The sequence below is a fragment of the Rhamphochromis longiceps genome, linkage group LG18 (genome assembly GCF_057381845.1).
Source record: "Rhamphochromis longiceps isolate RC_006_pf linkage group LG18, R_longiceps_female_GT1.1, whole genome shotgun sequence".
Lineage (NCBI taxonomy): Eukaryota > Metazoa > Chordata > Actinopteri > Cichliformes > Cichlidae > Rhamphochromis > Rhamphochromis longiceps.
In genome coordinates, this window is record NC_140574.1 from 30163533 (window position 1) to 30451890 (window position 288358).

The window sequence follows — 288358 nt, forward strand, 5'->3', positions numbered from 1 at the left end:
GTCTTTGCTTTGATTTATAACAGACCCTGTTATGTGGTGCCACTTCTAAGCTTCCCCGGGCTGCCCAGTGACTCTCACAGCAGGGGTTACAATACCTGACCAGCCCCTTTCCTGGACTCCCTTCTATTTATAGATGGCCTATAGCTAAATTTCCCAGCAGATGTTTGTTTTAAAAATGCTGTAAAATTCTCTTAGAAAAATGGGAACGAGGTAGTTGGTATGTGATGACCCATTCATCTCAACCTGCTGAAGTGTGCCATGAGCTAATACATGATCAAACCTTCCAACTGAGCCCAATGGACACCATGCCTGAGGAGCGCAGCACCTTTTGGGCTTGTTAAGGTAGTTGCTTGAGATTTAATGTCTATAGAAGAATTGTAAATTGTTTATATCCTACAAGCATTTTGAATTTGCTGAAATATTTTTTAGATTTCACGACCTTTTCAAGTAATTGCAAGAAACGTGAAGATATTTGTACTTGAGAAATGTCTTGTAGTAATAAACAATGACTGTGTGTGTGTGTGTGTGTGTGTGTGTGTGTGTGTGTGTGTGTGTGTGTGTGTGTGTGTGTGTGTGTGTGTGTGCGCGCGCACATGCACAGACATGTTTTGGTGTACCAACATTCACGTGTGATTGTGCGTGAACCCTTTCTGCTGTGCCATCCATCCCTTACCTGTCACTTTACTGGTCTCTGGCAGTGGGAGAGGCCTCATACTGTGGAATGCCTGTTGCCATTTAAGCTCCATTACTACCTGTTGCTGGCCTATTCTCCCTGCCCTCTATTGCCTGGGGTTCATATTGGATAAGAGCCGTAAAGCCCTGTGTTTCATGGGGCTGGGTTGGGTGTAATTGAAGGGAGGTAGGCCCCTCATTCCCTGCACCACAGGGGGCTACAATCCCAGGCTTGCCCTAGCCTTTGGGCTGCCCCACCAGGCGCTAAAGAGGGTCTAAAGAGAGCGTCGCAGGGGATGATATCAAACACCCTCAGTGTCCTGGGATAACAGCAATAACACCGCAGGAGAGGGAACACTCACACTGGCAAAACACACTAAGTAAGTCTGTCAGGACTTGTTTATTGTGCTGAATAAAGCATTGCTCTCTCTCTCTCTCTCTCTCTGTGTGTGTGTTCGAGTGATGGGTTTTTTTTGGGGGGGGGGGGACTTATTATAAAGCTTTGTTGATTTGTGACTTTGTAAAGAATATCCAAGAGTAGCCAGTGACCAGGAATATACCAAGGGTGTGTGTGTGTGTGTGTGTGTGTGTGTGTGTGTGTGTGTGTGTGTGTGTGTGTGTGTGTGTGTGTGTGTGTGTGTGTGTGTATAAACTTATTTGCTTTCTTGCTAGGCTACAGTCTACTGTAGAACAATTTAAAAACTGTTGATGAGCCAAAGCATCCTCACCTCCAAACTGTCCTCACTCTCAGGGTCAAAACTGAACCTGGTCCTCAACAAGATTACAAATGAAGGATACACACACACACACACACACACACACACACACACACACACACACACACACACACACACACACACACACACACACTTCACATGCACGGCCTAATGGGCCACAGAAAAATAACTTAAGCCCAGACTTGTCCTTCTACATTTGACCAGATGCAACCTTCCTTATTCACACACCTAATAATAACAAAGAGGCCACACTTCAGGATGTGTCAGACAACCTGTCACTGGCAAGGATGACGATGCAAAATCAACAACAAATACTTGCAGTAATCTTTCGTGCAGGGATCACAGTGTTTGAAGAAGTGTCCATGTAACAGTGAGTGAGAAACAATCTACAGTAAGCAGTGTCAATATGAGAGGGCAGGGTCCTCCCTGTGTGTACTTAGCAGAGGTGTGGACTCGAGTCACATGACTTGGACTCGAGTCAGACTCGAGTCATTAATTTTATGACTTTAGACTTGACTTGAAAAAATGTTCTAAGACTTGTGACTTGACTTGGACTTTTACACCAATGACCTGGGACTTGAATTGGACTTGAACCGGTTTACTTGAAAAGACTTGATATTTTACCCCAAATATAAAATTTAACATGCATATTATATAGAGATTGAAAATGTGACGTCATTCACGGGTAGAACCGCAAAGGATTCTGGGAACTCGTGGCAAGAGGTACTAGCGCACGCAGGCTTTCAATTAAAATCAGTCACACAGCGATAAAAAGAAACACAAAAATGTCAAGAAGCTGTTGTATTATTAACTGCAATAGCCGGTCGCATGACAGCCACGGGAAGCCGACGGGTAAAGAGATCGGTTGTTATCGGATTACGTCGTTGAAGAGAAATTGTTCGAGCCATGTTTCCGAAGTAACAAAGAGGCGACTGGATTGCAGCCATTCAAAGATCAAATATAACGTCCTAGAACACTCCAGCTCACAGGTTAGTCTGCTCCAAGCATTTACACGAAGGTCAGTCTGCTGTTGTAGTTAATACGTCATTTTCATAACATAATTAGTGATATAGGTTACAAGCAAGTCTGGCGCTGAACAGAAATTGTCGCGCTATGCTCCTTTGTTTATTGTGCATAAATAGTGAATTGTCCTGACACAATATTGCGTTTCGCTTCTGTTATTATGGTACACTGACAAAAACATATACTTTTATTCACAGGATAAAACAGGTTTTTTGTATCACTAATTGCCCAGTACGATTACAGCATACTACAATATTATTGTCACTGCTACATTTCTGTGATGGGTACCAGAAATTATTTCCACTGCTAATTAATTACCGTTGAGCTCAAAGGTCCTATTAATAAACGGTTAACGAATGTGTATTTATGACGACGATTTGTGAGACTGGTAAACTTATGATACGTACGATGGTCTTTACTTTCTACACGGTGCATTTCAAGGTCCTGCACCCATCCGTCGGTAAACTGTACCTGGGCTTGTTGCAGTGACCGGAAGTTACTAAACTTCATGAGTGTATGCACTCACTCCAAGAACCGTATGATTATAAATATGCATATAAATATGCTACGATGAGATAGCTGACTTCATCTAACTAGCAAATGTTGTCCAGGCTACGTTGGTGATTCAGTTTTTTTTTAATATGTATGATATTTTTGTCATGCGATTTTAAAGCCGGTCCTACAACCGCATCCAAGAATAACATGCAGCTTATCTCAGAACTGTCGGTGAAAATTATTCTTGGAGCTAGGTTTAATTGAGCTGCATTTTAAAGAGGTGCAATTTCACTATTTTGTCATGTGTTGAGAAAAACACAGATTTTAAAATTACATGGTCTAATATTTACATTTAGCATAACTGCAACATTATTTTTTCGTTTTTTTTTTTTAAAGACTCGAAAGGACTTGAAATTCAAAGTTTCAGACTTGTGACTTGACTCGGACTTTTACACCAGTGACTTGAGACTCGACTCTGACTTGCCTGACATTACTTGAGACTTGACTTGAGACTTGAGGATAAAGACTTGAGACTTACTTGAGACTTGCAAAACAATGACTTGGTCCCACCTCTGGTACTTAGTGCAGCTTATCTATGTGTAAGTGTGTGAGAGGGAATGTGTGTGCATGCAGGTATGCATCAGTGTGTTTGTATCCATTTAAGATGGAAGGGTATGTGAAGATTTACACTTTTTGTGCCCATGCATGTGAGTTGGTTTGTATGTCTGCGCTATCCATCTGGGTTTGGGGGTCTGTAGAACCAACAGCATATATAATAGCGAGCTCTGTCTCCTAAATCAGCGGTCCCCAACCTTTTTTGCGCTGGACTGGTTTAATGTCAGACAATATTTTCACGGCCCGACCTTTAAGGTGTCGCAAATAAATACAACAAAATAAAATGATACGACCAAGACAAAAACTGTGGTATTTTGTAAATATAATAATAAACACAAATTCACTGTGTAATTGTGTAACTTGATTAGCAGCGTCCTACAACATTGAGAGTAACGTCCTCCTCTCTGCCCCTTAACGCTCTCTGGTCGCTATGGTAATGCGTAAATATTTCTTTCAAAATAAGACACACAACTACAACACGGGAAAAGACCCAGGGAAACCGAGTTAACAGTATAAACCCGGAAAACCATAAATTGCTCAACTCTCACAACCCGGTACCAAATGACTCATGGACCGGTACCCAGGGGTTGGGGACCGCTGTCCTAAATGTCACATTCCTATGCTGTTCTCAATTATGTTTCTAGGGAAACACTTTTGTACCAGATTGTTTTACTAACATAATGGACAAGTCTTCACAGATCTGTTGCCTGTTTATGTTCATGTTTCCTGCTGTCACCTGTTTTCAACCCATCGATCATATATTGTGCAGGATGGGAGTCGTCAGCCTTGCTGGAAATGGAGACTGCAGTTGGTGAAAAAATCTATTTAAATCCAACTAATGATCTTTTCCTATCGAAAAGTGTTTGTTTAACCTAAACCTATCCATACATGGAGTGAGGAACAACACAAAATCAAACATAATAAAACACAAAGGAAAAATCAACTAATTAATGAATAAAAATCCCTCGGAAGAATTCAATCCAAGATTGACCACTCATGAATCTATATACTAATATACTCTATACTAAAAGACTTAGTAAATATGGTTCCCTCAAAATGTAGCATTGTAGCTGTATCAGACTGTAAGAGACAATTTAAGAGACAATGTTGATCCATGTCACGTGTGTGTGTGTGTGTGTGTGTGTGTGTGTGTGTGTGTGTGTGTGTGTGTGTGTGTGTGTGTGTGTGTGTGTGTGTGTGTGTGAGGGGAGTGTCCATGCAAATCTGTGAATAAGAGGCATGTAAGTGGAAGTGTGTGTGTGACCCTTTAAATGAACACGTGTCTGTGTGTGTGTCTGCTAAGGTGTGGATTGATGTTAATCCCACTGGAAGGTGCAGCATGACAGTACAAAGCTCAGCTCAGGTGTCTAGCAGGTCATGTTGAGTTAGAGCTAACAGCCTGATTACGATCAGTTATCTGTACTGTCATGAACATCTAGTGTGGCTTGAGTGAGAAACACAGGTAGGACGAAATCTAAAAGACCTGGATCCAGGCTCTCATTACAGCTGCAGGGCTTCTGCACTGTAGCTGACTTTGACCTTTGACTTCACAGCAGATGAGAATTCACCTACAGGGATTAGTCAAGGGTCACTTTATTGTCCTCTGCTGCTAGGTGGCTATTGTGGCACTATTAACGTGTATTATATTAAATGTGAGAAAGAAACATCATGAAACTACTCAAATGTGTGTTGCACATCACTGTTACCCATAAGAATAGTGCATTATCCGTCAGTGCTGCAGTTGAATGGGGTCAGGTTGGCAGCTACATGCAATTTGTTTGAAAGAGTCAATCAAGTGTAATAAAAAGCAAAAATGGCAACTCTATTGTGGTCTTTTGCAGGTCTGTTGCTGTCTACGTACACAGAAATGTACATTTATTTTCTTTCATTTACATTTTTTACATGACTTGAGCACTCTGCATCCTTGCCTTTATGTAGGAATATAACCAGAATGCTTTCAGTTGTGAACCACTTGAGTTGGGTAACCAGTTTCAAACATGGGTTTTGATCCTCAGGGCTGTCAAAATCCGATATATTTTTCCTAGTTGCAGGGAAGTTGCTGTTGCTATTTGTACTCTATTGTGATTGAGCCTTAACTAAATGAAACTTAAAAATAAGAGTATCACTGATTTGTTCATCTAATTAGCAGAGCACAACACAATTAAAGAAGAGTTCAAATGCATGCCTCATTTCAAGAAGAAACACCAGATATCTTATCAAAAGGCTACTGCAAAAGTAGAATCGCCCAGATGCAATGCAAAAACCTTAAATCTTAAACTTTACTAAAGTAGTATCCTAAACCACACACAGTGTGAAGTGTATGCATAGTGAAAATGGCACAAACCTGAAACCCTGCAAAATGCAGATAGCTAAAAAATAAATAAATAAGGTTAAATAGTTAGCCAGACTTAGCCATTTCTGGTGTCAGGTCTGGTGAAACTATAGGGATAAAATAAAGATATTCTTTCCGTAGTTACCAGAAAAGCAAACATTTTTTTCATTGTTGTTCCTATCCTGACACACCAGGTAGAGGCAAGTATATCAAATACATGAGGGCATTATTACTGGAAAATCAAGAGAGCCCTGAGGGTCACCCTTTAGGTGTCAGCTTCAGTGGTATCAAATCAGGTAAGAGCTTGTAACTCTTGCTCATAAACTGTACAGTTTGTGTGTCATAGCATGAGGTGTTCAAACTGTTGTGAAATATGATGAAAAGCTACAGGCTTCTCAACAATCTGTTTTTGTGATTATTCCCAAGAAGTGATTGATGATTCTTTGATGTAATTAACCTGCTTTTCTGGCTGAGCTGCATTGCGTTCTTGGCCCACTCACCATTTTGACACACATATGATGTTAGTGCACATTTGGCACGAACTGTGTGATTAATGCTTATCTGAATGTCTGAGGTGAGAGTTGAAAGAATGTGTTTTCAGGTGTAATTTCTGCCTTGCAGTCTTAGCTTTTCTGCTAAAAGTACTTATATAATTCTCAGAGAATTACATGTATTAATTTAAACAAAATAATTAGTTAAAATTATACTATATTGTAATATCTGTCACCTGTTCCTGTATGCCACATGTCACCTGAAAGGCAGTCCCCTCCTGACAGTTAGACTCATTGAGCTACGTTTTTAGTTCTAAGTATGTAATTTCTCTTAATGACAGCACAGACACCAAAGAACAGCTCTGAAGCAGGTACCAGGTGAGTAAACACCCTTTACTCTAGGCTATAATTATTCTGCTATTTCAGTTTAAATACCTCGTTCTGTCAAATGGTTTCAGTCAATTAAAATTCCTACTCCTCTAAGCACTGATTCCCACATGAACTGTTTTAGAACACAAAATAATGTCAGAGCAGATTTGTGTGACTGTTTATCACTACTTGCACTCTTAATTAGAATCAACAAAACTGATCAGATTTAGTCAAAGAGAACTATGGTAATTTTATTTAGCGTGGGAACACTGAAGAAGAAATCAAGTGGCATGTTTTTTTTAGATGGGTTCCACCTCTAGTCATCCACATATAAGCGGACAGGCTTGAGTCTAACCCACACCCATCTCCTGCTGTGCCAATTGGAATTCCTACCTCTGGCGTTTCTGCTGGCATTCACACACCAGCACATATGCACTCACGCACACGCCCCCACATACACGAGTGCATACCTTGTTCACCCCAACAACTTGATTGCGTCCTGTAATGATGGTAATGACAGCGAGAGGTGTTTAGTTCAAGCGAGTCAGCGTTGCTCTGTCTTATCCAACACCTCTCTGGTATTTAGCCGGAGGGGAACTAGAGTGTCAAACTGAAACGTTGAGGAATAATTTATAAGCTCCAAGAGAAAACAAGATTAGCAGTGATGCAACAATATAATGGATCTTGAGGTGACTGTTGTGGTTCCACAATATAATTAAAACTGAATTAAACTGAAATTAAACTTCAAATCGAGTTTGAGGTAGTAACTTGGCTTCCAAATTCCTCAGATCTCAATCAAATCAAACATCTGTGGGATGTGCTGGATGAAAAAGTCTGATTCACAGAGGCCACGCCTGGTTGCAACAACGTAACTAAAGCAAGCGCTTGGCTCAAATGTAGCTAGATCTGCAGTTTCTTAAGGACTGCATCTGACCTCAACTGACACCAGCTGACAAATCAGGGTGAGTTTTTTATCCTCAACTCAATCACATTTCTGCCTTCTATGAACCAAATGTCAGTTGTTTCATGACATTTGGGCCACATCTAGTACATGCAACACACGTAATTTAACTGCAGATGCAAAAAAGTTGGTCATATTAGGGCTAAATGTGTGTGCTATCTGGAGACACTTCAACTGCTGATGACCTGGTTGAGTGATTATAGGACTCTCCATATGAGCCCTGCAAAAACTCCTTTTCTGGTATTTATATTACTTCATCACAAATTTGTATATCAACAAAATCAGCTTCACCCCTTCTTTTAAACTGGATGGACATCGAAGAGTCTCAAAATTCCATCCCATCAAGCATGGCGGCCAAACTGAGGTCAGTTTAAATAAATGGGAAGTGAAATCTTATCTGACCACAACAAGACTGTAGAGGGTGACTGGAAATATGCAAAAAGAGTAACTGAGGAAAACCATAAAGTTTCTTCTGTACCACTAAGCCATATTTCTTGAGTTCAGCCTGCATTAGCTTGGAGCTTTTTTTAGATGAGTTCTGTGGAACTTGGTGAGAAGATACAGTACAGAAACCATAAACAACTGATTAGCGCTAGGATAGTTTCACAATTCATGAATTCACCAGTACTGTCAACAATGTAGTGCATTTTTGGGTGTGGGTTTATGGAGTCATCATTCACATTCAGATTTTATATTTTTCAGCATAAATCCCTTTAGCGTTCTGCTCAACCAATTGGTAGAGCACATTTTCAGTCCCTATATCTAACTGAGGCCTTCACTGAAATTGACCTACCTTGTTGAGTCTTTTCTACCAATTGGTTTACATCTGTAATGCCAAAAAAAAAAATCCACCAGAAGGCACTGTGAATGGAAACTGTTGGCTCTTCTCATACCTCTCCCAACCAGGAAGTCAGAAACAAAAAAACATCCAACAGTGTTTTTGTTGAAACTAAGGTAGGAAGATATCATTTTTGATATATGATAGTGTTAGAGGACTTACTAAACAGATGTATGTCACTTGACAGCAAGTGAAATTAAATGTTTAATAATTTTTTTTAAAACTGGTCAACCAAACGGTTAATTTGTCCCTTTATGGTGCTAATGCTAACATAACCTAAATGTTATTAAAATTGATTATTTGCCATAAAATCAGACCAGTAGACTCATTTTGTTTATCCATTGCTATTGATAAATCACATTAAGTGTTAGCACAGCAAGAATATGCTGAAAAAGTTTCCTCAGTAAGTCATTTTTGTAACTTTCTGAGTTAATATTAGTAAATATTATAAAAATCAAGAATAACATGTGAAAATTACAGTAGCTGGTAAATTAATATTACTAAATTGTCAAAATTATAATTTCATGTTTAACAAGTACTATATGGACACTAAACAATTATATGGCTAAAACTCATGGTCCTGTGGCATGATACTCATGATACCATCCATCTTCAACCACAGTGTGTTTGAGGTCATGGTTTCATATGAAGCCACAAGGGCTGGCATTCTCCACCAGTATATTGCCAACAAACCAGATGAGTGGGGCTTTAAATTGTTCTGCCAAGCAAGTTCATCTGGCATCATCCACGACTTGCTGCTGTATCAATGGGGATCTACATTATTCAATGCTCCCCTCAGTAAAAAAAGGAACAGAAGCTACCTCTAAGGGGCCAAAGTTGTAAAAAACAGTATGCAACCCCATAAAAGAACCTCTTCACAAGTTTCAGCTTGGTCCAGAACCTGCACACCTCCTTGGGTGTCAGGTGCATTGGTACTGTATGACCAAACTGCACCGGTGGTGCTCCCTTGATGGCAGACAAAGACCTGATGAAGAAGGGCCATGGAACCTATTATTACAGGTCTGATGAAGGGCTGATTGCAATAAAATGGTTTGACAAGAAATGTGTCAACTTTCTAAACAATGCCTGTGGGTTCATGCCTCTTTCATCTGTCAAACGGTGGAGCCAGTGACGGTGAGTCCAATGCAAAGATCACCATTCCATGCCCATCACTCATCCCTGTATATAATTAGCATATGGGAGGAATTAAACTTTCTGATATGCTATTACACCTGTATAAGACAAGTTATAGGTTACAAGTTAAGTAGATGGCATATTCTACTGTTCGGATACATCCTTGACTTGAATACCTGGTCTACAAGAGGGACTGTGCCCTACTGGACCAGAAACCGATGGCTCTCAAAAGGTTTCCACCTGGCTGTGTCTGAACCAAGTTAACAAGCCAGCATCTAGAGATGGACAACCATGATTCAGCTCTCCAAGACCACAGAATCAATGCTACACCCTAAAACCCCAACGACCAAAACCACAAGCAGATGTGCATGATTTGCACTGTTTTTATTTTATTTTTTTAAAAACAAAAATGATTTTGCAGAGTAGCATTCAATCAGAAGTGGCCTGATTTTGAGTATTTTGTGCTGTAGCACATTTTTCACATTTGCAGATTAGAAAACTATGTATTTTGTTGTTTGATATAATACTTTCCTTTGATGGAATGAAAACAGCAATGTTCACTGCCATGCTACTAGAAATAAACTGTATCCAATGCCCTGGATAGTTTTTGTTATTAATTTAATTATAATTTGGCCCTTTATTTGATTTTTTTCAACTGTATTATCTAATGTACTTGTATTTGCATGACATTTCATACTTTTACCATTAAGTGACATCTCAACCGTTTGGTAGAGATCAATATTTTAAAAACTACAGGGTCTATTGAAAAAAAATATTGATTGTCGTTATTACTCACCCAAATCAATAAGAAATGCAAACACAAAAAGTTTCCATTGCTTTTTTCTTGGTGTGGACCTCAAAGGGATAACAAAGAACAGCCATCATGTAAATGCATAGATGTTGCAAGTAATAGCATCTACATTCTCATTTTATTTCAGTTTATAGATAAACTTTTTATCATTGTATATTTTGTTTATTACTTTGCAACTCAAGAGGCAGACATCCAATGAAAATGTAGTAACTTCAGGAGGGTATGATGTTTGAATGGTGTGAAACTAACTGGGGTTTTCATGAAGACAGTTGTAAAGTTAGCTCTGTTTATTGTTTGTTTGTGTATGTGTCTGTGTCATGGCTGTGTGCGGGGAGGCAGGGAAAAGGACCCAAAATGCAGACTCACAGAGGCAAGGGTGAAACTCAAAACAAACAGCTTTATTGCAGTTGCAAATTGAACCGGAGACAACTATACTGGAAAAACATAAACTACCAGGCAGGCAAACAGGTTAACGCTGATTACACTGACGAGACAGGGAGAACACAAACAGAACACACTGACAAAAGACACAGACCTTCAAAATAAAACAGGAAATACACAGACTGGACTCAGAGATGCGGTACAGACAGGACAGAGGGAACACATGGGCAGACACAAAAAAGGGGGAGCACAAGACCAAACCTCTTAAGAACCAAAGGGTGTAAACCCAAACACACAATCAGCACAAACTAGAACAAAGGGTCATAATAACAACAACAAAATAATAAAAAATAAACACAAAACGCTGGGTCAAATGACCCAGGACCGTGACAGTGTGCGTCACGTTCCAGAGAACTTGACTGAAAAACTGTAACGTACTAAGTAATCTTCTTTTTGATGCAGACTTAACAATAGCCTGATCTCAGTGTGAGTTTGACAATTCATTTTTAGATTCATTTCTTTGTCTCTGCAGGTGCAGTCAGACTGGATTTCCATCCTCTTTCATGGATTCAAAAACCATTTGTCCATTTGTTCACACCACGTTTATTAAGACTTCATAATTACAAACAATGTTCCCTCTAAACTGCGCGCGTGCGCAATTGGGCACTGCTGGCACGGTCTCTGCACACAGAAAATCTGCGTTGCGCACAGAAAAAAAAAATCGAACCTGAATTGAAATTAAATTTAAAACTTCAACAATTCTGTTTTGCAGTGTTAGTCAGTAAGTGACTGGCTGCTCCCGTATGGGATTAGAACCTTATCCCATAGTCCAGCCAATGATGCGATTCACATTCGTATATACGCAGCTAATCAACGTCGTTGACAGGCTATGACAGCGTCCTTATGTGCGTGGCTGATGTGGAGTGAAGCCACGTTAATGACAATGTGTACAACCATTGGAGATATGAGCAGGACAGACGGAACAATTGACAGAAAAAGTGTGGACGTTATACCAGTTTTTAAATTGTGTTGATAGGCCACGTAAAACCAGAGTTATGATAAAAATATATGCAAGGTTTGGTTTTCTTCCTGAATACTATCGTTGTTTATATTTACTGCAGGAAGAAACGGTAAAAACGGCGTTTTATAAGGAAAATGCTGGAAAGCACTCTCCACCTGTGAGCATAAACAAAACCAAAAAACCCTCACCTTTTCCTATTGGTCGAAAAATGTACCATGTTGACCAATCAAAAAATGATATGGCAACATGGCATTTAGTTGTTAAGAAAGGGGGGAAGTTTTAGGAGTGACGGCGGTGTTTTGAGATGTGAGAGATTTGCAACGTTTAGCGCAAATCTTGTGTAGTTAGTGTGTAGTGTAGTCAATAGTTTTGTTGTGTGTGTCAGAACAATGAGGCGACTGCTGAATGTTACAGGTGTTACAGGAGTGATACATCTCCTGTTGTCAGGCCTGCAGGTATCAGGCTGTTGTTCTCCTTTATCTCATAGTGGACAGAAATTATTTTTGGAGTGGCACAAATAATTTGTGTGGCATCAAATTTGATGCAGAACAGCTGATTGTTCTGTAAATAGTTTGAAATGTTTATTTAAAAAAATGCCTTGGCTGCATTTAAACAGCTGCAAAAACGTTGTTGTTTGCATAACTCAGTTACTTTTTTGAAGAAGTAACTATATAATTAATTGCCCAAGATTGGTCATTATATATTGTAGTTTGCAGACAGAGAGTTACAGGACTCTCTCCCAGACCACAGACTCATAATACAAGTCAGAGCTTTATAAAAAAAAAAAAAAAAGAAAGAAAAAAAAAAGTTGTGTTTTCAAAATTGGAGTTCAAGTTATTTTTTACTTCCAATAGTGTTAACATACTACACAGGTCATGAACAAGATTTTTTTTTTATTTTCATTGTAATTGGGCTAAAGCAGTTAATTAAAAGTAGTCTGACATAAATGCTGTAATTTGATTATTTTAATAAACCATCTAACTTGGATGGATTCAATGCTGGCGGGACCACAGTGCACACGTCTACTGTTGCTCACAGTGGTCCAAGGGACCGCTCAGGGAGTTTGTGTGTTCGCTCAGACACATGAAAAATTAGAGGGAACATTGATTACAAACACAAATATCGATTATGAAAGAAGTATATTTCCCAGAGCAAATACACTTCTAGGTGTGACTCCACACCATTTGTGAATTTGCCAGTGTTTACTTTCCTATAGCTTCCAGAACCATAGCTTATGTAACCAATGCACAGACCAGAGAAATAATATACCAGAGTGCAGACAGGAGCTGCAACAGGAACTAAATAATTTACTCTTCATCTCATCAGGTTAATGATATGATCTTCAAGGCATGAGCTCTCTTGCATTTCTCCAACTTGCACTTTTTCTCTGACTGATATAAATATTTCCCACACAATTTTGTCTCCACTGTTCACCTCAACCGTGGAAGTAGAATGTGGAGGGAAACCCCCCTGGAATCCCCATTTTCTGTGTGGCCTGTGAACCCCAGTTCAAATGGTCCTCAGACATTCTGCCCACATCCTCACAAGAACAATCAAAACAGAATCCTTTCACACACAGGTATATACATATATATATAGAGAGAGAGTACACAACATGGATTTAGTAGTTGAAAAAAACATCTAAATCAACCCCATCAGCCCTACATTCTCTATGTAAGTATTTAGTGCAGTGGTTCTTAACCTGGGTTCGATCGAACCCTAGGGGTTCGGTGAGTCGGTCTCAGGGTTTCGGCAGAGCCTCCGCCATGACATGCATGGCTCATTTTGTGCACCAGTAAAAAAAAATCACATTTTATTTTTCACTAAAGAGGGGTTCAGTGAATGCGCATATAAAGCTGGTGGGGTTCGGTACCACCAAAAAGGTTAAGAACAACTGATTTAGTGGAATGGTTCTTCCCTGGTCAAACAATGTGGTTGCAACTGAACATACAAAAAGTCCTCGAAATTTTAATTAAGTCAAACCTGCTGCGGCTTTTCTTGATACGCTGTATGAACACAGACTGAATGAGGCCATACATGGCCAGGCCAGACCACTAACTAGTCCCCACTGGTACCTCTTATTAATGTGGGGCTAACTGATGGAGACAAGCCAAAGTGGGGGAAGGAGACTGGATCCCCCTTTGGAACTACTGTGACTCTTTGAGTTTGTGCATGTTCTTCCCTCAGTGGAGGAAATGCTACCCCTCTGGAGACTACAGTACCATTAGCATGAAGACGGAAACTGGCCGGCTTTGTCTTCCCAACTTCCCATTGGAGCGGACATGGCAAATATAAAGTCAGAGATAGAGGATAGAATAAGCAGGCAAAGGAACTTTCTGACTGTGTGGTTAGTTGTTGGAGACGTTTAGGTAAACAAACCCCTGAACTGAGTATCTCAGCACCCAACAATTGTCTTTTTTTTTCTTTTTTAAAAAACTAAAGTAGATGAATGATAAAAATATACTTTGACCAATTCTACCATTCTGTGTGTTAACCAGTGACAAGTTTATTTTAGTAACGGGTTGTGTAAAATAATCTTTTTAGCTGGAGCTTTAAAGCAAAAATACAGTTAGGTCCATATGTATTTTAACACTGACACTGTTTACTGAAACATGTTCCAATTATAGTTATATAATGGACATAGACATAATGTGTAGACTCTCATTTTTGGTATTCACATTTAAACTGGATAAATGGTTATCTCAGTTAAGAAGATAAGAGGTGTGGTGCTTACATTTGGAAGATTTTGCTGTGAACAGACAACATGCAGCCAAAGAAGCTCTCCGTGCAGGAAGAAACTGCGAAAACAGAAAAAAAAAACCATCAGAGAAATTGCTACAATATTAGAATTTGCAAAATCTACAGTTTGGTACATTTTGAGAAAGAAAAAAAGGCGCTGGTGAGCTCAGCAACACAAAAAGACCTGGATGTCCACAGCAACAGTGGTGGATGATCGCAGAATCATATCCATGGTAAAGAGAAACCACTTCACCACATTAAACCAAGAGAACAACACTTTCCAGGTGGTAGGTATATCGATACCCAAATCTAACATATAAAGAGAAGACTGCATGAAAGTAAACACAGAGGACTCACTGCAAGCCACTCATAAGCTTGAAAAATAGTAGTTTGAACTTGGCTATACAAAAAACATCTAACAAAGCCAGCACAGTTCTGGAAAAACATTCTTTGGGCAGATGAAACCAAGAATGATGGCAAGAAATTGGAAATGGAAAGAAGTGATGATGTGACACAGGACAGAAGCAGCCAAATTAATTCTGAGGTGTTTGGAGACATACTGTCTGCTCAAATCCAGCTAAATGCAGTCAAATTGAACATACATTTCACTTGTTGAAGACTAAACTTCAGACAGAAAGCAAACAAGCAAACAGAACTGAAAGCCGCTGCAGTAAAGGCCTGGCAGAGCATTAAAAAAGGAGGAAACCCAGCATCTGTTGATGTCGGTGAGTTCAAGTCTTGCTGTCATTCCCAGCAAAGGGTTTTCAACCAAGTATTAGAATTAGTATTAGAATTGAATTATAGCTGGGAGTCTGCACTTCAACTTCATTTGAGTTGTTTCATTTAAAATTCATCGTGGTGATGTACAGAACCAAAATTAGAAAAAGTTGAAACAATCTCTGTTCAAATATTTATGGAACTGTAGTGATGAGAATTTGCAAATTAATGATAATCCATCTCATAAATTATGACACACTGGTCTCCCCTACATAAGCTGCCTTTATGGGGTAGAAGTATTACTCTTTCGGATCAATACCAAAATCTGCAGCATTGCACAGCACTAAAACACAAACTCACAGTCACACTGATCCTGTATTTCATTGCTCCGACTTGACAGTGTCAAGAAACAGAACCTTAATCACTAACTGCCAGTCAACCATATGAGGAGCAGCTGCAACCCCGTGTCTGACACAGAACCTGCTGCATCATGTTCAAAAGATTGGAGTTTAAACCAGCAGAGGAATAACAGAGTGGAGGTATTCCCACCTGATGAACCATTAACAATATAAAAGCTTCCAAGTGCTCCATTAGCGCCTTTAGTCCCAGTGTTAACTTTACAAAAGTGAGATGACTTGCCAAACCCTTTTATAATACACTATTTGCTGCACTATTATGATTCAACATTCAAACACACAATATTTAATTTCTAACAGGTGCTGGATGAAGCTTGAATGCTATCAGGTAAAAAAATTATAAAGGTAGATACGAGTTTGGGCTGCGAGCCAAGAGTGATTATAGACTTTCTGATAATGTTTACCAGTGCACCTGCAGAGTGTGGAAAGCAAAGCAAACAAAGGACACCAATTACTGTTGGCCTGAAGACACAATGGTACATGCGGATAAAAGCACACTGTCAGCATGTCTGAGTTTTTGGAGACGTATCACAACTGAGGCTCTTTAAATTCTGTGCGGGGGGAAATATTTTTTTCATAACTAGGATTTCTATATCAATATAGTACAGTAATACCAAACCATTTTGATAAGCTTGTGAAGAAGTTTTTTTTCTATAGTCATCACTGATATGTACCATGTGTTTATTTCAAATTGAAAAGTTTTCATGACAAGTTTAGAAGCAACCAAACACTGATCAAGTACTTGGAGCTCTTATTCCTCTAGAGCTGCATTTTAGTCCAACGATGTTGTGATCATTAAGACAGTCCTTTGCACTCTTAAATATTCTTTCATTATCAAGATTTTGGCCACCCCACATACTGTCTAAAGGTTAGTTTACAGTCATAAAGTTCTTTGTTGTGATTACCATGATGCCCTGTTTCAACTTCTCCTGAACAAAAGGTGTCCCCACTCAGAAAATAGCCTCTGTACCTGTGCTGGAATAGAAGTCAAGACAAAAAAAACTTTTCAATGTTTTCTCCAGCGTGCTTGATCTTTTCTAGGTGCAGCAGCATTTCCCTTTATAAAATACTGATAAATCCATGAAATGATAAACCTACCCTCTTGTACACTTGTGTCTTCAACCTGGACATGACAGCCATGCAGTCTGCACCTGCTTGACAAAAATCAAGACGTGTATTAAAATCCTAAATGATACCACAGCAGGGCAGCAGTTATTATGTCACTTTTGGCACACCTCCATTCTCAAGGGCTATAGTGGTGAACATGAACTAGGTGTCACCAGAGACCAAATAATGTAGTTGTCAACGTCAATGTAGCTGCCATGGTATCACCCACTGGTTTCTGAAATCTCACTCCTAGCAGCAACAGCAGAAAGGCTCATCTTGAGGCAGATGAGCCTTTCTGCTGTTGTCATGTTTGGTGCAACCCCCCCCAAAAAAAAAAAAAAAAAACCCCAGAGGTGACTTATTATGATTGACAACTCATCACCCAATGATTGTGAGATCATCCAGGTAATCCTCCATTCTGAAACATGGCATGTTTGAAATAGAAAAAATAGACTTAATTTTTTGCTTAATATGCTCCCAAATGGTTGACTGGGACACTAAACTCATCAAGAAAGTGTTCAAAGAGGTCAAGAGAGAAAGCCATTTTCCCATAGACTTGTATAGAACAGGAAGTCTTTTTGCAACCACAGCTATCGCCATCTGGTGGCCTTCAGATAGAATGCAAGTTTTTTTTGGCGCTTGGCTTCATTTTTCTGAGCCTGAAGGTAGAGTCCCGATCAAAAGTTTAAGACCATTTGAAAAATGGCAAAAAAAAATTTGCATGATTGGAAAGAAGATATGGAAGTGAGACATAACATTTTTTGAGCATGCAATTTATTAAAAACAGCGCTTGAACTGAAACAGGCAGCTTTACAGCTGATCAAAAGTTTAGGATCACATGCCTTTAAAAGGCTAGATCTGTGCAAAAATGTGCATTCACTGTCAATTTTCTGTCAGGTAGTCACGGTGTCATGACGTTCTAATGGGAAAGGCAAAAAACTTTCCCTTTTTGAACATGGTTGGGTGGCTGAACTGCATAAACAGGGTCTCTTGCAGCGCACCATCGCTGCTGAGGTGAGACGCAGTAAGACGGTTATTTGGAATTTGATGAGTGATTCTGAGGGTTATGGAACAAAAAAGTCAAGTGGAAGACCCTCAAAAATTTCACCAGCACTGAGCCAGAGGATCCAGTTGGCTGTCCATCGAGACACTGGACGATCCTCGACCCAAATTAAGGCTGTTACTGATGCTGGCTGCAGCTCCATAACCATCACACGGCACCAGAGACTGATGGGCAAAAATGACTTCAAAGGCTTCGTCTCTTTGAACGCCACAGAACTGACTGTTTGGACTTTGCAAGAGAGCACCAAACATGGGGGACTGAAAGATGGAAGAAAGTTCTATTCTCTAATGAAAAGAAATTTAACCTTGATGGTCCTGATGGTTTCCAATGTTACTGGCATGACAATCAGTTCCCACTTGAGATGTTTTCCATGCGCCACAGAGGAGGGGGCGCCATAATGGTCTGCGGTGTGTTTCCTTCAGTGGAAGAATGGAGCTTCAGGAGGTGCAGGGGCGTCAAACATGTCCAGATGTTGCAGACAGCATCCCTCATGACTGGGGGCCCTCGTCTGTGTGGTAACGACTGGGTTTTTCAACAGGACAACGCTACAGTACACAATGCCTGCAGGACAAGGGACTTCCAGGAGAAGACATCACTCTTTTGGACCATCCTGCATGTTTCCCTGATCTAAATCGAATTGAGAACCTTTGGGGATGAATGGCAAGGGAAGTTTACAAAAATGGACAACTGTTCCAGACTGTAGATGCCCTTCGTGCGGCCGTCTTCACCACTTGGAGAAATGTTCCCACTCACCTTATGGAAACGCTTGCATCAAGCATGCTGCAACATTTTTTGAAGTGATCAACAATAATGGTGGAGCTACTCATTAATGTTTGAAACTTTTATTTCTGTTTTGGGTGGTTTACAGGGTTTTTTGTTTTGGAGTTGTGGTCCTAAACTTTTATTCACCTAAAACAGCCTGCAGACAAAACATTTTTGTAGCAAAAATGTTGTTTTTGTAGCAAAAATGGTTTTTGTAGCAAACATTTTTGTAGCAAAAATGTTTTGTCTCTCTCCCATTTCTTCTTGTTGCATGTTCAAGCTCATCTTGGAACTTTGTTAAGATCCAACCATGCAAAATAGGATTGTTTTGCCATTTTTCAAGAGCAACAAACATACAGTCTCCATCAAATGGCCCATTCACTCATTTTTGAGCGACCTTTGCTAAAATCGGCACTCAGCTTTTTAAGAGGTTAATTAATTAATTAAGAGGTTATTAATCTATTTTCTGAAGCAAAAATTAGTCTTTAGTAGAGCTAATGGGTTTGCAGCTAAGACTCACAAAAAAGGTGAACTGAGGTGCCAATGCATCACCCTTTTCATTTAATTTTGATTTTATCATATTTTGTTGAAACATACTAAGCAAGCCATCTATATTAATGTGTAGGGAGATATTTCTATGGATGTTTTATTACTTAAGCAAATGAAAACAATCTCAAGACCTTCTTTTGCTTCTTTTCTTTCTTTCTTTCTTTCTTTTTTTTGGCTGCAACACCACCACTATTTACTTCATAATTAGGTACTGATGAAATACTGCACACACAATAATTATAGTTCCAAGTTCATTTAACAAGAATGCCAATGAAATGCTATCAGCACAGTGCTCAGTTTACTCTCTTATCAAGGATTTCACTAAGCTACATTACACACAAGCAAATTGGCATCAAAGTGGTGTGCATTACTGCATCATTAGACTAACTCGTGTTTGCCTGCACAATATGTGTATGTAGTGGTGCATGAGCTTTGGTGTGTGTGTGTGTGTGTGTGTGTGTGTGTGTGTGTGTGTGTGTGTGTGTGTGTGTGTGTGTGTGAACAGTGTGTGAACTTGCAGACACAAAGCTATGTGCAAGAACTTTCCGGCTTGAAGCACTGTGGCATCTGTCCAGTGTAGTCTGCTTTGCAGGATTAGAGGAAAAAAACATACAAATACATATAAACAAACATGAATCAAGGCACGTATTGTTAATTCCCTCGAGAACGTGACCACAAACTGGCACTGTAATGCAAAGAGGAAGTGTTGGGTCTCGCTGCCGAGGAACTTCAAAGCCCAAGATGGGATGCTCATTTGCTCAGAGAGATTTTCTATTAAGATGCTATTGCAGCAATGCACCACAGCAGCACGATCACACATCCAGGAAAACCCACATTTAGAATCTTGTCGTTGGTCATTGTTTGACCTCATTCTTTTTCACAATGTTCCTTGGTATCAGTGCTCACTCACGTATTTGCATATTTTGGTTTTTTGAAGTCTTTGGCTTGAGGAAGAGACAGTATATATATATGTGTGCATATATATGTGTGTGTATATATATATATATATATATATATATATATATATATATATATATATATATTAGGGGTGCAACGATATTCGTATCGATATTGAACCGTTCGATACAGTGCTTTCGGTTCGGTACGCGTATGTATCGAACAATACAACATTTGTAATTTATTTTATCAACTTTCCTTCTGACGATGCTGTCTGTGTGGAGCGCTCAGTGAATCTGCGTTCGACTACTCCGCCTAGGCTGCACTGTCGAGCGCAGATCCACTGAGCGCTCCACACAGACAGCATAGTCAGAAGGAAGAGCGCAGGGCACCTCCCCCACCCTCATTCAGATCTGGCGTTTGGAATTATTTTGGTTTTCATGTGACGTATGACCCTGAAGGTAAGCGAGTCATGGACTAAAGTAAAACAGTATGTTGGATGTGCCATGCAATGCTCAATTACATGGGTGGGAACTAGTGTGTTAGCGCAGTTAGCTCGTTAACGTGTTGGCCGTCTAGCCCCATGCACGGGGCGATCGGCGGTAGCTCGTTAACGGAGATTTGCCATGTTGTGGTGTTAAGGTCATTTCAACGAGATTAACCTGAAAGCACTAGTGGGAACACAACGAATATGACTGCACATTTACGCCGACATCATCCTAGTGCAAAGACAAAAACAACAAGCATGCTACTAACTTTAGCCGAGTCATTTAGACAGCTGTTAGCACATGATTCTCCTTATGCTGCTGAGAATATAGCCCAGAAGAAGCGGATAGTATAGCTTTTATTTTGGAAAGAGCCATTTCTCTGTAATAAACTCTCTTTTCCAAAGATGCATGATTCCTCAATCAGATACAGGGCTTGCAATATCGCTAGCCTGACGTCCTGGGGCTAGCGATTTTTTCAGTCGGGCTACCAAAATCTATCTCTTCCCTGCCCGTCGGGCTATTGTAAGAAGGAAAAATATATGTCAATGCTTTTGCATTCTTTCAGAAATGTAGCTGGGTAATTATGTCATTGGCATCGGTGAGCCACTGTCAATATGTGACATATTGAAATCGCGTTTGAATTTGCGCTTGTTTTTTTGCTTTCACTTTGCAATCATGCGAACTGTGTATAGAGAGCGACAGCACTGATCTGTGAGTGATGATAATTTGCGCACCAATTCCTCTGACATCGTCTTATTAATCGTTAGCTTACTATGCAAACATGACAAGTGAAATCTCCCGCAGCTTAAACATGTGAGAGGTTGATCGCGCAGAGAATCGCTGAGCTTATGTGAGTCCGTGTGTAAAAGCAGCAGGATTTATATTTGACTACGATGACCTGGATGACTGAGAACCTTCACAGACAGATATATATTTTAGTTCTGCTGAGCCAAATAAGACAGGTCAGGGTGAAGAAGTGACAGCCAAAGAAAAGCTTACCACAAAACGGAGAAGTTATGACAAATCAGACTATAAGGCAAAAAGAAAGTGCAGCTTTATGGTTTCATGGACAAAATTATTTCTGTGGCTGCAATATGACGAGCTAAATAACCAGGGCTGCACATAAGTGGTCCGCAGGTGCGCATTCGCTGTCAAAATAAAAAACACGCACAAGGGTTAGGGTTAAATTTAAAAACTGTACTTTTGAGTTAAAATATATATTTATAATTTTAATAAATGACAAATTAAAAAGGCATGAACATTTTTTTTGTATCGACAAAATATCGAACCGTGACACCAAAGTATCGAACCGAACCGAACCGTGAATTTTGTGTATCGTTGCACCCCTAATATATATATATATACATTACATGCCTGAGTATAAACACTGATAGCTTCAACAGCAAATTTGTTTGTCTTAAACTTTGATATACATCTCCAAGTCATGTGTTTTTTTGTCAAAGCTTTCAAGTTTCCAAGTGATTCATGTCCAGTCATAATCTCTCTGGCCACATTCTTAGCTTTCCTTTCTGGGTTTACAGTGTGTGTTATCAAAAAAGCAAACCGATTCAGGCAAAACCACTCGGTATGTTCCTTACTTAAAAACCACATTCTTTCTATAAACCATCATATAAACCTCATAAATTTCCCTTCCTGATGGTTTAGCCATCTGGGACAGAAGGTTTGTGTGTGTCTGCATGTGTGTAGGTGTGTTTGTGTGTGTGTTTGTATTCTTGCCTTGTTCTGCACAGTCATTATGTCCATACAGACAACTCAAAAACATAATTGACTGATAAGGAAGAGGAGACGTGATGAATTAACTTCATCTTATCCCACAGCACGCACGCACGCAAACACACACACACACACACACACACACACACACACACACACACACACACACACACACACACACACACACTTAGAAATGACAAGCTTCTCTTGGCGGACTCTGATAGGTTATCACAGGCCAGGCAGTACAAACAAAAGGCAGCCAAGTCTCTGGACTAAGAAGAAAACGTGATCAGATATGCACACAAATATGTTAATAGTGTACCTGCACAAGTGCATAATTAAATGTTTGTGTGAAGGAGGAAGGAAACAATGATAAAGAAGTACACAAATAAAGAGGAGAGAATGAAACACTATGCTACCGGCAATTTTTGCACTAGGGTCAACGGGGACGCTTGTAACATTTCTTTTTTTTTTTCTTTTTTACATATTTAGAATTGGATACATGATAGAGAATCGATGGAAATTCCCAAGTTATCATTTGAGAAAAACGACAAATATGTGTCCTAAGTAATAGTATAATGGCTATCTTCTTCCTAATAAAAACAAGACTATAATATTAATTTAATGGAAGAAGTCAGAGTAGATAAGTAATGGTAATTGTAGAACTGAAAAAGTACATTGTATTAACCCACTATATGTCAGATGCATTCTTCAAAAACACCTTAGTTTGATAGTGATATTCTGTTACAAAGTGATGCAGGTAATTGTTCTGTTCTCTTAATGTTGGATCTTACGGCGGCTTTTGATACTGTTGACCATTTTATTTTACTTAACAGGTTGAAATACTCGGTCGGTGTCTCTGGGACTGCATTGAAATGGTTCTCGTATCTCTCTGACCGATTTTCCTCTGTGGCAGTTTCTAAGTATAGATCATCTTCTGCGTCTCTGTCTTTTGGTGTGCCACAAGGCTCTGTGCTGGGGCCATTACTGTTTTTAGTTTATTTACTCCCTCTCCAGCACATTCTGAGCCCTTTTGAGGATATTTGTTACCATTGTTATGCGGACGATATCCAACTCTATATATCTTTTAAGCCGGAGGAGGTTTCTAAGCTGCGGCTTTTAAATGTGTGCTTGGAAACCATTAAAGGCTGGATGGCTGAAAACTTCCTCCAACTAAATGATAACAAAACCGAAGTCCTCTTATGTGCCCCAGATAGACATAGACCCAGTATAATAAATGCTCTTGGTCCTCTTTCAGCGTTTGTAAAACCATCTGTCAGGAACTTAGGGATTATCCTTGATCCTACTCTTACGTTAGATAGTCATGTTAAATCTCTTGTTCGGTCCTGCTTTTATCATTTAAGAAATATCTCTAAATTGAGCTCTATAATATCCTATACCGAACTCGAGATTGTTATTCATGCTTTTATTTCATCACGATTGGACTATTGCAATTCCCTGTTTACTTGTTTAAACAAAGGTTCCTTGGAGCGTCTGCAGATCGTTCAGAATGCTGCAGCAAGACTTTTGACGAAAGTTTCTAAATATTCACATATAACACCGCTGCTTAAGCAGTTACATTGGCTTCCTGTTGAATCTAGAGTCCATTTTAAGATTTTGGTTTTAACTTTTAAGGCTATTCAACAACAAGCACCACCATATATTATTGAACTTTTGCAGCCCTATGCCCCTAGTAGGTCTCTGAGGTCGAGTAGTCAGGGCCTACTTGTCATTCAGTATACGAGACTGAAAACTAGGGGTGATAGAGCTTTTGCTACTGTGGCCGCTCGACTTTGGAACTCCCTTCCTCAGGACCTACGATCCGTTGATTCATTGATTACTTTTGAAAAACAGCTAAAAACTTATCTTTTTAAAATTGCTTTTTGTTAACTTTGTTTGTTTTTTGTCTTTTAATCTGTTATATCTGTAAAGCACTTTGTGATGTCTATCTAGAAATGTGCTATATAAATAAAATTTTACTTTACTTACTTTACTTTTACTTACTTTACTTATTGCAGTAGTTTTGTGGGTGTTTTTGAGTTGTGGAAAACATAATTTCAGTTTTGTTCAAACGTCATGTATTGGAGGCAATGCATTCAAGTTAGAAATAAATTTTTCCCCCCAGAAAAATAAAGACTTGAAATGCTTTAGAGTACAGCACCGAGGCTGTTTAACTTGTGGGATGTTGATCTGGTCAGTTAAGTATCAGAGGGGGTTGTTAATCAGTTTCAGCTGCTTTGATGTTAATGAAATTAACAACAAGTGCACAATAAGACAACCCCCAAAACAAGAATTTTGTTTTACAGGTGGTAGATACTGACATTTTCCCCTCCTCATATTTTCTGGGGTTTTTTTTTGTTTTTTTGTTTGTTTTTTTACTGGTTTTGCATTTGGCTATTGTCAGTGAAGTGCGAAGCATATATATTATATAGAGTTTCAACAGCAAAGTTCATCATCAACATACATGACACTCAAGGTGCTTGCAGTAGTAACCCAGGGATAATTGTAACAGTTGCCTCTGAGTAACATGTTACAACTGCCTCCAGAGTGGCGCACACGTTACACTCTATTCTAGCTCACAGCACCCAAATTGTCATGGGTCGTTCCTGTTAATTTCTAACACTGATGAGTTGTCAATCATAACACGCAGAAATAAAAAAAAAGGTAAGTTTAAAATCACTTAAACTGTAGGCAGCAGGGGGGAAAAATACTTTAGATCCAGAAAGTTACGTTTTAAATCAAAATCTGTTTTGGTCCTTACAATTTCTGTAAAAGTAATGTAACTCTGCACTTCTTCCGCTGCAGAGAGAAAATCTCTGCAAGTATGTGCAGAGTAAGTATGATCACTCTTGTTTCAGCTTTAAGGAATTCAGTGTGTTACAGCCGCCCCCAGTCTCCCCTACTGGTTGGTCAGTATAACTGGTTCGTTTGTTAATTTGTTTCAACAAATCCTTCATTTTCTTAATATTACACTTAAGCCTAGAAAGTATCATTTCTTTTACTGTATATTCATAAAGATCACTTTTGTATGCAAAGCTAGTCATATTATTGTTTTAACAATTTGCATTGGGTGTACTATTCCAAAGATTTAAGTACTCTGATTGTTATCTGACATGTCCATCCTACAATACACTGACAGAAGCTAAATTCACTCAAACTGAAATACACTACCATCTGGTGGTGTGTGGCAGTAAGACACATCATTCCTGCACAGGGGGTATGGACTCTTTCGTTATTATTTGAATAAAAATCATATATTTTCCATCAAAAACAATTTTGCACATGCAGATTCAATCTTGATCGGAGCACATTTAACTCTCAGTAATCTGAATCCTGTTGTAAAGACAGCTGTGCTGGTCCTTTCTCAGGTGCACATTGTGCAATAGCTTTGAGAAGTAGTTTTATTTCCAAACATTACGTAACTTTGCCACTGCTGTAAATGTGGCTGATTGCCAGCGTATCAGCTCACTTTAGATAACTATCTGTATTGAGTTACTAAATCATAATAAAAAGGCTCACTCTTTGGCTCCAGCTGTGAAGCATTCTCCTGCTCTGAATGGCAGACAAGACTTGCTCATCATGGTGGGTGAGTTTGAATGCCGGAATGGCATTTCTGTAGTGCTTTTCAAGTCTTTCTGACTTGCTTTGCTTCTCACTCAAAGCAACCAGTAAGACTATAAAGAGGAATGATGCCATCAGATGAAAGTAAACATTAAAAGACTCAAACGATGTCTTTTCTGGTGACAGCACAATACTCTTTGAAAAACAAAATCTAGTTGACCTCTAGCACTCAAATGATTTTAAAGGCTTAAATTTTAGGTTTAAAATTTAACCCTTTAAATTAGGGGTTAGTATTAAAGGCAAACACTCATCAAGAAATGAGACCCATCCAAAATACAGTTGAGAAATTAAAAGTTTTTATGAGTTGAATAGCTCATCTGGACCTGACCCTAACCATTAAGAGAAAATCTAATGCACATCACCTTGGGGCATCCTCAGAGCCAGAACAAAACAATGGCACATCAGTCATAAAAAGACAGCTCCATTAAAACATGAGAGCACACATCCTGATACCTGACCTGCATTCATGCTGTTTTGATAAGATCGACCTCATAAATGAGTACGAATAGGCTGTAAAACCGAGCTGTTTAATTACTGTTTCTCTTTCACAACTTCACATCTTGAGGTTAAGCAAGAATGCGAATGTGAGCAAAACAGAAGTCAGTTTGGTTGCATGGCAAAGCTGTCAGCACTTTCATACGTACGTGGTTAAATGCTTTTGGTCTGGTTAAGATTATGTAAATGTCGGCATGTGTTCAGGAAGACTGATTTCCATTATTTAAATGATGAATAAACACACTAGGATTATTGCTGATGCACAGCGCTGCTAAAACACAATAAAAGGTGAGCTGGTGCGTACACTTAACCGAGTGGTTGGCTTTAGACAATTTTTGAAACATTAGGACCGTGGAGCAAACTATGCGTTTGCCTTGTGTGTTACACCTGCATACATGAAATAAAGGGCCTGTTTCACTTTGTGTCTCTTATCCAGTGTTCAGTCTTTAGAAGATATAAAGTCAGGACAGCATTTCAGATTTGGTACTATGCAGTATACAGTACTGTCAACCGTGCGCATGTACTCTGAGAACATCTGGGGTCTGCATGATGATGCTGATACATAGCTTCAGTTTAGACATGTCTCGTGTAATTAGGTTATGCAAGAGCAGCACGCTATGTACTGGATGCTTTTCAAATGATCATCTCTCCTGGCTGTCAGAATATTTTGTGTTGCTTTTCAGACTGCACTGACTAGTTTGATGTTCAATCTGATTTCCAGTCATATGTAATGATGATTTGTTTGTGCAATGATGCCCTTAATATATTTAAATGACTTTTTTTTTTTAAAGAGAGAGATAACTTTGAGGGTGTGGAATTTGGAAAATGTTCATTACTTGATATTCTGTTGATTCTGAGAGGATCACATGTGGGGGAGACACACACACACACACACACACACACACACACACACACACACACACACACACACACACACACACACACACACACAGACTCTGCTCCTGTGCTCTTCGCTACACTCCTCTGAGGCACTCCTCAGTTCTCAGTATCAGCAGGTTTGATCATAATATTTCACTCACAACTTGTACGCAGTCTTGTGCAAGAGGACCCCCCAACCACCACCACACACACAGACGCACACCCACGCACAAACGCACCATGATTTTGTTACAAGTGCGAAGCGGTGGAGCTGATCTCCAACATAGATACGCTTTATGGAGGCCCCTCTGTGTATATCTGTGTGCGATGCACATTGTGGCAGAACAAGCACAATCACAGGGGTCTGATCAGGCTGTCAGTCAGTGACGTATATCTAGAAAGAATTTATTTGATGCATTTGTTTGTTTTTGGTATTTAGTAGTGGAAAGGAATGCAACCTCAATTATTTCCTCATAACTATTAGCAGAGAATCAAATGTGTGTTCATTTTTTATTTGATGTTTGAATGTCAGGTACTTGTTTGTTTGACCTACTCTAGCAAAGTATTGCACGGCACTGATGTAGTGGCGACCGTCAGGTTGTTTAAACTAGTACACCAGCGTTGCCACTACCTAGAAAGCAGGAGGTTTTCCAGAAATCCAGGAACACTCAAACACATCATGGAAAACACGTTAAGTTTGAGCCAGAAGAATCGAGCTCATGTTTGGCTTCCTGGTACCTAGTTTCGTTTCTTTGTAATATGTAAAGTGCAAAGGTGTGCAGTGCTGTACATCACTGACTAGCTAAACAATGGCCATCTTGCTTACAGCAATCATTTAGATCACACGCAACATATGTTTGTTGCCAGAATAAACACGGCCCTTTGCTATCTACATTCGCTTTCCAGCTGTGCACACTTCCCTTCCAGTATCCCCTCATGCAGCACACATTCATATAGAGATGAAGGTCAGAAAACGTGTTGACTCGGAGCCGTTTTCTTGCTACCAACAGCAAATGTTTGCCATCTAAAATCTTAATGTCTGATGGTTTGTGAGATGCAATTTTGAAGATTGAGGACACATTCTGATGGATGCAGTCCCGTGTTCTTGTTCTGCAGTTCAAATTCAGCTTGAATCAATTCAGTTTTGTTTATGTAGTACCAAATCACAACACCAGTCACCTCAAGGCGCTCTACATTGTACAGTAAAGACCCTACAGTATCAGCAAGCACTTGGTGACAGTGGAAAGAAAAAGCTCCATTTAAACAGGAAGACGCCTCTTGAGTCTTTTATTTTGAACCTTTCTTTGCAAGACTGTGTGATCTAAAGAGCCTATAAAGCTTTAAACGAATCACCATCCCAGCCTTTTATAACCCTTTAAGGAACTTGCACTTCCTCCAACAAACATTTGAGTATTTGAATTTATTCCAAACTCCATCCTGTTATCATTAACTGAAGCTTCTACCACTGTACGCTATAAACTGTGGATCAGATTTTTCACTAGAACATTGACTGAAGCTACCAGCTTGCTGCAGTTTGCCACATCCCCGTGCCTCTTTTATATCCTCGGGTCACAAACATGCCAAGGCGGAAAGAATCTGTTAAATTGAAGCTGACATTTCCTTATTGAGATCATTTCCAGCATCCATGTCAGTGTAGTTTATTACCTGGCATTTCATTCTCTACTCACACACACTCGCACTGAACCATGTCACTTCTGCTCAGCTCCTTGACATGTCAGTTCCACAGATGCATGCTCTTGAAATTAGCCACAACAGCGAATCTTTAAAGGGTATATAAGGGATTGAAAACGAGCACCTTATTTAACCTGAACTTTTAAGAGAGAACAAACACACACACACACACACACACAAATCTGATGGTGAGGCCACTTAAAGAATTATCATCTTCGTTTTATCCAACTTAAACATTAAGACATCAAAACACCACAGCAACATGGATACCTTTTCTAAAACATTATCTATTATCCCGGATAACAAAAGCCATTGTTTTTTACAAAGCGCAAGTCTTCCCTACGTAGAGAGACTATCCCTGTGAAAGCTCTGGCTGGTGGTATCAAATACTCTGTTAACACTGCATGTCAAACCCTCGGTCATTGGATCCAATGGATAAATCACTAAATCACACCACAATAGCCGCGGACTCATCTCATTCACGTAGACCCACATGAAAAGAGAAGCAGAGAAAGAGGGAAGTCTGACTTCCAGGGCTCAGGCCAGACAGACAAAAGGCTCTGAAACAGCCCTGCCTCAGGACAAAATCATATGACACTGGCACACAGGAAATCACCCAAATTGTCCATTGTGTGGGACAACATCAAAATCCCTCCGTCTCTATGCAGGCACCAAACGGGCTGGGGAAGATGGAGAGGAGAAGGGAGTAAGAGGATGGAAGACTTTATTTTTGTTTGTTTTTTTAAACGATGTTGGGAGTGTAACAGATGCGGAAGTAAAAGCTACTGAAGCTGCGAACTGTAGGTATTTCGAGCTTGTCATACCAGTGTCTCTTTGTGTTTCAAGGACGACTAAAATTTGTCCTGAATTCAATTTAATTAAATTCAGTTTTGTTTATATAGCGTCAAATCACAATAACAGTCACTTCAAGGCACTTTATATTCCAGGGTAAAGACCTACACTATTAGAGATAAACTTGCAAAAAAAGATGACCCACTTTGAGCAAGCATTTGGCGACAATGGGAAGGAAAAACTCCCTTTTAACAGGAAGAAACCTCGAGCAGGAGCAGGATGACAAAAATCTAAAGTAAAGGGCAGGGACAGCTCAGTAGGTAAAGTGGTCGCCCCATGATCGGAAGGTCGGCGGTTCGAATCCACTTAACGGCTACCCTGAGGTACCCCTGAGCAAGGTACCGTCCCTACACACTGCTCCCCGGGCGCCTGCTTAGTGGGCTGCCCACTGCTTCACTGAGTGAATGGGTCAAATGCAGAGAAAAACAAGTAATTTCCCCATGGGGATCAATAAAGTATCCATTATTATTATTATTAAATAAGAGTTCTTCTTGGTGATCAGAGGTCTATTTGTAGTGTGGTTTTACTCCTTTTTTTACACCTTTACCTTTTTCACCCTGTACTCCCCGGGCATCACCTGTCTAAGTTTACCAAGGCAGGGAGAAACACTGCTTTTAACTGTGCAGTAACAACACTTAGTTCACTGGAACAGGCTTTGTGAGAATGACTTACATTCAATGTAATGAAGGAACACAAAAAAAACCCCACAAAAACACACCATTGTCATTACAGGGATGTCAAACTCATTTTACATCAAGGACCACATACTTGGCTTTGATCTTAAGTGGGCCGGACCAGCGACACTCCCCCATCTGTCAGTGCAAAGAAGTTTAACTACATATTTAATCCTTTCTACGTGGTAAAGAAATGCTGCTCTAATAAATAAAAAAATCTGTCATCATGACTCTCTAGACTTAAACGATAAGAAATGAATGTGTAAGATTACAGAGGAAGTTCTCTCCAGACTATCCTGTAATTATAAAAGAATAAGTTTGAGTTCATATTAAGAAATGGTTTGTATGTCTTTCACTGTGGATTCATTTTTTACAAAAATCATACATTTCTATAGTAGATATTAAAAAAAACTGGAACTCTGTCAATTATTTGTTTATCTAAGCGGCAGAGTATGAATGGCCACAGTGAGGTGCATGTCAGGTGTGAGCTGTAAAACATGTGAAAATACAGTTAAAGTCCAAAATTTATGAGCCCCTTTACATTATCCAAAGCCATCCAGTGAGCCAGATTGGACTCTTTGCTGGGCCAAATCTGGCCCCTGGGCTTTATGTTTGACACCCTTGCCATATAAGGAAGGGCTCACTCTTTTTTTCATGCATTTGCCAAAGAGATAAATATAAAACTTAAAAGACTGAAAGTTCAGGGTTCATTTTCTCTCCTCATCACCATGGTGATGATCTGGATACAGGAAGTTTTCTAGGTGGGGATTTTCCAAGATATACGGTTGTAATAACATAATTCTCTCCATCATGCGCTGGCCCAGAACCACACTTGCACACATTGTATCTTGTCAGTGTGCTCCTTGGAAAATAATTGTCTTGAATTTTGTTGGGATTAAATAATTTGCAGTGCCTCAATAATGCTATGCTTTTTTATTAATAAGTGTTATAAAGTTATTTAGTGTAGTAATAAGTGGACACGGCCCTGAAAAATAAAGGCATAGACCATGTGTCCTTGGGGAGTAGAAAGCTGCAGACTCTCGCTCACGCTCGCCTGGGAAAATGTAGACAAGAGGAGACCATCTCTAGTGGAAAGTTACTGAGACACTGTTGTTTAGACTACAATGAGGGAGCTTCTGTAATAAAACTGTTAGGGGCACACCACCATTTTGAGCTCCACGGCAATGTGTCTTGCAGGACGCGAGTGTTGATATTAACAATTTATAAACCATTAACAACCAAAAATCTCTTATATATCCTAAAAACAAATTAAAGTTTTTTCCATTCACCATGTTCCTTTTTTCCAGTCAGTCCCTTCTACTGTTCATCAAAACCCATGAACAGCATATATACAAGTCATGATATTAGACCAATAGAAACAAACACTGAACTGTGGCTTACACAGTCAATTGCAGGGAAGAGTTTGGAACAAGTTGATGAAGCAGTACAAAGTGTTCAGTCACTTCAGAAACCAGCCTACAACTACGTGTCTCCCCTTTAGTTCCGGGTGTGTTAGAACAGGTGCGTACAGTGACATAGTGATGTGTAGGTAGGCAGCCAGCCAGCCTGTCAGGTGCAGCCTCAGGCAACAATGGTTCTCATCTACTCAGCAACACAGCTCGTATAGGCAGACTGTTCTCATTCATTCCTCATGTCATCTCGCCCCCCTCCCCCTCTCGCCCCTTCAGTTGTATATAGTATTTGTATTTGTATTCTATTTTTATCTTATTGTATATTTATTTTATTTTATTCTACTGTATATAGTATTTTATTTTATTCTATTCTGTACAGTTGTGTACTGTATTTATTCTTATTGTATTCTAATTTTTGCCTCAACTTTTGCACTGTCCACTTCCTGCTGTGACAAAACAAATTTCCCACGTGTGGGACTAATAAAGGTTATCTTATCTTATCTTATCTTATCCTCTCTGGGAATGACACCTCCCCACCACACACACATGCACACACGTTAACACTTCCTTGTACTCTTTTCTGTTTGTTTTCTTTTGTGGTTTTCACTCCAAATAATATTTCCATTGTTTTTTTTCTGTCCCTGTTCTAGCTATAGCAGACTGCGCCAAGTGTTTGTTCTCACCGAGTACGTAATGTGACCAAAAGCGGGCCAAACCACAACCGCTGTATATTTGTCGATGCTGCTTTACAGAGATGGGCAGTAACGCGTTACTTGTAACGCGTTACTGTAATCTGATTACTTTTTTCAAGTAACGAGTAAAGTAAGGGATTACTATTGCAAAATCGGTAATTAGATTACCGTTACTTTCCCGTAGGAACGCTGCGTTACTGCGTTACTAAAACCGTGATTTTTTTTGCGAGAATGTCTCATGACAGTGACGTAAGCAAGTGCGACGTTGGTGACAGCAGCTGTGTGCAGATCAACAATGGATAATATATCGAGTGCGGGAGAGAGTATGAGCGTGCAGCGTTTAAAGTGTGGAAGTACTGACCTTACTTTGAGTTTGATTCCATAAAAAGTGACAAAAACATTAGCGTCCATCGTGCGTGGGAAGAAAACTTCTTTTTACAGCGAAAAAAACCCCTAAACTTCCGAGCAAGCACCGAGTAGCTACGACGTGATGGGAAACTCACAGAGACACTCGCGCGGATTCTTCAACTGACCGCAGCACACCTGCACCAGGGTAACCCTCCGCCTACCCTGCTCCTGCTTTACAGGTGAAAATAGAGCAAAAGGACCGCTGAGTCTTTGACTTTATTTATTTTCTGCTGTGTTTTACTTGCATCTGTTTGAAAGAGTGAGTGAAAACACAAAAAATATTTTATTTTATGTGCTGGAATGTGTAGAAAATAGGTTTAAATGTTAAACTAATTTATTCAAGTCAGAAAATGTTGCATATAATTAAATGTTTTGCTTGATGCATAAAGTTAAAAGATTAAAACTGATAAAACAAGTTAAAAAAAGAGACTTTTCCATTTGATTACATTTTGTATGATGGATTATGTAGAAAAAGTAGAATTGGGCTGAAAGATCTATCACTTTATCACCTCTTCAGGTTGTAAATCGTGTTTTTAAAAAGTAACTAAGTAACTAAGTAATTAATTACTTTTGAAAATAAGTAATCAGTAAACTAACGGGATTACTTTTTTGGGGGAGTAATCAGTAATTAGTTACTGATTACTTTTTTCAAGTAACTTGACCAACACTGCTGCTTTAGTGGTTGCTCATGTTTGGACAAGGTACATTTACAAAAGTGTCTTTGTGTCTTATTATGTCTGTAAAATGTTTTCATTTCAGCATTGCTTTGATGAAAAGTCTGCTTTACCAAAAGTTTCATTAATCACTACCTCTAGTATTCAAAAATAAACAAATGAATAAAAACACTGTAATAATGAGGACACAGACCTTTAGTAACAGAAAAGGGACACAACATTCAAAGGAAAAAAAATAGAAATGTGATCCATCAGTGTGTCTACGCTTTTCATTATTCACGTGTTACTAGTCAGTTACCTGCAGTTTGTTGTGCATCACAGCGAGCCATCGGCACCTCCACGAAATATTCCACTGTGCTTAATCAGTCATAAAATGCAAATTGTCATTACAATGAAGGATCACTGCAGGAGATTTTCAACTTGTGCATTAGCTTCAAATTGTAATCACTGAAAGGTTTGTGTTTCAGTGAGTTCACTGTGACTGTGCATGATACTTATGTTTATGCATAAGTAAAGTGTGTAATATACATTACAGTTTTAAGTGTTATGGTTGCAGTACTCCTCAGAGCAGGTACTATGTACTTAAAATCAATGCATCACCATGATGTGCATGAAGTCTCTATCTTTCCTTCCATTCAGTATATAGTATTTACACTCATTATTATTGTTATTATTATTACTGTCCAGCACAATTTTATAAAATTGCAGTCAGCTTGAGTGACTCACACTCGCACGCTGCTTTGCAGTTTGCTACTCGTCCAAAGAGGGTACTCCTGGTGGTGAGGAAATGCTATGTGAGGTGCACCATGAAGTTAGATTGCAGCTGGAAATGTTTGCTTGTTCCTTGATTGGTGGTAATATAAACTGGAAGTCAGAGAATTCCAAGCTGAACGAGAGACTCCTAAGCAGTTCTTTGAGAAGGAGCCAACAATGGCCAATTAATCCAAAAACTTTAATTTCCTAACACAAATCCTGATAAGTTTAAATCTCATTGCTTGTTAAATCCCATCCAAAGACATTTAAAGTGTTTCTTACAATCTTCTTGGAGGACTACCCTGCTTAAACAGTCTGCAGGGGTCCTTGTCAGCGGGTGTGCACACGCTTGTGTACACATACTATAACAGCAGGAATAACCCTGTGTCTATTAAACCTTCACTAACCAACCACTGTTCCACTGTTTGCTTGAGTATGAACGCAGAGTTTACTCATTTGCTTATAAATATCTTTGCAACAGCCGAACTGAACTCTTCCCCTTTGACAAACTGACATCTTAATAATGGATTTACGATGTAGCTTAGTTTCTGTCAGTTAGAAGGGTTGGGGTCTGATTACTGAAGGATAATCTACAGTGAACTCAGGAAGAGGATCCACAGCCGGCTAAAACAAACACTAATGCTTCATTCACAAACACTAACTGAACACTAACAGATATCCAGGATCACAGTTTATGACATCCTCATTCTTTCAAAAGAATGAACAGCAGCTCACAGATGTGACTGTTAAAGCAAATAGCTCCAGTTTTCAACAGATTAACTACTCAGTTGTAAAGCAAACAGCCCGAATGCAATGGAAACAAACAAAATCGACTAAATAATCGGGACACTGGAGCTGTTGCTTTGCCGGAGAGACTCACGCAAATGGGAGAAGAAAATATTCCAGATGGTAAATGTAACAAATGTATTTGCAATATTTCCTTCACAGTTTCTACATGATTGTTTTCTAAGATTTTTTGAGATTTTATTAATGCTCCTTTAATAATATGCTCTTGTTACATCTTCTCCATTCCTAATGTTTCACTGCCAAACAAATCCACAAATCTGTTTGCTGATTTTCTTTTAAACTGACATCAAATTACTGAAATATTGAAACGAGTATTTTTTAAATAATGCTCTCATTAATTAAAATGTAAAAGAGCACCGTGGGCAATATTATTTTGTTGAAGTTGGCATGTATTTGCACTTGTGAAGAATCAAACACAAGCTTTAATGGAAAAAAATACTATTGAAAATTCAGACCCCGAACTAGAAAATCAGGGAAACAAAAGAGATTACATCGATCGACGTAGAAGCCCAACGAATACTAAGAAGACATTTTTTTTGGTTCAGTCAACCTGAAATAAGTTTTTTTACAGTAGACTGGATCCAGCATGTTTCTAGTGAACCTGGCCATGACTTCCTGACGGTGAAGACGGTGTTGGAGTGTGATGCAGAGGTATTGTTTTTTTATAATTATTTAAATTTTTGTTTTTAACTCACTTTAGTTTTGTTTAGAGCATCTGTGCTCCTTTCGGTTACGCGTTTATTGTTAAATATGTGAGTTTGCATTCATTTCTGTGTTGAGCTTTAAGGTTTTCTTAATCATAATCATGTTGACATTTGTCAGGGGTAACATTTAAGAACTTCACCAAATTAATAATATACAATAACACAACCCAATTATAACTTGACACATAGTCATGACATCCCAGCCTCATAAACACATGTGGATACATCATAACACTGACTGATAAGATGACGATCACAGTCACAATCAGACAAGAGTTTCTGAAGAAGAAAACAGCGAGACCTGTGACCTGGCCGAGCACGTTGCCTGACTTGAATCCAACACCTTTTAAAGAGAAATGCAGAGCAACATAAGCCCCGCAGCAAACACAATAAAAGGACAGTTCAGTGGAATTCCACAGACTGGAAAACACTGACAACAATCTCTTCCAAAAAACAAAACAAAACAAAACAATCAACCTTTTTTTCTACTTGTGCCAACATTGTTCAAATTAGATACATTTGGTGATTGCCAAAGGCTGTAGACTCAGTTTCATTTTGATTGCATTCATTTCCTTCTCATGAAAGAAGAACTGCTCACATCTTTCAGTCTTAAAAGACACGTGTGGTACATCCTTCAACTGAGATACAACTAGAAGAAGTGTGTGTGTGTGTGTGTATTGTCTATCACCTTTTGTTGATCTTTATTTGAGAGCTTTAGTGATTACGTACAGCTCCATGCAAACAAAAACCTATCATTATCTTACAGGGATGCTTTAAGGGGATTAGTTGCACCAGAGAGCAAGCTTGTTGTTATCTAATGTGCTAAGCTGAAATCCGTTTGGTCAACTTTAAGATGGCAGCTGTTTGCATTGCAAAGCACGAGAGATAATAAAAAGAAGTCACAGCAAGCTGTAAAATGTGACCAATGCACCAATCAAATACTGAAAGTGTTCCCTTTCTTTATCAGTTAGAAGATTTGTACATTTTAAATGTGTTTTTGTCTTTTTATTATTTTGATAGTTTATAGTCACACAATGGGAACAGCCCAGCTGAAACTGTCGTCACACCTAATATGTCAACCGTTGTCTTCTTTTCACACTGTACGGTTGGGAGCTGGTTGTGGATCATTCAGTAAACACAGATCATGCTTCAGTTGTTTCATCTTACACAGGTGAAAGATGTGAGCTCTGTTTGCATATACCACATGCAACAGGCTGCGTAAATATTTTTTGAGTTGAAACTAAAATTTTACATTTTTACTTTTGTAACAAAAATATTTACAGCAACAGGATAGCATAGTGGCAACACTACTAGTCTTGAAACAAGGGCCCTCATGAGCACCCATGCTACCCAACTGGAATATGAGTGAGAGGCACTTAAGTGAAACCATACTAGCTCAGATGTTGTCTGGATTAACCAAGTCCACGTCCGGTGTTAAGACACACCCTGAAAGGCTAACCGAACGCTGTACAGTGCAGATCCCCAAGAATCCCCAGAAGAGACCAGTCCCATTCAACTACTGGCCAATAACCTGCCTCAGCACAACATGGAAGCTGCTGTTAGGCATCATAGTGGCTAAGAAGAACAGGCACATGCCTGAGGCCCAGAAAGGATTTGGCAGATACATCAGAGGGGCAAAACACCAGCACCTGGTAGACAGAGCAGTCATTCGACACTGCAAGACCAGACTTACCAACCCTTGCACTGCCTGGACTGACAACAAGAGAGCCTATGACTTGATGCCTTATGCATGGATTCAGGAAGGCCTAGAACCATAGAAAAACTGGCCAACACTTTGCTGACACAGTAACATCAGCACTCCATGGCAGAGCAGCTCCTGTAGGAGGAATGTATAGATGGCCCAGTTTAGTGTCTTTCACAAAATGAAGTTCATGTCTGCTGCTTGATGACTTTCCAGGAACCAAACAGGACCAATGCAGGCTAATGTCCAGAAATCAGTAGGTGAAGTGATGGTGGCTATGGCCATCTTTTATATACAGTCTGTGGTTGTTACATAAATTATCCATTTAATATGGTGTGTGTCCCTAACCTGACCTGAAATAGTATGATGCCAAATGTAACATGTGAAGTCAATATTTGGTTTTTACACATCACCAGGAAACCAAACCACACAAGTTGATTTGCTCTGATGAGTGTTTCTAGGGCTCTGAGTTCCAGCACAGATAAAAAGGGACGAGCCCTTAAGCAACACAAGCCACCCGTGTTCATTAGACTTGTGACGTTGTTTCCTTAACAATTCTCACCATCTTTCCCTCCTCCAGATGACCTCCACCTAAGCCCTCCTGGAACAGGTTCCTTTTTCTTTTTCTTACTTTCCAGCAATCACTAAAAGGGCTTTATTGGTGCCAAGCAAAAGGTTGCTAGTTCAGTCCCAGGCAGTGACACTAATCCTCTTTGGAGTTGTGTCAGGAAGGGCACCTGGGGTAAAACTCTGCTAACTCAAAAGCACATGCTACCCACTCTTGTACTGAAGGAGCCGCTGAAAGTAGCTACTGGAGTTTGTCCTGTCACTCAGATTGCTGCTGTAGTTGGTCCAAAAATGACTGCTGAAAAGGAAGTAAAGCCACAGGTTTGGGAGACAGTTTCAATCATTAAAAAAAAAAAACTTTTCAGAGAATGGATCTCACAGTCACATTTGTAACACGATAACGCATTCTGAGTAAATTTCTATGAAGAGCGAACACCAGCTGAATTTGATGAGCCCACAACGTTTCCTGTAGTGACACCATCTGTCACATGATAAAAGTAACATAAAAGGCAACGCAGGTAGAATATCAGAGGTTTTAGGAATCGGGGGGTTGGGGAGGAAATGAGTGTCACATCTCACACACACACACAAATACACACACACACACACACACACTTATACACACACGTTTCACTCACTCCTGTTCACCATTATCTCATGTTGTCATCTCCCCCTTTCAAGATATGGGGATCCTCTGGCAAGACCCCGAAACACCCCCCTCTTTGCCTGACACACACACACACACACACAAACACACACACACAGAGCACCAGTGTTCTCCCCTTGGGGGCTGACCAAGATGAAAGGTGGAGTGGTGAAGGGGGCTGGAGAAGCAGATGAAACAAATGAGATGACCTCGCACCTCAGCTTTTCTTTCAGCTCAATCCGTTCTTTTTCCTTAGTATCTGCTGGCATTGCTATCTATTTTTACATATATGTCACTAATCCACATATTTGCAAAGATTCAAAGATTGTTTTTATTGTTAATCCCACCGTTGAATTCCTGACTCAGAATCTGCAGATTATGTTTCATGTATGCACTTTCACTTTTCTGCATTTTTATTTATTTCGTTTTACCAGATAATCAGCGCTCCACAATCAAGCTTTGCTAGCACAGTGGCAAAAAAGAATAAAAAAAAATCCATCAATAAGGCATGACAGCTTTTGCTATCAAACGCTGCCGCCCTGTGGAAAAACGAAGAATCACAGCAAGGGAACAGTGAGAGTGGAGTATTACTTAGATGCCTGATACTTGAGAATCTCCAACCATGATAAAGCACTTATCATCATGATCTTGTTTAGACCTCTAAATGCCCGTGTGTATATTGAAGTGAAATGGTACACTTACTGCTCTCGGTACTATCCCATGCTTACTGCAGGCAACCTTCAGATTCACAAGTATTCATTTGATTTAAACTAACTAAACTAAAATAAGTAACATGTTCTCACATATTTTATCGAGGATAAAATTGGTCTAATTTCTTGAGCAGTTTTCTTTTGCATATTATATTTGGAACAGTAGTCATTTCTGCATGGCAATTTAAGGTCTTTGCTAATGTTAGGAAATGGTGGAGCTGATTTTAATGCAGATGAATGTAATCTCTGATACTCTCTAATTCCTTATAACTCTTTTCTTTTTTTCAGTATTTTTTGCTCTTTTTTCCCTTTATTTCTCAGTTTAGCAGTGCAGTGTAGAAAGGAAAGAAGAAGAACGAGCAGACACGCAGCATGCCAGGTTGGACTCAGGCTGTTGCATTTGCTTTTGCATGTAAAATTACAGTTTGCAAATTACAGCTTTCAAATTTATGTTATGTCTCACACTAGGTCACAAGGTCAGGACACGTTGATGTTACATTTGAACACACAACAGCTACATCTAGGGGCGATCGTAGGCTTAAACTTTTAAGGGGGGGGGGGGGGGGGGGGGGGCTCAGCTCCCAATCATAATGTCATGCATGCCTTGTGATTAATTTTATGGGAACATGCTGTTTGCAAATGCAATCATACCTGTTCATGTTTTGAAAACCTCAATTCAATTGGATGCACATTACAATGTTACCTTCAAAAGCAACCTAATTGGTTGGATGACCCATTGTATTTTCTAAGAATAATTCAGAGTAAATAATCAAAGATTTCAATTTCAACCAGCTTTAGTGTGGAACCTTTAGCTATCAAAACTGAGCCAAAGAAATAAGAAATTAATAAGAAATTAAATAAATATTTGGGGCAAAGCAGATAAAATGAGAAACATGCATAAATAGCTATTTAATTCCCTTAAACAATGGAGGCAGTTCACCAAATATACATAGACAGATTTTAGGAATGGGGAAGCTGAATGGGGACACTGACAGGTAATATCTTTTTGACTTGCTGTCACCTGGATCTGGAGCTGTAGTGCAAACAAACTGAAACTGAATTTCTGGGAATAGAAATTTGTAACAAACTAAAATAATAAAGTACAGCAGGCAACTCCTGATATACCAGCTGACTAGTGGATCAGAAGGTTAAAATTAATAATTTCTAGTGATTGAAGCTATGTTAGCTAAAGGTTAAAAGAACGAATAAAAATAAACACACACTCTATAAGTCACAGCAACGTGCCCACATTATCAGAACACTTTGAACTTTTGCTATATTTCAGTCAAAGTGTGTTTTAAATCTGCATAACTGATTAGTGTCATGAAATGCTACAGCAACCAAAGTCCTATTAATGCTGTTAATGACAAGCCACGCTGCTGTGAGTGTACTGTAACATCATGACATCAACAATACTGGACATAAAACCTGTTTTCATTCTATCCTGTACTGCTGTCAGCGGACAAGTTAGCCAATGTCAGAAAATAACACTAAAATGCTTTATTATTAGTACTATTAATACAGGTACTTTTAGGGGTGCTCAGATTAAATTTGAGGGGGCTTGAGCAATCCCACAAACAGGGTCTAAACCTGCCTATTTTTACACCTAAGTTTCATTTTTCATTACACAGACGGCAACACTTTGTAATACATCCTACGACTAACGTCATGTCATGTAATTATATTTTCATGCAGATACTTAAAGCTAGGCACACTCGAATAAGGGGGTGACAAGGACACAAAGAAATAATTATACTGTAATTAAATTTAAGTAGTCTTATATGTAATTTTAAGCACTGTCATTTCTTTCTCATTTAATGGAAAAACAATATTTCCCCAGTAAACACGCTGTAGATTTTCAGATATTATGAAGTCGCTTAACCTTCCGTAATTTCTGGGTATTTTCCCATAAAATCAGAAGGAAATTAAAGTACTTAAAATTAGTTACGCTCTACTTACTCTTACTTACAAATTTTCTTTCAGTGTAAAACCTGACTTGTTATCCCCTTTATTGTAGTGCACGTACCTTCAAGTATTTGTATGTAGACATAATTTAATTTTAATTTCAAGTAAAGCACATAAATAAGTATTAAATTCCATTGATTTACAGAGTGACTTACACCCTTAGTCACAGGCTATATTACAAAGTCTTTGGTTTGGTCCCAGCTCAGTTATACTGTACAGCAAAACAAGAAAAGGACATACAAACCATGGGAACAGAGCTAGTGGCTTTGGGTGGGGCTGGCTGATTTGGTAAATGGCTCTAATGACTGTAAACCAGCCTTGAGGGGGTTCTTCTGTCAACTCGTTCAATTTCCTGCCTCTTCCAGCAGGCGCCTTTTTGATAGATTTCCTGCGACCTCTGGCACCCTACCTGGACCTAAACACACACATGTGCGCGCGCGCGCGCACACACACACACACACACACACACACACACACACACACACACACACACACACACACACACACAGACTGTCTATGTCAAGTGGCCAGCAGCATTCTCTTCACTCACACAGAGTAAGTTAGTCATTCAATCAATATATAGTTTGCATTAAACACTGTATGTGTGTGTTCCTGTCTAGCTATCTTTGTTAGGACTGAAATCTGCATTCTACTATACTTCTGAGAACCAACAGTCACTTGTGAGGACACACTCACCGGTCCTCACAAGTTTGAAGGCCTTTTTGATGCTCAAAATGTGGCTTTACTGTCAGGGTTACAATTAGGTTATGGTTAGGTATAGGGTTAGGGTTAGGCATTCACTTTTAATGGTTAGGGTTAGGGTAAGGCGCTAGGGAAACCATTATGTCAATGAAGGTCCTCACTAAGATAGCTGAACGGGCTTGTGTGTGTGTGTGTGTGTGTGTGTGTGTGTGTGTGTGTGTGTGTGTGTGTGTGTGTGTGTGTGTGTGTGTGTGTGTGCGCGCGCGCGCGCTTGGATTTTCACTGTGCACATGTGCTGTATGGGTCCAGGGCAGAAGAGACAGCATGGAGTGTACTGTTAGAGGTCTCATTGATCAAGTCTGAGCATGTGTGTTTATAAAATGTCAATATTCTGTGCCTGCACAGGATACACGCTGTTACATCTCCAAGAGACATTTTTATAGATTTAATACAGGCAACAGTTTAACAAATGCACAGAAACACAAACACAGAAAGACATTTTTGTTTTTGTTTTGATGTATTACCAGATTTTACCAAGGTGGCTGCAATACAGTTTAGTTCATAAGATGCTGTAGAATAACAGAACGGTCCTCCTGCAACTGTTTAACCTCACTGAAATGTGGCCTTCTTTATAGGCCACTCCACGAGCCTTTATTTCTTCTTTCTAAGCCAGTCCTGGGTTGTTAGGATCTTCTTGAAAGGTCCACTTTTGGTTCAGCTTACATTTCTAATTTGTGCTTGTCACAGTTAACAACTCCATTGTGGATTCACCGCATTAGTAAATGAGTCAAAGGCTGTAGTTTGGATCTAGTATACTTACAGTAAGGGTCAGTAAATGCTCTTTTTCTTGTCATGTCCTATGAGTTCAAATGCAGCCCTGGACAAATACACAGTTATTTGGAAACTAAGCCACTTACTTTGCATTCTAATAATTATTTTCAAATTAAATTATTAGATTCCTTGGGGACACTTAAAGGCACTTTATTTCCTAAGGCCTTGAACAGCTCTAAAGACACTGTCATCTTAAACATACACTTAAGTAGCAAACAGAACAGCAGGCTCCACCCAACATGCTCCACCTGTTTCATCATTTCTGACTACTAATCTGGAAAACTTTATTTTCAATATTTACAGTTTGTTTGTTTTTTAATATGACTGATCTGTTTGAATTATTTAACTAATAGCACTTATTTCACCACAAAAATCCATTTTTGAACAATTTATCTGAGTCTAGTATATAGTAGTCTAACTCAATGGTCTCTGGGTTAGTTTGATGGCTAAATATCTTAATCTTAATCTTAGAAAGTCAAATTATAGCAAAAATGTGGTGCTCACCATCATTTTCAGACATATACTGTATATAAAAGATGGAGTTAGCCACAGTGACATCACTAACGCATTTTGCTGCAGCTATTGAGGGTTTTTAGAGGTAGAAATTACTAGAAGAGGGTGAAATGTTATGAACTAAAACCAGGAATCTCAGTCAGCATGCAGAAACTAAAGCACAGACTTCTTGTATGGACTTTACCACACAGGACGCCAGATTATCTGTTAGATAATCCCAATAAAATACCACAAATAAGTTCAAAACAAGTCTAGCACTGTGATTCTGGTTAGTGTAGCAGAAACCTAGAGCATACAGTTACACTCCTGATTTTAATTACATTAAGAGTCGCTGAAGTTGAGCATTTTAACATAATATTTTACAACGCTTATATCCTGCTGTGATTGCCGCTCATACATTACAACTCTATTAACATCTGACAGCATTTACAGAGGCGCTTACTGGGCAGGGCTCGGGGATGTGTCTAATAAGGCCTCACCTTGGTCAGGGTAAGAGAAAGCAAATACTGCTTTTGTTAAGGCTTGGACAGAGATCTGAGCACCAAAGGGCTTTAATAGAGACCATGCTGTTGTAATTTTAGCTAATTAATGTTACAGGCGACTGCTGAATAAGCTCTGATGTTTGGTAAGGTTGGTTTTTGTAACACTGTTTAATAAGGGTATGCAGGCACACACACAGAAACACATTTTCCCAAAGCACGCGGACCCCATCTGGCAATCTGCTTATAGCTGTGAGATTATGTGGAGTTTTATTGAGAGACTGCTTGTTAAAGACCTCTAGATGGCAATGCTGTCTTCCTGTTCTCTTTTACCTGAAAAAATAGCCTGTCCTCATCACTGCAACCTTACATTAGCAAACAGTGGTGCTTATCAGAGTTACACGATGTCACAGTGTGACACAGGGAAGTTATGTCTCGGGCTTTGCTTAGTGTTTTAAAATCAAACATTAGTCAAACATATGCTGGTAAGAAAACTGGTGAGTAAATAGTAATATAGAGACTTAATGCATGTGGTGTAAAAGACAGTGGCAACAGGATGTGTGCCAGAGAAAGACTATGACCTCAGTAAACATCTTCCTGATGGGTTTATGGTCTAAGACTCTCGTTTCAAGTCTTTATTGTGAATTACAGTCCCCGTTACAGTGAGTCTGGAAAGGTAAGCTTTAGGATGGGCCGTCTTTGTGATTGACAGTTCGCTACCATGTGAGCAGGAATGGCCACATCTGGATTCAAAATACCGACAAGGCAAATGGCCAAAATGCTAAGCTCAGTCTAACAAGATAAGTGCATCCACACAGTATTCACTTGTTTCACATTTTGTCATGTTACAGTCTTATTCCAAAATTGATTAAATTCCTGCTTCACCTCAAAATGTGAAAAACAATACCCCATAACGACTAAGTGAAAATGGATTGCTTCAAATTCTTGCAAATTTACTGAAAGTAAAAAACTGAAATATAGCATAGCATGGCTCTGGGCTTTTCCAACTCCTTCAAAGTCAAAGAATTCAGCTAGACTTGCACTGTAATATGAACGAGTTAAAAAAAATCTCTGCCTTTGCTGAACCATATTTTTCATCTGTATGCAACATGCCAGGTTCCTTTGTAATAATTGCATAAATAAGCAGCAAGGCAATATTTTTCCTTTCTGTTTTCTGGACTTTGGTTGGCTAAAAAACAATGCTAGTATTAACTATATATTAAAAAATGTAAAACTTCCTATGAACAGCTTGTCATTAATGTTTTTGGTGAAACTTGCAATTGAAATTACTTTTACGTTAAACACACAACCACATCTGCATTGACGTCTGAATCAGGAAGGCATCACAGCAATGAGGAAATGAAAAAAAGATGTGTTGTGGGTGTATGTAGCACTGTGGGAGGACATTATTTTCCTAATAATGGCCAACCAAGCAAAGCCAGGCCGCAACACATAAAAAATTAACTTACTCAACGGAATCATGCATTATACTGCCAATCAGATTTAATCTCTTTTTGTGTCAGAACATCCCAGCTCTACTGGATGTCAGAAATGGACAAGTTTGCTTAAAATTCTGTAAACTGAATTTGACATTGTTGGATGACTGCACTCAGTGACCACTTTGTTAAATACATCTGCACATGTACTTCTTAATGTAAATATCTTAGTGCCCAATCACAAGGTAGCAACTTAATACATTTAGGCACACAGATATCGCCAAAACACCTGCTAAAATTCAAACCAAGCATATGAATGGTGAAGAAAAACGATTTAAGTAACAACTAACGTATGCAGAAGAGCACCTCTGATTGCATAACACACCGAGCATTGAAGCAGATGGGCTGCACCAGCAGAAGACCGCATTGGGTGCCACTCCTGTCAGCTAAGAACGGGAAATAGAAGGCTAGAAAAACATTGGGTGATCTGATTAGTTTCAATTTCCTCTCCAGCATTCAGATAGTAGAGTCAGAATTTGGTGTGAACAGCATGAAAGTATTGATCCATCCTATTTTATTCAATTCAATTTTATGTACAAGATGATGCCAGAACACAGCAAAGTCAGCTCAATGTAAAGACCCTACAATAATAATAGAGATAACCAAATCAGCAAGCAAGGCAAAACTTCCTTTTACCAGGAAAAAAGCTGTGGCAGAACCGGGTTCAGGGTGGGGCAGCCATGCGTGCAAACGGTTGGGGATGAGGGGAGGGAGACAGGATAAAAAATAGTTGTGCCTGTAGTGGTTGTAGTGTCGTGGTGTCCGAATATTTTCTTGGCACATTTTGGGTTCATTGGTACCAACTGAGCATTGCTTGAATGCCACAGCCTACCTTAGCATTGTTGGTGACCATGTCCATCCCTTTATGACCACAGTAGATCCTTCTTCTGATGGTCGCTTGCAGAAAGACAACATGCTGTGTTATACAGTCGTTTAAAACCGGTTTCTAGAACAGGACAATGAGTTCTCTGTACTCAAATGGGCTCCACCATCACCAGATACCAAACCAATAGAACACCTTTGGAATGTGGAGGAACTGGAGATTGATATCAAAGATGTGCAACTGATAAATGTGCTGCAGCTGTGTGATGCTGTCATGTCGATATGGACCGAAATGTCTGAGGAAGTGTCCCAAAACAAGTTGGAAACTATGACCTCAGCAGATACATGAGGTTGGTCTGACATTTCAGGTTACTCTGCAGAGCTGCATCATTTGCTCAAAAAGACTATCAAAACAAAAACCTTGACTTATTTCCTAGGCACGTCCACAAGCTCCAGTGAAGAAAATGAAAAAACAAAACAAAGAAAGTCATGTTGGGGAAACTGACATTTACGAGTATTTAATTAAATTCAAAATGTAGCTTACAAATGGGAAGGACATGTACCATTTCCAAGAATCTACAACACACAAATTCACTCCGACTCTCTTGTGCAGTTTTTCCATCTTTGGGACGTCTTTTAAATCAGCAAGTTCAGTGCGAATGGAACAGCGTAGCATCACAGCACTCTTTATTTCTGTCCAGTATATCCTATAAGGACGTGTTTGAGACATTTAAACCAAAGTGGAAAAGCCAAAATCAAGTTTCTTCAGCAGAAGTGTCCTCAAATATCAGGCCTGACCAACTCGGGCTGTTTCACTTTCCTCTTTTTAAGCTGTGTGCCTTTTGCATTTTTTTTTTTATAGTGGACGATGATCCACTTAAAAGCTACGACTGACAATGAGACAAAGTCTTATTACAAAACACATTCACAATGCGTCTCTGGCATCTTTGTCCCATTTTTTATTGATTTTTCCAGCGAACAATGAACGAATGAACAATGAACACATTTCTTAAACACGTCTTACTTCACCACTCCCGGCTGCATGAAAAGGACCAGTCGTGGAATTTTGAGAAATTTTATTTTTTCTTGTTTTTTTTTTTTTGCATTATTTCTTACAACAATAAAGACGGCACAGAATACATAGCTTTACAAACACAAAGCACACCACCACCTTGGCTGCTGATGCTGCTGCCATTGAGGGAGGGGGGAGGTTGTGGGTTCCTGGAGGCTGCAGGTTCAGCATTGGCCATCCTTGTTTTCCAAAGACTTCTGCCCATTGGGAATTTGCCATTTCAAGGACCTTTTTTTTTTTTTTTTTTTTAAAGTTGTTTTCTTTTTTTCTTTTTTTGCAGCATAGCAGAATGAGAACAATGTGGGAGGAAAAAGCTTCTTTTGAGACATGTAGGGGTAAACCAAACAAACAAACAAAAAATAAGACTGTCTAGAATATGATCTCAGCATGTTATTCCAATTAGCATGAAGCAGAAGTAGAGGTTAAAAAAGAAAAAGCTCAGCTGGACAATATGTGAACTAAAGAGCAGTTCCACAGTTCTGCTTGTTTGCGGGAACTCTTGGACAACGGGAATCTCTCCATTTAATAAAACTAACACAACATTTGTCCGCACACCGAGATCAGATCTACCTTTCTCTGAGGTACTCTGCAGAAAAATTACACCACCTAAATCTTGACCATCTAGTTTGAGTAGTTTATTATTACTTACAATTTTTCTTTAAATTCCTGTACAGTCAAATAAAACGTCAACGGATTTTTCAAAGGATCTCTTCTTTTTTTAAAAATACAGAAGGCTTCTTTTATTCCAGCCATTTTTTCCCCCCAACCCCTTCCAACCAAAAAACTGGATTTTGATATTATATATTTCTGTGTGCATCTTCTGATGGTCATGTGTGTATATGTGTGTGTGTGTGTGTGTCTATGTAATTTACACCCAACATTGTAAACATAGAACTATATTACATGTGCTTGCACTGCATCTTGTAAGGGGGAGGAGAAAATTTGGTTTACTGCACTAGAACACCACAAAAGAGGGGAAGAGAGAAGGGCGGGGCTTGTGAAGAGAAGAAGAAGAAGAAGGAGAGGAGGACGAGTAGGGCGAGTGTCAAACTCCTTTTCAAGGTTGTGAGGCTCCTCAGTTTGGTTGAAAGCTCAGTTTTAGTGGACAGGCTCTTATATTTATATTTTTCTTAAGCAACAGCTGGATCAAGCTATCAGTTTGTCTCTTCAATAGTGAACAAAAATAAGAAAAGAAGCTTTCTCTAGAGTCATCAGGGTGAAGCCCGCCATCCAGCACCACTGAAGTTCTGCCGAAGAGCTAGCAGGGAGGAGGGGAGTTAGATCCTGTATTAAGAAGTTCCTCTGAGGTCCACCTCCAGCAGTGTGAAGCTACAAGGTCTTAGTGGGCGTTTCCACTGACTTAGTCCTTCAGTGTAAGATCCCTCTATTTTACAGACAGTTATAGAGGTTCTTGTGTCATTGAGGCAGCGGAAACAACTGCTGGCAATTGGGGACTGAAGGTCTCCGGGCCCTTTTTTTTCCTCCCCTTTATTTTTTGCGCAGGTTACTCAGGAGACTGCTGACCATAGTCAGATTCAGCCAAAGTGCGCTTGCTTAGTCATTTGTTCAAGCCGCCCTCCTGGAAGAACTGGCACAGTCTCAAACACAGCTGTCGTGGAGGCTTGGCAGCTGCTGACCCAGGCTGCGCAACAGAGAGAGACAGAGCGAGAAGAACTAAAGATGATCGACGGGGAAGGAGACAAATCCAAGATGGAAGAATGGACCGGAAGGAACAAAGGCAGGGGTTGTGCTCTTTACAAGTAGACACGCCTCAGGTCTCCGGGTGAGGTGATGGTGTTGCACTGTGGGCACAGCTTCTTGTTTCCCTGTGATGGACAGACAAGCAACAGTTAGCTTGGTAGCTCAGAAAAATGTACCAACAGACATAACAATGAAGTGCTCACTCTGCTGATTTGGGACTATGAGCATGAAGTCCAATACAAGTTACCCAGTGCTCTTACTGCCTCCTCCTCCTCCTGTGTGAATCTAAACCTGTTTGCTGCACATCTTGCCTCCCCTTCTGCCCTCTTCCTCTCCCTCTGCACTGCTTTGATAGTGTGCCATCTGCAGTAAAGCAGCAGGTGATAATATGCAACACAGGGCTGACAGCATAACAAGATTCTGAATGGGTGGTCTCACCACTGTCCTAAATCCCTGTTGCTTTCCCGCACCAACTCTGGCCAACAACTGCTGGCTGCAGGCGCATCCCTTTCTGACAGAGTCACTGTGCTGAGTTTACACTTAATGACGCAAGAAAAAAGAAAAGAAGCCAAAAACAGACCATAAACAAGTGAAGAATAGTGGCACAGCTGGAGTCAACTAGGAAAGGATTATATGATGTCATTGCTATGAGGAAAGTCTTAACATCAGAAGTGAAATGCACCCGTTGTGTTTCCCACAGATCTAGGTTCTATTTGTTGTAGATGATGGGGGGGGGGGGGTGGTTGGCTGGTGTTGTGATAATAAATAACTGAGCGACTCCAGCGTCTTGGACCGCAGCTTGTTCTGCTGCCGAGCTTCATAAGGTTGGCATGAGACTTTAGTATAGACTTGAGACTTTAGTATACGGCACACAAACGTAGGGTGTAACATCTGACATGGGTCCAACACAATCTGGAGATCTCGTTTGTATTTTGTGCACTTTTGAAACATTAATCGGTCAGCATAAATGTACCTCTGACCCCCGAGGATTTATAGGCTTCAATTCCTGTAAGCGCCTGAATAAACTCTTTAAAGCAGGTGTACCGATTAAGGGCCTAGACGGGAGTGATTTGGGAGTGACAGATGTCACATGCTAAGAGGATATGTTGCTCCACTAAAAAAAAGTCCAGAGTGAAGAAGAAGGGATGGGATGTGGGGTGTATGGGGGAAAAATGGAAAGAAGAGGAGTTTGGAATGGTTTAAAAAGTAATGAACATTTTCTTCAGAAATACCTCTCATAAATCACGTATCAAAGCATTGTTTAATATTATAAATTTAACTAAGTGTTATTTAAGCGATTTTATTGATACTCTGTTGAGGGAGCACTTCTGTTTGTTTGGAGGCCCGTCAAAGCTTTCTGCTGTTTACTGTGGGCAGTGAGCATGCATGGGTGTGTGCCTGTTACACTGGGCTCCAGCTGCCTCGCTCATTAAAGCGGTAAGTGGCTGGGCTGATGTTAACTAGATTCCTGGGCATTTACTTTGATCAGTTTGGCCCTCCCGGTTTTATAGCTGTCTCCAGGCTATGACTTTAATTCCCCATACATTAAACCAGCAGTGGCAGGATGCACGTCTGTGCACACACCTACACAGAAAACACAGGTACGCTGCAGATGGAAACAATGGAGTGCTTTCTTTTGAGCAATTAATAACAGAAGAATTAGAAAGCAGGCTAACTAATTTATTAATCAGGCCCAGACTGCCTTTCTGCTCGTACTCAAATGAAGGCCTTCTTAAATCACCTTAAACTGAAAGCATTTTTCAGACAATTATTAGCATGAATAAGGGTGGTAATGGTTGGGACTATTAGCTTATGTTGCTTTTATCTGCTATCATGTAGCTATTCTACTGGACCAAACCATTTCAGAAACACCACATTTAAAATGTATAGCTGCATACAAGGCTGAAATAGTCATCAGACATTCCCATGCATCATTCATCATAATCCCTGGAAAAATAAAGTCTACTCCATTCAGTCCTTGACATAGACCAGGGGTCGGCAACCTGCGGCTCTTTAGTCCTTCTACTGCGGCTCCGTGTGGTTTGGGAAAATAAATTAGAAGTATTTAGCTGAAGTGTATTTTATTTATGTTAGTTCTTTTTTAACTTGTAGTTCTAAATTGGAAGATTATTGTGATATTGAAATATAAAAATAAAATTATATTCTATTATTTTTTCATCGCTCAAAATAAGCGTCACACTCGCGGAAGCCGGTGTACCCGCCGAAACGCCGCGCATTTATCGAGACTTTCAACCCCAGGTAGGCCAATTATGGATCTTCGGATCCACATTATGTCAGCAGCTATTCTCCACCATGAACTATGTTAAAAACAAACACCGCTCACGCCTCACAGATGAAAGCTTACAGTCCTGCGTAAAGATGAAAGTGACTTCGTACAGCCCCGATTTGCAGACGCTGTGCGCAGAGGTTCAGGAGCAGAAGTCCCATTGTAAACATATCACGGCAGACCCGACGATGTTTCCATGAACATGCTTTTCAGCATCTCTTTTTTGAACACTTTACACACATGGTTGCTGTACGCATACAGCCGGCTGTAGCTTTGCAGCTCACAGCCCGACACATACCAACAACAGCATAGAGAGCACAGACGTTAAGGTGGCGAGGCGTGATTGCGGGTGCCGCTCAGGTGCATCGACCTCTCCTGCAGCGGTGCTGCAGACCACGCCCCGCCACACACATAAACCAGGCAAAATACATATTTAGGCAGAATTTTGCAAATATCTATTTTTCATCTTTTAGCAGCATAGTGCTTTTTTTCCAGTTATTTTTTAAAAGTCAGATCAAGGCTCCAAAAGCCCAAAGGCGATATGAGGGTGGCGACTCACAACAGTTGTTGTTTGCTACATGGATCATTTTAGTTCAGCTGGGTGTCTTTCCTTTTGTTATATTTCTTTAAGAGTTCAAAATGTGTTAATTACATAAATAAAATGTAATTTTCTCTGTAGCACTTCATGGATTTCATAAGCAACACACCTTAGTTGTTCACACAAAGCATAAAGGTAAAAAACAATATATACAGTGTTATCTTCATTTTAGATGTAAAAAAGTATTTGCGGCTCCCAGTGTTTTCTTTTGCGTCAAAACCGGGTCCAAATGGCTCTTTGGGTGTTAAAGGTTGCTGACCCCTGACATAGACGATGTCACATGGTTTAACACACTGAATCTAATGCAGACAGTGGTAGCTCGTCCACCAATCAGCAGCCTGCCTAAGCCCAAAAAGGATAAACTGAGCAAAGTGTGAAGAGTTTTAGAGATTTGAAACTGCATCTATAAACTGAAGGTGATTCTCTTCATTCAAAACACCAGCGAGATGCTTTAGACTCGTAAAGACTCAAGAAGACAGCTTCGATTAGAACCCTAGGACTGCTGATGCAAGGCTGTCTGCACACTAACCCAGATGTTACTCAGGAAGTTCTTCAAAATTGTATAAATAGTATACTGGCTAAGGTGTACTCAAGTTTAACATCTTCCCCAGGGTTAGGGTTAGTCAAAATATTCCAGCAATCAATGTTTTTACATCATTCAATGAAGTTAAAAATCAAACTTTTTAGGACACTGATGCAACTAATACTGTATACAATGATGTGGCACTAATGATCAGCTTATTTGTGATCGTTTTCCAGGTGGGACGGGCCTGTGGGTATGTTGATGAGTACAATTAGGCTTCATGGGGAAAGGGCGGCAGGGGAAACAAGGTGAGACGAGAACATTGACAACATCAGATATTTCATGGAGGGAAAAGAGGCGATAAGAGCAAAGACATCAGAGAAAGCTGTTACCCTTCTGTTTACCCTTCCAGCTGTAGGAACACTATTTTCTTTTGCGCTCCATTTACCACATTAGCAACAGCTAACTGCACACTACTGAATATATTAGACTAACTAATAACCAGCAAAACCACAGTGGAGGGGCGTGTGTGGTGTGTGTGTGTGTGTGTGTGTGGTGTGTGTGTGTGTGTATGTGTAGACCTAAGGCAGTACATAGAAGCCAGTGGAGGCTGAAGTTGACCACTTTATTCCAACATTTTAACAAGCCTTTTGGGGACCATTCCATCTAAGCCTTTCCCTGACTGAGGCTACAAGTGTTTGCACTGAGCGTGCTGAGAGAGAACGGGTCATTTGGGGAACATTCCATTTTAGTTCCTCCCTACGGGGCATGAATACAGAGAAAAATTCACTGACTATGAAATGAGGCCGCAATAACTGCATGTCATGAGGACTTGCCCCGTAGCACTGAGTGTGTGTGCGAGTGAGATGAAGTGTGTGAGTTTGAGCGTACCAGAGTCCTGAGCCAGCATTCTTCACAGTGGACGTGCCAGCACTGGATGGAGGTGAGCGGCATCGTGTAGGAGTCCTATTAAAAAAAAAAAAAAAAAAATTTAAACTACATCGGATTCACGGGACACTCACTTTAGCTAGCAACAAACAAGTAACGCTACACAATCCCTGACCGACAAACAGCATGAAATCACTAACCACGGAAAGACAGCCAGCAGCCACAGAACCACTGAGCAAGGCAGTGTATGGGAAATTGAACCGGCAATCTGCGGGTCACAAACGTACACGCACACGTGCACAAACACGACATCGGCCAGGCAACGGGCAGAGACAGAGGGAAACGGGCAGGGAGGGGGGAGATGAGGGAGGAAGCCGTGAACGAGCCCTGCTGGGCGTCCTTTTCTTTCCCTCTGGAAAAGAATGGAGATATGAGGGAGGAATGAGGTGAGGGTGGGAAGAGGAGCGGAGGAGGTAAGGAGGGAGGGAGTGCCTTACCCTCCGTAAGGGCTGTGGGAGGAGCCTCTTTATGCCGCTGCTGTAGCCACCAATCACAAGGCCCCTGTACAGGCAATACAGGCCGAGGGGGAGGGACTTAGGCTGCCTCTCTCCGACCTCATTGGCCCCTATGCTCTTGAGCTCCGCGCCTGACTGGATAGCAGGCTTCCTCTGCGGAAGGAGGAGGAGGAGGAGGGAGAGGTGGGGGTTGGAGAGGAGAGGTTGGGGGCGAAAGGTGGCAGCTAATCACAGAGCCAGGCTTGTACTGATCGCGCACACACATACACCAAAGAGCAACAGAAGACGCGTGTGGACAAACACAAACCCACACAAACATCACGGCGTGTGCTAATGACAGCCAGAAAGTAAAGTGAGGCTTTGAATACAACTTCTTCCACCTTTGATTGGATGACAACTAGGCTAAAATGCTAAGTCAACTGGAAAAGCTCAGATCTTCAGGAGTTTTATCTCATTGGTTAGATTTTACAAGTGCGAAGAAACATTTACACTCTGAAAGTGCAACTGAGGCGTGAATGTAAAATAAATGGCTTTTTTTATGCTGACCCTTCACTGACATTGCTAATGGAAGAATGGGCTAAGTTTTATGTATATACCACAAAATGACAACAACAGTCGCCTCAATGTGCTTTATATGTATATAAAGACCCGACAATAATAACGGAGAAACGCGAACAATCAGCCAAAACCCTATGAGCAAGCACATGGTGACAGTGGGAAGGAAAAACTCCCTTTTAACAGGAAGAAACCTAGAACAGAACCAGGCTCACATTACAGTCTTATTTATCAGTTTACTTGTAAAGGCTCTTTTGATAAATATGTCCTTGTAGTATTTTTTTAAACTTGGTCTCTTACAGTCACCCAGTTTAATTAAGCAAAGAGCAATACTACACTGGCTAATCTGAAAATTCAGGCATGTTTAAATGTCGTTGAAATTTCCTTATATGGAAACAGACATTAAGTACATCTAAGTAGTCTTCAAACAGTCTAAATATTTGCAATCAAGCCCATCAACAACCTTACTTTAAAACTGAAATATCTCAATATTTAAATATCTGAATATATTGAATTTCCAAAAGTAGTTTAGGACAATCTTCAAGCACATTTTAAGTTCCTTGCCCTAAAATGACCAATAGATGGGGGTAGAAACCCACAGATAGTGCTGAGCTGCATCACTGAGATACCCTCAGCATCAGTAAAGGCTAACAGAGAACTTGAGTCAACTTGATACAGAGGGCGAGCATTTCCACCAGACAATCAGAAGGTAAAAATGAGTAAGAAATATTTGCAGAAATATTGGTGTAGAGGTGACAGCGGTGGCGTTTAGACTGAGTCATACATCTGCTCAAAGTGTTTGTGCATCTACTTGATGCGGTGGAATCTCCAGCTGCTTCAAAATCTGCCAGTTAGTGAGAGTAATCTGATGACATTTAGATCAGACCCAGTGACAGGGAGGGAGCCCAGTGACAGGTTAAAGACAGACAGAGACAGATTAGATGGAAGAGGCCTGTGTGTGTGTGTGTGTGTGTGTGTGTGTGTGTGTGTAGACATATTTGTATTTCTCTGTATGGCTTAGTGTGTGTTTGTGTGTGTGCGTAAAACAGATGAGGGACAGTGACAGATGAGCAGAGAAGAGCTGTGTGCTCATGGGGCAGTGAGTGATCGATCGCTGTGCCTTGCCCTCCGTGTCACCTCAGGCACCCAGCGACCTTTAGGAAGCGCAGGCGCTGGTAATTACCCGCCTCACATGCATACACACCAACAGGCTCTCACACACACACACACACACACACACGCAGCAAGCACAGGATGCCGACGCTGCACTGTCCACACGCTTGAAGAATGACAGGGTGGGTACTTGACACAAAGTGGGGGTACACAAACACTGATGTGAGGTGTAGGCGCAACTGCATCTCAAGTGTCTGATGGACCTCTATATTGTCCCTCATGGCTTTAACTATTGATCTGTAAGGTCCAATCAGCCATCAATACAAGCTGTGACGTACAGGAGTGTCTTTTCACCTAAAAAGTCAAACTTCGACACATTTTTCACAGATTTAACCTGCTTTGTGCACAGCACAGTCAGGACGCTATCTCAGAATTTGAACATACACATATTTCTGTGCTCCTGAGATGAAGCTTGACATGATAAGAAAAATGATTCGCTCTGGAAATGTGATAGCAGACAATCGTGCCAAATTGCAAAGCCATGCAAAGGGCCACAACACAACAGCAACACAACACCAGCAGCACTCGGGACAGTGAAAATGCTCCCACGAAGAGCAGAAATGAGATGCGTGCAGGTAGGGCTGTTCAATATAACGATATATATCGGATGGCGATATAAAAACGTCTATCGTTTCATTTTACGCTATCGTTTGTTTCGTGGTGTTGCAAAATAAACTGTTTACAGCAATATTTTTTCATCTTTTTGATGGTCACTGTAGTGGCTATATTAATTTCTTAAAGTTCTCTCTTTCTCTTATATTTAATATAACCACACTACAGATGGACAAGCGCCTGTTTTTATGCGTTGACGGTAACACCATCACATGTCTGCTTGTTTATGTTCCACATAAACCTTTCACAATAAAGTTCAAGATCCTGTTGAGACTTTTCAAAATAAACGGAATCACGTGAAAGAGCAGATTATTTACGGGTGAGAAGTGAAAAAAGAGCCGCCAGGTGCTAAAAAATAAACCTTAGACTCAAACGTTAGAACAGGCTTTTCCCCGCAGCACGCCGTGTAATAAATACTCACAAAGAAAACGGCGGCCGTTACAACTTATGTCTAAAAATGTATCATTTCATGCATTGGTTAAAACACTCGACTCCAGCTACACGACGCCCAGCTGGAAACACTTCACGCAAGACGAGCTGCCCGAGATTCACAGAATTTACAGAAAATGTTACATTTTTGTGATTTATATCGTTATCGGGACGATAGAATTCTTATATCAGGATATGAGATTTTGGTCATATCGCACAGCCCTACATGCAGGTGCTTCACATATTTCTGCAGCACAAGTACACAACCTATAGTAAAACACACAAACATTATCGAACAGAAAAATCGGTCACTCAAACCGAGCAGCTAGATATAAAGATAAGCACTCTGGCCACAGTGAGTATATTTTTAATTTCTGTTTGCTTGAAAAAAATAGGTGAGGGTAGAGGGTTGAATCCCTCTTCAAGGTAGAAAGTGATCTACTTACATCTACTTACATCCACTGAATGCACTGACTGTCCCAAGTCAGTGCGTATCTGGCCTAATAAAGTGGAAGGTCAGTTTATAGCCCCCCCCAACCGCAGTTTCACATGTTTATGGTGCTACATGCAGTTCGACAAATGCTAATGCTGCCTTCTGACAAAGCCACAACACTTCCACTGAAGCTCGACGTACAGACAGCACTCATGTAAACGCTATGCTCACCATGCAGATGAGACATTTGTATCGGTCTCCTCGGAGTATCTGCTTCTCCAGCTCTCTGATTCGAGCCTTCAGGGCCTCCATGGTGGTTGCCGTGGACTCTTCCTCCGTTACCCTGGGAACAAGCAAGAGAGACGATAGAGGTTTTAAGTATAGGTCTACACCACAGATGACGCGCCCACTCTCACACTCTTGTAACAAGAATTGTACAGTTGTGTTTTCAGTCCCATTTAATAAAAACAAATAAACATTAGGAAACAGGAACATTGAGATTTAGAGTATTTTATGCTACAATGTCTCAAAGTTCCACAAAACAGTGGAAGCTGGATGAATCTGCTGGGTGCTGAACACAAGAAAAAGAAGAAGAAGAAGAAGAAAAAAGTAATCTTTTATCATCAACAACATTGTCCTTAGTCACAGTACAACATCACTGTACTGTGATCCTGCAGTATACAGTGGGGCAAAAAAGTATTTAGTCAGCCACCGATTGTGCAAGTTCCCCCACCTAAAATGATGACAGAGGTCAGTAATTTGCACCAGAGGTACACTTCAACTGTGAGAGACAGAATGTGAAAAAAAAATCCATGAATCCACATGGTAGGATTTGTAAAGAATTTATTCGTAAATCAGGGTGGAAAATAAGTATTTGGTCACCTCAAACAAGGAAAATCTCTGGCTCTCACAGACCTGTAACGTCTTCTGTAAGAAGCTTTTCTGTCCCCCACTCGTTACCTGTATGAATGGCACCTGTTTGAACTCATCATCTGTATAAAAGACACCTGTCCACAGCCTCAAACAGTCAGACTCCAAACTCCGCCATGGCCAAGACCAAAGAGCTTTCGAAGGACACCAGGAAAAGTATTGTAGACCTGCACCAGACTGGGAAGAGTGAATCTACAATAGGCAAGCAGCTTGGTGTGAAAAAATCAACTGTGGGAGCAATCATCAGAAAATGGAAGACATACAAGACCACTGATAATCTCCCTCGATCTGGGGCTCCACGCAAGATCTCATCCCGTGGGGTCAAAATGATCATGAGAACGGTGAGCAAAGATCCCAGAACCACACGGGGGGACCTGGTGAATGACCTGCAGAGAGCTGGGACCAAAGTAACAAAGGTCACCATCAGTAACACACTACAACGGCAGGGAATCAAATCCCGCAGTGCCAGACCTGTTCCGCTGCTGAAGCCAGTGCATGTCCAGGCCCGTCTGAAGTTTGCCAGAGAGCACATGGATGATACAGCAGAGGATTGGGAGAATGTCATGTGGTCAGATGAAACCAAAGTAGAACTCTTTGGTATAAACTCAACTCGTCGTGTTTGGAGGAAGAAGAATACTGAGTTGCATCCCAAGAACACCATACCTACTGTGAAGCATGGGGGTGGAAACATCATGCTATGGGGCTGTTTTTCTGCCAAGGGGACAGGACGACTGATCCGTGTTAAGGACAGAATGAGTGGGGCCATGTATCGTGAGATTTTGAGCCAAAACCTCCTTCCATCAGTGAGAACTTTGAAGATGAAACGAGGCTGGGTCTTCCAACACGACAATGATCCAAAACACACCGCCCGGGCAACAAAGGAGTGGCTCCGTAAGAAGCATTTGAAAGTCCTGGAGTGGCCTAGCCAGTCTCCAGACCTCAACCCCATAGAAAATCTGTGGCGGGAGTTGAAAGTCCGTGTTGCTCGGCGACAGCCCCAAAACATCACTGCTCTTGAGAAGATCTGCATGGAGGAATGGGCCAAAATACCAGCTACTGTGTGTGCAAACCTGGTAAAGACCTATAGTAAACGTTTGACCTCTGTTATTACCAACAAAGGTTATGTTACAAAGTATTGAGTTGTATTTTTGTTATTGACCAAATACTTATTTTCCACCCTGATTTACGAATAAATTCTTTACAAATCCTACCATGTGGATTCATGGATTTTTTTTTCACATTCTGTCTCTCACAGTTGAAGTGTACCTCTGGTGCAAATTACTGACCTCTGTCATCATTTTAAGTGGGGGAACTTGCACAATCGGTGGCTGACTAAATACTTTTTTGCCCCACTGTATTTGTGTTAAATCCTATGATATGAATTTAATGGACTACTATCTTTCTAGAGATGTATCATTCTCTACACATGTTCATTCTATACCATCTGATTAGGGCCCTGTGCACGCTCCTGTGTAGTACAACATGTTTCAAGTCAAAGTCTTTGTCGATACGCTTTGTCTTTCTTGTAGCTCAATAAACAACAAGACCTCTTTGAATCTTCCTGACTTCTCTTCTTCCTCAGGTCAAACAGAGTATTTACATCCTTCTATTTAACACGTCTGCACTCTCAAAGGACTCATCGCGTCGCAGACTTTCACTTAAAAGCAACACAATAAGATGTTTAAGTCTCACACTCAGCGTCCATCCTCTCTGTTATGTTTTTGTAGCTCTTCCCATGTTCACCCATGCCAGTCTATCGCCATGGCTCTGTATTTATCTCCACATCGCCACATGTCCTTGCTTCTTCATCCCCGTCTCCTCCAACTTTCTCTTTCCTTATATCCCCTGTCCTCCCTACCGGTGAGTGGCCTCTGATTAATGCGCAGCATGATAACAGAAAATGTGCGTTTAACACTGTCCGACAGCATATGAAGCAGCGATAACTAGATCAATAGGGAAGACGCACAGACCGCAACGATGATGATGATGACAGTGATTCGGTGGAGGGAGACGAGCCGCACAAGCCAGCTGGTGTTTATTATAGCTATCCACCCATTCTCTGGTAAAATGCAATAGTTGTGTGTGTGTGTGAGTGTGTGTGTGTGTGCGTGTGAGGTATAAGCAGTGTGCGTATTTATGGTGATGTGGTCATTTTGCAGCCTGATAGCTAGTTGATCTATGGTATTGATCTGGATGGGGAAGGACAAGCAGAAGGAAGGAAGAGATGAACACAGTAAGTGGCTGAGTGTGTGTGTGTGTGTGTGTGTGTGTGTGTGTGTGTGTGTGTGTGTGTGTGTGTGTGTGTGGGGCCTAGGACATGGCTCCATTTGCTGCATACTCAAACAGTAGTGGGGAAGTGTACAGGGGAAAGGAAACGGGGCTCAACTTACTTAATTTCCTCTCAACGTCTGAGATTTTGAAAATCTATTTTTTGGACCACACCGGTAGATCTACATGAATTCACATCATCAAGCAAGCTCATTAAAATAAATTGAACATTTAAACTAAATTGAAGATTAAATTAAAATTAAACATTTCAGGTTTGTGTGGTGATCAGCAGACTTGTTCAAATACCTCCATGATAATCTGATAAGCTTAGTGGAGGAAAAAAATTCTAGGGGTTCAACCTGAGACTGTACCCACGTCTGTGGTCTCTTTGGTGAGATTCTGGCATTATATCACAATAAGTTTATTTAAGCTGATGAACTAATGACAGAGTGATAAAAACAGTGGACCGAATAATGTTTTGGCTTCTTTCTCCCAAAAGGAATTCATATCTCTTAGATCATCAATGAAGAAAGTCTGCATTTGGCCCTGAAATTGTACAGTGAAGGATTGCTTTATTATTTAAAAAAATACTAATAAAAGATCATGAAAATCATTGGTTGGACTGATGTTACAACAGGCTTAAAAACAGCAGCGCTGCAGCTCGTAGGCACTCGTCTTGCTAAAGATTCAGCAGGATGACTGTTTGTCGTGTTGTGGTTGAAATGCTTCCGGACCAGCAAAGCATCCTTCCCTATTCCCTCTTTCAGATCTGTGGAAAAAAAGCTGACCTGCACTAACTCTTTCCTGTAACCTCATCATCCTCCCACCTTTGTAAAGGCCTGTCTTGACTTGCCACCCTGGTGCCCTATAAACTGCTTTACCCTCTCCTCTTATTAGCACCGAGCTTGTAAAAAGCCATTTAGCCTTGATTAGCCTCTAGCTTATAAAGCAGCCGTGGACTCTGGGCTGGACAGAAGTCATCCCTCTAACAAGGCCGTCTTTTTTCTTTTTATCAGCTCCAGTAAACAAAACTCTTCCAAAAGGGTTTCTTGTCTTGTTTGACGCGAAACGAAACAAGCCAGCAAAAAACAGTTTTACTTTTGCAAACAAGTGTGTAGAAGTCATTTTCTAACCGCTCACTTCTACTTATTTTTCTTTTGTGGTAAAACAAGTTCATCTTCTTTATGCAGCTGTGGACATCTAGAGAGGGAGTGTGTGTGTGTCTATGTGTGTGTTTGTTGGTGGGGAATGTAGGAGGTGCAGAGATTTAATGGAGGTAAAGAAGGGAACAGGATGACTTCACAGGGCCAAGAAAAGGAAAGACAACTCTCTGGGGCTAAATGTGGCATGCAGGGAGATGAACAGCCTCTTACAGAGCAACATGCACAAGTGAAAATCCTTGAGTTTAAGCTGGCTCTGGGGTTTTCAGTCTCTGAGCCAGAATAAGAAAATTTATCTCACTCTGGGAGCCAGGTTTCGAAAACACATCATGTGGACTCAGAGAAACACATTAACATCTTAGGCTGGGCTACAACCTGAAAGGTAAGACATTTCTGTAACAGTCCTAAGACCTCTACACGCAGAGCGCATGACAAAAACACCACTATGTAATGTATATACACGGCAATGTGTTCTCAAAAACAGGCACTGTGGAAAAAAATGAAGTATACAAAAAAGGAAGAAACGCAGATTCTGGGTTCATCCAATTCTCACGAGAAGGCGGCAGCAGGAGATGCAGCCCGATCATTTTCTTACATATTTTAGGATGTGAGTGGGGCAGTTGGAGCTCTTGTTGGTAGAGTTGGGTCCACGTCTGAGGATGTTACATATGATTTTATTAATTGTTAACAACACTGTGTGTGTGCGTTCTTATACAATGTGGTCCAGGCTTGGTAGGTTTCAGCTTGTGGCCTTGATCTTTGAGCCTAAAGTCATGAAACCAGAATAAATACTGAAACAGAACTGCCATCAATACAACATGCCTCTGCTCCAATGTGCTTACTGCCCCACGGGGCTTTTTGGACAGTGTGTGTGTGGGTGTGCATGCATGTCACTGAAAGAAGGTGAAATAGCGATGCATTTTCATCTCGACTCATCCCCGTGGTGAAAAAAGCAAGCAGGAAAGCCCGACAGAGACAGATTGATGGCTCTGCTTCCCCTCTATTTAGCGCTCTGTCCCCAACTTGTGTGGGGCTATTCCTCATTTTATTAGAGTGTGTGCGTGTGCGCAGCTGAAGATCTCTACCATCTATCTCAATCAGCCCTGTGTCTTAATCTACTGTCTACCTACATTTTAGCCTCACTCAGCTTCTCTCTCAACACAAGCACATAGAAATGATAAAATTAGACGGTAATTAATTTTTTGCAGCACATTGCAAACATTTTATCAACCAGGTGGAGACACAAACTTCTCACATCTACATGCTGTAAAAACAACAACAACAACAACAAAAAAAAAAAAAAAAAACAGCAGCAGCATCGTTCTCTTTTGCACCCTGTTAACCGAGGCCTTAACTACACTCACACACCATGATAAAACATTTAAGTCACTATTGATTTCCCCTGCCCAATATATATGTGCGTAGGCCTCAGATGGCGAAAGGCAAGGGGGGGGAAGGGGCATCTTGTAAGTGCCTCAGAAGAATTGAGACAGGGGACGGGAAGAAACGAACAACAGAAATGTGAAAGAGAAAAGCAGGAGGAAGCGAGAGACATGCAGCTTAGTGACAGAGCAATAAAGCGAAGAATGAGAGGAAAAAGACGAAGACAGGCTGGGCGGCGTGTATGTGTACGTGTAGGTGATGGGGAGGAGGGGGTTACAAATCTAGCTTCATCACTTCCAAATTGAGGACAGATTCAATTATTTGCAGAAACCACATGGAAATCTCTCCGCATTGTTCCAGCTGGAGCACCAAATTTGGCAGCAATCGCATTGGCGGCATTGGAGGGGCCATTTATCTTGGAGGGGAAAGAGCGTCTCAGGCGCTGTACGTGTGTATATGTGTATGTATGCGTGTGTGTATGTGTGAGCTCATTTATCTTGCAGGGGAATGAGCAGAGGAACGAGGACGCCCCGGGAGGCGACCAGATCATTACCCATCTGGGATCAGAGAGAGAGAGAGATTTCACTAACGCTGCCCTGTGCAAAGCACCGTACACACACACACACACACACACACACACACACACACACACACACACACACACACACACACACACACACACAATGTATCAATGTAACGAAAGGAGACAAATCTCATTTTCATTTGGGGACGGAGGAGCACAGAAGCTCCACAAATACGTGCATTTATAGTAAGCAGAGAGGAGTGATGCAGGGAATTGTTCCAGCCAGCCGGCTGACTGCTTGTTCCAGCGCAATCATTCAGCAGCTAGTTGGCCTCCTTTAAATGGATACTTAAATTAAGCCATGCTCTGCTCCTGGTGACCACTAAAACCTCAGCTAGAGTGTCGTGTCTTTGGAAACGCACACCAACACCAGCATTGTTAAAAAAAAAACCCAACAAAAAACAAATGCACATGCAGTTATAGAGTCTGCTGTACAGGAGTATTTGTGTCAGTCAAGCTGAAGAACGTGAGGAAGGAAACCTGTCCCTACATAACACTGGATGTGGAGAACCAATCAGTGCGGTCAGATTGCCACCTAACCTGTCAGCATCTTTTTCCCTCGGTCACATGCAAATTAAAACTGGAACGATCACGTTGCAGACGACAACTTATTGAATGCATCCCCTCGCTCAGCAAACACACGCAGTTCTTGCCTCACGGTGCTGTTTCTGATCAATACAGTTCAAGCTGCTCTGCTTATTCGCCAGTTATCCCTTCTACTGATATTTAATATGGACCACGGACATGCAGAGTGCCGATTGATTTATTTCAGTGAAACATTTATTGCATTCAGCCTTCCAATAGTTGATGGAAGCACGTTATGTAAAAGTGTAAGCACACATACAGTCAAACAATTCAATTATTACCTTGCAACTCCAGGAAATTGGCCTTAAACGCGCATATCAGGAATAGAGAAATGCATCACTAAGCCTTATAAAGAAGGCAGTCGAAAGATCATTCCACTTCACGTTTAACTGATCCATTTCAAAAATCCAACTAGTGTGTGTCCACGTGTGTTTTCTCTGTCACCTACTTTTCAATCTCGCTGTTTTTACAGGTGCGTGGGGCGCAGGAGGAAGAGGAGGAAGACGAGGGAGTGCTGGGGTCTGTCTTGCTGCTCTCGCTGTTGCTTGTTGAAGGCATCTCTGTAGACACAGAGACAGGTGACCCGTTCAGTGCTGGCTTTTTAGCCTTTCCAACATATCCTGAGGAGACAGTTATTTTGTCCCTACTTACCATCACTGGCCCATTTGGAGAATTCAGGTGTTATTCTATTAGAAGGCATCCCCCCGCTGTAAGACAGAGACACAGATGTCCATGTAAGTGGCAGCTCAAGGTTACTAACTCAGGTGATTTTCAGATTTTCTGGCAGAAAAATCTACTAGTTAAGCTTTTGTACTTGAGCACAGCTCCCCGTAGCGCCTCTCGCTCCCTGGCTTCTCCCTGGTCCTCTCCAGCACCGGAGCAGGGGATGATGTCGGCCTCGGTGTACTGAGCCTTGCCATACTCCAAGGTGTCGTCTCCATCCACATCAAGGTCGGCATCGCTGTCTGCGGCGCTCTCTTTGATGCTACACGTAGCAAAACCAGTTGCTGAGGAAAAAGAAAAAGTAAAGAGGGCCATTACTTCGCTTTAACAGCAAAACAAAAACGCTCCATGCGGGCAACAACATTTGCATTTATTTAACAACTCCACATCACACTTTGACATTAACAAAAGTCCAAAATCAAGTAAAAATATACTTGCAGCTCCGTGTCATACGCACCTCTGCACAAAATTCATCAAAATAAAAGCACCACTACAGACACATTTTTGGAAGTCAAAACTGTGAAGAGCTTTGTCTATTTAAGCAACTTTATAAGTGCAGTGCAGAATTACCATTGCTCAGACATTATTCTACACATCATCAACATACAGATCCAGAGAGAACCAGCTTAAGAGGGCACAGCACAGACCACACCAAGACCTGGAGTAACTTTCCGACACACTTCAGAACTTGACGATGCTAAATTTAGCTCGTCTAAAACTTCGGCTTCTCCAAACCAAATTAAAGACTTTTCAATAACCTGGACAGGTGAGAAAGAGAGCTAGATTTGGTCAGAGACAAGGAGGTGAAAGGGAGACGGCACACAGAGCTGGGCTGAACTGACACCAGACTGACACCTTACCCATCAATCTTGGAGAAAGAGAGAAGGAGAGGGAGTGTGTGTGAGTGGCACTTCTATAAACCGAGTGATGAACGCTCAGACAAACTCTTACCGCTGCCTGACTGCTCCCTTCAGCTCCACTTAGCCACACAGCTGGCTCTGTGTGTGTGTCCGTCACTTAGAGGTGTCTCTTCAGTGTTTGTTTGAGGCTGTCTGTCCTTCTGTCACTTACGCTCCTGTCTCTCCAACCCCTTGAAGGTGTGTGTGTGTGTGTGTGTGTGTGTGTGTGTGTGTGTGTGTGTGTGTGTGTGTGTGTGTGTGTGTGTGTGCAAGTCTGTCTACCCGTCACTTACACCATGTCTATCTACCACACAGAGATAGGTAGGTAATATTTATATATGTGTGTGTGTGTGTCACTTACACCTTGACTATTGGAGCCATGTGTGTTGTAACTCTGAAAGTGTCTGTGTGTGTCTCTACCAGTGACAGGCCTGACAGCCATCTTATTTACACCTATTCCAATTTCTACAAGCTCTCAGCTGGACTAGTGTTTTGTGTGTGTGTGTGTGTCTGTGTGTGTGTGTCTGTGGGGGGATGGAGGACCAGAAAGAGTTGACAGCCATCCTATTTAACCTACCTGTCCCGGTGTACGAGTCTCAAAACTAGACTTCCCATAACAGTTGCTCTTCCCCATCTCACTCCACTACAGAGTCTTAGTCAAAGTGCAAATCCGACACTCTGGCTTTCATAAAAGTTTTTCTGGGATTTAAACGTCAACTGCTTCTCCTCCCACCTAACAATGTAACTCACAGGAGGGGAAAAAAAGGTGCCACAGATACTAAGCCGTTTTACAATAGGCCCATGGTTTTCAGTGATCAAATAAAAAGAACCTTTTAATTTTTATTTGGTCTCAGCGTTAGAAGGGAACATATGGCGGCAGTGGCCGTGCAGTCTGCTTGGTCCTCGGGCATCAGCTTATTGCACTGCAGAAGAACAGCGTGCATGTCACATTCATACATTTTAATGTAATGACATGTACAGTGACTTACATTTGGATTTTCACACTTTTTCCTCTACATTTTCAAAGCATGAGACTTAACCTGAGTGTCTCTGTACTATCAGAAAATCAAGCCCAACCTTACTTCAGAAGGGCCACCTCCATCCTGGAAGATCAGGTGTAGATCAACGCCAGCCCACATCAGCTGATAGCACAGCTACTATCCTTTTGGCTATCTCATATAGACAACGTCGAACTAAAATCAGATCCAGCTGTTTAAGTCAAGCTCAAACAGACACTGAATGCAAATATGGGATCAGTGCATCCCCATTACCTCCTCATCTTATGTCTTTATTGTGAATGGCTGTCGCTCTTCACACTGTACAGTTTACAGCATCTCACTCCTTAAACTAAATCAAACATTGACCAAATCGATCCTAACAGGAGTGGTCATAGGTAATATTTAACCAGTCACCAGGGGTATTCAACAAAGTCTTTTGAAATCATGAGCAATGAACTGTGGCTTCACCTGTTTTTAAAAACTCTTCAAGTATCACTTTAATGCCCTTTAATAGCAGGATGCAGTAAACAGAAATTTTGACTTTTTATATATACATATATAAAAAAAATCCTTTAAAAGTTTCTCCTGTGGTGGACATGAATGCATGGATGCTGGGTTTTTTTTATTCAACCACCTGGACTTCAAAATATAATGCCACACATGGTCTGGGCTGTGTGAACACACACTGTCCCTGACTCTAGTGTATTCCCTGAGAGTGTACGTGTGGCCTGCTTGCTCTGTATGTGTGCGTTACCGTGCTTCTATCTGTCCCTGTAAGCAGTCTTGGCAGGCCAATCTAATCTGGCCAGGGAAAGGTCAGCCCCACTCTAACTGCCTTTCACTCACATTATTCATCAACGCCCCCTCCCCAGTTTCTTTTTTACCCTCTTTGCCTTTTTCTTTCTTTTTCTCCCTCACCTTTTCTTACAATCACTCCTTTTTTATCACCTTTATTTCTTCACTTTCCTCCCCTCTCTTCCATTCTCTTGCTTCTCTTTCACTTTGTCATCCCACCACTCATGTATCACTTGTTTTCTCTCCTGTACTAGCCCTGTTTGCTGAACTATGTCCCCTTTTTCCTACCACACACACAAACACACACTCCTACAGGGCCACCCTGTTTTGTCTCATTATCTAACCTCTCGTGAGCGTCGCTGACTCTTTAACATGTAAACTACGCATTTTATCCTCCAGGTTACATGCTGCCATGGCAGCAACAAAAGAGGCCCCGAATTTATTAACATATCAGTATAACAAGGCCACAAGTACAGGTCTGAACAGGCAGCGAGGATCAAAGGACTCATCAGGCCTACTGGAAGCGCTGCTCAGCCAAATCATCCACCTCAGCAACATCCCGTTACCATAGCAATTATCGAGACTCTAAGAAGCAGAAAGAAGGCATGTCAAAGGTCATCACACTATCTTTCTGCCATTTACAGGTCACAGAGAGAGAGAGAGTATGGGGGGGGGGGGGGGGGGGGGGGGGGACACAGACACAAAGACATGAGACGGTCATCTTTGAAGTCCATTTACAAAGCACAGGTTTCTCCTCTTCTCAATCCCTCTGGGCCATCTCATCCTGCAATAATCCCCATCTTTCCCTACTTGTGCTCTCAGAATGACCCAATATCGAACCTCAGGATCTGTCTGCCTGCCTCCCTGCCTGCCTTTCTAGTCATCCATCTGTGACGGATCAACTATTGTGTTCCAAACTTTGAATACATTTTACAACTTAGTGATGAGGTAAAAAAAAAAATAACCCCCCCCCCCCCCCCCCCCCCCCCGAAAGACAGGAATAAAGAAAAGTGGGACCCACAAATAATAACATGTGGGGGAAACACAGAACATTTACATGTTGTATCTGAAAGCAATTAAAAGAAACATCTACAGATATTCATGGCATGATTATCTGGGTTGACACCCAATGAAGTCAGAGTCAGTCAACTAATCCCAGCGAGCCAAAAGCTTAGACTTCGGCTGCTGTACACACCAGGTTTTAAAGACTTTTTTTCTTCTCTTGGATCTGTGTGATCTTGATAAAAGGGGAATCGAATCATGAAAAGCTACTCTCAATATTCCAAGAATAAATTAAGAAGCTGGATCGGAGCTGCTGCCCCAAGTGGGGCATCTCGGGGTTCACCAGTGAGGGGACTGGGACATTAGCAGACAGACTGGGGCTACAGTGATGCAGACACTGCATCAGTTCATCGTTGCTGAGCGTAAAAGCAAAGCTGACCGGTAGCAGTCAATGTACGTCCCTACTGTCACCTATGATCGCCAGCTTTGGTAGTGACTGAAAGAACAAGATCACCGATACAAGCTGCGGAAGCTTCAGAGCTTCCTCTGAAAGTTGCCTGGCCTTTCCCTTATACACAGGGTGAGGAGTTCAGTCGTGAGAGAAGGGCTCCCCCACACTGAAGCCAGCAGTGGTGGTCAGGCATCTGACTTGGATGCCTCCTGTGTGAAGTGTTCCAGGCATGTCCCACCAGTAAGAGGCCCCATGGCAGACCCAGAAACCCCTTGGTGTTACACCAGATAAGCCGGAGGAGGTAGCTGATGGATGGGATCTGTGCATTTCTGCTTAGGCTGCCGATCCAGTGACCAGGTCCAGATAAGCGTACATGACTAAATGTTACCTGAAGAGACAACATTTTCTCCCATCTTTCCTAAAATTTCCATATTGAAATCCTAAATGATGAGGAAGCCAGGCAAAAGAAGATCAAGATCTTCTCAAATTCAGCTTGGAAGTTTTGAAAAAAACAGAACATCTTCAAATACCTCCATCTTTGGAGAAAGAACTATTATATTATATTTTATATTATAAAACATTAAATAACAGGGAAAATGCATTTCTACTAAACCACACACCCTTACAAGTAAACCTTTTATTGTAAACTGCAAACTTAAAGTCGTACCTTACCCATAAAACAGACAGACAGTCTACTAGACAGATAAAGAAATCCCTGTCTGTGCTATATGGGTCCTTTCAACCTTGCTAAGCTGGTGCGAGACAGAGGGAAGTCTTCCCTCACACTGGGTTGAATCATAAACGGATCTTGTTCGATTTTTTTTCTCCCCCTTCCTCCCTCCCTTAAAAGCTCCTGTTCCCTCTGCCTTTCTTCCTTGTGCTCTGAAAGGGAGGAAAGGATGGTGGCACTTCACAGAGGAATAGGCCCTCTCTTCATCTCGCCAGCTGAGGAGGCCCCCCTGCAACATCTCTATAGCCGTTTAGTCAGCCACTGGCTCTCAAGAGCCCGCTGGACTCAGCAGTGTGTGTTAGAACCACTTTAGAGCTTTCAAGACTAAATCCACCTTCTAAGCTTTCTGCCGAGTGTGTGCGTGTGTTTCAAGTTTCTCTCCCCAGGCCACCTCGGTTATCTGTGTCACATCACAAGGTGCCCTATTAGAGTGTGGCAGAAGGGTCCTGTGTCTGCTCGCTTTAACGACGTGAAAGCGAGATGGACGGATGGAAGGAGCGTCAGGGAGATGGATGGACGGGTAGGGAAACCACCTCCCACCCTGTGAGCTGCACTTTGTCGCGGTTTAGTTGAGACTTCGACATTGATCTCTCTCCTCTCTTCTCTCAGCAAGGGGAGGGAGGCAGGTGAGGCTCAGCGTGTGTGTGTTTAACAATGTATCGAACAGGGAGAGGGGGAGGCCAACGGGCAGCAGGACAGATGAAAGAAGAAGCTGAGCCAAGAGAGTTTGAACGAGCCTCTTAGAAGCAACGACGAGTCTTTGGATCCACCTGGGAAAATCCTGATGAGTCGCGTTTCTCTTCTTCCTGTTTCACACATAAACACAACTGAGGCCACTATGTGGAACACAACCATCAATCAGTTTTTCCCTCCACTTACCAAGTTTAGGGCTGCAGAGGGGATGGAGCCTATCCCAGCAGTTATAGCCTGAGAGGCGGGATACACCCTACACCCTAACCCGTTGACGCCATCCAGCCCCACGCACGGGGCGATCGATCCACAGTAACTCGTTAACGGAAATTTGCCACGTTAATGCAGTTATGGCGTTAACGTCATTTTAACGAGATTAACACTGACAGCACTAATATTTAGTAAATAAAAGCAATCAATGAAGCGCCTTACACCTATGCTGTGACTGCCTGTGAAAGGCCTCACTCCATAACTTTGTCAACACTTGATCCTTGAAGTATTTTAAAAAATTGTGTGAAAAAGCAGAGAGAAAAAGACATAATTAAGATAAAAAAAACAATTTATGGAAGCAGGAGGACAGAAAAAAGTGATGGAGAGCTGTAGTGGGAGCACTGAAGGTGTGTGGTGTCACACTCATATTCCCCAGTGACCAGCGCTCCCATCTAGTTCTATAATTGCATTTCTGGGCGCACACACAGGAGCACACCACGTTGACCAGCGGGTCAATTGCCCAGCTAAATGTGTTTTCCTTCCCCCTCGCCAAGAGGGCCTTGTAGGGCCGAGCCAAGCTCAACCGGGCTGACCCCAGGCCAGCCAGCGCTGCCACTGGACCGCTGGCAGCATTACAGCTCCCGTGGCTGCATTCACCGCCGAGTCTCTCAGCCTGACAGTGCTTGCGCTGCACATGAGCACAGTGAATGATGGATGAGCAGGGAAACAAAGCTGGAGACAGAGAGGAGAGGACAAACAGTGCTGACTGCTGTGACTGGACGCGACCCTGAAATCGTGACGGGTCGTTCAGTGTTCCAGCAAGCGGCTGGCTAGACATCTACATCATGGTGCGGCACACACACACCGCCACCGCTGAACAAACTGCTTATCCAGAGGATGCGCAAACAGCCGGCCTTGAGTGAGTGTAAGTGTGAAATAAGAAGCAGTGCTGAATAATGCGAGTTGTGTGTGTGTCTGTGTATGTGTGTGTACCTCTGAAGCCTCCCTCCAGCAAAGCTGTAGCTCTGATCCTCTTCTGTCCCGCCCACTCGTACTCCTCAAAGCCCCGCCCATTTTCTCCATCCATGTCAGCAGAGTCATCGTCGCCTAACGCTCCCTCGCGCTGACGCACAAAAACAGACATGGACACGTTTTAATCACAGATAGTGCTGTGTACAGATCAGTGTGGAACAGCTCAGCACCACTTAGCGACTTCAACAGTACACTGCTTCCTCTCTTAAAGTTAAGGGTCGGTGGACAACAGGCCAGATCTCCCCAGCATGCTTTACCTGAGCTGTACCACACAGACCAGATGCTGCTTATCTAAATCATGTGGTCAAAGTTTTAGACCACATTTAGACGTTTAGCTTAGTCAGCAGATTTGTTTCGTTGTTCCTGTTGTTCAACAACTATGATAATGAATAATTAATTCTTTAACCACATCTTCTGGTGCACAGTTACAGACACAGCTGGTACAGTACCGGGATAAACAAAGCATGCTAGTGGAGAAAAAAAACAAAAAACAACGTAATAGTGTCTCTACTTAGTGTAATGGACAGCCATCAGTGAGGTGAGATACAGGAGGAGTAGTGAGTAGGTTTTTTCTCTAGTCTACTCTAGGAAAGAATGTTTAGAATCTACAGGAGAGAAGGAGTGATGTGATCTGTGGCAGGAAAAGATAACACTACTGAGAATTTAAAGAAAACCAGATTGTCCTTAATTTGATTTGTGTTCAAATAAGAGTAACATGTAAGTGCACAGGAGTCAACCACATCATACCAGATAAACTGCTTGTAACAACTGATGCTTGAATACTTATCAGAATTAAAAGGTCTAAACATCGTTTCCTGTAGATTTAGATCGTAGCTGTAGTGATAGTCGTGGTTTGCGTGTGCGCACCCAAACTTTTCTGAAGGATCTATTAATAATACTATGAAAAGAAATCCTCTGCAAATCTAAGTAGGATGACTTATAGTTAACACTCATGTAATACAACACAGTGCATTTCTCGTGCTGTGGTTGGGTCCAGCTGTCCAGACAGCCACGACTAATATCGAGGACTGCACAACTTTGACATAGCCAGTTGGCCCACGGTTAGGGAAGATAAGGCCAGGGCTGCTGGTTAACAGTGGCTGAACTTTCAAAATAAAGAAATTTTGCACTACTAAAATATTGAAGTATTTGCTTGGACAGGCTAAAAATAAGTTGCCATATTACACACATGTATACCTAGAAGTCCTATCAAAGTAAGGTCTGTTATACTTAAATCACTGGACTGTTTTTCTGAATGCTTTGGTTATTCAGGCAGTTAATCCAATATGATGTGACTGCAACACCACCATGTAAAGGAGGTTAAGAGGCAGTAGGGGTGGCAGGGGAAGAACAGTTGCTACCGGTTGGTTTCTGCACTACTGGACTGACGTGACATCTACAAGAATTAGAGAAGTGATTGGAAGGGAAGGGCTGACAGGCTGTCCGACCAGCAGTAGGCAGGGTTCAGGGCCCAGATTGTACTACCTGGATCAGGCATTGTTCCACATGTCTACTCATCTCCTCCTCGCTCCCAGCCAATGGGGCGCTGCACAGCGGACATACCTGGCCCCCTTCCTCAGGCTTCCTCCTCTTCATCTTCCCTATACGGGCTGGAAAAGCACAGAGAGAGAGAAAAGGAAGGTACATGGTTTAAATTAAGTAAGCTTCCGCGAATGTTTCTGAGGATAACATCACTGTTTTGGGGAGAGATCTCAGGAATTTTGTGTCAGATGATTCTTAACAAGCCTGACCAGTATGACAGTTCTTTACAAGCCAACAGGAGTTTCAAAGGAAGCTTGTGTGTCTGCCATGTGTTAATATGTGACACTCTAAATCTCCTTCCTACTCACTATAGCTATGAGACTTGCTTCCATCCTTTTGCTTCCTTCCTTTTCCTGCCCTTCCCTCCTGTCCCTTCTCCCCCCACCCCCCTACCACACACGCACATTTAATTAGAAATTTAACAGAGCAGAACAGCCGTCATTGCACCCCGAGTCTCTGTCGTTTTTTCTTAACTGCAAATGGCGCGCGGGGACATTAATTTTTAGCTGGCTGGGAAAAGAAAGGAAGCCAAGAGGGACTGTGGCGAGGCGTGGAGGGAGAGGAGCGGGACACGAGGCAATACGCCATAACTGCAGGGGGAGAAGATGAGGGAGGGTTAAAATGAGAGACGGCCTCCTCCTCCTTACTATTTCTCCCCTGACGCTAATTGAGAGGAGCATTGTTAAATCGAGAGGGGAAAAAACTGCTAATTAGGTCTGGCAGGGCTCCCTGCCTCCCCCAACTCCCACCTTTTGTACCCCACGTGATTCCTGGTTCCACGTGAGGGCGAAGGGCACATTCTAAACTAAGCCTTCACTGACACTTGTCATAGACTTGGACTAAAAATAAAAAAAAAAGGAGGTGTTTCATGATCTGCATTAAGTTTGGAAACCAAGACGGTAAGCATATTACCGGCCACTGTGTTAGGTACACCTGTTCATCTGCTTGTTAACGCAACTATATATATTGGCCAATCACGTGGCACCAACTCAATGCATTTAGGCATGTTGACCTGGTCGAACGATCCGCTAAGTTCAAACTGAGTATCAGGATGAGGAAGAAAGGTGATTTAAGTGATTCTGAACATGGCAGGGCTGCTGTGATCATTTCAGAAACTGAAATGACTGAACTAATCTGCTGGGCATTTCCAACCATACGGAAACCATTCTGTTAAGAAAACAGTCTGAAAACGAGTAAATATTTAGTGAGCGGAGCTTCTCTGGGTGAAAATTCTTTATTGATGCCAGAGATCAGAGGACAGTGGCCAGACTTTGACCCCCTTAGTACTAGAATGTTTCCAGTGCCTTTCTGAATCTATTCTGCAAAGAATTAAGGCATAGAGCAAAAGACTAACGCAAAAGAGGGCCAACCTGCTACAAGGAAGGTGTGCCTAATAAAGTGGCCAGCGACTGTATATCAACAGATACCCTCCATGTTGTTCAAATATGTTCCAAGTATATTATATATATATGTTTACCTAGAATGAAAACAACAGTTGTTGGTAAAAGCTAGCTTACTTTCTAAGTGCTAACAAACCAACCATCAAAGCCAGCTTATCTGGAGAGTTATTCAGCCACACAGTCCCACAGCAACCAGCACGAATATTCAGTGACCTTGATGATCCCAGACCAAATAATGTGCCTGAAATTTCCCACTAATATATTCATTAGTATACTAATGTGCTTAAATTTTAATGGCTAACCCAAAAAGATAATCAGTTTTATAAAACCAGAATCACTGCTCAGTGGAACAGTAGGACATTCTGAAACGTTCTTTCCATTTTAGTGATGATGTAATGCATTTTATTTTAAACAATGTAAATATAGTTAACTTGTGTTTTGCAAACAGATTAAGGACATATGTAACCAGTTACATGGCTCAGAAAGCACCGGTTGCAAGCTTTGAAAAAAAATCTTTGAAATGACTTTTTTTCGTCTTTGAGAATTCCATAAAATTCCCTCAGAGCAGCATTAAGTTGCATTTAACAGCCTTCTGGGAATGTAGCGGTAAACATAAAAAGCCCAAAGTGATGCTTTTAAGAGCTGAAAAGAGCTTCTCCCATAGGGACAAGATGCATTTGGCATATTAAAAGAAAGAAGGCATTCTGTAGTACATTTATCAAGACACCGAGTGGACGCGTTTAACACAAAGAGCCCACGGAAAATTCCTAATGCAAAAAGCATCCCAGTAAAATCCCCGGATGCCCCTTCTGGAACACCTCTAGTCTTCGCAGTCAAAGAAAAAAACTTGAGAGCCAATTAAAATACACAAAAATATCACAAGTTCCTTTAAATGAAAGAACACACCTGCCATAAGTGATTAAACAACAGGTAATTGATGATATCACACAGCACAGCAGAGAACAGCTCTTCTGATGTTACACTGCTACAGTAACACACGTCATCATTTATTTATGATCACTTACTTTCATTTTCATTTCATCACTCACTTCTGTATTAACTTTTTATTCGGCTGTGTGACTTTACAGCTATGAGATCAATTTTTACTTTATTTGACGCTCATCAATAACATCCACGTAAATCAGTATGATTGCTCAGGACCAATAAGAAGTCCCAGCACTGTAATTAAGTCTCAATAAGGGCATTCACGTCAAGTATATCAATCCAGGGTTATATCATATATATAGTTAGAGATATTAAATCACTAAAGAGTTGTGTACATACCATTCAATCTCGTTTGCCTGTTTGCCCGAACTCGTAAAAATGTCTGCAAGCAGAGAGGGGGAAAAAAAGACAGAGCAAACATTCATTAGATGATGAGGAAACATTATAATATGCTTACAAGCACTAATATAACTGCTTATAATGGGATTGCTTTGGATGCTGAGAGCACTGTAAACAATCCTACGTACTTCTCTCTTGTTTTCCACTTTCTCCATGCCTGCTAGCTTTCTGCTAGCTCCGTGTACAGCCGCTAAAACTCTGTCTGCGAGGTGCCACACGGAGCCTCCACACACCGAACATCAGTGCAAACTAAGCGCTCTGTCTACATATTCACACGGATGGAAAAGGATTGAAAGTGGCGCCCGTTTCGGCAAATATTGCTCATGTTCGACGCCATGTTGGCTTGTTTTGATCATGTGACCGCGCTGGAAACGGAAGTCAGGAAACGTCACCCGTCGTTTCGCATCTCGGCCGCTAGGGAGAAGCAACGAGGTTCATTACGCCTCACCCATTGAGAAAGTTGGTGATTTACATGCAGGCCAAGGACAGGCAGCTGCTTTTCTTTATATAAGCTGCTAGAAAAGAGTGAGACAAGTGTGAAGATAGTGTTTGAGAGTTTTTAAAGTCTGGAGTTAGTGAAACTTAGGGGCTTTAATGTTAGCAAATGTAATTAAATTGTCAAAAGTAACAACTTGGTCTCCTGACTGCCTCAGTCCACTATATTTGATATTTATTATATTATCAGAGTGCTAATACTGATGCATTGGCAGGTGATGTTAACAGTTTTATTACTTGAGTCACTGCAACTTTTATCATTATATAAATTTACATTTTGATATTTCTTTTTTATAATATACACATTTTTATAACATGCAAACTCAAATAACGGAACTGTATCTCCCTTTTGTATGTGAAGGCAACATCTAAAAGTATTTAAGGCACTTGAGTGAATAAACTCGGTTACTGCCATCAGTGGGAGAAATGATAAATCGTACATTTATCTGAGTGAACCTGAAACTTTTGAGGTCCTAGCTGGGTCATGTTGCCTCTAGTAAATTCCTTGCTCCATTAAAAATAATAGTCTTAGCAATAAAAGTACAGCATTGTGAAATTAAATAAGTGATGATTTCTCTATCAAGTCTACTTCAGTCTCCTGCAGAATGTCTGGCTCAGGTCTACTGGGGTTCAAACCCACATGGCCTGCATGTCTTTAACTGTATGCTGACTAAAGCACTCGCAGTTATGGATACCCTCTCTTTGACAGGACAACAGTGAACAAGCAGAGGTTCAGTCCTCACCGACAGCCCGTACTCTGTCAGCGGGAGTCATCAAGCAGCCAGGCCTTCACCTTCTTCTCGCTGCTTCTCTCCCCTCCCCGCCAACACTTGAGTTATAGGCCTACTTGCGGCGCATCGCCTCTGCTACCGTATCATTATGATACACTCAGCCAATGCTGCAGATAGGTCAGGTTTTTAGAAGAAGCGGAGAGGCAGAGTGAGTCCACCTGACAGGCAGAGAGGAGGTGGCAAAGTCTGCCATTATGCTTTATTTTCAGGGTGCTAAAAAGAGTCACCATTGACTTAATCATTTGTATAATATAAGGTGATTTCAGCAGTTTCACTTAATGAGAAAATCTCCTTTATTGCTATAAGGTCTTTATGAGCTGTGTCATCCTCAACGTATGGATGTTACGTCTGCATGGACTTAATAGTTCTTATTTTATGGTGTCGGGGGGGAAGCCCACTTAACCCTGAGATACATCATGGCTGGAGGAATTACTCGAACAAACTTTGATGAATTTAAGAGATAAAAGCAGTCATGGTGACATTTGAGATTTAAGCAGATTGGCCTGTTAGTCAACTTAACTGCTGAGGAGGCATAAAAACCCAAATCTGCCATAATGTTCAGCTGTACTGTGATATGTCATAGTTACAGAAATTCACTTGATTTGCTGGATTGTTAATAAAGACACACAAAAAAAATGCTGAGAAAGTGGTTTGTTTTTTTTTTGTCTACAATTAATTCTAACATCAGTGAAAGTATAGAATTAGAGTCTGGAGGTGGCGCAAACCCTGATGGGTATTCTTATTCAGGTCTAAGGTCCTTATTTATTTGTTTATGTATTTTTTAAGCAGTATATTGTCACAGTGGGTCAGCTGCACTGTTAACCAGTCATCACAGAGTCTACTGGGCCAGGGGTCCTATAGAAGTCGATGTCAGAAAGGCGCATTAGTCTGCTCATAATAACTCATTATATATAAATGAAAAATATTTTTGTGCAGTTTTGGGCACTCATACATGAACTATTAGAGCCTGACCAGTAAAGGATTTTTAAGACTGATAGCGATACCAATATCCCATATTCCCATAAAAGCTGATATTTTTTTCAGACACACAAAACATGAAACTGAATCGACTAACATGTTTCATATATTGTTGTTTATTTATTTATTTATGTATTTATCCGCACTCTCCTGGGCTCTGCTTGGATCAGCTGGTTGTCGTGTCAGCTGGTTCACTCTCTGGTGGACAAACTCTCTGGTGCAATCTCAACTACTTTTCTTCATTTATAAATGCTGATACCGATCAGTTGCTGATAAATCGGAAAATTATTAACATCATCAAATACATGAAAAAAAAATAGTCACACTTTAAGTCTCAAAGATCTGATCATTTAAGCTTTCATAAAGCCTCGTTTGCAAAATATTGTCTAAAAATGTTTATGATATTCTTTCTATTTACTTTTTAATTGCGCATAACGAAATCATCACAGATCATGCAACAATTGCCAGATGCACGATTTTTCGGCTAGTGCTTGAATGTAGCACACCTTTGTGGATCTGTATGGAGCAAATACATGAGCCATCTGCACACACTTTTAATCTGTATAATGAAATAAATGTCACAAATATTTTAGACATACACAGGAAATGTTTTTGAGAAAGATTTTTTCAAAGAAAAAAAAGTTTAATATTTAGCGAGCTTGTGTTTAAATTGCTTGGTATTTGTGTTTATACCGAAACACTCCTTTGTAACTGAAATGAAACATTTTTTTTCACATACGCCATGTACCTCTATTTTGATACTAATTCCCTCCATATATTAGCCTACAGCCTTGATGCTGTACAATGATATGGAGCTGATAAGCTGTAATGAACACATCTACATGTCACACATTCATATGTGTGACAGGATGCATTACACTTGAACAAAGCCAAAATATCCTAAATTAATAGCAATCAGGAAACTCTGATGACTCTCTCAAGCTGCCCTTGTTTGTGTGTGTGTGTATGTGTGTGTGTGCCCATGTGTGTGTGACCTGGTATCTGTCGGAGTGGTGGGCATCCTCTGACGACAGGGGCGAGACCACAGGAGACTCTCCCTCACGCTTGATGTGCACCGACAGCAGCATGGACTAGAAAGACACAGAGGAATAAAAAAGTCTTTTCTATGCAGATGATCTTTCTACGTTACTGCCTCTGGGACCATAAGCACCATGAGCACCGAACTTGTCCTTGGTTGACAGCTGCTGCATGGGAATAATCGATAAACACAAGAGTAACGCTGTTCCACGATAAATTCAGACCTCAGGATATAAAGTATATAATTTCACTGTTGTAGAGCTAACACTCAAGCATGCCGGGGGTGAAGTGAATTTATTTGAGTGGTTGTGAGCTCTGGGCAATTTATGCCAACACTCTGAAATTGGAGTTGACATGACAATCAGAATATAAAAAGTGGAAGAAGTTCATTAGCAGAAGCAGTTAAAATGAAATCACTGAACTAAGCTGAATATTCAGCTGAGGTTCAAGCACTCAGTGTGGCTGACAAATTGAGCTGAAAGTGTGAGTTCCAGTGACAGAAAGCAGTTCAAGTGTATAAACTGAAGTCAATTAAAAGTAGAAGCAATGAAATAATTTGTAGGAGAAAAGAAGGAGGTGAAGTTTCATAGGTGTGAGACCTGAAAAGACCTGAAGCATCAGCAGGTACGCAAAGACGCTTTTGTCTCTATGAAAGCAGATAAAGTGCAGACGTAGCACAGCCTGACTCAGTTTAACGTGCTCGGTTCAAAACTACTACTGCTGACTGTGAAACTGTGGAAGAAGTAAAACATTACATTCTGAAATTCATGTCACTATTGCAACACATCTGTTAGACAGGAAAAGGAAAAGAAGCCAGAGTGAATCCTTACCCTTGGAAAATTTCAAGAGTGTTATTGCCACAAATGCTGAGAGCGACATGTCATTGATGACGACTGTAACCCGCCTGACTTTGTCTATAAAATCCCTTCCACTGATTAGAGTTAATGTTTATGGGACGTTAAGAGGAGTTAGGGAAGAATGAGAGATTGGAAAGAGAGGATTGGGAGAAGGGGGGAAGGCGAGGGAAGGGTAAATATCCGAAAAGGAGGAGTTTAACTGTCTGACATTACGGGATGCTGCCTGTCCATAAATCTGTCCCACAACACTTTGCTCACATGCTCTCTCTTTCCCTGGAATAGACACACACATATAAAACAATATCCTCTTCTAACCCACTCTGCGGCAAAAAGAGTCCAGGGAATTCCACTGAGGAATGAGGAACAGGAAGGTAAAAGAAAGATGTGGAAAAGAGTGAATGGTAGAAGGGGGAAAAAAAGCAATATCACTTTTTTACAAGGCTTAGCTCTGACAGAGTCGTAGCTCTGTGTGTATGTGTGTACTTGTTTTTTCATGTGTTCCTGTGCCTTATTTTACAAGGCAGCTATGAAATATTTGTATTTACAGTCGTCTCCTATTAATCAAGTGGAAAGGGGCAGAGCAGAGGCTTAAGTGCTTGACAGCAGTAATCTAATAATAATATGTGAGAAATGACCAACCTCCAGTGCTGCCACAGTAAATTGGACATTATGCATGGTGCTTTTATGCTTGTGTGTGTGTGTGTGGTCTTTTCTCCTTTTATCCAGGTTTTAAAAGGTCAGGAATCATTTACCTGAGGCCTTCTGGGAATATGCTTAAGTTTTATCATTACAATATGACATTTAACGGTATTCTATACAGAAATTATGAATGAAGATCTCCCTGAAAATCTGGTCTTTTAAACCAACCAATTAAATCAACACGTGAAAAAAGGGTCTGTTCCTAACAAAAGTTGTGCTTAAGGCTACAGTTAGGTGAGTCACTGGAAATGTCAGAATGTCAGAAACATGCATTGTGTAAATGATAACATATTTATTTATTTGTTTGGGAAAAGGACTTAAATTTGCTCAAATGCACACTGGGTGGTGCAGCATCTCACAAATTTATGTCCGGTCCGACACATATCTCACATTTCCCCCTCACTTTAGCTTAGCAAGTGGGCACAGTACCACATGAGTAGATGTGTCGGGGTTAATCTCCGGTTTAACGCAGCTGGGTGATGCATACCAAGCTGGGAACGACAACAACAGGCCCGTGTGCTTCAGACTGGCCTTCTCCATTCTCCGTGGCCTGCAGCTGAATACTAAACAACATCAGTGTGATGCGCAGTCACGGCTGGAAGAGAAGGCCAGCACTCACCCCTCAACCCGGCATTGTCTGCCTCTCTCAAGTACAAGCCCACCCACAGTGCTGCGAGCACTGCTCTAAGCCCGGGTCAGCACCCAAAGGTGTAAGGGAATGAAAGCGAATAACCCGAATTGTATATTCTTTTGCAATCCAAGTGCACATCTTCCTGCAGTGGCCTATAAGACTTTGACCTGGTATTTAGTCAGCGGCTAAAACAAATGTGGAGATAATGAAGGAACTTGATGACTTTAGGGATCTTTAGGAAACACAAATCCAGAATATACCGCAGACCGACATAAATGATTTACCAGAGCACCAAACGCCTGATGAAGGATGAATTAATATATCCTACTTTTATAAACTGTTGACACCCTGTTAATAGGAGAGTTCACACTATAAAGGTCTGGAAACCGATATTTCAGCAGTACATTGGACACTGGCTTATACGGACAGGGTGAATACAGTAATCCACTATAATTTGTTTAATGCAACCCTGCGTAACCCCTGCCAAGCCACAACAATGAACACAGTGCCACAATCAGGCAGTTTGGATGATTTCTCCGATATGAGAAAAAATTTCTTTCCTTTTCTTCTCCTACATATGGTACAGACATGGCAGATGGCCGCCCCTCCATGAGCCTGGTTCTGCTGGAGGGTTCTTCCTGTTAAAATGGAGTTTTTCCTTCTCACTATCGCCAAGTGCTTACTCAGAGGGAGTCGTCTGATTGCTGGTACTTTCCCTGTATTATTGTAGCGTCTTTACCTTACAATATAAAGCACCTTGAGGGTACTGTTGTTGTGATATGGTGCCATTTAAGTAAAATTGAATTGAGCTGAACTGTATAGTCATTACAGCGCTCACATGTTGTGAGTAGAGTCGGAGTATTATATTGGGTCTTTTGACAATACGAGATGTCAGAAGTCTTTTAAAAGAGGCCTCAGCCAGATGAAGACACAGAAACAGTAAGAAAAGGCTTCCTGATGGGATCATAAATTCGTCTTCTTGCAGTTTGATCTCTTCTGTCTTTTTTTCTGCTTGCATTCTCTCTCTGACTCTCTAATTGGAACAATCACAGTACAGTGCCTCCTGGTCCTGCTGCCCGTTAGACAAGGGAGACTGGCGCTGGTTTGTATAAGATGTAAGACAGTCCAGCTGATTTCCCCTTAGTGCAGCAGAGAGGAACAGAAACTGAGTAACAACTCTGGTAGCTGGATGGTAAAGAAAGTACGCTGCACTACTGAAAAGTAGGTATAATACTTTGAAATCTAACCTTGTCTAATCCTGCATCTTCCTCTTGTTTTTAGCTTACATGAATATGTATATGTTTCTATCTAAATACAATTTATTATCTCCTACACACAGTACACAGTGTTGCTTTAAACACTGAGCGTGGGCTCACCTTGGGGGTTCCTGGAGTGGCCGCTCCATCCTTGGATGACGGGTTCTTACTGCTGCAGAGAAAGAAGAGAAAAAGGAAATCAGTGAGATCACATGACGTACTGTGATCCTGAGTGGATTCTGGTTACGTTCTGACTCCCTGCACACACTAACACACAACTAATATCTGTGAATTTCACCTGCGACTCACTTGCAAATCAGTTTATCAGACTCTTGATAATGTTTTCATTCACTTTCATCCATCACTCTTCTATTCTCATCGACCCTTTATGATGACTTATAAATGCAGCAGCGCACTCAGTTCACTTGGCTGCTTTCACTCATCATGTTCATACACAGAAGCAGGCAATAAGATGATTAACAGTGGTTTGACTTGTCAGCATATAAATATTATAAGGACAAAGGTGCCCAAAGCTGGGGTTAGTTGCATACCAAATAAATGCTTTTATTCTTCAAATACAGACACATTACTTTATTTTGATCCCCCCCCCCCCTCACATTTACGGACCCCTCTGCTCTCAATTGATTTTTCTCATTTTGTTTTTTATTGCCCACTTTTTCTTCTCTTCTTCCCCCGCCTTGTTGTCTACCTTCCCCATTATTCTCGCCCATCTGCTGCCTCTGCCATCCTCTGTCTCTCAGACTTTCACCCAAACACAGAGATAAATTTCTCCGAGCTTCACAAATCCTTGCGACAAGCCTGACGTTGACGAAGCGAGACAGGATTGTCATGTTTGCTTTGAGACCCTGTTAGCTCACCAGACCCTCTTGGACACACACACACGAACAGATTCAAACAGACGGTGGCAGACCACAAAGGGAAGGGAGCCTAAAACTGAATTGAGCACAACCTCTAATCTGACAGCATGCCCTGGTAGACAAGGAATTTCCTTTTTCAATGGATGGATGGGTGGGTAATAAGAATAAGAAGCCTTATTTATATGTCACTTATCTGAAGTGAAGAATTTACAAAGTGATGCACAAGGAGGAGTAAGAGCAAGACAAGGGCAATATAAGAGCGGTGAAATATAATGCAGAGCTGCACAGAGGAAGCTAGGAGTGGGGAGGGTGATGGACGTGTCAAAGTGCAGTGGAAGTATTTGTTCCTATAAAGGACGTGTGAAGCAGGGTGTAGTTCTTTTTATATATATCCTAAAAAATGATTCTGTGCACAGCAGCACTCGGTGTATCACTGTCAGCGTATCTAAAGAGGAACTCGGCTAACTTTACACATAAAGCCTGGTTTATGTGTAAACCACATAAACCAGGCTTTTTTCATTTTTTTTTCATTTTTCAATCAAATTAAAACAAGATTCCTTGAATTATATTGATCCGACACACATAAAAAAGTGTGTTTCAGCCTGCTTTCTGTGTTTCAGCTCTTTTGCTCTTTCCTGATGAGATTATGGCCTCAGTTGGGAGTTTCAGTTCACACTGAATACATCGTTATGTTGTGATGTTTTGTAAATGTAAGTCCTAAAACATATTCAATCAGGTGATCGACAAGCCTCTATTTTGGGCAGGGATAGCTCAGTAGGTAGAGTGGTGGCCCCATGATCGGAAGGTCGGGGGTTCGATTCCCCTGAACAGCTACCCTGAGGTACCCCTGAGCAAGGTACCGTCCCTACACACTGCTCCCCGGGCGCCCAATGGCTGCCCACTGCTTCACTGAGTGAATGGGTTAAATGCAGAGAGGGATTTTCCCCACGGGGACCAATAAAGTACACACACTTTTCTTCTAGTTGATAATTGTGCAGTTACTCCTGGTTTCTCAGCCAGATCACATTGAACACCAAAAATGGCACTCAGATTAAGGCTTTAGCAACAGAATGCTGCTAAACAATTGGTGATGCCTCAGAGGCCATTTACATCTTTTACATACAGTCTATGCTTCAACAGAGCTCTTTGTGGGAGGCTTCTGTGATTGGAAACATTTGCATCCTTGAGTTCCCTAACCTCACCAGCAGGGCTGGTATCTGCTCCTTTATGCAAGCAGGAACAGGATGAGCACTGTCAGACCCTTACAGGTTGTGATTCATGTATAAAAGCATGTGGAGGCCATGCAAACCAAGGAATATCACTTTGAGTTGCTGAAATTAAATTTCAGCAAACTCAGTTTTTCTCTTAGATTTTTGAGGTGTTGTTCTCTGTAGGTTGATCATTTCCAACTCCATCAAATAATGTGTCATCCTTTGGTTCCTGGCACATTATCCAGTCCATATCAGTATGGATATATCCATCCTGACTTTTTCCCATTGAGATCTGATGAGTCTTCCTAGTTGTTGTTTTTTTTAGCAGTGTATATAATTAAACTAAAATACAACAATGCAAGGATTTGAACTTGAAATGTACTCCAATTTACTTTGAAATATTTGTGCTATACAATGTCACAAGAAAAGAAATAGGGTTAGTGAGTAGTTAGTTATTAGTTGTTATTTTCTCTCATGTCTGATTATTTTTGTTCGGAGATGACTTAGTTGCATACCTAGAAAGTACGCCTGTGGTTCGGTGTGCAGGATGGGTGTTTGCTTATGTATATATTCTATGTCTCTGTTGATGGTGAATCTGTATGTAGAAATCTGCCATTACCTGTGGATGTGCATATGCACCTGCATGTTGTTTTGCAACTGTGTGTGTAACCACAGAACAGCAGGCCACACCTCCGCCAACAAAGAGAATAAACATGGGTGACACAGTCAAGCTGCCGTGTAATGCAGGGGAATCTGCCAACACCCCACCACCAGCACACTCACAAACACACACCTTTCTTACCCCCTTTTCTATCTTTGTCTCTGTCATCTCTCTCTCCTTCTCCCTCTATCGCTCTTTTATTCATTACCTGGAACCTCTGCAGAGGCATCAACAATAACAGCCAACTCTACCTGCTTGTTGACAGTGTCAAACAGCGACAAGAGAAGGAGGGAGACAGAGAGAGGGGAAGAGAGCGAGAGAGGACAGCAGTTGCATGCCTGCCACGATGGGAGAAAATTGCCACGGTGACAGAGGGGGTGATAGAGAGATGAAAGAGGAGTTGGGGTAGCTGGGGGGGATGAAATGTGAGGTGAGAGAAATGTGGTGAGAGAGAACGAGCGGGCAACATAAAGAGAGACATCGTGCGAGGGAAAGATGAAAGGAGACAGAAAACTAGAGAAAGGAAGAGAGGGAGTGATGGGAGAGTTGGTGTGCTGCCGCTTCTTCTCAGCGCTTTGCACACATCTGCGTGCCCAGTTCTATGAATTTTTGATAGCGAGGGTTATAGGGCTGGAAATTCCAGCTGGCTGCCATGTCAAAGCGAGGAGAAGAGTGAGGAAATGAGCAGCAAAGCAAAGTGAAACAAACACACCAAGCAAGTAGGGAAAAGGAGGCAAGGATGAATGACAGATGCGATTTAAAATGTGTTGCTAATGAGGCACGTGTAGGAGAGGTAAGGGCATGTCGGTGCCTCACACAAATAGTTTTTATAGCTTTTTGTAGAGGTAGGTAGATTGATCCAAATATATATAAATATTATCAGTGCTGACCGATACTAGCACAATAGTATCGATACAAACGCTGGTATTGGTATCAGATTGATACCAGCATGATAGGATTGATATTGTGTTTATAGCCTGTAAGTTTAATATTTAGTCCAAACAATGGCGATAAATCAGTTTTCAGGGTTTTTGGGGAAATGAAACTATATACTCAACCATGTATTTTAAAAAACAACAAATGCTGACACAAAGTCCTTTAGAGACAGGCACATTTACATTGCAGTTCTTTAAAAAAACAGAAAAAAACAACAGTTTCAAAATGCATGAAAAGCTGAAAGGCGTTTTTTGTTTTGTTAACAAATTATTGTGGAAATTAAAACTCGGAGTGATTTAGTGGTCATTAAAATGTGTTCAGAAATTACAAATTAATGAGTCTTGTCACACTGTTCTTCCCTGCATAAGCTGACTTATGGTTAAATATATTGGTATTGGTAACGTAGGCCCGATGATTACTTGGCATCAGATGGATATTAAAATTTGCAGGTCAAAAGTAACATTTTGTCATTTACCATCCACAATAAAATAAAACTGGAATAGAATAGAATAGAATAAACCTTTATTGTCCCACGGATGAGAAATTTCAGTGTTACAGAGCTCTTACAGCAAGGAAAAAATTAAATATAAAAGGAAGACAGAAGGTGGTCCTATAAACATAAGCAGCCGAATTGTGCATAGGTAACAATGTACAGAATATGTATAGAAAATTTTAAAAATTGTAGGAAGATATGTATAAAATGTACAGGGTTATGTATCAAATCTAGAAATAGCTGTGGAAATTTGATCCATTATATTAAAACATTCTAATTATTACATTTTTAGTTCATCATCATTTTTAACAGGGTCTAAAAAGTTGATTTCTGTATAGACGGTTTGTCTTTGTGAATTTTATGTTATGCAAAGGTACACATAATAACCATTACATACACTAATATTTAAGTTACTATTGTTATTTATTTTGCAATCATTTCTTGTGCTGAAGCTCTTTTCACAAATATTAAGGGGACACTTCAAGAACTCTGGAGGCTGTTACACCTTCCTGAGTCAATATTTTAGAGATAAAGCTAGAAAATTTGCTGTTGTCGATGCTGTTCATACAGCAACTCAAAAGTGTCTTATTTAAGTCCCTTGCACCCTGGTAAACACAGTCCATTTACACTTGAAGGTCATCTTATTGCTCTGCATGTAAGTAAGTAACTCTGCCAAAGGAGTAATGCGAATTGCTTGGCACATTTGTTTGCAGAATTTTACTCGTCAGCGCTGGGTGTGACTTTAATGTTTGGCTTTCTGGTTGCTTTTGCTTCCGCCTGCTTGCCAAAGCACTTTATAAACTCTGCTTTATAAAAAATACTATTAAAATAAAGCTTATTATTATTATTATTATTATTATTATTATTATTATTATAATATTCAGCTTTGGAAGTGCTCCAGATCTGAATCTGGATTTTTTTTTAATGAAAGATTGTAAGAAACAAGGCAAAATTTGGAATTAACTATTTACTTATACATAGTTTGAGATATGAAAATCACTGTCAAGTTTTCAACACAATATATGAAACTATTCAGATCCAGATATCCTTCCAGAGATTTAATAATTTGTGTATGCAATAGTGGCGATTTCCAGCTGTGTCACAGATATGCAATCTCAGACTGCTGTAATTGTTTAAAGTATCCCTTGATCTCACTATGCAACTACTGTGGAGTATTTCACATTACTCAGACTATAAGTATCAACAACAGGATTGTATATTTATCCTATTTTTTAGTGCTAACAGTGCCTGTTGAATTTGGTTTGAACAGTAATTTGATGGAATTCAATTAACTAAATCTGCCCACTCACCTCCATCCTGGTTAAATCTGCATTGGTCGTACACAGTGCTACTGAATTGTAGTGACGGCCTCACACCTCCACTCCCAACCAGAGGGGGCAAAGAGAGAGAACCAACTAAAGATGAATAAGTCGTTTCTTGGTGGATGGAGATGGAAGGAAGAATGGAGGGATGGCACTAAACTCAAGGTACTGATTGCTTTTTGCCTTTTTGTGTCATCTGGTGGAGAGGTGGGGGCTTGAGTGGAGGCAAATTGATTATAGAGGAGGAGGGAGAAGAAGAGGAGCAGAGGTGAGGAGGGGGGCGATGGGGTATGTAGATTACTTTGCCTGCCCCAAGCCACCTGACATGTACAGGGCATGATAGATTTCCATTTGCCAAACTGTGTGTGTGTGTGTGTGTGTGTGTGTGTGTGTGTGTGTGTGTGTGTGTGTGTGTGTGTGTGTGTGTGTGCGTGTGTGATTTCGATGACTAAACATGAAAAGCCATGTCCTATGAACAAGTGACAGAGCTCGCAGTCAGAAGAGAGGACACGGACTGACAGTTGCAATCAAACACTTGTACATTTACATGAAGCAAGAGCAACTAGGACAGAAGGGCAAAACAAGTAGAAACACACGCTTCTTAAACACTCACACAGACACACACAGACACCTTCGTTTCCATACCCACAGTTCTTTCATTCAGCAAGCGCTGCTCGTCATTAAAGGCACATTTACCACAAATTGGACCAAATTCCCACTGTCACTTCCAATAATGGCAGCTCCCATGCAGAGAGCCAGAGAGAAGGAGACACGGTGGGTGGGTGTGCCATTTAGAATTGGCGGGTTAGTTTTGTGATATAATGCACACAACCCTTTCGGTTTTATCTCCTGTTCACATTTCTTTAGATCACTCACAGATACAGAGGAAGTCCTTTTTACAAAATATCTTCAACATCTCCGTTCTTGCTTCTTCTTGTTCCCTTTTTCTGTGGTGTACGTATGGATCTAATGGCAAGTAGGCAAATCAGCCAGCTGTGACATTAGCCACCATCCCTTCTCAGGCCGGGATGATGCTATTTCCTTAAATAACTGTGTATGTGTGTGAGAGAGAGACAGAGAGTGGACATCGGAACTAGGCTTCCCAGGGCTAGCATCCCACACTGCCAGAAGGAAGGACAAACTACTAACCTTTATTAATTATTAAAACACACAGACACCTTGCCATATTATTAGATGATGCATGGCTCCCACGTTTCCCCAGAGCTCCCAGCCACATCTCCTGGCTTTCTGGATGACAACTGAACCAATTCTATCCACGGATTAAAGCCTTGAGATGTGGCTGATAGCTCAGAAAATAAAACAAGATTTGTCCAATAATGCTTGGCTGACGCTCAGTTCGATCATTTCCTCCATTCTTTTCCATACATATATGTTCTTCATAATTATACATTTACATTTTCTTTGTTTTCAATTATTTGTTTGATTCGGGGGGGTTTTGGCAGGCAATCCATCTCTGTCTATCGGTTTCTCCTGCACTGTCCTATTTTCCATACATCTGCCCCTCCCTGAGCCTGGTTCTGTTGGAGGTTTCTTCCCGTTAAAAGGCAGTTTTTACTTCCAGCTGTTAGCTTACTCAACGGGGGTTGTTTGATTGTTGGGGTTTTCTCTGTAGTATTGTTGGGTTACAATAGAAAGCTCATAGCTATATAAAAAATATATAAATTGACTTATTCAGGAAGTTAGGCCATTGCTTTGGTCTTAAATGACTGGAACTGACTTAAAATCAAAAGATCATGAAGAAATAACTAATGAAATATAGATGAGATGTGAGAAAAAAGAACAGTAAAGGCCTATTAAGCAAAGGGGAAAAACAAGATTTAGGAAGAGATTGAAAAAAATCAAATAAATAAATGATTGCAAATAAATGGAAGAGAAGAAACAAGTGGTATAGTGTTTGGACAGGGAGAGACAAGAGGAGGGGTGCGCACAGTGTAAACGGTGGGTAAATGAAGTGTGATTTCCACTTGGGGTGACGCTATCTGTTGCCCTTTTCCTTCAGGTTAATGGGTACTATCATAAAACTGGGCCGCTTAGGTGGACACCGGGTCACAACCACAGACGTAGGTGCACACACAAAACCCGACGCGTGGTCAAGGTGAAATATGGGTCCTAATGGTTGTGTTCCATCGTTACAAGGGCTCGGAGTTGATTTGTCCATCGTAAAACAGCTCGTGCAACTGCCGTGTGGGGAAAAAAAGGGGGCAGAAGTGAACTTGAGGTCACGGGTTTGAATCCTAATCCCTGTAGGAAACACTTAGCTTTGCATTGACAGCGTGCTCCTGCCTTTTATGCAGATTTATGATACCAAAATCTTTGCTCAGAATAAAAAAATAGGTCAGCGAGCTGGACATAAAATCTTAGTTGAAATACAGGCGGTAATAATCCTTCAAAATTACTCTGTACCAACCAATACATCCTGGTAATATGATTCATGTTATTTAATTTAATGAAATTATGAGACATCCCAATTTGTTATTTCATACCCAGGACAATGTTTCCAATTCAAGATTACAGGATTCATTATACCTTCATTCAACCGTGTCCGTTATTGTAAGACACCGGGCTAAACTTAGCTTTAAACATATAGATGTTAATAGTTTGTGTAACATGTTCGTGCACAGTTTCATTGAGACTGACCCAAACAGAGTATATAAAGACATATATATATATACATACCTACAGATCATTAAAGTAACGCTTATAATAAATATTTGACTCTGTTAAGGAGAGAGCTCAGTCCTACCTGAGGCAGATGGTGGCTAGCCTCTCTATCTCTGTCTCCATGTGTTCCTGTAGCTCTCCAGGCCTGAGCAACACCTGGCAGATGGGACAGACTGGAGCCTGGCTGTCATACAGGGACATCTTCTTTTTACCTGGAGACACCAATGAAGAGAAACACACAGTGACAAGAATATCAGCATAAGAGATATAAGCACCCAACCATTTCTTTTTTCATGCACAAACCTTACATGTTGAGTGTGTTTAATTATATGGTATCAGAATGCACCTCAAATATTATTTTTTTTTACTGTTGTTTTATTACTGCAGAATCCCATCGAGTACAAATGAAGCTAGTGTGGAAGTACCTTAAAAATGTAGTTTTACAATGGCCAGCAGGGGGCAACTTCTATGAGTGCAAAAATGGGTCCTATCGCAAACCCTACTACTCACTCCATCTACAACTTCAGTTGGCATTTTCCTAAAGAGATCATTGTTTCAGTCACTCACGTCAAGCCTTATTTACGTCACAATGGTCAATTCATAAAAATATGTTTCCATACAGTAAAAACATGCAGGGTATGCTTTAGGACACGGCCACATTGTGATTGACAAGATGCTAGAGCATGTGGTGACCTTGCATAAATTCCCTACATAAATCACTTTGCATAGTATTGACAGACTTTGTCATGTGGCAGTGAAGCAGAAGTTTTAGGCTAAAAGCAAGAAAATGGGTTTAAGGAGCCAGCATCTTCAGCAAGCATCACAGTATACATTTCTGGATTACACGCTTACAAAAGCGGACTAGAGTGCTCTACAGTATCCATTGTGTAATGTTGCTCTGGGGTCAAAGCGGGAGGTGGTGTTAGAAGGGGAGTTAAAGAAGTGTCTGCCATGGATGAGATAATGCTGTATAGAGTCTGCCAACACTACCTCACTTCATTGTCCTTGATCAGCAGGGCTTAGGGTGGGGCCACACCTGTTTCTCTGTGTGTGTGTTATTGTGTCGAGCACTGCGTACGTGTTGGAACGTATGCATTTTTGTGTTTGTGCTTTGTCTGTCTAACCTGGCTAAAAATACCATCTATTGAAATCATATCAGTGCTTAGAGTTGGAGGACACTTCCTGATTTCCTGGATAGCCAATCAAATAGTTCTTTTTTTAGCCCGCAAACAATAGGCCCCGCCTCAGCCAGGACATCCCGTTTAGACCGCTTGTCACCACGGCAACAAGGGGACCAGGTACGGGGGGACTCCCTGTCTGCCTTGTCTTTAGTGAACCGTTTTCTTTTTCTTTTCTTTTTAATGCACAAACATTACATACACACACTCCTATACATACACATGCAGCCCTTGGGGGGCATTTATCCTTGCTCACAGTTTCCTGCAAAAGGACTCATGATACAACTAGTAACGGAAAGCACGCACAAACGCCCCCCCCTCCACAACCCACCTCTGCCGCTGCCCTTCTTTTCTCAGAGCGTGTGCATGCATACTAGCCTCCCATTCTCCTGCACTGCTGCTTAACACAGCCCACAGCACTGGACACGTTAAGTGACTTTGAAAAATAGGTAATCGATTACCTTCTTTCTCTCTTTTTCTATCTCTTTTTTACATGTTTCCTTCTCTTTTTTGCATTCTGATTCTCCCTACAATCCTTTCTTTGCTTTTTCTTTCTTCCTTTCTTTTTCATCTTCTTTATTTTCATTTCTTCCTTTCTCTCTCCCTTACTACCCCTCTCCTTTCTGATTTTTCCCTTTCTCTCCTTGTTTCTTCATCTCCTTTTTAGCCCCCCTCTCAGCCCCTGCACACCTCTTCTCTCCCCTTTATTGCTTTGACAAGATAATTTGAGTCATGCTGAAGCCGTCCGCCATCCGCCACAGCAAACAAAGAACAGATCCAATCCCCCTCTGCAGCCGATGGGGCCGCTTTCTATTCTGCAGACAAACGCACTCCTGGAGGTCGCGGACACGCACACAAACATATGCTTGATTATTGTTGAGTCCAAAAAAAAAGTGCAAACGCTTGTTTTGCATGGTGAAAGTTTACTTTGTGCATTTCAATAAGAGGTGATTTTCTTTTGAAGTTTGAAAGATTCTCTGTGAATGAGGTTATTTTTGTACTGGCAGACTGATGATAAAGACATGTAGCTGCACATTTACGACAACAGAAAAGCAACAATGAATAAGAGGAAAACATACTAAAGTGGAGGAATGATTGGGTTGTGTGAAGTGGTTTGAATTCAAGCTTCTTTTTTTTTACAGAAAATATAAACCAGCACATTAACACCAAACATATTCCTAAGACATGCAAATTTGACTTTCTCTGATGTGATGGAATAAATACAGCTAACAGCTTTTAGATCCAACAGAGATGGGAACTGCTGTCACCAAAAACATAAAAGCAGCACTAAACGTAGACCAAAATATAAAATCAGCCCCAATATGTGAAAATAAATAGATAATTTCATAAATCCTGCAACACAAAGCATTCAATCAAACACTGAAGGGAAACTTTGCATTTTTTTAAAAGTCAGATTTTTTTTAAAGCTAAAAAATATTAAATATATCAGCAACAAGTGTGTCTCCATATGAAAATTATCACATAAAACTTGCAAAATTAGCAAATGAAACATCTTTCAGTCAAAAACGGGCCCCCAATTAATCCAAATGTAATGCCATGCAATGTTTATTTGCCCTAAAAGTCTTGTCAAAACTTTCACTCTTCATCTCTTTCTTTTGTTTTTTTAAACTTGTTTGCTGTTGTGGTGTTTCCTCCTTTCCTGTCATTTTTACTTCCCATGTACTTTCTCTTTTCCCTTCCTCTTATTTTTCCCCTCTCCCTGTCAAGTGTTCCCCGAGGGAAGTGAGCGATGGGGAGAGCCGAACGGACAGAAAAATCCCTCGAAGGAGGAAGAGGAGGAGAAGCCGGGTTGGGAAGGATGGGGGGGTGGGGTGGTGCTGATGTGATGCGATGTCGCACACCCTGCTTGTCAGCCCCTTAAAGATGATTAATGTTGGGGCGACACGCAAACACATGTGTGTATCCACATGTCCCGCTTTAGACTTCACACACTCAAAACACACACACTCCCCCTGCGGCGCGACGAGGGAGCGTTTAATCTTGGGTAGCACGGGGAAGGTACCGGAGCTGCAGAAGATGGAGGGGGGGTTGGAGCGAGAAGACGGCTGGACAATAACAAGGAAATAGGACTGACAGGACTTTTTAGTGTTGAGACTCCTCAGTGAAGCACTGGTCGGCTGCCCAAACGAGGGGATGGATGGATGGATGGAGCAGGAGAGCCAAGAGAAGGTGTGCGTCTCCTTGACAGCCATGATGGAATATAGGCCTGAACCCTCCCACCCTACAAAATGTGCCAAGATGGATCGTCTTATCTCTCTTTCTCTGACTTCCTTTTCCTTCTTTCTCCTTCTCCCAGTCCCTCCATCTGTCTTTACTTACTCTTTCTCCTTTCCAGATCACTATCTCTCTCTTTTCCTCTTCTTCCTTATTTCCTCCTGTCACCACTTTCCCTTCTTTCATCTCTGTCACTTGAGCCAGTTAACAGATCTCAGTGGCTTCACGAAACAATAAGTCACCGAGCTGGCAGGAAGCATATCCTCTGACTTTTCTGATCGCCAGTCTGATTTATTTACTGACTGCTGTACTGCTGACACGACACTTACGCTGGTCTAACACGACAAATTGAGTAGCTAATTCCTAGTTCAGCTTTGTGAATCTGTCAGTGGAATGACTGAAAATTGCAAAGATAACCATAAGGCTGTTTTACTTTTTAGTTTTTCAAAAAACAGAAACGATGTTAAATTTAATCAATGATCACCCCAAAATACGTCCTTGATTAGGCTTTTCAAATAATGAGAGGAGCCGCACATACAAACACAACTAGACAGGCAATTACAGACAGCAGATGTTGAGGAGGAGAGAGCCAGATCATGTGGAAGAGTGGAGAGCAAAGAGGAGGGATCTTCTTTTCTTTGTCATCCCTTCCTTTCCTTTTGTTTCACTTTCATCCTAATAGCCTTACTTTCTGCTTTCCTAACTCTACATGCTCATTTTCCCCATTTGCAACACTGCTTTTTCTTCCTTTCTTCCTTTTCTTCCTCATATCCCTTTTCATATTTATTGTGCACTAATAAATATGAGTGATCCTTATTTTCAAAAATCTCAGACTTCAGAGGCTGCGCAGCCAAAAGCTGCTGAAAATTGGTAAATCATTAGTCATCACGAAATGATGAAAACGTTACTTCAACTGTCGTTCTTCTTCTTCTTCTTTGTAAAATAAAAACTTTTTCTCCTCTCTCTTCAGTCTCTTGGTGCTACCCCGTCTCCCTCTTCCTTGCTTTGGTCCAGATGAAGTGGGAATCAATAGATGCTAGATAGCACAGGCTCCCAGTCTCAGACTACAATGAGCTGAGGTAAAAGGCCACCTCCAGAGAGGACAGGGATTGTCAGCTCAATACTCTCTCTCAATGGGACCAGAGATAAAACACCATTTGGGGTGTCCTCATGGCTCAATGGGCTAAGAGGCAAAGCATGTACTCACAAAACTGTGGCTCCAAATCCCATTTAATGACCTGGATTGCGTGTCATCTGTCTGCCTTTATCTCGCCCAACATGGCGGCCTCTAAGGAAGCAGGAGATTGGTGTACACTGAACCCTTCCCTTTTTCTATGCGCTTCTTATAGCTTGCCTTGATGGCACATGGCAGTAAGAAATGCACTTTTCTAAAAACTTACAGATTTTTGGGTTAAACGTGTCCTCTTTATGAAGGAGTTTAGAAAGAAACCAAAATGTTTGACTTTCCATGAACTTGATCACTCTTTTCTATTTTTTATATCTTCTGCAAGGAATTGTATTGACTTGTAAAGGGTGCACACAATCAGCTAATGAGCACCGAGCATGTAAACTGGATTTAAGCGCAACAGTAAGAGTCAGAAAACAGGAAGGCCGGATTTATGGCTTGGCATATACAGAGTATGTTTGTATGCTACGTTCGCACAAACACACCGCAACAGGCACACTTGCACATTCCCCAAATGGAATTACAAAGTGTCTACATGTAGAGGCTGTTTTTCTGTCCTTGAACAACTGTCTTCACCTTATGTGTATACACACACACATGCGCGCGCACACACTTCCATTCCCCCTCCTTGTTGTTCCCCTAAATGAGTTTTCTGACATGCATCAAGTGTTTATGCCTACAACCCTCTTGTCTCTCGTCTTCCCTTCCTCCTCTTCCACCTCCCTTCTTCTCCCCTCCCCTCTCCCGCTCGCCCGGCCGGTTAGCTATAACACCCGCCAACATCGGTAAACAAGGAAATCTCTCAGCCGCGGCCCGGCGTGTAACCGCATTACCGCGCCCGATAACCTCTTCAAATAATGTGCGATAAGGGGAATTTGATTTGATTCACGAAAGGGAAAGAGGGCCACTTCTGCTTCCCCCCGACTCCTCCTCCCTTCCCTTCCAATCTCTTTCTTTTCCTTTCCTTTATTTCTGTCGTTCTTTCCCTTCACCCCACCATCTTCTCCTCTTCTTCCTTTCACTTAGCCTCCGGGTCCAGGCCTCCTCCTCCACCTCCTCCTCCTGTTGCATTCTCCCTTTCTCCAGAATGACACTGCTTCGCATCCGCAATCAAATAAATCCCACCGAGGTGTCAGCCTTCATTTCGACTCTCCCCTGTCTCTCCCCGAGACCGATGCAAGGTGAGGTGAGAGGGGCTCCGTAAAGCCATCATCTCCATAATGGCGAATATGAGCCCTAAAGCCCAAAACCAGGGGGCTGCATTAACACAAATGGGACTAGCAAGGTGTGTGTGTGCATGGGTCTCCCGGTGAAGTGATATGGTTTTTCTCTTAAGTGAGCTGTGATTTAACCAGGCTAGACACTAGGCTGATCACTGCCTCCGTATGGGCGCGCGTGCAAAATAGATGAGGCTGTGTGGCTCATTCAGGGGACATTTGATGAAATGGAACGGGGGTCAACTTCAGTTTGCCACCCGGGCTGCTTTGCGTTGCTCTCTGCGAGCGTGTGCGTTCCCTGTGTCTGTCTGAGCATATGTGCGTATGTGTGTGTGTGTTTGTGTGCCGTCTCACTCCCTGACAGTGATGCATGGCACTTTTAAATAGCACTCCTCCACGCCCTGCTCAAAACTCATCACCGGGGTCTTTCACTATCCCTCCCTCGCTCCCTGGGGTTGTCACTTTTAGAAAAGCAAATGAAATGTCAGTGCCGTACAGAGGAGAGGAGGGATGAAGAGATGGCCGACTGAGGGGTAGCAAGTGGAAAGGTGTGTGTGTGTGTGTGTGTGTGTGTGTGTGTGTGTGTGTGTGTGTGTGTGTGTGTGTGTGTGTGTGTGTGTGTGTGTGTGTGTGTGTGTGTGTGTGCAGGAGTATGGATGTATGCTGTCTGTTCAAGACAATTGGAATTTTTCTGTGGGTAAATAAGAGGCAGAATGAATAGAAGATGCATTCGTCTTACATCGATAGGAACTGCACTACTGCTACTATATGCACAATACTTTTTGTGTCACTGGGGAAAGGTTTTGGGTCAGAAGAATATTTTCACGGCCCCTTACTTTTAAACACACTCTTAGAATTCAAAAGGAATTAAAATCAAACTTGGTGGATTTAGAAAAGAGAAAGGGAAAGCCCAAGAGATCAGCACATCATAAATCACCGGCTGCCTAGTTTGAACATACGTGATAAATTGTGATCTAATGATCCCAGTGTGTGTGTGTGTCTGTGTGTGTGTGTGTGTGTCAGCATGTATAATGCTGCTTTTACTCCTGGGACCTGGCAACAGGCATATGTGTTCGTCTTGAAGACAGTGGAGTGATGCTTGTAAGGTTATCTCCAACTACTGACAGCTGTTTATTCAATCAATCACCTTGTCAGTGCGCGTGCATGCCCCTGTCCAAGAGTGGCGAGCGAGAAAGAAGTAAATTAATGGAGCATTAACCAAGCGCTGACCCACAGAGCCACAGGCACAAGCAGCAGCCACGGACCAATCCCAATAACACAGCCACATGTATTGTGCCAGTGGTTTGCAGGAAGCCGAAGGTAGCAAAAGCAGACTAAGTGGAATATTCACTGTTCTTATTTAGCATCCTTTTAGAACATGGGATATGAAAGCTATGCCTGCAGTTAGGAGTGTATGACGTGTGTTTATAATTAAGTCACACAGAGGGAAGACACTTCTGCTTTTACTGACCTATGCCCTGTCTGTGCTGACTGACTCTATTCCATTTCTCCTTCCTCAGCTGTGTGGAGGTGGAGGGATACCGAATGGAGAGAGGTGTGGGCGTGAGGCCTGTCGGCACTCATTTCCATCCCAAAGGGCCTAATCATGACAGGAACATGCCGTGTCAGTGGGCAAACAGGGACATCAGCAAGTTTGAAATAGATACTCTGAGTCAGCCCTAATCACACAAACACAGCCTGTTTTCTTGCCCGCCTGCACGCTCGTGTGTGTGTGTGTGTGTGTGTGTGTGTGTGTGTGTGTGTGTGTGTGTGTGTGTGTGTGCTATACTAAATAATATAGTGAATAGTATTACTGCAAACACAAATTCAGCTCACACTTTGACATTATATATTTTATTTATCGTCTGATAGCTACTGTTGCCCATTAACAGGAACTTTCAGTGCGTTTTAATCGATGCTGATATTTTCTGCTGACTGTTCTCCATATAGCTGACATACTTGCTTGACTTTGTGTTCAATAGCCCTATTAATCCACACTTAGAGCTGGTCTTCAGCAGCACATATCAACACAAAAAATAGTCTCCTGCATATTACTTCCCTATTATTTATTCTTTCTTTATGTCTCTCATTTACTCTCCTTTTTTTCCCCCTTCCCCTTGCTTTGATTCGCCTCTCTTGTTGCCTCTCATTATCGCTCTCCCTGCTGCTTTCATATGGTCTAGCGGCTGAATTAATTACCAAAGCCAATTAACGCTAGATTGGCTGATGTTTTAACTAATTAGCTTTAATGAGGGTGCCGTGGCTGCCTGCACCGTGTTAATTGAATCCTAACAGCGGAGGAGGCAGCCTGTGGAGGCAGAATGAGAGCGATGGATGGATAGAAGGATGGATGGATAAAGACACACGCACAGAGTTGTTATTGATAATATTTAGAGCGGATCATAGTACCTCCCACACTGTTGTTGCTGCTGGTTTATCATTAACATTTCTGGCCTTTTGTACCGATATCCACCCTTAGAGGAAAAAAGGAAATAGAATCCTATCAGAAGGTGATGTGAATATGTTATGCCAGCATGTGCGTTCCCCTCATTTGCTGGTTAAAGGTTTATCTTAGATAACTAGATTTAAGTAATGCAACTCATATCCTCGCTGTGTATCTCCTGGTTATTCCTCTCTGTGTTTGTTATTGCAAAACGTGTCTGGCAAAGAGGAGCAGCAGATTAGACTCTTAGATCACTGTCATGGCGTCCTCTTAGTGCGGATTACCTGCTGAACTCCATTCTCACCTGTCTTATGATAGGAGGATCAGAAGAGACGGGAAAAGGATAAAACTAAATTTCACATTATGTCATTTGAAGGAGATTTGAATATTTTCACGCAGCATCGTGGATTCTGCAAGCTGTATTTAAGATTCTTGCATTTTATTTTTGATTGAATTTTTTAAACTGTCCTTCATATACCTAGTAAGTTTCCTTACTAAACCATGTTTTCGGTCCAAAGTAGAAGAATGTAGCCTAGCTGCTAAGCCCAGGCTTAACCTAGCCATAAATCACTCTGGCTTTGTTATTACCAGCTTTACATAGCTGTTCAGGTTCCTACTGTTTAGTTTGTCATCACAAATGTAGACTCTGATATTACAATTTAATGTGCTTTCTGTCCTAAAGAAACAGTAGTCATTGAAAATTTGCTGTTAATTTATCCTTCGCTAGCGAAAGTTAGCAAAGGCTAAAGCTAGCAATCATAATAGTATTTAGCTAGCTAAAATTTAAATAGCTAAATATTAATGAAGTCATTTTGACAAATTAATCTAAAAAGGCACAAAATTATACATACATTTTAGTTTTCTATTTTTTATGCAGTTGCCATTTTATGTAAGGCCACATTTCTTTCTTTCTTTTTTTTTTTTTTTTGCTTTTTACAGTAGGCTGTGACTGATCAACAAAATCTAGGGTATTATTGATGTTTGTAGACAAAAAGGAGAAAAAAATAAAGACATAACACTTTCTTACATATATTATTTAATTAAATCCAACCAATATGAAATTGACCAGAAATAACTGTAAATTTTAAAAAGCAAACCTTAAATTAACATTACTGAGCGACATAAGCCGCATTACATAAAGATTGAACATTATGCCCATCCTCTTCCTTTCTCTGCTTTCTCCCATCTTGCTGATCTAAAGACATGAACCCCGGCAGATTGTCTGAGGTGGCCATAAAAATCTGCATGGCCGTGTAAAAGGCTTAATGATTTTAAAGTTACAAGAGAAAAGAGCCTGCAGTTTGTCTCATCCATCAAGTCTAGCACCAGCGCCTTCGCCAAATGGCCCTGCCACCTAACCTGGAGCTTAGCAATGCGGGGCCAAATACGCCCTCCCTCTCTCGCTGTCTCACTGAAACATTTTGTCTTCGTCCTACTTAGACTACATTATTTCTTTCCTTACTCTTTGTATCTCTTTCACCTTCTCTGTGTCACCTTGTATTTTTCTTTTTCAGTTTTCCATAGTATTAGTATCAGTTGGCTGCAGTTCTTTTCTTTTCTATGCAGCCAGAAAGACTACAAATGTAAGATTTTTCTGCTTTAAATTAGGTTGGCACACGGTAAATGACTCATATTTTAGGGTATAAATAAGCCACACTGGCTCTTGACATAGCAGGTAGACACCAAATACACAAGCCAGACCTTAAACATCTAAATTTGGTGCAATAAAAGATGCCTTAACTTCTTACATGACCTTGAATTAGCTGATACTGGCTACAGTTTCTAAAGACAGCACTCATCCATCTAACCCATTCAACCCAGCAGTCCCTAACCTCCAATAAGATTCCACTTACTGATAGAAGCCTTTTGACTGGCTCTTGAAAACTCTAATCAGTATTAGGGACCCTCTGTTTCTCTAATGCAGAAATCAGGCTTTATAGAATACTTTGATATAAGTTTACTGTGTTCTGCTCTCCTTGCCTGAATGACTACATGTCTTAGGATGTTCTATCAGGGCAGAGGTTCCCTCCTGAGGTGGATGACACATATCAAGTACACGTTAACTCTTAGATACATACACTCATATCCAACATATCCCTCTAGAGATGTGGTCTTGTAGAAAGAAATGGGTAATTTCATGTTCCCATCATTGGCTCATCTGTCAAATGGTGGCAGATTCATTTATGCACATACACACATGTGAAGCATGACAGAGAAGCCTGACCATTGCAGTGCTTTGACTAGTTTCCTGTTTCCCCTATTCCTTTTTCTGGTGTACTTTCCTATGTGCTTTCCATGTTCAGCTTTTGTGTTCGCTCTAGAATAGCGAGAACAAGCCTGCTTCACCAGGAAGATATTTCACACTCCCACAACAGTCATCTAAACAACTCCTCAAATTCATATGTCACTGTAATGCATGCAAAATGAAAAAGTGGGATCCAAAAATAAATGTGATTATTTTACTTTGGCGACATTTTTGCTAATGAAGGCTAAATTAAAACATTTATTACTGGCTGTGTTAAATGCACATGTGCATCTCCTCTGGCTCATCCACGACTTGGATTTATAGAGTGCAATAAGTAACATTAGAACATTTGAATTTATGGTTTCTATTAGCACCAGTCATTCAGACACAATAACAGCTATAAGCACACGCTGATATATAGCCTGGGTGACAACAAAAGCCAAATGTAAATCAGATAAATCGGTGAAATTGAACAGTCATTCAAAGAGCCCCATCTACAACTCTGAATGCTCATGAGTCCCTTTGTACGGCGGATGCAGGTGTGTGCGCTTGTGTGCATGTGCGTGTTTGCTTGTCAGCGATTGAGAAGGACCTATTTCCTCTTGCAGAATCCCCGGCTCTAAATGATGGATTGATATCTCTTTCACTGTAGATTATATACGCATGTGTGTGTATGGGTGTGTGTATATGTGTGTCACCGGCCCTCTCAGCCTCTTGCTGCCTCCCCTCTTAGGCCCTTATCAGCTCTTGTCACAAACAGAGGATAGGGGATAATCCTTCATACAAGGGGAGCAGTCTGGCCTTCCATCTATCTAGCTGTCTGTCTAGCTGTCTGCTATATTACCCATCTCACTGGAGTAGAAATCAAACAGACACAAAGCAAACTTCCTGCATCTCGCTAATCTCTGTTGGCACAACTCAGATGGCGAGTTTGATGGGAATAAAAGTCACTGCTTTTTTCCTCGCAAGTTTGGTCAGATTGTAAAAAGTTTGCTTCAAATCCCGTGTAATTATTTGCAGATAAACTTTCAAGTAAGGAGTTGGGAACTTTGTGTTTTCTTTAGGTGTCAGTTGTCCTGGTGGGATTTAAAAAAAAAATAGCCACAGGCTCCTTTGGAAAAATGACTGCAAGCCAGATAATGAAAACTTTCCTAAGTTCTCGGTCACGCCTACGCCTTAGGGTGCTGCAGTGTGGTTGGGTTGCCTGCCATGTCCTCATGACATGTGGTTGCTGTGGGTCACTCCCGAGTTCCAAGAATCAGAGCGGTCCCTGGCACCAAACTGGGTCCAGACTTCAAGAGTTTGCTTATGTAAATCACGACTTTCACGGCATTTCATAATGCAGGAGAGCATCATTTAAAACACCACTCGCAAAATCTAATTTATGTGAGCACTTTTGTTCTAAAATGAGATTTTAGAGCCCAATAAAACTAGGTTAAAATAAAAGAACATTACAACAAATCGTCGACCACAGTGACTTGTACCACTTGAGGAAAAACCCACTCCAGATGGAAAAATCAAGTTGTGCTAGTCCTAACTACAAGAATATCCAATACCCACATGGCATTCACCGCGAGGCCTCAGTCTGTCTGTCTGTATACAAACTATATATCTGGGTGGTAACGTGATATGAGAAAACCACAGATGCCTATCTGCTGGAGTGGGTCATTGCACAGGTCACACATGAGGCTACTGTGTGTATGTGTGTAACAAGTGATTTCATCACTCAGCTGCAATTGGACATCATTGTGATCTTTATCAGTCTGCTATCTCTGTGCTCTATACGACTCTGCCTATCAATTATTCCTCCATCCATGTCCTGTCCTTTCCCTCTCTCTGAAGGGTGATATCACATTGTCCAATAGAGGGCGATGTTCCACTACATTTTGCTCTTGCAGCATCCTTGGTAGTGTTTCCCTGAATAAATAACATTCTACATCTCTACTTTAATTCTTTTAAATCCTCATTTATCGTCCTCCTCATAAATGTGTTTGAGCAACTGGGAGACCAAATGAAACTGTGCTGGTAGCAAAGCAGCATCGGTAGAGTTTTCATAAATGTAAAAACTCTGAACACAACGTCTTTATAACTGATGTCAAAGTGCGTACTTTTCAAAGATGCTCTCACTCACTTTTTTCACAGCACTGAAAATCACTTATCTTTAAATTTGGTGACATTTAGATTTCCACATGATCTGAGTCCTCACATGCTTCTGTCTGAGATTAAGATTAAAACTATGAGTTCCTTAACTCATAAAAAGTTGTGGACACATAGTTTTCACTTGGGAATACAGTTTAAAATTGTCAGAATTTTTGCTGGGTTTGAACTGGACAACAATTGATCTCTAATTTTGTTTACTTTCTGGTATTGTTGGCTTCTACAAGGAGACAGCTTGGAGACTGTCACACACCCAAACGCCCAATCACAGACACACACAGACACACACAAAGAGGTGAGGGGAGGGAGTCTGCAGCTGAAATCAATAGAAAATTAAAGCGACTGAAATGGTTTCTGCTCACACATTAACCTTCCTTCTCTTTTCTCCTTTCCTCACCATTCTTTTCCATCTTTTCCATCATCATCCCCCTCTCACTTTCTCTCTCTCTCTGTCTCATGCCCTCCCCTAATAGCCAGTGCCACTGACGGCAACAGTGCTTCAAACAGCCTGAGTGTAGGTTCTAGTGACAGAGAGTAAAGAGACGTGTTTTTTCGAGTTTGATCTTTACAAACGGGTAGAGGGTGAGATGGCTGGATGGGAGGAAGAAGGAGGGGGGCAGTAATAGCACAGAGACGACAGGGGCTTTGGATACTCCCTCTCTACACACACTCACACACACATACATACTCCGTCTGGGGACTCAAATCTCAGAGCAATTTTCAGGCCGGATGATTGGCAGCTTGATGCGTATTCTTCCTCTACAAGACCGACTGATAACTCCAGCTATCCCATTCCACCATGCCATCTCTCCCTCTCTCTCTCCTCTCTTTCTCCCACTCTCACCACCTTTTTTTGTCACTGTGACTCTCTCAACACCCCCTTGCCCTGACCCCCTCCTTCTCCTGCCCTCCACCCCCAGTCTCGCTCTCCTTCTCTCTCTCTCTGGGCCTGTTGTGGGACTATTGCAATGACAGAGGCGATAAGGGACATTTATCACATGTGCGGCGGGGTGAGTGAGAAAAAGCCCTCAACAGGTCTAGGGGGAGGACAGACACACACACATACACACTCAGCATATAGACATGCAGAAATGCTTCCACATTGCATGCATGTGAATGTGCAAGCACCTGTGCACTTAAACAGACAAATAAACAGTGAGTGGTTGTGCATGCCTACACACAACTGCATACAGTCTCTTTTCCACACACACACGCACGTAGATTGTAACGGTGAATCATCCTCCTTTTCCCCATTTTGTATTTTGCAGTTGACTGAGGCCAATTCCCCATAATTCAATACAGTTGAAAAATGAAACCCCGGTAAATTGCTACAGCGATTTTACAGATCCCCGCTTATCCTCATAATTCATTATTTCCAAACTGTAACAACATTACATTTCATTTGTAATGCTCCGCCTGCCTCAGCCATTTGCCAATTGTTATATCTTATTGTTTTCCCTCTCTAAGGGGGAGAAAAGTGAGTTATTGGGGGAGAAATGGAGGCAGGCTGGGTAGCAGGGCTTGCTCCTTCGCTGCCTATCTACCTGTTAGTCTGTCTCCATAGCTGTCTAGTTATTGTCCCGACTGGCTCTGCATCTGCCCTGTCTTCCTCTCCATCTGTCTGTCCTACTGTCTCACCAACTAACAGGCAACAGTGAACAAATGAGAACAGAGTGGCTGTCCTTATTGTGGTCGAGTAAGAATAAGCCTATTGTTTGCATCCTGATAGACACACATGCACTTACACAGGCTGACTGGCTTATTGTTTTTTAGCACTGTGGTACAGTCAGATCCACATCTGGACTGGTGCAGGGCCGAGACTGGTGCAAGGAAGGATGGAGTAAGGATGAGGAGGAGATAAGGAGGCAGGAGAGTAAGCATGGAAGAGGAAAGGATGACATGTGCAGGGTGCATCATGGTGGACTTGAAAGAGGAATGACCAAGAGGAGGACTAGAAGTCATGGAGAGAATCTGAGAGTGGAATGAATAACTGAAATAAAGAGGAGAAGATGTGATGAAGAACACTGGTGGAAGAAGGACTGAGATCGTATATAACAGAAACAGGTAAAATATATAAACTAATAATGTTCACAGAGACAGAAACAGAGACACTAGCAGAAAAATTAACCAATAGGGACATTACTGATTATACTGATTCAAGAAATCACTTAAACAGAAAAACAGAACTAACTGTCACACATGGTGGTGGTAGTGTGATGCTCTGGGCTGCTTCAAGACATGGACTGCCATAATTGATTGAACAATGAATTCTATCTTCCTGTCAATTTGCATAACCTTCAACCTGAAGTTGAAGGTTATGCATCAGCACAATGATTTAAAACAAACAAAAAAATACATAAATAAAGATTTTGGAGTGGCCTAGTCATAGGCTGGATTTAAATCAGATTGAGATGTTTTCGCATGACTATAAACAGGCCATTTATGCTCAAAGCCCTCCAGTGTGGCTAAATTAAACCAATTATGCAAAGAAGAGTGGGCCAAAATTCCTCCACAGTGACGTAAAAGACTCGTTGCCAATTATTGCTTTATTGCAGTTTTGCTACCAAGGGTGGCACAACCAGTCATAAAGTTTAGGGTTCAATAACTTCTTTGAACACAGCCAGGTAGTTTTAGATAGTCCCCCCCCCCTAATAAATACAGTCAAACAGCATTTTGTATTTCCTCTGGTTATCTTTGTCTAATATTAAAATATGTTAGATCATTTAAAAACCTCTAAGAGAGAAGTAAAAAATGTTGAAGCATCTATGATCCACGCTGGAATAAACTTGAGGACATAATGCTACTAGACATGTTGGTAATTATGATAAGATTAGATGAGATTAGCTGTTTTTACAACCTCACAGAAAATCTTCACCTCCTCAAAAAAGTAAAATTTGCAATTTAACAGCACGACCCATAAGCTTTTGTCAATACTGCAGCCGAATATGCTTTCACACCAGGCGCTGCGACATGTCTCGAGAAGGGTGTTTGCAATATTTACAGCTTCAAAAAGACATTCTTCAAATAGGGTGGGGGGGGAAATCACTTAGATCAAATACTGGAATCACCATTAATCTGAGAGCTAAAAAACACACTTTGATATCTCTTTCTGTCTCTCTAACACACACAGAGGCTGAGACACCAGCTTTCCTGTAATCTTCCATTTATCACAGCTGTAGCCACTCTCCAGCCCTGCCCATGCTACTGTACCCTGTCACACTGCTGGCTGAACAAACTGCTCCTTGATGTATGAGGGCCTACACCGGCCATAAACTTATTCACTTTTAACTAGCGTGCTACCGGCTTGCCGTGTCCAGACATCACCTTTACTGTGTGTAGCGTATGAAAAAACTGCTAGTGAGAAATTAACCCCCTGGGTACTGCTTCATAACTCACTTCTCTCTTTTTTTTCTCCCTCTCTTTCTCCTCCCTCCCTCCCTCCCTCCCTCCCTCCCTCCCTATCTATCTATCTATCTCTATTCCTCAGCCCAGGCATTAGTCCTGTATCTATTACCCATTAGAGTGTGTATGTGTCTTTGACAATAAAGGAAATGGCTCAGTAGAAGAAGAAGAAGGAAAAGAAGAATTGTGGGTCTTATATGTCTTGCTAAACGACAAACAGTTTCCTGTTAGTGAATGAATTGGAAGAGAAAGTCTGGACATCAGTCTCTTCTCTTTCCGTTTCTGGAAGCTACCACTGATCCCTCCTCCTTCCCTCCATTAATTGAGTACATGTAGATAAGACAAGAGAGTGTAAAGCCATAACTAACATTGGGTTTATGGTTGAGCTTATGATGTTGGCACCCTGGCACATGTGTCAACCCACACCTACCTCACTGTTCTCCCATGGTGCTTTGCTGTTTTATTGACTATATGTATTTATTGTCTCCAGTCAGTCTGGAGTCAATTGGATGACGCATTAATCTGGTAGAACACGATTAACGATTAATTGATAGCTGCAGCGTTATCAACACTGCTGCCTCCTTGCTGTGAATGCAAAAAAGAAGTCCGCGCGCGCGCACACACACACACACACACACACACACACACACACACACACACACACACACACACACACACACACACACACATCAAGTAAAAACTCAAACATGTAAACAAGCACAAATGAAAGCACGCACACCCACACACCCCCACTGTTACATATGTACCACATCAAGCACTACCACTGAGCACACACACCTAGTAAAGGTTAATTATGTAGTTTTTTCTTTCTTCAGCTTTTTTATGACTGCAGTAAGTTATAGCTACATGGGGCCCCTTCTTATCAAGCAATAAATTCATTAGTAGCTAACACGCCTCGCTGGGGCAGCTCATTTAGTTCTGACAAACAAGATTAGAGGACAGAGGGGGCAAGAGGGTGGATCTGGACAGAGAGCTGTGCGATCATACCACATGGATACACACCTTTTTCAGCAGTGCGAGGCATGGAAAAAGCATGAAGCCTGAGGGCGGTGGGGGAGGGGCTGCTATCTGCAAAGTGTTGCTGACTGTTGTCAGCAATGTGACATATAAACTTTATTTAAATTGCAAATGCTACTGTTGGTTTGAGTTTGGCTCCAAGCTAGGTTGTGTTTGTGCTAGCAGTGTTAGCCTAAGCAACAGCACTAGGCTAACGTACAAACAGCCTAGCAGTGGTAATCAGAATATGTATTTGCTGGCATTTTTAAGGGTGGTGGACCTACAGTTTTGGCAAGTGTTTGCCATTTTTAAAATGTGCATTTTAGCCCTGATCACAGTTTTTATAACCCTAAAACAGTATGTGCCTAAAACTAACCAGATCGAGTGAAAGCAAAATTTCAAAGTGGACTCAAGCGAAACTCAACCTTTAATCTTCTGGTAAACATTCGAACTCCTATGTTCAAACACAGACTTTGCCAGTCTTTCACAAATAACACACATACATTGACTTGTTTTAGAAACAACCCACAAATGATCCATATAGTAATTAAGGATCATTCATTTTCTAAGTTACCTGGATGTCGCTGTCCACCTAAACTAAAAGTGGTGACACCAAGACTACTTTTTTTACACGCACTTATTCAAACAACTGCTAGATGACACTCATCAAAATGGTAAGAGTTTTTTTTTTCTGAGTTGGGTAAATAAGCAGGTTATAGGGCTAGCTAACCTACTAAACCAAGCAACAAATGCAGTTAAAGGCTGAATACAAGGATCTGAGACTGTAAAACAAATTGTGATATATTCATACATGTGTGAAAAAATGTAATTGGGTAAAGAATAAATCATAATATTAAGATATAAAATAAGTTTATGGCATATCTGAATAATCAAGTCTTACACAGAGTTTATAGGATGACATTAAATGAAGATAGTCTAACTCTTTTCATGGTCAATTGTCTGAAAATAATTTTTAACCATTAAGTCCTGTAATTGAATATGTTACACCAATTTGAATCCAGTGTTTTATACCAGTAAGTAGTCAGTTGTGGTTAAGAAGTATCTGTGGAAAAAAAAAATGTAATAACCCTTAAACACACATATGCTTTTCTTTAAACACACACTGTTTAACCCAAATACAGCTTAACTTGCCGCTTCTTGTTGAGTTAAATTGGCAAATATCACCTGCTGTGTACAGAGGCGCACAGGCTGGTACACACACACACACACACACACACACACACACACACACACACACACACACACACACACACACACACACACTTGACATGCCTTTTTTTCTCACATCAAAAGAATGGGAGCAAGACACATCAGCAGACAAATCAAAAATTCAATCAATCACAGGGTATCGTCATTATGGCTTATCACACGCACAGGATGTGACAGGTGTGTGTCTCTGTGGGTGTTAGCTGGTAAATTCAAACAGACACACATACACAAACACGCAAAACACACAACACTTTGCCATTTTAGGCAGAAATCCGCACACAGCCAGCCTCCCACATATACACAAAGAGATATGTGAATATTGTCAAGCACTACTACTGCACTTTGAACTGCAGCTCATTTCCATTACAGAGCGCGAGCAGGCAGACACGGGCGATAACAGGCCGATCGGTTGTGTAAGCTTTCATCTAACAATACACAAATATGAGCACATTGGAGAGATCACTAGATATGAAAATGTAGCCTTAAGCACACGGGAAAGCCTCTTATTCAATAAAGAGCGTCTCATCGCACGCTATTATCAGTGAAGCAGGCTCTGGGTATAAATGCTGTGCATTTCCCATTGTCGAGCGCAGAGATGTTGACAATGGCACTTCTTTGATGCTGAAGCTGAAGTCAGATATACAAATATCATAAAAATGCACACTCAACAAGAAATGCTGCTGTGAGGCTTGTTTCGGTGAGCCACACTGACAAAAGTAATTGGGGTTTTTTTGTATTTTATTTTATGGTATTGCTGTTCAGTTTTATTTTTAATTACATTTAAAAAAGCCACAATAAATGAACTAAAATTTGATCTGACCATCTTTTAATTCCACACATTTTTCACTCAAAATAGAATAGTTAACTTGTGTAATGCTATGTTGCATTAATTACATTATAAAGCTGTTTATGTGATGTAAATGTACGCAATGAGTGCATGACAACAGCCAAACTGTGTTTTAATATTATACTAATGGCTGTCAAGTGCATGTTTTTAAGTAGTAATTTAATGGCCATTATTACCCTTGCTAATAAAGAAATATGGTAATCATATTGAGGCCTACATGGTGATCCTGAGCAAACAAACAAAAACATGATTATGAACTCATAAAAACATTGGGGTCATATTAATGCTTGTTATCCACAGCTCGCTTAGTGAACTAATGCACCAAAGTACATACATGTCAAGCCATGCGCACAATTTGGGAGAGCAATAAAGGTTCATGATATGTCTTTTTACGGGAACTATTAGAAGAACCTGTCTGTGTTTAAGGAATGGGGAACAGGGTGTGGTGTTCCAGGACACACAGGCTTATTTACTCCTGCAACAGCAGGTCTATTTACAGACCGAAATGAGGGCAGGATCCTTTAGGATCAAGTGCTTTCGCTGTTTGGAGGAGGAATGTTGTCAGCATAAACTACCTTTAAGCTCTCAATCAGACGCACAAATACACAAGAGCAGACAGCAAATCATCTGTTCAGGGCTGTTTAACTGTTTTGAACTCTGAATCTAAATGAAACCTGTACCCTGGACTCATGTCAGTGAAACACAAATGCGCATTTAGAGAAACCCTCACATGTCATGAGTGATTGATTTTTGTGGGGGGGGGGGGGAAAGAAAGTACAGGGGGCCTGGCTCAGTCTTAATTTTGTAATACAAGGAAGAGGTTAACCCACGTTGCCCGACAGCGTAAGCTGCAGTGTGTAACTACAGCCTGTCCGTTGGCTCTCCCAAAACCGCACACACCGCCACCACAGCCCCTTTCCTTTACAGCAACGGCTCAGCAGGTGCTGGTCCTGTAACAGCGCGTAGTTACAGGAAGTGAGTTGTACTCTGAATACAGCAGAGGCAGACGAGGGAATTAGCTAACATTGTGGTGGGAGGAGGAAGGGAAAAGGAGACTGGGTGCAGATTGTGAGAGAAAATTGTTGAGAGGTGTGAAGGTGTGGTACTGTAAATCAGACCAACATAACACAAACCACAGGCCCAAAGATTCATGTTACTCTCTTCTTACTGGAAGTACACGTCGCAAGCACGCACACGTTTCATAACGTACTGTTAATATGAAATAGTGCTTTGGTGAAAAGGGCCAGACACTGATAAGATGGGTGTATTATATGTCATCAGAGAGCTATGAATAATACAGACTCTATTCTATTCTATTTTGCAGTATGTGTTTAAAACTCTGTTCTCCTCATCAGCATAGACTAGGTCTCATTAAACTTATACTACTTCAATGGTCACCAGATGGCATTCATTAAAACACATGTACACATACACACACACCCACACACACAAATATACATGCCATACAGAATGTTCTGCTCTATTATTCTTATGTCCATAAATGTAGCCCAGAATAAATCTAAGCCTTTTAGCCGTCTTTCACTCACTATAACATGGCCATCACCATGCACACACCAGCCATCCACCGACACACACACACACACACACACACAAGGCGTCTTCTCTATAATAAGGCCATCACCATTAAAGCTGTCAGCGCTGGAGTGTTGAGTAATATTGCCCAGAAATTACACCTCACTCACCCTGCGTGACACTGTAAGATCCTCAAACACACACACAAGCTCTCCATTTGACCCCACACAGCCAAAACTCTACATGGTTGTAATGCACATCTGCATGTGTCTCTGTGCCCGTCCTTCCATTAGGCTGAATCTTCCCCATCATGCATCTTGGGACCATATTATTTTCAGCTAGGAGTAAACAGATTACCACTGTTTGCCAAATACACAAGTGCGTGCAGTATTTTAGCAGGATCACGCTTGTACGACGCAGAGCGGAGGATAAAATGCGGTGGGAGGTAGGCCTAGTCGAAGACACAGCCATCAGAAAAATGGCAGTTTGAAGTAGAAAGGATAAGGAACTGCCACAGGAGTTGGTGAAATGATAAAGGACGTTTGGCAAAAGTCAGAAGACAGGAAAAAATAGGGCAAAGACACGAGCAGGATACATATATCCTAAAATCATTTAAGAAAAAAAAGATATATTCTGTGTTTTTTTTCCCCATATTAACTAGAATTTTATTTACTGGCGTGCATTACATTGGGTTCTATAAATCTTCCACCATCACTGCACTAGAGGCAGTTACTGAGAGAAAACATGATGAGACGGTGCTGATGCTGCGTGAGCTGTAATAGACTGACCAGCATTCAAGAGCATACTGGCCATCAAGCGTTAGCGACAAAACTTGTGACGACACAAGCTGAGGTTACGTTCAAATAGTTTTAATGAGGAAACAATTTAATTGACTAATAATTATTGTTTTCTTCTCCCAGTTCCCTGTAATCATATTCTTCTCTGTCCTCTGGCCATGACATTCACATTAGAATCTTTGTGTGGGGTGAAATGTGGCACAAGTGCTGCCTGCGTATCCGTCTGACAGAAGCGACTGGCTCTGAGCAGCTTTCTCAAATCATCAACAACAAAAACAGACACACGCAATGTGCCTGCAGTGAGTGCTGACGTATTTATCACATTAGTATTAGCCCTTCTCTCCGTCACTGCAATCCTCACAGCTGGTGTTGACATGCAGTCCCCAGACCCCCTCAGCACCCCTGAGGCCTTGTGCATGAGTGCGTGTTTTTTTCTTCTTTTTCTCCCTGTATCTGTGTGGGAAATCTTATTTCCCATTCCCTACGGTGCTAATTTTCACCAGGTTAACAAAAAAGGAAAAGAAAGCATGAAAAAAATGAGAGGAGAAAGTTCAATCTGAAAAGAAAAGGGAGACGGAGAAAAGAGGCAGAATTAGGAGATGAGAGAGGAGGGGCAGGGGGGCGACAGGGGAGAGACAAAGATTGGTGATGCCAGTTTCCATATGACAAGTGGCGATGTTATGAAGATGGACGGGCGGCCGAGATGGAGCGCCTGACCTTTCCCAAAATGCCACATGTCACCGTGCTTTTATGTCACTCCCCGCAAAACAATATGTCAGGGGCATAAAAAATCATTACGCCCTCTCTGAATTATGCTGTTACAGCGCGCCGCAAAAAAATAATCATTAAGATGACATTATTCCACATTTAACTAGCAGGAAGATGAGGATGGGGTAGGGGCGTGTGGAGTGCGCTCTTTGAATTTATGATTTGTCGTGATTTCATGAGTAAAGCAGCCGTAGTGAACCATTGTCAGTTTAGATGTACTGTTATGACTTTTATGCTTTGGCGTGGGACTTTGGGGGAAAAGCTAAGAGAACAGTGATGATTGCAGAGCTCATGAGTGGAAAGATGACTTCTCACAGTGGAGCTGTACAGCAGTCATCTCTGTGAGCTGTTGGATATAATGGTCTATTTAAAGTGAGCTTCTGAATCTGAGAGGGGAGGTCTGAGGAACATTGACTCAACAGAAATCCTGAAGGAAGACATGGAACCTCTAATAAAGATTCCACATCTGACAACTGAGCCATGTAATTGTCAGCTAACAGCTCCATAATATGTCTATAATGTAGACTTAGCATTCACTTGAATGGGGCTTTTGGGTGGAAATAAAAGCTCAGTGGAATATTTTAATAGAGCATGTCATTCAGGTATCATGCACAATTTAAATGCTACTGTGAGGCTTCCATCCCATTCAGTGTCTGCTGTTTAAAGTTCTTCTAGCTTGCAACTGTTTTCTTTTGGTAAAGAAATGCTTTGTTCTGAACAAACACTAGGTTTCAATTGTCCTTAATTAACTGAAAGGTGCTGGTTAAAAACATGACAGAAACATGTTCATACTTCATGTTTCAGCACCAGACTTGGTGCAATATAGTAGTTATATATTTGTAACAGTGTGGTGGAAACAAATCTTAGTGTAAAGGCACTTATTTTTTTAATTGTAGCTTTGACTGTTATATATTGAGCTTGGTGTGTAATGGCCTTAAGGCAAAAGTTAAGGGGTAACATCTTCAACTTGCAAACATCAGGGTAATTCATAAGTATAGCACAGTATAGCATAACATCTTGTTTTGCTACAATAGCACTCCTGTGGTATGATGATCGTGATGGCTATGATTAAAAAGATTAAATACTTGACAAACATTGGATGTTGAATAACTGTTGGCTGGTGGCCATGAGTTGAAAAATAGTTCCGAAATTAACACTTATCCAATGCCACAGACATTACCACAATTTCAGCTCAAGTTACATCATCAGTGTTGCCCAGACATTTTTTTTAGACTTTCAAGTAAGCAAAAGTCTACTAAAAAAAATGTTACATTTTATTTTATTTTTTTTACGGTTGATTAGAATAAAATAAAATAAACATAAAAGTGTTTCTTAACAGAAAGAATGAGAAGGGTAGACACTGCTGTCATATAGCTGACTAACCTCATCTACTTCTGTTCCAGTGTTTTAGCATTTAGCATTAGCAGTAGCCCTCAATTGTGACATATGAACACAGTGACTTAGTCAGCAATAAAATTACTCTTTCAGAACTGCTGAAAGAGTAATTTTATCCTCATTTAGTTGTGTTTCCATATACTGATTCATAGCCTGAGCTTACTAGGACATTTAAATCTAAGAAAGCAGCTGTTTTTGTTAGGATGTAAGTCCAGTGACTAGAACGATACCTTTATGTCAAACTGAACTATTGATCTGAGGGATTGCACAGTAGCAGTCTTTGACATTTTGCCTGGTATTTCAACTGGGAGATGTTCTGGCTTCAGACATTTGACCTATATAACCCTAAACATGAGCGCACACCTGCCCACACGGGCACACACACACACATATATATATTACTGTACACATAAATGCACACTCATGGACACTGTCCTGTCCTATCTGTGTGTGCATGCGGATGTCATCAGTTGTAATAGCTCCTGACATCAGCAGAATTGAGTTTAATGTGGATGTCCTCTATAAGCCAATCATCCAATCGGCGCTCTCCTGACTATATGGGTCAAAGGGCAAGGTGATGTCATACTTTCTGACAACATGACAAAAAGCCTAAGAGAGAGCCGGAGCATGTGAGAGCGAGATAGAGAGTGGATTTCTCATAGGTTTGGGGTGCTGTCTTGACACAGTGCTGGAGCGAACACACACACTGAGGACCTCTCAGTGCTTCTCCAAATCTGGCAGCCAACAATAAAGCACTCAGTGAAACATTTATGACTTTCATAAACAAGAGCCGGTGATTAATGTTAGCCCTCTTCTTTCGGATTTCTAATAAAGTATGACACATTTACACCCTCGGTCAACGCAGCCAAAGCCCTATTAAACATGTCTGAGAGGATAGATGGCTGTGAAGCGCACGCTGACACACGCACGCTTAGACAAGAAAAAAAGGAAATTAACCAAACAATGCCTTGCTCATGGTTTTCCATTTGACTTGAAACAAGCAAAGCACCCGCATGTCTAATTTGCCATGACATTAAAAGGCTCAGTCGTCTCTGAACGGAGCACAGGCCTTCCAGCTAATCTGGGTCTTCCTGTATAACTTTGATCGCTGGGAGATCGTCTCCCACTTTAACTCGTCTCTTAGTCTTATTTAGCAGCTAGACTATTTAAAAAACAACAAAACTCTTTCGGTTGAAGAGCTCAGTGTCTTTATTTGCCTGTTTACATTGCATATGTGCGTATTTGGGAGCTTAGTGTACAAATATGGTTCTCCTGCAAACAGCTTTTGAGTGTTGTTCAGATTTAAAAGGCCAAAACATACCCAACTGTCTGAGCATGGAAAACTCAAATTTAATCTTCTTATTTGGACCGCTCTGGTTGCTAAGTCTCCCCACGTCCTTGAGGATATTTGGATGTAAATGTGTGCGTGTGCGTGTGTGTGTGTGCGGTAATAAACCATGCCATGACTCCATCTCTCCATTATACGGTAATCATCCAAAAGTAGAAGGAGACGTTAAAGTGGGAATGAGCACATCTTAAGAAGGGGGGAAAAAAAACTCGAGTGCCAATACCACAGTCAGAATGCCACACAAACTTGCGTTCACCTTTACCCTCTGTCCCAGTAACACCAGACGCCTGCGGACTGCTGTCCGTGTCGTAGTTTTATTAGTTTAACATGGATTCTATTTTCTGTTCGCCCCTCTCAAAGTCATTACCGTCAGCAGGGTCACTATAAATAACCACCCAGATGATTATTATCCAGGCTAATCACTAATATTAGCCAGATTGAATTATGCTTTGAAAGAACGTTTCATTTACCTCTAATTCGGTGTTACACTGAAATGAAAAGAAATCAGTAAATATCCTTGTGCTGGTTTGTGCAATGACCTCGTGAAAATCACCACCCAGAAGTACAGCTGCTTTCACAAACATGTCTAAAAAACCTTTAAAGAAAGTAATGAAATCATTAGTACTTGACTTTAAATACATGTCCGTATCATAAACTGTGTGCCACAGCTTTATCCTCTTCTGTATCACTGATTCCTGAGCTTTTTTCCCTCCCTTATACAAAATTTCCCAGCATGTCTCACCCACACCGGCCCAGTCCCACCCACTGTAACCAGCATTTTGTCTCAGACTTTACCAGGAATCGCATCAGTAAAGTACAACCCAGAGCCACCCATTGTTTTACTGTGCAGTGTTGTTCTCTGAAATACTAGAATCCAGCACTTTAAGGGATAAAACTAAAACCAGATATGTGTGTGAGAGAAAAGTGTGGAGAAAGATTTGTATTACTTTAACTTTTTGGGGTTTGTTATACTTTATTATGGAAATTGGTGGTTAAAGATCATAGTACTGCACTTTTTTTTAACCATCTTGTTATTCCCCAAATGCATAAAGGCTTGTTTGTTAGTGGTTTTGTACATTACCGGACTGATTTTGATACATGCCTACAAAGTTATTGGCTACATCTGAAAGAGGGGAGACTGCAGAGGGGAGGTAGAAGGAGGCAAGAGAGGGTGTGTGTGAGAAAGAAGGAACGGGGAGGGTTTGAGCATGTGAGCCTGCCAGGCTCCCTGCTGGGTCTCCATTCACTGAAGCTGTTCTTTTACAAGGGACCCTGCCTGGCAGAGAGGGGCGTCCCTGCCAGGATAAAAAGAAAGGGGTGGGCAAGTCCAGTCAAGGATGCAACTGTTGCTATGTGGGAGGAAAAATACAGTAGTCTTCTTCGGTGGCTCTTAATTCAGTTTAGCTCAAGACAAGAATCACTGATGAATGAGTGAGCACTGGCAAGGCACCGGGATATATCTAAAAACAACTAGTGTAGTCCAGTGCAGTGTATTCCAGTGCATGGGTGCGGGTGGTGCTTATTGTTACGGTATGATACATATGGGAAATAAGGGTGGTGTTAGAGATTGTGGTGGTACGAGGGGGGACTCTCATTGTGAAATCCCGATGGAGGGTAATTGGAATTCAATAGGAGTTAGATCATGGCTGCTGCCTTAGTTCCTTTGAGGGAAAAGCTATGGGGGATTAGCAGTCGTTAGCCCATAGTGGTGTGAAGTGGAAAGGAACAGCTGGCTCTTAGCTAGCCACATGGTGTGTGTGTGTGTGTGTGTGTGTGTGTGTGTGTGTGTGTGTGTGTGTGTGTGTGTGTGTGTGTGTGTGTGTGTGTTTGTATGCTTTTTGTGTGTAAGCAAAGAGATAGTAAGCAAGTGAGTCTGTGTTTCACCTTGTCTCCTTATGTGTGTTTGTTAGCAAGGAGGTGTAGCACTCACAACGATGGCTTCAACTTACATGCATTGGTTTTAGAATAATGGCTTTTTCCTACACTTGGGACAGCTTATTACTTATTCTATTCTATTCTATTCTATTCTATTCCCATTGGATCCTTATTGCCACCTCAATGGAAGTTTCTAGACTGTGGGGAGTCTGCTAAACTGTCAGTCCTGCAGTGTTTTATGAGCACGGAACACTTTGTTATTTTATATAAAAGCAGGCAGGCAGGTTTGCTGAATACTTTTGCCATTTTATGTGGGAGGATGAAGGAGGGATGGAGGGAGGGAAAGAGCTAAGAAGGAAAGGTGGAATAAACAGGCCTATTAGACATCCAGCCTGAGGACGGGGCACGTGGCTCCATACTGCAACGAGCCGCGACCACCGGCATAATAATGCACAATGCTGAAGGAAGACCTCGTAACTCTGATGCTTTTATGTGTCTCTGGGTTAGATTATACCGTATGCTCCTATTGATTTGCTAACATGTGAGTTTACAGGACTACCACGACCTGTGTCATGCAGAAATAACATATTATCACAATTTCTTTCTTTCTTTTTCTGTGTTTTTTGGCATGTTTCACCCTTGATGTGAATGCTTTCTTATGTTTCTAACGAAAATTCAATTCAAACAGCGAACATTGCAGACAGGATAGTCACAGGAGGTTCCCACTGTGGCTGTCAGCCATGCACATGCAAGTTTAGTCTTTAAATGGTAAATGGCCTGTATTTGTATAGCGCTTTTCTAGTCCCTAAGGACCCCAAAGCACTTTACACAACCAGTCATCCACCCATTCACACACTGGTGATGGCAAGCTACATTGTAGCCACAGCCACCCTGGGGTGCACTGACAGAGGCGAGGCTGCCGGACACTAGCGCCACTGGGCCCTCTGACCACCACCAGTAGGCAACGGGTGAAGTGTCTTGCCCAAGGACACAACGACCGAGACTGTCCAAGCCGGGGGTCGAACTGGCAACCTTCCGATTACAAGGCGAACTCCCAACTCTTGAGCCACGATCGCCCGTAGTCACAAACATAATGGCTTATCTGATGACTAATAAATAAACTTTGCAAAGTGAATAGAGCCTAAAAAGGGAAACAATGACAAAAATGTAAAATTAAAATTTGTTAAAGTAAAATTCAAGGGCAGTTGAAAGAATTGATTCAAAACACTTGGATTTCTGCTCCAAAATGCCACATTTTTCCCAAATACTTCAGTAGTTGGTTTATCATTGTGATTACATTTATGTAGTACATCCCAATCAACACCTCTCTTATGGCTTTATGTTAAGCATTAAACTCAGGGAGCTTCCTTAACATGATAGCAAAAAAAAAAAGAAAAGAAAAGAGAAGTAAGAAAAAGCAGCACTGCTACTGACAGATTTTCAGATGATAGGCACGGCCTCACGAGAGACCTCAATTCAAACACTGTATGGGATATATCAGACCTTTGTCTCACCCCCTCTGGGGTCAAAACGACAAGACCCACTCCTCTCATCAATGTCATGTTCTCTCTCCTTCAGTCTCTCTCCCTCTCTCCCATGCCATCGCTGCATTCAGCCAGGTCAGACTATTAAATGGTAGAATACATTAAAGGCTGGGTCGGGGTAAGGGTGGGTAAGAGGGGTGGGGGGGCTAATAGATTGGAATATTATAACCATACAATAATTTCATGAAAAAGTCAAGGAGGGATCATCGCTCTTATTAACTCCAAGAGAAATTGAGGCTGAAAAATTGTCAAATAGAAAATGTTAATGCCAGGCTATACTACATGTAATTGTGGCTGCACCATTCCCTGGTCTGGCCCCATTCATGCCACTTTATTAGTGGTAATTGAGGATATGAATTATAAATGTGGGGGGGGGGGGGGGGGGGGTGATTTTTCTTCTCCTTCTCATTGAAAGTGAAGCCTAATGACCACTGCCATTGTTTAACCTTCATAATCGTCTGTTCTCATTTCTTTGCTTTCCTCTTTCTCTCTTTTTTTCCCTTTTAACTTCTTAAGTACTCTTTTCTTTTATTCATGCCTCTACTTTCCCATCTCCCCCTATTCTCTCCACTCTCCATCTCTAACATTTTTCCTTTGCTTACGCTTTCCTTTTTCTTCATTTTTTCTTCTTCTTGATATTCTTTAGTAACCCCAGGCTTTACCTGTTGTCCCGGTGTTCTCTTACCTGTTTTGTCTTTCCCATCACCTCCTAGTCTCCTCACCTTTACTCAGAGAATTTATTTTCAGTGTTTTTGCTGAATTTGAACTTCACCAGCTTTAAGGTGGCATATGTAAGACACCCACACAAACAGGGAAGCAAACACATATAACAGCACACTCATGTGAGAGGGTTGGCAGTGCTTTTTACCTTGGTGTGATTGCATAATAAGCAACCAATGATGTGAATGCCCCAGGCGATGGATCCAGCAAAAAGGGGGCGAGAGGTTTTCCTGGCATTGAATCTGAGAAGTTCACTTTTTTTTATTTTTTTTATTTAGGCTTTTTAAAGATCAGCAGCTCCACACCTACCATCCAACAAAGTCCATTAGCCCCAGCCTCTCACCCACGACCAGTCTGCTTTTTATTTACAACATCAAACGTTTCACTTCATTAAATTACCTTTCTTTCCCCTCCCTCCCTTCTTGCGCTCCCTCGCTCTCCCTTTCCCCTCATAGCTCGCCCAGTTGCATTAAGTTGAAACATGTTTTCTGAAACAAAAGGACGTGGGGTGACGGGGGGATAAAACAGCCCTCCGATGCAGTCTGCAGTGGTTTTATAGGGGGAAATAATGGGTAATTGGGAGAAGGTATTTAATAGGAAACCGACATTGCGCTGTAATGTAACTGTTGTAAAAGGGAGGCTCGCTCAGTCGGTGTCTCTGAAATGTGGACGGCTGCTACTCACTATTTTCTGTTGGAAGGCATCAGCTGCCTGTTAAGTGGTGATGACTGTGTGAGTCTGTCCTGGACACACTCAAGTGTTCACGTCTGCTTGTCTACGTCTTGCACTGCCAAGTGGACAAAAGTAACACAATTTAACCGAACGTTACTGTAGCACGAATGGCTTTAGAGTTGAGTAAAATCTTTTACTGCAGGTGAATGTCAGCTTTCCCTTAAAAACATTTTTTAACCCATTGCCATTTGCTTGCCCCACACAACTTTAAATGAAGTGAAATTCAAACAATGCAATCTAATTGTTCCCTTTCAAAGACTTTTTACACCATTGATTATTGTTTACTTGATCTAGCTCCAGTCTCCCGCCAGACATGCAAGATGTTGCATGTGAAATCCCTTCTGAAACCTAAATCTTCTGCTCAGATATTTTTTTCCCCTCCAGCATTGATTGAGAGTTTGATTTGATCTGGGTCCCTCATGTACTGCCACATCTGCAGCATGTACTTGTGTGTGAAGCGGGCGTCAGCTGTGTGAGCATATAAATGAAACTAGAGAAGAGTGAAAGCTAAACATTCTCTAAGATCAATATTCCAATATCTAACATCAGGGAAGTCCAATAAGTACAACGCCAGGGACACTTCAATGGCAACATCAAGGCAGCGGGGTTTACGTGCTCACACGCACACATACAAATACACACACTAACGATTAGAAGGTTTCTGATAGTGATCAGGCAAGCGGCATAAAATCCATCCTACTTAGGAGAACGGAATAATCCATTTGGGGGAAGGTTTCAGTACGGTCCATACTAACCATGTCACGGTGAAGTGCCTACCAAAAGCAATGGGGATAATTTGGCAAAGTTTTGAACCAGTGAGCTGAGGTCATATTGCCAGAAGCAGAGATAAGAATTAGCAATCAATGTTCATCAAGATTGTTAACATAATAGGCCTAAGGCCAGCAAATGCGACAGAATGCTGGGGTTTATAATCATTGTCCAGCTACACACTGGTGAGCTGTATAAACAGTAATCGCTTCAGCTGTTACTTTCTGCTCGGCGTTCAAAGTGATCAGAATGAAATTATTTGAATGTGGAGAGACAATTCAGTGTCATGACTGCTAAAAAAGGAGGCACCATGCAGGAGAACATGGCCGTGCCTCAGTGTTGCTCATCTTTCTCCCAAATTATTAAGTAGCTTCCATTCGTCTTGGACATCTTTGTTTGGACAATAAGCAATGAGGCTGAACTAATGACCCTTATTCTAATCACATCAGACTTGAGGCAAAGGTGTGTGCATCTATACAAATGTGGTTCTGTGTGTGTGTGTGTGTGTGTATATATGAAAAGCAGTGACCCCGACAGCCAATGGTCATCGAAACACTGACCAGTCCTGGTCGATACCCTCTCAACCACCTAACCAATTGCACCCACCCCCAATCATCTCACCCGCCTCCCTTCCCACAAAACCCATTCACAGCCTCAATCAATGTCGAATTATGGGTTATTTATTGAATAATCAAGAGGGAATCACGGGTCCGGCCGACTGACTAGCCCGCAGTGCCTGACAATAGGGAAATAGAAGGTAGTGTTGGTGGTGGGGCTATTTATCAGCCTAACTGCCATGCATGCGTTTGGAATTAGGGTAATCAGTTGGCATGTAAACAGTAGGCCTAGCAGCTGGCTGCCAGACTGCTGGGCTATTACTCACTTTCCACTTATCATGGCTCATGTCTGACTGTGTGGGCGCGTGTGTGTGGATGCATATATTGGTTAGAGGTGACTAAGCATGTATTTAGGGACTGCTGCTACTTATGTTTGCTGTGTTGGCTAGTATATGCACGTAGCTCAGCTTCTTCATGTGATTTAACAGCAGTGGCAGTTTAACTTCAACGCCAGGGATGTCAAAATCATTTTACATCGTGGGCCACATATAGCCCACTTTGAACTTTTTGGGCCAGTGAAAACACTCCTTTCTGTCATTTAATCCTTTTGATATGTTAATATTTAATTTAATTCAGGTCATTTTTTTAATAGTGCCAATACACAACAACAGTCACCTGAAGGTGCTCTATTTTAAAATATATAATATAAAGTAACATATGGAAAAGAAGTGTAATTTCAAGAAATGCTGCTGTGGTAAATGAAAGAAATCTGTCATCACGACTCCTTGGGCTTGAAATACATACATTTAATCTTCTCTGTCTTCATTACTCGGGGTGTCTTTTGTGTTTTTTTCCTTCCATCACACCCAACTTGTTGTGGCAGATGGTTCACCCCGGTTCTGCTGGAAGTTTCTACCTGTTAGAAGGGAGTTTTTCCTTCCCACTGTTGCCCAGTGCTTGCAACAAGGGGTCGTCTGATTGCTGGGGTTTCGCTGTATTTTTTTTATAGGGTCTTTACTTTACAATATAAAGTGCCTTGAGGTTACTGTTGTTCTTGTGATTTGGTGCTATATAAATAAAACTGAACCAAATGACCATGGAGAAGGTCTTCATCAGTAAGAAAACCTTTCATATATATTTTTCTTCTTTTTAATTCCTTTTGTTTAACATGTATACATATGACAGTCACAAGTTTGAAAATTAGCCGCTATCACAAAGATGAACATGTGGACAGACCTGAAAATGGTGGCGTGGCCAAATTGAAAAGAAAAAAAAAGGATTCATAATCAATGCACGAAAATCATCTGGGTTAAGATTTGAAACCCAGAGTCCCTAGGCCACTTGTAAACTAATCTGCCAGGGCAGCCCTTGTGTTAGAGGTCAACAGACATCATTACAGTGGGTGTGCAGGGGATAGAGGAGAGGGCAAGGCTGCATATGTGTTGGTGTGTGTGTGTGTGTGTGTTTGTATGAAGGGCAGATGAGAGGGCAGGGTTGGCTGCTGTGGGAGGATCGTCTTTCTCCCCAGATCTTTGGCCTGTGAGGATTGGCTGCATGCTGCTGAGTTGAGGGTGGAAAGCTTATTCTGACAGGCAGGACGAGACCTGGCAGACAAGACCTGATATGTGTTTTAAACACCAAAACAAACAGATATTAGAGAGTGCGCTGAAAAGTATCTTAGTCCGAGTCTGTGTCTGTGGGTTTGAGAAATCTGTGTAAAAGGACAAAGATATGTTTGTACCACTGAATGTGACTTTGAGATTCATAGTTGGACAATAAGGCTGCTTTCCAGCTCCCATAATGCACCGTATGTACCTTGCTCCAGAGGGAAAAAAATCACGAGTTCTCTCTTCAACTTATCTCCTTAAACACTTTGTAGTAGAGGTGGGTGGATAACGATAGTATCGATACCAATGCTAGCATTGGTATTGGATCGATACTAGCATGATAGGTATTGATATTTTGTTCCTATCCTCTAAGCTCAGTGTGTAACCCACTGAATTGTGTTAAAGTTACACCTCAAACATGCTCTTTGAAAGTAAAAGTCACAGTGATTTCCTGCATGGGCAATAATGCCTCTGTGTTTAGCTGATATCAGACCGATAACAGCAGTATTGCACAGCACTAGTTTGTATAATCCTATCCATGTTTTTGTGGTTAGAAGCACAATATAGTCACAAAGTCATAAAAGTAAAAGGCCCAGTTTATTTGCTGCTTTTTGCTTGCCATTGTACTAACATCATAACCAATAAACATTTAAGTTTAATTGTTTATACAGATATATGAGTGCATATGCACTACAACATGTGCCCAATGGTGGCGAATCGGGTTAAAGCTATATTTTTTTAAGGGTCTGTCTCTTATTAATAAAGCGCTGTCTTGGTAAGTTCCACTTAAACAGCCCTATCAATCTGCTCCACTTATGGACTCCATAAATTACAAGACATTCACAATGCTTCACTCATGCTCTGGTTGCAGTGAAAGAAAGAGAACAGGTAAATAAAAATGAGTAGGACAGAAAAGGAAAGCGCGACAGTCAAAAAGAGGAAGGAAAGTAGCTGAGAAGAATGGAGCAATAGTGAAGCAGTAAGAGCAAAAAAGAAAGCAAATAACAAAGGTTTCTTTTATTTTTTTAATATCTGGGCATCCCTATACATATCTATCTGTTTATCTCCCCCTCTCGCTTTTAAGTCCTCTGTACTGTCGACACTTATTGCATGTCGCCATATTTTCATCCCTCAAAAAGCATTAGAAAAGCCGATGTCAGGGTGGGGTAAGTGAATTAGGATTGGTTTTTGCCTCCCATGGCCACAGAGAGAGGTAGGGTTACCCACAATAAGATCAGAATGAGACCAATTTTGTTTCCGTTGCCATTCAAAACAAACAATGGGCACCTAATAGCCCTGCAGCATCTGTGGCCTCGCTCAGGCCAAAACACACATGATGGCCCTGGTCGATAGACGCCGACAGCTAGATGGACGAGTGGAGTGGCGCACAAGAGAGCACGTGCACACAGAGGCAGCCACACACTTATGTAGTCAGACAGGCCCGCGTGATTTTTTTCCCTGATAGCCGCAAGCTGCCTGGAACGCTAGTTAGCGGTTGCTGTAAAAGTGGTCTGAGTGCTTCTGAAGACACCGATCATATCAGGAAAACAGGAGAATAGAGGCTTATCGACTCAGAGAGGGTGACAGACAGGGAGGGAAGGGAGTGAGGGGAAAGAGGGAGCAGGATTGGTGTTCAGGCCTAGCCAACACATACTGTAGGTGATCTAATCTTGGAGCATTAAACTGACAGACAGCCCACAATCAGCGGTGACCATTTGAGGATTGGGAATGGATACATGAACGCTGAAGATTTGTGTTTAGTTTCTTCTCTTCTCTTCTCTTCTCTTCTCTTCTCTTCTCTTCTCTTCTCTTCTCTTCTCTTCTCTTCTCATTAAATTCTGAAACTTTTCAAGAACTGATTCAGTGTAAAGCTCCATTTCTCAAGCAAAATTGCCAAAAATCTTTAGCTCTTTTACCATTTCCACTCAAAACTCAGGCTAAAACTGCAATTCATTTCTAAATAATATGCCATACTACAAAGAAAGAAACTAGCTCTCCTTGCTTTGCTGAAAAGAACCACTTTTCTTGACTCCAGCATCACTTGTATGCACTTGGTGGTTATATATGAAACAAAAAGTATTTATTTGCATCGCACTTCCTCAAATGCACTTAAAAAGAACAACTTTCTCTGAATTTTGCTGAAATAAGCATCTTTGGCTTTGAGTCAATTGTTGCTCAGCCCAAACAACAAACAACAAACACGCATGCTGGAAACTTTATAGTGAACAAAATAAAATTGTATTATTTATTTATCTACTATTTTCTGGCATCTAATAAAAAAATGGATTTGTATTTTATTTAATTACTTTTTGTCTCCTGGATGCCTAATTCCTTCATTCCTTCCTTTGAGTCCTCTCCTCTTTGCCTTGTTGGGAAAACAGAGACTAGCTAAATTGCTGTTACACCATAAAATCTATAGGTAACTCGAGGAAATGCAGTTAATAATTTGTGATAACAATGAAAATGTCTCACCAGGTCATCCGCCCCAGTAATACACCCTCTGGGTTCTACTGCAAGTAAGTAGGGATGCGCTACGTACAGCAGCCCGACCTCATGCTGGCCTCAACTAATGATATTAGGACACGGTGACGTTGTAACAGGGTCATCCGTGGTGCACCTATGCTCTCACATACAGACATCCACATGCAGTGAATGAACTACGGACACACACACAGAGTCTCGAGTCCCCTGGGTGAGCTGTTAAAGAAGCTCTCCTCTTTGGTCACCTCTCATTACAGCCCATTAGTCAGGTGGTTTTTCAGAGAGTGTGTGGGGTCGCCCCTCACTGGCTAACAAGTGGGGTAACGGTGTTAGGAAAAGAAAGGCTGAGGGAGGAGGGGCGCAGTGCTTCCACCTGCCCACACATACCCTCGGGGTATCGATTGCAACCGCTGTTTCACCTTTGCCTCCGTGACCTCCCGAACGATGTGTTTATTTACTCTACCACATCACCAGATACAAACACACGTTCAACACACACTGTATGTCGCACGCGACACACATCTAACCAACAAGGGCGTTACAGAGCCAAATAAAGTGGCCCCAATGATGCTGATTTGGATAACCTTTAGAGCACACTGAGAATGACGTTAGCTTTCCTTATGTTATATAGCTTCACCTGAGAATTTATGGAAGTAGGGAGCACAAAGAAAAAACTTTTTTTTTCCTATTTTAATGGCAGAATATCATTTATATTTTTGTATTACACAGTTAACTAAACTATATTTACCTTTTGGGCTGGTTTATAGTATGCTAGTATTCAGTCTGCTAGTATCTAGCACTTCTTTCAAATATCTAGCATTCCTTGCTGAAACATTGACAGAAAGAGAAAACCTGGGGCTAAAAAAAACAAGGCTTGCTGGTTTGGAGCTGTGAAGTGTGCCAAGATAACAGATTTGTTTAAGCAGTCTGTAAGTGATAATGAGGCCAGTGATAGAGGCAGAAACATTAAAGAGAAGCAGAGAGAACAGGTGCTTTGTCATGCTTATGTTATGTAAAGTGAAAGTGACAAATTAACTAACTTAGTTAGAAGACATTCTGTTAAGCTTTTGGCTTTCACTGCTTGGGTCTTGCCTCAGGTTTGACTCGATGGACAAACTTTCTGAGATATTTATGCAAAATTCCTCTAAAGTGTAACAATTTGATAATTTTTGCCTATTTATTAAGTCAATACGGCATGAAATGCTTTACTGCCAGCCAAGCAGTAAACATGATTAATCCAGCTTTCAGGTAAACATGTCTATGAATGAAGCTTAAGCTTCTACGTCCTAACTTTTATCCCTTCCACACCATTTGAATCGTCGACCCGACGTGTAGTTATGTTTCTCAGAAGGTGCACGTCAGGTTAGATGTTAACAACTTCTATTCTACTTGCCGTTAAACAAGTATTAGGGGGGAAAAAAACCTTGTAAAAGTAATAAAAAGAGGATAAAGTGATAGACTGTGTTCACTCATGTTTGTCCATCAGCAAACATTTCCAGACTGATCTTTGCTGCCAGTCCATTCCGTGGTTTCCCTGTTACTTGTGAAGTGCAAGGTTAACACCAAAGAGGTCAATGAAGAATCTAGTTTATCTGCAGCCGGAACCTGACATTTCACATGCATCCTCCCACCTTGTTGTTTTTTTCCTCACAATGTTTCCTGCACTCCCCACCCCCAACCCCTGCTTTTCCTTTTGACACTTCAGCTGATAACATTATAACACAACGTGGATGGGCCTTAAGATACGCAACATAGACTTTTATGAGTCTGCCAACCCCTTGATGAACTTTACTTAGACCTGGGGTGTGAGAAAGGTAATGCATAATGCTGCTGTATGGTGAAATATATGGAGTAGAGTTTGAACCCTCATGCAGTAGTTTCAACATGTCCGCTGTGCATATTCACTCCTTCATCTCATTCCTGGAATGACCTTGAAGGTTAAGCTGTATACTGCAGACTCTGATAATAATACATCTGGTGATGTTTCTGGTGTTGTATAAAAATTGTATACAAAATGCCAGTCACCACCACAACTGATCTGATACTGGTATTCATGTCAATTTGAAAAACAAGATCACAGAACAATTTACAGAGTGAAAGGACAACCACACTGAACCGTGCCAACAAGGCAAAAAAAAAAAAAAATGAAGACAAAGAAAAACCCTTCAAGAAAACGTAGCTTGCTGTCCTTACCAGCCCTTAATTAAGTTTTTTCTTTTTATTTGATTAATAATTAAACATTTTTAAATCTCCATGAAGGCAGGAGTTATTCAGCACTTTTGAACATCTCAATAAAAACCCAGCAAAAGATTTGGTAACAAGTCCACTCACTTTCTTTTAAACTCTTTTTAGGCATCGATCAATCACCCACAAGAAGACTGCTTCATTTCTCATAACTTTTATCTAGTGGCTGTGTCCTTCTGACTGTTGTATGGTGTAGCACATACAGTTTACAGGAATTTATTGGAATATCTTTGAAAATAGTGGATAACAGTGATGTAGTTACTTTATGATGTGATGTCATACATTTGTAACCATTTGTAACCAAATGATCATTTGCATTTTTAAATCTGTAAAATGCACTCAATCTCCTCATTCTGTTAAAATAGTGATCCTCAAGCGCCTGGGCCTACCCTGGAATCTGACGAGCAGTCTTCGGATTCTTTCACTGAAAACTGAAAGAATCACCACCATTTCCCTTCCATCATCAATGATGAAATCCAGTCAGTCTGACAGAGGCGGTGCACCAATCTATCAGCAACGGGACTTCGGCCAAATTTATATCAGGAAGTCATCGCTCTGTGTATGAAGCATTTTATTATTACTAGTGACTATAAGGATATAAGACTGACAATATTACTGGTAATATAAAAACGCTAATTAGATTAGCTAAATTACCTCTGCATTTCAGTTTGAGGGCTGGGCAGTTGGTTGTTTACGGGTACAATACAGATCTATAGTGAGTCAGTTGGGGAATGAATGAATACCTAAAAATAGTGAATGATAACTAAATGGATGTAAATTTTTGTGTTATTCTGAAATAGTCTGCGCATGAATGCATATTTGTGTACTACAGTGGGTACAGGTTTGTTTGAGTCATCAGCCTGCTAGTAGCCAGGCAGGCTATCCATAGTGATTAGTAGTAAAATTTAATGGGGGATCCATACATATGTCTATCTGTCAGCTTTACGAGGGCGTTTATACAGGCGAGTCTTACCATGCCAGTCTGGACTGCAGACAGCCAGGACACAGACACTATTATCCTCTCTCTCACACGCAAACACACACACACACACACACACACACGGCAAGAGTGTCTCTTTCTGTCATGGTTTCTTTTAGCGGTGCCACAGGGACCAGTACTGTCACAGTGCTGTCAGTGCCGGGTGCTCGGGGCCCTAAATGAAGGCATCAAGCACTCTCATCCCCCCCTGTAATAAAACCCAGTCAACAAGCCCCTGCCGTGGGCAACACATTATGGGCTTTTTATTTCCGTTTGGTCGCCCCAGCCTACAGAATTAAAGCCTAGTTTGGTGAATGAAGGACAAGGTGGTCCCAAGGTCACAGCAGAGCTAGAGGGTGAAGGAAGACACTCCTTGATTTCGAACCAAAACGCACAAAAAGAGCGCTCAGTGCTCTGAAGAATGCAAACGCAACGTTCAGTATAAAAAGCTGACGACCCGTGGTTATGGGAAGTGCACAATGTTGCGTAGTCTCCTGAGCAGTAATCATTTCAGTCAGAAGAAACCAAAAGGTTGCTATTGCTGTCCCCATTTCTATCCTGAAAAGCTGAAATAGAGCTACAAGCTAGCAGCTACACTAATTAGGAGTGTAGGTTGGCAGCTGCCCAACATATCCACTGTGACCCTGGTGATCTCTTTGCCCTACCTGTCCTATTAAGAAGGAAACAGGAAGCAAATTATCTCTGTGGAAAGGGTCAAGGGTCAGTTCATGTTGTTGTGACGGAGCGCACTAACTGGTGGCATGTTTAAAGCACGTTGTGTGCGTGTGTGAAAACAGGATACTTCATGCGGCGGTATTCTGTAATGAGAGGAAAAAACAGTCGAGGTAGAGAGTGTAAACAGCGACAGGTGTTTTGTTGGGTTAGAATTACCAAGACAGACACACATACACAGACACACACTCAACACACCTGTGAGAGACCATCTGGCAATGCTCTGGAGAAACTATTGAGTGTTTTGTCTTCTGTAGATGACAAGATTATCCAATATGGTGGAACTCCACATGCCACCAGTAAAATATTAGCCCTCAATTAGGCAAATTACTGAAATTCTACTAGTGGGACTGTAAAAAAAAGAAAAAGAAAAAAAAAAGGGTTTCTTTAATCATGTCCACGTCAAATTTATAACAAGATCCAACCATGAACTAATAATTTGCGTTTTTCATATAATATGAACGATACTAGTTTTGAGCCAGTCTGTTAATTATATCAAGTTGATGGAGAGGTGTTATACACAAAGGTGATGTGAAAAAATTAAAAACATTTGCAGCCTGAAACAAAAAATAAATAAATAAATAACAGAAAAGCACCTGGATATTGACATGGACAGCACAGTTTATGCTCCATTTTTGGGGAGTAAAATTGTTATGCACGTATGCTACATCATACTTGGTTGTGGGTGACAAGTGTTACAGTTACTATGACCATCTTTTCAAGAAATAGTAAAAAAAATTCTCCAAACAAGAGTAATTTTAAATCTTTTATGTGTTAAAATTTGCTTTCAGGGCAGTATACAGAAGTGTTGAGTACAGTATATTTGTACAACAGGGTCAAAATATGCAGACAGTCCAGTTCAGCCACTTCCTGCCCTTTGGTCTGGGGTTGTTTTTCATTGTCTGGGTTAGGGACTTATTTCAATGGATGCACTTCATCCCAAGTTCAGGAAAATATTGCCCAAACTATGTGGAATGACCTGTCCCTAAACTTTTGCACAATTTAGGCTAGTTTGCATTCAAAGTTTGAACTCAGACCTTTGGCTCTATTTGAGGAAAATCTTAACTAGACCATCACAGCAGTTTGTTTTGAAATCGAAGGCAATACTTTGGGAAAGCCTTTTATGTCTGCAAAGCTATGGTCCATTGTCTTATGAATATTTTTCAGTTTTGTATGGAGGACCCTGACTGAGCTGCAGGAAACTTCAACTCAATAGCATGCTGCCTACAAGACTTCAAATAAGACCTTACAACATGTTGTAGTTTTAGAGGAGGGAGGGACAATGTACATTGTCAATTAAAGCAGGTCCAGTGATAAAAGTGGATATGAGAGGTGTTCTCTGACAAATAGACTGAAAGAGATACGCCATTATGGAAGTGGCTAACCATCACTGAAGTACTTAGTGAATGTCTCCTGATAACACCAGCTAGACTCCCTTTTAGGTGATACTTTACTTAATTGAGTGTGAAACCTTTATCACTATCAAGACAGAGAGGGAGAAGAAGGATGGATGGATGGAAAAAGACAGAGAGGGAGAAAGATGGTGGCAGAGGATGAAGGAGAGGACAAGAGAGAGGGACTTAAGAGAAAAGAAGAAGAGCAGACAAAAGGTGGAGAAAAGAAGAGATAACGAAGGAGGTGAATGAGTGTCCCTCACCAGATGGAGTGGTCATATAGGCAGGTACCCTCCAAATGAACCTCCACCCCTCCCCTTGTATTAACCCCCATTCCCTCCACCCCCAGTATACTGAACCCCACCACTCCGTCATGCTATTACCTCCCTGTCTCTTTCATTATCTGCCATGAACTCTGGGTAACCTCGCCGCGGCCATTCTTTATGTCACGGCCCACAACGCGAGCCGTGATTTAGGCCCATCCAGTCCACCTAATTTGATTTCATCATCACTGGGTGCAGCAAAAAATAGGGGGGTGGGGGGTTATGTTGTGGGAGATGAGAAGGGAGAAGGAGAAGAAGGTGGAGGTGATGGTGGCGGAGGGTTTGGAGGGAAGGGGGGGAAACGGATCTCAGGAGGGGGGGTCACATCGGTAAGTGTTAGCCAAATGACTTGAAGAGGCTAATAAAGTAATCAAGGCCTTCGTTACATGACCATAATATTCGCCCTAAAACACTGATGACTATTAACAGGCCCAATCATTAGCTAACATTAATAGCTTTTTCCTTCTTTCCTCTCCATCTGTGTCTTAAACTTCATTCTATTTCACTTTATTTTATTTAGTTTTGCTGTTTTTTCCCATCTATCCATCTCATAATATAAACACTCTACTAGGCTTATCTAGTACTAGAATTTCAAATTTGGTATCGATGCCCAGAAAGATATTTGACAGCTTTTTTAATAACAGGAAAATTACAAAATAAACAGGACTGTACTGGTACATGCAAAATGATTCAGCTGTTATATTTTATTGTTTACTTCATGTGCTTCAGGAGACTTACCACTATATTTTTTGGCTGATCACGTGGAGATTTTAAGGTAGACTGCCACTGTTTTTATCTGGTCGCTGGTAGACTTTTCTCTGCTTCAATCTGGGACTTTAACAGAAATATAATTCTTTTCCGGACAAAAATAATTGTGTTGTCCTGTTAAATTAACTCCCTGTAGTTACAGACAGGTAGGACTGATAGCGTTAGGTTCAACATTAAAGTCATTGTTTTATTATTAGCTATAGCTTCTAGCTGCTACCTTAAAGATAACTGAACTGGCAGTTATTATTGATAATTGTTAATAGTTAAATGACTAATATCAGTTCTAGTGACATCCACGCACTGTCCTGATAATGTCTAATCTAAAAGCTTAAAATTTTCTGATAATAAAATAAATAAATTAATAAGCAGTTTCCCATGCTCTATGCTAAGCTACGCTAAAAACTTATGGTTAGCTTTATGCTAATTCACAGACATGAGACTGGGATCAAATTTTTTGGCATAAGTAAAATAACTATATAACTACCTTTATATTAAAGCACTTGTTTACAGAAGTTATCTCAAGGCTTTATTTTCAATCATATGATAGGCGAATAAATTACACCCCCCCTCCCACACACCCACCTGTAGACATAAAGTATGCATCTAGAACAAATCTCACACACTAGATGTTTGCAACATTCACATTTATACAGTGGAACCCCGGCTTACGAAGACCCCATTTAACGAAAAATTAAAGTTACGAAGGCACTTAACGGCAATATTTCTGCCCGTGGTACGGAAAAATGCCAGTGTAACGAAATAGATAGAATAGAAAATTTTAAAAATTTAAATTAAATTCCATAATGTTATGTACATGTACACGTACGTATGTATGCATGCATACTAGGGGTGCAACGATACTCGTATCAATATTGAACCGTTTGATATAGTGCTTTCAGTTCGGTGCGGATATGTATCGAACAATACAAAATTTTAATTTATTTTATCAACTTTTCTTTTGACGATGCTGTCTGTGTTGAGAGCTCAGTGGATCTGCGTTCGACTACTCCGCCTAGGCTGCACTGTCGAGCTAGCAAGACAGAAGCTAAGCTCCTTGCAACATGGCAAATTGAACCTCCCCTACCCTCATTCACATCTGGCGTTTGGAACTATTTTGGTCTTCATGTGAAGTATGACCCTGAAGGTAAGCGTGTCATGGACAAAAGTAAAACTATGTTGGATGTGCCACGCAATGCTCAATTACATGGTGGGAAGCAGTGTTGCCAACTTAGCGACTTTGTTGCTATATTTAGCGAGTTTTCAGACCCCTTAGTGACTTTGTTTTCTAAAAAGCGACTAGCGACAAATCTGGCGACTTCTTCTGGTGTTATTGGAGCCTTATTTATGACTTTTTGACGTGAAAACGCATATCACTCTTACTCTCAATAAGCAGCGGGTGCTGCCATGGGCACCTCGCCCATGCCAAAGCGCTCACAGGCGGAGGATAGTCCTCCCCCAGCTGCTATCAGGGCAGGAGACGTTCAAACCTATGCGTCCAAACTGCAAATGAATCGCGCATGAACGAAGCCGCTGCTCCCGCACTGACTGTAACGCAGTCAGTTCTTTTACTGTTATGTTGTTTTGTGGACCACAAGGTTTTAAAATACTTATAAACACACACACAAAGTAACTCCACCAGAGTGCCTATTTCGGGTCACTTTTGCTGGTCCAAGCCCGGATAAAGGAGCAGGGTTGGAATTGTGACATTAAAAAACAATAATTGCTAAAAGATATAAATTATAAATGGATTTATACGTTTTTAAGACGTTTTTTACTGACTTTATCTCTCTTCCATGATGTTATTTCTCTCTCCAACAGCGTAGGTTGCAATTACATTAGCATGACCAATTGTGCAAATTAGGCGATGACGTCATTTAGCGACTTCTAGCGACTTTTAGGACAGCCAATAGCGATTTTCCTTACTGTGGAGTTGGCAACACTGGTGGGAACTAGTGTGTTAGCGTAGTTTGCTCGTTAACGTGTTGCCGCCGCCCAGCCCCACGCACGGGGCGATCCGCGGTAGCTCGTTAACGGAGATTTCATCTCATTTCAGATTAACGCTGACAGCACTAGTGGGAACACAATGAATATGACTGCACATTTACTCCGACATCATCCTAGTGCAAAGACAAGTGGAAGCAGACAAAAACAACAAGCACGCATGCTATAAACTTTACCCGAGTCATTTAGACAGCTGTTAGCACGTGATTCTCCTTATGGGGACCTGATATGTTTAATATGCTGCTGAGAATATAGCCCAGAAGAAGCGTATGGTATAGCTTTTATTTTGGAAAGAGCCATTTCTCTGTAATAAACTCTCTTTTCCAAAGATGAGTGATTTCTCGATCAGATAGATTTATTATTTTATCCCTTTGTTGTTTCAGCAACATTAAATTTAAAAACTGTACGTTTGAGTTAAAATATATATTTATAATTTTAATAAATGACAAATTAAAAAAGCATGAACATTTTTTTGTATCGAAAAAATATCGAACCGTGACACCAAAGTATTGAACCGAACCGAACCGTGAATTTTGTGGATCATTGCACCCCTAATGCATACGTATGCTTTCTTCATCCTCCGCCAACTCCTCCTCCACCAAGAACTTCGTCTTCAGCCAGCATCGCCTCACTCAAAAGGCGATGGAAAAAGGTGCTCTGGAACAAATTAATTTCGTAACTCGGGGTTCCACTGTATTCACATAACTAACAAACACTGAGTATTTCAGCACAACTGAATGGCCACACTTTCCAGGGGAGTGACTAGCTGAAAACCAGCATCTGTTGCTTTCAGCATATGTGCCTATGCTGGTGCTGATACTGAGGATAAAAATGACCCTTTCTCAAACAGTAGAGGTTTGTGCCAGTGTCTGGGTTGACTTTGTTAAAAACACTCAAACCCTCTACAGTCTGAAAATAGATGGCCACCCCCTCCGGCAGATAATCACATTCAAGCGATCGTTATGCATTACCATGTTGTTCCCATCAAAGACTTATATTGAAGAGTGAAGAGGCGTTCTCCTCAACCCTGACTTTGATAGATGGTTCCCGTTTTCAACGTGAAATACTGATGTCGTTACCTATAGATTTGTATTCAAACATTGTCTTGTATTCAATCTGACTTTTTTTTAAGCCATATGCTCCAAAAGATGGTTCGTATACAGAATATCCTATTAAGTTGTATTAGATGCCTCATTGCACTTGGACTTCAATTCAAACACAAGCTGGCAGTTGGTGTTTGTGACTCGCTTGCTGGCAAGGGAAAACACTGAGAGGAATAAGAGTATCATTTCTGTCTCTCTGTCTAGACTTTCTCTGTGAATGTCTCTGATTCTCTGAATCCATCCTCCTCTTTACCATAACAGGATAACAAAGCCATAACATAATTTCATCGGAAGCTCAAGTGGATGTTAACTACATATATGACCTTAACAGTGCCTGCTCTCTGAATACCATCCTTTCCTTTATGGTTATTGAGCGAAAGAAAATAACCAGTTCGGCTATGAAGACACTTTGCTTTGTTGTCTTTCTCCATGTATCCTAATGGCCAATGATTACCCCACAATGACAGTGTCTGTGTGTCAAACATAGAAGGGTTCATGTCTGTCTGCTCGAATATGTGTACATTAGTGTGTGTGGGTGTGAGTGTATTTGGCTACATAAGTGGAGGACATGTCAACGATGTCCTCCAATGGAGGCATTTATTTCTTCTTTGCCAAAGAAAATATAGATAAAAAGAGCATTATAGTAACTCTTTGTAATTATAAAACTCATAAAACAAATGGAAGATTGTAGCTTTTTCTTTTTTAAACTCTTATTTTTAACCTTTGTCTCTATACGGTCTTAAAGATTGGGGATGTCCCTACTATGTTCAAACCTTTTGGACATGGGAGCTGGGGTGGCTGCACCAAGGTCCAGTATAAGATATATACAGTGCTGGGTATAACGAAAAAAAACATCAAACAAATCTTTTTTTTCTTTTAATTTCAGTTTGTGTGCAAGGAGGAAAAAAGTGGCGTGGACTTCTGCTTTTTCAGGAGTGGAGATGTGGACCCTTTTGCATTAAAGGACTAGAGTACGATGGTGAAACACAAACTGTGTCCAGGACAGGAACAACTGCTGCTAACACAACTTTTGGTCTTGGCAAGCATCTGCACAGACAGCATGTTAACACAAAGCTAGCCAAGCACCCAGAGTGATGCAAAAGCTGAGTGTATGGCAACCCTAGCCCAGCAGCTGGACCTTTAACTTACAAAGGCAACAAAGGCAGTGATAAGCAGTCAGGCTTCCAGCGGAGAAGTGTAGCCTCTATTTCCACCTGTGGATGTTTCTATAGTAGAATCTCTGCGACCATGTCTTTATTTTTGATCTGGGGCTTGTTTTCAGTGTTGCTTTGTGCTCATACATACAAATCAAAAAAAGATTGTATGTGTGTCCTCAATGGGATGGGAATTTGTGTTGGTCTTGGGGACTATCTGGTCTATGTAACTGATAATTATATAACATTATGTGCATTTCAAGTCCATTTACAGACTAATAATGTAACAAGTAGTGTAACAAATTACTTTCTCCAGTGAGCAACTGAGTAACGTACAGCATTACTTTTATGAAAAGTAAGCAAGTAACGTGTAATACATTATTTATTTATTTTTTTCAGTAACAACCTCAACACTGGATTTATGAGGAAGAGAGGAAGAATTTGAAATGTGAATCAAGCAAAGGTGAAAGGTAAATCTTGAAAAGTACAAGCATAATATAACTAGGAATGACTGACAAAAATACAAAAAAACAAAAGAAATTTCATAAAGTCGTAAGATATCATCTAATTCTAACAATCTTTTGGCTTGTGTGCATTACTGTTATTGGCAGTACAAATTTTTCCAAATCACTCCTCTTTGGGGAAAGCATCACTGCTTCGGCAGCAGAGCAAACACCCAAAAACGTGACACTTCAATGATGGCTAAATATTTAATCAGTGGCAGCTATTTTCTGCCAGGTTGTGCCTCCATCTGGGTAGCAGCCGAGCATGCACGCGCACATGTGTGTGTGTGTGTTTGTGTGTGTGTGTTTCTGTGACCTCAAAATGAAGTATTAAAAAAAGGGACTGTCTGCGTACCTTTTTGTGTCCCTCAGTCACACACACTCCATTTCTGCACTTGCACTGGCATCATTAATACAACGTTGCTGTATGCAAAGACCGTATGTTCAGTTTAGCAAATGCCAAGATATCACTGATACTGATTACAGCCATGATGATGTGTGTGTAAGGGGTGAAACCTTGAGGGTGGGGTGCGCTCATGACACACTGTGTACCATATAGACTTTATAGGTGCAATCCAAAAAAATCAGTTTCTCCACATTCTGCCATTGTATGTAATGTCCATGTGTTCAATTTACTTTAAGGGGATAAATATGTGAGGACTATGTGTTCATTTAGAGGGTGTCAGAATCATTCTGCATGCTCCGCTTTTGAGTATGTGCACATTACAAATCAAGATTGGAGCCCAGCTTTAAGCTTGGGTGCAATGTGATGTTTTTGTTTAATTCTGTGGACTGGTGAAAGAACAAAAGGTGGTGGGTGGGTGGGGGGGACTTACCTGTGAGGAGAAGCCAAACAGAGGGAGAACAAGGCACATGGAAAAAACAGAGAAAGAGAGACAATATTAGAATCATTACTAAGCAACATATGGCCTATATTCCCACATTCAGCCTCTCTGAAACCATGTAATGATCTTTATATGAAAAGACTTACTTCATGGCACCGCAAGATGACCGTAAATCCTAAGTCACATTATTCCCCACCACAGTAATTATGTGAATAGCACGCATGTCAACAGTTATGTGCATTTTCTGTCTGACTGTGTGTGTGTGTGTGTGTGTGTGTGTGTGTGTGTACAGTTTTAATGCCACCCAGCAACACAGAAAAAAGCCTTGTTAAATTCAAGTTGGGAACAGACGTACTGTCCACGCGACCACAAGCTCCCTCCTCCCCGGCGCTCCTCTTTCTCTGTCTCCCTCCCTCCCGCCTCCCCTCTTTCCTTACTGTGGTGTAAACACAGATTGTTAGGTTAGGGGTTAAAAGTGTTGTGCTTAGATTCTCTCAACACTAATCTGATTTCTCCTCTCTTTGCGCGTCTATATTTATTTGGTTTTGTCAACACTCACGTCTTCCTCTCTCCGCCTCTCTCTCTCTCTCTCTCCCCCTCTCTCTCCTCTGCCAGTGTATTGATCGTTCTTAATGGATTGGCTCTGATTCCGGAGACGTCTAACATGCTTTCCTATCCTCTTATTTTCACCCAGGGAAATCAATGAGGAAAGGCCTGCAAATTTAGACAGGATCGGGTTTTAAGGAATCTACAGTGAGCCGCAGCACACCGGAGTGTGAGGAGGCAGAGCGAGTGCGTATAGATGGGCTGGTAATGGCAAACACTATGTGGCTTTATTTTAAAAAGGCTTGCAGGGATTTTATGGTTAACAGTTTTGTTACATTTGGTGATTTCAGTGAGGTAAACTGCTGTTTGATGAAAAAAGCAAAACATGTTGAAATCAATAAGTACATCCAAATTACTGTTAAAAATATCAAGACCCCCTCCACCCTTCATCTCACTGTGAGTGGGCTGCACTGAGTGCACGCATTCTTTTAGACATTATTCTTGAGTATCAGTGAGCACAAGTACATTTACATTTTGATGTCGTTTACATTATATTTTAGAGCTTTACTTTAGCATTCCTGCTTTACTGATAATCTATGAATATAAAAAATGTCTACAGCGTAATAATTTACAGTAATCTACAGTAAGTTTGCATTCTGCATGCTAAGTATTTATTTTGATCACCAAAAAGTATTTTATTCAGTAACATCACATTTTCAATGGCTAAATATTTAAAGACAGTGACAATTTATTTTAAAACCAAACGTATTTTGCTGTTAGTAAGCAAAACTTTGAAAGCAAAGTTTAACCCTCTGAGAATTGGACTAAGATAAATGCTCCAAGAGTCTAACATAGAATACATCTATGTGTCTACATGATCTGAAACTATAAATAGAAAGTTTGACATCAGTCAGTGGATGGCTCATACAAACTGAAACAGATACACCAACCACTATCTCTCTCTCTTTTGCTTGTTTTCCGTTCATTTTTTTCATGCTGTTAATCACGTGACAAAGCTGCTAACATGAGAGGTCCCATATGGAAAAGAAATAGAAAAAACTTATAAAAGACTTGTATCAGATTTGGCTTGCTTCGTATAGTGAATCATCCATCCATCCATCCATTCGCTTCCGCTTATCCTTTTCAGGGTCGCGGGGGGCGCTGGAGCCTATCCCAGCTGTCATAGGGCGAGAGGCAGGGTACACCCTGGACAGGTCGCCAGTCTGTTGCAGGGCCGTATAGTGAATCATATAAGGCTTATATGATTTACACATGAAAGTGGCCACTTTCTCATTACTTTCATATATTGTTTTAGTAAGTATCCAAAACAAGTTTCATTTATATAATTTTTCAGGGGATCTTATATCTGTTTTCACTCTTGTATGCTTTTCACAAAAGACAGATACAAACTTTATAAGATTTATATATATCTTTTCCATATGGGGTAATCTTGTGCTACTCCTTTGACCTTGATTCACTGGGTAGCTAAATTTGCTGATGTGACTGTACAAATACAAATGCAAACACACACACACACACACACACACACACACACACACACACACACACACACACAGGGATGAACATGGGCAGAGACAGAGGTCCCCACTGCTGCTCAAACAACGGATGGAGCTGTGTTAAATCTGAGAAGGCAATCAATGACCAATGAAGAGTGTGACTCTTTGTGTGTGTGTGTGTGTGTGTGTGTGTGTGTGTGTGTGTGTGTGTGTGTGTGTGTGTGTGTCACAAGCAGGGGGCAGAAGGGCCCCACAGGTTTGAAACTCTATCCCGGGGCCAGATCATTTATAAATGTAAGGATATTGATGACTTTGCTGTGTGTGCATGCTTGTGCATGTGTCTGTGCACGTGCAGGGAGAAGATTGCTCCTGAGTGTGTGCGTAGGTGGGAAGATATCAATGTGTTCCCTGCCCCTTCACACAGCAGAGCAAATTGGAGAAGTTGTCGGGAGTCACAACATGAGAGGGCCCAGCCAGGGGACGAAGAGGGCCTCAGGCAGCATGGCGCTAAGGTGTAGGAAGACCTGGGGCATAATGGGATATGCAAGCAGCAAAAGGGACTGTCATGTACTGAATAACTGAAGGCTGTTAATTTGCTTAAATAACCTGCCTCAATCTATTTTGGTAGAATGGATATGATACAAAATACAGAAGCTGTAAAAGTGGAATGAGTTTGGTTCATTAAGAAGAATATCTGTTATTTTTCACTAAAGCTGAGCCTGTGGTCATCTTGCTAGATTGACAGACGGTTCATAATTAGTAATAGTACCCTTATTGGTAAATGGACTGGTTCTTATATAGTGTTTTTCTACTTGAGTACTCAAAGTGCTTTATACAACATGCCTAATTCGCCCATTCGCGCACATTCATACAAACAATTATTTCTGCATCTAAGTGCTTTGTATCTGACATTCACGCTCTGATGAATGCATCTGGAGCAACTCGGAGTTCAGTATCAATCAATGCAATCTGTTCCTTTCAAAACTGTTTAATTAGCAAGCTCATATATATGAAAAATTTCAAAGTAACTTAAGTTGATTGTTCTCTCATGTGTTAAATCTTTGAGCTTAAGAAACTTTGAAGTTATTACACGTTATGTGTTTAAGGAAATTGGATGTGGCACAGTTGAACAGGAGGCATCGCTCAAAACACAAACAACACTTTATCCAAATTAGTTAGACAATCAAAACCAAGGACACTCTGATCAGTGCATTTTCAGATTAAATTCACTCTATATTGTACAAAAGAAATCTGGAAAAGTAAATATAATACACCTAGACAGAAGTGCACAACACACAGAAAATCTCACACTCCTGTGTAAGGACAGAAGTCCTGGCATTTTTTAAAATAAAAGGTGGGATAAATTAAGAAGATGCAGAAGGCTGGGGGTGTTTTGTATGCCTAAACTCCTCCCACTCCTGAGAGCCGTTCAGTCCTCCACTCCCCCCGAAACACTTTCTCTCTCCCACACACAGCCACACAGAGTGCCCTCTGCTTTGTCCTCTTACACAAACATTCCCACAGAAAAGGGGCAGAAAGTCTTTTACCCTCTTTTTACTTACTAACCTTCTACCCCCCCTCAAAGGCTGTACTGGGGCAGAAAGAGTCCCCTCCTCCCCCCGCCTACTCCCCGTTTTTCTTCACCCCATTTTCACACATACACACTTGCACATATGAACACACACATCCATACAAACTGAACCAACCCGGTCAACAGCTGGACATGAGGTGACAAATTGGGGTCTTTGTCTTCTTAAAGGGAGGTTGGGGGGACCCCATGCACACATATACTCAAACACACACACACACACACACACAGAGCCATCCAATCCTATTGTAGGCAAGTCCCACAGAACAGCAGACAATGTGCAGTGCCTCCAACGTTTAAGAAGAGAAATATGGTGCTGCCTTTGTGGGAGGTAGAGAGCTTCAGTTCATTGAGGGAGTGATATAGAGACAGACAGATTAACAGGGAGAAAGACAGAGAGTGCATAAGATAGAGAAAGAGAGAGCACGATGAAGAGAAGAGGGAAAAGATGGATCACCTATTCATGTGGAATGGATGGAAAGTATGGTACAGGTGTGATATAGTGCAGAGAGTGGTTAGAAGAGAATGCATTAAAGAAAATAATAGTTTAAAAGCTTACACTGTGATAATTACCTTTATTACACTGTTTTCAGCTTCTATGCAGTACATTAAACTGTGGGCATCTAGGCTGCAAATAAGAAAATCAAGTGAATGTAGGGAGGGAGTTTAGGATGGAGATGGGAATTTAAACTTTGCTCTTTTTTTTTTTTTAGGTATAAATGAGTCTCAGCAAAGCTGGTAAAGATGCCCAGATAGATCCAACATGTCATCACACTGATTATTACACTACTGGCTTCTCAGTAAAAAGTTATTCTAGAGCTGATGACAGTCTCTAGAACATGCTGTCCAAGATACACACATACATATATGTAAACGTATACATGTACATATACATGCTCAGCTGAGGTTGGCTGACCCTCAGGGTGAAAGAGCCAAGCATTTGACAGACTCCACCTCTTAACTTGTTAACTTGCTAATTAGACCTCACAGTCACTTCATGGGACTGGACAATAGACTGCTGGCTGAGCAATGACCAAGCTGTGATGCAGACACACACACACACACACACACACACACACACACACACACACAGAACCACAAACCCTAAACGCTAACAACCCCCAATACTCTACCAATGTGACCACCTGCCCCCTCCTGCTCTCCAAAGGACAGTGTGTGTTTGCTCTTGTGTGAATGTGTGTGTGCATGTGGTGGTGGGAGGGCTGATGATTTGGGGTTTGGTTGTTGTGTGTGGGGTCTTGTTGCCACGGGAGCAGGGAGAAGAGGCAGGATTGATATATAGGGTGAAAGATGTTGTACCCCCCATTTACTTCTATATGTCTCTCCCTCTGTGTCTCCTTTATGCACACATCACTAAAGCCAGCAAAAAAGAAGTAAGGGCTAAAACTGGGCGTGTGTGTGTGTGTGTGTGTGTGCGTGTGTGTGTGTGTGTGTGTGTGTGTGTGTGTGTGTGTGTGTGTGTGTGTGTGTGTGTGTGCATTGTGTTTGCCCAGTGGTCTCCAGATCAGGGCTAAACGGGGTTAAACATCTATCCATGTTAGAGTCCCGTTCTCTGAGTTCTGCCATTAGCCCGCAGCTTAGAGAGCTATTACTGACACAGCTGCTGGTGCTCGCTAGGTAAACACACACTTACACACGCTCATACACACAAATACACTCTGTGGTATAGCAAGCTGCCCACAGGGGACTGTGTGTACTGTCTCTTTGTGGAACAAGGTTGCCAAATATCACAAGGCTAAAACTGTGAGCGTCCAACTGGCATCCGATCCAATGACTGTTTTTGTTCCTGTGTATTGGTATGTGTGTGTGTGTGTGTGTGTGTGTGTGTGTGTGTGTGTGTGTGTGTGTGTGTGTGTGTGTGTGTGTGAATGACTGCATGTGCAAGAAAGCATTAATCAAGTATGATATAAAGCACTCATTTGCTGTGTTTCTTTTTGGCTTTACTTGATTGGCTGAAACAGTTATTTATTCTCAAAAAATAAACAAACATCCTCATCTTCTTATGAATGAAGACTGGCTGCAATTCTTTGTTTTCTAAAAAAAAAAAAAGAGAATATATTTGGATTTTGCACTGTTGGCTGAATCATTATTTTAGTAGCTCATGCTGCAGAACAAACAGACATTAATTCAACAGACAAAAAAAGTGGACAAGGCTTCCAGATTCCCTATGTTATTCACTAATTATTGGGCCTTTCAGTCCTGCCCAGAGTGGTTTATAAACTCCCTGACATTTTGAATTTTGGCTATCTGAAAGAAGGAAAGGAAGAACGAATATAACTGAGAAAAGAGGACACTGTATGTTCATATGTGATGGACTTGTTAAATTCCATAGATTTCAGAACTTGACTTGAAGCTAGCAACTTAGACCATAACCTTCTCCAGAGAGTGTTTACTGCAGTCATAATTTAAGTCATCAGTGAGGTCATTTTCTCATGCTTTTCTATACAATCGAACTTCTTTTTGCAAACAAGAGGCCTTTAGAAACAATGCAGGCTTGAGGCACTGGCCTCACAGGCTTTGTAGATGATTCTGAGGCTCCGACAATTTTTGCAGTTGGACCTCTAAAATGTTAATCAGGTCACAGTACTGCAGTAGAGGACTCAGAGGAGTGCACTAATTGCACAGCCATGCGCCTTTATCCTCCCGCTGGAAGAACCTACAAGCAGTTATGAGAAAAAAGGAGCTGCCCTGTAGAGTTGGCCTCACATGAGGTGTTTGTAGCTCCCTTTAGCCTTGTGGCATCTGGGAGCATTGCGGGGAGTCACTGTGTTAAATAAATGACTGGGGAGTTTAGCCCATGTGCTAACCATGTTAGAATAACACAAGCAGAGCTGGGCCCGCCAGGCAGCGCTCAAGCCTAACACAGAGCTCATCCGCTGGGTCGCCTCCCCCGGGTGAAGCTCAGGCTCCACCCGGGGCCTTGTATATTTTTCCCTGGCTGCCTCTTTATTTTTCCTCAGCGGAAACTGGTCAGATCAAAGAACACCTTAACCTTCTGTCCTCTCATACCTTCTTGTAGGGCTTACATTGGCCTGCTTTTTTTTCTTCTTTTTTTTTTAGAGCCACCGAGGTTGAGTGAAGAAGAATGCGTGCCAGGCAAGGTGTCACCGCTCATCTGAAATCGCAGTGTGTAAGACAAAACGCTTTGATCTTTCTATGACGAGAACAGAGCGAAGGGAAAAGGTGGAAAGAGAGTGAGAGAGACAAACAAGCAAGTCGGGCCTTTCGTCATTTCCAGAAGCCCAGTCAGTTGTGATACCATGGAAACGAAGACAGACGATCATCCAAAGGCTACATTCTTTGTGGGACTTTAGTAGTGTTTGCTAAAAGGCATGACTGTACTTTATTTAACCGAGCATTTTAACTTATTACAAACCATTTGTAAAATGTAAAATATCTGATCTGAGGAAGCGTCACATGCTTTAAATGATACAATGTGTATGTTGTGTACACACACGTGTGCTTCTATGGCGTCCTCATTTGTCCTCCTACCGAGCTCTCGTTGCAGACAGTAGCCATTTTCAACTTACAGGGTCCCTTCATCAAAGCTTCAAACCCACCCATGGACTTGCTTGCTTGTTACACACTCTCTTTAGCATATGTTTGTGTGTGTGTGTGTGTGTGTGTGTGTGTGTGTGTGTGTGTGTGTGTGTGTCACTTGCCAAGCTAACGAGGCACTAGGTATTGTTACAGGGGCTCACTCCAACCGCACCATGAGCAAGCCATTACACCAATAAGCCTGCATCATTTCCAAAGAATCCAATTAAATTTTGGTCTTACAGCACTGCACTCTGAAAACACAGATTTTCTCCATTGAGAATGTGCAAACACACATAGGATGTACACACACAAGCTCTCAGACACAGTGCAGTTGTCCTTCCCTCTATTTCCCATGTTTGCTCGCATTTGTGTCTGTGTGTGTGTGCGTGCTTCAACAATGGCAGAAGAAACCACTCATCCAGCTGTCCATGTACATGATATCTCTGTATTTGTGCTGAGGAACCTGCATGACTCTCTCTCTCTCTCTCTGCATCTTTTGGTTAGTGTCGATCATCATCCTCTCTTTGTCTCTTCAGAACTACTCAATATCTCTCTTTTTTTTACCTTCCTTCCTCCACCAGCTTGTCTCAGTCTCGCCTTTTCTATCCCTCCCTCCTTTCCTCTCCACCGACTCTGGTTGGCATCTGTTAAGCCGCTAAAGAGAAAGCGCATACACATCTGCGAGTGTGTCTGCGCCTGCGAGCGTGCGTGCATGTCTCTGTGTGTGTGTATGTATGAGGTGGTCTTGCTGGGTTGGATTTGAACAAGCCCATGCCTGTTCTGCCCCGGTGGCCTATGAAATGAGAAAGGCAGCCACTGTGCTGCAGACCTCCACTGATAAATCTACCAGGGTTACCCCTCTGTGTGTGCATCTGCATGTGTGTGTATGTCAAATGCACGTGTTTGCATCTGTGTAAGCGTGCATGCATGTAATGTGCGCGAGTGTATGTGCTCGAGCAGTGATCATCTGTGTTTGCATCTTCACCTCCGTGACGCCAGAATAGAGATTTGGAGAGATTTGATTTCACACACCCCAAAGCCAAATGTGTGTATGAGTGCTTCTGCATGTGTGTGTTTGTGTGCGTGCACCATGTGGTGTAATCTCCTGTCACTGCCTTAAATGGATGACATTAAAACACCACAGTCGATTCTTCTTCAGACATTTTTTTCTTCCTTTCTTCTTTCTCACTTTTATCCACGCGCACATATTCGTCTTTGGAGAATTAGAGGTCATGTTACCAATCTATGGAGCACTCAAAGATGGAGTAAAGAGAGGCAGACTGAGGCAGAGGCAGAAAGAAAGAAAGCAAGAGAGAGAGGAGATACCAAAAGCACTCAAAGCCTGGGGTTACCTTGCTTATGACAGCAAGGTCAGATATCGAAGGGGTGAAGTCAATACAACACACCATTTAGCAGTCATATTCATCTCAAGCTTGTGAAGAAGCAGCGAAAGGGAGGAAGGAAGCCAGAAAGGAAGGAAGGAAGGAAGACAGAAAGAAAAAGAAAAAAAGGTCAACAGACCCACACAGATACTCAGTGTCACAATTGTCAAAGATTTTGTTCTTTTTTTTTTTAACATGCTATAAATCTCAGAGCTAGAGTATTTTATGATATTGAATTTCAATGTAGTTCATAAGAAGTTAACAGCTCAGACAATAATTGAAATCTGAACACTGACAGTTCCCTGGCAACTACAGTAATGCCTACCATATACTAGAAGAAGTCTTATTAAAGACTGAAGTCTGAAATCCTCTCACATGTATGAAGACGATGTGTCTTAGTCAGACTTTTTATTTATAGTCAAGGTATTGCAAAGGACATAATAATAATAATGTATAATAATGTGTATGTGTTAGTCCCCATAGGGAAATAGTTCCTCTGCATTTAACCCATTCACCCAGTGGGCAGCCACCAATGCAGCGCCCGGGGAGCAGTGTGTAGGGACGGTACCTTGCTCAGGGGTACCTCAGGGTAGCCGTTCAGTAGAGTTGAACCCCCGACCTTCCGATCATAGGGCCACCACTCTACCTACTGAGCTATCCCTGCCCCCGTGTTGTAGATGGAAATTTACGAGAATAAGAACTGTTAAACTACAAAATGAAAGCTTTGTGTGTCGAACGGTTTGTTCTGCAAAAAAAAAAGGCCCAAAAGAGAAAAAAAGATCTACAGAATATGGAGACCATGCTGGCTGGGAGAGTGGACAGAGCGCGTAGGTGTTGCCAGCAATCATGCGATTGAACTTTGCAGTTTTCACGGGCCAAAGACAAAAGAGCGTATAATCATTTTAATCATGTTTGATTTTATTTGAACATTAATGTGAGAAAAAGACTGACTTAAGACAGCTCTGACTAAAGTTTTACGACCACCTCACACCAAAAGACGGAGACTTTAACAAACCCTTCGTGATTTTATGGCCGCTTTGGACAATTGCCTGCAACAGTGGAATTGCTTGAAAAGTAATTTGGTTCAATGCTGACACAACCAAACTCTGTGCGTTATACACCATTAAAAGCTCCAGAGCAGATTTTTTTAAAAAGACCTTATAATAAGTCTGTTTTTAACTGCTGTTTCCAAGTTGAGAGCGGCTTGTTAACCACTGTCCATGTAGACTACTGCGCAAGGCATTTTAATTTCAAACCCTACAAATACCTTTGACAGTGTATTTGCAGAGTATATAATGACACGACTGATGCATGCAATTATCTTAAGTCACCTTTATTGACTGTTCTTGCCTAACAACAACAGAACTTATTTTTGTGAGTCCATGAAGTACACAGTGACCTTACATTTTAATACCTATATATATTTATATAGATTGATTTCAGTCTTTCAGCTGTTTTGTGACATAATAATCTATCAGTGAGGTCTGAATTTAACTTCCTGAATGTTATGACTCTTGCTTAACTTTGACTCAAATCTTTCAGTTGTTGCAAAGTCAGAGCATAACTATGATCAGTATTCTTTACATTCTTTGAATTATGATGCATGCAAGCCTTTCATATTTTCTTCCTGTGTACCTGCTGTTGATGTAAAAGAGGCTTTAGAGCAGCTCTTAAAGTGTGAGCCAGTGTTTTAATGTGACTAGAAAAGCTCTGCTGCTACGTGCGGAATGCTACCCACACCCTGACTCTCACCAAGGGGCTCGTTCAACAAAGCAAATATTGTCGCACAAAAGCACGCGCAAACACACATATGTTTGTGGGCTCGTATCTGCACAATGTCACACTGTGATAATTCATACGCAAGAGGCATGGACCACACAGCCATGTTGCATCTTTAGTGCATACACACACACATGGAACATAGGGGTTGTTGAGATTTTTTTTTTTTTTTTTTATGAGCAAGAGCCTGCTCCTTGTCTGCCATATTTTAACCGCTTTGGTGTGTGTGTGTGTGTGTGTGTGTGTGTGTGTGTGTGTGTGTGTGTGTGTGTGTGTGTGTGTGTGTGTGTGTGTGTAAAAAGAGAAAAAAAACAGCCTGAGACATTATCTTCAAGCTATGACAGCTGTAATTGTGGAGCACATTAAAATGGGTGCAGGGTGAAACCTCTAACCACCTTCTATTAAGAAACACACACTCTGAAACAGCCCCCTTTCCCTCCTAATCTTCCCCCCTTTCTCTCTCGCTCTCTCTCTCTCTTTGTCATGCAACTCCCCCATCCCATACACACATTTAAAGGTGGTTTCATTGTGGTCAAACAAGGAAATAAGCATCTCCAAGCCCGTCAGAGCTGAGTGCTTTAAGGAGGGCTGGTCTTGGGTAATGTGTACATGTTGATGGCTTGATTATATGTGTCAAATAGTTGTCTATATTCCTCGATAGACAGGTCTGCGCACGGGGAAGGAAAAAAAGAAATTGTGAGAAATCTTTTACGCAAAAAAAAAAAAAAAGTGGAGAAAAGAAAGAAGCAGGGGTGTTCGTTTCAGCGGTTTTTCCATCAGTATGTTGTTTTGACCTCATTAAACATTATAGACCTCACTGGTGAAAGGACTTCCAGAGTTGCTCTCTCAAATCAATGCATAGGGAGAACAGCAAGTGTGCCCCTACTGTACAAAAAACTTCATTATTACAGGCAACGTTGAAGGACAACAAACCTTTTGTTTTCTCTGATTTTTCAGGGTCTTTTATGTTCCCTCACCCACAAAAAGATAAAGGATTGTGTCATAAATCTATTGGAAGTCGTCAAAATTTACAAAGTATTGATGCTTTACACTCTCTAGACGTCCTTGGTCTAACGTTCGTATTTTGATCTCTTGTTTTGTCCCCTTCTCATTTATACACACACACAGACCCGACGCACACACATACAGGAGGTACCATTGATACATCAGTAATCTGTGCAGCCGATAAGCTAGGCTCATGGCTTTGGTCGTGAACAAAGGCGAGGGCAGCATGGCTGTTATAGAGCCTCCTTCGCCTCTGTTCTCACTAAATCACTTCACCTTTCGGGATCACACACACACACACTACAGGAATGCATGCACACACTCATGCAATGATAGATTTAACATAGACAAGTGGGCACTTGGTAGAAGAATTCAACTGGCCCATCTCTCCCTTTTCGCGCTCTGGGTCTCTCTGCCTCTCAGAGTGTCACAGGACATGCCAGGCCTTAATGCCTTCCAATCTTCTCCCCAACACACACTGTCGCCTTTCATTTAAAGGCCTGCTGACAGTGATGTCCACTATCCCCATTCCTCCATCCCTCCCATTCTCTTCACTCTCCTTCTTCCTCCATCTCTCTCTCTCTCTCAGTCTGCCTCTCTCTTTCTCACACTCGTTAATGTGCCATCTCTCTGTTACTTAAACCATCTGCCTTTGTCCATCAATCACTCAAATTATGCCTTTGCGTGTCTTGGGTATCTTTATTAGCTATTGTTCACTAGCTTTCATTGGCATATCTTCCGTTTCTTCTTGCCTTTCCTTTATCATTTCTTCTCCTTCCCTTCTTCCTTTTCTCTTTTTATACTCCTCTGTTGCTGAAATCAAATCTAATGTTCCCTTTCAGTGGAGTCTGTGCCTTGTCCTCCCTCCCTCCCACCCACCATGTCCCCTCCACTCTAACAGCTTTCTATCTATTTGTCTCGGTGTCAGTGTTCGGCACCTCACACCGCCACTTTAGCTCCTCTCCCCATTGTGCTTTCCCAGCCTGCCACGCTGGGTTTTCAATTGGCCAACAAGAGTAAACACCGGTTGCCGAGCATCAATCACATCACACACACTGGCAGAGAGAGTGAGCGAGAGTCTCCAATTTCACTGTTGCTTCTTTTCCACCAATTTTGCACAGAATATGGTCAGAACAATCTAAGTCAAGACAATACCCCAGGTAACTGTGTGTGTGTGTGTGTGTGTGTGTGTGTGTGTGTGTGTGTGTGTGTGTGTGTGTGTGTGTGTGTGTGTGGTTCATTAGCTTTTAAATGATTCATATGAAATGGTGTTTTTGCAGCAGCGCATAACTGGATGACAAAATATGTAGAAAATAATCATCAAATCACAACATTACAATAAAAAATGTTTTAATAATAAACAATAATGCTATTAACTTTTCTAAAACAGAAACACTCTCAAAAAGAAATATCCATTATCATCCATATCCAATATCCATTCTTATAGTAAAAATATTATACTGTATAAAATTTTACATTTACAGCATAGTGCTGTCAGCTGCATATCCTCAGCCATGTACACTCAATTTAGATTATCCTGAAAAAATACCACAAATGTTGATGTGTACCACATTTTATCAACTACCATAAAGACAAATGCTGTTTGTCTTCTGATTAATGGGTAAAGCAGTCATGGTCTTGGCCACACAAATGCTGTAATCCACATCACAAATCCACAAACAGTCAAAATCAAAATAAAAAATAACAAAAATTAAATCATATGACTTGAAAAACAAACAAACAAAAAAACTAAACTTAAAGACTTGTAGGTAAGGGTGCAAGGAGGCCAAATTTGAATAAAAGTGTAAGGTTACGTTCCTCTAGAAATAAATCAGTCGGGATGAGGGGGTGACGGGAAAAGGAGAAAAACAAGTGTTGCAATTGTCTGCAACAATCAAAACACACCGCAAAAGTCACTCATTCATTCACACTCAAATGCACTCACACACTCTCACACAGACACTGGACTGAAGTGCAGCATAGATGCCTTGTTAAAGCACCTAACTGAGCAGCATAACATGATGATTTGCTGTTGGTGAGGCTGCTCTTATCGACTCCTCCTCACTCTCTCCCTCCCTCACTTGCTCAAAAACCACACAAAAATGTACAAACCTACGCCGGTATATTGTATGCTGTGCTGTAATAAGGTATTAGTCTGTCATTATCTGTGCCCCTTCAGTCCACTTTATACTCTTCCATCCTACCAAATGCGATTTTCACATGCATATACACTAATGTGTGTGTATTTGTGAGTGTGTGATGCGTCTTTGGTTTGCGTGTATGCGTGTGTTTTCTCCCCCCGAGCAGTAAATCAGTGCTCTGTTAATTGGTAGGAACAACAGCAACACTTTGGCAGTATATAATGTTTTATGTTTGTTTCTTTATTACCAGCTTTAATGTTCATCGCTGCAGGTGTGTGTAGGTGTGTTTCCACGTTTATGTAAATGCGTGTGTTCGGACTTGTGTGTGTGTATATGTACTGCATTATGATCGTAATGAGACACCGTAGATGAGAGGGGACTGGAAAAGCACAGAGGAACAAGAGCATGATAAGCTTCTTAACGACGATCACTCAGTGTGTATAAGAGTATGGCGGAGCGTATGTGTGTGAGATGCATATGCGTGTGTGTGTGTTTGTGTATCTCTCTCGAGCCTCTCCACTCACAGGCGGAACACAATCAGCGTAGCTCTCATTTGCAATCAGTAATTAGAATGCTAATTAGCCCCTGGGAGCTAACGAGAACTAGTGTATTACAAGGGCTTGATTAGGACTGCTCTATTCCTAAGGGAGGGATTTACACCTGTATGCTATTGGCTCAGACACCTGTCAGTCATGACCTCCTATCCAGTAGGGTACGGTCACGAGTGAATCTGAATGAATTAATTACTGGGATAACATTTACTGAGCGGCAGCTGACTGCAAACTGCTCAAAAATAATAAGAAAGCTCGTCTAAAGACACGGAACTGTCATACCAGAATCAGCTCAACAGTTAAAGGGATATGCCACTGAAACCGTTCAAGTATAACAAACACATCAGCGATGTTTCAAACCTCTGATGCATAATCCACTTCTCTTTGTGGATTCATATGTTGATAACACTCCAAACACTCCCCAGATGAACTGCATACGCTGTCTTCATGCCAGGCCACCTCAGAGCTCATATGCTTTGTCAGAAGTAGTGATTTTTAAAAAGACGTCTGCACTTGGCTTCGAAACGTTGTCTTGTTTATCGTGCCGACGATCTGTGTTCTATTTTCCATACTAGAAGGCAACTTCAAGTATGTGGTTTCATGCACTTCCACCGCTTTCATTTACCTGGTGCCTCTTCCTTTATCTCTAACCTCCACTCTTCGCCTCTCCATCCTCTAACCGGAGAATCAATCACAATGTTGTCTGTGCTGCTTAGATGTTGTGGCCGTTCGGCTAACCACTGACTGCTCAGATCCATTCTCTTGTCTCATTTAACATAAGAGTGAGTTGATAACAGCCAGCAGGTCATTATACCAGCTCTGGATTGTGTCTCTAGCTTCTTCCAACAGTCTAATCTAAGCAGAGAGAGAGAAATGGCAATGGACTAGACAAAAGCTTTTGCAGCTTCATCATCCTGAAGCTGAAAGTGAGTAAATTTAGAGTCAGCCTGGGACTGAGACTTATTAAACCACACCAGTGCTATAAAGCGTAAGAACTTAGGGGTAAGGCAAAGGATGCGATAGCAACTCCTGCAAGGAATTTTGTCTTTGGTTTATTTGATGTTCATACGAGAATCTGTCAAATCTATCTGATTATGACCGGCACTCAATAAAAACTGGACTTTCTGCATTTTCAAATGTCCTTAGGTTATGTATGTATGCATTTACTTATTGCTTGAACGCTAACTCAGAAAATTTAATCAGATTGAATGGAAGATAGCCTGACTGTACTGTCTGCTGCTCTACAATTTTTATATATTGATTATTAAAGATGTAGCTCATTTTATTGAGTGGGTTCAGTCACTTGTTTGAGTCTCTGCTAGTTGTCTTATGCCAAGGTCACTACTCCTAGCCAAGAAGATACTCCAACACCAATCTTTCATTACTTAAACATTGATTTTATTTTTGATTACTGAGAAGTGCTAACTATCAAGCTTTAGAGATGCTGGTAAAAAAAAATTGCTGGCATTGGCTGGATATCAGCAAACAGCGAAACTCAACAGTTCTCGCTATCTCAATTGCTTTCTTATATCTGTGCACAGTCAGTCTGCTTCACATGAAACCTTGTTGATATTCTGCTGTCTTTGTGTGCTACTGGCTCCAGTGACCATCATCACACACTCACACACAGACACACACTGACAGTGTGAAGCATGACTATCATATCAGGTCTAATTTTCTCCTCCACTCAGCCAGCAACCTTAGACACTGGTAGGATACACACACACACACACACACACACACACACACACACACACACACACACACACACACACACACACACACACACAGAGCAACCATTGTCACATTTGCTCACATACTTTGCTCACATGCATGAAGACGCACAGCACACAGATCACAAAAGTATTCCTCCCATTCTCTTGATGTAAGACAGATGTATGTGGTGCGTCACTGTAGGGTGTGCAGAGAAGAGTGCTGGGTGATAAATAGAGGTATTACAACCTTGTGTGTCTATGTGCTGCTTTGTGCGCTTGAGCTTTCAAACTTCTTTGCACCTCCAGGCTGTACTAACTGCATAATGAACCCACTATACATTACATTCTGAAAATAACACACACACTCTCACACACACTCTCACACACTCAAGAGTGCAGCCAAGCACTACCCCCTTAAAGCACACTCATACACTTATCCAGATACATTGCCAGCCTATTCATTATTTGCATCAGGACTCTTCAATATTTCAGCAGACCCTTCTAATCCCATTACTGTGACTCTCAAAAGTGCGCGTGCCTGTGTGCATGTGTGTGCTGTGTGTCCATATTAGTAAGCTATACTGACTATATTGGAGAGCACGGCAGAAGGCTGCTTGAAATAGTGAGAAAGGAAATCAATCTTGGCAGAGGTAAAGAGAAAATGAGAGGCTAAAGACAGAGGTGATAAAAGGCTGGAGGCAGGGGAAAGAGATGGAGAGAGAGGGAAAGGTGGAAGAAGAGAGAAAGAGAAGCAAAGAAAGACAAAAACAAAAGAGAGATAGATTGGGGTCTTTATGAGGGGCATCTTTAGAGGATAACAGAGGGTGGAAACCCCTATTGAATGGTACAAACAGCCAAATAGTGCGTGTGTGTGTTTATGTGTTTGCAGCTGTGTGTTTGTACTGCATGGCCACAGCTGTGGAATAGCTGGGAAAACATCCTAGCAACCTAACAACAGTCCAGCTAGGTTTGCATAAAAACACTGGGAATTAACATTTTCATCCATGCTAAGAGTTCAAAATCTCTTCAGCCAAAGAAGTTTAAACACCGACACGCTGGTGATATTCGAGTAAGACCGACTGAGGGCCCGTGGGACAAATTCTCCATAGCTGAGGGAAATCTGAAGTCTAACAGAATAAATACCCCCAAATTTTTAGAGTTGTAGTTAAGAAGGAAACCCTTAGAAGCCAGTGGAAATGAGGGTTAGAGTGTGTGTGTTTGTTCTGCACTCTGCTGACCAACAGCGCACACACAAGTAGTCACTGAGTTTTCCTTCTTCACAAAATCACACGTCTGTAAGTTTGAGTGTCAAATGTCTGCAAAACTAATTACTCTGCAGAGCCAGCCAAACACCTGTCTGTCTGCCCCGAAGGAAGACAAAACAGCCGAGGGAGGTGGAAATAGAGAAAGAAAGGGAGGAAGCGTGTCTATTTGTGTGTGTGACTGTGACAAGCCACCTCTGTCCAACATTTTCAACCTGCTGTTACATATTTAATATGCTGCCACCCTGCATATAGACCCCTCATTATCTAAAGAGTGACACACACGCACACACCCCCCACAGACACTCACACACGCACAAAGACACGCGGTGCGTTTCACGTTTAGGGTCGTAAGAGGAAATGTCACCTTGGTCCCACCAGATGACAAGTGATCTGTAAAAACCTCTGACACGACTACCCCAAGGAATTACAACCACTGTGTGTGACTACGTGTGTGTGTGTGTTTATGTGTGCGTGTGAGAGAGAGAAAGAGAGAGAGAATGTGAGCAAAATAATTGAGAGGAACAAAAAGAGTCACAAAGTTAAAGACAGGAGAATTGTGCAGAGGAATCATGAAACTGTTTGTTTGATTAGCATATTACTGGTCATAGCTGTCTGATGTTTGTGATCCAGTAATTGGAATTACTGAGGCGCTTGTGTTAAGACACTGGGGATAAAACACATGAGCCTCACATGTGAGAAGAATTTGTGTATGTGTGTGTGTATGCATAGTAAGAGCTATCATTAGAAGGTGAGTGTGAGGCTAGCTAATTTGCCATTCAGGAGTGGCTGACTGATGCTCTGTAACCTTGTGCTGCTGAGGGGACCGGGGCAGTTTTAAGAGCGAACCACACAAGTTGAGGCCGTTCCTCGTGGTGACTTCATTAAAGTCTGGAATCCCCAATCCTCCCCACCCCCTTACACTAACCCCATCCTGTCCGTCACTTCACATTTCTCTCGCTGCCATGAACTCACATTAGGCATGTGTTTGTGTTTTGTCTGAATGTGTGAAAGAGGAAAAATTAACTTACCTGAGGCAAAAGAATTGAAGAAGGCAAAGGCGAAGGTGATACACACAACAGGACAAGTCACCAGAGAAAAAGGGGTGGAGACAAAAAAGAAGAGAAAGTTAACTTTGCAAAGAAAAGAACAAAACATGCGTCAACTTTACAAAAGAGGCAAATGGGTTTGTGGTGAACGTTACATTTCCTTTTTACTGACAAACAGATCATTTGGCTTTTTTAAAAATCCCTCATGATTGAAGGATGTGAGGATAATTCTGCTTTTGTGTTGTTCCCAAGATCTATAAGGTGAGATGGTACTAACTTCATCCTCAGCTTCCCTTCTTTCTTTAAAAGCTTTAAACTTTGTTGATGTGCGATCAGTTCTAATCTGAGGCAACATATTTTTTTAAAAAGCAGCGAGGGTTTTTTTGTTGCTTCTTTTTCAGTACAGCATAAAATAAGACAAATGGCTGGCAGGGACGAGACACTACGTAAATGATATAACTATGTAGTGAGTGAGCTGACTTATAACAGCAGTGTGTGAAAAACAGTACGACATGTGCTGGTTAAAAAGTGGAGCCCACCACTGGATAACTGCTCCTTGTAGACCTATAAAAAATGCTAGATGGAGCAATGTAAGGCTAGAAAAAAAAAGAAGAAGTAGAAGAAGAAGAAAAAAACAAAACCGTGAACAACTTGTGAGGAACATGATGGTGAGAGGACGGCCTTAGGAAAGGAAGCAGGAAGAAAAGAGGGATGCTCATTAGCAGATAATGGGAGGTGTGAGTGTGCTATCGTGTGTAATGTGTGACAGTGGAAATAGCCCAGTATGCCCACTATGCTCTTTCTGTTCCATGTGGAGGGCGAAGCCTTGTTGTGGTTTGAGCAGCGGAGGCCACCTCCAGCTAACAGCTCCTGGTAGACCTATAAATTTACCTTCATAAACAGGAGAGACTGGGAGAGGAAGGAGGTAGAGGAGTGTAAAGGCAGAAGGTGCGGGGGCAAAGGAAAAGAGAAGACGGGGGGAGAAATGTAGCAGAGAAGGGAGTGGGAAGGAAGGTAGCAAAGAGGGAAATTTGACATTGATGACCTCAAAAGGGGTGACTTGTAAATAAGCTTCCTGTCTCCTTCTCTCTTCTCCTTGCTGATCTTTTTTCCCCAACCTTATCTCCTTATACATTCTGTTGTCTCTCCGCATCATGTCCTTTCCCTCTTAATTTCCTCTTATCTTTTCATCACCTCCTCTCTCATTTCTGTCTTGTTCTTACATTCCCTCCTCTTTTTTAATCTTCCTTCCTTCAAGTCATTCCCTCTCCCATTCTTCCTCCTCTCCTCTTTATGTCCTCTTCTGTTTCCCTCATTTCTATCTTGTCATCCTCTCCTAGTGTCTCATTTTCTCAGCTCCTTCGCTCAAAGACTTTTTGTTTTCTCTCTTATCCGTTTTTTAAACTCCTTTGTATATTGGTTTACTTTTGTAATTTGTTGCTATGTTTCTTGGTAAATTTTCATATCATCTACATAGATACTTTCCTTAAGATTCCACCGACAGGTTGAGTGGCCTGAGGGTGAAAATGTTCGTGACCAGGCTGGTTTGATCATTAGCAGCGGCTCTACGACTCATTGGAGTGACAGGCCTCCGAGGGGTAACCTGTGGGAAACCCCGCTAAAAACCACTCAAGAGGCTTCTTCTTCTCAACCACTTCCCCAGATGGCGCTGGGTCATCTAGGAAGTAGGAAGTAGGGGTCGACCAATGAAAAAAGCTGGCCAGGCCTGTCCCGCTGACCCGTGACACCTTCCTCTCACAAAAACAGACCTAACCTGTCCGCGTGTGTGTGTGTGTGTGTGTGTGTGTGTGTGTGTGTGTGTGTGTGTAGGGGGGAGGAATAAGAACAGATGGGTGTCCAGCCACCCACCACCTGCCAGACGAAGGAAAACCTTGACCATCACTGGTTAGGACACACACACACACAAACATGCACACACACTTGCACACAGAGAAAAGGACTGTCTGCATATTTTAGTGGCCAAATGTGCATTTAACCTTTACAACTTCAACTTTATGGCCAAGACAAGCAACACACAGACAGATAAACACACACGAGTGACGTGGTATTTAATGGCGAGTGTCTTTTCAAAGTAAACTATAGCAAAGATATAGCGAAGAAACTATAAGCCCAAATTAAATAAAGGGAGAGGAAACAGACTCAGACAGCATGCCGTAAAACATCGCATTACTGTCTACAAACTGCACAGAAACGGAGGCGTATATTTCTCCAAATTGTTTTCCCTTGCGAACCCTGTCTCTCTCTCGCTCCTTCTCGTCCATCTATCTTAAGATGAACCCATGAGATCTCTGAAAACGAAGATGACTCCCGTCAATTTTCGTTTTCCTGTTATACTTTTCTAAAAAGTGTGCGTGTGTGTGTCTGAGGGTGTGCGTGTGTGTGTCCCTGTCTGTGTTTAAAGTTTTGTGTGTGTGCTGTCTTTGAGAGCAGCTGGAAACTTTGCAGAGAATTGAGCCTCCAGCTAAGGCAGTCATCCACTATTAGTTTTACTGTTAAGACCATCAGACTCTTCCTTTCACCCTATCACACAGACACACACAGACACGCACACACACGCTGTGGTTTGAAAGTCTCATCTCTTGACTTACGGTATTATCTATCTTAGGTTTGTCTCAAGTACCACAGATTATCTTACCCCCGCTGCCCTTCAGTGGCACCAAGTTCTTCTTAGAGTAACGCTCTTCTGCAAAGCTTTTTCAAGATAACCTCAAAGTTTGATTCAGAAGCCCTCGTTTCGATGTGATATCAAATTAAATATAACTTTATTTAACAGTTTTAGATCCAACAGCATCAAACCAAAGCTTTTTTTACATTTCACCTTCAATCTTTTTTTGTCATCTAGGAGAAGTATTTAACCAAAGTCCTCGTATTTCTCATCTCGACCTTCACGTCATCAACAATTTAGCATCATCTTAAAGCAATGAAAGGGGATTCCACACAAATCGAGACCCGTTTAAAGTGACCAAATCACTCTTTCAAAGCCACGTATCTATCTGTGCTCTGAATGATTTGTCATCCGGGGGAATCTTTGCTACATCTATCTCTGCTCTGCTTTGTTTTTCCTTTGCGTCATCCCCCATTCCTTCTTTTACCTCCTTCCCTCCATCTCTCCCGTGGACCCAGAATGCTTTGAGTCTCTTCCCCTACTGGCTTTGAACTAAGATCAGAGGAAGCATTTTGGCTCTCTCTCTCTCTCGCTCACACACACACACACACACACACACACACACACACACACACACTGCTGCTCACTCAGGTGCAAGAGATCGTCTGCTGTTTTGATTGCAAGCCTCTCCCTGCATCTCCCCCGTCTTGGTCTCTGACTCTTGAGACAATTCTGCTGTTCTGCCTGATGTGTTACCTTTGAAAGTTGAGTCAAAATAAAACATTTTCCTTCATTGTTGGTATTTTTGTTTTCAAGCCGCTGCTGATTGAAATGTCTGTTTGTACCTCTTTTTGTGAACACGAACATGTTCAAGCAATGCCTGCTTAAATGCACTGCAGCTTTTGTAGTACTGTCATTTTTATGCATGCTGCACATGTTGTCAAAGTGCAAAACTCTGCTTTACTAATAACTGAGCTGCATGTAGTTGTCTGTAAAATATGATGAAGCAATAACAGTCATGATAGGTGGCTGGATGATCAGTTGACGGTTTGATTTTCATTTTGAAAGAAATGGCGACAGTGTCATTGTTACGTGTGTACGTATGTGGGTTTGTGTGGGTGTGTGCATGTGTGTGTGCGCGTGTGTTTGTGCATTATGGTTTAAGAAATGTTAAAAAGTACAACCAAAAAAAGAAAACAGGTAGGAGGGAAACAAGCTTAACAGACATCTTTTACACCTGTCAGGAGCCAACTCAGCTGTGTTCATACAATATTTATATCTGACACACACTCACACACACACACACACACACACACACACACACACACACACACACACACACACACACACACACACACACACACACACACACACACACAAAGAAAGAAGAGAAATAGGCAGTTCAACAACCTAGCTGCAATTTTGTGTAAATTTCTCCTTAAAGAAACATTCACCACCACCCACCCCCCAAACCCCCTCCACACACACACACACACACACACACACACACACACACACACACACACACACACACACACACACTCAGCTTACTCACAGAGTTACGGCTGTGTATATTGTGCAGCTATCATATAGTTGCTGTCAAAGCCACTGCCAATTATGACCATTAGGAGTCCTATCATGTCACTAGCTGTCCCTGCACCACTACCCCCCTGCACCTCCCTCCACCTCCCACTCAGAGACCAGACCCTATAATCTAACCTCACTTAGCTACCATCACACACACACACACACACATGCACACATAGACAAGCACGCAGAGGCAAACAGATTGTTACATGTGCCGTTTTATCTTTTCCTTCTTTCTTTGCCGTGTAATTTTTTGTAGAAAGAAGCAAAGGGGATGTTTGAGGTACAGACAGAGAGAAGAAAGTTTCTCGAATAAAGAGCTAAAAACAGTAAAGTGAATGTCTTGTTTCCGTCCCTTTTGTATGGATTTCTTTTATATATAAAACCAAACAAACAAAAAAACATTAGCTAGGCTGACTACAGCGGACAGAAAATAGCGCTTGCCAAGTAAAAATTTTCTGCCATTCATTTTCTTTCACTCCCTTTCCTCTATTTCCGTCATGTGAAAACAGCGCTGAGCGATGTTTGTGTTTCGTGGTCTGAATTGGAACAGAAATGGCCATTAAAAAAAGTATGGGGAGCAGAGGGAGAAGAACACTGTCTCACACACTCTGGAAGTGTCTGCGCTATACATTGGAAGCTGTCACTGAGGGAGAAATACACATTTCCTGTGGGTCAGAGGATGTGTTTGGACAGAGGTAGATCATCTGTGTGTACAGGAAGCCATTCGCTTCATAGCTGGGGGCTTGACAGTAGTTAAGCCACCTGTTTCGGTTAACAGGTACCTCTTAGTTTATGAGTCTATGAAGACAGCCAGCACGTTAGTAGCTTTATGTTCTGAAGTCTTCTTCCAGTGCTACGAGTGTGTGAGCCTGTTTTCTGCAGCTGCTTAGCAACCACAATGTAAAATATACCTTATATATAGTACTATAGTTCAAATCGCAGGTCAGAACATCAGAAGGTAAATAAAAAGCAAAAAATATAATATTTAATTCCCACAAATTAGAACATGAGTTAAATAGATGCCTATTTCCAAAGTCAGAACCAAGTGGACGGGATCACAACTTATACAGCATAACTTCCTGTGAAGTGATGTCACTCTCATTCTGCTCTCTCTCAAACACAAACACACACACAGACACAAACACACACAGACAAACACATTACTTTCTTTGTCTGCTTTGCTGCAGCTCTAACTGGGCATGGAGTGTTGGCAGAGCTGGCAGAGTCACCAACACATTGCTGCTGCAGTGCCAGGAGCCGACACTTCTCTGCTCTCTCGAGTGTTTCGACAGCCCGAGCAGGACCCAAACTGGGGTCAACGCAACATTTAAACGAGTGCCCGAACTATTCTGTGGCGCTCTTCTTAGTTACGTTAAGGAATTTTTTTTCTTTTCTTTTTCTTTGGATATAAAGCAGGCTTGCCTTTTGGTTAAAGCCAAAGCTCGCCTCTCACATTACAAAAAGTGTGCTGCTTCTGGTGATGCAAGAACAAAAGGGGGGGGGGGGGGGGGGGGGGGGGAGGGTTACTTCAATAAAGAGGAAAGAAGAAAAAGCAGGAGAGAAGAGGGAAAAGTATCATGTTAAGTTATCACAGCGAGTGGTGATAGCTCCAAGACACACACACACACACATACAGGTGCAGCACCCTGTAGTGTCCCAATGTGTGTCATTAGGGCTATCAGGGCCACTCTAGAAGGATTAGAGGACTGTTAGAAGAACAAGGCTTCACACACACACACAGTGACAGCTCACCACTGAGTCGTCTACACCCTGCTGGACACCAAATCCCTGCTCACATATGAGTGTGTGTGTGTGTGTGTGTGTGAGACACGTGCCAGTATCTTGTGTATCATGCTGTGAGCACTGAGCAAAGATATCAGTGTACCGCTGAGCCCCTAACAGAGCTAATCCATCACACACACACGCACCCACACATGCACACACAGAGCAATCCAAAAGCAGATATTACAAGCTATTTTTAAGTGCACACTAACAGAAAATGTGTTAACTTTTACATTTTTGTTACATTTTTATTAATTTGTGGGCAAACCTGATGACCGAAATGTGCGCACTTCTTCTAACTTTTATGGAAAAACTAAAAGAAAATTTGGTTTATTAGTCCCAAAAAATAGTTAAAAATACTGACAGAAATGTATATTACAAAAAAAAAACAAAGTGGAAAAGAGAAACAAAAGTGTCTTAACTACTTGTTCGAATAAAACCAGACAGATGGTTCTTTAAATACAGGGGAGTACGCTCACCCACCCAACATATGTACTGACAGCCTGCTTTTCTCTATTCACTCTTTCTTTTCACTTTACCTCTGCCTTCAAGGGCTCCCCAAAATACTTTGAGAATGGGAGGAAGAGATGTAAAAGATGAGAAAAATGGAGTGATGGAAAATGAATGGATAGATAAAATGATAGGAAGAGGAGAAAGGTGATGGAGGTGGGTGTAAATGCAACAGCAGTGAGTCAATGGTTTGGGGAAGGAGCCAACACCAAAGGAGTCGATGTGTGTGTGTGTGTGTGTGTGTGTGTGTGTGTGTGTGTGTGTGTGTGTGTGTGTGTGTGTGTGTGTGTGCAGGGGTACCCCTCTTTCAGCTGCAGTTTGGGTTGGGGTGGTCAATGGGGTGGAGGGTTGGGTGCATTAAGCTCCCTTATAGTAAGCTGAGCGCAGTCACTGAGCCAAGGGGCTGGTCATTTTGCTGTTTTCACTGAAGGGGAAAAAAGGAGGAGTGGTAGGAGGTGGGGGTCTCTCTCTCTCTGGTGGCAATTTCCATCTCCCCCCACCCCTTTTTTTTTTTACAACTATTCTTCTGCTCCTCTGGCCACTTTTCTACAGGGTTAATACAGCCTACAGCCAGGGGTGGAAAGGGGAGGCTTAGTGGAGGTGAGCGCTTTGAGTCCGATCCAAACCCCTGCAACCCCGAAGGCTTTTATTACTATCAGAAATTGTCGGAGCTCTTCAACTCTGACTGAGGAAACTGAGAGAGACAAGAAGACAGAGGAGATTTGATGAATTTTGTCCTCATGTATAATATAGTTATAGTTTTTACTGTAGTAAAAAGATGGAAAGATGAAAATAACTGCAAAATACAGAGCAATACAAGCAAAATGCTTTCAGAGTTTTTCCACAATATTTTACCATTTACCGCTAGCAAAAGAGTACAGGCATTTTAGCTAAAGTAACACACAGCTAGCTAGCTAAAAATACATGTTTTGATCAATGATGCTGGGACAAACATACCAAGAGATGAATCAGTAGCAGACATTACTCTGAAAACGGAACATCTTGCTAACATCTCACTAGATTTACTGAGCCAACAAGCTGCTCATTGCAAAGGATTTCAAAAATATACTTCATTTTAAGCTAGAGCACATTTAATGTGCATTGAAGGTGGCAGGTAAGAGCTCACTTGTGTTTTTTAAAAAAAAAACTTTCAGCAAATTGCTCAGAAAATGTATCTTGCTAATTTTGCAAAATGTACATTTGCATTTGAAGTTGGAAGAGGGGAAGAGTGACAAAAGAAAGAGGGAAGCAGCAACAATAAGTGAAAGACAGAGAGGGAAGGATGAAAGCTGTCTCCACTTTAAAGTGGATTAGAGGCACACAGCGCTGAAACAATGGGAGGTGAAAAATCAAATTAGGCCTCCGAAAACATCGAATGAGGGAGGCCAGGAATAGCTAAGCTTCCTCTGTCGCTAATCTGTTGACTCAATGTGAATGATACTCGCTGCTATTCAACAGCCCAGGCAAGCTGTTCTGCTTCTCTTCGCCTCCATGTGCTGCGTTTGACTTCTTTTCTCAGCTTTTTCCTTCAGCCTTGTCCCGTCCTGCCTTTGAGACTTTTGACTTCAAAAGTGCCTTTACTCAGGTAGACCCTGAAGTCAGACGTGAAGACGTTGGCTCCAGAAAATGATAATATGTGGTCACACAGAGAAAAAAAATAAATAAATTGGCTGAATGACTGAACCGTGCTGCACGGATCCTCCTCATTTTTTTCTATTTCGCTCTCCAGTGTTTTGTTTTTCGCTTCCCTGCTGACATTCGTGCTTTTCAGCTTTGCTTATTGTACATATTCCATATCTATACTCTTTTCCTTGGATTCTTGTTTCCTTTCATCACCTCCTGTCAGTTGTGTTCCCTGTGGGATCTGACTTCACAGGAGTGAAACTTACATAGAAATATCCTTCTATGTATAAAAAAAAGCCCTTTGTAATGAAAACACACAGCCTAACTTGGACTTGGGCTACAAGTTGTTGAGGGTACAAATAGGGTGACTCACAATAACTAGACAGGCTATAGAAAACCTGAAAACCAAAGAAAAATAATGATGTCCTAACTTTAAGTCCCCTTTAAATGAGGCCCATTTTAAATGCCTTTTATGTAACCTCTATGTCCCTATATACTTTTTCTCATATTCCCCTCAAACCTTATTGTCATTGAATACATAATTAGATATTTTTTTTAATCCAACAACATGCATGAAATATGTATGAGTATGGGATTACTTTCGTATTGGCTAGCGCAAACCCAGCATCAAGACACTTCACTGCACTCACAGTCTACAACTGGGTGTCTATTGCACTAGAGTTTGCTCACAAAATGACTTTCTCTCCCTCTACCCCTCCCACAGTTCCCAGTAAAGAAGAAGAATGCCCCAGCAGCGATGCATGTTCCATTGTTCACGCTCTGCCTCCAATTTGCTCTCCACATTCTGCGGCCTCGGCCGAGACGTTACGCCGGCTTAAGGGACAAATCGCACACACAAAAAGGGAAGAGAAAAGAGAGAAAGACGGAGGTGGGGGTCGCCGAGGAAAAGATCGTTTGAGAGGAGAAGAGAGAGGGGAGGGCGAAAAAGGGCTAACCCTCTTCACAGCAATGCAATTATAGTCTGCATTTGAAACCAGTGGGGTTTTGTGGCAGCCTCTCTCTCTCTCTCTCTCCATCACTCTCTGTACTTTAGCGCCGAAGCTAATAGCCATAGCCACAGCAATTTCTACGGTACATGACATTAACATGGTAGCGTGTCGCCGACAAAGGGAGGCATTCAAAGGGACTTAGAAAAGAGCAGCGGTTTCGCCTGGTTAAGTAGGCCTCAACCTGCCAACACTGCAAGACAGACAGAAAGCTAGTGTGTTTATTACCCAAACCACCTAAGGAGAGGAGAGGAGAGGAAAGGAGAGGAAGATAAATGAGTCAGACAGAAGAAAAAGCAACAACATGCCATTTCTCATGGTGTCTGAGCTCTTCCCCTTTAGGTCTGTCACAAGTGGCTCTTTAAATATGCACTGCTGATAGTTGAAGGCATTCACACAAGTCAAAGAAACCTTAGCCCCCCAGTGTCCAAGAAGAATTTAGACGCTTAAAATCACGCCATAAAACAACGCCACAGAGGGAATAGCACACCAAATAGGATTCGGTTTCATTTTACATACAAGTAAAATTCAACATATGGCAGCTGCTTTCATTGGTAGAATTCATACAAGCAGAAAGATAATACACGTTGTGGAACTGTGTGTGTCTGTGTGTGAGAGAAACAGGTGGCTGGATTTATAAATTGCTATACAGTAGCAATGATTTTTACCCTCTTTGAGTGATACCCTGACCAATTTGAGTGGCCATGTGTTTGCCTTAATGCCAGATTCTCCACGGGGCCTTGAGATGAATATACAATGAGAACAGTGTGCCACTGTATGATAATCCCTTACACACATACAGAGGTGCACATGTGTGCAAATATTCCACAGAGTATTTCCACAAGATAAAAGCACTTTGTAAACATTTTCCAAATATTTTGGATGTTGTAAATGGATAGTTGTGTGAGTGTCTGCCAGCGCAGTTTTTGCTGCATTTGCTGTAAAATTGTACAATAAATTTGCAATAAATCCAAACTTGTCTTCATCGTCATGCTAAATGGCAGTCTATACTTTTCTATCTTACAGTGACATTGCTATATTGTGTCTGTGGTGATCTCTGTAGAGCACTGTTATAAGGGCACTTGTCTATATTTTTGATAGTAATGCTTTGTGTCTCTGAAACCCCCCCCCCCCCCCCACACACACACACACACACACACACACACACACACACATAGGAGGATGTGTGAGGTGACACTGGGGACAGATGAGCAGAAGGCAGAATTGGTCAGTGGCTGTGGGTCCGAAACAAAAGACGTTTCCAAAAGAGAACGTTGGGAGGCACAAAGAGAGAATGAAGCGAAGGAGCAAAACGGCTGCCCGGACACATAGGAGGTGGAGGAAGAAGAAGAAGAGGGGGAACAGGCTAAAAAAGCGAGGGTAAACTCCCACATTCAAGCACGCACACATACACACAACAACAGAAGCCCCTGCTTCCATTCAAAGGACCATCTGTGGCTTGAAATGGATGAGTGTGTGTTCAAAAACATTTCTGTTTTCATTCTTGTGCCTCCCCGAGTGGGCGGAGCAAAGGGGGGGGAGGAAATGAGAAGAAGAGGGAGGCAGGCGTGAAAGGTCCTGCTTCTACGTCCTACCAGCTTCTTCTTTTTTTCCCTTTAAAAAAGGGAAGACCGTAGATAAATAAATGAGAGATACAGGAGTCTGTGTGTGTGTGTGTGTGTGTGTGTGTGTGTGTGTGTGTGTGTGTGTGTGTGTGCGCGCGCGTGCGTGAGGGCCCCTTTAACATAGGCCCAGCCACACAAACCAAATTACACGGGGCGAGGTGGACAGACACAGCTATTTTGGAAACAAAACCACTCTGAAATGTGGCTTTAGGGACACATGGAGTGACTAACTGGGACAGACATTTAGGGCCAGTTTAGGAAATCCACCATGTCCCACTTGTTAGCAAAACGCACGGTCAATGATTTTAATGCCAAAATAGACCCATTTAATTTAACCTTAATTATGCAGTAATTAAAAATGACACAGCAGAAATCTAGGCATGGGATTATTTATATTGATTCTTGGTGATATTACTCAGTGTATGTAAGTGCAGTGGTTTCCCTGCAGCCATCTACACTGTGTTGCGGCTAATGAATTGCCCGTTTCATTCATATGAAATGTGGGATGTTTTCTGTCCTAAATTAATAATTAAAAAACTATTATTATTATTTTTATAGAAGTTCCTGATTAGGATTAGGATAGCCATTTGTACTTCTACATAGGGTTAAGTTTTTGGATGCTGTTTAATATATTTATATCTTTCTAAAATACATTCCACAGTCATTACAACATGAATCTAATAATTAAAAAGTCCAAGAAATCAACTATTTTGAAATAGCAAAAAGAAGAGACTTATATATACACTTTGACTGTGTTTGTTTTTGTTTTTTCCTCTTGCTACATCTCTCCCTCCCCTCTGCAGCACTGAGTGCCTCCAACTCATTTGCAACCCCCCCCCCCCCCCCCCAAACACACACACACACACGCACACACACCATGTCAATTAATTAAGTGCATGCTTTTCTCTGGCCGTGCACACCAATTACCATGAGATAAATATGCATTAGCTGAAATGATCTTGTCTTGTCTTTTACTCCCCCCCCCCTCCACCACACTACCCCTTTGGCACCCCTGTTCTGATGTTCATGGTAATTTGCATCATGAGTATTTTTAAATGTGTGTTAATTAGGCCCAGGTATTAAGCTTTACCTTGACACGGGACCCGAAGAACGTGTTCAAGTGTTTTTACAGCCAGTGGGAACCTGACTTATTTTAATTAAAGGGTATAAATGAATCGAGAGGCATTTGCATATGGCACAAGCATATAGTAAGACTTCATTTTTTCATAGTTATTATTACAATTAGGTGAAACAGCAAGCAGTTAAAGCAATACCAATATGTTGTTGTTTTTTTTATTCTATATCTCCAATAAGTCCAGAGCCTTTAATTCAAACTTTAAAAGCATAGATGCTGTATAAAACCACTGGCCCACTTTTAAAGCTGAAAAATGTGATCCTTTCCCATAACATGATGCCAGTGGCCTTCTCCAAACTTCCTGCAAGATAATCAAATAATGGGCCCAGAAGTCGATTTTCTCTAATAGGTAAAGGGGCAATTCAAACGATAGACTTCATAGCATTACATCACTCACAGAGCACTCTGACAAGCCATTTACTGACAATGAATTACCTCACTGCCCATAAAAACTAAACTAATGTGAAATATCACATATTTTAATCAACTTGGAGGAGGGGGAAAAAGTATTGCTCTTCTCAAATATTTGGACCAAGGCCGGACATTTTGGAGTAAGGCCTTAATTAAATTAACATGGGCCTATATTTGATTTGTGCCCATTAAAAACTCTGGGCTTTATGGCGTAATTCCTAAAAAGTATCATGAGAGGTTAATGACTAGTGGAAAAGGGACCGTGTGGGTTTTTTAAATTACGTTTGGGCAGTGTTTTATTGTCCAAAACGAAATTCAGGAAAGTGATTCTTCAACAGGTTCTCTTAGTGCCGCTCGGCATTAAATCAAAAAAGGGGGATTCATTTAGTGAGTGTCTGAAAAACGAAGTGAGGAGAAGAGCGGGGAGGATGAATAGGGTGTCTGCAGCTAATACGTTCTCTTTCACACATATACTCATCGCCCAGCGGGTCATTTCACTGGGAACTTACTCTTAAAGAAATCAATTATCACAAGAAGAAATCGATAATAATTTAAAGAGATAACTAACATGCTGCGAAAAATAAGTTGCCATAGGAGAACTGCAATTATAATGTATCTTTTAACTGCTGACACCGAGCTCCACCGACGCACAATTCAACTGTATAGCAATATGAGTAACTACGGGTTGTCAGCGGAGATGGTCGATGGGCAGTATGGATTTTCTACATGATTTTAAATATTTAAAAATATTTCTGGTTTAGCAATTAACTAATTTTTTAATTTCATTTAATAATTGTCCTGGATTTTTACAACCTTTTCCTTGTTATAAATCCTATAAAAGGCCATAAATATGGATCCTGTCTCAAAATTATCATTATTATTACTATTTTCAGTAATTTTGTAAAAGTGTTTAGGGGATGCAATTCTCAGCAAACTTTGCTCAACTATTAAATACTTCTGTGTGTTTGGGGGGTACTATTTTCAGCTGTGGATTAACACAGGTCCCGGGATTGTACATGTAGTTCAGAAAAAGATTAAGCTACAGCATGCTTCTTCAACACAGTGAAGAAAATAATAAGCCAACACGAGATGAGTTTTGAACAGCAGCAGTACTGTATGGCACAAAGCTGTATGAGGAGTTTGCCAACATGGGCAATTCTTTAAAAAGATCAATTTTTTGATATTTTTAGTCTTATCGTGAGACCTGTCAACAATAAGAAAACAAAACTGAATACTCTCTGCTGCTATAGCAGTACTTTACCACAGTCGTGAGCATGAATTTCTGAGCCTCATTTGTTTGTGCTGTAAATTTTATTGTGACCCAAATTCATCATAGCTCTTCCATTAGAGTCTCTAACAGACCAAGAGAGAGAAAGAGTCAAAGAGACAGAGATGGAGAGCTTTATTAAGTCAAAGGAGAAGCTAAAGATTGCTTACTGACCGTTTGCCGAGCACTAAATTCTCCCACATAACAAAGCCTGAATGGCTGAGAAAAAGCATGCAGAGTAGCGTCAATGTGCCTGTGTGTGCGTGTCTGCGGGTGAGACCTCTTGTTTCTTGACCCCTGGAGCCCTCGGTCCAAGCTGATCTACCCAGACAGGACCCCCCACTCGCTCTCTCTCTCTCTATCAATTATCATTTGTCCAGATTGAGAATGTATCATCTGCCTCAACTTTAGTGGACACACTTACTCAAAATGCTAATTTTTCCATCCACCATTTTTCCCCGATGAGATTCTTGTCACTTGTGTTTAGGAGCGTGTGTGTGTGTGTGTGTGTGTGTGTGTGTGTGTGTGTGTGTGTGTGTGTGTGTGTGTGTGTGTGTGTGTGTGTGTGACAGAAGGAGAGCTGGGAAGGCAGGGGGTCTGTCTTACGTATTCAGTAAAAGAAAAGCTGCTTGTCAGCATTATCAGCTTTTCTTCATGAAACCACAGGCTGTTTAGTGTCTTGTTCAGTTCATGGGGAATTGAACCCCTGACTTTGTGCACTTTGTGCCTTGCTCAGATGGACTTTATTTTATCCCTTTTTTTTTAATTAAGTAATTTTGTAAGATAAAGAAAGTGAAAAAAAAAACGGTTTTATATTGATCCTTAATCATTCAAGATGAGCTTTGTGGCGCAAGTGAAATTCTGTCTAAAATGAGCCTTGAACGTAGAATTTATAGATTGTGGAAAAGGAGCAATAACTAGAAAACTAGGAGGTCGACAGAGCAAAGGGGATGGGTCAGTTTGTGTGTGTGGTGGTGGTGGGGATTTAAAGGGTGAAAAAGGGGTGCCTCATGGAGGCTGAATGCCACCACCCAGTAGGCCGTGAAATCAGAAACCCTTGCCAACAAGGGAGCCACCCGCACACCAGTCGTCTCTCAGTGTGTGTGTGTGTGTGTGGCAGTGCTCCGCTGGGGAAAGCGCAGTCATGCAAGGTATCACCCAGCTCCTCCTTCTACTATCTCCCGTCCCTCCCTGTCCCCCATTCTCCCCCTGCTCCCCAAGGCACTTTACATCCATGTACGTAATGTCTCAAAGTTTCCTGTCACACACTCTAAACTCTAAGGGACTGATGGGAAGCATCAGCATCTTACACATCAGAATAGGGCATTATTTTTTTTTGTCATGAAGCATAAAAACACCTAACATTTCCTAAGTAAAGACAGGATGTACTAAAAGAAAAAAAATCCCAAAAATCTAATTAAGCAGCAGTGATGTCACTAAAGTTTCATATGTAATTATGGCAGCGAAGAAATCCGGTAATATGAAATGATACATTAACCCATGTTGCCTAAAATAGCTCTTTAAACCATTAAGCTTATTTAAGTGTGCACACTGTGCAAAGAGAATAAATAAAGGACATGAATGACCCCAGAGAAAGGTCGCTGATCGGAGCACTGCAGTAAAAAGACACCTGTTTCCCACTGTTTCTTTTTTATTTTCTTAAAGGAAAACTCTTTTCTATTTGCATGTAAAGTTTACTTCCCTCCTTTTTTTTCCTTCAATGCTTTTACAAAAAAGTTTTCTGAAAACCTCCCCCATCCTCCCCCCTCTCCCCCTCTCTCTGTCTTTTCTTCTTTAACAAACTCCACTCTTTTCGCGGTGTCTCGGTTAGCAGGCCTGATTACCATGCTGCCGGTGACTTTTCCCCTCTTGTCTCACTCTCACTCTTTCTAAAGGGTACTTAATAAAATTCTGAGTCTGGTCTTGGTGCGTGTGTTTGTGTATGCGAGAGGGAGAGAGGCAGAAAGAGAGAGAGGGAGACAGCGTGAGAGGGAGACAGAGAAAGACTTTCTCCTTGTTTTGTTTCTCACTCCTTCTCTAAAGGGTACTTAATAAAATCGGAGTCCTGCGAGGCCGTGTCACAAAAGCACGGCAAGTCTCTCTCTCTCTCTCTCTCTCTCTCTCTCTCTCTGTCACACACACACACACACACACACACACACACACACACACACACACACACACACACACACACACACACACACACACACAAACACACACAGCCCTTAATTTCCATTAGAGAAGAGGAACGCAGAGCTTTCACAAACTAGAATCTGGGGTTGCAGTTCATTCTCACTCCAATCTGCACAAGTATATAGTTTGGCCAGACAAAGAGAGTGGCAGGGAAAAGTAACGAGACAAGTACCGTCTGCATGTTTAGCAGCAGATTGCTCCAAATACTGAGAAACAATTATGAAGAAGCTCTGCATTGAAAAAAACTCAATCAATTATTATTTATCTGAAGTCCTTAAAAATTCCATCTAGGCTTAAAAACAAATTAGACATTCTTTGCTCCAATAACAAAAAAGTACAATTATCGGGTAAAAAAATATTTAGTGTGGAACTTTTGCCGCCCCCTTTAGGCAATAAGGCTAATTACAGCGTTGCTGTGCGCGTATAATGGATGTCTCAGATGAAGAAAAGCTACACAGAACATCTGCGTTTGTCCTTGATGTTAGTCGCGCTCTTTCTCTGACTGCAACCCTTCTTCTGAATGGAGAAGTGCATTTTTATCGTGATCATTCAAAGTTTTATGTTTTTTTCTGGCTCGGGCTACAGCGCTTTCTTAGTTGCTGTGCCACACCGTCTAACAGTTGCTTCTCTCTGGCTCTACTAAACCAGTCATGTCTAAAATGTCGATGCTGTCACCACAAAAACACTACACTTAGAACTGCGGTAAGCTGCAAAAATATCCGATTCTATCAGCTCAATCAGCAGCCCGAGTGGCAAAGCGTTGACTGTCTTTGCAGTCAACGCTTTGCCACTGCAAAGAGAGTCGAATAAATCATTTTTCAGTGGATGGTGTCTTTATGATGTGACATGGTTGATTTTATTAAAAGAAAAAAGAGGGGGGGAAAGCATGGCAGAAGTAGGCCATTACTGGCACTTATCTGCAGCGTTTCCCCAGTCTAGTCGCAAAGAAGAAAAATGTTTATCCTGTACCTCTCTAATCATTTAAGGGGTTGAGGGATTCATCTGTAACAACCAAATATGGGCTTCCCTTCTGCAGGAAGACTAATGGCTTTTGTATTAATGAAACTCTTTCTTTCCCAGGATGAGAAATTAATCAAGGATAGAGTGTGAGAAGGAAGATATTAAAAGTTTATAATTAATTACCCTCTCAGAAAGAATCTGACAAAGATAAACTCTTCCAAATTAAGATTTGTTTTTTTTGCATATACACTGTCCAAAACGAGTGCATCATGAACGGCTGTGACGTGTGCAAGAAATGGAAAAAAGATGAAAGACTGTTGAAAAAAGGTGAAGAGCGGAAGACGCAAATGATAGTAGCAGAGCAGAGGGAGCAAAGAAACAACAGGAATCACCAAACGAGAAAGGAACAAAAGCATGAAAGATGGTAAAAACTTGACGGGGAAAATGAAAAAGAAATGTAAGCCACAACAAGCCTTACGTGAACAAGCATTTACCAAAAAAACAGAACCGGTGAACAGAAAAGTAAACTCAGAGTGGTGCACACAGGGAAGAAACTGTTCTCATCCTTCCCTTCATCTCCTGACACCCTCCTCCTCCTCGTACCTATCCTTCCCCTCGCTGTTAAATTATTCAGGACCACTTCTGCAGCACGCTTGATTAAGTTTTCATTTCTGCAAATTACCATTCGGAAACGCGCCACGCTACTGAATCACATAACCGCTACAAGCTATGAGGCTGTTTACCTGCTGGTATACAGAAAGCAAAAGGAGATATGCAAAGAGAAAACAAAGGCAGCATAAATGATTGCGTTATACCTTAATCATTTCTTTGTATTGTTGCCATCATTACGTATTGCAAACCTCTTTGTCAACACTGCTAATTCTTCAACGGGCGCTCCGCTAAAGCATCTTTCAATTTAATTGCAAATTACACCCTGAGAAGGGGACAAAAGGAGAGGCAGAAACACAGAAAAAAGATGTAGGAGAGGCAACGGCTGCTGTTCCACTCTCTAATCTACTGTACGTGCATAGTGATGTACTGTGATTGCACAAATAGTCAATAGGTCCAATTAGGAAGAACAATTTGAGGAAGACCAAACATTTTGCACCCATTTAAACCGCTATTAGTGTGAATGGACTGTGGTCACTTTTTAACCGTTTGAAGTGTTCAGCACTAGAAGCCTTTATTGCAACTCTGCCTGACTAATTAATTCAACTTGTTTGTCCAAGTGGACCTGTTGCTAGATGATAATAATGAAACTTAAAAGGTGGATTTTTTTTCCACCTGTTCACTCTCCCTGCTGAAAAACCTGTAGATGTTTTCAGTGACAAATGTTCGTCCACATCACATTTTGAGCACAAGTAGTAGTTCAGCAGGTAGAGCAGGTCATCTGCTAATGTAGGTTGGTGGTGTTGCTCCAGTCTGCACGCCAAATATCCTTGGTATATGAACCCCAATGTGTTCTGTGTTAATGTTAGAAAGCAGATACGCATAGAAAAAAGTGCTCGTAAGAATGGGTGTGAATATGTAAACGTGGCACTTGGAGTCCTCAGGTAGAGTAGAAAAACGCTATACAAGAACCAGTCCATTTACCATTTCATTCAGCTGATGTTTCCCTCAAAATTCCAGCTGCTTCCACTGAGTTCAAGCTGGTTTTCATCTCTTGGGGGAACAGGTGGTCAAATGCAGGGGTCTGCTCAATTGTCACCTTGCGTCTTACATCTTCTAGAGCACCCTGCAGAGCGTCCTGCATGCAGGCCATCATGCCTATGATCAGCAAGTAGAAGGAGTCCTTTGGGGCGAGGCGAGCAGCAGTTAGGGAAATAGCGGTGGTTAGGATGAAGGACATGCGTGTCTGAGCCATGGAGAGGCGGTGGGAGGCGTACGAGTGAACTGTACATTGTTGTTTCTGCAAGCGTGCTATGATTAGGAAAGGGGAAGGTCCTAAGTAGGGCTGAGGGCAGTGGGTAATGCATATGTTCACATTTGTCTGGTCTTAACGCAAGCACGGCTGCACCGTATGTGGGACAAAGTAGTCTCTGAGGCCCACTGAGGCACTAGGTATCCAGCTCTTATGAATCTACCAAATAAATTTCACAGGAAACCAGGACAAGATCCCCATGGAAATTACAAAGCAATTATTAAAACACACACACACAAACAAATATGATCACGCTGCGTGCACTTTCCCTTTCCTTATGCCTCATTAGCACCAATATTGGTTAATGTAGAGGCTGGCTAGATTTATGGTTAGGTATGTGTGCAGACAGCTAATCAGCAGCAGACCACAAAAGACCCCTCTGTGGCTACAAGATAAAGATAACCATCAGTCCATATACAAACATGCACACACCTGTAGCTAGCAGATAAGGAACGGCCTTTCATGATGGAAAGAACAGCTTCTGATTTACTACTTTGGATAACTGTAGCAAAATGCCCCTGATTATGCTTCCCCTCACAGTTTGTGTGTGTGTGTGTTTGTGTGTGTGTGTGAGAGAGAGGGAGCAGTTGGCAGCTGATTTGTGTAGTCTCTCTGATGAAAGTAATTCATCACTGAGTGGTGACACTTGTGTCAGCTGGTATCATGTACAATGTAACGCTGCATCTGTATCGCATTGTGAGCTTGTGCAGCGTTAAAGGCTGTGCCGTTAATTTATGGCCGTCTCCCATGGTGGAACATCTAACACGCTCCCTGCTGTAGAAGCGGGTGGTGGATTAACGGTCCTCCTTCAGTCTTCCTCCTGTCTTTCTCTCTCTCTTCCTCTATCTTTCTTTGCCTCGCTCTATCCTTTTTAAAGACCGGTCCCTAATTAGTGTTTGTGTAGTCCAGTGATATACAGTCCTCTATCTTTCTGACACATGCTAAAGAAGACATTTATTTTAGCAGCCATTGGTCTTTTCCCTTTGTGGCCCGGACAGTGTCTGATTGTTTACACGCAGCGCCTTTCACCGACTTTTGTCCCTCATTTAGAACAATTGCTTGTTTTCTCTCCTGCTTATCTCATGTTAAATTAGACTGTTTTCAGACCAGCATTGGCTCAGACATTGCAGCTGAACCAATCGCAGACCCTCAGTAGGGATAAAATCGCAGAGCACACTACTAGAAAAACTGCGCAAGATTTTAAATTTGTTAACTTTTGTACCATCCTATTCTGTATACTGTATTAATTGCACTGTCAAAAGCATAAATACTTTATAGCATTTGCAAAAATCCATTTTGCATGTCCCACATGTCCTCCTTCCTTTCCTGTTTCCTTTTCTTGGTTCAAAATAAAATCATGTCAATCAATTTAACCCTCATCTCTGTTCATTTGAAGCACTGGGAGCAAAAAGTTGAAAATAAAGACAGGATTGTTTAAAGATTGAGCTGTCACAAAATTAGATTATCAGTGTCTATAAAATAGCAACAATGCTTTGTTTCAAAAGTGTTTTCTTTCCTGGGAAATTCATTAAACTAAATATGCATGAAGGTCCTGAGAGAGTCTGTAAACACCACAAAAGAGATGAAAGAAAACAACTGAGGAATTCATTATTATATCATCATAAGAGCATTTTTAACAAATTCTAAATATCGTGGTTATTATAAATATATGATGTACATATGATGTAAATAAGAGCTATATTATATTTTTAAACTGCAAACAGCTGACTATCTGTGGCAAGGACTGCACTGCCAATGAGTACAAAACAAAAAATATTTAGTGGCGAGTCAAAGAAAATTCTGCCGCAGATACAATTTTTGCACAACCGTTAAGTTCAGATTGGCCCACATGTTAAAGAGTTCAGGTACATGCAGATATATTACACATGCCATCATTACAGTAAGAAGATAATCCATTGGACTCCAAAATCAAGGAGATTCCAACAGAAAAATGCCCTCTGTGACCCAACAGTGGACTGGCATTATATTTATGCGATATTTATATGTAACTTCATGACCTGTGTTAAAGCTAAATGACGCACATAGCACCTTTAATCTTTGCCTTTCTCTCTCTTCTGTTTTTTTCTTGTTTTACCGCATCTCTCTCTCCCTCTGTCATGATCTGCTCCTCTCTCTTTCTCCCCTTCTGCCTCTCTCTCAGCGCTGAGGCCATAGATCTCTCTAACAGGCACTATCTGCAGCCCTAAGCCCTAATGAGGCATCATAAGGCGAACAGTTTGCAGCAGCACCGCGCTGCTCTTTTATTTGCCAAACCATATCTCTTCCTCGCCCCCCCTCCTCCCGACTGCCCTCTCTTCGTCTCTCAATTGCTCTATCAGTCTGCCCTGCTCACCATATCTCTCCCTCTCTGTCTCTTTCCACCCCTCGTTCCCTCCATCTCCTCACTCTCTCTCGCTCTTGCTCGCTTGGTCTTCTTGCCATTGTGCTTTATCTCTCTTCTCATTCACCCGTTGAGCTCCACTCTCCCCTGTCGTGGCGCTTTGAATCATATCTGGCCGTCTACATATGCTAAAGCCTGTGTAATTACAGCAGCTCTTAAATAAAGACACGCTCCTAAAGCTGTCGGCTCGAATCACAGCTAAACAAGGCAGGAGGGGCCTCGCAGCAGCAACAAAGCTGTCATAGATAGCTATGGATTTATCACCAGCAAGAATAGGGGGAGAGGGAGGAAGTGGGGAAAAAAAGAAGATATTTCACATGTTGTCTCACATAATGGAGGGTAAAGTTTATTTATGTTTTTGTTTGGGAGAAAATGAAAACAGATGAGTGGATAGAGGGAAGAACTCTGGTGCAACGTTTTTTTCTCAAGTTGGAATATGGTTAGCTGTTTGAGGGAATGAACTGGAATAATTAACAGTGTCTTCTGAGAAACGGATGTAGGCTAAATAATGTGAAACTAGCAATATGATTCAATGTAATTTTATTTATCTACCACCAAATCACAACAACAGTCATCTAAAGGTGCTTCACATTATGAGGTAAAGACCTACAGTAACACAGAGAAAACCCCAACATCCCTATGAGCCTCTGTGAACAAGCACTTGGTGACAGTGGGAAGGAAAAACTAAACAAGTGAGGAAGTCCCCAGCAGCCTAGGACTATTGCGGCATAACTAATGGAGGCTCGAGGGTCACCTGATCAATCCATTCATCAATCAATAACTATATGCTTTTTAAAAAGAACAGTTTAAATCTAATCTTAAAAGTAGAAAGGGTGTCTGTCTCCTGAATCCAAACTGGGAGCTGGTTTCACAGAAGAGGGGCCTAAAAGCTGAAGGCTCTGCCTCCAATTCTACTTTTAAATATCCACAAGTAGGAACCACAAGTAAGGCTGCAGTCTGAGAGTGAAGTGCTCTATCGGATATGGTACTATGAGCTCTTTAAGATAGAATGGGGCCAGATTGTTTAAGACCTTTTGTGTGAGAAGTCTGGATTTATCAGGGAGCCAATGAAGAGAAGCTAATATGGGAGAAATATGCTCTGTCCTTCTAGTCCCTGTCAACACTCTTGCTTTTTAAGGAACTTTTAGGACAACCTGATAATAACTTATTGCACCAGTCCAGCCTGGACGTAAGGACGAATGCACACCTGAACAATGATTCTTCAGAGATCACCACTAGTGTCTATGACCGTATGAGCCTTTGTAGCAAAGTACTGCTCACCTGTAAACACAGCACATATTATCAACCTCCAAACCCTATGTCACTCTTTAAAACAGCACAACGTCACAGAGTCTCAATTCCATAAAACAAAGACGTCTATTCAAGCCTAACATATCGCCCCGGCCATAAACTCCTCCTGTCTCTCAAACTGTAACAGCTAGGGAGGAATTTCAAGCGCCGGGCTTCTGTATATCATCTGTCTGTCTGTTCTCGGACTCGCTCCACGAGTAAATGAGAGATCCATGTGATGGGCGCCTGCTCTGTTTTTCTATCTTCTTTATTTCTTCTACTCCTTCTTTATTCCTGGGGTGTTTGCTTCCCTGGATTTTTCTTCAAGAACTTTAAGCCTCCCCTCCATACACCCGTATGTTATTTCATCGATACCATCGTCGCCATACCATCTATGGCTCATGTTTTCCTCGCCGTTTCCTCCACCTGCCCCTGTCTTCCCTGACATACATCTTTGTCTTCTTTTATCTTCTCCTCATCCTCACCCTCTCACTCCTCCGCGGTCTCCCCTGCCTCCTTTTCTCCCCCCCTCTCTCTTTCATTCTTGACTTCTGTAATTCATCAGTGCGAGCAGCAGTACAGATTGATCAGCCTCTAAAGGCAGTGTTGTGCGTCCTGCTGATGTTGCAGTAACCTCTGCTGAATAGCGAGCAGTGTGTCTGTGTGTGTGTGTTTGTGTGTGTGTATGTGAATGGCGCGGAGGGAAAGTGGAGGGGACATTTTTTAAAATGTATTAATCGTGGTGGTAAACGGGATGAGAGTGGTTGCGACAGGCCCATCTTTTGAGGGAGAGGCCATACGTGACACACACAAACACACACGTGGCTGCACACACGCCCGCACGCAGTCGCATTCTAATGTCCCGAGGGTTCAGCCCAAGTGCTTTACACCCTCGCATCAGCCAACAAACACAGACATCTAAAATGCAATCCTTACACACACACACGCACAAACAGACACCACCTATGGGGAAATACAAGGCAATTTATCACTAATCACTAGACACCTTAACTTTGTATTCATCTGGATTTCCTATGATTAATAGCTTTCCGCAGCAAACTTTATCTCTCTGAAAACTGCACTCGAGTGTTCATGTGTGTGGAAGTGCCCCACAGTATAAGCAGACATAAACAAGTGTTTAATTGTTTGGGGAGAGCATGTTGGATTAGCCACAAGATTACCTCTTCTATTGCACATTTCCCCACATTCGACCTCTTTTGCTTTACTGTCATTCTTTTACTTACTTTGGTTCTGAACTCGATCTGGTCACATATGGGAAGCAGGGGGTTAAATATAAGTATTTTTTTTTAAATTGTGATATAAACGTTTTTTTTCTGTTCCATCCACTAAAAGAGACAGTAAACGCCAAGTTCAGTTAAATAGTACATCTCGCTTCAATTAATTTTGCTAAAGAAAACAGTAAAGGGAAATTCAATCTTTCCCAAATGCCTTTCCTATAATCAGAACAATATTTCGTGTTGTAAGCAATCGATTTGACACAAACCATGAGTGTTGAAGGATAAACTTCAAGTTTCTGGAGCAATTCAGGATCTTTTTATTAACTCGCACCACTTTGGCTTTAGATGCTAGATCGTGTGTGGTCGAGCTTTCTGCAAGAGTGGAGAGGAAAAGGAGGAGGTGGAGAAGAGGAAAGAGGAGATGAGAGCAAAGAGGAGGAGGAGGAGGAAGGGATGAAGGCGACAGAGGAGAGAGGAAGCAGGGAAACTGGCGAATGGAGGAGAGGTGACAAGGCTTCGGGGACAGACAGGGGCATGAATAATTTATCAACACTTCTGATGGACAGATTAGGGGAAAAAATGAAGAGAGACGGAGCAAGAGAAAGAAAGGCATGGTGGGGTGGAGAGGGAGAGCGAGAGAGGAAGCGAGATTGAAAGCAGAGGAAGGGGAGGAATAAAAATGACAAACGGAAAGAGAAAGAGAAGAAGAAAGCAAGTGAAGGGTGGAGGGGGCCCACACACTGGAGCTTTTTGATCCTAACAAACCCCTCTCGCCCTGACACCACCATGCCATCTGTGGCCCGCTCTGTGTGTGTCTGTGTGTTAAGTATGTGTGTGTGAGAGAGAGGAATAGAGGAGACAGTGACAAAGGAACCGGGAGACACAAACAGATAAAGACGAGGGGATGTATAGGATGTTTTTTTATGATTTCAAATTCAGATATGCACTCCTCCATTTATGGGAGACGCATAATCAGAAGTCGTGGCATCCACAAATTGTAAGAGTGCGTGAGCAAAGCAGAACTAAAGTCCTCAGCATTTTAGTGGTTGACAAAGAAAACTGTGTCATTTGTTTCTTAGGAGGCAATTGTGGAAGAATGATTTTGAAATAGCGTAACAAAAAGAAACAACATATCTACATATGTTATGAAACAAATGATAGGTGGGTTATTTCGCTTGGAACAGCTGAGTATTCTTTATCAAGCACGTTAACATGACCGTGATATCAAACCTGGTAAGAATGTGTGTGGGCCCACACTGATTATACACCATTTAACCAAGACCTTCACAGCCATCACATTCTCCTTTTAGGTTATATAAATTAAAAGTGTCAGTTGGGTGACATGCACCTTTAATTCAGGAGGATTTGAATATTTAAAGAGGCCGTGGTTAATTTGTCAACCCTGGTCGAATGTCACAATTAGCATTCTGACCACTTATTGATGTGCGCGCGTGTGTGTGTGTGGGTGGGTGCGTGTATTGATGTGAATTATGAATGCGGTGATGACAGGACTGGGTTGGCCAAAGTGCCATCAGGTGCTACAGCGCATTAACATATGTACACACACGCACACACACAGAGGAAACATGTTCTGCTATTTGGTTTTCTATCCATCTTACTATTAGACACAGAACACCTGTATCTCTGTCACACACGCACCACACACACGCAGTGTGTGTCCCCAAATGTCCACAAATCAGTCACTCTTCTTCACCTGCTTTGACTTTCACATGTTCTTTTTGTCCTTTCTCATTTTCTCTTCCTCTTCCTCTGCTGGCCTCCGGTGCACCTGCCTTTCATTACTGCAGCCGGCACTTTTCAGCTTATACCACTGACCGTGTTATGGGTGTGTGTCTGTGTGTGAGTGTATGTAGTGGTAGGGTCAGCATGTGGCCCGTCGACATTATACCACGGCACAACCACGCTGCAGACAGCAAACCCAGCATGTCAAGTCTTTACCTTCCAACACCACACAAACGGCCGCGACCGGTCGCCCCCGGTGACCAGCCATTACCACAGACCTTGCACTGAGGTGCCGGGCCGGGTCGCAAGACATGCGACCTAACAGTGAGCGCCAATACTCACAGATATGTGCAACGAGCGTTCCTGACATTGAAGCAAAGTCAGTGTTGTTTTTCGTGCACAGATTCAAGCCTGGCAGAAATCTAAAGGCTGGCTTGTTTAAAGCTGCACTGCTGAGGGGTTTTATATGAGGGAGGTGCCAAATTACTGGTTTAATGTGTACATTCTGGCTTGTAGTGACACACTTAGAGAGAACTATCATGATGGCCACAAGAGTTCCTCTCAAATTAACAAAGTGCTTTAGCGTCTTTCAGCTCATTGTTTTGGTTTTCCAGCCAACAACTTCAATCTTTTGAGTTCTCACAACTAGCTAAAGCATGGAGCAGTGAAAGTGTCAGAAAAGAAAAAGAATATTCATATTTACCTTTACCGTTCATGCTTATTAATCAATTTTGGGGGACAGTTTTTTCCTTTTTACAGTCTTTATGCTAAGCTATATTAGCAGTGAAGCCAAACAGGGTTTTTGTATGAAATTGTTTTTAATGCACAGCAGAGGTTAAGTTTACTTAATGTCTTCATACAAAAACCAAAGGGAGATACCTTTATCTTACTTTCTGTTACAGTGGGTTTTGATCATATTTCCAGTTAGAGAACACAACCACTTCCTTGCAAATGGTTTCTTTGTAAATTTGCATTTTCTGCTAAGCATGCGTCTCATATTGAAAGGAATGCATGTTGCAAATATTTAAAGATTTTTAGCGCAGATATTTTTAAACACACAAACAATTTCTTCTTTCTGACTTTTTCCATCTCTGGTATCGTGTCATGAAGGGCGCACAGACTAAACACAGTCCAGCGCAGTTACTGTTGTCTTGTCATTTATGGGCCCTGCAGTCGTTCCACAAAGTTTGGCACCACACAGCAAAAAGCTTTAGTTAACACCATCTTCAGTATGATTTGTGAGGTTGATTTTCAATCTTCCCACCACTAGTCTTTAAATTCTGACCCGAGCTTTGTGTGACAACACTCCGGCAATTACACGAAAGCACACAATGGGTCCCTAACAGTCTGCAAAGCCCCGACTGGTGACATCCCATAGGTCATTAGGCTTGTTTCTTAGAAACAAGATAGAGCTAACAAGTGCACAGCGAGGTTTAATACGGTGTCAGTGTTAAGATAAGAGAAAAGCTTGTCTCTGTGGCATGCTAGGTTTATATTTCTTATACAAACCAAACCAAGTATGTAACAGACAGGAAATAGAGCAAGACAAATGAAAACCCCAAAGAACAACAAACTAGGTCAGACGGTGTTTGAAGATGTGAATCTCTCTCGAATGAATCGCCCTGTGTGTAGACGCAAATGATTTCATTTCATTGCCACTTTTTCCACACATATGTGATTAGTTAATAATGTTGCAGGAAAAAAGTCTTGTGAATGAAGCAAGGAGAAAAGAGGTTGTGCAACACACTTGTGCGTGCACGTGTGTGTGTTTGTGTGTGTGTGTGTGTGTGTGTGTGTGTGTGTGTGTGTGTGTGTGTGTGTGTGTGTGTGTGTGTACACGCGCTCCCCTGTTGGGTGTAGAGGAGAATCAATATGTCTTTGAATGAGGGTCAGAAGGGTTGTCTGCCCAGGGAGAGCTGACAGATTTGCTCTCTTTTGCTCTGCTAAGCCCCTGCCTGCTTCTAACACCCCTTGACACACACACACACACACGCACACAGATGGAGACACACACACACATATAGGAAAAAAACCAGATGGAAGAAAACACTTGCACACATGGATGAAGCGCTTCTCCAAGAGGGGAGAATTCCGAACATTTTTGCCATCGGGACGTGATATTAGACGTTCCACATCGAAATGAACCCTGCTACATACCCTGCTCAGTGTGTATATGTTTGGACTGCATATGTGGGCGTGTGTGAGACAGAGAGATGGTGCAAGAGAAGGGCGGTGAAAGCCAGGTTTGAACAGCAGAACACGATCTACCAACACCGCCGGCGAGTGTCGTAAATCAGGTCCGGACAGACAATCATGCAGAAACCAAAGAGGAACGAGTGCGACGCCCGAGGACATAAATAAACACATCGAGCAGTAATGGTAATTTAGAATCAAAGTGGGCCTTTTGAATAGTTAGAATTTAAGCAGGGACAGCTGTATATAAAAAATACCTTGTAGGCCTTTCTGTAATGCCTTGCTAGTCACCACTTGTCTTTATTTCCAGAAATATCCCTTTGGGTCTCGTGAGTTGACACCCCTTAAATATTAATGGTATTCCCACATTCTATTGCCTAAAATGTCATTCTGCTTTACACTGGGGTATGCTGCAAAGTTATGCCTGATTTACTTGCTATTTTTCAACACATTCACATTCCACGGATCAAATACAGCGGAATTTATGGTTCAATGCGGGCGGTGCGTTCGCTGTCCGCTCCTGTCTGGCGATGGCCAGTCTGCCTGCAGACAGCCCTGTTACTGGATGGTCTACAATGTGGCACAACTGGTTTGTGGGCCACTCTTGGCTTGTGATGTTGTTGGTCGATCAGCCAGCTGTGGTGAGGAGCAAAGTTCTACTGTACAAAGGGCTGTCTGAACAGAAACATGTATGCAGACAGACACGTTTGTTGGACCACATATTACGCTTCACATAGATGCAGTTGGTTATGCACCTCATCCTCCTTTAAAGGCATAAGCATGGCGTTGAACTATACCACAAGTTTGTCAAAGAGTTAACAGCAGTTCACAGAGTGTTTTGCACTGTGCACCTTTGTTTGGTTTGGTTTTCACTCAGTAGATTTTGCTCACTGGATAGGTTTAGGCACAGGAACAAACTTGGCTAGGTTTTAAAAAATGGTCAACGTTAAGGTTGAAATTTACCTCTTCACAAAAAAATCAAGGTTAACCTGTTCGGTCAATGTGATGCAAAAGGGACCTTTTCAGAAGCTTCCATACATTCAGAGTTTGTTGGCACAGATTCAAGAAAAGTGTTTTTGCCCAACTTGGAGATGTCAGCAATTTTAAGAAACAGGCAAAATTTGGCATGCTTGGGAATGTGTTTTATTTCTTCTTCAGTATATTTAAAGCTTAAAGTCGACCTGGATTATGCGTCTCCTGAGCAGATAACAGTTTGTGGTTTTATTTTGCTGTTATTAAGGAAAATCTTTTAAAAGTGAATGCAAGAATTCTTGTAGAGATAAACAAACATGAATTGACAAAGGGCGATTAATGAGGGTAAACAGGTGTGAATGGGACTTAAGTCTCACAGCAAAAGAAAAAAAAGTCTTAGTTAAGTAGATAATCACCTCATTTTCTGGATATTCCTACTTACAATAATGTAATTACAAAGCTGATCAAAGGACCCACAATCATTAAATAAATCATATAATGTGGACTTTTTACACAAAAGCAACACATATAGTCCTGCCATGTTTCACACTGTATATTATTTCATTTTACTGTTCCTCGATCGCTAAAAAACCCCTATATAATCAAATCTGACACATAGATTCAAGCATGGAAATGTGTGTGTGTGTGTGTGTGTGTGTGTGTGTGTGTGTGTGTGTGTGTGTGTGTGTGTGTGTGTGTGTGTGTGTGTGTGTGTGTGTGTTTCATGAATGTTTTCACATGTGTATGTCGCTTACGTGTGTATGCGTCCCGTGTGCTTAACATACTAGAACAGCAATTAGTAATCACTCATGGAGCTAATGACATCAATCAATGAGCTTTTAAAACCAGCCATTTGATAATTACAACCATCAGTGGTCACCCATGGATTCATTATAGCGCCGTTTTCTCTGGTAGTACGATGCCTCTCTCTTTCCCTCCTCACTTTCTTTCTGTCTGTCTCCTTTAACATTTCAGAATCACTTAATGAAATATTACATTTACTGTATATAACTATTTATTCCTTGTGCAGCAAGTTAAGATGCCCCAGCACTGAGTATTTAATATTAAAGCTTTTGGTAAACTTGAACTACAAAGTCTGTCTGAAAAAGGAAAGAAGGTGAAGATGGGAAACTGCGATGACTAGAGACAATCCTGCCTAAATCAGCAAGGAGATTATTTAAGGATGGAAGAAGGAGCTATAATTCTCTCAGAACGATCAAATGAGAAAGGGAGGTTATTCTTTCTTCCTCAATTTCACCTAATTCCCACTTTCACTGACACATTTTACACATTTTACTTTCTTTCTTTTTTCAGATCAAAGTCATCCCTTTGATCAACAACTGATTACTTTAAGTAGAATCTGGAAGAGTACTTTGAGGAGTTTTAAAACTGTGGTTATGTCACTGGCACTGAAGAAAGTGTTTCATCTGCAAACTAATAGATTCCCATGCTATGGTATTGTTTGGTCTGTGATTTTATTGTTATTATTTTTAGGTGTTTAGTGTCAAGAATGATGTAAATATATAGCATATATAATTCAGATGTTATGGGACGATATTACTAACGTGAAATTAAAATTATAGAATGCTTTTGGAAGGCATTACATTTGTAGGTGATAAACAGGCAACACAACTACATCATAATATGTGATATATATATATATAAGAACAATCAGCTAAGATGTACCTCTTTGCCAAGGTTGATTGCTCAACACCTAGTCTCACATGAGGAGAATGGATGAACAGATGGACAGATATGTTCATTATAGCTCCAACAAAAATGTAATTAAATCCAAGAACATGAATGTTATATATTAATGGATGTTTCTAGGGGGGGTTCTTCAAGAAACATAAAAAAAACCCTTTTCAAATATTCTAAAACAAAAACTCTCCAATGTGTTGCATCCGATGTTAGGACACTTTTTCTGACCTTGACCCTAAATTCAGTTTGACTCAGTGTAAATGAACTGTCTAGAGGACCAGCTGACAACTCCAGGAACTGAATATGAGCTAACCTGCACATCATATAGGTGTGTGAGCGTGTGTGTGTGTATACTAAATGTGTGGGCTTGTGGATGCTCATCTGCGTGTGTTTGTGTGTGTGTGTGTGTGTGTGAGGCACGGATGCACAATTACCAGGCAGGCGCGAATCGATAGGTGCCTGCTGACAGATGGATTAGCACGGTAAACAGATGATACACACACCGCTAAATTATTCATCTGCTGAACAGTGGGCTGGGTTTCCATACACCCCCCGCTGACAGGGGGGAAGCAAAGGAAAGGGGTGTAAATAAGGAGGCTGAAGAAGAGAACCTAAAGAGGGCACTTGGCTGTGCATATGGTATTTTTTCTTGTTTTTTAGCACAATTTCACTGTGTTCAAAATTGTGTTGTGATCACCGACAAAGATTATTACGTAGTCTGCACAGCTCTTAAAGAACACACTCGTGGACACATGAGCTCGGCTCCTCTAATGCCTTCTAGATATGCAGAGGCACCACGAGGTCAATGTGAAGTGTCTTGGGATCGCAAACACACATGTGCGCAAACATCCGTTCTTTATCCACATCTTTCTTTGAAGTGCGGGCAAATCCGTGATCATCGACTGTTTATGCCTTTAACAAAGTCTGCAGCATGAATGCAATTTCACAGGCATACAGAAGCATAGCGGAGGTACAGGCAGCGCTGTGGACAAACCTGATCACACACCATTATGTTTGCTGCTGAAGTATCTTTACATGAGCATGGGATGATTCATTCAGACCAGTGCTTTCAGATGACCTTTTAGTTGGAGCACTTTCAAAGGCTGCTTGGTTTAACTAACTATAAATTATGAATTAAGGCAGTGTGCTTATTAAGTGGATGGTGGGACATAGTCTTCTATCTTCTATCTGTTAAGTGATGATGTATGAAACCTGCTTCTGGGTCCAAACTACACTGTACTCATTAAGGCTGTTGTCTTTTTAACGTGTTTTAATGCTTTGTATCTTGTTCTATTTAATTTGAACAAACCCCTAAAAATAGTCACTGTCTGCCTCTCACGGTTTTATTATCACCATTCATCTGCAGCATGTTTTAAAGCTCAGACACAAAATATTTGAATAGGTCAGAAAAGAATCACTCTGAGGCTAACAAAGATTTGAATGGGTACATAAAACTGGGATCAGGTTCCAAAACCATGCAAAAGTATATTGCAGAGTTCTGGAGTTTAGTCCGTTTACAGCATCTTTTTGCTGCCCTGCGATTGTGTTTGTCTCTACCCAATCGGAGACTGTCACGTTAACTTTTATTTAGGGGAAAAAAGGTTAGCGTTCACCCTTCAGTGTCAGTGTGCTAATGTCTTTATAGTATCCTAACCATAGCTCTGTATCTAACCACCACATAGCACACCGTTATATACCAGCTAGCCCAACTTCAGTAAACCCTACAAATGTTGCTGCTGTTTGGTTTTCTGTCTTCATTTATGTCCGAAGTGATAGTAGAGTTGTACCTTTCAGTTCATCAGAAATCCCTCAGTCAGAACATGGTATGTCATCTTTAGATGGAAAGCAAGCTAACTGTTTGCTAACTTCTAATCTTCTAGATGTTAAACTTTATTGTTACCCCCGGCAGTGCAGCCACACTGGTCATTTTAATAAAGATGAAAGAATTTAGACAGTTTTTAACTCTCAGTGATGCCGCAGTGTCCATTTGAGGTTGAGAACTGAAGGAGAGTTTGAACCTGGAAGCGTTTAATGACATCAGACTTAAAGAGCGAATAGAACCTTTAAATCTCTGCACATGCCAGAGCGCACTCCCAGTATTGAATAGTATAGATTCTGGTGTATGCAAATCATATGAGCGTGCACACACAGACACACATCCACACATACTCTGGCATGCATATAAAACATGCATTATTGATTTGTTTCACCTTTACAAGTGACTTTGGGGGCTTTTCCTGCAGCAGATGTTAAGCTTTTGTGATAAGGGGTTAGTGGGGGCAACTTTTCGGATGGAGGAGACCAGTGAGGAAGCGCTGGTGGCAATAACACAAGTTGCCATCAACTTCCATCTTGAAGAAAAGTTATGCAAAAACACACTTTCCATTCAAAGAGTTGGGCCTTACTTCCACAAAGCTACAGGTGCAAATGGATGATTTAGTGGCTCCTGTTGCATTAAAAATAATTATATATTAAATTGCACATGCGTGTGCATGTACTGAAGAATGGGCCGGTCCAGCTTTGTGAAGCAGCAATGCACTGAGAAGCGCTAACGATCTCATACCCACAACACCCCTACTCACACAGACACACACACAAATCGTTCGCTCGCATCATGGCCGCCATCAGCAGGAACCAATCAGATTTGATGAATAATTCAATATTAAAGAGGGTGTGACCAAGGCAGAGAGGGGGTGAGGAGGGAGTGGTGGAGGAGGGGGGCATTGCCAAGACGTGGGCCTTTTTTGGAAAAGGGCCTGCTATTTGTGTGTGTGAAAGTGAGAAAAGTGGGAGGGGAGTGTGTGTGTGTGGTGGTGATGGTGGTTGGGGGGGTCTGTCACAGTAGACTGCATCCACAAACTGGCTGCAGATTAGATTACTGAGGAGAGGAGAGTAAGGGGGGAGGACAGAGCGGAGGGAGAGAACAGGGCAAAGAAGGTGGCAGGATAAGATAAAGGAGAGGAAACAGGGGGAAAAGGAATGTTTTAATACGTCTGCATTAAAAGGTGTCTGAATCCCGAAGCTCCTCTGAAGAAAAAAACGTAAAGGTGCATAAAGTAGCCCGGCAATCATTTTTGCATTAACTTAGATTCCTTTAGGGGAAAGTTAAACCACAAATTACAGAACGCTTTGCTTGACCTTTGCTTTAAGAAAAAGAACATATCTGAGCTGCTTTTATGACAATTTGCGTCTTGTTGTGCCGACGAGCATTAACAGCAATAAATCAGGTTTGTGTGCTGTTAGAGTCCTGTCACATGCTTTCTTCAGACGAAGCACCGCGAATGTACCAAAATTTAAAAGCCAGCACACCGCAGAGGTCAGTTTGGGGCTATGGCACGCCAGGGTCTTGTGTGAGGCCGATTGTGTGCAACTGTGTGTCCATATTAAAAAAAAAGAAGAAGAAATGTGTGTTGTGTTGCCAGGTGTGCTGCAGTTGTATGAGGCTCAGCGGAGTTTTAACACGGGGGTTTTTATTGGCTGAGCTGATGTCACCGAGGGAACAAAGTGGAATTCCGGAACCAGTGCATGTGTGTGTGTGTGTGTGTAAAACTTTCATTTTAAAGCAACCACTTGCCTGCAAAGTAACATCCTTTCATTTGAGTGTTATCCTTATTACATGCTTCTAGTTTTTCTCGATAAATAAAGCAGCAGTGGAAACAAGCTGGTTATTATATGTCACCGTGTTAGCAGGTGTCCTATTATGGGAGACAAGATGAAATCACTTTTGAGGCTGGAGAATATTTTGCAGAGTGCTGCAGAGGGATTCCTCTCATCTCATCCTCGCTCCTTCATGTGTCTTAAACCAGCTCAGTTGCTGCTCATGCACACACAAACACACACACACACAAAAGTGATCTATGTTGAAATGGAGTGGCTGGGCAGACAAAAGGCTCGACAGGAAGCAACTAATCCTTGATCTGCGCAGCATCGCAACAATGACTGCAAGAGTCACACCAACTGACACACACACACACACACACACACACATAAGTAGACAATTGCTTCCAGCTACCACCCAGAGAGAGAAAGGGGGTGGGGAGTTTGCATAAAAGAGCGATAGTAAATAAATATTTTCATATTCCTTACAACAAGAAATATGAAAATATTTCCTTTCTTTTTGCTTTTTGTTTCAAATAGAAGCCTTTAATAATTATGTGCTCACATGTTATAGCTGCTATATGAGGAAAATATGAGTTGGATGCATAAAGGCTGTTATTGACAGGGAAAAAACGCACACACTCCTCACCCTGGGGGAGCTGCCAGAAGGGCAGAAGGGCTCACACTTGAGGGTAAACAAAGCTACCGCAAGTAGGACAGTCCCTCATGATCCTGTGTGTGTGTGTGTGTGTGTGTGTGTGTGTGTGTGTGTGTGTGTGTGTGTGTGTGTGTGTGTGTGTGTGTGTGTGTGTGTGTGTGTGTGTGGCACACATTGGCAACTGACAGGGAGGCAACATGAGAGGGACAAGCCTTTTAACATCTGGCTAAGCACTGACAGGAAGATGCACACACACACAGGAGAGCAGGCAGGCGAGTCCCAGTCCTAATTATTAGAACACTCTTACTTAACTTAACCCTGCCACTAGACCGTGACAGGCAGAGATGGAAGGTGGTGGTGGTGGTGGTGGGTGGGAGGGATAAGAGTGAAGAGCAGGGCAGATTGTTATGTGAGGACAAGGAGAAGGATGAGTGTTTCTGAATCCTTTCTGAACCCAAAAAGGAATGGAAAGGACCAAAAAAAATACAACGTTTTAAAAAACAAATAAATCAAAGACAGAAAGAGTCCACGTAGAAGAATTTTGCTTGACTGACAGTCAGTCTGTGGGAATTGGGGTGCAGGAATCCCACAGTGATGACCGCTAACAGCTAAAGATGGACCAAAAAAAAACAAAAAAACACCCCGAACCAAGAGAAAATCTGTTTTGACACCCGCTAACATCATCCATCATCCCTTTCTGAGAACTTCATTGCTCTTTCGTCTACAGTTTATTTTTCTCTACCGTGGATTTTTTTTTTCTTTTGTGCAACTCAGCCCCAAAAAGAAACAACACACATGACATTTGCTCTGTTTTAGATGAGGGTGAACATAAACACACGCGAAAAAAGGAGGCGACACCAAAAAAAGAACAGAAGAAAGGCGAAGAGGAGGATGCAGAGAAGGAGTCTTGCTGTGTGTTTTAACAGCTGTGCCTGATGTTGGTTGATGGGAATACAGAGAGAAATGGGACTTTTAAACCCATTCCCTTCAAATAGAAAAGTTTCCAGCGAGGCTTTGAGGTCTAATTTCTGGATTGATGATTAGGAAGCTCTTGAATAAAGATCAGATTTCGTAGGTATTATCACTATCTACCTGTCTCGGTCATGTTTTCATAAGAATTCTTCTGCTTTTATTTCAGTCCAGCAGCTGGGATATGCATTTCAGCTCAACATCTCACCATCCTGTTTCTTCCTATCCTTCCTTCCCACTGCTCTTTCATCCTTTCTTTTATCTGATTCTACTCTTCCCTCCTTCATACATTCCTTCCCCTCATTCAGTTGCTACAAAAATTTCTGGACTTTCTTTTCCTGCCAAACGTTTCTGCTCCTTTTTAAAATTTAACATTTGTCATCTAAATAAGGCTTTTCACCTACTTTTCCTGTATGTAAAGTGTGTGTGTAGAACATAACACAAAAGAAAAGAAGAAAAAAAAGGCAAGGAAGTTGGACTAGGCATTTGGGGTGAGGGTCAGTGTAAATCTCTCAGCCTTGTAAATGTGGAGAGCGGAGAGAATGTCAACAAACAGACTACAGCGGTCACACACTCTTATTGGGGGAGACACACAAAAAAAAATAAACAGGGAGAGGAAGAGGAAAAGGATGGGAACATGGGGAAAAGATGCAGGAAAAAGAACGAGAGAAGAGAGAGGGAGAGGGGGGCAAAGATGATGGAACGTGACACTGACACGTCACGCAAAACCGTCAAATCCCCTCCACAAACAAACAAGTACACTGCAAGGGTGGATTGTTTCATTTGTCAACACTCGCATTAATACCAATCACACATCCCATAATTCCTTTCTCTCATTTACTGACATAAACCCTCATCCACTTTGTATTCCTTTGCTCTTCTGCTAAAATCCCACAGTGTGAATACAGTAAATGGTAATAGCTTTTACCATAATATGACATGCATAGTCTTCTTAAGGCATGATGGGGCCTTTATGTGACGGTTTAGTGGCTGACAGGTTAGCAAGTTTAGTTAACAGCCAACGTGCCTGCCGGTGCAGTGGAGGGATTTAAGGAGGCTTAGCACAGAGTAGGCCACTGTTGCTTGGAGTGGCATGAGGCAAACTCCATGCAAAGAAGTTAGGGTTACATTGTTTTTCGAGTTTTTCAAAAGTCTTTTTTTTAAGTGTAGAGCAAAGGAAATCTCGCATTCTAACCTGGGATTAACTTGCATGAGACGTGACTGAAAAGAGGGGTGAAAATGGGTTGAATTTAAGTGTAAATTCATTCATGAACAACAAGATCTGCATCCTCCTGATAGCACTGAAGTGAAGGCATTGCGAGCAAGATAGATAGATAGATAGATAGATAGATCAGGTGTCTGCTTAAGTATGCCTAATGGCTTACACTAAATTAGAAGAACCTGCTAAATCAAGCACAGCACTAATTCAGGCAGGCCACAGAGACAATCCCAATCAGCTAGCTCACAGCAGCTCACAGCTCAGTTTATACCCCTGTACACATCCAGTTGATCATCTTCATTTATTTAAGCTGCTTTAACCTACTCAGAGTTGTTGTGCATCTGCAAGCCACTTGGCAACCTGCTTAATCAGTATCATACCTGCTGCCATAACTGCTCTGCTCTGTTCTTTTCCTGTGGCCGACTACTGTATGCAAAGCTCTGTAAGTAATTAGAGATAACACTGGCAAGCTGGAGTCTGAAATTAACTTAGGCACCTATTGGAATTTTTTTTTTACTACAATTGTGCAACAAGCAAGTTTTGAACTTAATCTTGTCAATAAGTCACATGCAATTAATTTAGTATTTTGGAAGGGGAGAAGGATATCAGTACTTTATTAGCAACCATAAATTAGACCCATGTACTATAAATAACCCCAGCCTAGATAAGGTGCAGATTTAATGGCTTACATGGACTCAAAGTTCCCTGAAATTTACAATGTCACTTCTACACTGGATGCACTCTTATGAGCTAAGCAGGACAGTTTAAGCAAACTTCCTTGGAGATCTGAGGATTTTTTAGTTAAGAGTTTAAAACATTACACCCTATAAATGAAAATTAGCATGATATCTTAGCTTATGTATTTGACCTGAGGAAATGCCTGTCAATAATAATGACGTTTTTTAGACCACACTCACGGTCACCACTGTATGATCCTGAACATTAAAAACCTCTTTTTTTTTTTACAGTGGAAGTAAAAAATAGCCTCATGTATGTGTAAAAAAAAACAAACAAACACACACACACACAGAGAGAGGCTGCTAGTTAGCTAATGTGTGTGTGAAGCAGCAAGGGCGCTGTTCTCATGGGATTGTACCAAAGTGTTGTTTGTTCTTTACGCCTCCCCTGGATAGCCAAAACCAGTGAAGGAGAACCCATAATTCTTTGCTGTAAGCAGTGCCTCTGCACATCCAATTGCATTAGAAGCCTATGGTAGAGGTGCCGGCTACTTGTGCCAAGATTTAACCTGATTAGATACAGATTCAGCCGTTCCAAAAGACAGCACAGAAGCCCTGTACCCATCTCCCATTCTGTCTCTGCCCTCGGTCTTATTGCTCACGAATTATGAGCACATCGTAGTGTGTTACTCACCATTCAGAGTTCTCTTGAGCAAGGCAGTGCAGGTGTGCCTTAGTGCTGCCACAAACAGATGTTAAGCTTCACGTGAAACAGGCCTAGATTTCAAGCTAAATCTGGAACATAATGAACCTCACATAATCTGTGAGATTTTTCTCTTTTCCTTCTCTTTGTTCTCGTTTCCTTTTCTCTTGCATTTTGTGCACTTTGATATCTTTCTTTTCCTTCTTACCCTCCACCCCCTGCAAAAACCACTGGGTGTCATCTTCCCAATTTCCTCCTTTCTGTTCGTCCTCCCTCTATTCCTCTCTTTCTCACCCTCTCTGTCTTTCCCGCAGTGGTCTTTTTTATCGGATCAGTCTCAGGTCGTCGCCTCTGTCTCTCATGTGTTCCATCAAGGATGCATCCCTCAAACACACACACACACACACACACAAGATCAAAGATGGAAGAGGATTGGGAAAAGGAAGAGTGTAGAAAAAGCCGACAAAGGTGAGACACTGTGTTAAGTTAAAAGAAGAAAAGCTGAATAATTAAAAACACCAAAAAAGGGAAGACTGCCTAAATTATACACCATAAGCACGTCGCCGTCTGCCTCTCTCCTAATTTGTCACTGGGATCCGATACAGCTTGTTGACATGTGTAGGAGCTGTCGGCGCTCATGCTAAAAGCTGTTTGTGGAAGAGTGTTTGCCCATGCTTGCGTATTTGCGCTTGGAATTCTTACAGCTCCTCTTCCACCTTCCTTTTATTGCGCGCACACACGCAAACATGGCTTGCCAAGCTTTTGGGTATGTGGGTAAATCTTTTGGCAACAGGGCTGCCAGCGTGGAGCTATGATGAATGCTGATGGCAAAGAGCATGGCCGGTCTCTGAACCAGTCACTCACACATGCACGCACACACAGACACACACACACACGCTCACATACTAATCAGATTCCCAGTGCATGAGGGCCAAATGGCATCCTTCCACTGGTGAATGCTAATGTGACCAGTGGAGCTTGTGGGCTTTTGAAACAAGGATATAGGGAAAGCTGGGAGAGATGATGACAGGAAAAACATTGATGTGATTGTTTATTGGTGTGTGTGATGCTAATGTGTGAACATTTGCATTCTTTTACACACTGCAGCAAGTTGTACTTTGAGTTAGTTTAGAATTACAGTGGACTCTGTGTGCCTGTATGTGTAAATCTGTTTAGTTTGCAAGCCTTACTATTATAATTGCATGTAGAATAATGGGAAAAATTTGCCCTTCTGCATCACTGTATCAGTTTGGGTGTTTTTTAATGCAAGATTATTATGTTTTAAGTTGTGATTTTGCCACCTGTCATATCTGAAACAATATATCTAGAACAGGTTTAATGTATAATGCAAAAAAAAAACCTGGCTCAGTCATTGCATGTGTATAAATTTGTCATCGTACAAGAGCAAATGGGGATTTATTCGGGTTTATCCTGGAAAACACCCTTAGAGCAATAATGTGTTAGATATTTTCAACATGGTTTAGAAAGGTGACACACATGTCAACGTAAAGTGTTTGAGTGTTGTTCCACTAGACGCCTCCAACACATTACCAATGCCCCAGTATTCCTGGTTATAGATTTTCCAGGTGCCTAATTCAGGAGGGATAACTACAATGGATATTCTTTCACTGTGTGTGTTGATAAAGGTTGAAAGCACCAGTCCATAATCCCTCATTAATGTTAGTACTGTATGTTGTATGCTCATACTGTTAGGTTTTCACTAATTTACTTTTTCCTGTGGTTTGTCACACTTGTGCTTGCATAGTTTGATGTGGCTAAACGAGATGTGGAACAGATATGAATGGTTACTTACAGCGTTCAATGCGGTCCTCAGGACTGGATGAAGTCTCTCTATCAGACAGGAGGCCTGACACAGCGAAGATCTTTTTCCCACTGTCTTCCACTGCTTTCAGGGCGCTGCTGGGGGAGCTCCCGGGGGGGATCTGTGCACCACCAAAGTCGTACTCTTTCCCTTCAGCATCAGAGTACCGCAGATGGGGTGAAGACTCTGCATCTAGGCACCCTTTGAGGCGCTTGGCTGGGGTGAAAGCAGACTGATACCCTCCTGGTGCCCCATCCCGATCTTCTGGAGGCGATGCAAAGGGCCGGAAGGCGCCAACGCCGCTGTGATTCAGCATGCTGATGGGCGAGCAGTCCAGGTTAGGTGGGGCAAACTGATGATGGAGGTGAAGGAGGGATGGAGGAAAGTCCCTATTGGGAAACCCTGGTGGGACAGCGCCTTGGCGGTGGTACATTGACGCAAAAGTGTAAGAGCCGTTGTTGAATGGCAAATGGACGTCTTTCTCCACAGAAACTGGCACACCAAAGGGACGCGGCTGCTGGCAGGGAATGGAAGCATCGCGAGAAGCTTCGGCTGTGGAGGCCAGGACCATGAGAGCTGGAGAAGCCAGGGGATTGGGCAGGTAGGAGGAACTCTCCATCTTGAAAGCTGCCCGGTGGAGGTCCATGTCTGGATTGACAAAGAAGGCAGCGGGAATTTCAGAAGGAGGAAATTATTCCTCCTCAATGAGATTAAAAACAATGTCCAAGACCCTTGGAAAGGGTCTGAAGAAGTAAGGGAATCCGGGTTGGAGACTTGAAGGTTTTGGCTTGTTGAAGGAAGGGGCTCCAAAAACAGCCCTTAGTGAGAAAAGAGTGTTTTTGAAGAAAATGAAGACTCAGCCAACGTCTGTTCAGATTAGCTTGAATTCAGTTCATTTCTCTGCAGTGGAACTAAAGTTTTCTATTTTGCCTCTAACCAAATAACCAAACTCAAACTCTGTTCAGTTCAGATCATTCCATGCCTCGTATATGCCATTGGGCATGTTCTGTCATTCACTAAAGTAGCAGTCTGGATTAGGTTAGTGCTGATATTAAATACAATGAATGTTCTAGATAACGTTTTTTCCTCTCTCCTTCCTGATTGCTGGATTTGTTGGTTAAGTTGAATGTTCTGGGACAGGTGGATATCTGTAGGTCGTCAAAGCCGATTCCGCATCTTCAGGGGGGTCACCAAACTGAGGACACACAAAACACAAGCATTAGATTTCAACTGAGACTCAGAGCTGTGCATAATGTTTCAGATTCAGTGCAAAGTAACCTTTCAACTGAAAGCTTCCCATAAACTAATTTAGATATTCAGGTATTTACTTGAGACTTCTCGTCAATTCCGCCATTTTTGGTAGTTCAGAAACGTCCTGGCTGTGCCTGCAGAGGGCTTCAAATCAGCTCATCTGTTTCTTTATATCCACAGTAAAAATGTAAATCCCTCTGCACACCCTCTCACATTTATCTTAGACCTCCTCATCTTTCCTTAATGATAGGTACTTTCAGAAACAAGAGGCGTGCTGCTTTTCCAACAAAGATCGATGCCTTGCTCTCAGTATGTATGCAGTGGAAAGGAGAGGAGCTGAGTGGAAAATTTTTAATAAAGAAGCTGCTGGAAGCCAAGGCTTGAATTCAAAGCCTTTGGGGGACAGAGTGTTCTTAAGCACTGTTGTTGAAGCTACAAACTCAAAACCTCTTGGGAAAAAGTGTCCTCGAGTTGACACTGTTGATCAAATCCTGTAAATCCCTGCCCTTTGACAAAAAGCCAAGAACTTTTTCAAGCCACAAACTTCTCTCAGTTTGCCCTCCTCTTTTTTCCTCCTTCTCTTTAAAAAAAACTTCTATAAACTGTTTCCACATCACATCTTTCCATTACGATCTCTGCAAACCTCTACGTCTCATCTCTTTCCAAATGCCCCCCTCCTTGTCCTCCATCCTAATCTATCCATCCCCTCCTCCTCTTCTTCCTCTTCTCTCCATCCACATCTCCTCCTCTCATCTCCCTAGCGCCAGCTATTCTCCCTCCCTCTTCCATCTCAGATCTTGGTCTAAGCCGCTTATTCTTACCATCTCCCAGGATATTATTGGACCAGAACCACTTGTCTTAAGATAAGGACACACACACACATCCACACTTCCACCCACACCCACACATGTGATAACAGCCTGTGTGGCTCAATGTTCAGCTCAGCGCCCCGACTTGGTGGGGCGAATACACTCTGCATCCTCACAGGCTATGCTACCCTATCTCTCCATCTAACCACTTTTAATTCCCCCAATTTTAATCTGTCCTCTCTTTCTTTTTACATCTCTCCTGTCAATCTGTTCTCCTCTCATCCCTCCCATCTCTCCCTCTCTTCCCCATCTCTGCCTCCCTCCCTTCTCCCTTGAGTGATTCAGATGGGTGATATCATATCAGGCCTCGCCATCTGCCATCCACGAGCCAGAGGAAATCTGACTGAGTGAATAAATTAGCCGTACTTGACCCCACGACCTCTCGGCATCCGTGGCAACAGACTAGAATCTTTCCCTCCCGGGGATTAGATTGTAGCATGCGATTGGTCAGACAGAGGAACGCAGAGAGGCAGCCGATGAAACGACAGCATAACACTGCAGAGATTTTTATCCCCAAAGGGCAATTTGAAGGTGGCTGCCTTATTAAAGGTCCAATATGTTAAGATTTAGAATAGGTAAAGATGTGCTTGTTACAAATACGCAGCGGTGGGATTTAGCGCTAGATTAAGAGAAAATATGCATAATTTAACAGCTTATCAGGAGTGATATGACGTGTACCATGTATATGTATATATTATCCCCCCCAAAAAAGCAATCTAAAGTCTCACTCGTGCCATCAAAATTTGACACTCATGCAACTTAAAAAAGGTCAAACGTGAAGCCTTGTGCATACATAAACACACAACAAATACAAACTCACACAGTATCAAGTAGCAGCCTCTCTAGACAAGGTTCAAAGCTGTGTTGACTAGCAGCCAACATCAAAGGAGAAACTCCCTGGGAAATGAAAGGAGAAAATCTTTTATAGCTATCAGCTGTCCACAACACTCATTCAAATCAATTTCCAAACCTGATCTTGGCTTTGGCACGCTGCTCTGCCTCCCACACAGAACACACACACACACACACACACACACAAATATGCAGAACAACAACTGCCAAGAGAAAGGAGAAGGCCCAGAGACAGAGAGATTGGTGGGGGAGATGTTTTACATTACCGCAAATGTACAGTAGACCAGCACGGAGTGTTGAGAAGGGCTTACAATAACACACCTCTCTGGTCTGGACTGATGCCACAGAGTCGCATTACACGCCTCACTCCTAGCCCACCAACGCCCCTTTCCACGCTCTCTCTCCTCTATCGCAGTCGATACAGGAAATAACACCTTCCATAAGTGACCACAACAAAACTTGCTTTCTTTGTCCCACAGCTTCCTCTGTCTCTCAGTATACCCCCTCTCTTTCTCTGCTCCTACCCACTGTCTTCACGCCGTATATCAGATCGCTCTTTCTCCTCTGTAACCTCTAAAATAGGAGTGTGTCTGAGGTGTTGATAGCAAGGTAATACACTGATAAGTACTAAGATATTTCAATTTTATTATCATTACCCAACAGGCCGGCGGGCAGCGAGTGAAGGGCCGCCAACGTGAAGCAGCCAATCCAATAAGAGAACACTAGATATTTCCTTACAGGCCGCAGCAGGAGAGGAGCGAGTCGAGGGAGGGCGAGAGGAGAGATGAGGAGAGATGAGGAGAAGGCGGGAGATGAAAAATTAGAGGTGAGGAAACAAGGAGAAGAAGAAGAAAATAGATAAGATAGTGAGAGGTGAGGAAGACAGAGGGAAGGAAAGGGTGTGATAACAGAGCAAAGGGTACATATCTCATCTCCCAGGGTGACTCACATAATCTGGCTGCTTTCTGGCTTGGTGGTCCTGCATACGCACAAAAGCATGAGTGTGTGTGTGTGTTTTCGAGGCCTTAAAATCTGTGTATTTGTAATATTACATGAAAAGAAGTGTCAAAAAGCTTTTTTCGTTTTTTTTAACTTCATCACTAAAAAAACAATCATAATTCTAGATGACATACACCTATGTATATCATCAATATACAAGCGCAATTACATCTAACGCAAATATGCATAATGTCGGTCCGTGCCACTTACAATCCCATTTGCCATTGATGGATACCACCCACACAATGTCTGACACCGGGTATATGCATTTTATAATAGAAAATGTCACAGGGGAACATTTACCACGCTGTCATAATTTGATTACAGTGTGCAAGAATGATACAGCTGTCAGGGCGATATTAAATACAAACAGCAAGAGGGGCTCTTCACGTCGAGTCTGCACTTTAACTGACAATGTTGTACCAATCTGCGAAATTGCGGTGTCAACAACAATGTGCATTTACATCATTCTGAGAGGGAATCTTACTCAGAAATTATGAGTTACTGGGAGGTGGGCAGCAGGTGGAGTCGCAGATTCCACATAGGATAACTGGTGAATGTGGCCATAAACGTTATTATTGGTTTCTTAAGATAATCATTGAATTTTATGATTGCTTTGTTAGCTAAAAGAAAGAAAAAAAAACAAGAGTTGGAGACATTTTAATGGTGGAATCATGAATGCAAGACATCACTTCAGGTCAGCCATAATCTGACGCTTTTCATAAGTTAGGATCACTATCTCTGCCGCCCAGATGTTGCAGTGGATTACCTCATTCATCAACATGTGGAGTATAGAGACCTAAACAGCTTGGAATGTTAGGTTCAGAGACGCAGGAGGGAAATTGAGCTCCAAACAACTACACTAGTGACAAAGAGCAAGCTTCTTTTTTTTTTTTTTTTATCGGAGCCTTCCTTTTTGTTGACTGCTTGGAATAAATATTTTTCCCGCATGGCTGCTTCGAGTGTGTAACTGACGCTTTTTTGCTGCTCCAAAGCGGCGCTGAAACTTGTCAAATCAAGTTTTCCAATGTGCCAACTTGAGTTTTGGAATGGAATGGAGAGGAATCCAATTGTTGTTATAAAAATATCCTGTCGACTGTGACTGGTGTGTGTGCGCGCGTATGTGTGTGTGTGCAGGGGTATCTGCAAAACTATCGGGAAGCAAAGCAGTTTTTTTTCCTCTCTAATGGAGATGGAGAGAAAAGCAGTCAAAACCGCAGGCCTGTCTAAATGTCTGTGTGTGTCTGTGTGTGTGTTAGCGTGCACCTCCCAGTCGGTGGGTATATTTAGAGATTGTTGACAAGCATGAAAGTGCCACTCTTACATTCTATTACAAGACAGGCCAAGCTGTGTCATTCATCGCATCTCTGTGGTGGACACACACACACACACAAACACAGATTCACTCACACATACCAAATCATGTATGTATAGACAAATGAACGCTAGAAAAACTCTACAGAAAGCCATGCAGCGTAGTTTAACAGACGCCTCCATGCTGAAGTCCTGGCTTTTGACTTTAACACTGTGAGCATATTGTGTAAAAGCGAGACAGCAAAACTCAGAGAACAAAATATTATCTGACACTTCAGATACAATTTACAGCTCTTAAAATCCATCCTAAGCTTCTGCAATCTATCCTGAAAGCTTTGGTACATCATGTTTTAGCATAATCATTTCAACGTACACTATTAAACCTCAGCATGTCAGCACAGTTAAATAGATGCTACATTCAAGGTTTACACACAATATATATATTTATATTTATTAATTATATCTAAATATCTATATTCTTGGTAGCAGTCATTTTCATAGATATGAAATCAAACATGTACCCAAAAAAATCATAAAACACACACTATATCTCTGATCTCTTCGGGTCACAGTTTGGGGCATTTCAGTAAACAGGGATAGGTGGCTTTTTAACTAAGCATCCACATAATGTGTAATTGACACGAGTGCAGCTCTGGTGCCTTCTCTGAATAAGTCATTAACATAAATCTGTGCTGCCAGAAACGACAAAAGCTTTAAGCACAAACAAAGCTATAGGGTAAGACACACTGAGAGAGCACTGCATCAGCCGAAAGTAAAGACAAAACACTGCTATTTAAAACCCGACAGTCAGATATTAAATATTTGGCTCTGTACTGCTCACATAGAGGGAAACATAAGTAAACTGTTGGCTTGTATAAGGACAGTGTGCTTGTGCGTGCATTTTAGCATAAAAAAGTGTGAGCTGACCTGCATACAGGTCCGCTCTGTATTCCAGACAGACAGCAGTGTTTGTGCTCTAGTAGATGTTTCTGTGTGTGTGTGTGTGTGTGTGTGTGTGTGTGTGTGTGTGTGTGTGTGTGTGTACATGCGTGTTTGCTGATGTCCGAAGCAACAGTCGATACTATTGAAATCTACTCATTCATGTCTGGCCGCGAGGCAAAGCTCAAACGTCCTTGTGAATAAGAATCACACGCATTTATCTCTCTCCTCTCTCTTGTTCTCGCTCATATTATTTGTCCTTGTCTTTCCGTTCGCCTCTAAAACCCTAATTTTGTTTCCAAATGTCTTTCGAATATCTCTTCTTGTGTTTCTTTCCTCCCCTTTTTCTTCTTCGCTCATCCTTCTCTGATATGAAATCTGTAGCCACATTATTTGCTGCTGCAGTCAACAGCTGCTGCAGTTAACTGCAGATGTATGCATCAGCAGTGAAAAATATTGCAGTTAGATTTAATAAGAGGAGCACGCGCACACATACGGATATCATCTTGGGGTGGATAATGACACAATATTCACCAGTAAAATCAATAATGATTGGACAAGAGTGCGATGTTCTCTGTAGATTTTCTTGACTTTTTTTCTCGCTTAACCATGAGCGATTTATTCATTTTGTGTTTTCTTTCCAAATGTTTAAATGCAGAAATAAAGAGAGTCTGTGTGTTTTTTTGGTCTTTCCAAGAAGCTTTCTGTGACATTCATTCTGCAAAGTAAAAAAGGGATTTCTTTCTCAAATGAGTCTTTGTGATTTCTGAGACGCAGAGTCATGGCCTGCACACAGAAATGATTCTGGACCTGTGGCAGGAATTTTTATTCATGACAGCAGCAGCAGCAGCGAGGCCTACTTCAGCGAGGCCAGCTAATTTCTGGTGTCAGGCAAGGCTAAATGGGAAAAGCACACTGTTCCATAGCTCACGGATCACCATCATCAAAGGTAATTGCTGGATTCTTGGTTTAACAAAGTATCTGCATGTTGTTGTTTTTTTGTTTGCTCGAATAATGTTGTTAATTTTTGGATGTATCGAATTTGATGCACATAAACACAGCTTTTCATAGAATTAAACATATAGACCACCCTGTGCTCTTTAGTTCTTTTAAACCACTCCCTGTGCTTTATCTATGGTGCTGTTAATATGGAAGGTGTACCTGAGTTTATGACAGTGAAGTTAAAACCAGAAAAGACCGTCTTCTGTTGAAGACATAATCCTTATAAATTCTGACTTTTCAAATACAAAAGAGCCAAACAGGTGGCATGCTTGCTCTCCATCCTGCAGGAGTGGAACTGACTGTGTGTGGCACCAGCCACCCTCCTATGAGTCTTTATTGCTGTGCCGGGTTGTACAACAACAGCCACTAATCTAGCAGGCTGGCGGGCAGACAGGCGGCTGGCCGGTTTGTTCTACAGGCTGCGTGCAAGCCAATTAGCTCCAGTTTAACAAGGAAAAACTGTTGCCAGGTACACTGTTTTCACTTACAGCTTTTGCTGCAATATAATCCTCTACTGTGCAGTAAGTATCAATGATATGACCAGAGAGAAACTTCTGTTCACGCCGATGATCCTTTCTGCTCATCACAGAGGTCAAAAGTCGGCCTCAGGCGGCAGGAGGATGCTCAAGCAACAACCAGATCCTTTTCTTATCATAAGCCGTCCACAGAGCATAAAGTGGCTATGTGGATATCAGTCTGCTTTGTGTGCAGATTTGTAGATGTGAAAAGGCGACGCTTCTGCAGGTGTGTGTGCACATTTCCACACTGGCTGCTTAGATCACCCTCCCTGTATCAGTCTTGTTTCCTTCTTGCCTGGATGTCTCGCTGGCCGCAGAGAAAAATGATAAGTAGGCTACACGAATAGCGCCTGTGTGCAATCGATGGACGCAAATGCACCAACGGTGTCTTCTGGGGAGGTGTGCGAAGGAGAGAGGAGCGAGAGAAAGGGGGGTGGTGGGTGAATATTAGCTTATTTTCCAAGCAGGGAGCCTGTGATCCGGTTCATAGTGTAATTGACGGATAGGGGGGAAACCTGAGAGAGATATGATGTGGCGGCTGGGCGGGGGGGGGCAAAGGTGGTGGTGCAAGGGGATAGAGACAGACGCACAGAGACACAGAGCAATATGGAGAATAGAAAGTATCTGACACCCGACACAACTCTCTCCCCGCCACCACCTCTTTCTCCCCATTAGGCTAATTCTTTGACTTTCTCTTGTTGCCAATAACGTCTCCAAGTGATATTTCCCTCTATAACGGCATTACCAGTGGCTGCCTTCTCCAATGCAATCAAACCATTAAACACACAGTGCCGCATCCCCTCCATGGAGTGATTTCCGTCCAGCAGAAAAATGACTGAACGTGAGCTACTCCCCTTTCCTGTCATCAATAAAAGGAATAATTGCATGTTTGCAGAGAGAGGATAAACTTTAAGACTGCACATGAATTCTCATTTGCTGGTTGGTAAAAGAAAAAATAATGACATCAATATTGGAGGCCTGTATTCCACATAGGTCCTTAATATGATTTAATAATGCTTCCATAGCTAATAAAATAGACAAAGCACATTCATTCATGTTAAAATATCTAGTATGATTTTTTTTCTTAAATATAAATCGATAGATATGATGACATGAAAGTAATTTGTACAAAAAACAAAACAAAAAAAATATAAAATAAAAACTTTTGCTTCAAGTTCAAATATGAAGTATTATACAAATCAATCAAAACCTCCTCATAAAAAAACAACTCTCTGCATTGCAGACAGGCTGCAATTTCCAGGGAGGGAAAACATTTGGTGGGTTTTGATTAGCGCGACAGCCCTACAATATCCAGCCATTAAATGATTGCATCCGGCTCTCCGCACTTAATTACGGTGATTATATCAGCGCTAACGCGACAACAATGACACAAAGTTTTAAGATGCAGACGGCGCAGGACGCACTTTCTCTCCAAGGAGGGCCTCGCTCTCGTGTCTGCGTGTTCAAACACTTGTTATTTACCGGCGACGCGTTTATTTCAATTACCCGTCTGCATGTCAAATAAGCTCCAGTGTTTATTAGCACAACAAAATATAATAAAACGCACTCTGGATTTCGGATGCGTGGGGGGAGGGAAGGAGATGTCGGATAAGTGGAGAAGGACCTGGTTCTGCTTTTAATAAAGAATGAGGAATTAGTGCATATTGATAGGACTTAATAAACGGGGGGGGGGGGGGGGGGGGGGGGGGGGGGAGCATCATCAAACTAGTCGAGACTGAGCGGATCGTGGTTAATTTACTATGGGAGAGAGAAGGGGTGGGAGGGGGGTGTTAATGCGCGCGTCATGACGCCTTAGTATTTCCAAATGTGAGAAATGGCCTCTGTTTGGATGAGAACGAGTTTGCGCGGATCTGAATGACGGTGAATTTACAGCGGGTTTATTCTGGGAGCTGTTCACAATGAAATGAGAGGTGGGGGGAAAGTTGGAAGGAAAAGAAACGCTTCTTGCAACAAGTTACAGTCCCGCCTTTAGGGGAAAAAAAATCTTAATTACTGTCCTCCTCCAGAGAGACGAACAAATAAAACACGGGAAGCAGCAGAAAAGCTTCTCACACGGCGGCAGAGGCGCACAGCATCTACATCTGATTATAGATGTGATTCTGGAGCGATCAGCGGTGCCGCAGTGAAAGCAAAAGTTTAGCCGGTTTCCTGATAATTAAGCAGGCGGGAGGCTTTCCTTTTATTCGGGACGCGGCGCTTCTCTGGATCCCAAATGAAATAACACCTCCCCTCCCTCCCCTGCAGCTATCGATCCGGGAAAGAGGTGTGAAATGGACATTAATTTTTAGTCCACTGCTCTGTGCGCAAAGAAGGGGAGCAAACGAGATCAGCGGCGAGCATTAACAGCTGACTGCTGAGGGAGAGGAACACAGAGGTGGCAGGAGGAGGGGTAGAATCAAAAGCGCTGACGAACAAATCATCTTTCGTTAGTTTTCCCTCGAACTCGACACTTTTCCTTCTCTTTTGTGCGCCTGCAGACTTTTTATGTAGGAAGGGCAAGGAGGGGGGAGAGAGACAGAGAGAGGATAGGCCTAAGTAAAAAAATAAAATAAGAAAATGAAGTATTTCGATACTTTCAATTACAAAGTGCACTTAAGTTCTTTCCCTTAAAAATAATTAATTAATCCTTTCATATTTTTGGATACATACATTATAAATTATTCTCATTATTCTTGTTCTCTGAATTTAATAACAGAGAGCACAAAATAGTTATAAATGAAGAAAAAATATAAATAAAAAAATAAGAATTATCTTAAAGAGAAATAAATACGTAAAGTATTAAAAAAGGCGTTTTAAATTTGCCTATGAAGCAAAGCCTGCTTCGTGTCAAATGACACGAGAAATAAGCGGCAGCCTATGAATCACCAAGTCTGAAAACAGCAGCCAAAAATAATAATAAAATCATACATCAGCGTCTGCGTGACAGAGTTTTACAGTCAGGCACGTTTAATTTGAAAAAAGTAACTATTTTAAAAATAATCACAATTAGTATACAGATAAAAATACAACTTTAAATTGCCCAAATTAAAAATAATGCCAATTATGCCAATGCTCTTTTAGTCCAGCGAGAGAAGCTGGACTAAAAGAGCCTTTAAATTAGAAACACTTTTAAAAAATGAAATTGGTTTAATACATCATTATAAGTTTCTTAATTCAAATGTAAAAATTTAACTGTGATTTGAAGCTTATTTTAGAAAACTGACACCACCACCTACGCAAAAAATGAACCTACTACTACATGCATGGATATCAACTTTGGAATATTAGTACTTTGAAATGTTATACAATAACACATTGATATATCGGGGGGAAATGGATAAGTATCGGAGCTTTTAGTGGAGAAATGATACCGCTAAATATGGAAGAAAGGAACGTTTTCTTCACCGGTAAATGAGAGCAAAATAAATTACAAAATTGTTCTGTCCCCATCGGAAGCCTCGGCTATAAATCACTGTTATCTATATGAGTAATTGGACATAATATGTCAGCAGCACATGTTGCCGTTTAAAAGATAATTATTGCTCGCTAATGTGTTTGGCTGGAAAATGAAAAAGGTTCGGCTGCTCTTTAGAAGTCAGGCCTCGTTGATCTGACAATCAATAAAATCAATCGAAAGTGATTCACCAGATCAGTGGATCTGGACCCGGAGCAGAGTTTCTGATTTTTATTAATTCATTCATTTATTAATTTACTTATTCATTTATTTATTTAGGAGTGGCTATAATTGTGAGTTCAATGACCCGCCTCGAGTCCACCTTTGCTCCAAAATGCGTTTTTACGCGCGATTTACTGCCGGCGCTGAGAGGACTTTTTAACTTGGAAATTACTGCTAATAGGTGTGCCGCATTTTTCCCAGAATCCTAATTTTATTATTCCCTCTCAGAAGCGTTCCGTCTTTGCCCACTAATGCGCGTGGATGAGGGCGCGTGCTCGAGAGCTCTGTTGTTTCCTTCTATGAAGTCCGTCATAAAAAATATAAAATAAAATAAAAAGTACTGACTGACAAGGCCAGAGTACAGGGAGACTGCGAACAGAAGAGTGAGCAAAAGTTAAATATATATATTTTTAACTATTAACACGAGCTGTTTGATTCCTTGAGTCCTTAATCATTTAGAGAAATGGAAACAAATAAAATTCAACACGTCAGGCCTGAAGTGAATAGAGGAAACGCATAAACTACACAGACTATAGGGGCGTGACATCTGTTTGCCAAAGTGATACTTAAATAAAAGAAACGATCAAGTTAATTGTTAATGTCAGTAATAATTACTTTTATTATTTTTCCCGCCGATGAAGCACTGAAAAATGTTACAAATGTGGTCTTCCATAATGCAAACGCAGCAGCAGCAGCAGCGGGAGCTGCCGCTTAAATGAATCCGCACTTTGCCTCTGTGTGCTCGGCCATGAAGCTGGAAGGCCCCCGGGACTTCCACCGGCTGGGTGCCGCATATCTAGTTTAGGGGGAAGGATGTAAATTGCACTGTGCTCCCTAGTTAACAGGTGTTTTCCAACAGAGTTGAGGCCCGTGTGTGTGTGTTTGTGTGTGTGTGTGCGTGTGCACACGCTTGCGTGTAAGCGCAAGGGAGTACACAAAGTGGCACTTTTTCTGTTTAAATTTACGTCGTCTGTTTCTGTGAGAGCTTCATTTTAAGAGGAGTATTTACAGCCGCTCGTGGCAGCAGAAGTAAATGCAAAATCACCTCGGCGTCTTTATTCTCCTCCTTTTTCTTGTGTTCCTTTTCAAATAATTCTTCAGTAATTGTATGATTTGAATAGATAATCGATATAAATATGAGTTCCAATTTGAAGATTAAAACGCAGAAGAGTTTAGAACGATGAGTGATGCCAAAGCTGTGGAACAGAAGTCCTTCGTAAACTCCTCTTTGCGCTTTTTGTGATGCATTAAAATCTGACTGATGTGAGTGTTTATTAAACCCCAGCTAACGGAGCCAATATGCGGCCGTTTGAGCCACATGCCTTCATCATTACGAGCGTTAGTGCTACAGAGCAACAGTAACTTCCACTGAAAACCGCCGGTGGAGGCATTCAGTGAGCTGGAACCCCTGAAACCTTCATGGGAAGAACTAAAGCCGAACTTTTAAATAAATATAGTCACAGCAGGCCCGCGACTGACGCTTATAATCGCCGGTTAATAAGACAAAAGTGGTCCCAGAGGAGGAGCAGAAATAATAAGGCTGTAAAATTTTATTTCATTTCTCTGACTGACTGCAGGCTTTGGCGATAATTCAGGTGGCTTCCAGCAGCTGTGATCCGTCTTTATCTCCAGTGATGATGTTTAAAGTTTACAAAGTTCAGCCTTTGGTTGCAGTGAGATCGCGCGGTGCGGCTGTAGGGCGGTCGTGTTCGGCCATGGTAATGTACGCACAATGTCATCCACACACGCACAAATAATGCGAGTGCTTTCAAGAATCTTGTTCTTGTTTGGGGACCTCGCATATGCGCATGCACGCGCGCATATATAAAGAGACAAACAAATCTAAACGCACACGCATTCACGAAGAGATTTGTTTATATAATTATGTATATATATATATATATATATATATATATATATATATATATATATATATATATATATATATATATTCATTCTTTTCCACGCGTGGAAATCTCCTCGCGCAGCACTTACAAATCCCCGAGAAAAAGTTTCCCGACTCGAAACGCGCTTCCAAAGCGGAGAGAAGCGGCGGAAAGGTGTGGAAGCACAAACTGTGTGAGCTTCAAACCCAACAATAACAACAACAACACAAAAAAACTCCGAGTGTTACTCACCTTGCCGTGGATGAATCCGCTTTTCATAAAGACGACTCCCGGGTTTCCGGCTTCTTCTTCTTCTTCTTTTTTATCCTCACAAAAAGCTGAAAACTTTTCTGCGGGTAGAGTATCAGCAGCTCTGGCCCCTGTGGCTCTTGCGCAGCAGCGCCGGAGATAACGGGAGGCGCTTTGGACAAGCAAAAGTAGTTAACACCTCCCTGTTAGTTTACCAAAGAGCAGCCGGAGAGGAGGAGAAGAGCGCGAGGGAGAGAGAGAGAGAGGGAGAGAGAGAGGGTGACTTTCCACAGACACACTATAAAGTGGGTATCAATAGCGCAATCGCGCGTGCAGCCCCTCTATCGAAACACCGAGAGGGACGATCAGTGCGAGAAAGAGGACTGAAGCCGGCGAGAGAGCGCAGGATCGCAGAGACAGCGGCAGGCGTGAGCGGTGGCGTGAGGGAGGAGGGTGGTGTGAGAGTGTGTGTGTGTGGAAGGGGGAGGGAGGGGGGTGCTCAATAGCGACGTGTGTGAGGCTGGAGCTGGGCTGCGCGAGGCTCTGAGAAGGGAGTGTGGGGGTGGATGGGGAAGACGGGGGAGGGAGCGGGTGTCCTGGGTCCAGTGCGCTCTGAGGTGCAGTGCTGCCGCGCAGCGCTCGGGTCGCTAAATGACTGACAAACACACGCAGACCGTCTGTGTGCCCCGTCTCGGGTAAAACTCCACACTTTCACTTCATAATCGTTTGCGAACCATTTTGATGTGAGCGTGTTTATCGTGCGTGGCCTTCACAGCGGCCCGAGTCAGGAAAGCTATCTTTCCTTCCCTGGGAACGAACGAAAGAAAGATATTCTTTTAGTAACCTAAAAGTGTTAATATCCCGAGAGCGTTTAACGTGCGTTTAACATTCCTGCCGTTTTAATAACTTAATCTAAGTGACATTTCGTTTTCGAATTCCACAAAAATAAAACGTAATTAAGGCCTTTTTTTGGTTTTTTAAGTTTTTATTTTTCTTTTCTTTTTTTGTTGGGGGGGGGGGGTGTTTGTTTTTTGTTTTACGAATGACCAACCTCGCGCATGTGTGGAGACTGTTTCTTAACACCACACCATCCCATCTCCCCCTCTTGCCTCTCCCCTCTGTCTGGTGTTTCGTTCCCCTGGGTGATTTCCACTGCGCTTTGTGCGCAAAGTGAATGAATTATCCCCCTTCTCTCTCTCTCGCTCCCTCTCTCTCCCTCTCTCTCTGTGTTTTCCTCTTTCACCAGATGGAGAGACTTCTATTTGCCATAAAGCCAATGAAGTCCACCTCTTAACAAAAAGAGGTGGACTACCAGACAGTCTTATAAAGTGCGCACTAGAGACTCAAGTTAGTCACACAGAAGGAAGTTCACTAAACCCGGAGCTGTGCGCTAAAGTCCCAGCCAAGATCAACCAAACCTGCAGAATATTAACAAGACAGATGATTTTTTTTTATTAAGTTGAGAACGTATTATTATTATTATTATTATTATTATTATTATTATTATTATTATTTAGTACAGTACTAAACTTATTCAACTCAGCCCTTAAGGTAAACGTTTTTAAGGATTTGTTGAAATGTATTTTCCTTAGCTTATGTCTTTTTTTGCAGCTTCTGGTATAATCCGCCTGTTAACTAGAGTCATATTTCTGAAAAGAAAAAAAAAGGCATTTGGAGTGTGCTGAAATTACTCAAACTCAAAGACACAATGAGTATATGTGCATGTTAGAGTGAGTGAAAGACAGTGAAGGCGCTTTGCTGTCCCCTGTCTCCTTCTCCATTACACTCCTCTGCTGGTCAGACGTGGAATTGACCAACATCACAGACTGCTTTACACACTTGTCTTCTAAGCTAACTTCTTTTGTGCAAGTGGTGCATTTTATCTGCTGGATTAAAAAAAAACTATAAGAAAACAACTACGTATGGAAAAAATATAAAACCACTTTGTGACACCTTCATCAAAAACAAACAAAAACATGAAGGAGTGTCGACTGAAAAAAGGCATTTTTATAACAGTGTACAGACACAAAATAAAGGGGGACACTAAGTTTTGTTTTATATCAGAATTCCTGGCAATAAAGATTTATCACAGAAGAAAGCCCACTCGTCCTTAATATGCCACAAATAAGTAAAAGGAGATCTGAGATCTATAAATCACTCCTCTCCTGCTATAAGGGACGGTCATTATTATACACTTTTTTTCTCACATCAGCATTCAAGACATAATCTACCTCAGTGTGCAAACAAGAATTCCAGATTTCTGGTGCGAGGATTAACACAATGAAAACAATTAACAACTTGTGCAGATTAGACCTGCTTCTTCAGGTCTTCATACATGGCCTCAAACATATTTAGTCAGAGTGGTTGCCTTTCCAGTGGAACTCACACTTTGATCTGAGTTTCACGCTATAATATACTGATGTTTTAGCTAACAATACCGTGGGAAACGGGTTTTGTGTGTGTGTGCTGGGTGGTCTCCAAACACATGAGGGGCAGCAGCAGCAGTAGCAGTGCCATTAGTGATGTGTTGTCTTGCTAATAGGCTCAGTTTGGAGTCAATGGGGTGACTGAGGAAGAGGGCCATCCATGTATTAGATCCCCCTCCATTCAAAGTCTAATGGCACCCTTAAGTCCCCCCCCCCCGTTGTTTTTAAATGCTGCCTCTGTGTGTATTGACTAGGAAGCAAGGAAGCACTTTGATTCACCTGCACCTGTTTCACTGCTCAGCTATCTGTGCTGCCCCCTCCCTTTTAGCTGAGCATGACATCACTCGAAACAACTTCCTAGTAAGAAGTTAAAACTTGACCAGTTTGAAATGGTGCAACTTTAAATGAGCTGTGGGCATCTGTTTGTTGACAGTTTGGACCGAAGGAAGAGCAACAAAAAATAGTTAAATTGGGTTTAACTCGAAAACTAGTATGTGCTGGTTTTCAGAAAGATTCTTGGGGAGTCTCTCGTCATTAACTGTGGTTTTGTTGAAACTCCGTACCTGTGTGGACTGTACGGCTCTATAACAGCATCACACTATTTCCCTGGTGCTCTCAATAAAGACAGTCACAGTTTTAACAAATGGTATCTGGCACCCTTTAACATTGCTGGCTCTACAAAGTGCTTTAAAATGTGTTTCTGGTGTGAACACACAACCACATTCACCTGGCGTCTTGCTACTTGGGTAAATGGATGGCTGAGGGACTGAATCACCACCTGGCCACTGATGGATAACCACTTGAGCCAAGGTCACTTCAAGAACTGCTAGAAGGCTTTGTGAAATTTAATTTCAATAAGCAATAACTAGTATTTTAATCAGTAAGAGTCTGCATCCCCAACATGATCATAGAAACTTCTGGGCAAGATCGCTGGATTAAAACAGCAGAAAAGTATCTGCCTGGACTCCCAAATCCTACAGCACTTCTACATGTTATTAGACTCGGGTTAGGTTAACATCAGGACTCGTTTTCTTCTCAGCAGGTTTCGTATATCCATCTGAACTGAGTCATGTTTTGGTGTTATGAAACCCCTGACATCTCCAAGTGATAATGAAAAGCCGAGCTGACAGCAGAGGGCCAGGACTGCCCTCTCGCAACCTGCTTTCACCTCGGCTTGGCCGGGTTTATCCTTAAATTGAATTCCTTTTTTTTAAAGCTCCAGAAGAGGCGGGCTAGACTGAGCCGAGTGCAGTGGAGAGGGTGTTGAGACAAGCTGTGCTCTGCCTTTGTTTGTGTTGCTTGTTGGCCTCACTATCAGACATTCGATTTAAATGGAAAAGCACAGAAAACAGGTGCAGTGAAGGCATGTTGCATCTTTTTTTGATCTGGCTGGTCTATAAACAGATAAAGACAATGCTTCACACCAGGAAGCCCTTCTGTATTTTATGGTTTGAACCCATAATCCTTTGATATTTTAAGGCAGCTCATACTTGACCCTCCCTACCACCCAGTGACTTTAGAAATACCCTGTAATGTCCTTTAACACCACATGGGACTTAATTCCTTAAACAAACCGTGTTTGAGTGTGATTTAGAGCTAATCTGGACAGGCGACGGTCATTTCTATCTTTCCTTTAATAATTTACGATTGGTGGAATTTATAGCACTGGCTCCCCAGCCGTGCATGCCGCCAAATCCATATGTCTGTAATATAATGAGATTTTAGCGCAGCGAGAGTATAAATTATGGTGTGATTTGTTCTCTTGCTGTTTTGTCAGGGCACAGCCTTTGAGAGTGTGTGTGTGTATGTAGCTTGGGGACATGGCTGGCATTTGGCTGCCACAACGCTCTAATTGCTGACGTACACACAGATAGATGGGACCTGATGGTTGGTGTCGCCACTGGAGGGAGAGAGGAGGAGGAAGAGATGGGAAAGGAGAAAGAGGGGAGAAACAAGGGTTTAGGAAAAGAAAGAGGACAGATCAGGAAAGATGAGGAGGGGAGGAGAACAGGGGAGCAGATGGACAGATAGACACATGGAGAGACAAGTGCGAAGGAGGGATAATGTCTTATGGCTGGAGATCGAACTTCCTGCAGCTCCACAGCCAAGCGGGTAACCACACAGAGGGAGCCACATTTAGAGAAAAGAGAAGCAGAGATGGAGAGAGGAGGGCCAGACTCTGCCACATTCATCTCCCTCTCAGATCCGATGCTCCAGGGAGCTGTTGGAAAATGAAGAATTACATGGCCCTGATCAGATTACATTACCGAACAAGTGATTACATGCATTTGACTCTTGTACAAAGGAACAAAAATGAAGGAAGGGAAGGGAAACATACATGATCTGATTAATTATGTAATTATTTGGTATTTGCTCTGGCTATGATACATGGGTAACGTTCTGAGGGAAGGTAGACTGGTAATTTCATCAATGTTTCACTGCCTGCCATCTAAACCTGCCTTCATATAAATGTTGAATTTGTTCCAGTTGCCAGTGGTAGAGTTGAATACTGTACGCTTAAAGCATTTTCTATCATTGTATTTCATCGGCACGACAAAAAAAAGGGGAAAAGACGTGGAATCAGAAAACCTATGAAATACAAACGTTTGACAAAATGAATCATACTTGACGTGCCAGTTTCAGGCAACAATTCCTACTAAAACTGATCGCCAGGTAATTATTGTAAAAATAAACTATTTTTAAATATCCTATATGATGTGACATTAGCAACACATTATGTATTCAGTATCTATGTCATCTCTGTATCCAAGACTCTCGTCCCTCTCACCGAGATTTAAAAAAAAACTGCAGAACTTGTCAAAAAAAAGAAAAGAAACTTTTCTCTTAAACTAACAAAAAAACTGTAGAGTTAAGTTCAGAGAAATATTGAGGCTGTGACAAAATTGCTATTAAGGCTATATGACTGGAGGATGGTTAGACAATATTTTTTATTTCAGAAAATAATAATATTTAACAATAAAAAATGTAGTTACAAAATCTGACTTGTTAAATGGCCATATGCCTCTGAGCTTTAGAGCAGATTCAAATTTTTCTGTCAAACTCAAACTTTTGCTTGCTTTAGCTAATTCCAACAATAACTTCTAGTTTACTTTGATGCCTGTTGAGTATTACATTTGCACAAAGCCTTACATTCACCATCGCAGGACAAAATCTATGTTACTCAGACCCCAGTAGTCTGGAAAATATGGCATGTACTTTACCACATAAACCAACTGTCTATTATAGCTTCAGAACAAGCTAAAAGAAAAGAAATAAACTAAAGTACCATTTTCTAGAGCCTCCCAGAGCTCCAGTAACCCGCTGCTTGTTAATATATGGATAAAGGTGAGGCTATCTATCTATCTATCTATCTATCTATCTATCTATCTATCACAGTCAGCACAAGATGTTTTAATATTGAGCCTCAACTGGAAGTGGAATCTGTCAAGTTACTAAAATCATGTACTCCTGCTTCCCGTTACTAGTTGTGTACACCTTGTTTTATATCAAACAAAGTAATAACTATTTATATGAGAAGAAGAAGAAAGAAAGAAAAAAGAAAAATCACTTTGTAGTAATAAAAATGCCTTCAGAAGTCTTATATAAGTGGCGCGTTCACCTCATATTTACACATCTCTATATGGAAATCAAATTTTGTGATATTTTTCGCCCCAGTAATGAATTATACTTAAAAAAAATTAAAAAAAATCTTATTTTCAGGGGATTGTTTCCGTACAGCTTAGCATTTCAGATGTTCTTTTTTCTTAAATTTATAAATTTCAGCACTATATCTATAAACCTGTCTATAAATCTACACAATAAACAAGCCACAAACAAATACATGATTAGATGACGCTTGTGCAGAAATGTGTAATATTCAGCTGGCTTCAAGACTGGGAACGATCACAGTGTATTTTCTCCCTCACTGCTCCGGTCGCGCCATCATCTTCAAACATCCACGGGGAGTGACTTGTTATTTGCTCTGAGCTGTCGGCACGGTTTGGCTTTTTGATTAGAGAAAGACAGAAAGAAGAAGCGAGGGAGACAGAGGAAGAGAGCCGAGATAGTGAAGAGAGAGACAGCCTTGAGGCACATGTCAAGCAATGTCACAGATAATCACACATTGTCTTAAAATAGCTTTGAAAATGACAGTGTTAGGGCTGGGCTGGGGAGGGTGCAGGAAGGGTTTAGGGGTGTGTGAGAGATGCACTAGAGCACATGTACCCTAATTAAAGACCAGATAAAGTTAATTTCTGACATCTCCCAAGGGGAGACGCTTTTATCAAGGGCAACAACAAAATATGTTATCTGTAAAAGTAAGATGGGAGTTGGAGCGGGGCTAACGTGACTATCTAACACACTGCACTTTTATCTGACACACGTCTGCTTTGTTCTCTCAAAAAGAGGAAAATATGAGGGTCACTGCAATGACAGAAAGAGAATGACTAATTTTCTCAGCCAGTCAGGTGAAGATGGTGAAGGGGCCTTCTATCATCGTCCACCTAGTAAAACCATTCGATTTCACTCCAACTAACTTCCACATTACTGCTTCCACTAAATTGTCCCGGTTGCAGTCTGAGGGACTGGAACGTGATTGTTACACGTTGGTTAAAAATGTCTACTTTATCCACACAAAACCCTCCTATTTACTGCACGTTGCAGTGCAGTCACACAGGTCAAGTCTGTAGGAAATCTATGTTTTAAAAAAATTTCATTTTATTCAAAATTAACAACAACAAAAAAAAGAAAAGAAAAGAAATGCTCAGTGTCTGGCACTGTTATAACAAAATGTACTGACTGGTGAAGAGTCTAGTGTTAACTCTACGTGGATCCTAAAACGGGACCATGTTGTGCCAAGATGCTTATATATACATGAGCCAAAGACTGTGTAGGTGTGCCTTCTGCCATCAAAACAGGCAAATCCCATGTATGTAAATCAGGGAAATTTGAAGAACAGGTCACTACCCTGGCTCTTTGTCATGTTCGTAGAGCCTGTAATGAATATTTTTGTTGTGTAGTGTCCTGCTAAAATAGACTACTTTTGTTGGGGGGGGGGGGGGGCGGTGTGCTTGGTCATCAACAACGTTCAGGTAGGTGGTAAACGAGTTAAAGTAACATACACATCATTGCCAGGACACAGAGTTTCCCATCAGATAACTTGATGGTAACGAGATAATCGACCAATTTACTTATGCCTCAGTCATGCAGACCTAGAGAGAGGTCAGCGACTACCCTGCAACCTCCAGTCACTAGGGAAAAATGTGTATTCCCTGACAGCTTGGGTAGTGGTTGCTGGGTGAAATCGGTCACAAACAGGCTTGGTGAGTAAATGTTTACTCTTATTCAAACTGATTTTGTGGCTTCTTTTAGTTTAGCACCAGGTTTATAATCTTGCTAGCTAGTTAGTGTTAGCCTAGCGTTGCTGCTGCCGCTGGGCTCATGTTACTTAAAAATGAACACCACAGCCTTAAAAACCTTACATAAAAATATGTCTGTGAAATTTTCTGTTGATTGTTTGAAATAAAAAGCATTACATAGCTACATTCTCGGCTGAAAATATCTTAAAAGGTTATTTTGTCACCCAGAAAGGGTAGTCTGGGGAAAAGGAGGATCGCATTTGTCGGCCACGGTTGTCGGAGCCTGTGCGTCCATTTTTTTTTCATGCTTTGTGGCAGCTTTTGAACATCTGTGACATCTATTAATGTCAAATCTAGCCTTTATTTAACAACATAAGCAAACTCTATGTTACAATTATTGCACAGCCATTAAGGATCAAATCGGTTTCTGAAAAATGTTCTGCTTTTTTTCCCTCTGCTTGCTTCTTACTGTCTTTGAGGCTCGGGACCAGCACTCCTGCTGTTGGACAGAAAGACATCAACTCAGTGGTAAGTATTTTGGTTTTCCAATATATTAGCAACTGTCAGTGACATTTATATTAATCAGGCTGAACTTTAATCATACTTTAGATCAGCCTGTTTTACTTATTGTTTTATTTGTTCTTTGGTTTGGGGAAGTTGTTTCTTCACTGATCTTTTCCTGTCTTCTGTTATTAGACTTGAGATATGACTGCACTATGCTGTTGCTGGTGACTCCAGTTAATTCTACAAGACATGCTGTGTAAGTAAACAAACAACAACAGTTTGGTCTGCATTTCTTGAAAGATCACATCCCCCAAACTTAGTTTAGAGGGTCTACACTGTATAAAGTGAAGTCTGCAAGTTTTCTAACAGCAAAATTTGTTTTGTGGCCAAATCATTTTGCACATCATTAGAATGAAAGTTATTGGCCATGTTTGCATAGCCCTTTTTATGTTTGCATAAAATGATGCTTTCATGACATTATTGTGTGTTGGGTGGTGGTCACGGCTATCCAGACTGACAATTGGGACATTGAATGTCACCTCTCCGGTGGGGAGGGAGCCTGAGATTGTCCAAATTGGAGTCTGTTTTATACCAAATGCAGAAAAAAAATGTTTTAAGAAAGCAATTAAGTTCATGTTCCAAAAAATATGATTGTTTGCTTGCAGGACACCAGGAGAGATGAGTCCTCTGTCACAGATGGTGTGGTGAGTGAAGATGGTCGCCTGCAGGTTCAAGTTCATTGCATCTCCAACCCACATCCACTGGCACTGTACTTAAGGGAAGTTAAAGACTTTCTTCTGCACCTACATTTGGATCACCTGGATCCATGACAGTCATTCAGGCAGTAATGCCTGGACTGGAAACAAGCCATCCTTAAAATATTACAACATTCCAGCTCATGTGTTGGAATGCAAAAAGAATGTGTTGTTTAAATTAGAGACTGCACTTGTGACAGAACAACAAGTATTTCATTTTGATTATATAAGTAATGTAAGTACAAAACAAACTTGTGGTAGGCCTAAACTTATTTTCAGAATAATTACATCTGAGACTTTGTTTCATTGTAAGATTATAACAGTGATGGCAATATAATTGTTTGTTGTTCAGCAGAACAGTGTCCAGTATGTTGGCTGTTATACTTTGTTGTGTTTGAAAATAAAAGTTGGGCTGATTTTAACATCATTACAAAAAGTGTTGTTAATAATTTTTAATCATATTCAGGTTGCCACAAATTGTTTTTTTCATTCAGTTGAACTTGAAATGTTTGTCAGTAGGTAAACAATTAGTATTGTACAGTCAGGAATATCAAGTTATTCTTAATACTGTAGACTTGCACTGTATAAGTTGTCCTAAAAGTCATCTTAAGTAAGCTTTACTTAGTTTTTTAGAGGCAACGAGTTTCCTTAATTCTTTTGAGTTCTGGGAACTAACAAGGCTGTACAGTGTACTCAAAATGAGTAAGTTGCCCTAACTTGGTCATCTTACGTAACCTTGATCCAATTTTTTGAGTTCTGGGAACAAATGAGCTCGTACAGAGCACTCAAAATAAATAAGTTGTCCTAATTTAGTCATTTTTAGCTAAGCTTTACTCAATTTTTTTGAGGCAACGAGTTTCCTCAATTTTTTTGAGTTCTGGGAACTAATTAGATTTTACAGTGTAGTTTGAAATGGTTATACAAAAGGCTAAAAGGTAAATGGCTGCAAATAACTTTGTTTGCAAAACTTGTGCATAGGATTTTAAAAATATGATTCAACGAACATGTTTGTGGTTGTTACAGTAAAAAATTTAACTTTTTCTACTCAGATTTTATGTTTTTTGTCTGATTTTAGATCAATTGTGTTAATACAGTATGTCAAAATGAAAACATAACTGTAAATTCAGACACATGAGGTTGTGCTGAAAAGGATGATACCAAACAAGGCAAAGTAAATAGTTTTTAAAGGTGAAATGTAGAGGAAACATCAAAAGTAGTTAAAAACGGCCAATTATACCCTGGACCCCAGAGGGCTAAACATTTTTTTTTAAAGTATCGCAATAGTTACTTTTCAAGTAATTAATTACTTTTACAATCTTGTAACTCAGTTACTAACTCAGTTACTTTTTTGAAGAAGTAACTAGTAACTATAATTAATTACTTTTTCAAACTAACTTGCCCAACACTGATTATAAAGCAATAGACCTTTCAGCCCAATTCTCTTTTTTCTGCATAATCCATCATATAAAATTGAATCAAATGAAAAGGTTTCTTTAAAAAATTGTTTTATTAGTTTTAATCTTTTAACTTTATGCTCATTGCATTAAGCAGAAATGCAATTATATGCAACAGTCTCTGACTGGAAAAATTTGTTTTAACATTTAAACCTATTTCCTGCATATTCCAGTGTATAAAATAAAATATTTTTTTGTCTTTACACCCACTCTTTCAAATAGATACAAGTAAAACACAGCAAAAATAAATAAAATCAAAGATTCAGCAGCATTAAGTCCTGTTGCTCTTAAACCTATTTTTACCCATTTAGCAGGAGTGGGGCTGGTGGAGGTTTTCCCGGTGCTGCAGCGGTCATGTCAGTGGGGAGGATCCAGGGGTTTCTCTGTGAATTTCACATTCCCGTGGAAGATGCTTAGTGCTTGCTCAGATCTGAAGTCAAATTTTTCGCTGCAGAAAGAAGTTTTCTTCCCACCCAGAGTGTACAGCAGATGCTAATGTTTTTGTCACTTTTTACAGAATCAAACTCCAAGTAATGTCAGTACTTCCATGCTTTAAACGCTGCACGGTCGTACTCTATCCCACATTCCATCCATTGTTGATCTATACACGTCTGTTGGATTACAGTAAAGCATTTTTTTTAACACCTTACGTGCCCACAGAGATGCTACCACGAGTGATAGCAGACAAGTTGATGTCTTCCACACAAAATTGAAAACAAACACAAGGAGGTTTTCAGGGCAGCAACACAGATGTTTGCAGCCAATTAAATCTAAGCAACCTCCCACAAATAGTCACTAACCTCTCAGGGAATATATTTATCCTTTGACCGGTGGTTATCAGGAGGTCAGTTACAGGTCTATAGGCCTGTGTGATCGGGGCTTTGCAGTGGATTTCGCAGCAACTTCAAGCAACCACTCGCAACTTTTAAGGAAGTACAGATTTGTCTCTATGTAACCGGTTGTCACCAGATGTTCCCCAGCCTGTGCAGCTGGTACATTAACCTGCCAGTGGTTGTAGCTGATCAGTGCATCTTGGACCAGCAGACTACAGCTACAAAACTTCTGAGCATACCACAATTAGCATGTTTATGTGGATTTTATTTGTTTTTGTGTTAGTTTCTTATTTGTAAGAAAAGTAATGTGTGAACTACAATTCAAAATAATGCTTGGGATGTAACACTTTTACTTATCACATGCAGGCTGCAATGTATTTTTGAAAAAATGGTCACCCTGTTTTAGAGTGGAAACATTTTTTGGATCAACTGTTAAAAAACAAAAAACGACCATCTAGAGAGAAATAAGATGGGGTAAATATATATATATGTTGGAATAAACAAACAGCCCAGACTTCTGTGCCTCTAAACACCACTTTTATTTATTTAATTTTAGAACGATTCACCCATCTACTCTATAGCCGGCAGAAGCTGGTAGTTAAACTAAAAATAATGTTTATTCCTGCAGACGTTTAATGGTCCGTCAAATGGGATAACAAGGACGGCTGATTTGTGGGCCTTTCTCTGCAATTACCCAGCCTCCCCACTTCCTCCCTGTTTAAATTAAACAAGCCATTGATTTTATGCTGAATATTATTGTGCCATATTTCTGAAGAGCTCCTTTGATAGTGATATAGAGTGATTGGACTCAGACAGAGGCAAAGAAAGACGCATATAAGGACTCAAGCAAACCAATATAGAGAAAAGCATATAAAACACCTTTTCCTTGTATATATACATATATATATATATATATATATATATATACCGTATTTCCCGGACTACAAAGCGCACCTGAATATTAGCCGCACAAGCTAAAATCAGGGGAAAATCCTGTTTTGTACATACATTAGCTGCACCTGACTAAAAGCCGCAGGTGTTTCAATGTTGACTTATCATATGTAAGAGAATATGCACAAAGGGAATTGTCAGGAAAGAGATGGCTGTTTGGAGACACACCCCTTTTATTAATATTTTGAAAAACAAGTTATGGGTACATATTTGCATAACTTTTTAGGTATATGTACAAGTAGCGGTAATTACAAGTACGAAACATGTACTGTGCTTCATAAATGAGTAACAAATGTAGTACATAACAATAACCTACAGCACACCAGAAAAATAGATTCGGACTACCTTTTAGGCTCAGGTGCAGTGACACGGCTTTAACAAGAAGAAAAGTCAGTCATTCACCACCATCTTCCTGCGCACTAAAACCACCAAAGTCCTCTTCTCCAGTGTCGGAAACGAACAGGCTCAGGATGGCTTCGTCATCCACTCTCAGCGTCTTTCATTCATTGTCACTTTCAAAACCAAACAAATCCTCGTTGTCAGTGTCAGAGTCGAACACCCTCAGAAGGGCCGTGGCGGTGTCCTCCTCTCCATCATGCAGCAGTCCAGCCCTTCGAAATCCGTTGGTGATCATGGATGTTTTCACACTTTTCCATGCTGTCAGAGTCCACCGGTGGAGTTGGGCATAACTTGCTTTTCGCAAGTTTATCGCCGCTCATCATCCACGCCTCCTGCTGAACGCGTAGCGCTACTTTGAAGTTTGTTTTTCGCGCGACTTGTACGGCACTATGTTGCCTGGCGGATGGACATGTGACCAACATACCACTCTTGAATCCCGATACTGTGTGTCTGATCACATGCCCTTCCGCCAGGCAACGTAGTGCTGTACAACAGCGGAACAAATAAAACAAATCGTCTTACGATATGCCAAAAATCATGGACAATCCATAGAAAAGCCGCACCTGACTAAAAGCCGCAGGGTTCAAAGCTTGTGCAAAAAGTAGCGGCTTATAGCCCGACAATTACGATACATATTATAATATATCTATATTTAAAAACATTGCTTTTTGTATGCAGAGAGCAAAGTGAACCACAGTCACATTCCTATATTCACATTATATTCACATATTTTTTTACGCATTGCCAGCATTTGTTATTAAGATGTAGAATAACTTTAACCATTAGAGTTGGGACACATAAAGATAATTTACATAGAGCTACTGTATCATGTTGAGCTGCTTAACACTCCTTGTCACTCAACACACTCTGTGACTTCACTTTAACAGTTCAATGTGAGATAAGCTTCACTCTTATGGTACAGTCACACTAGTGAAGACAGTGGTTGGAGCCTGAGGCACAACTAAAATTGTCGTGCCCGTGTGCAACAAACTTGCAATCTTGTTGCCTTTTCTTGGACTCACCCATTCGTCAATTCAATTCAGTTTTATTTATTTAGAAACCAACCCACAATAGTTGCCTCAAGGCGCTTTGTATTCTAAAGTAAAGACCCTACAATAATACAGTGATTCCCATTCTACTTTTTTACTTAATATCCTAGGAACCACAAGTAAGCCAGCAGTCTGAGAGTGTGGTGCTTTAGTGATATGGTACTATGAGGTCTTTAAGATAGAATGGGGTCTGATTATTCAAGACCTTGAATTTGTAAATTTGATTCTGGATTTAACAGGGAGCCACTGAAGAGAAGGAGAAATGTGCTCTCTTTCTAGTCCCTGTTCATGCTGACTGCAAAATTTAAAAACTAATTTGCGGCATTTATTTTTCGAAACAGTCTCTACTTTTTGGATCCAAATAAACAGATCTGACCAATCAGATCACTGCTTTTGGTAAGAAATGTAAATTTCATTTGCAAGAACTTTTAAAAATACTGCTTGAACATTTGTGTTTTTCAAATGTTCCTTTGCTGTTTGTTAAAGAAAACAGTGGTGTTACGAAAAAATATTACAGATTGTGTTATTTTAATGTGAAATGTCACAATATTGGATACTGGATGTGTTTTTCTTAAACAGTGTACTACATTTCTCAGTTTTATTACTTAGGCATTTGTGCCAGTGCAGACTAATGCTGCCTTTGGGGGCTAAAATCTGTATTGGCCAGCTGCTGTGGACAAACCAAAACAAATCTGCAGACTGTCCTGCCTGAAGAGAGGCATAGAAAAGAAGTCTGTAGGCTAGGCTGTTGAAAAATTCAAACAAAACAAACAACTTCAAAGATCCCTGAGAAATAGGAGAGCTTAAAATAGAGCCCAATCGGACGTCCCGCTTATAAAAGAAAACAAAATGAATTGTAGGGAAGAACACTGAAACAGCATCTGCAAATTTATAGGGGAAACCCTCAAAGAGGAGCTCAAAGAGTAGAAGAGTGAGGAGAAAAGTTCATGAGCTAGAAAATATGAATATGATGAAGAAAGAGGAAGAATGGAGGGAGATGGCAAACAATGTAGAAGAGAGGATCAAACCCCTCAACAACCAGCTACAGGTATGCATCCAATACACAAAGCTAAAGCCAAAAAGGAGCATTTCATGAAAGAATAAACTGAAACAATTACGTCTGAGAAGGAAGTCTGATAAGGCACACATCTTGATTGTGGTTACGCACCTGTGGCTCAGATAAAAAATAGAAAAATAAATATAATAATCATGATAACTGGAAAATAAGGAATACTGTTGGGTTCTCCCCATGTGAACTGAAACTATGTCCTTCTTTTGGAGTTTGGCATACACAAGGTCCACATGTAGCATGATATTGTTAAAAGGTTTCAGGAAGAATTTAAAATCTGTGTATTTCAGCTTCGTGGGAAAAGTTCTTGACTGATAGCAATGGGGTAAAAGCCACCAGGGTCAGGGTTGTTCTCAAAACAGCAGGTAAGGTCTTCGATGTACAGATGGCAAAACTGTGATAGTTACATCCAGTGCTGCTAGGTGTTGGTGGTCCATGGGCAACTACTTTACTGAGAGCAGCAGTACACTTTGGTGATCAGAAACAAAGGAAAATCCACCCAGGTGAGGAAAAAAAAGGTTCTCATTTTGGCTATGTGGCCTGTTACATTGTTAGAATGAGCCGATATGGACAGCAGTGGATGTGGTGGGCATTGGGTATTTGTCCTGGATCTTTCTCTGAACACCTGCAGCATCATCCCTCATTACGGCCTCCGCCATACACCTGGCAGATGAGCTTACTCTTCTGATCTTCAGGAAGGATGGTAGCAAGATGCTCTTTTACAGCAGTACCAACAGACTCAGCTGTAGCTGACTGCAGAAGGATGAACTCAAAAAATCTGTCCTGGCATTCCTCCTGGCATCCGTATAGTGTAGCATAAGCACAGATAAGATAAGATAAGATAAGATAAGATAAGATAACCTTTATTAGTCCCACACGTGGGAAATTTGTGGCAATGGCAATATCCAAGGTAGAATAGATAGAAAGTGACTGCACTGGGCTTTATTGATGACATGCTCCATCACAACAGAAAGAATATAGGCTAGGAGCTTGGTCTGTAATCTGGGTCTCTGTGAACGTATTTGGTGGCAGCACGAGGCACTTAAGAACCTTCTAAGAACTCAATTACCCAAAAACTTCTCTATAAGCATAATCCTCTAGGTCTGACTCTATATATGACTCTCAGCCATATTCTACACTGATGGAGAATGGATTGAAGTTATATTTTAATCATTTCTCATTGAATTGGGTGCACAGAATTAATTTGGTACAATGAACGAGACATGTAGCAGCCAAGGGTACATAAAGATCAAGACAAGCAAATGTGAAATGCCTACAGTGTCTCACCCGTATGTGTCAAACGAATCACAAAGTTTTACTGCGTGCCAAGTTCACATTGTAAGTCAGCTTAAACTTGCCTATTTAAATATAGTGCAGCTGCATGCGAACAATCACACACAGAGTCAAAGTCTCTGCTGCCAGTGAATTTTGAATTCTCTTCCACTGTGTTAGTCATGCTTCTGCAGGCGATTACATTCCATTGTTGTGTTTGAAGGAAAAATGAGATCACCTTTGACAGGTTCATCATGAAGGCCTTCTCCAGGCATTTTGTCTGACCTGGTGGCCTGACAGTCAGCGACTCTATTAGCCACGGGTTTTCATCCAAAACACAGAACTGTGTCGCCCAGGTTTCTAAGCACATGCACATGAGCAGACACAACAGCCACTAAAGGAGTGAAGATTACACAGAGAAGTCAAGTGACAAATTCAAGTGGCCAGAAGAAATATCAATTCATTTAGGACCAGTGAGCAGCAAGCCAGCTGTCAGAAAGAGCGGGAGAGAGAGATCAAAGGGGCTTACCCCTGATATGACAGATGCATTAGAGTTGAGAGCAAGACAGTTAATTTTGTGTGTCACAGTGTGAGTGTCGGTGTCGATTCAGCAGCACATATTTGTGGCCACTACAAAAAAAAGGACAACCGGTCAAGTGGTTAAACCCATTCACTGTGTTTTGGAATAATAGCAAAGATAAACACACCCATGGTGAGCTCAATATTGATAGTATTTCTTATATTTAAAGGAGAAAGCCACAGGTATTATTATAACAGCTACTCTGTTTGTGCATCACCGTCTTCACAGAAATGATTTAAAACGATAAAACCAAAATGTAAAACGTAAAGCCACATGCGCGGTGTTCAGACTAAATGTAAACTGAAGTCTATTCAAAAACCTAAATTGACACAAATTTAGGTTTTTGAATAAATGCGTAAATGCAAATTTGCCATGTGAACTGAGGCAAATTTGCATTTACCCTGCTTTGTTGGGAAAGGCTATTGACTGAGATTCTTCCACAGACTGTGGATTCTCCTGACACCACTGACTATCAGAAATGGAGGATGATTTTATTGTCACAATTTGAAGGCAGCTGAGGATATAAATAATTACCCATTGCTTTCATCTAGAGATCTGAAAAAGGAGAGGTCTAGGACAAAAGTAACCAAAATATGGAATATACTTTTTGATTGCATTCATCCAGCTACCAGTTGTAGGAGGTGGTTCTCCTCTTGACTGATAAGGATGAATGTCAAGCAACAAGTAACTCAAGGAGCAGCTCTGCTTCACGTTGGGTTCAACACACCATATGTGGTTGCTGGCCTGGGTGTTCCAGAGAAACCTAGGGCACAATCAGCCTGACCTCAACACTACATATCTACACGGCCCTTTTTCCCCAAATTATATTGGTAACATGATGGGATGTAGGACAGTATTATACACTATATTATAACTATACACGTCTTCTTGTCATGACAAAAGTAATGGATGGATGAGTGGATACAAGTTGCCGTTCCCCATTAAGTCTTGACTATATTTAGCGACATAAATTTCGTCAGAGAGTGAGAATGTGGGTCTGTCTGGACTTGCCTGCACAGAATTTACATAACAATGTACCAACTGAGCATGGGCCCCAGGCGCTGGACTTCAAATAAGTAGTATTTTCACGACCATAAGGCGCACTGTGCTAAAAGGCGCAGTCTCAGTTATGTGTGCCCTTACTGTATTTAACACACACATAAGGCGCACTGGACCATAGGGCGCATACAAGTACCGTATGCGTATTTAAAAATAAAGCGGGAGCAAACCTGAATTCGGTACCTTACTCACATTTCTATTGCCGGTAATCGTCATCATCAACAACACACAAGCATACAAGTGTGCATATTTAAAAATAAAGCAGGAGCAAAACTGAGTTTGGTACTCACATTTTTATTACCAATAATCGTCATCATCAACAACACACAAGCATACAAGTGTGCATATTTAAAAATAAAGCAGGAGCAAAACTGAGTTTGGTACTCACATTTTTATTACCAATAATCGTCATCATCAACAACACACAAGCATACAAGTGTGCGTATTTGAAAATAAAGCAGGAGCAAAACAAAGTTTGGTACTCACATTTTTATCATCAATCAAACCCATCGAAGTCCTCATCCTCTGTGTCTGAATTGAACAGCTGCGCTAAATCTCCATCAAACATGCCAGGTTCACTGTCTTCACTGTCAGAGTCACTTTCCGTGCTGTGCGGCTCCTCGGAAACGATGCCGGCTTTTGCGAAAGCTCGAACAACAGTGCCAGCAGACATGTTAGCCCAAGCATCTACAATCCATTGGCAAATTGTGGCGTAACTCGCCCGGCACTGCCTTCCACTCTTAGTGAAACTGCGTGGAAAAAACCACCTGGTCTCCTTACATACACCTCCCTCAGCCAGTCTTTCATCATTTCCTCATCTATCCAGCCCTTTTCATTTGCCTTAATGATGATTTCTGCTGGAAACTTCTCTTTAGGCAAAGTCTTTCGCTTAAAAATCACCATAGGCGGCAGTTTCTGTCCATTAGCATGGCAGCCAAGCACAACAGTAAAAGAAGACTTTTCATACCCCGTTGTGCGTATCGCTACCGTGCTGGTCCCCTTCTTCTCCACAGTGTGACTCACCGGGATGTCAAAAGTGAGCGGGACCTCGTCCATGTTTGTGATGTGGCTGGGCTGGATGTTTTTGTCGCCGATGTGTTTGCTGCAGTAGGAGCAGAAGATGGCCAGCTTTTCCTTATAATCCGCTGGAAGTTGCTGCGCTACCGTAGTCCTGGTCCGGATGGAAAAATGGCACCGTTTCATAAAACGAAAGCACCAAGACGGACCTCCTTGGAAATGTTCAATGTTCATCTCTTCAGCTAGTGAAACTGCTTTTAGCCGAATGGTGACCGTCGAAACGCTTCTCCCGCTCGCTCTTTGCTCGATGATCCACCGCTCGAGTCTTTCCTCCAACTCGGGCCACCTCGCCTTATGTCCGCGGAAACTCAGCTGCGTTTTCTTGACCTGCCGGAGCTTGTTTTCCAGCTTCCTCCATTTGCGAACCATCGATTCGTTAATCTTAAATTCTCTCGCCGCTGCTCGATTTCCATGTTCCTCCGCGTAGCTGATGGCCTTCAGTTTAAACTGTGCTTCGTAAGCGTGTCTCTTTGCCATTATCAGGGTTGTTAAAACAACGATGTCCTGCATAATGCACATACCTGTTCTTTTATACAGGTATGTGCGATTGTCCCGGTATATACGATCAACGCCCACACTTCACCCTTTAACGTTCTCATGGTGTTCTCTACTACGTCCTCCTTACAACACATAGGGCGCACCGCGCTGTAGGGCGCGCCGCACTTTTTGAAGAAAATCTAAGACTTTTAAGTGCGCCTTATGGTCGTGAAAATACGGTAGAACAGGAATGACTACTCAGCCGTCAGGTCCATAGCTGCCCGTGTTCGTGTCCACAACTGAGTGTAATCAAAGCATTGTAAGTTAAAATGATGAGCTAAGACATATGGAAAGAATTTAATGTAGAGTCATTATTTATGTGATTATAAACGCCTACCCATGAAGGTACTCTTGAGCCCCATTTCCACTTATATCTACTCAGATCAACTTGCCAAAGATCGCCACGACTCAACTCAGATTGACTGGTTTTCCATTACAAACCAGTACTACCTAATGTGCATGGTTGTCATCATAGCAGCGCATCCAAGCATCCCATGCTATAATTAATATGCGACACAAAAGCTACAACAAAGGTGGACTTTGAGGCAAGAATATACCTGCTGCTCGTTTTGTGGCTTTTCAGCACACTCGGAGAAACACTGCACTATTTTTTGTAGCCATTTCCTTTGTTGCTGGGTTTCAAAAATGGCAGTTTTAATTTTTGTGAATGAGACATTCATGAATCACTGATGCGAACCACAAGGACATCATTTCTGCCCTTCACTCACCACTATAACCAGTTGGAAAAAGATTAAACACTAGCAGGTTGAATAATACCATTTTTAATTGTATTTGGTATTGTTTATATGGTTAAATGACACTGCTGTGAAACACTTTTTTTAGTAGTTTTGCTCCATTGCAATACATTATATGTAACCCACAGTTTATTGATCCTCATGCATGCTTATAGCATGGATCTCAAACAGGAATTATTGTCTACGCCACGCTTTATGGTAAACATACGCTCACATTGTAACAAACATGTTTGTCCATAATGTCCTTGAAATCGAAATAATACTAAAAATCCAAATAACAAAGCCATAACGGGAATGGTTATGCTTATGGCTAAATCAATATTCATGTTTATATTAGGCCGATATTTTGTGAGAGGCAATTACTGCTGTAGCGAAATGGTGTCATTGTGTGTGAAACAAAACGAGTTGGAAGTGTGGAACATTTTGATTAGACCTTTTCAAGGTGATCTCAGGACATTTTTATGTGTCACTTCTTCCCTCCTCTCGCCCCATCTTTCTCAATTCTTTGATGAACGGAAAGAAGTATACAGATGTTGAAGTATGCTGACATGTCCTTGTGGAGGGATTTCAAGCATGATGCTAATAACAATAATTAGCCCTTAAGTGTTTGTGGAGGGGGAGGTAAAGACATGAATATTCTCTCACTGTGTTCGTGTGTGTGCATGTGTGTGTGTTTTAGGACAAATGGCTTCCTTGTCTTCTTAAAAGGACAAATTAGCCGTAATTGCTTGTTTCAGGGGTCTGGGGATGAAGGCAGCTTTTTGCTACTTCATTATGCCTGTTTTAACTCTTCACACACACACGCACGCACGCACACACACACACACACACACACACAGTTAGCCCATTGAATCGATTAACAACATAATATTGTGACTATTTATGAGCAAAACAGCAATTAAAGTGAATAAGGGTACATTTACTCTATAATTAAAATTGCTGAGCTACTAAGGACCAATAGAACTGAATGCAACTGTTTATGACAAAAACTCGCATTGCAATTATCAAGAAGAGGTTAAAATGCTGCACGACTGAAAGCATGGTAAGTGAAATACATTTGGATTAATATATTTCATCTTTTAGTTGGTGCTTAAACATAGGTACTAAATCCATTCACCACTTACAGCAATCAAGGAGGGGGAATTTTCCGATGTGCAAAGACAGACTCTCCCATCAGCTTTGATTAGTGTTACAGTACATCTTTCCTGGCTGTTAGATATTTGAGAAATTATTATTAATAACAAAATAATTTCCACAGATTAACCCCATTCTGGCTTTATTTCTGATCCCCTGGCCTTTAGGAAATTGATCTAGGGAAAGATTGATGGCTCTCCTGCTGTTTTAAAACATTTGTCCTTGCTAGTCTGTTTCTTTTTTTCTTTTTTCCATCTTCTATTGTACCACAGTTACAAGTCCATGTCTGTTGAACGATGCAGATGTATCTCTGAATGTCACATTGAAACTCAGTACCTTTTAAATATTAAAAACATAGTTTATGCAATAGAGTTTTCACTAAGTTCACCTTTGGCATTGGGAGCAAGAAAAACAGCAGCGAGGATAAAGCACTATCTTTCTGCTAATCACTATTTTGTGAGGTGATATTGTATCGATACACAAAATATGCATATTTTGTTAAATGAATTAAAATACTCTGGGAAGACTATGACCAGTCTCATGCACCACCACCCTGAGGTAATGTTAGCCAAGCAAACTTCAGATCAGCTCAACTGAAAAACCATCTAACACTGGACAGCTTGATGAAGTTACCTCTCATTAGCAAGCTAATGGCTCAGTCACATGTGTAAAAACAGAACAACAACCTCCATGAATCTAAAAAAAAAATCTTGGTGGCTGCCTGGCTGGGGCGATTCTAGGATCAGAGCTTTGGGGGTGCTGAGCACCCAGAGAGCTGCCCAGCCAGGCAAGATAAACCTGTCTCTGTCAGTCCCTGCATCCTTAAATGTTGTCCCGAGTTCTCTCTGACTGTCACTTTGGTGCATTTAACCTGTTCCTCCCTGTCCCCATCGTCTGTTGTCTTTGTCTCCGTTATCAGTCATCATAATTTTACCATCTCTGTGCAAGTCTGCAAATTTCTTTATTAAATCATAAGATTCTTAAATTCATCAAGTCTCTCTGTGCCTGGGTCCTCGTCACAAAACATGACATCACGGTTTTGTACATTTTAACACAATTTAATCCCACATTTGTGAAAGAAAAGCAAAACACTTTTTTGAAAAGTCTGTAACAAAACCATCAAATCTGATCAAGGTTATTTAAATGCTGCAAAAGAAGAATGGATTGGAATTTAAAAAAAATACATATCCTAACCTTAATTACTGGGGGAGAATAATGAATGATGCTTATAGTGAGTAAAAAGTAAACTGAGTGCATTTTTGGACAGATATTCACTAGGGGTGCAACGATATTCGTATCGATATTGAACCGTTCGATACAGTGCTTTCGGTTCGGTACGCATATGTATCGAACAATACAAAATTTTTGATTTATTTTATCAACTTTCCTTCTGACAATGCTGTCTGTGTTGAGCGCTCAGTGGAGCTGCACTCGACAGTGCAGCCTAGGCGGAGCAGTCGAGTGCAGATTCACTGAGCGCAGGGCAAGCTGCACTCGACAGTGCAGCCTAGGCGGAGTAGTCGAGTGCAGATTCACTGAGCGCAAGGCAAGCTAGCGAGACTAGAAGTTAAGCTCTCCTTGCAACATGGCAAATTGAACCTCCCCCATCCTCATTCAGATCTGCCGTTTGGAACTATTTTGGTTTTCATGTGACGTATGACCCTGAAGGTAAGCGAGTCATGGACTAAAGTAAAACAGTATGTTGGATGTGCCACGCAATGCTCAATTACATGGGTGGGAGCTAGTGTGTTAGCACAGTTAGCTCGTTAACGTGTTGGCCGTCCAGCCCCACGCTCAGGGCGATCCGCGGTAGCTCGTTAACGGAGATTTGCCGTGTTGTGGCGTTAACGTCATTTCAACGAGATTAACGCTGACAGCACTAGTGGGAACACAACGAATATGACTGCACATTTACGCCGACATCATCCTAGTGCAAAGACAAGTGGAAGCAGACAAAAACAACAAGCACGCATGCTACAAACTTTACCCGAGTCATTTAGACAGCCGTTAGCACATGATTCTCCTTATGGGGACCTGATATGTTTAATATGCTGCTGAGAATATAGCTCAGAAGAAGCGTATAGTATAGCTTTTATTTTGGAAAGAGACATTTCTCTGTAATAAACTCTCTTTTCCAAAGATGAGTGATTCCTCAATCAGATACAGGGCTCGCAAAATTTTTCCAGTCAGGCTACCAAAATCTCTCTCTGCCCTAATATAATACAGATACATAAAAACACTTCCAAAACAAAATAAATTATTACAAATAAATTATTACAAAATATTAATAAAAACTATAAAAATGGAGGCAACTTTGCCTGTGTTAGAATGTATACAATGTATGAAAAAATCTTTATTGCAGATACTAATTTTACTAATTTAATAATAATAATTTTGTGCTGTAAGATTTATGACTTTCATGCTTTCATAGTGGTCCTTAAGAGAGCTTGACATTTTTATTAGGTGGTACACACTGTAAAAAGTTTGAGAAACACTGATAAGTTAAGTGTATGTGTGCTTTTGGAAAACATTTAAAGCTGCAGTACAGAATCTTTGAAACAAGCTTAAAACATTTTTAGAATATAAACAGAGCATCTGCTTCTCTTTACAGCTCCTCACTCCACCAGGGCTGTTTGGCACTTTCTGATAGTGTGCAAATGTGATGTACGTACTGCGGCAGTCATACAGACAACTGGACAGTCCAAAAGTTGGCCCACCTATTACTGGCTGAGGTTTTAGTAGAGTTGTGGCTGAACCACATAAAATATATCATTAATTTTAATCTCCCCAATCAATTATAATGTTATGTTGGAATGTTGTTAAAGAGGGTCAAAATGTTTCAACCCAGTTTGTTTTGCAGATTCTGTATAGCAGCTTTAATATAGGGAGGACACAACTTCCAGATTGTGTGAGTAAAATCAGGTTTTTTCTCTTTGTCAGTTTAACAGTTTCTGTTGTGCCTGTCACTATTCCCTGTCTGTTTTCTTACCTGGTACTTCCTGACCTTGTACTTTCTCCTCACATTCTCCTCTTTCCTCTCTCCCTCTTCAGACTGACAATCATACACAAATAGATTGTATTCAATTAGATGAAAAATTACATTAATATGAAAAAAATTACATTAAGATCACTAACAAAAAGTCCTCTCTCAGTTTACTTTCAACCAAAAGGCAAATAACCAAACCACATGAACATCTAATAAAAGATATAAACATTGAAACACTGATCCAACATTATTCTTGATTGACGGATCATTTGATTTTACACTTTTACCTGAATGTGGCTCCTTTTTTTGAAAAAACTTCCTTATGTCCATTATGAACCTGGCTGTCTCTCTGTACACACACACACAACAGGAGTTATAAGGTTAATGGGCATTCAGTCAGTTAGCTAGTTAGTATCCATTTCAAACAGGACAGTGGTAACAACAGTAGGCTGCAGGCAATTTAAAGTTTTAGATTTTAAATAGGCTGTATACATTTCAATGGGAGCAACATGACGGTCAAATGTTGCTGAATTTACTACAGAGCAGGACGGATTGTAAAGTAGCAAACATTGTCGGAAAACACGTTTTCAACACTGCAGGTTACCTGGGTGTAATGTTTTTCAGCTAAAAAGAAACATGGTCTGACTCCTACCTAACTATATAAAGAGTAACTGAAGGTTAAATGCAGCTAATATGTCCTGTTTTAAGCCAGGCACTTATACCTCTGCTCCACTGCGTCTCTAGGTCACTATCGCGCTGGCAGACAGAGGCCAGAGCCAGAGTAGGGGAGAGGTGAGCTGGAACAAACCATTTTGGGAGGGGGGGGCGGTATCTATACATTTGTTGTTAAAATGTTACGTCTCAAAAAAGTACAGTACTGTATGCTTTTTATATTTTTAGTATTGTGTCACACAAACAGCAAATATTGTCAAAAAAAAGTAAGAAATCTTTGGGGGTGCTTTGATTCATTTTGGGCTAAAATCGCCCCTGCTGCCTGGTAATTATATTGTGATCGATTGCAACTTGTGGTGACTAAACGCAAGACAACTGCAAAGGCTGCCTGATGGTGACCTTTCTGCAAACATTTAGAGTTTGACTTAGAGTCTCTGCAGTCACTCTCAGAAAGATTGTCAAAGGTTTCTGTTAAATATGCATTTCTGTCTATGCAGACAACAGATATGTGGTTTTTGATTTCTCACAGTTAATTGCTTTATTATCACAAACAGATTGCAGGTAATTGCCAACTTGACCCCAATCAACTGCAGACTGAAATCAGACTGCTAGCGATGATATGCTCAACAATCTCATTTTGCAGCCATGAATAACTGAAGTGACTTCATTTTATCTGATTGAACGACAGATACTGAGTTCAACTTTGAAGACATAACTTGGAGTTGAAAAAATGTGTGTGGTAAATCGCATGATACTGCAATACTCCGCATATCACAAAATGTTAAAAATCAAAATATTATCGTCTTGTGAGAGAAATATTGTGATAATTTTGTATCATTGCATGCCTGATGACTCCCACCTCTAATCAGTATAGTGTTTATAGAGTGTTTTAGTACAAAGTTAAAAATACAAAGTGGCCTACACTGATGTGCTTTAAAGTTAATTTTCTGGGAAAATTCACATCAGACTGCAGCATAGATGATGGAACAGATTCTGCAGTTCTTTAAATGAAGCTTAAATCAAGAGGTTTGGTCTTGTATGGAGCACAATGAGCCACAATAGTGTTCATATATAGTGCCATACCCGTACTGTGTGCTTTGTTTAAGTGCGAAGGAGGTGTGAGCTGCTTTTTAATCAGCGCAGTTTTCTCATGTTTATGTCAGTTAGGGAGGTAAGTTGTATTTTTGTTTGTTCTTGTGATAGGGTGATAGTGTTCTTTAGACATATTTATTTGTTTTTTTGGCCTTTACTCACCCCAAGATGGTGCATAAACAGTCTGTCGTACCAGAAACAGGAGAAGGATCACAGACAGACCATTTGGTACAGCTATAAGGTTGCATTCAGACAGTGCTGTGTGGAAAAGTACGCCCCTCCTTCATTTTAATGAGGCTACAGCTCCAAAGCAGTAACGCTGACAAAACATAGATTTCTTTCAGGAAAACACAGAATAGAGTAGTGCAAAAATAAATTAATAAATAACTGAATTAAGAAAAACTGAATGGGAGAAAATGCCAAGTAACTGTGTATAAACTGCTTGTTTGGCCAACCAAATATCACAGTCAGATTCAGATTTTTACCTACAAGATTCAGACTTTGCCAGCCATATAGTTACACAGCCAGTTGATGTTCAGCATTTTGAGCTAAAAGATGACAAGCACTCACAAGAATTGAGGGCACCTGGTACCACCACATGTCATACTTGTCATACTTTTCATACTTTAGAGAACCGGCTCTTTCGGCAAGGCTCACTAAAAAGAGCCGGCTCTTTCGGCTCCGAACCGGCTCTTCGGGTTGTTTTGTTGCTTTAATTAATTTATTATTAACAATAATATAAAATTATGCACAAAAGGAATTACTAATGTAAAAAAAAGTGGTTTTATTTATATATTATATATAAATATATGCGGTGGCCCCTAGAGACAAAACACGTACAAACTCCAAAAAGCACGTACAAATTCCAAAACACATTTCTCGCATTAACTGAACTTCCAAAACAGAGCTACCTAGATCACTTAAATTACACAATTGAAAGCATATGTGTGTTGTTTGTGTATTTATATACAAGCACTCATATATATTCAAATAATTTAAAAAAAAAAAGTTCATTTACCTGTTACTACCACACACCAAATCCGGTCGTTGGTACTTGCTGGCTTGTGTAGCCACTAGGTAACAAAAGCTCAACACTGCCCCTAGCATCCCGGAGCACTTCTGTTGTCTTTTGTACGTGTTTTGGAGTTTTTATGTGCTTCTGAGTTTTTATGTGTTTTGAAGTTTGTACGTGCTTTGTCTGTAGGGGCCACCGTAAATATACTTTTATTTATTCAGTCCACATAAAATGTAATAAATAAATCATGTAATACAAAAACCAACTATTCACATTTCAACTTTTAACTATTTAAATTTTCAGCTTTTTCCTTTTAAACAAATTTAAAGTGAAACAACACAAAACACTGCAAACCACAACACAATTAAATATAAATTAAAATATGAAAACAAAAAGAAGTTGCATATTCTCTGTCATATGGGCCTGCATGAATAAACTTTCTGAATCCTTTATCATCTGCAACTGAAAATAGTTGTGGATGATTACTATACCTTTCTAGTGGCGGTGCGGGATCTCAGAGCGTCGCGGATGGTTTTATCCACCCACGGCTTCTGGTTGGGAAACGTTGTGATAGTCTTTGTCTCCACGGTATCATCCGCTAGTTTCCCGATGAATCCCACAACCGCTTCCGTAAACACGTTGACGTCATCGTCGGAGCTGTTTCTGAACATGCCCCAGTCTGCGTCATCGAGTGCGTCCTGTAACGCGGCCACCGATTGATCCGTCCAGCGCGCGACCTTCCTCTGAACCGGAACTTCCTGTTTCAGCCTTTGTTTGTATTTTGGCATGAGGAAGATGGCGGCGTGATCAGATTTGCCAAACGGGGGGCGGGATTGTGCCTTGTAGCCGTCCTTGACCGTAGTGTAGCAGTGGTCCAGTGTCCTTTCACCCCTGGTGGGGAAGGTGATGTGTTGATAAAAGTTTGGCGCTGCGCGTTTGAGGTTGGCGCTATTAAAGTCCCCCGTCACAATAAGCGCAGCGTCCCGGTGTTGTGTCTGGTGCTGTGTGAGTGCCTCATGCAGCTCGCATAAGGCGGTGACCGTGTCCGCTTGTGGTGGAATATAAACGGCACTTACAATGACCGATGTAAATTCCCGAGGTAGATAAAAAGGACGACACATGATGGACAGTAGTTCCAGATTTGGTGTGCAGGAGCGTGTGAGAGGAACAACGTTCGCACTGTTGCACCAGTTGTTGTTCACCATTAAACACACGCCGCCTCCCCTTGACTTCCCCGAGTCCCGTGTCCTGTCCATGCGGTGAACCGAGAAGAACTCGGCCGGCTGGATGGCATGGTCCGGCACCGCTGGGTTCAGCCATGTCTCGGTGAAGCAGAGGAGATTGCAGTCCCGAATGTCTCTCTGGAACTTTATCCTGGCCCTGAGGTCGTCAAGCTTGTTCTCCAGTGACTGGACGTTGGCGAGCAGGATGCTAGGCAGAGGTGTGCGGTGTGCACGAGCTCTCAGCCTGTTCCTGACGCCGGCTCGCTTCCCTCTAGGCCGCCGCCGCTTCCCTTTGTTCTCCCTCGAGATCTCACTCGGCCAGCTCGGATCCGGAGTTAAAAACTTCGAATTGTGAGTACATTGTAAACCAATAGAAACAAGAGTGTCACTGTCATACCTAATGTACCCAATGGTGATGATTTTGCCGATTTAGAAACGCTGAAAACTAACTTAGAAAACAAAGACAAAGAAAAAGTGGTCGGAGCAGTCGTGACGGCAGCCGACCTCACCGGCGCCATCTTAAAGAGAGCATCCTGGCGGGAAACATCTTAACCTGGTTCGGGAACAGCACCATGCAGGACAGACGAGCTCTACAGAGGGTTGTGCGGTCAGCTGAGCGCACCATCCGCTCCGAGCTCCCTGACCTGCACTCAATCTACAGCAGGCGGTGCTGGACCAAGGCCAGGAAGATCGTGAAGGACCTCAGCCATCCCAACAACAGACTGTTCTCTCTGTTGAGGTCAGGAAAGCGATTCCGCTCCCTGAAGACCAACACAGAGAGACTGAGGAGGAGCTTCTTCCCGCAGGCGATACGGTCTCTCAATCACACCACCACACAGTACTGACCCACACATACAGTTCTTACACACACACTGGACTTTCTGGACTTTGGTTTTGCACAACACTGGTCACTATATTCTTCATTTCCGGTTAATACTTGTACAGCTGCTGTTATTGTGTATATATTTATTTATATTTAGATTTCTTCATACATTCTTATATAGTTCTATATTGTGTATTGTGTATTTTGTTGTACAGTTATTTTATTTTCAACTTTAATTTATATATTTATCTTTATCTTATTCTTCCCAGTTAAATTTACCCTTCATTCTAATTTGTGTTGTACAGTTATTTCATTTTTAACCTTAATTTATATTCTATTCCTTCCTAGTTAAATTTACCCTTTTTAATTTTTCATATTTATTTCCTATCTTATTCATAGCCTTTTCCTTTTTTTGTTTTCTTTAGGTCACGAGCAGTTGTCCAAGCATTTCACTACATATCGTACTGTGTATGACTGTGTACGTGACAAATAAAATTTGAATTTTGAATTTGATTTAGTGTGACGTTGTTGTCCCCGACTCTCTTTCTCTCTCTTTCCCTCCCGCTCTGTTCCTGTGCTACTGCCAGTGTAACTACCGCCCCTCCCCCCTCTTCCCAGCGTAAAGGCGTGCAGAGTGAAGTGGAAAAAAAATGCGAGAGAGAGGGTGAGAGAAAGAAAAAAAAAATCCCACAGCTCGCAATAAGGAGCTGGCTCGCAATAAGGAGCCGGCTCGCGTCGTTCACATCAAAGATCCGGCTCTAAGAGCCGTTTCGTTCGCAACCGACACATCACTACTGCCAAGGCAGTCCTGCAGTTCGACCTTGCTGATGCAGGATGGAAGTGACCACAAGGAACTAGTAGTTTGGATCTTACAGATGCTCAGATTCCTGCCCAGGATTGCCTGTAGTGCAAGCAATGTCTCACATTGGCTCAAAACTGCAGGAGACCTGATGATGATGATCATGATTAACTGTTATTTTTTTTATGCCTTTTAAACATTTTAATAATATCTACCTTGAATAATAATATTGCTGCTAGTAAAAATAGTAAAATCATCCAAATCATCAGCATATCACTTAAGATATATGGCTCCTGCTTCTACCAATGCTACAGTTAAAGGGACATTTTTAAGAACTCAGTCATATACAGTACAGGCAAAACATTTCAAAGTACATGAAATCAAAATACCTGTACATCTGTTGTAGAAATGAGATGAGGATGACTGTGTACACTGCACTATAGCTCTTTGGCATGTGTAGTTCCAGTAAGATGTTTTAATATCTGCAATACCCCATTTTTTACAGAGTATCCAAGTCCAAAAGTTGCTGCCTTTTCAAGGTCAATGAGGTTAGCAAGACCCTTTAAAAAAACAGCCCCAATGCCCCATGGGATATGAAGTTCCTACCTTGTAGTCAAAGAATTGTAAATGTTGACTGAGAGGATATCAGTCACCTCAGTGACTGCAGGGTCACTACGGGGTATTTCCATTTCCTTTAAGAGGCTGAATGAGCTCTGCACAAACATGAGCAGATGGATAGATAGATAGATGAATGGAGAGAGAAAGCAGGTTACAGAGAGAGGGAGTGAGCATCCTTATTTATTGTTCATGTATTTTTAAACAGCTGAGCACTCGGGTCAAATGAGTAAGCAGGATTTAACCTGAGGGGAAGGGAAAAAAGTGCAGGAGTGATGGACAGTTTGAACATGTCAGTGTGGCTGGATAAAGGAAATGCAAAAACTGTGTGCAGAAAAAAAGCGAGTGTTCATCAACGGTGACCTCGATTCATACTGAAAGCTGTGTGAGAAAATGTGATTTTTGCAAAAGATGCAAATTCAATCTCTTGTCCTTTACTACTATCCTTTTTTTCTCCTTAAATCTTACCAAGCTATAAATTATTGCATTACAGATTGCAGTCTGAAGCTTGTGTGTTTAGGGGGAGGCAGGGTTAAACTCTGCCCAGCAGGTGTCTTGACCTCTGACCCTTAACCTTTACACACAAACACACACATACACACCCTCAAGCATATGGCTGACTGATGTCTTTGAGATAAGCTCCGTCTCCACAGGCAATTGTGTGTATGTGTGTGTCTGTGTGTGCAAGAGAGAGACAGAAAGAGTGGCAGAAAGAGAAGGTCTGCATTGATTTGACAAACTGGCAGACTAAAGACAAGAGGACTCCAATGGCCTTTGCCTTTTCTGAATGCACAGGCTTGAAAATGACCAAGCTGTGTGTGCTTAACATGAATTATACACACCTGCAACGTCATGAAAGATGTATAGTGTATTTAAAAAAAATGCATAAAAAATATAAGAAACGGAAGAAGGAAAAAATAAAAAATAAACCTAAATTGTGTTATGTTGCTAATTACTAAAAACCTTTGGTAGAATAGGCTTCACTTATGTAAGTAGCATTGTAGCATTACATCGGTCACTATAGAAGTGCATTCCTCGTATGAATCTGCCTTCTGAGAGCGAACATGATGGCTAAGAGGTTATGGAACTATTATTTGGAAACCACAATTCCTTAATGAAAGGTGGACACTATGTACAGCGGGGGAAATAATGATTTGTTCCCCTGCTTAATTTGTAAGGTAACTCACTTACAAAGAAATGAACAGCCTCTGATTTCTAAGGTAGTTTCATTTTAATGGAGAAACACAGAATATCAACCAGAAATCCAGATTTGTTTTTCCAAAAAAGTCATAAACAGATTTACATGTCACTGATATGTCTGACACCTTCTGTCTGTGCGCCAATGTGAAACACAGATTACAATCAATCAGTCATTTAATCAGTCAGAGATATCCCCAATCTGGACTTGTTATTTATGTAACACAACTGTGACACAATTGTCCACATAATCAACTTCTTTCATTCCAACCTCTTCACCACCTTATGCAAGACCAAAGAGCTGTCAAAGGACATCAGGGACAAGACTCTACACCTGCACAAGTCTGGAATGCACTACAAGACCATCAGGTCTGCTCTATAAATATGTACAGACCCATCATAAGTTTGTGTGAAAGTGCTGTTGTCAGACAAAAGCAAAATCAAGCTCTTTGGCAGCAAGTCATCCTGCTATGTTTGGAGGAAGAGAAATGCCGAGTATGACCCAAAGAACACCATCCCCACAGTCAAGCACGGAGGTGGAAACATTATTGTTTGGGGCTGTTTTTCTGCTAAGGGTACAGAATGACTTCACTGTATTGAGGAGCAAATGCATGAGGTCATGTAGTGTAAAATCATAGACAAGAACCTCTATCCCTCAGACAGAACAGTGAAGATGGGTTGTGGTTCGGTCTTCTAACATCACAGTCTTCCAAAATATACTGCAAGGCAACAAAGTAGTGGCTAAAGAAGAAGCACATTATGGTCCTGGGCTGGTCTCCAGACTTCAATCCTATAGAAAATCTGTGGAAGGAGCCAAAACTTCGAGTCACCAGGCAGCAGCCAAGAAATCTAAAGAGTTTATGTAAAGAGGAGTGGAGTCATGCTTTACTTGGGGATCAAAAATGTACTTTACCCAGAGACATGTAAATCAAATTAATGATTTATGTCCATTGAAATGAAACTACCATAACCATTAAAGCCTGATCTTTTTTTTGGGAAGTGAGCTAACTTACAAATTTAGCAGCGGTCCACATAATTATTTCCAATTATTATTGTGTGGATGCCCTCAATGGGCATCCACACTATTGAGTTCCTGTTTCTCTTTATTCTTTATTATTCCGGGTGTTTCCGTACACTTTTCGCCGTGGAACTACTCCCACAGTTTTCATCCGATTTTCGCCATTCAAACTTTAAAAAATTCTGCTCTTTCTGCTAATGCCGGCTATGACTTTTGGTGCTCATAACTTCTATACTTTTTGAGATATTGAATTTTTTTTGCAATATTTTTTGCCCATTTCTGCCATATCATCAGTGGCCTCACTGATTTTCCTTGCCGGCTTGACCTGTGTTTTAGCTCAGTGAGATGAGCGTCCGTTCTCAGACTGGGTGGCCCGGGTTCAAATCCCGCTTATGGCAACATTTCTTTCAGTCAATACTTAAACTTTTTTAACTCTTTTCAACACAAATTTAAGCTTTTTCACCCCTTTTCAGCACAATTTTGAGTTTTTTCACCACTTATCCTCTTTTCAGCAGAATTCTTCTGATTGAACTCTTTTCAGCAAAATTTGGAGTTTTTTCTGCTGTTTTCAGCACAAATACCAGCTTTTTCAGCTGTTTTCAGCAAAAACCTCTTTTCAGCAGAATTCTGCTCATTGAACTCTTTTCAGCAGAATTCTGCTCATTCAACTCTTTTCAGCAGAATTCTGCTCATTCAACTCTTTTCAGCAAAATTTTCAGTTTTTTCTGCTGTTTTCAGAAAAAAACATTTTTCAGCAAAATTCTGCTGATTGAACTCTTTTCAGAAGAAATTTTGCTGATTGAACCCTTTTCAGCAAAATATTCAGAGTTTTCACCTCTTTTCTGCCCAAATTCTGCTTATTCACCTCTTCTGAAACATTTTCAGCCTTTCCACCTCTTATCAGCACAATTCTAAGCCTCTTCTGCTCATTTCAGCACAATTGTCAGTCTCTCCACCTCTTCTTTGTGAGAATTTCTGTGGCGCAGTGAGATGAGAACCTCCCTTGAGTACCAGAAGGGCCAGGTTCGAATCCCGCTCAGGGCAATATTTTTTTTGTTTTTTTTTTTCAACTTTTTCAGCTTTTTTCAGCAGACATCCTCAGCATAAAGGCATCCACACAGCATTTTCGCAGGAAATGCAATTTTTTTCTAGTTTGTTTTGTTTTCTTTTATAATGTTCTCTTTTGTTCATGCTATTTACAAAAGTCATCCTACTCAGTTCTAGTTAACCCTGTGAGGTCACTCAAAGTGAAGCTACTTAAGTAAAATATATAAGCCATTTATCTCCTATGAAGAAATTATTGTCTAATCTTGTAATGGCCAATCAAGTTCTGTACAGATTTTTAGGACAACCAATGATATGAGAATATGTGTTTTGTTTTGTTTTGTTTTTATCTGTTGCAAAGCTAAACAAAACAATATTGTTTTAATCACAATTAGAGTAGACCAACAGATATAAGGTGCAAGTCTGTGAGTTCACCTTCGCCCCTCACCCTCATGCTGTTGCCATGGTATTGAACTGTGATTAGAACTCTGGCTAACCAACATGGCTGACGATATTGACTTCCCGTCTGGTTCATGCAAACAGGATGTGACAGATTTAATTTGTTTGTCAGCTCACCTTAATTTAAACAGAAGGCTCAAAGTGGCAGAAAAGGAAAGACCGAAGGCAGCAGGCAGTGAGGGAATGAGAGAAAGGGCTTCACACAACACATTTCCCTTCTGATTGGCTTACTTGGAGTTAAAATGAGTTAGCTCATGTGTGCTTTTGAAGGTGAATCATAGATGTTTCCGTTGTTCATACTGGGACTCCTTCAACAAAATCATACCAAGCGCATACATATTCAAAGACATATTCAATGTTTCATAAGCTAATAGATTAACATGGTGTGTGTGTGTTTAGGATAAGTGCAAGACCATCTGTTAGCAGTTTGCAGAAGATGAAGGAATAGATAGATAAGCAAACAACTAAGAGGAAGAAAGAGCAGGACACTGGAGTGAAAGCATCGTTTCATCGCCACATTATTTAGAGTACTGACGTCAGACAGTGAGAGAAACACGACAAGTAACAGAGTAGAGAGAGAAAAATAGAAAAGGTGGTGGTGGAGGAGACCTTACAGACAGCATCAACATGGCACGTGAATCAGATGGACAGTCTCGACTTGTGTGTGCCTGAGAGACAATCCTGATGGCTGCTGAGAGTGCGAGTGTGTGACAGCGAATACAGAGCGCTGCATTATTGTTTAAATCATTGATCGCCTCTATCTATCTTGCTCTGTCTCTCCTCTGTGCTGTTCTTATCTCCTATCTTTTTCTCATTTCTCTTTACCTCAGATGTTTCTGTGACAGTCACACTGCCATCCTGTCTCCTTATCTTTGTTCTCAGCTTTTCTCTTTTGACACCTGCAAAAGCTGCATTTTCTCATCCTCTTTGTCTTCTCGAGTTTTTATTCTCTCTTTTCCTTACAGTGGCTCTCATTATTACAAAGTTCTGAAGCGAAAATAATTATGGATTGGGCTCATTATGAGTTGCAGGATGTAAAGCTGATCAAGTGAGAAAGCAGATGTGCAGTTATTTTTTGATTAATAATTATAGGTCATGTTAGTGACTTCAACTTTTTTAGTTTCTGAAATGCAATATTGTATATGAAATCATGATCATATTAAATCTTTACTTCTGCTCTTTAGTAACATTATTCTATGGTTTCTCTTTTCTTCTTATGTAGTCTATTAGCACATGACTATTCCTCCTGATTTTTAGACAAATGCATGCAACTCCTGACTCATTAGCATTTTTAAGTAATGTGTTTATGAGCACAAAAAGTAAGGAAATTTGTGTTCCTGTAACAGTGATTCTTGTCAATACATTTATTACAGTTGGAAAGTCTTTTTATTCCCCCTTATGTGGTGCCACATTTCCAAGGAAAATGCATTTGTGGGTTAGTGAGCAGAGTTGTTCCATGTTTGTTGCTCCTATGAAAAGCTTGCCATGTCTTCTCTGCCAATGCTGAACAGTTTATTCTGATATTGACTCTTGTTTTGAGCTTCTGTTACCCCAGGTGCTGACAATCAGGCACCTGATTGGCACGGGTGAGCCTGCTACAGTGGTCAGCAGAGGTGGGTCGAGTATCCAAAAATTGTACTGAACTAAGAGCAGCATTACTTTATAATATTATTACTCAAGTAAAAGTGAAAAGTAGTTGTCAAAAAAGTTACTCAAGTAAGAGTAAAAAAGTAGTTGGTGAAAAAACTCCTCCCCAGAAGTGAGTAACTGGTTGTAATGTCCGATTTATTTATTAAATAAATGCTATCAGACAAACAAAAATAAATAAATATACAAATTTTTGTATTTTCAAATAGAATATATGTATAAACATCAACAAAATAAGGCACAACTATTCTAATTTCCAGATTTCAATCTTTCACAACATAAAGCCGTTTTAACCAATATCTACAGTAAATAATAAATAGATAAACAGTGCAAACCATTTCCAGTGACAAGATATGCTGTAAACTTTATATTCATTTTTGCTCCAAATGGCACAGCAACATCAGAGAAAACATTAGAACGAGGCAACTTCAACATATGTACACATAAGGCAGCTCAGTTTCCCATAAATTGTATGGGTGTGTGTCTATTTCTGCCTATTTAGCAAAAATGTGCCATTTCTTCACTCAGTGAAGTGATGGTTAAGCTTCAGCAGCAGTTTGCTCTCAAGGTTCTTTCTATGAAGCTGTAACTGTTTAGCAGTGAACAGGAGTCCTGCATGACTAAGAAGTCCTTCACAAGCTCCAGATGCAGGAAGAGCTGTATTGATTTTGATCGACAGCTTCTTGATGCGGCGAAAGCCATGCAATAGATCCATAACTCCAGTGAATGGACATGAAAGGTACCTCTCCAGCTCCCCTGCTTCTGGCTTTCCTGACCCAATGGATCCATTATCTTCGTCGGTTAGGCTGCTGTTTGTGCTGGACTTATCCACCTGTGTCCAGGTGATGTCTGATGAAGTTGAAACCTGTGGAAAGATGTATGGTTTTCAAAAGAATTAGGTCTAGGCATTACAGTGCTGTAAACAATGCAAAGCTGCAGATGTTTGGCATAAAAACTTGATCACACTGGAGCTGTTTTTTTACTAACTTTTGTTGAAAAACAAAATCTTTTCCTTCATATCCCGCACAAACAATTTGCAATGAATTCCAGATTAAGTTCAAAAGCAGAACGCAACGATTTTTCAGTCCGTTTTCAGACCGTTTTGTGGAACGGCCTGAGTTTTAATCGTGTGTCGTGCATCTTGTAGTATACATGGGGTAACGAGAAGCGATTAACACCTCGCGACCAGCTCATATGGTCATATGGTTGCAAGAAAATCAAACCCATTTGAAAAAAAAACAAAAAAAAAAACAAAATCCTGCTCCTCACATACAAGGTCTTAAATAATCAGGCCCCATCTTATATTAATGACCTTGTAGTACCATATCACCCTATTAGAGCACTTCGCTCTCGCTCTGCAGGCCTACTTGTTGTTCCTAGAGTATTTAAAAGTAGAATGGGAGGCAGAGCCTTCAGTTTTCAGGCCCCTCTTCTGTGGAACCAGCTTCTAGTTTGGATTCGGGAGACAGACACTATCTCTACTTTCAAGATTAGGCTTAATACTTTCCTTTTAGCTAAAGCATATAGTTAGGGCTGGACCAGGTGACCCTGAATCCTCCCTTAGTTATGCTGCAATAGATGTAGGCTGCCGGGGGATTCCCATGATGCATTAAGTTTTTCCTTTCCAGTCACCTTTCTCACTCACTATGTCTTAATAGACCTCTCTGCATTGAATCATATCTGTTATTAACCTCTGTCTCTCTTCCACAGCATGTCTTTTATCCTGTCTTCCTTCTCTCACCCCAACCGGTCGCAGCAGATGGCCGCCCCTCCCTGAGCCTGGTTCTGCCGGAGGTTTCTTCCTGTTAAAAGGGAGTATTTCCTTCCCACTGTCGCCAAAGTGCTTGCTCATAGGGGGTCATATGATTGTTGGGTTTTTCTCTGTATCTATAAAGCACCTTGAGGTGACTTTTGTTGTGATTTGGCGCTATATAAATAAAATTGAATTGAATTGAAAAAAAAAAAAAAAAAGAAATCCGGTCACCCCTCGTGAGGGTGTCAATGCAGCCTCTCACACTGCGCATGCACAAACACAGAAATGCAGCGTCGGATCTGGACACAAGCGATGGAGGCACAGCTTGTAGAACTTTTGCAAGCTCATCCGAGTACAGAAGCTTAGAGCTGCCACCCAGGCAAAAGAAAAATAGAAGTATATCATGTTATAATGTGAAAAGTCTATCGTTCTAACAATCTACTATCATGTTTGTCACGGTTGGAGATAAAGTGGACCCAGGCGCGGAGCTCTGAATGCAAAGCAGCTGGTCCGAACCCGTCTCACCTGGGAGACATGAAAAACATTATGAGTCCTCGTGCTACGTGGTAGGCTCAGCCAGACAGTCACTGGGTTCAAAACTGCTTGAACAGTAAAAGGCCCAATAAACCGAGGAGCAAGCTTCTTAGATTCGGTTCTGAGTGGGACGTGTTTGGTTGAAAGCCATACCTGTTGGCCCACCTGGTAGTCTGGATTCGGGTCGCGGCGGCGATCAGCCAGTCTCTTATTTTGCCCTCAGGAGGGCCACTCTGGCAGCACGCCATGCCTTCCGACAGCGCCGCATGTGGAGCTGGACAGAGGGAACAGCCAATTCCTCCTCAGTGACAGAGAGAAGCGGGGGCTGATAGCCCAAGGATGCCTCAAATGGGGATACTCCGGTGGCTGCCGACATGCTGGAATTGTCAGCATATTCCACCCACGCGAGCTGCTCACTCCAAGTTGATGGGTTGGACGAGACGACACAACGCAGTATTGCTTCCAGTTCCCTAATTAGCCCGTTCTGTCTGATCGTTGGTTTGAGGAGGGAATCCTGATGGCAGGCTAACCTGGGCCCCCAGCTCAGCACAGAACTCCTTCCACACCTGGGAAGTGAACTGGGGACCCCGGTCAGAGACGATGTCCAGAGGGATGCCGTGGAGCCAGAAAACGTGCTGGGTGAGCAGCTGAGCAGTCTCCAGGGCAGATGGAAGCTGAGGTAGGGCCACAAAGTGGACTGCCTTTGAAAACCAGTCAACGATCGTGAGTACAACAGTGTTACCTGAGGATGGTGGCAGTCCCGTGACAAAGTCCAGTGCAATGTGCGACAACGGACACTTGGGTATGGGTACCGGGCGTAGGAGGCGCGCAGTGAATTCAGTGTCTTGTTCTGAGCACACACAGGACAGGCCGCAACATACTCCCCAATATCCTGCAACAGAGTGGGCCACCAAAACAACCATCGAAGGAATTTTATAGTGCAGTTCTTACCCGGATGGCAGGCAAAACGTGCGGTGTGGGCCCACTGGAGTACCTTACTCCGAACCAATGCAGAAACAAACAGCTTGCCCTCCGGGCCTGTACCAGGGTCAGCCTCCTGCCGCTGAGCGTCTCACACGATCCTCTCGATCTCCCAAGTCAATGCACCAACAAATCAAAAAGTTCTTAGGGTCAGTCCACACCACCACAGAGTACTTGCTCCCCTCCAGCCAGTGCTGCCACTCCTCCAGGGCCAGTTTCACTGCGAGCAGCTCCCAGTCTCCAACGTCATAATTCCGTTCTGCGGATGACAAACCGAGAAAAAGGCACATGGGTGCATTTTACCTTCCACCTGCTGTGAGAGGACGGCCCCCACCCGTGAATCCGAAGCGCCAACCTCCACGAGGAAAGGAGGGTCGAGGTCAGCCTGCACCAGCACCGGTGCTGACGAAAACAGGCGTTTGAGCAGTGTGAATGCCTGTTGGGCGCCCGGAGACCACTGAAACTGCAACTTGGGAGAGGTGAGGTTAGTCAGAGGCAAGGCAATCTTGCTGAAATTGTGAATAAAGTGCCTGTAAAAGTTAGCAAACCCCAGGAACTTCTGCAAGTCCTTGCGGCTCTTGGGTTCTGGCCACTCAACCACTGCCTTGACCTTTGCTGGATCCGCACGCAGCCTCAACAATTAACCCAAGGAACGAAACCGTCGGGACATGAAACTCACACTTTTCAGCCTTAACAAATAGGCAATTCTCCAACAGGCGCTGCAGCATGAGCCTCACATGCTTCACATGTTCCGCCTGGTTCCGGGAGAAAACAAGAAAGTCATCTAGGTAGATGAAAGCACAGTGGTTAATGAGATCCCACAACACATCATCAAGGCCTGGAAAATGGCAGGAGCATTGGTGAGCCCAAAAGGCATCACCAGGTATTCAAAATGTTCAAGGTACGTGTTAAACACCATCTTCCATTCATCACCCTCGCGGATTCGCACCAGGTGGTAAGTATTACGGAGGTCCAGCTTGGAAAAGATCGTGGTGCCCTGAAGGAGCTCAAAGGCAGACGCAAGCAGAGGTAAGGGATACTTGTTTTTAACTGTGATCTTATTTAGTCCCCGGAAATCTATGCAAGGCTGAAGAGTCTTAGCCTTCTTCTCCACAAAAAAGAAGCCCGCGCCCAAGGGCGACGTGGAAGCTCGAATTATACTGGCCGCCAACAAATCACATATTGATCAAGGCATTTAGAGTCTTGGGTAGCTCTTTAGTTGCTAACTCACATTTGATATCTTCGTTCAGGCAGTTCAGGAAGGCTCCCTGGAGTGTGACCTACAAATTTCTAACCCCTGCGATTCAATAGCACAGTTTGAGCAGGAGTTGAATAACGGGACTAAAAAAAAAATCGCACAGCTTAATGCAGACTGTTTAAACTAAACAAGCTGCTGTTTCACATAATAAACCCTGTCAACTGCAGTATTGCCTTCTATTTTAACAGTTAAAGCAGTAGAGACCAGCTGTGTACATGTGCGTGGAACTCTAGCTTTATTAACCAGGCTAGTTATTAGCTTATAGCTCACGCTAGCTAACCAGCGAGCAGTTAAAAGCTGCGGAAACAACACCCACAAACTTATCTCATTACAACGTAGCGGCGAAAATGTGACGTGATTCTAGTTTAATCAAACTCGGGGCTCGAGCTCGACACAGCTGCTGTAACACAAGACTGGCATTCAACTAATCACAGCTAAAAAGATATTTAGAGTAAACTAACGGCGACATGTTTCCTGACGTTACACAAGTGAAGTTTTTTCACTCTAAAAAGTCAGTTTGTTTTGGCTCACACTGAAGACACCGACACTGAAGACATAGCTGTTCTTTTGTACTGCTTTTAAGCGAAACAATCTTAGTATATGAGGCCAAGGGTGTTCATCCTCTTCATTTCTAGCGGAGACAGTTGACTCTGCCATGTTTTCATGTGTTGGGCCACTCTGCCCACCACAGTTTCAAACTGGTCATGTGACTGCATGGCCACATCCTTGTCAGATGCCTGAACCACCTCAACTGGCTCCTTTAGAAGCAGGAGCAGTGGCTCCTTCTTCTCACCCTATCTCTAAGTCTCTCTTAGAGACTAAGCCAGCCACCAATCAGAGGAAGCCCATTTCCACCGCTTGTATCCGCGATCTCGTTCTTTCAGTCACTACCCACAGCGCGTGACCATAGGTAAGGGTAGGGGCGTAGATCAACCGGTAAATTGAGAACTTCGCTTTTACACTGAGTTCTCTCTTCACCACAACAGACCGGTACAGCGTCCGCATCACTGTGACTGCAGTACCAATATCTCGATCTCCCGCTCCCTTCTCCCGTGAACAAGATCCCGAGATACTTAAACTCCTCCACTTGGGGCAGGAACTCATCCCTGACCCGGAGTGGGCACTCCACCCTTTTCCAGCTAATGACCATGGCCTCAGATTTGGAGGAGCTGATTCTCATTCACACCGCTTCACACTCGGCTGCGAACCGCTCCAAGGCGAGCTAGAGGCCATTACCCGATGAAGCCATCAGAACCACATCATCCGCAAAAAGTAGAGGTGAGATCCTGAGACCACCCAAGTGAAAGCCCTCCGCCACTTGGCTACGCCTAGAAATTCTGTCCATAAAATTTGCGAACAGAATCGGTGACAAAGGGCAGCCCTGGCGGAGCCACCAGGAATGAGTCCGACTTATTGCCGGCTATGTGGAACAAGCTCTTGCAACGATTGTATAAGGACTGAATGGCCCGTAGCAATGGGCCAGATACCCCATACTCCCGGAGCACCCCCCGCAGGACCTCCCGAGGGATCCAGTCGAATGCCTTCTCCTAGTCCACAGAAATCTATCCTTCAAAATGAAAACACTTGCCCATATAGAGTGGGGCTTATTAGCTTGGGAATGCTGTTCATGCCAGAGTTGACTAACACAGCCACATTGGCTGACATGCCATAAATGCTGGTTGAAGAATGGGATGCCCTCATGGTGGTGACCAGCATTCGGAGCAGGTGCCAGGCTTTTGGGGCTGTATCGTTCTGACAAATTCTACTAATGCTTCTGTATGTTAAATGAATAAAATCTTCAAGTGCTAATATGTCTTGTTTCTTCAGATTCCAATCATTAAACTGAAAAAAGACACCAAACAAGAGTCAATAAACTGTCTGGCATTTGCAGAGAACATTTGCAGTTTTTCCTAGCCTACATACCCAACTGTACTGTTTAACCCACAAATGCATTTTCCTTACAAATGTGACACCATGTAAGGGTAAATAAGCTGGCCTTCCAGCAGTATACAATTTATTACCAATAAGCACTGTTACAGCAATGTAATAATAGCCAAATGCAAATGTAGAGCAAAATTGAGTATGGGTCTAAATAACCCAAAATGTGATGCCCACATATGTGGACGCCAGGTCCTAGGAGGTTAAACCCTAAGGAAATTATGTTCTGATAGCCACAAATACACTGATGTGCACCACCCAGGACACAGGGAGCGTGAATAATCCTGGTGACATTAATAATTAGACATACCGTCCTATTTTGTCTCATACGTAAAACTTATTTTGAAGTGGCCTCTTAAAATCAGGTCTCAGTGAAATTTGATCTTGAATCGCTAAATTCAGAGTACAGAGTACGAAGCATGCAACCACGGTTTAGATATCTCATTGTCTTATTTGGGTTGGAGGGGCATTCACAGTGATGCAGGCATAGTACCCATATTTTATGGCAAAGAGAAGCTGAGCATAAAAGTGAAGGCATCTAACTAGGATGCCTCCTGCAGGACTTGCAGGCAAAGTGGGCATATCCAGGAGGAGGAACAGTCTCAGGGAATGATGCTGTCCCCTATAAATAAACTGGAAGAGGTGACCTGCATGAGGCAAGTCTGGCTTTCTATGCTTATACTTCCATCTCAGTAACCCAAACCCAGAAAAGCAGTACAGACGGATGTATAGACAGGCTTAGAAGATGACACATCTGAAGCTGAGATTATGTTGAAATTATTAAGTACATTTCAATAGTCTACTATGTAACTGAAAAAGACACAATAAAAACAGTAAACTTTATAAAATTTATGCCACACAAAAAAGGCCCCAGCCAGATGGTGCATTTAAAACCAGGGCCTTCAAGCGGTGAGGCAACAGTGCCAATCACTGCTCCATTGCACTACCTCAATTAAAAAAGATATATATATAAAAGAAAACCTTTTATTTTAAAATATTATTTTTAAGCATTAAAGTCTTATTTGAAATATTAAGCAGCCTCTGAAATAAGTGTGCTGTCAAATGTACACTGATGCTTTCAAACAAAATAGGATACATTCAATAAATAATAGAACAGTATTCCAAAAACACAAAGTTGTAAGCATTAAACTGATATTGGAAATGGAAATAGACTGGCGTTTATTATCTATTGTTATCTTCAAACGCTTCAGACTACAAGCCATATTTCACCATACATTCATACTGTATTCACTTTAACCTTTTAGATCACTGTGACAGAAATATATCCCTCACTTTTGCTGTTCTGACAGTTTTTATTTCAGATCATTCTTCATTTGTGAGCTCTTTTCTTTGCCGCTCAAATTTTGTTTAAAAAAAACTGCCAGGCTGCTCAAGTTCCTCCCAAATTTCCTTTCAGTGCAGACCTCAGCACAACTGTTTCCAGTTGTACAACATCTTGCCAAAATATTATTTTGGTATCCAGTTGGAAAGTCAAAATCCACCACATAAGCACACTGCCACAAGGCTGTGGTTCTGGTTTGTTACCACGGAGACGAGCACGCAGAGCGACGGTTGCCGTGTGGCAGCGATGCTTGTCTTGGCAGGGAAACGGCCAACTCTGAGGTCGAGTGACAGCCAGACACACACAAACACACAGGCACACATGCTCTTTCTCTCCTTAAGGCTCAGCAGGCAGGGTGGCTGGGTGGGATCTATGTGTGTGTGTGTGTGTGGCAGTGTAAAGCAGGCGAAGGTGACAGTGACGTGACACTGGTGAAATAATTATGAGTCCAAAACAGGGCTGACAGGGAGCAGCCCATGCCCTTCAACTATCTGTCAACTGTCATTAACATAGAGTCCTAATACACAGCCTGAGGAGAGAGAGAGGAAGTGAGTGAAATGTAAAGGAAAAAGAAGAAAACTACAGAGGGCAATATAAAACGCATTCTTACAAAGACTCAATAAAAACATCACTGATTTCATCCGCATAGTTAGACTGACCTGGTGAAGGGAATGATTGCTGAGAAAGAAAAAGATCAAGACTCACCTGGTCGTTACTGTGCCAAATTGCACTGGCTGTTTTCTATTCGATGTTTACATGAGTACAGTGATTGTGCAAGATTCACATGTGAATAGGGCCTGCAGAGTGCATAACTTTATTCACATGTGTAAGGAAAATGCCACAGAAGTAAACATTTCACTCATTTGTAGAGTCTTCTCTCTAAACAGCAAATACCAAAGGTCATGAACAGGAGCATTGTATGTATGTGTATATGTAGTGGAGTAATTCTCACCATTACACAAAACCACGAAAATCCAACTACTGGAGGTGCAACACCAATAAGGATTTGCTTTTCAGGTACTACAAGTTGATGACCATGAATTCAGCATTTCAGATATTTCAATTTAGGCCAAACCAGTGAAGTGAGACACAAACACCCTCATCTTTAGAGCCATATCACCAGCAGGCGTAAAAATCATATCCACCTAAACTTGACCTTTTTATTCTTGGACTCTAGCTTTGTCTAATTTCCAAAATAATCAGGTCTGATGATGTTGTTTTCCCTGTTCAGGTTTTCACAGGGTACTCTGGCTCTCTGGCTTTACCCACATTCCAAAAAGCAGCGTGTGATTCTACATTGCATATAGCTGTGTGTGTTTAAGTGGTCAGTAAGGTCAGACAGACTTTAAAAACCACTGCCTGATTCCCAGTTCACTCCACATGGCTTTACTATAAAGAAGAGAACTCCAGAGTATGATCTGACACACGTACAGTATTTACGATCAAATGTGGACTTCCAGCTTTGGAACTGGAAGCATACACCGGCTTTTGTCGTCTGCATCATATCCTGGCCATAGATGCATTGTTTCCTGTGACTTCTGGAGTCCCCCCCATGTGCGTGTGTCAAATCCAGGACTATGACGTCAAAGAGCATGGTTCACATTTCCTGAAAAAACAAAAAACAAAAAGAAAAACCTTAGTTAAGCGTAGGAAAGACATGTTAATAAAGTGAGCAAGTCTCAAGCTGACTTCTTAAACCAAGAACACAATGGTTCCTTAAGTCTTACCAAGTGCTGTGAGAGCCATAAATTACATGTTTTATTTGCTACAAGAGAACATTCTGCTTCGCATGATCAGCAGCCAGGAACACAACCTGCCTCACCAGCATTGCTCCAACTCAGAATTATCTAAATTTTAAAAATAAATCAGAAAGAAGATGCCTTTTACATTTTATCTCACAAGATAATACAAGCAAGAATATTCATGAACAAGCTATACATAAGAGAAAGAGAAACTTACTTGCATACTTTTCCATCTCTGTTATTTCCGTCCAATTTCTGTCTTTTATTTAATTTCCAACTGAATTTTAAGTTTGATATCAGAGATTTACATTTAGTAGTACAAACAATATACAACCATAAAGTGAAAACCTGTCAACCCCATGAGATCTCTTTCTTCTGTAAATGCGTGTGAAAGTGTTTCTAGGCTGTGGATTGATATGTGGATTATTTGGAGGCCCGGGTGAAATATGTCAGAGAACACCCTGTTACCAAGAGTCAGGGTGTAAAACGCCTCAGTGTACATAACTCTTCTTAACGGGGAGTAAATCCCTCCTCAAAACAAGAAGACACACAGTACATTTTGCAACAGTATATTTGGAAATAAATCTCACATGATGCACCGTGAAACACTCAAGGAGACGACGACAGGCAGAGTTAAAGAGAAAGAAGCGAGAACGAGAGATGAGAGAGCGTGGATTTATGGAGAACGGCGATATCCCAGTACCTAAGATGAGCCAAATGGCCAACAACAGACTGACGGACTGAAAACACAAATAAAGAGCCATTTTTATGATGTGAATGGATGGCTTCGCTGCAAGACACTTGGCTGGATTTTATTTGGTTGTGGCTTTGACCCGAGCCACTACATATTTCTGTTTTATGAAGAGACTCAATGGCTAAGACAGCAGCTAACAGAGTGGCGCGAACTCTCTCACCTCATTGGAAGACCAAATAGGAGGAAGGAGAAAAAGAGCAGATGAAAGGCAGAGACAGAAGATGGTGGCCCGATGTACTCGACTGATTAAAAAACCCCATCTGTATCTATGCCTGCTCGCACATACAAGAGCACGTTCATAATCACTAAGTTTGAGAAGATTCTCTTGAAGACAACAGCCCCTTTGGCATTCATCTTTCTCCCCGCAGGCAAACAAACACACACATACACTTGTCTTCAGTTAGACATTTGTTTTCTTGTGATTAGAAATTTGATTACAGTTACACTGATCAGGCATAACATTATGACCACATGTCTAATATTGTTTTGGTCTCCCTATTGCTGCCAAAACAGACATGGCAAGATGTTAGCAACAGATACTTGAAGTCCTGTATACTGTAAGGTGGGGCCTCCATGGATCAGACTTGTCTGTCCAGCACATCCCAGAGATGCTCGATTGAGATCTGGGGAATCTGGCAGCTCAAACTTGTTGTACTCCTCAAATTATTCCTGAACCATTTTTGCTTTGTGGTCAACCCCTCAGTCATCAAAGAATACCGTTTCCAAAAAAATGTGTACGTGGTCTGCAACAATGCTTAGATAGGAGATATGTGTCAAAGTAACATCCACATGGATGGCAGGACTCAAGGTTCCCCAACGGAACATTACCCAAAGCATCACAATATGTTTAAATAAACATTTCAAAATATTTACAGAACAATCAGGTGTTATGCATCAAATTTGATGCCACACAAATTATTTGTGCCACTCCAAAAAATAATTTCTGTCCACTATGAGATAAAGAAGAACAACAGCCTGATACCTGCAGGCCTGACAACAGGAGATGTGTCACTCCTGTAACAGCTGTAACATTCAGCAGTCGCCTCATTGTTCTGACACACACACAACAAAACTACTGACTACACTAAGATAAGATAAGATAAGATAAGACTTTATTGATCCCACAACGGGGAAATTTTTGCGTCACATCAGCTCAGGTACAGATATATGAAGGAAATACAAAAATACAATTAAGTACAATCAATGAAAAAAAGTAAGATAATACACTACACACTAACTACACAAGATTTGCGCTAAACGTCGCAAATCTCTCACATCTCAAAACACCGCCGTCACTCCTTAAACTTCCCCCTTCCTAAACCACTAAATGCCATGTTGCCATATCATTTTTTGATTGGTCGACATGGTACATTTTTCCACCAATAGGAAAGGATGGGTTTTTTTGGGGTTTTGTTTTTGCTCACAGGCGGAGAGTGCTTTCGAGCGTTTTCCTTGTAAAACGCCGTTTTTAGCGTTTCTTCCCACAGTAAATATAAACAACGATATTATTCAGGAAAAAACCAAACATTGCATATATTTTTATCATAAGTCTGGTTTTACGTGGCCTATCAACACAATTTAAAAACTGGTATAACGTCCACACTTTTTCTGTCAATTGTTCCGTCTGTACTGCTCAATGGTTGTACACGTTGTCATTAATGTGGCTTCACTCCACATCAGCCACGCCGCTTTGCTAGCTAAAACACCGGTGTCGGCACATTCGGACGCTGTCATAGCCTGCTAACGACGTTGATTAGCTGCCTATGTACGAATGTGAATCGCATTATTGGCTGGACTATGGGATAAGGTGGCATCGTTCTAATCCCATATGGGAGCAGCCAGTCACTTACTGAATAACACTGCAAAACAGAATTGTTAAAGCTTTAATTTTAATATCAATTCAAATTTTTTTTTTGTGTGTGCGCAACGCAGATTTTCTGTGCGCAGAGACCGTGCCAGCAGTGCGCAATTGCGGAGGCGCGCAACTTAGAGGGAACATTGCTGATCACTGCAGACTGGGAACACCAGAGCTGAAGTTTCGGACTTGACCCAGTTGTCTTGCCATCACTAGTTAGCTCATCAGACTAGTTCAAACACTCCCTTTTTTCCTGCTTCAAACACATTGGCTGAGAGGACGAAATGTTCACTGGCTCCCTAAATATATCCCACCCAGTAACAGGTGCCACGAGGAAGAGATATTCAGTGTGATTCACTTCACCAGTCAGTGGTCTTAATGTTATTCCTGATTGGTGTATCTACACAAGTTTTTGTGCTTTTATGCCAAATTATTTTTGTAAGTGTACTGTAATGTCCTTTTCACTTCAGTTTAGATAAAATGTTGCTCAAATTTAAGCAGAAATTATTTTTTTTAGCTGCATGGTAATCAACATGCAAGCACTAGCATCTAGCTATGGTAGCATTTGAGTTTGAAAAATAATGAAGTCTCTTCTCAGTAGATTGTTATTTTTTTCTGTGGTTTATTTAAAAAAAATCAGCAATACATACACATAATTTCTTTCCAGCCCTCGCCTTATCATTTCTGATAAAATGCTGGATGAAATGGTTTGGACATAGGGGTGAATCACAGCATTGTAAAACAAATTCCTGTATCTGGTAAAATAGTCATCACTGTTAAAATTAATTGCACCTGTAGCCTGGATCTCTGACAGGGAACATGTGACAGTTGTTGCTTTCAGAGGAAAACCCCACCGAAGCCATAGATGACTCAATCTTGTCCTCTGCCTTTCATACAGTATCTCTTTCAATCTCTCACACACATGCTAATCGTTCCCTCTCATTTGCATCCTAATGATTTCACTCTTCCTTTTTAGCCCTGTCCAATCCCTCTATTAAGTTATCTGCTGCTTGTGCTCCCCCTCATGTCTTTGTGTAGATGTCTGCTGACTTTTCTGTCTCTCTTTTCCGGAGATTATTATTCTGTATCATAGAGGAGGATTTGACCCTTTTATATTTGTCTCTTATAGGACAATGACATGTGCCACTCATGGATCTGCATGAAAAAAAGAAAGAAAATAATTTTGGTGCTGGATGAGTTGTTTTTCTTTAGAATTGAAGTTCTTTAGAATTAGAATGAAAAGATTACCAAAAAATTAGTCTTTTCCTGTAACATCCCTGCTGAAGACAGTTGCACTGCAATTAAACTCTACACAGTGAATTTAAATCTGTCTTGGCTATTTTGCTAAAGAGATCATAGGGAACAGATATACAAAAGCAAAAATTAATAAGTGTGAGGATAATCAACCAGGACTGTGGCTGAGGATGCATGAGGGAGAACCAAACTTGTTTAAGGAATTCAGAGTCCTCAGCATTTCTCTCTCTCTTTGTGTGTGTGCGTGTGTGTGTGTGTGTGTGTGTGTGTGTGTGTGTGTGTGTGTGTGTGTGTGTATGTGTGTGTGTGTGTGTGTCATCATTTCAATGAGTATCCATGTGATACTTGGCAGTTCAGATTCAGAAAAGCATATACAGTTCTTTCATATTTCATGGAAATAGAGTATCTAGAGTTTCATAAAATAAAGCTTGGCCATATGTTTTCATTAAAACCAAAAGAACTGAACTTAATATTTCATTTAGTGGCACAAAATGATAATAAATTGTATTTGGTAATCGGTTATTAATTAGTTTGTAAACTTGTAAACTTCCAAGTAGCCAAGTGCCTACATCACTTATTAAATCGAAGTGGCATCTTGCAGAAACTACACTTTGTGAAGGAGTTGGGGAATTTCTGTTTTGGATCGATGAGGTTCTGTTTGGATTCTGAATATAAATAGTTAATGTAAATTCCTGTGAATGCAGATGCATGCTGTATGTATTCAGTATGGGCTCTAGCCACTGTTACCTAGATTTGGATTGAATCACACACAATCATGTAACATACACACTGAAGTCGCAACTTTTGTACGTATCTCAGAATGCCAGTAGTGTAGTTTGAGCTCTTGTAGGCAGAGCTGGGACCACATCCGAGGAGGCAGCAATCATTTCTGAGCCGACTGACCCGGAGCTGCGTCTAGCTGTGTGTCTAAGGTAAAATTATATTATTTCACTATTTCAATATTATTGTATATTCAGTACTTGTGCGCTTCTTCAGACACTTCGTGATTATTGTCAAATGCAGTGGTCTGATTGGTCAGATATGTTTATTTGGATCAGAAAAATTGAGCTTGGTTCGAAAAAACAAATGCTGCTAATTCATCCTGTAAATTACGCGGTGTGAACAGCCACGTTAAAAATGAGTACGAAAAATATTTTTATTACACAAAATATTTGCGTGTATTTGACACATCTGGTGTGTAAAACTCTTAAGGGTAGCACAACAACTATTTACTGTAAGTTTAATTGTAAAACAGTGCAATTATTAACAATGGTCATTATAAAGTGTCTCTCAGAATAGAGTTTGGATCATTAATGACACTGGACAAATGGAGCTGTCCAACAGCACCGATACCACCTGCACTCTTTCACTTATTAAATTCCAGCATAAACGGAAAGCAGACATATCATCCCTGGCAACTAAAGAAACAAATAATGAGTTTGTAGCTTTAAGATTTGGATTATTAGTGACAGCTGCATTATTTTGCATCTGCTGCCATGAAGACTTATTGTCAAGTCCTTGTAATACAGAGACTTTAAACTGCCTAACTCTAGGGGTACTTCTTTAAATGCTATACAGAAAAGTAGTGCATTTTGGTTATTAAAAAAATAAATAAAAAAATCCCTGAGTAAATTATGTAACATTCTTTATGTGTGTTCTTTAACATGAAGCCGCTTGAGAAGCATTTTTGGTTCAACAAAGAATCTTTCCACAGGTTCCTTAGCAATTTTTTTAAAGCCAGAAGAACCATAAAAAATTGTTCTGCAGCAAAAGATTTTCATAAAAGTTCTATGTTGCACCAACTAGTTTAGTAAAGGGCTCCATTTTAATGGTTCTTTAGCAATTCTTTTAAAAATAGATGGCACTTTAATATTAAAATCATAGCAACAAAAAGCATAATTAAAAAAAGACAAAGGGAAGATATTCTTATTTGTATAGAGATGGCTATCAAGCAGATTTTACTGTTAACACAAAATTTTAATATTGCACAGCTACAGATTTTCTTGATAACACTTGATTTACAATCACTGTATTTTAGGGCAAGACTAAAAGACCCAAAAATACTTGAAAAAAGAAGCAGAAAGTACAAGAGTACAGCTGAACACATGTCGTGTGTATACAATACAATATCCTTGTAGTAGAGTTGAAGAGCATTGGAAAGGCTTCAAGAAATCGCCTATCACACCAGTTCGCGGAGATGGATTCATGACCAACTCAAGGTGTCCAGCAGCGATTGAAAAGGTCACTCATGTCGCCGCTGAACCCCTCAATGTCCCGTACACCTTAGCCTCTAATCTGAATAGTGTGTGTGCGCTGTGTGTAATCTGAATAGCAATAAGGCTGGCTGATAGATTGATGCATAACAGCAAGGAGCATGCAGAACAGGCAGGCTATTTTGGTGTCAGCTCCCTTTATTTTTCGGCTGGCACAGTTTCATTCGGCCACATGAGATTTGTAGTTCGGATGCCGGCTTCGAGGCAGGAAAATTACTTTAATCAAAGTTGTATTTTGTTCTTTCAAAGCACACAGTGACAAGTTTTGGCATTTGGTTTTGTAGTCTGCCCGTCTATGATAAAGGATATGTGTGTTTACCTTCTCTGTGGAGCACTTACGTTGAAAAAACTTGAATCATACTAATAATTTAATATTTTTTTTACCATATGCATTTCTCACTTAGTTATAAAGACATTTTGTCTCACTCCAAAAAAGAAAAGTGAATGTAATTTTTGTTTGTAGTCGTAAAAGCATTTACAAATAGCCCTAGTGAGCTCCTTTTATTTTGGTGGTAAAAGATAACCTCAAAAGGAATACAGAAATATAGTAAACATAGTGAATGACTGTTAAGGGTTCAGCTCTTCATAAAACTCAGAAGAGCCAGCAAGAAGGTGGTGTTACACTCCTGCACATAGTTTTGAATGACAGTCTCATCGATGTTAACCTACACAGAATATACTGAAATACTGAAAATACTGAACTTGGATATACTTCCCTTTATCCAGATAGTTTTTTTGTTTTTTGTTTTTTTACTTTTTTCCCCAAAGATATTCAGTATGTTACAATATAACATTTTGAATATGTATACCCAAACTAATGGGGCCCTAAATACTCAAAGCCCTCATTCAGAGTTATTAATTCATTGACTTTATTGATATGACAGGAGAACAAACCACTGAAAATAACACCATATAATGATGGTAATCAATCTTTTCTGTGTGTAAGTCTTTTTCTCCATATTCTGGTAATTTTCCCAGAAGAGCACTAGTATGCAAAAATGAAGAAATCTATGTTTTCTAGATTTTTTAAAATGTTTCTAAAGAAAACAAACTAAATAAATAAAATTTAAACTTCAGCACAATTGGTGAAACATATATATATATATATATAGATATATATATATATATATATCCAGCAGCTGGATAGCGTAGTGGTTAAACTACACGCCTTTGGAACAGAGGATCGCAAGTTCGATTCCTGCCTGGGGCGTCTGTATCCAGTAAGGGTCCTAAGGCTAGACCCCCTATGCTAAGCAAGCCTACCGCAGACATGAGCGAGACAGATAAATATGAAGGCATGCCGGCTCGGACGTCGCCCGGATCAACAAGGTCCGCGTCAGGTGTTGAGGAACCAGGGCACCCTGACGAAAAGTGGGCTACTGGAACAAGAAGGCATCGGTGGGCAAGGGATGAAAACAGGGCGTTGTTGGAATGCTACTACGCAAGTAACCCCGGCGGAAGGGGCTACATGAATAGGATGAGGGACCTATGGATTCTTCGATACCCAACATCCACAATGACGGCGAAACAACTAGTAGCTCAGTGTTCCAACATTCGAAAGAAGGGACTGCTCTCACAGCTAGAGATTGACGAGGTACAACACAAATGCTACGACAAGGAGGAGTCAGGACGCCAGGTCAGGGGGGAGATATCATCACCCCCACCTGAGATTGGGTACATAGCCCCAAGTACGATAGGAGAAGGATCGTTGAGTGCGAGAGGAACTGACCTGAAAAATAGGATCATGGCCAAGCTTGAAACCTGGATCCCCCGTAGCCGGTTACCAAGATTACGTGAAGTACCCTCAGAAGGTCTGCTAGATGATGTTAATGCAGCACTACGGGCAATACCTACAATTACCGACACTAACAAGCTGATCTACAATACGGCAGCAGTGATCAGTGAGATGCTTGGTTACAAGTTGAACAGCCACAAGGGGCAGTACCCTCCATGGAGAAGGAGGCTAGAGGGCAAGATCAAAGTAGCACGGAGGGAGGTTAGCCAACTAACAGAGTTGCAGAAAGGTGCGACAAATAAGGTGCCTAAGAAATACAGCAAGCTGTCCATACCTGAGGCCTTGGAAACTGCCAAGCAAAGACTCACAGCCTTGGCCAGCCGCTTGAGGAGGTACACCAGAGAGATAGAAGGCAGGAGAATAAACCAGCTGTTCTCCACAGAACCAGCAAAGGTGTACTCTCAGTGGCAAGGGAACAATAATAAGAGAACAGCACCACCAAGGCTGGAGACGGAGCAATACTGGAAGAGCATATGGGAGAAGGATGCAACCCATAACGGCAATGCTCAGTGGCTAGTGGATCTGAGGGCAGACCACAGCGACCTCCCTGAACAGGGTCCAGTAACCATCACAGTGGCAGATATCCAAGAAAGGGTCTCCAGTATGAAGAGTTGGACAGCACCAGGGCCCGACATGGTTCACGCCTACTGGCTGAAGAAGCTGACTGCACTCCACGAGCGTCTGGCAGCACAAATGAACCAGCTGCTAGTTAACGAGAGACACCCGGAATGGCTAACTGAAGGCCGGACGGTCCTGATCCCCAAGGACCCCAAGAAGGGACCGGTCCCCTCCAACTACCGACCAATAACCTGCCTCAGTACTACATGGAAGCTCCTGTCAGGCATCATATCGGCTAAGATGAACAGGCACATGGGTCAATACATGAGCGGGACACAGAAAGGAATTGGCAAGAATACCAGAGGTGCAAAACACCAGCTACTGGTAGACAGAACAATCAGCCGAGACTGCAAGACCAGACTGACCAACCTGTGCACTGCCTGGATTGATTACAAGAAGGCCTATGACTCAATGCCCCACAGCTGGATACTGGAATGCCTAGAATTGTACAAGATCAATGGGACCCTAAGAGCCTTCATCAGGAACTCAATGGGGATGTGGCGTACAACACTAGAGGCCAACTCCAAGCCCATAGCACAAGTTACCATCAAGTGCGGGATCTACCAAGGAGATGCTCTGTCCCCACTGCTGTTCTGCATAGGCCTGAACCCCCTCAGTGAGATCATTAACAAGACTGGCTACGGATACCGACTACGGAACGGAGCAGTTGTCAGCCACCTCCTGTACATGGATGACATCAAGCTGTATGCCAAGAGTGAACGAGACATCGATTCACTGATCCACACTACCAGGCTATACAGCAATGACATTGGAATGTCGTTCGGACTGGAGAAGTGTAGTCGGATGGTAACAAAGAGAGGGAAGGTAGTCAGAACTGAGGGGATTGAACTACCAGAAGGCAACATTGCAGACATAGAGGACAGTTACAAGTACCTGGGGATCCCGCAGGCAAATGGGAACCATGAAGAGGCCACTAGAAAGGCTGCAACCACCAAGTACCTGCAGAGGGTCAGGCAAGTCCTGAGGAGTCAGCTGAATGGTAAGAACAAGATCCGGGCCATCAACACATACGCCCTGCCCGTGATCAGGTACCCTGCTGGGGTAATAGGCTGGCCAAAGGAGGAGATAGAAGCCACTGACATAAAGACAAGAAAGCTCCTGACCATGCATGGAGGGTTTCACCCCAAGTCCAGCACCCTGAGGCTGTACGCTAAGCGGAAGGAAGGGGGCCGGGGACTGGTGAGTGTCAGCACCACAGTCCAGGATGAGACAAGGAACATCCAAGAATACATTGGGAAGATGGCCCCAACTGACCGAGTGCTCAGTGAATACCTCAGGCAGCAGAAACCCAAGAAAGAGGAGGGAGACGAGGAACCATCATGGAAGGACAGGCCCCTGCACGGTATGTACCACCGGCAGATAGAGGAGGTGGCTGATATCCAGAAATCCTACCAGTGGCTGGACAAAGCTGGACTGAAAGACAGCACAGAGGCACTAATCATGGCAGCACAAGAACAAGCTCTGAGTACAAGATCCATAGAGGCTGGGGTCTATCACACCAGGCAAGACCCCAGGTGCAGGCTGTGTAAAGATGCCCCAGAGACAATCCAGCACATAACAGCAGGGTGCAAGATGCTAGCAGGCAAGGCATACATGGAACGCCATAACCAAGTGGCCGGCATAGTGTACAGGAACATCTGTGCCGAGTATAACCTAGAAGTCCCGAGGTCAAAATGGGAGATGCCCCCAAGGGTGGTGGAGAATGACCGAGCTAAGATCCTGTGGGACTTCCAGATACAGACGGACAAAATGGTGGTGGCTAACCAACCGGACATAGTGGTGGTAGACAAACAGAAGAAGACGGCCGTAGTGATCGATGTAGCGGTTCCGAATGACAGCAATATCAGGAAGAAGGAACACGAGAAGCTGGAGAAATACCAAGGGCTCAGAGAAGAGCTCGAGAGGATGTGGAGGGTGAAGGTAACGGTGGTCCCCGTGGTAATCGGAGCACTAGGTGCGGTGACTCCCAAGCTAGGCGAGTGGCTCCAGCAGATCCCGGGAATAACATCGGAGATCTCTGTCCAGAAGAGCGCAGTCCTGGGAACAGCTAAGATACTGCGCAGGACCCTCAAGCTCCCAGGCCTCTGGTAGAGGACCCGAGCTTGAAGGATAAACCGCCCGCAGGGGCGTGCTGGGTGTTTTTTTTTTTTTTTTATATGTATATATTTATGTGCACACACACACACACACACACACACACACACACACACTTAGTTTCCAGTTGGCATTCCAGTAGCCAATTTGCAATCTTTCATTCCCCTCCTGTCACTGCTTCAAAGTCTGCATGCTTTGCAGCCTTTGGCACAATTGCTCAGACTTTGACGGAAAGGAGTAAGGACTGGACTGTCCTTTAACAATTACCAGCCGTGGTGAATATTAAAATAATATTAAAATGTCTGCCTCCATCTGCGGTTCTGGCCTGATTGCTATCTTAACCTCTGACTGGGGGAAGGGGGTGGTGGCGGGTGGTGGGGTGCAGAGCAGTTTGGTCTGCTCAGAAACACCAAGACTGAAAGGAGGCTCACTTTAATTCTCCTTGCTTGTGATTTCCTGGATAATAAGAAGGATGGATAATGTATGCATGGCAGATATTACTGTCCTGTGCTGCAATGTGTAGCCACACGAGTCTACATGCGTGCACACAACATCAGAGACGCACTCTCACACATATTAATCTTTCTGACTGAACTGTACAGTTACAGAGGGAAGGCAGCAATACAGAGCTATTATATTTGAATCATCATGATATCCTTCTCTCTCACACACACACACACACACACACACACACACACACACACACACACACACACACACACACACACACACACACACACACACACACACACACACACACACACACACACAGTTCTAATCTCCTCTGATAGAAATACTGATGTGTCAAAGCGATGAGGACAACTCTTAAATCACGTTGGGCAAAGACACAGGAAGGCAAGGATGGAGAGACAGAGGGAAGGAAGGAATTGGGAATATGTAGACGAGAGAGAGGAAGTCGATGGACGTTTTACAGCATTTAGTGATGCATACAAAAGAAGACAAATTCATTAACAAGAATTCTTCTCCTGACAAGCCATGACATATTGTTCCAACTACAAATGACTCACAGTCGAACCTCAGACTGATATTAAAGGTAACTCTGCGACCCAAACATCCACATCCACAATCGCACACACACTCACACACAGTCCCTCATAACAACCCAGCTCCCAGTAATATTCAGTAGGACTCCTCTCTGCAGGTGATAAAGATGTGACGACCGATTCACAAACAGTCTTTCACTGAACGTGAAAACAGCATGACACCGATCAAAGCCAATACAGATCCAGAGCATGCACATTAATGCACACAGACACACAATGACCTGCTTAACCGTTCAAATGAAATACAATACATATCTCATACAGAGGGGGGTCAAAAAAAGACTAATTCATGGCTGTGCTAATAAATCACACAGATATTATGAGAGCAGGGATTGAGAAAGAGGAGATGCGGGAGACTTTTTAATTATAACTTAAACATCAGAGTCTAAACAGGTCTCAGGGGAACCTGTGTAATGATTTCATGTCCCTGTTTTTGTCTTGGAGAAACTGAGGAGGGTTGATTTATTTTATTATTAGCATTATTTACACTATGAGATGAATCAAAAGACAAAGATGCTGCTAGCTAATCCAACAAGCATAACCAGCTTTAAACATAAGAGGGCATTTTATTCTTATATGTTTTTATGCTTTTAAACAGCACGGATTTCTTTGATTATATTAAAATCTTTATATTCACTGACATTCACTATCGTATACTAATTTCAGGGGTCACAGCAACCGTTACTGGAGTGGTGGTAGTGGCAGCAATTATAACAATATCAAAGAAAAAGTATTTTTGTCTTTAAAGTAACATTTTGCAGTGCAGTGCTGGTGACAAAATGAAGTTATACATCTGAAAGGCAAAAAATAGTGATATGAAAAAGTGGCATGAAAAATAATGACATCTCCTTGTATTTATATTACCCAGTTAAACTTTAATACAGAATAACACACAAAATGATGCATCATTCCTTTGTGCTCAGTCGTTGCACATTTCTTTAGTTGTTTTATGCACTGTATTTTTTATTTTTTGCATTGATGCTTTCTGCGTTTGTGTTTGTTTGCTGCGACGTGTGTGCATTCATTGCTATCCTCTTTTAAAAGACTTTTATTGGATAATTTAGCATGTTGTGGAAAGGAGAGCAGAATATATTTCCATATGAATAAAGACCACCTGTACTTAAGCATCATGTAGTGTTATTTTTAAATCTTGGCTCTCTGATAGGACTTGCATTGTTGAAAGGACAGGAAATATGACAAAGGGAGCAAGAAAATAAAGGACTAGGCGGCAGAGAATTGAAAATTCATTCCTGAAAGACATTAGGAAGTGCGCTATATTCCTTAACTTCTTGGCATCAGGTGGTCCTATCGCACCACAAGTTTGGACATTTACAAAATGAGCATCCATCACTGGTTCATTAGTGGTATGGCATTAGCAAGACCTGGGTATCTTCACTCAGCATTTGGCATTTCATATATTTATTTAGCTGTGTGTGTTTTAATGTATTGCTTCTAAAACTGTTCAAAAAACTTAAAGTTCATCTTAATAAATTCTGATTGCCTGTCCTGATAATGAGTGGCCTTAAAGAAAAACACACAACCACACACACACAGAGGGACCCCCCCATCACCACCACCCTTTTTTTTCTTTCTTCATCCCGATTCTCTTACTCATACCCCTGTTCCCCCTCCCTCTTCTCCCACCATCCCTTTTGTTCTGTGCACTTCTATTTATCACGGTGTGAAGGTTGAAAGAGATATTATTATGGGGTGTCGGGCTGGAGAGAGGAGACAGGGGTAGCCACACGGATCGCGTGGGGAGAACGCGGGGCTAATGACGGGAGGACAGGCTTGGTCAGTGGCCTGTGGTACCCGCTGCATGTGATAGATGGAGACCAGAGGGAAAACAGGAGGGGAAAGGAGGGAGGAGGAGGAGGGCAGGAAGTCCTTCCTCTGCCTGTACATGTATTTTATTTTATTGTTTCTAGGAAATGACTGAGGAGGATTTCTACCATGTTGCGATGGGTGAAGAAAACATTATGTCTATGTGTGCTTGTAGGATATGTGTTTTGGAGTTACTTACTCATAGTGTGATAAAAAAGAAAATTTTTTTTAATCCTTCTTAGCGTCACATTAATTTCAATACTTTATAAAAACATATACAAACACAACAATATACAGTATATAAGTCATTTTCAATTTCTCTTAAAGTTATTGTTCTTTGTTTATCTCATGGTGACTTTTGGGGGAAACAAATGGGGCTCCATGACCGTCTTGGGGACACTCCCATAGGGAGGGCTTAAAATCTGGGACTCTCCACCAATTGCTCTTAGAACTGAAGAAGCTTCTCGGATGAGAGGTGAAACGTCTTCAAGGAAACTAAAAGAAGTCCAGACGCTTTTCTTTACAAGCTCCTTAGACTTATTCAAGTCATGTTGGTCAACAGTTTCTGCAAAACCTCCAATTACTCTCTATGACATTCTTTTAAATGAAATAATTAGAAAATACTGCTTTGTCCAGTTTCTGTAAAAGTTATTACTACATGTTTTATGATAATAAAAGCTGTTGTTGGGTGGTTTCTAAAATATAATGAACGTATGGTTAGCAAATGATACAATTAATGTCATGGAGAGTGACAACGTGACAAAAATAGGATAATTCCAATTAAAGACTTGTATGTTTCGTTTTTTATGCGCTGGACCAAAAAACAAAGCCTTATTACTAATAAAAACAAGTGAAGAAAAGATATTTGTAATGACTGATAATAACAGCTTGATAACAGCATCTGACTGTTACTTATTGCAATAATTTTTAAGGCCTTAATCTTATGCTCTGATAAACTAAATTTCAGTTACATTAGCACACAGCAGTTGTCGAACAAAACAAAATTTTTGGAAGGCATTATCATGATATTGTGGAATTGTGCTGGTAAACAGGAACAGGAAGCTGGAACCTCCACAAAAGACAAATTTCCCCTTAACTTTCCAACACTTTGTATCGCTATCAAGTCATGAATCGATGTCATTGCTATTATGTCACATTACTGAATAACTGTATAGTCCTTCAATGTATTTTATTTTCCTAAAGTTTTTAAAAGCAGTTGCTTTCTGCAACTATTTGACCATTCTGCTCTGGCTATAATGATCCAAAAATAAACTGATAAAATTAATGCTTCCTCTGTCTGCTTTGCCTTGTTTGGTGCAATTACATGCTTTCTGCATAATACTGCATTTACATAATGCTCCTAAAGATACAATTGGGGCACTTTTGCTTGTTTGTGCTTGTGCTTTTTGTTGTTTGCACTAAAAACATAGAAAAAGAGAAATGAATTGCAATAATTATCATGATGAGTAATAATCATAAATATTTGATCAAAATACAATCGTGGACTTATCAGGAATCACAGTTATTTGTTTAATGGTTGAAAAATTTATATTTATTTATATTTATTTGTGTTATGAAATTAAAAAAACAAGGCAAAAATCATTAAATAGGAAACATATATTAGACTACATCTCTTTCTACTCTCTGACACACACATGTAGTCTTGTCTAGAAACAATATAACAAAGAAGGTAGATGAATATAAAGGCTATTCATCACTGAATGATTACCGGCTAACAGCAGTAATTGAAAAACACTTATTGGAGTGGTTGGGGAGGAGGGCTGGTTCAGTCCCATCAGACAAAATAACCCTTCCAGGGTAAGAGCAGTCTAAAGGTGATGATAAATGGACATATTTTCAAACATGAGCTTCAGGTTTTCTCTCTCTCTGAAACGTAGCATATTAAAAAGATATAAAAGGTTCTCTTTCAGATATTTAAATATGTATATACTCTAAAAAAGTGCCAATAAAATGTTCAAATTTCAAGTCTTGTGAAATAACGTGTTTTTATATTGGAATTTTTTTAAAAGATGATTTCCAGCTCGACTTATTGTTTTATGAAACTTTTATGAAATTTCCTCCAAAGTGTTGGTGACTTCGATTCTTGGAGCACACAGTGATGGCAGTGGATGCCATTAATGATGCCATGATGATACTAAAGGGCTTTTTTTTTCTTTAAAGGAAGAATGCCCAGAATTCAGTACATAACACAACAATATACTTCATCCATAACATGCTTGGCTTGCTAATTTATGCAGATTTTTTCAGGAACCACAGGCAAAACACTACATTTTCAGCATGTTCACAACAGGGCAGCACAGGATAATTCTTACTTAATTGTGGTAAATTGTGGTATTTAGGCTACTCAGCCAGAAACAAGTTGTTTTGTTAACAAAATCTAAAAACAAAAAAATAAAAAATTCTCTTTTTTTTTTGTCTGGACTACAAAACTAATGAAAGTAACGAAACCGAAAAACGTAAAAGGGTGTTCTCACACAGACGCACCCAGACCTCTTGATTGAAAGCAATGTGTTTAAATTGCACTGTACCACCAGGAACTTCACTTCTTAATGCAAATTTGGTCAGTTTTTCATTTGGTCAGCCACTGAAAAAAATGGGGACATCTTCTGGATTTTCTTTTCAGATTTCTGATTTTCTGGAAAATAAAAAAAATCTAAAAATCTAATAGATACACAACACCGGTTATCAACTCGATAACTCAACTCAAGGTTTCCCAAGCTAAGTAGGCGCACATGGACTTGGAAGCAACTGACCAATCACAAAGATTGATAAGTCTATTGGTAGCGGAGCACTGATTTTACAAAGGAAGATAAAACTATAATATAAATGAATAGGTTACACACTTAAGCAACACCAATGGAGTAAAATCAGTAGTATTGTGTGCGAGAGGAAAAGCTCTGTACAGTAGTATTAGTAGTATTGTATATGTGTAAGCATATACAGTACACATATACAGTAGCACTGTATATGTGTAAGTGCTTTAAATGTTCTGGTCAGTAAGAATGGAAAAGAGCTTCTAATAGTTTATCTTATTTGAGGAAGAAAAGCAGGTAAAAGTGTTACATTTTAAAACTGCTGATCTAGCTCTTTACATTTCCATATTTAAATGGATTCCCACGGAGTTTATAGCCACCATAGCCATAAACTCTGTAAACGATGTCATTCTACTACAAAATTTAACACATGATGATTTCATTTCTGAGCCCTGTGACAGCCTGGCGACCTGTCCAGGGTGTACCCCGCCTCTCGCCCTATGACAGCTGGTCTCCAGCACCCCCCGCGACCCTGAAAAGGATAAGCGGTAGCGAATGGATGGATGGATTTCATTTCTGGACTTTTCACCCTAAATGGTTCAGTCTGGACTCTGTTCAGACTTAGATGCATTCATTCACATGTTCCCTTTAGAGCACACCACAACGGTGTCCCCGTGTCAACCCTCACACTCTACATCTCCTTCTTCACTACATCCATGTATCCACTCTGTGGTTTTCCTCCTTACTGGCAACTCCATATTCAACATCCTCTTCTTTATATATCCAATACTGCACAACTCCCAAACATTCTAAACCTTGCCTCTCTAACTTTGTCTCCAAAATGCTGGACCTGAGCTTCCCTCTAATATACAGTGTGCCATCATACTCATGCTCAGAAAAGACTTGAGGCTATATTTGTTACAAAGGAGCTTCAACAAGTGTTAAGAAAAGGCTATGATTATTGTCTATGACTCATCCTCTCTCCACCATCTCCACCATGCATTCCTGTCTTCACCTTTCTTGTGCAAAGTCCGTTAAATACATGTATTTAAACATGTCTGCCTTATGCCTTGCTTCTAATGACTTTGGTTCCTCTTCTCTCCAAAGCATACTTCCACCTGCTCTCTACTCTCACTACAGAGATCACAGTGTCATCTGCAAACATCACAGACCAGATCAGACTCCTGGCCAACCTCATCTGTCAACCTGTTCATAGCCGCTGCAAACAAAAAGGAGATCCTAAATAATTCCACTGCCACCTTAAACCTATCACAGACCTCTCCACTGTCTTGTTGTACTTGTCCTGCACCCCCCTCGCATACTTCTTGGCCACTCCTGACTTCCCCATGCAGTATCACAGCTCTTCTCTTGTCACCCTATTATGCACCTTCTTCTGACCTTCTCTGTACTTCTCCAGCAACACTCTCAAAGCAAACATCATATTCGTAGTGCTTTTTCTCAGAATGAAGCCATACTGCTGCTCACTGATTATCACCTCTCTTCTTAACCTAGCTTCAACAACCTTTTCCACCATCTTCTTGGTATGGCTCATAAGATTTATCTGTCTGTAGTTATTACAGTTCTGCACATCACCCTGTAAATCTGTATCAGCGCACTTGTTCTCCACACATGCATGTCTACAACACGACTAATCCTACAGTTACAATATCTAATATCTGATTTAGGGAGAAAGAACCAAACAGCCTCCTGGTATCATGAGAGAAGCAGCAGCAGGAACAAATAGTGACTTTTCAACTGTGTCATTCTCCTAGCAGCCAAGAGTTATGTTAAAAAAAGAAGCTTTTTTTCATTTGAAATATGATTCATTGACACAATATTTTATTTTACTTTTAATCACAATACATGTGTGACTGAAATGTTAGTATTAGCCTGTCTCCTCTCCCAACCCTCCCCTTCTCTTTTTCCTGCCATTGTAATATTTCACGCCCTCCTCTCCTTACAGTAAGCGTCATGCTCAGCTCCTGTGCCAACATATCTATCAGGATGCTGTTACTTAAGAAGCCATCCATCTCTCCAAGCCAGCTCTCCCGGATATTCAACACAGCCAATACTTAACACTGCTTTTTAACCAACTAAGACATCATCATTACTTTGAGGGATAGGGTCTTTCTGAGTGGAGTTGTCCTCCTATTTCATCCCTCCTTCACTCATTCTTTTGTCCTCTCCACAACTCTTTCATCCGCTGTACCTCACTCTGTCATTCTCATCTCTTTTATCTCTCTAGAGAGAGTTCAATCACTTCATGTCCTGTCCTCTACAATGTCTTGTCCTGTGTAATGATGGGCTTGTACCATTATGTTCCTCGAGTGTCCTGTCCTGTCCATTCCTGTCTTATTCCATGTAATGCGTGCCCTTCATCGATAGCCAACTACCGTCTGTCATACAAAATCTTGCGCATGCACTTATCAGAGAAGCAATTATGAGACAGTAGGTAACAAAGAGATTTGGGGATTCTCAGCATATGTTAGTCAGTTAAACTTTTTCCTTCTTTGCGGGGGCTTCTTTTTGATAATTAAATAAAATGATACAAGGCTAGAATTTCACAGGCTGAGTTACATAGTTATTATTGCTTTTTCGTTTTTGTGCTAGAGCTGTCGGCCCATTTCTCAAAAACTTTCTCTTCCCTTCTTTTGTTTGCTCCGCTAGTTTTTCATTTGGCATGTAAATTCTTTCCTTACACTCTTCTGCCATAGCCTGTTAATGCATGAATATCTCATTGACTCGTTCTCTGTCTCAGCCTTTCTGATATATGCATGTTGTAGATCGTCTCGTCTTGCCTCCCACTTTGTCTCAGCGAGGCTGACAGACCACAGATGGCTGTCTTTGATCTGCCATAACGAGCATCTCCATGTCAAATTACAAGGGGACCGACAGGAGAAGAAGGAGACGGTGAAACACAAAACAAAAAAGATGAAATAAAGAAAGAACTAGGTAGACTCAGCTTGAGAACTTGTGTCCCTGTGATCACAGCAAATGAGACCATCGCTGTTTGATCACTTTATCAACAAAAACGTCACGGTTCCCTTTTGCAGATGAAGAAGAAAGCTAATAAATTTTAAAAAGCAAATCATTGATGAAATGCTCAGCAATCCATTTCAGTGGCTCTGTTGTAATTATACCTCAAGAAGTTAAAAGGGAAAGAAGGACGTAACATTCTAGGAAATCACATCAGATAAAAACAAACGCATACAAACAAATTGGATGAAATAGCAGCTAATTTTTTAAGACTGTTTTGGTATGTACATCAATCAAATGAAATAAAACTTTATTTTAAATGTTGATTACATGTTTGACATTTAATTAAATAAAACACAATTTTCAAGAAGACTTTGTCACTTTTTAAAATGTATATAAAATAAAATAAAGTGGTATGCAAATTGTATTTAACCTATGTTTAAGTCTGTGAAGGTTGTCAGTCATCCAGGTCATCGTAGTCAAAGGAGCTCGCAAAGAAAAGCGTCTGGACTTCTTTAAGTTGCTTGAAGACGTTTCACCTCTCAACTGAAGGAGCTTCTCGGATGAGAGGTGAAACGTCTTCAAGCAACTTAAAGAAGTCCAGACGCTTTTCTTTCCAAGCTCCTTTGACAACCTATGTTTAACTTAATCAGCCACAAAGACAAAGTGATGTTTTTTTTTAATATATGCTCAAGATGAGTCTAATTTTGATGCTGTAATGTGTTTCAAAAACATTGGAGGAAAGGCAACAAAAAATATTATAAATGTTATTCAATTCAACTCAATTTTATTTTATTTATATAGCACCACAGTTTGGCAGAGTTCCCTCAAGGTGCTTTATATTGTAAGATAAAGACCCTGCAATAGCATACAAAACTAAATCTACATACATAATATCATTATAGGGTTCAGACATTCTCTTTAAGGTATGAGGCTAAAAATGTCTTTCAGGCTTTTGGGCAGTACTGCTTTAAAAACAGATAAACGTCTGGGGTGTAAATCCTGCTGTAGGCTTGGAAACACTTCTGAAAAACACCATTAAGAAAAACAGTTCATTGCTACATCCAGAAATATGAAAGAAAACTATTATTTGAAGGAAGTAACATCTATGAAGGCCCCATTAATGCTGACCAAGACATACAGGTTTTGGAGCAACATGCACTGCTTTAAAAAAAAAAAAGACTTTTCAGAGTGCAGCATCAGGTTCTTTAAATTTCTGGGATATTGATCTGATCAGTTAAGTATCAGAGGGGGTTGTTAATCAGTTTCAGCTGCTTTGGTGTGAATGAAATTGACAACAGGTCTACTAGAGGGGCAACAATGAGGCAACCCCCAAAACAGGAATGTTTTTACAGGTTGAGGATACTGACAGTTTTTGCATTTTTTGCATTTGGCACAGGTCATTATCACTACTGGAAGCATTAGGCAAGACCTGGACCCTACAGAGGTTGCAGAGGTAGCCCAACTGCTCAAGGATGGCAATTCAATCCTCCCACCGCCAGAAGGTTTGCTGTGTCTCCAAGCACAGTCTCAAGGGCATGGAGATTCCAAGAGATGGGCAGTCAATCTAGGAGAGGCCTTTAACCCATCAGCAGGACCAGTATCTTCTCATTTATGCAAGGAGGAACAGGATGAGCTACAAAATGACCTCTAGCAGGACGCTGGTGTAAATGTCTCTGACCAAACAATCAGAAACAGACTTCATGAGGGTGGCCTGAGGGCCCAACGTCCTGTCCTCACACTCCCAGCACCCTGGAGCCAGATTGGTATGTGCCATAGAATACCAAAACTGGCAGGTCCACCACAGGGGACCTTTATACAACACCTCTGGCACATTATGGTTCAGTCCAACTAAGCCAACAAGGTTGCACTTCAGACTGTCTAGAAGCTGATTGATACCCTAGTCCTGATCTGTAAGGAGATCTCCCACGACACTGTCTGTCATCTCTGACCTTAGGAGCATGCTCTGGTGTTGTCAGGCATAAATACAAACATGTGGAGGCCATACAAGCTACTGAGTACCGTTAGGAGTTGCTACCTACCACATAATTTTTTCACTTCTATTTTGAGGGTGTGTTTGAATTCAGCCCACCGTAGATTTTTTTCCCCCATCAAATGATGTGGGATTCCATTTTCATTCCTAACACATTACCAAGTCCATATCAGTAAAGATATGCTGCAGTGTTCTTTTAATTTTTTTTAACAGTGTATGTTGCCGTCCACACAACTTCAGGAAAGGACAACAGGACTATGTCAATCAGCATTAATGCCTGGTTACTAAACCAGTCTTCTTACAGTCCAAACCTTTTAACTACTAATCTGTTTAATTATGAAAACAAATATTGCCTGATCAGCTGAAACATTTTGTTCTCAAAACTATAGTAATTTGTGTCTTCAGTTCCTAGACACATGAAGTGATACAATTATAAGAGGTGATGTAAAAAAGTTGTAAACGTGTCCTTGAATGGCCTGTTTTTTACATTTCTGGTATAATTTTTTAAGCACAAGATTTTCACAAATCAATAGACTTTCTCATTTTAACCATTTAATCATTTCTATTAAATATTGGATTTAAATTATTTGAAAATCTTTGCATTCTGTTTGTATTTTCAGTTTATTTTATATCCAATAATTTTTTGGTATGTAACTGCAATCCCTGCATTTTCCTCCCTCTTTTTACAGTGTGCTTTATGTTCTTCCCCACTGCCTGTTAATATGGAGTAAATTCAAATTCAAATTCAAATTTTATTTGTCACGTACACAGTCATACACAGTACGATATGTAGTGAAATGCTTGGACAACTGCTCGTGACCTAAAGAAAACAAAAAAGGAAAAGGCTATGAATAAGATAGGAAATAAATATGAAAAATTAAAAAGGGTAAATTTAACTAGGAAGGAATAGAATATAAATTAAGGTTAAAAATGAAATAACTGTACAACACAAATTAGAATGAAGGGTAAATTTAACTGGGAAGAATAAGATAAAGATAAATATATAAATTAAAGTTGAAAATAAAATAACTGTACAACAAAATACACAATACACAATATAGAACTATATAAGAATGTATGAAGAAATCTAAATATAAATAAATATATACACAATAACAGCAGCTGTACAAGTATTAACCGGAAATGAAGAATATAGTGACCAGTGTTGTGCAAAACCAAAGTCCAGAAAGTCCAGTGTGTGTGTAAGAACTGTATGTGTGGGTCAGTACTGTGTGGTGGTGTGATTGAGAGACCGTATCCCCTGCGGGAAGAAGCTCCTCCTCAGTCTCTCTGTGTTGGTCTTCAGGGAGCGGAATCGCTTTCCTGACCTCAACAGAGAGAACAGTCTGTTGTTGGGATGGCTGAGGTCCTTCACGATCTTCCTGGCCTTGGTCCAGCACCGCCTGCTGTAGATTGAGTGCAGGTCAGGGAGCTCGGAGCGGATGGTGCGCTCAGCTGACCGCACAACCAGAGGCGGAGCCAGACATTTGAAACACCCGGGGCTTAGCCCAAAGAGTAGTATGCATGTGGGATTTTTTTTTTTTTTTTTGGGGGGGGGGGGGGGGGGGGGGGGTGTAGAAATGACTAAAAGATTAATAGGCTCTGTTCAAAAAAGAATGACTTCATATAGGGAAAAATATATATCACATGTGCAGGACACCTTAAACTAGTTTTTTAATTAAGCAGCAAGGCAGAACAAGGTCAGGGCTGTATCAAGACACGAGGACTAAACCCCAATTCAACCAGACCCAGAACTGATCCAGAATTAAAACAGGACTACAACAGTTCAAAATCAGGACTACTGAGGACTTAACCAAGACAGAACCAGAATCAGAACTAGATGATAGTAGCACTAAAAATCATCATAGACCTGCACTACACTTGTTTTTTAATTCTACCAAAGTCCACTATTTAGATTGAGAAAAGTTTATATAATTATTTAGCCTTGTTGTGCAAACAAGCCTGCAGAACTTAATAAATACAGAATTTGAAAAATAACAAACCTAAAAAGAAACACTAGGTACAAGATACATGAGGACCTATGATACGGTGATACTTTTGGTAAACAACCATTTGACTAACATGTGTGTCTCACCTGCTCTTGTTCATCTGTTCTGTCCTCGTTCTCCTCTCTCTCCCTCTTTGTGCTGACAATCATCAAATATACAGTTGAAACCAGATATTTACTCTTCAGATAAAAACACTTTTATAATTGTAACATCAAGTCAGACTAAATGTTTATTTTTTTAGATTGATAAATATAAAAACATATTTGTTAACTTTAAGAGTAAAGAGAGAAACTATCTGTATTTCTTAATTGCAAATGGCACCAAATTGTATTCAAACTTGAGCCACATTTATGGAGCTCCACAGTTCTTTTCCTGGTGTTTTGGTTGATATCTCTTGATTTTCCCATGTCAAAGAAACAGGCCACCAATTTACTCACATGGACTCTACTAACCTATCAGAAGCTTCTTCAGCTCAGAATGGAATCGTCTGGAGTTTTCTTATTAATTAACAATAAATTTAGTGTACATGTACTCCTAAATTTGATGAAAGTGATAAAAATAGCTCTGTCTCTCTTTATTCTGAAATTTAACTAATTCAAAATATATTTCAATATTTATCTAAAACAAAAATTTACTCTAAATTGATGTTGTACAGTAAAAATGTTTTATGTTTTCTCCCTAAAGTGTATGTAAATATCTGGTTACAAATGTGAATATCCTGCTGTGTACTGAAATCCCTCTTGTTTTGCATAGAAATATACTGAACAACATACAAAGCATAATATATAAAATAACATTTACCTGAGTTTTTTCTTTGAAAGAACCCTCGAATGTCCATTCTTATGTTTCAGTACATAACTGAAACCGATTTAGTCGGGGAGGGTAAGAACTGAAAATATGAAATAAACACACGTAAGCTAAGACTCTCTAAAAAAAATAGCATTTGTTCGGCTTTTCATTTTGCCATTTGTTGATTCACTTGAAGAGCGAGTAACGTAATATTGGTCAAGCGATCAGTTTCATATCAATCTTTCGTGATGCACCGTCATATTTACATTATTTGTACGGTACGAATGATTTGCTTTGGTACCTGGTCAAACTTAAGCTCTCCTTAGTATGGCTGGCTCCGTCTCTCCAACAGCGCACTCACGGGCAGCAGCTGCCCCGCCCCCTCGCTCAGTCGCTTAGTGCCTGAGCTTGGATCATACCAATATCAGGGGGGGATTCACGCACAGTCGTAAATTCCCACAGTGTGCACTATGTGCTTCGAATATTGTGTGTACTTTTTGTTTTATACAGTTGTCAGCCAGGCATCTAACTATGAAAAAATTACACTCCAAAATACCCCGGGCTTCTGACAAAACAACCCGGGCTTAAGCCCCGTAAGCCACCCCCACGCTCCGCCCCTGCGCACAACCCTCTGTAGAGCTCGTCTGTCCTGCATGGTGCTGTTCCCGAACCAGGTTAAGATGTTTCCCGCCAGGATGCTCTCTATGGTGCACGAGTAAAAGTTCCTGAGCACCTTGGAGGGCAGTTGGAAGTCTCTCAAGCGTCTGAGGTGGTAGAGACGCTGTCGGGCCTTTTTCACCACGGTGTTGATGTGACAGGACCATGACAGGTCCTGCGTGATGTGAACTCCGAGGTATTTGAAGCTGTCCACTCTCTCCACTGGGCACTCGTTGATGACGGGGGTCTGGTAGTTCCTCTCCTGCTTAGTGCTGAAGTCCACTATCAGCTCCTTTGTCTTACTGACGTTTAGAAGGAGGTTGTTCCTCTGGCACCAGTTCTCCAGATTCCTAATCTCCTTCAGGTAGGCCGTCTCGTTGTTATCAGAGATCAGGCCCACCACGACGGTGTCGTCAGCAAACTTGATGATGGTGGTGGAGCTGGTAGTGGCCACACAGTCATATGTGTACAAAGAGTACAGCAGGGGGCTCAGAACACACCCCTGGGGGGCTCCAGTGCTGAGAGTGGTGGAGGCTGAGACATGTCCGCCCATCCTTACTGCCTGTGGTCTGCCAGTTAGGAAGTTGGAGATCCACTGACACATAGATGAGCTGAGTCCCAGATGCTCCAGCTTGGTGGTGAGTGTGGTGAGTAATAGTCCTGCCCAAAGCTTGACTCAGGCCACTGCCATACTGTTAAGAAGCAGCCATTTGAAAACATGGGCAATCTCATTCTCCCTCTCGCCTTCTCTCTCGCTCTTTCTGTCAGGATCTTGGCAGCTCGTGGGAGGTGCTAATGGAAAAGCTCCTGCTCCTGTTCTCCTTGTTCACCACACTAATGTGAAAGGCACCATCCATGTTACAGCTGTGTGTTGCCATGACCAGGCCACCCTGTCATAGTCCGCTGGTCACCCAGCTAATGGGCCGACCACAGAGGAGAAAGGTGGGCTGTAACAGATGGAGGGAAAGAAAAGACTGCTATCAAATGATGCAGACAGAAAAACTAGAAACTACTCATATCCAATTTTTATTATAGTAATAGTAATATTCGAAGAGAAACCTCCTCTATGTCTGTGTAGGTTCTCAGTCATCCACGTCATGATAATCTAAGGTGTTTGGAAAGCAAAACAAATGGACTTCTTTAAATTTAAAGAAGTTTTCTTCCTGATCTCCTTAGACAACCACCTCTATGCATTTTATGCACCATTAAGCTGAGAATTAGCCAGTTGTCTGTTGAAGCAACTGTTACAGTGTGTTCCCTTTTTTTCAACAATGACATTATTACTTACAATAACGAAAGAATGGCTTTCTTTCACTCTACACATTGCCCTTGTTCTTGTCATTTAAAAGACGATGGATAATAAAGCGTTTGGTGATAAACTGTTAGGTAATGTTTTAATAGAAAGGACACACATATATATATATTTTCTTGGTTCTACTGACTTTTCAATCATCTTCTCTCCAGAACATACGTCCACCTCTCCAGGCTCACTTCCACCTTCTCTCACTACACATCACAGTGTCGTCTCCAAACGTAATGGTCCACAGCAGACTCAGAGGCAATGCCTGAAGGAATTCCAACCCTTACCTGAACCCCTTTGTTACTCTTACCATACACCTCACCACATAAGATGTAGTCTAACTGTGTGTACTTTCCTCCACTCTTATACATACTCCCATGCTTATCCTCCTTCCTGAAGTGTTAACCGAAGCCATTCTTTTCACAACATCTTTTCTTCACATTTCTGTCTTTAGCATAATGCCACTCCCACTTAATCAAACTTACTCCACAACTCCTTGTCCTCTTCTAACTGCCAGTGGAAAATGTTTCTGTTCTACAGAAATATTTTCCACTGGCACCCTGTTGATCAGCAGCACCAGAGGTGGTCACTGTTAACCTAGTATGGAAATTTAATTCTTGATGATCTGCATGTTTGGTTTGGCAAAGACATCAGATGCTCTTCATGACGCGACCCTCCCGATTTACTTTGGCTTGGGACCGACAGTAGAAGTACACTGGTGTGTGTACTTGTGGCAGAGTTTAAGTGCTTACCATATGTTTGTCTGTAAATCTGCATTTACAATACTGTGAAAGAATGAAAAAAAGGGAAATCAATGATGACCATGGCCCTTTCTGATCACTGTTAAAATGATAACCTGATGATAGGTTTCTTTTCTTATTAATGATTACATGGTATCGGTTAGGTCTGTGAAAGACGATACTTTTTATCCTTGCCTTCTGATGTTGGTAGATTTTTTTAGCACAGAAAATTATTGAATAATTGAGCTAATTTTGAATTTAATTGAATATTTTGCTAATTTAAACAGCATAAAAAACATAGCATGGGAATACTTTGTGTTTGTGTACGAGTGAGTGTGTTTGGGAGAGGTACCATATCTATATGTGTGTACCTGCCAGAGTCTGACAGCACTTCTTGTTTCTTTTACATATTTCACAGCAACCATGAGCCTGAAACGCTTCTTCTACCATGACAAACACACACAAACATTTGCCATCTAATTCTGAAACCAGACAAGTCTGCCCATTCTTTTTCCTCCTATTTGCATCTGGACTACAGCTTAAGACAACATTCTTCCAACTTTGTCACATTGTGTGTTTCTACCAGACATCACTGCACTCTGAATGTGTGTGTATCTATATGTTGTCTCCTCACAGAGATCATCACTGGAGTTCTGTAGACAGAGGTGTCCCTTAACAATACTCAACTGCAGTCCACCTGCATTACTTTGTCCTGCTGAAAAAATAGGTTTCAGTTTGTCAGACCCAAACACAACTGTAGTTCACAGTTGGCCTGTATAACTCTGAACCACACAGACACAAAGGTAAGAAGTCTGGGGAAAAATAAAACTGCAGCAGCAGAATATGTTGGGAGCATCTTTTTCAGGGGTAGCTGTTCAAACTCCAATCTTATTTTGTATGCTCAGTCATTGCTTTAATGGTTATGGCAACACTGTACTCTCACAGGTTACTGCCAACAAATAGGAATGTGACAAAACTGATAAAGTCCATCAGACCTACAAGAAGAAGCAGACAGGACTCAAACAAGGAGCCACACTGTAAGATCCAGTTCACTTATTCACAGGTAAAAGTGAGCAATTAGAAAGCCCTCACTGAACACTGAAAAACTCTCTTAAAAAGTGCAGCTAACCTGGTGGTATGTTTAACAACTGCATGCATTCATGCCTTTGTCAGGATAACTACTTATACAATGCAGTATAGTCAAATTAAACAGTGTATACTTTTCAAATGTATTTTATTACAGTAAGAGAACGTTTTTTGACAGATATTTTATTGTCTTTATTTTTTCCTGTGCTACTGTTCTCAGCAACTTCTGGAATTCAAGGAAACATTTTGATTGTCTCCACTCAAGATAATATCTACTGGGGGCCTGGAAATGTATTTTGATTCCAAAAGACTGAATCTACTTGTGAATTAAATAATAAGCCTCTCACCTTGATAAACTAGTTTATGATATCACGCTAACCACAAAGATAAGACAAAAACCAAAGTGGGAAATAAAAACTCCACAAAGTCTTAAAATAGCTGTCCCAGGAAGACAAACCCTAGTTTCCTTGTAAGAAGTCTACTCTTCATTCCCTTGACATGGAATTTGTCTTTGTCCAGGGTAATCTGAAAATACACTACTCTGTTGATTAGATATGTGGACATGTTGGTTTTTACAGACTGAATAGCACAGGACAGAAGAGCATAGTGAACTTCCTGTGTAACACTGGTGAAATGTCCATTCTGAGCGGCTTGGTAACTATTTTGTGCAGTGACAGATGAAAGACAAATTCTCGGTGACAGAAAGAGAATAAAAATAGAGAGCCAAGTAGATATTATGAGGCGAGGGGTGCTACCATCTACTGAAGAGGTCATTTACTTATGACTTTTTAGAGTTAATTTATGGCTTGTGACCTTTACTGCTTGCCTTCTTCCCCTCTCCCATCCTTGGCACACAGATGCCCTGTAATAATCTTGCAAAAACGATTAGGCTGTGATGTGGGCCTTGTTTGGACTTAAAGGTGGAAAACTTCAATGGCAAGCGATCAGATTTAAGCCGCTAGATTTATGTGCTGAGTGGTTTTAAAAGGTTTGCATTAGCCTGCCATAACACAACCACAGACAGACAGGCAGGCAGGCAGAATATCAGGTGTAAAAGCTCTTTCTGTCTATCATACACACTCTATTGTTGCCAGTTTCACTCCCCCCACCCCGCCCCAGCACCGCCACCACTACTCTCTTCTAACTGGCTCTACTCTCTCATTCTCTGTCACACTCTCTCTGTCTCTCTGACAATTGCGTTATTTGGCCTTATCGAGGAATATGAAACGCCGTGGCGCGACATCGCCTCTCCGAGCCCAACAGATATGCCAATTCATTTCTCAGCTGGCGATTTGACAAGCTAGACTGCTCCTCTTGAAAGACGTCATTCAAGCGCACAGCCGCTGCCACCAAACCCCGCTCCCTTCCCCTCTCGCTTTCTCTCTCTCCTCAGCCACCTTCTCTCTTCCCCTCCCGCCTTTATCCCGCTTTCTCCATTCCATCTCCCTCTCTCCTTGTTGCAATCTGTGGAGCTTTGCCTCATAAGATTGAAAAGGGCTCTTTGCCCACGCCAAAAAAAAAAAAGCCTGAAAAGAACAGGGGAGCTAAAGGAGAAGAAGAAAAAACTTAGCCCCTCCCTCTATCATGCTCTTTCATAAAAAAAAGAAAGAAAAAAAAGGCCAAAGTATTGAAAATATAAAATGATGGGTGGTGGAGGGAAGCAAGCGGGTGATAACATTGTGGATATTAGGGGCTGGAATTGTGGGAGATGAGGAAAGAGAGTTAGAGCAGGTTGGAGGGGAGACAGAAAATAAATAAGAAGAAGAGAAAGAAGAGGAGAGGAGATTGGTGCTCTAAGCTGCGGGTGTTTGAGGGGATGACACAGCCACTAATACAAGTGTTTAAATATTTGATGCAGGGAGGGATAAAGCGGGATCGTCTCGCCACGGAATTGAGTGTCAAGACGAGAATCTATTACAGACAATCTTTGTGTGTGTGTGTGTGTGTGTGTGTGTGTGTGTGTGTGTGTGTGTGTGAGAGAGAGTGAGAGAGAGAATACAAGGCAGATTTGGCGGAGCAGAGCAAAGCCTTCTGTGTGTTGTCGTCGCAATCTCCTCACCACCAATTCACCAACCCAACCCAACAACACCCCTCCCCAATCCCCGTTTCCACCAACACCACCACCACCCCACCTTCTCTTCACTTAAATGTTTTTCTGCTGTGCTTCAGTAGACGCTTATTATCATGTCTTTTGGAATGGAGGTTTTTGGGCAAGGAGCGAGACGTAAAGTGGGCGAGGGAGAGACTCTGATAGAGAGACTGGGGTGCACTGGGGCGGGGGGTAAGAAACTGTTCTTTGAGAGTGAGAAAATACTCTTGAAGCTCTGTGTGTGAGAGTGTGACAAAGCGGGAGTGCACCTGGACATGCAAAGTAACCGCTACCCATTCTGCTACCACACTGAGCAGTATCTCAGTGTGGTACCACGAAAATGCATGAAAGAATGAAAAAAAAAGAAAGAAACACACATGAAGTGTCCTGTACTTTTTCATAATCAGACTACGATGCAGTGTGGTGGATTTGGTAACAATTAATTTATTTTTTCCTGATTTTTCTTCTCAACATTTTTTGGCATCTTCTTTCAGTGAAGTACAAACTGGAAGGGAAATATAGATTAACTTCTGCAAGCTTAAAACAAAAATACATTTTTGGAAGATTTTAATTTTTAAAGACTAAACTGACTAAACTTGTTAATCATTTATTAATTTTTGGGACCTTTGTCAGTCACATATGTTTGAATATGTATTCGCCCGTAGAGAAATCGTATGGTGATTATCCAGGATACTGAAGTGACAAAAACAGCTAAAAAATTAGTTATCTAAGCATCTATTTAGAAAATATAGACATACTAGGAGCAGCGTTATGTCAGCGGCTCAATGATCCTAAACATTAACTATATGGTGTTATAATAATTAGCAAGAGTAACGAGTCACAGTCTGCAAAGTATATACAAAGTACTTCATCATTAAAGACAAAATATAGAATTACCTGCTTTATTAACTTTAGTAATGACAGCACATGAGGACTGGGAAAGACAGCAGGAATAGAAAAACACATATATAGCATCAGACATAGACAGGGAAGGGAGCTTTAACCGTGAAACGATTGCCCAAATAAGCATTTATTAAACCTTCTGATGAAATTTAAAAGAAGAAATTAAATATAAATTTCGTTATTTGAGTTTTTTGTTAGTATAGTTGGTATTTTTGTTCCGTCTATTCTGGGTTTTTTTTGGGGGGGGGGGGGGGGGGGGGGAGATTGATGATGTACACACTGATGATGTAGAGGTCTCACAAATTCACAAGAACTCATGTATCAAATATGATAGACTTGGCGTTACAGGGTTAACAACTTCTTTAAAATCAGTAATACCACCACCGTTTGCTTCCTTTTCTCCACTGCTGCTTTGTCCTCTTGTTTAGATTCTATTAAATTCACTTAAGAAACATCATCTCAATCTCCCCGTCTCACTGTTCTGTGATTGAGGGCTTGTGCACTGGTCAACAGTGATCCCAGGCCACATTCCACTCTCACCTGTGTGTAGGTGTGTGTGGGTTTTTTTTGTGTGTGTGCCCATGTGTGTGTGTTCTTTAGCTGTCTAGACAGGGCCAAGTGCCACTTTAACCCGCGTGTAATGAGGGCAAGGTGGAACATTGTTAGGGAATAAAGCTTGTTACTTTTAGTCCAAACACACTTGCAGACACACAAAAATGCACTCATTCACATGGACACACACACAAACACACACACACACACACACGTATTATACAAACACACACATTTTATCTAAACACGCCTTAGCTAACACTGGGTCAGGGTTGACCAACACCATTGACTCCAATTTAATCTCGCCCGTAGCTCAAATGTGTCCTGCTTGTTTCCTCCTCTCTCTCTCTCTCTCTACGGTAACATTGGAAACTAACAGCTGAACTGCAAGTTTGTGACTTGAAAGCAAACGAGGAAAACGTGTCTTTCAAAACTTCCTAAAAACTCATTTGACCCAAGATGTATTTATTTTAACCACTGAAAGGAGGCAGCAGCGCGATTATCAGGTTTATGTCAATTTTTACATGTTTTTAAAAAAAACGTGTGTCATTTCTTAAGCTCGTTAACAGAATAGAATTTAACTTACCGGGTGAAGTCTTTGGTACTGAAGTTGTATCATTTAATGTTCATTTTAACTGTAGAGCTAAACAGATATTTTCCTGGCTCATGAATTTAATATTTGCTTTTAGATCTTCATCATATTTGGTTATATATATACATTTCCTGTGCACGCATAACAATTTTTATGTTTGTCTGGGCTAAGTCTAGTTGTCCATCTCTGTCAGTATGTCTAAATAACGGCTGGATAAATCCTTTATCTGTGTGTTTTTAAACACTAACACAGGGAGTGTAGATATACTGTAAACCAATTATAAGACATCAGTAATTCTTTAAAATTTGTCTCCTGTTTGATTAAATTCATCCAAAAAATTTTGAGCAAACTGACAAAAGAAAAAAATACAGGACATGCACATAGTCCATTTAGTAGAAGTATTACATAGTAAGATTTATATACATAATACACAAACACCCACACACACACACATATCCTAACACACTTAACCTGACTCAATAATACAGCTGGGGAGTGTTGTGTGCAGTGTGTGTAGACTCCAGATCAGACACCCTGTGACATTCCCCCAGCCCCCTACACCCACATGTGCATACACTTACATATGCACACATGGCACCCATCAACTCCCCCCGTCTCTCTCTCTCTCACACAAACACATACACACACACACACACACACGCACACACAAACCTCCCCCCTCGTACACCCACTAGACAGTGATTCTATGTTCCATGTCGCCACCCTGTCTTGTCACATTTCCTTCTTGTCTGCCACACTGTCTCTCTCTCTTCCTCTTTTGTACTCCCTCTGTCTTCCTATCCTCCCTCGTGCTCTCTTCTCCCATCCCTCCATCCAATCAATAAGTGCTGGCACTTCCTTCCACAGCTCAGGAAAAAACAATTAAAAGCCATCGATCCCAAGCACACACTCGTCCATGGACGCGCTCAAATACGCACAGACATGCACACACTTACACGCAAAAAACACACACACATGCAAACACGCGCACAGCCATGAATATGCAAGTGGGTCTCCTTGACCTTCAAAGACAGGGGGAAAGCCAGGTGACTTCATTCTTCATGGGACTGCCACTGGATACATCTGTCGCCCTTCCACCTCTCTTCCACACTAACTTCCACACACACATGCACTCTTACTGACATATATGTGACATATACACGCAAACCTACATGTGTCTGTAGGTGCATACATGCATTTTTTTTAGATAGACACACATACACATAGGAAAAGTTATTAACATTTAAAAAGACATCCAGAAGTATCCCTCTATGAGAATGAATAAACGGAGTCAGTGA

General features: G+C 41.3%; 1 protein-coding gene and 1 long non-coding RNA gene across 5 annotated transcripts; one reads left to right on the forward strand and one right to left on the reverse strand.

The window, feature by feature from the left end:
- Positions 1-47509: 47509 nt before the first annotated feature.
- Positions 47510-210093, reverse strand: rnf220a (ring finger protein 220a). 4 transcript variants are annotated; one of them, XM_085390338.1, is made up of 15 exons: positions 209703-210086; positions 196136-197339; positions 90970-91099; positions 82825-82876; positions 79219-79314; positions 75900-75942; positions 73159-73283; positions 71635-71764; positions 64958-65150; positions 64795-64850; positions 64592-64703; positions 57466-57577; positions 54015-54185; positions 53521-53595; positions 47510-49346 (listed from the first exon to the last, which is right to left on the reverse strand). In XM_085390338.1, exons 2-15 carry the CDS (start codon positions 196788-196790, stop codon positions 49275-49277), a joined length of 2022 nt encoding a protein of 673 aa, XP_085246464.1. In that variant the 5' UTR covers positions 196791-197339; positions 209703-210086; the 3' UTR covers positions 47510-49274. The 4 variants fall into 4 exon arrangements, with proteins under 4 accessions (XP_085246464.1, XP_085246465.1, XP_085246463.1 ...); XM_085390339.1 differs by lacking the exon at positions 54015-54185 and having other exon boundaries at positions 209703-210084; XM_085390337.1 differs by lacking the exons at positions 47510-49346; positions 53521-53595 and adding an exon at positions 53621-53929 and having other exon boundaries at positions 73237-73283; positions 209703-210093.
- Positions 210094-217960: 7867 nt separating this feature from the next.
- LOC146648672 (uncharacterized) lies at positions 217961-219158 on the forward strand. Its single transcript, XR_014908418.1, has 3 exons — positions 217961-218010; positions 218179-218242; positions 218652-219158. It is a non-coding gene; the product is annotated as an uncharacterized LOC146648672 (long non-coding RNA).
- Positions 219159-288358: the final 69200 nt, after the last annotated feature.

What these genes read in the sequence shown, in the direction of transcription:
- rnf220a (XM_085390336.1), bottom strand. Translation starts at nt 196,790, where the DNA reads ATGGACCTCCACCGGGCAGCTTTCAAGATGGAGAGTTCCTCCTACCTG. An exon ending in TGAGGACCGCATTGAACGCT is followed by an intron (nt 91,100 to 196,135) that starts GTAAGTAACCAT and finishes TGGTGTCTCCAG; the next exon opens with GTAAAAAGAAGATGTCCCTG. An exon ending in GCTGGAGGGAGGCTTCAGAG is followed by an intron (nt 65,151 to 71,634) that starts GTACACACACAT and finishes CTTTTTCCTCAG; the next exon opens with CAACTGGTTTTGCTACGTGT.